This window comes from Barbus barbus (genome assembly GCF_936440315.1).
Source record: "Barbus barbus genome assembly, chromosome: 14".
Taxonomy (NCBI): domain Eukaryota; kingdom Metazoa; phylum Chordata; class Actinopteri; order Cypriniformes; family Cyprinidae; genus Barbus; species Barbus barbus.
In genome coordinates, this window is record NC_136742.1 from 10264226 (window position 1) to 10510224 (window position 245999).

A 245999-nucleotide genomic window follows, 5' to 3' on the forward strand; every position below is an offset into this window, starting at 1 on the left:
ATACAAGGCAGTCTCTCCAGACTCATGCAGTGTGAAATGAACGAAAAGAAGATGGAAGACTCTTCTAAACTGTCTGCACAACTCCATGGAAGGCGGAAAATGCTTTTTAAGGGGTCACAGACTGACTGACTGCTCAAATGATGGATTGATAACATTTTATTGCAAGGCTTTACAATAAGGATTTTTTTCTACTTGCCCTGTCAGGTTAGTAGTTTTCACCCTGACGAATATTATATGAATATTGATGGGTAATAATTATTATTCATCAAATTACAAGAAATATTATAATATAAATGTTAAATTATAATATCAGAATTTTTATATAGATTTTTTTTTTTTTTCTTTTTTTTCATGAAAATAAACATTTGGGTTGGGTCAGTATTTGTTTTTTTAAATTAATACCAATATTCAGAAAGGATGCATTAAATTGATAAAATAAAAATACATGTATTACAATTTTCACAAGAATATTAAGTAGCACAACTGTTTTACACATTGAAATTATTAATAATAATTAATTTATATTAATGTTTCTTGAGCACCAAATCAGGATATTAAAATGATTTCTGAGGAATCATGTGACAAATGAATACATTGTATTTTAATATATAGTAAATATATATATAAAACAATATTCAAGTTTGCAAGGCATAAAACTACACATAGATGATTAAAGAATGCAATACATTGTGACAACACAGCACTGGCCCAACAGGGCAAGTAAACTGGCCGGAAACATTCTCAGTGTCCCCGGGCCATCGGACCATCCTTATTGTTGAGCCCTGTATTGGAAGGGACATTATTGATCTCAGTAAGCCTGTATGCACTGCACCGAAAAGCCTTACACACAAGATGTAACCAGTCCAGCAATAACACCTCCAGGTGATACTGAGAGCAATAGAGGGAAACGTGTGTGTGTGTGTGTGTGCGCGTGTGCGTGTGTGTGTGTGTGTGTGTGTGTGTGTGTGTGGCTCATCGCAGCAAAACCGCTATAGGTGGGAAAGAATAAAATATGTCAGCACTTTGTAATTTTGGCAAGGCTTTAATTTTTTTAATCAAATGTGATTCCTCCCATTGCTACCACATCATAGCACCCAAGGGCAGAGCTAAAGTGACCCCTCTCTCTTCATACTGCACCATCAGCACTGGAAGGAATTGTGCCCGCTGAGAGTGTTGTTTTAGTTTGCGTTTTAGTTGTTTAACACAATTCCATAAAGAAATTATAATAATGGCACATTAAAAAAATAGTTTATTATGAATTCTGCACAATTCCTTATCTTCTAGGATGTGGGGGATTCAGCAAACTACTGCAATCTGGCAAACTTTGCTCTGCAGCATTATTACTGCAATCCAGACACCTGAATTGTCTCTTTAAAATGCTGTCAGTGCTCTCTGCTTCACAGCATGTCTGGATCTATAGCTATCCTCCATTATTTGACCATCACTGGGTGAATTACTGCTGTCATAATCATTAGAAAATGTACACAAACATCTTGTTTGAACCAAATTGGTTTCTGTCAGCTGCAATAGCACATTTAGTTAATTTCTCCAGGCAAATGGAAGCATATTTGTGACTTCTATATGGTTGAGCACTATACCAACAAAGCTAGCACCTGGTGAGATGCTGGATTGTTGGTGATTAGTGAAAAAGGAGCAGTTTCACTCCTGAATTACCACATACAAAAGGTGACACAACTCTTTTAGTAAATTTGCCCATCTGTATTAGCATGTTTTATCCCTATATTCAACCTCAGAAAGAGATGTGTAGAGCTGGCACGTCCTCTCATCTCTGGAGATTTTGGCAGAGAGGGAAAGCTGATTTTGGGGTGTTGTGTGATTGAGGGTTGCTAAATTCTTCTGTAACGGGTTAAAGAGCTTGAGGGGATAATGCTTGTGGCCTGGGCTGCTCTCAAAAATATCTCAGCTGCTGCTTTTAAAAATCTATATATTCTATAGCTAATATTCTGTTGACTTCTTGCTCCCCATTTTCCTTGGAGCCGCAGTGGGTAATTTCCACACAACTAGTGGCACCCAACAGAATTATGACCTTTTCCGAACAGATTTCCCAGACACTCAGATCAACAGAGCCCCTAAAGCAAACGGTGATTGTAAAAAGAAATTATATTTCAATACAAGAGAATGAAAATATGAATCATATTTCAATGCGAAATAAATTTTTCCTTCCAACTCATACTGTTTTCCATCACCACGTCCCCCTTTGGGGGTTCCGTTCCCATCTGCCATTGGTCAATCAAACAGATAGTTCCGCCCCAAACTAACACCATTAGTTAAGCCAGCGTTGCTTTGATGGGCCACTAACAATCAAATTGCAATTTTGCTTGATGCTGGTAGTAAGTCTATGTGAGTGGAGAAGAGTGACAGAAATTGGGCAATATAATGTTTAATATTACTATTACTTACTTATATATATATATATGTATATATATTGTCATATATCAAAGAGTTTCCAGTATATCAAAAAATACTAAAATGAACCCACTATATGTTGCCCTTATGAGGTAGTGGCTTACAAAAAACAACACAAAAAAACAACAACAACAACAAAAAAAACACTCCTTTCTCGAGCCAAAATGATGCAACTCAGCTCCGCTTCTCATATCTAACATACTCTGTCTCTAATGGTGCAGAAATTATATACTGTGTCTTAAAACCTGCACATGCTCCCTTCTTGAAAATTGGATTTGAATTCAGTCTAGAAAGTCTAGAAAATACAAAACCCAAGAAGCTGGTCTTTTCATCTGAGAAGTCTCAACTTCAGGTCACAACCCTGGACTGAATGTGTGTGTGTGTGTGTGTCGGCACATCCATCTCACCTCCTTCTCAGCCTCTCATTCATTGTCTCTCTCTCTCTCTCTCTCTCTCTCTCATTCTGTCCTCTCTCACTCGTTAGAAGGTGGGTCGTTTCAGATTACAGGGTACAGTGGGATGTCACCATGTCAGCATTATTTTGAAAGTGTTAACCCCATCCCAAGAAAGACTAATAATACCATGTCTTCAGAGGAACAGGATTGTGTGTGTACAGTTGAGCCAGGAAATACCTTGAGAGACTTCCTCAAAAACAAAAGAAGGAAAAATACTGCTAAAAACGTTGCGACAGAAACATTCAGTAGAGGTCGAATGAATCATGCTGATGTCAGCATCATGGCAATATAAGGATGGACAGCAGAGGTAGTAAACCTTATAGCAACACGCTGCAGTGTGTGTGCCGTTTTCACCTGCCGTGAACTCTGAGAGTGATCATGCGTGACTATGTCATCGCCCTTTAGAAGAAGAGAGAAGGAGGAGTTGTATTGGTATTTTATTCCTCTATGAATATTAATGTGTAATATAACAGGTGATAAATGGGACGAGCCCTGGTGCTATCCGATAGTCAAGTTCAGTGTAAGAGCAGGACTTTATCTGAGTCTCCAGGCACTAACAGTGCCACAACACTGCAGTCTGCTCAGCTCCAATGCCATCAGCAATGCAGCAGGGGTGGCCTGTGTCAGGAAGATCTGTAGAGAAACTCACACACATACACTCAACAGAACACTAATGAACTAGCAGCACAACTCCTACTATATCTTGAATGCACAAACTAAACCTCAGCTTCTAGCAGTGAAACAGAGTGTTAATAATAGAGGCTGAAGAATATGTAGTTGGCACCAAAATATTTTCAATCAGATGCAGCTAGAGCCCACTGTGATCATTAGCGTAATCATTTTAAGCATTAGCTTTTATAGGTCATGCTAATCTGTGGCTGTAGCTAATGGTTTGAGGAAAGTTGGAAAGTTGAAAGGTGTCACATCTACATTTAGGTCTCAAAGGATATGTGTAGTAAGCTAGCAGGTTAATCAGTTAGCAGTGTGCTAATCTAGTACACTGAGTGGTTGGGTTGCAAAACAAATAACAAGAAATCAATATCTTTGGTTATATTCTTATAAAAATGTGCAAACAATTGTACCTTTAGCGATACGACAACTTGTCACTGGGACAGGCTCCTTTGATGGACAACTTTGTACCTTATCTTCCACTAAAAGGTGCAAATTGGTACCGATCGTAGCAGAAAACACACTGTGCTATGATCATGCTGTATCGTAGGCTATCTTCGGTCGCAAAACCATGACAACCGCCTTCTTTGAACCTTTGTCACTGTACGACACAAGACCACTGATTAGGAGCCACGATCACAGAAATCGCCACGATTGTTTCACGATACAAATCTTTGTTCTGGGACAGCCGAAAATCGTGCAGTGTGTCTTGGGCTTTAGCGTAGTAATACGTATGAACCCTTAAGGTACTACTCACCTCCTTTGAGGTTACTGTTCTGGTGACAAGCTGTTGTACCACTAAAGGTACAATTTTTGCTCGTTTTCTGAGAGTGCACCGTATGTAAAGATAGTTTCTACAAAATAAACCTAGCAATTTCGTATGATTTCTAATCAGGTTATGAATTGAGTACTCTTCAGCCAAAGAAATCCCCTTTGGTTTAAAGTGAACATTATTCAACTTGTCTTACAAATTGTTCATGATACTATAATTTCCAAATTTCCTGCTTGGTGCATAGTTGGCGTTCTTGCGAACAAAGCGAGTGTTGTGATTTTGTTTCATTATACTTCACCTTGCTAGCAGAACACTTATGGTTGTAAAGCTGACATTTGAAGTAGGAAAATCCCATGACCAATCTTGAAAGGAACACTGTCTTACCTACTTAACTCCCTAGATAGACAATTAACTATTTAGGCCTACACTCTCTATCTTTATGGGTACAACAGCTTGTCCCTCAACTTTGTTCCATATTTACCCATAAAAGGTTCATAATAGAATGTCTTTTAGGTACAAGGTTGTCACAGTCTGTTGTGCACCTAAAGGTACAACATTTATAAAACATTTCCTGTCAGTGTAGATGCATTCTAGTTTTTCTCTTACACTCTTATTGTGCTAATAACTAAAATTAAAGTGTGGCTGAAGGCACTGTAGAGTTTCAAATTAGATTTGAGTGCAGAGAATAGCTGATTTTTGCAGTGTTTGGTTCAGCCTTTAGTAAAAAGTTTACGAAATAATATTGATTTAAATTATTTTTTTAAACTTTTGGGTTGGATTGGAGCTTGGGGACCAGAGGCAGTGCTATGGAAGCAGAATAATGACAATAGTTTTTGAAACATAAAGCACGCTGAATTCCATAAATCGAAAAAAAGATTGTATTTCCAGGGCTTGCATTTTTAGGTCCTGAAATGTAACATAGTTGTTTATTTAAGCTGTGAATATTTCAATTCAAAATATTTCACACACATTTTCATAATTAAAAGTTCAATTATTCATATTCACCTCCCAGAATTCACTTCCAAAATATTCAATCTGTTTAAAAATATGATGTATAATATTCGACAGGCAAATTTCGGTCATTTTATTTCACTTTCCAAATTCGCTGCCACAAATTCGGTGGTTAAATTCGGCAGAAAATTCAGCGTTGCACATCCGGGACCAGCAGGAATAGCAGTAGAGCACCGATGCATGATCTCGAGCTGCTGTCAGCCGCTCACCGGCAGGTGGCACAAGCGGCTGTTGATGAAGGCCATATGTGGATCAAGTCATTCATTCACAAAAACTGATTTGCAGAAACGGAGCGAGCGCTAAGAAGAAGTTTTGATTATCGCAGCCAGTATAAACATGAGGAAACGCTGATTGTGTGTATGTTTAATTCAACATCTTTGCTGTTTCCCGTAGAAAAAAAAATGCAAGCCCTGGAAATGCAAGGCATTAAAATGTAAGCACTGTTAACTGCAATGCATCTTTTTTCGATTTGTGGAATTCAGCATGCTTTATGTTTCAAAAACTATTGTCATTATTCTGCTTCCATACAGTGCTGCAGACTGCAGGTCTTCCTGTAGTTTCAGCAGCACAGGACTGAATTTGGCCTCTGTGAGACTTTAGATTTGCTGGATCGATTTGCTGTCTGCGGAGGTGTGTCCGTCACGCTCTGTCCATCATGCATGAAGCTCTGCAGAATTTCTCCAACTGAGAGCCGCTAACACTCTTCTTTTCTCCTCTCCTCTCTTCCTTGTCTTGTTACATATCATTACTTCTCTTCGTTGTTGTGGCTCATCTCATCTCCTATTGTGTCTTCTCCTCTTCATCTCGTCTCCTCTCTTCCTTATCTTGTCTTTTTTTTCTTCTTGTCTCCTTTCATCTGTTTTATTCCCATAATTTGTCTTGTCTCATCTGGTCTCTTCATTGTCTTCTCTTCATTTCTCTTCTCCTTACTGGTCTTGTTTTGTCTCATCTTCTATACTCTCCTCTCCTGTCCTCTCTTCTTTGTCTCATTACACCTCTTCTCTTCTCTTCTCTTCTCTTCTCTTCTCTTCTCTTCTCTTCTCTTCTCTTCTCTTCTCTTCTCTTCTCTTCTCTTCTCTTCTCTTCTCTTCGCTTCTCTTCTCTTCTCTTCTCTTCTCTTCTCTTCTCTTCTCTTCTCTGATTGTTGTGCCTTGTCTCATCTCATCTTGTGTCCTATTCTGTTTTCTCTTTGTCTTGTCTTGTCTCCTCTCCTCTCTTCCTTGTCTCTTGTCTTCTCCTCCTAGTCTTGTTATCTTGTCTTCATCTCTTCTTCTGTTCTCCTGGTCTCATTTTGTCTGTTCTCATAATTTGTTTTGTCACATCTCTTGTCTTCTCCTCTCCTCCCTGCCGTGTCTCCTCTACTTCTTGTCTCTCGTCTCATTTTGTCTCTTCCCATATCGTCTCTATTCTTATTTTGTAATTTATCTTGTTTTGTCTCATTCTTGAAACTCATCTCCTCCCCTTCTTCTCATCTCTCATCTCATCTCATTTTGTCTCATCTCTAGTTGGACCATCTAGTCTCTTTTAGTCTCTTCTGCAGTAGGCTGCTCAGTAATACCTGACTCTGCCCTCCTTTTTAGTATCTCTGCAGTGCTGGTTTCGTGAGGATGATGCCATAAAGGCTGCTGTAAGCTGTCTTCTTCTGTCTTAAGGAAGAGGAGGACTAAATCAGAGCGGATGACAGGTTTCCACTGGGAACCAAAGCTTAGAGACTTTCCTCTGCCTTGACTCACAATGCTCTCACCCACTTCAAGCGTCATATTGATTTTCCCATTAGCAGTTGGGTGAATGTAGACAGTTTAACATTTTACAACTATTAGATATGTATTTACCTCTAGAATATATATACTTTTTCATGATTATGATCAAATTTAAACACAACCTTGCTCTTGCAATGTCTGCTGCTTACTTCTGAAGACAAAGTTTGTCTTCCTGAGGATGATCACATCCTTTTTTTAACCCATTATCGATCAGAGTCCAGAGGAAAGTATGACAGCTGCTCTCAGCACTATATGTTCTCATAATGACCTTGTATATGGAACATCATGAAGTGGCATCACAACATAATTTGAAACGACTGAAACGACATCTCCCACATTAGTCCCACACATATGGTCACTGATCATTTTTATGGGGTGTGTGTGACAGTTCACTGGGGAATTTAGTGGAGTCAGATCACCTCCCTTACCAAACAATTGCTCAGTGTGTGTGAGAGGTCCTCCATTCTGATAACCCCTCTTGAGCTCTTGGCATCCTGTAACACAGCAGAGGCTCGACTGCAGTGTGACAACAGCTTAGAGCAGGAAGAGAACGCTGATGCTCACAAACACACACTACAGCGACGGATCAGCCCTTTATCATCTCTGGCAGACTGAAAACTTTTATTTATTAGTTATTCTCTTTTTCACCCCCTCTTTGTGTCTTTGTGCTATTGGTGCACATTCAGAATCTGTGTTTCAGAAGTTACTTTGATACTGCAGTTTATCCAGCTACAGACCAGTCATAATTTAGAATGACTAAATTACAGGCACAATTCCCTACAATAAATATATTTTTAAGGATATAATTTGTAATTAGATATCATAAGGTTTATTAGATTTGCAATCCTATCATAATAACCTTGCAATCATAATAACTTACTTAGCACTCTATATTACTTTTATTTATTTGAATCGAACTCAAGTAAAGTGCAGATTTTTCATGTTTTTTTTTTAAACATACCATGCTAATGAACCATTGGTTAAAATGAATCAGACATCCCAATAATGCAAATATGTTTTCCAACAAGTAGCGCAGGCAAAACACCCATATCTCTGTTTTGAAAAATCACACTACTGAAACATGTAGTTAATTAGTAGTATCACCACTTTAAGTTAGTTCCTCCGCAACACTGCTCATGATATTGCAGTCAGGACGGTTAAAGTCTCTCGGGCATAATCAAAGCATCTGATGTAATCAGTCAATAACATGGTCACACACACACACACACACACACGGTCTGCCTTCCAGGAGCAATAAACAGGTGACTTTGAGGCCTCTGAAGATGTCAAAGTTGTTTTACAACAAGAGAGAAAGTGGAGAGTCTTTTCATTTGCAGTTGTCTTCCAAGAGCAGAACATGAAATATTCACAAGCATTTAATCTCTGCTTACTGACATTCACATCTGAGCAGCCCGTTCTTTAAATGCAAGTGCTTGTGCATACATTGACAATTGCACATTCAGTAGGGATTTAGTGTGAATCTCTCAGACAGCTGCCTGCTCGTTGTGTAAGGGGTGACACACAGAATCACACAGGGGCCCAAGGGGGCCCCTGACCTATTTACAGCCCCTACCCCACTGGTCACACACAGCCAAACACACACACACACACTGAGTCTGTCACATTTCTACACAAAAAACATACACAAATTCAACCTTCCCAGGGATTTGTACCTAAAATCAGGGAGAATGTGTGAGAATGGCTAGAAAACTAAACTGAGATCATCATGTCGTTAGTAGTGGCCCACAATTATGGAAAGCAGAAAATGGTTGGTAGTTTAGTAGAACATCTAAGTTAAAATGGCCAAGTTTAAATATTTATCAGAAATGGCAATAATCTCAAGGTAGACAAATATCATTCAGTTAGTTTTCATGGTCAACATATTGGTATATCATGTGTTCCCTCTGTTGTTATGCTTTTGGCACTTTCAAATGGCACTTTGACTTTCATATCCAAAAAGTGCAAAAACTTAAATATGCAATAGCAACCAGGCTTAATTTTCTCTTAATGGGATAGTTTACAAAAAAAAAAAAGCTGTCATCATTTACTCCACTTTGTCTAAACAGGTATGATTTTATTTCTTCTGTGGAAAATAAATGTCTTTCAAGTCAATGGGGTCCAAAATGACATTGAATTGAACCCTATTGACTTCCATTGTTTTGACAAATAAAAATTGAAGACATTTCTCAAAATCTCTTTGTGTGTTCTCCACTGACGAAAGAAAGTCATACAGGTTTGGCCCGACATGAGGGTTAGTAAATTATGATAATTAAAATTTTTGAGTGAACTGTCATTTTAATTACCCACCATGCAGTATATAATATACCTTAGTGACAATGAAATCCCCATGTCACTGCAGCTTCAGTCTTTAATGCTTCTTGAATGCACCTCAGTGTCCATCCTTGCAGTAAAGCAGATGCTGAATGTAAAGTCGCCGTTTGATGAACATGGTCTTTCACGCTTTGGGCTTTATCTGATCTGTCTTAATGGGATTCTGCTTTGTACTGGACTGGTGAAGTGGGAAAGTACAAATGCTTCACACACTTTGGTGTTTAGGAAACCAAGTCAAGAAACTCCTCACAGTATGAACATTTAGGGCTCTTTCAGCTCTGCAAGAAGCTCTGTCTATTTAATAAAACTATAGTAACTTATATTAAGTAACATATATCTTTTACTAAAACAGAAAAAATAATAGAATATGTCTATGGACTCTTTTTGTTGTTGATTTGTTTTGCTGTTTTATTTTCTTACTCTGGTGTGAAACATCACCTGTATTAGCACAAATGAAGAGGACGCAGGCAGACAAGATCAATAGTTTTCTTCTGGCTGTCCCTTTTGGTTTGGTGCAGAGGCACTTAGACTGAACAAGTGAGCCGCATCAGTGTGTGTGTGTGTGTGTGTGTGTGCGTGTGGCCGGACATGTGTGTGTGTGTGTGTGGCTCACATGTCCATGCCTGTCAACTTTGTATTTATAACATTAAAGGTCATTTGAGTGAAAAATAAGGTGTCCTCCTTGTCTTATTGCTGTTCGTTGAGTATTTTCTTTCTCCTTCATGCACATTCGCACTCGAACACATACATCTGTTTTTGGCCAGCACAGCATTTTTTTTTTCAAAGAAAGGCTGAAACAAGTTTCTTGCACCAAAAACAGTCATTTAGTTGTTTATGACCATTTCTTCACTCTCTCTGTATCTTAAACCGCCTTTTCACTATATCCAACAAACAACAGGCCAGAAGTCATTCATTTCCAGTGGAAGTAGTACGGGAACTGTGTGGAAGTTTTGGATCTGATTTGACTTTCTACTTCAAATTTCACTTTTAATTCAATGTGTTACTTGCCCTGAATTTATAATTCATGAAATTTTCTAATAATGTCTAAGGAAAAAAATTGTTTCACCAACAAATTTTTTAATTGTAGAAAACCTATGGTACTATGTTTTTCTTTAAAATGTTTTAGTGGATATATTCATACAATCATTATTACTTATTTTTGCCATGGCGAATAAGCAGAGGGTAACGGGTGGTTCACGATCATACTAAGGCTACGTCCACACGAAGACGGGTTTCTCCGTATCCGATCTTTTTTTTCGCCTCAAATTCCGTAAAAACGGTGTCGTCTCAGGAAATATCTGCGTCCACACGGAATCACTGAAACCGACTGAAAACGATGTAGTACACATGCCAGACCAATATGTGGCACTGTACCGGCGTTTTCAAATTTATCCACCCTGGGACCCGGTTTCAAAAATGATCGGTTTCACTCTTCGAAAACGCCGGTTTCGTGTGGACGAAACACCTATACGGTAAAAAATGTATGCGTATACAGAGAAACCCGTCTTCGTGTGGACGGGGCCTAAGATCCATGCATATGCCACTAGGGGTCAAATGCAACAATCGTGCACAATTATCAGAGATGTTTTGCCACTGTACCTTTAAGACTTGTGTATGTAAATTATCTTGTGTTTGTGATGTTATAACCATGATGATTTCTGAATTATGCTTTTATGCAACTATGACACTGTACTGTAAATACTTTTTCTGTGGTTGCCATGTAGGTTTAGCACCCAGAGATGGAGGCCAGTGCTTGGGAGTTTAATATGTACACATGCAGATCTCAGCTCTAATATGAGTCATAGTGGCAGATAAATGGGTCAGAGCACAGACACAAACAAAAGACCACCCTGGAGGAAATAAAGGTTATAACTTACTCATGGGCAGTGCAAAGCTTAAAATACTTAGTTACTATCAGACAAGTATTTGTATTAAAGGGCATGTTTAGGTGGAAGGAGAAACTGCAAACAGTACGTTTTATATGTGTAAATAAAAACACGAGCTGACAAGTTCTATATTTCTACTCTTCAGAAGTAATACAGTAGCTTTGGGTGAGGAAAATCAAAACTGAAGTCATTATTCACTGAAAATCTCATTTGCAGTTCTGCATATTCGAATTTGCAGCACTGTGATTGGTTATGAAAAGCAAGAACCGATGATGGCAACATTAACGTCAAACCTGTGTGGGATTACAAATTTAAGAATCTGTTTAAGATATGCTGAACCTATGTTCTGACATAGCATCACATGAAAAACTAAGGTGAAGTACATTGTATTTAGCTTTTAAGGTAAATATGTTGACATCAGACAGATTATTCTCTCAAGCAAAGTTTGTAGCAAGAGGTTCCTGCCAGTTCCTGTTCTCTTATTGTAAGTCAATTGAGCCAGATGATGGAGACTCTCACCTTTTGTTTGTAACGGCTCTTGGTGCCCCTGCCCAAGTGTTTGTGTAGTTATGCTGATTGGATGCTGCCCGGTACACACCAAGCTGACGCCGATGAAATAGTGGCGATGAAAGCAGACTGCGGGGTAAGATCACGTTAGCAGCGTCTGGGTCCAAAGTTGCCCAGACACATCAAGCAGACGCTCGACACCCGACGGTGTCAACATCGAATTGTCAACATGTCGAATCGGCCCAAAAAAAGCAGACGAGGACCAACTTCAGCCAGCATGGAACACACTGAGAAAACTTAGTCGGCCAACAAACAAAAACTGCCCGACGGCCAGCCGTCATTTGCATGCTTTGTTTAAGGTCGTCACCCAGGTGCTTTGTCTCTGTACCTAAGTCCTGCCCCCTAAAAGTATATAAACTACAATGTAACACTGCCTTAGTTAGGCTTTTGATGACTGCAGAGCATCACGCAGCACATTCTCAATAAAGAACTCAGCTGACGATACCCAAGAGTCTCCTGGTCTTCGCTTCTGAGTTTCCAACACCTGGCAAGAAGGATCTTGATTCAACAAATTTGAATTTGCAAGACTGAATGCACGTCATTTAACAACTTGAGGGTGAGCAAATGAATTTTCATTTCTGGCTAAGCTATTACCTAACCAGTATTTATACAACGGCCCCTGCACATTGGCCATTGCACTTTTTCGTAATTTTTTATTTTTTTGTCTGTCTTTCCTGTACGCTTTTATCTTCCTCTTCTTCTCTCCTTCTCTTCTAGAAATATGTAACACACAAACACAGGGGTATTCCAGGGCTTGTGTCGACTGCCAGTTCACTGGAAACACAATCACAGCTGACAGTTATGTGTGTCATGAGGACAACGGCACAGCGGGGCAGAGATGGCAAACACACAAATCCAGTCACCACATCAATGCACACACAAATAGAGACGTCTTCAATCCCAGATTTATTTACACACACACAAAGACATTTAATTTGGAAAACTGAAATGTTTTGGATCCATTCACACCCACACAATGCTTACAGTCAAACAGAAGGCTAAACCAGTAAATCCTCAGAATGTCGAGCTGAAAAAGATTATTAATACGAGACAGAAGGTTGGCATTATGCCCCAAATGCAATTTAAAAGGGCCCAGTCCAGCTCTGAGTCTTTTGGATGGAGGGAAGTACTAAATAATGTGAGGGAAAACAGAGAAAAATTCACGATAGATGCTTTGACCCAAAACAAAGTGTATTCAGGTGTATTCATTCAAATTGACTTTTTGTCAAGTATTTGTATATTCTATTATGTGGGAATCAAGCCCACAACTTTGGCATTGCTAGCGCAATCCTCTACCAATTGAGCAACAGGAACAAAATACAAAAGCAGTTTGAAAAACGACCTTGCATCTACTTATTTTTGCCCAGGCATGATGGCAACACTCCCCCAAAGTAGGCAACAGACACCCTAGTCTGACCTCCCCTCCCCTCTCCTCTCCATGTGCCTGGCTCTTTTTATAGCAGACCATATTCATTAATAGAGAAGGTTCCTCCCTGGAGAACAAAGCTCATTACAGAACTGCACATCCTTTGGGTGCTCTCTGGATCCTGATTTGGGATCTTTCTCTGGCAGGTCGGCACCTTTTCCCGATTTGGATGGCTTTGGCAAGAATTCCCCACCTCAATATCCGCTCTTTCCTAACTTAACTACTCCACAGAGATTGTAGGACAGAGAAACATCCGCCTCTTAATGAGTTTTGCTAATGCAAGCCATTTGCTATGTCACCGCTACAAATACAATGCAATGTTTCCTTCATTATGACATCGAAATGTATGCAACTTTTTCAACGCACAGTGGAACATTTAATAAGCTCATAGCTTTGTTCTCTTAATTATGGTTGATTAGACAAATTTTCACTTGGCAGGTTTAAGAAACAATGCATAAAAGCTGCTGTGGTAGCTTTTCAAAAGATACTAGCATGAAACCCTTTTGGTTCTAAAATGTAACTTTAGGTACAAATATGTGCCTTCAAAATAATAATATATACCTTTTGGTGGTAAATAAGGTACAAAGGTGTACCTTTTGAAATTGTTCTGTCCCAATGACAGCTTTTGTACCTTTTTATTCTATGAAAGTGGAATTCCAAGATTCTTTAGCTCAACTGGTAGAGTGTTGCACTAGCAATGCCAAGGCAGAGGGTTTGAATACCAGGAAACACAACAAATGTATACTTTGAATGCACTGTAAGAGGCCATTACAAGGTGGCAAATTCGTAGGAATTCGTACAAATGACCACCCCTAAACCTACCCTTCACAAAAATTGCACGAGTGAGGTCGTACGAATTAGCCAATTTATAAAATACATACTAATTGGTTGTGAGATAGTGTTGTCACATCCAAGTGGACTGTGTTCCAGTACAGAAGTCGGAAAACCAAGATGGCCGTGTCCACTGTAAGCAATACCAATGGATTAAAAACGCATAAAAAGCAATATATTGCACAGAGAACACCATAGTATCATGACCACAGTTAGAGGTTGGATAGTATTGTGTGCACCACAGACAGAGGCTAACAGAAGTGCTAATAAACAATATATTTGTTTTGCTCCTGTTGATGCACTGAACAGCCATATTGGATTCTGAAGTCAGTTTTGGTTCCTCTGACATTCTGAGTTTTATAATGAAACGTCCGTCTGGCGCATATTTACATGAAAAGTAGAATGCAAATATGCATTCTGTGAGTTCTCACTACAGAAAACAGAACCTGCCAATTGAATAAATGTAAACGTAATCTCAAAGTACAGCTGTACTGACATGTTGATGCATCTAAACTCATATCTATCACTCAGCACACAGGATTCATTTGTGGCGGCCTGTAATGTGTTCCTCTTTGAGCTGGTGTCAAATAATTAGCTGTATAATTGGAGCAGGGTCACTGCTGGCAGATACATATCTTGAACAGCTACAACATTTATCTGACTGCTGCTATGTATGTTATGCGGTTGCTATTGCCAGCATGTCATTCTGTTCCTTGTGTGTGTTATACTCTGTGCGGTGAGGGATTTCTATCATTATCACCGAACAATTATATTCCAAATATAACTGTGACGCACACACATGCACAGTGACCCTCAGGGCTATAAAGTGTTTTGCAGTGTATAGCAGAGCTGAAGTATGTAGATAACCCAAATTCATCCACGTCAGTGCAAAAAAAGACACATGATGTTTTAGAAACAGAGGACTGGGTGCCTTAAAAATGTAAAAGGACTCAACTGTCTACCCTATTTAACATCACTCTACACCACCCCATAACACAGTAAACTAGTTTGGATCATAAATATTAAAATCAGAATGATTCCATCAAGCATTTATAGCTGCTTTATCCAAGCATTTAGGTTATTGTGTTAATGTGTCAGGTTAATAATGGCATATGAGAAGAACAAAAATATGCATGTTTGTCATTCATGCTTTGTTCAGTATAGGCAATGCAACATTATGGAAATACTAAATGCTTAACATTTTGTTGGAAATCATGATTTAAAAAATTCAGGATTCTTTGAAAAAAGTTCAACAGAAAAGCATTTGTATGCATTTGTATTTTATTTGTATATATATATATATTTTATTTTTTTTGCACTATGAAGCACCACAAAAAAAGCTCTAATCAAAAAAAGTATTTCAAGCTCTAATAAGGACAGCACACACACACACATACAAACACATACACACTAAAGAGTGAGTTCTGGGATCAATTATCCCTTTAAGAATCATAGTTTGGTGCATTTAATTTTGTCATAATGCCATATGCCTTATATAATGCATCTGATTTGACTGCCAGAAGAGATGCATTTGCTGACATCAGAATCAAAAACTGTATGAGTGTGAGTAAGAATGGGTCATCCAACATGACGTCAGTTATCCAGTGCAAGTCACTCTATTGTGCTACATCAGCAGTGTAAGAAATCAGCAATAAGAATGACCAGATGACAGACGTCCATTTGCACAGGCTGGATGCATGTGATCACTGCATGGAAGAAAGGTAAGACAATGTGATAAGATGCAATAAAACATTCATGGTATGACTAATGCATTCAGACAAAAGTGAGAAGAAGGACAAGGTAAAGGCACAATCTGTATGTTCTGCACCTTGGCATGTCTCCACATCGCATAGTGAACTGAGACGGATCTTACTGCATTGGATGTGCTGCAGTGCATGTGTGTGTGTTGTAGTGCTGCATTGTGTCATAGTGGGTGTGCAGGAGTGTTTGGAGAACTTTTGTTCTCTTCTTTTATGCTCTCTTCTCTATAGCTTGAAGAGCTGAATCAGCAGAAGCTTCCAGCATAATGCAAACCACTGACCCAATCTCTCTGTCTTTCTTTTGCTTTAAGGAGTGTCGATATAAAGGGTGAGTTGTAACACTATGTTTTGTGAATTAGAAATGGGCTCAAATCACTATCATACATGACCAGCACCCTTGGACTTATAAGACTCTGTAAAAACATCAAGTATATTCATGGGGAAAGATTTTTGGAAGAGTATTAGAAACTACCTTAATTTGTAGAAAATAAATAAGTATTTATTTTTGTTTGACACACAGTACAAAAAATCTATCTATCTATCTATCTATCTATCTATCTATCTATCTATCTATCTATCTATCTATCTATCTATCTATCTATCTATCTATCTATCTATCTATCTATCTATCTATCTATCTCAGTCAATCAGTCATGAAAGGACCTACAACTAGAAACCATACATGAAACAGGAAATAAAACTACTCTTCATGTAATTTCACACAGACTTTAAAAATGCATCAAATCACTCCAGCTTTTGTAGTCTATTTGGTTATTTATTAGCACACACGCCCAATTTCAATTTAGTGCTTGGAATAATCTGTCCATCGAAGGCCTCTGGCGGAGCTACTGTAATAGTGCATAAATATGTGAATCTGTGCTCACATGAAAGCTTCTGGGGGTAGCCGAGAGAAAGAGAGAGAGGTGGGGTTAGAAAGCTCACCCTGTGCTGCAGGCGTGTGCTAAAAACAGGCCTGTTGTTACATGCTTTCAGGATCAATATGAGAACAGAGTGAGCTATGAAGAACCGAAGATTAAAAGGCGTATATCCCACTGATGGGCCCATCACTCATTCTTGAGGGAATTAAGTATTGATTTGGATGAAAATATAATTGTTTTTGTGGGCAAGGCTGCGTGTTTGTGTGTGAGCTCTGCAACTTTTGGAAAAAGTAATAGCCTACAAGTATGAAATATTGCTATCCGTGATCTTTACAAAACAATTTAAAATACAGGTTTTACCTGACACATCTTTACAAAACTACCATTTACTTTACCTAACACAGATGAAAATTATGAGCCCCTGTTAAAAAATGTGCTTCAACACATAAGAATTGATATAATGCATGTAAGTTATTCAACAGTGTTTTTTTAGTGACTATTCTGTAGTTTATCATTGCATCAGTAGGTGGCGACAACTGACTGTCGTTATTAGCGAGTCAAAAACACTGCTTGGTTCAGGAACAGTGTGTTGACTCTCAACAGTTCATTCTGCTGGTGGTTTTGTTGTTTGTGTTTCAGCCGTACTGGGGACTGGGGCACAAAAAGTGTCCCAATATTTTAATAATATTTTTGATGCGGATATGGATATATGGATGTCTTTACCTACATTGCAGAGTATGCTGCTCATTCACAAGCTGCAAAAGAGCTTCATCACTGAAACTCAGTAGCCTATAAGGCGAGTTGCTCCTTCCTACAATTGATTTTAGGTAAATATCCACCTCATTTACTGCCCTTTTTGTTTCTGTGTCATAAGTTACACGTTATGATTATGTTGGAAACCGCTGCAGACGATTCCGTGTGTGAACTATATGAACAAACCAAACGCAATTTGATTCATCCATTCGCCGCTTTAAATGCTCGAACTACTGGAGTCTGATAGGCTATCAATGTTTTTATCGTTCATTAGTTGTAAAAATGTTCCTCTATGTCAGTATCATTGTACCTTATTATCACATAATTAGAATCATTAAAACTTTATAGTTATAGATCTTTTTTGGAGTAAATGGGCCCTAAAATTACCAAAAACACCAAACATACAATGAAAGTATTTTGAATGGCTTATGCACTTTGTAGCTATGTATATGCTATATTCCAAGCTTTTCGAAGCCATATAGTATATATATATATATATATTATATATAAGTAAAATAAAGAATGACAGATTTGTTCTCATATCTTTTATTTGGAAGTATTGTATGTACAATAATTATCACTTGTTGGTCATGGTTTGAGGTCCTTATTTGAGTATTTATATATTACTTTTTGAAACAAATCTGCACTTTAGTTTGCTTGCTTCCCGACTGAGTTTGTTACAGAATGAATGTTGCCATCCTTGTGAGTCTAATGTTATCTTTCCTAAACATGTGCCAGTTAAATCTAACCCTAACCATTAATCCAGAGCTTGGGCTGACAGTGCTCCAGGCTAGCTTACTGATAAACACTTGCGCTTTTGGCATTTCTTTAGTGTGATTCTCAATGGGACTAGAGATTGGTCAGATCCTATTATAAGTTAGCCTGAGGCTGCTCATGTTTGAATTAGAGAGGTGTCACGAACCAAACTTAAACCCAGCTCACTGGGGAAAACATGGTGTGTTCAAAGGTAATATGGTCATTTATGCAGAAAATACCTTGAATTAAACATAAGAGGGATGTAAGAAACTTCAGTTCGAGAACCCCCAGCAACATTTGTGCTGTTTGAAAACTCTCATATTTCTGAGAATCAAAGAATTTAATCAAAATTTGATAAAGACAACTCTCATGCGTTTCCTTAACTCACACTATATTGTGCAGTGATAGAACAGATAGAACTAATAATGTGTATTTGTTTTGTATATGCAAGTATCAATGACAAATTTACATAATAGGAAACTTATTGGTCAAAATAATGTAAAGCATCGCACATGTTCAGGATCAAAATCGTTTTTGCCACTCTGATCATATTTATACACATTCACATACAGAAAAGTTTGGGGTCGTCAGTATATACAGTATATACACTCACCGGCCACTTTATTAGGTACACTTGTTCAATTGCTTGGTAACACAAATTGCTAATCAGTCAATCACATGGCAGCAACTCAATGCATTTAGGCATCTAGATGTGGTGAAGACGACCTGCTGAAGTTCAAACCGAGCATCAGAATGGGGAAGAAAGGGGATTTAAGTGACTCTGAACGTCGAATGGTTGTTAGTACCAGACGGGCTGGTCTGAGTATTTCAAAAACTGCTGATCTACTGGGATTTTCATGCACAACCATATCTAGGGTTTACAGAGAATGGTCCGAAAAAGAGAAAATATCCAGTGAGCGGCAGCTGTGTGGACGAAAAGGCAGTTGATGTCAGAGGTCAGAGGAGAATGGGCCGACTGGTTAGAGATGATAGAAAGGCAACAGTAACTCAAATAACCACTCGTTACAACCAAGGTATGCAGAATACCATCTCTGAACGCACAACACGTCGAACCCTGAAGCAGATGGGCTACAGCAGCAGAAGACCACACTGGGTGCCGCTCCTGTCAGCTAAGAACAGGAAACGGAGGCTACAATTCACACAGGCTCACCAAAATTGGACAATAGAAGATTGGAAAAACTTTGCCTGGTCTGATGAGTCTCAATTTCTTCTGCAACATTCAGATGGTAGGGTCAGAATTTGGCATAAAGAACATGAAAGCATGGATCCATCCTGCCTTGTCTCAACATTCAGGCTGGTGGTGGTGGTGTAATGGTGTGGGGGATATTTTCTTGGCACACTTTGGGCCCCTTAGTACCAATTGAGCATCGTTTAAACGCCACAGCCTACCTGAGTATTGTTGCTGACCATCCCTTTATGACTACAGTGTACCCATCTTCTGATGGCTACTTCCAGCAGGATAATGCACCATGTCACAAAGCTCAAATCATCTCAGACTGGTTTCTTGAACATGACAATGAGTTCACTTTACTCAAATGGCCTCCACAGTCGCCAGATCTCAATCCAATAGAGCACCTTTGGGATGTGGTGGAACGGGAGATTCGCATCATGGATGTGCAGCCGACAAATCTGCAGCAACTGCATGATGCTATCATGTCAATATGGACCAAAATCTCTGAGGAATGTTTCTAACACCTTGTTGAATCTATGCCACGAAGAATTAAGGCAGTTCTGAAGGAAAAAGGGGGTCCAACTCGGTACTAGCAAGGTTTACCTAATAAAGTGGCCAGTGAGTGTATATTTTTAATTATTATAAAATAAATTAATACTTTATTTCAGCAAAGTAAAATTAATTGTATCAAAAGTGACAATATATGATACAAAATATTTTTATTTCAAATAAATGCTGTTCTTTGAACTTTTTATTAATAAAAAAAAAAAATCCTGAAAAAGAATAAGCAGCACAACTGTTTTATTTCAGCATTGATAATAATTGATCATTTATTGTATATTTTTAATTAGAATGCTGATTATGAAAGATTATTTGACACTGAAGACTGTAGTAATGATTCCTGAAGATTCAGCATTACCATCACAAAAATAAATTGCATATAAAGTATATACAGGAAATTGTTATTTTAAATTCATATTTCACAATATTATAGTTAATCAGTTAAATCAGAGGTGAGCATAAGAGGCTTCTTTCAAAACCATTAAAAGACTTTTGTAGTTTTACTTTGTAGGCCTTGAGCTTGGTCATTTTTTTTGGGATATGCTGATGACGAATTAGAGCTATTGTATTTCTTTTGTAACTAAACTATAAACTCTGGGTTTGATCTCATTACATCCAAGTAATAATAATATCCTAAAGAATAAAGTATCAGCAAGAGGGAACTCAACCAGACCAGATCAACCAGATTACTTTAGGCAGCATATGTTTTCCATTAAACCTTATGATAAATGCAAATAATGGGATATATTTACACCATTACATGCTTTTAATATCAATATTGTGCTAAAATTGATCGGATTACATAATGACAAGCACTAAAAGTGTTTAATGCAATTACAAAACATTATTACACACTTATAGTACGATTTATTAGCTACTAACCGTAAACTTTTGCCAACATAAAAGCTTTGAATTACATCTGCCCTTAAGATGTATACATTAAAAGAACAGGCTATAAAGCTGCTTTGATCTTCCCTTCTTTATCCACGCCGGCCAATATAAATGTGTGCTGGTATCCATGGAGAGCTTGTCATTGTCATTGGTCATTATTTTGAGGAGCCCTAGTTACCCTTAGTAACCATCTGGGTGACAGAGGAGTCTGAATAACAAACTAAAGAGAAGACATTGTGTGCATCTCTTTGTGAATAACTACAGCCCCGAGGGCATTTAGCTAAAACTAAAGATTACTTTGGATGATTTGCTGTTTTTTTGACTGTATTTCATTACATTTAGGGTCAAAGTGTTAACTTTTTTCACTTTCTAGCACTGGAAGATGAATCGTATTTCTTAGTTTGAAATCTGTCACTTTTCAGGACTGACATCAAGCTGGACTGACTTTAAAGTAAGTTCCTTTCATGATTTTCTTTTTTGCCATTATGAACTACTAACGCTACAAACCTTACCATAATTGTATGTAAAAAAAATGATTTTTGTTTAATGAGAGCACGTCAAGGACAGCTGCTGTTTCTCAGCTGTGCATGCGCACAAAAGCCTTTTTAACCAGAGACTGTCATTGAACCTCTTGATGTGTGTGTGTGGGGGGAAAGCAATTTTTGCCATAATTATGCTTTTGTAGTAACGGACTCGACCATTAAATGATTTGATTGAAGATGAGGAATTCATTTGAGATGGTGGTAATGATCGCTAATTAAAGCAGGTATATTAAAATGATTTTCCTGTCCTTGCTGGAATCCTTTTATGATTGAGACTAATTGCGCTTCATGGCCTCTTCAAACATAATACAATCTGCTGCTGCTATCTTAGCTGAAGAGTAATATGCACTGCTGAAAAACACAATCATGTTTCATTATTGTTCTTTTTTTTCATTGTTTTTGTTTTGGTATTTCAGGCTTTAAGGTTCTTGATGGTTAATATTTGACAGTTGTGAATGAGTTAAAGTTACCATTAAATCAGAATTGATCCTTTTTGCTTGCACCTGGTCTTATTGTGAATGATTCATCAATGCACATTATTCCAAATAATAAAATAAAATAAAATAAAATAAAATGAAAATTCTCAGTGGATCAATTCAAGCTCCATCATACTTTTTTCTTGTTAAATATCCTGTTTTAGTCAGAAATGCTTTATAATGCAGAAGTAAAATGGATTGTGATGGCTGTTGATTTTAATATAGTCACTGGTCATGTGAACACAGATCTGAACTGTCTACCTGATATCATGAATTTGCGTATAAATAGTACGCCGAATAAAAACTAAAACTCGTTGTACTGATACGCAAAAATGGACTTTGGCGTGTATATGGTACGCGATGGGTAGGGTTAGGGTTGTGGGGTATATGCGTATCATATGCACGCCAACAAAATTCATATCATATGCATGCTAAAATTGCGTATTATATGCACGCCAAACACGTCCTTTTTGTTCGTATCAATACCACAAGTTTTCATTTTTATTTTGGCGTGCTATTTATACGCATTTTCATGAGATCGGGCTGAAACTGTTCTCTGAGTTTAGAAACACGAAGATTAGCTTTGACAGCTTTTAACTTAATCATTAATAGAGATTTCATATGTGATGTGCAAAGGAATGAGCTGGTCTAAGGTAAATATTACCACAGGGGCCTGGAATGAGCAAGGGAGATAAGAGGAAGGAGGAATATTTTACTGATACAAACATATTAAGAGCAGTACTTTGATTAAAGAGAGTTCAATGGAAGTTTTAGAAAATCAAAAAGTTCATATAGAGGTGTTCATTAGCAAACAAGGAAACACAAATTGCTTACTTATTATTACTTCTTATGACATTTACATGCACAATAAAACCTGTGGAAGCTAGTTCCCGCCTCAGGATTAAAAATAAATAAAAAGGTAATTGCAACTTTTATTTCACTATTTTTTCTTGCAATTCTTGAGTTCATACCTCACAATTTTGTCACTTTTTGCTCGCAATTCTGAGAAGAGAAGTCTAAATTGTGAGCTAAAAAGTCACAATTACCTTTTATTTTTTATAACTTGGCAGAAAAAAAAACTGTGAGAAATATCAGAATTGTGGGATATAAACTCAGAACTGCAAAATGTCAACTCAAAATTGTGAGGATAAAAAAAAAAGAATTCAGAGTTTATATCTCGCATTATTCTGGAAATATTCTATAATTCAATAAATTATTGTATAATTCTATAATAAAGTTTCTATCTTTATAGAAAGACAAAAAGTTGCAATGACCTTGTTTTGTTTGGTGGAAACAGGCTTCCATAATAAGTTTAGTAAGTCTTTACTAATGTATAAACACATTTTTAAACATATTACAGTAGAACTCCGGCTTGCAAATACTTCAGCAATATTGTTATATATCCTCCTATCCTTAGAGTTAAACTGATCTGAGCTCATCTTTTCTGGGACTATATAAACTTAAATAGGACAGTAAAAAATGCTGGGTTTATTATGTATCACCAACCCTGATCAGTTACACCAAGGCCAACAACGTGTGATTAAAGACCAGACGCCGATAGTTTATTTGTAATCAGTTACAAGCTAATAGGGCCGATGGAACAGAGAGATTTAAGGTTTTTTCGGCAGTGCCTCTATTTTGCTTTATTCAAGCCAATTACTCATTCACAATGACCCAAACAGGCCGACAGCAGCTTCCTCACGACTGACTGATGAACGCTGTGGAGGAAGTGCTTCATCAAAGCTTGTATTTCTTATCCTGCTGTGGGCCCTTTCTCTTCTGAACATGTTAAACTTGTAAAGTTATGTAAGTCATGTAAGACTGGCGTTCTACTGAAGACCAAATTGTGTTCATTTCTAATCTTCACAGAAGCCTGTCACTGGTTGTCATTGGTAGTGTTGTATATATGTATGTACATATTTATGTATGTATTTATTTATATAAGTATTTATTTATTCATTTATTTGTTTCACACTGTATTATTATAGTATTTATTCATATTTTAAATCAACTTTTATATCATTATAAGTTTTATTTTAGTTTCATTTTAGTTTGAGTAATTTTGTTGCTTTTTTAATTTGTAATAGTTTTGTTTTTATATATTTTTTTATTTAGCATTATAGTAATTTTAGCACTTTATTATTATTTTTTTTTTAAAGTTTAAGTTTTTAAGAAAATATCTATATTTTATCTTATTTCAGCATTATTTAAATTAACGAAAACCATTTTAATAGCTTTAGTTAACAATTACAACAGAAAAACAGACAGGAAAAATTATGTATCTTATAACTAGGGCTAATTTTATTTTATTTTATTTTATTTTATTTTTTATTTTTTATTTTATTTTATTTATTTATTTTTTTTTTATTTTTTTTTAATTTCATCACATGGTAATTAACACTTTAATAATAGATCAACTAATCTAACTGTCTAAAATAAGACCGGTTACTAGTTTTTGGAACCAAGCATTTATGTCCTTACCGGTGACCTTGAAGAAACAGGGGTCACTTTAAACACTGCAGCTATCACTATAAATGCTGAATTAATGCATCTCGTTGGTTTTAGCAGAGAATGACAGTACAGTGTTCCCAACTATTAAGCATTAAGAATCTCTTTAGCTGACCCAGTTGTCAAAAAGCAAATGGGGATTTGTGTGAATGAGATGCTTTGCATAATTATATTCTCTTGGCAAGTGGGATGGATGTGCTGAATATGGTTGTGCATAACAATGGAATGAGTAACAAAGTCAAGCTTGACATCCCAGAGAGCCCATCGAGAGAATATACTATACTGAATATCAGTGCTTGTGTATGTAGGTGTATGTGTTTTCCCCGGCGCTGTTATGTTAGGCCTGCACATGGTTTATATTTTGGATTATGTATTTGAAAGTCATTTTTATAAATAATGAATTTGTTGCTGATGTTTTGGTTTGCTTTTTTTAAGTGCATGTGTACTGATACATCTGATGAAAGACAGACCAGGGAGATATTGCTAAACTGGAGAAATTGTGGAGCCTGCCTTTTGGTTAAAAGAGCCAATCACTTATGAATACATTTTAGCTGGATGACCCTGATTTGCACAATTCATGATTGTTGGTACATTTGGACTTTATATACACCATTATGGCTGAGCGTAACACAGTAAACCCTGGAGTCAAGTCCAGACACAAGACAAAACTGGGAACATGTGACAGATGTTCCAAGAGCCCTGATATTTATTCCAAAAACAATGGGACATTTTACTGTTTTTTACTGCGCGTTACATGTTACAAGTGTCTCACTGAAAAATAAGTGAGTCATTGAAACAATCACTCGACCCATTCTTTTAGAACACTGAATCATTCAGAACTGAAATAAGTGGCTGAGGCCTCTATAGCTGCATTTCCATTACAGATTTGTGCAAAAATTTTACAATATTTTATGTTGATAAAAACATTATTGTGAAGTGACGGCGTTTCCATTAACCAATAGCTGTGTTTCCATCCACCTATTTTTATGCACATTTTGGAATATCGCATTAAAAAACGCTGGATGGAAACGATAAGATGCACATAAATTCTAAAAATACTTAATTATTTTTACTTAAATAAAAACTTATGCGCACATAGGACAAACTTTTTATCCCATAAGACGGATAAACTACGATGGAAACACATTTATCCAATAAATGCCACCATGCCCATCAAAAAAGTCATGTGACTTTGTGAGATGGGACGGGATACCTTGACTAACCAGTGGACCGATCTTGTCCACAGCATCTGAAATGTTGTTATGGTCATTCTGAAATGCCTGAGCAAAGTCTGTCATCAAAGTATTTCTATATAGTTGTCTTACACGACTGTGTTCCCAAACATCAGGTCTCCACCTCCAAAGCAATGACTGCATTTATTGTGTTTTGTCTGCTCGCTCTGAGGCACAAGTAATTCATCATATATGAAAATGATTATAAATGATTTAGTGGCTTCGCCTACTTTTCTTAGTGATATTTAGCGCCAGTTTATCAGGAAGTGATGATATTGTTCTCTTTGACACGTTGGATGGAAACATAGCTACTGTTATGCAACTAAAATGTATTTTTTTCGATAAGTCATGGCGACGAATGTTGGTACCTTTATGTGTATCACAGCCACTGCACTAGCCATTATTTTTAATCCAAGGAGATGTCGGTGTGTCTTTAGCGAAGTAGTGTGGAGAGCCACTTCTAAAACATGCCTTGGTGCAGCTGGTATAAACACAAGCATTGACTAGAGTGGCTGTGATCAGCTCCGGTGGCTGTGTTGGAGCCGCAATGTGCTGAATTATGCGTGTACAGAGTAAATAAGGGGTTATTCAAGCATTAATGGCAAGGTAAGCCCCTTTTACTTCAGAACGGCCATGTATGAGGTATTTCCTAGAGGTTATAGTACATTAAAGAATGATTATGTGACTTTTACGTACGCCAAGTGAACTGTAAATGCGAAAAAAAAAATAATAATTTTTTGGAATTGCCTGAAAAACCACCTCATGCAAGCATAAAAACTTTTTTGTGAGTTTCCATTGGGTGTATTTTCAATTTGCAATTTCAATTTGCGCAATTTTGGTAATGGAAACGCAGCTATTGATTCATTCACTGAACCAAGTCATGCAAAAACAATGATTCATTCAGAAACTTGAACACACACAATAATAAGTTTTGTTTGTGATGGTGCAAAAATAGAGAAAAGTAACTGAAAATATTGTGTATAACATGCAAGTTACCTAATAAGTAACTTGCATGTTATACTTAAGTAATAATTTCGGTATACATTTACCGAACTGTTGTATGGAAGCAATACTCACATTTGTGCTGTTGGTCTGATTTTAGCAAGTTTTTGTATGTGTTTTGTTATGGTATTGCTTTATCATTTTTGTGACATTACTTACAAATATCTTAATGAAACATTATCATCATCAGGCATGCGTCGCGGAGACTGGTTGCCATGGCCCGGTGAGGCTCAGAGACGAGACGAGAGGAGGGCTGAAGCCAGACTGGCTGAGGGTCTGCAGAGACTCGACCAGGCTAAACATTACCACCTCAACACACTGACCAGAGAACAGCGCAGACTTCACAGAGACCCCATCTCCATCAAAACAGGTATGTGAGGGATTACATCTCTCTAAAAGAAGTCAGAGCATTTAATAAATCAAAATCATATCTCTTTTTTGTCAGGTAATCCCTGGAAAAGAGGACTCCACAGTTTGGGGCTAAGACCCTCTAACCATGATGTTGGTCGTCCTGCTGCATCTTACAAGAGGACCCTGTTACCCATCATCCCAATGGCAGGCAAGGAGACAGACAGTCTCAGGTGAGACCACGTGTTTTTTTTTTTCTGTTTTTTTTTTGCAAATAAAGTTTGGTTGTGTCTTCTCGCCATCTTCAAATTCACTATCCTCAAGATTTACAAGTAAAAATGGAAATGAGTGTGAACAATACTGACTGATACCAATAAATCAAAGAATCACAAGTACAGTAAATGACAAAAAACAATATAGTACAGATCTCTAAGGTAATTAAAAATGAAGTACTTTCAGGTATTTTTATCCAATAAACATTCATAGCTGGATGCAACAGCTCTATATGATTCAGTCAGCGAAGGCCCTGATAATTCTGATGGATTTCAAAGAAAGTGTGATGTGCCAAAATGAAGCTAATCTCTTTAGTGCCTCATTATGTAACATGACTATCCGGCTCGTCTTCCCCTGTATCCCAGCTACAGCCGTGGCATGTACCCCACTCTGCAGTTAGGCTGGGGTTGACATGGATTTCAACAAGGAATGAGAGAATTTATTCCACTTGATACTTGACACAGCACAACTTCAAACAGAATGTAGAAAATGAATCCGTTCCAATTAAGATTCATTAATTGCTTCAGGGCAAGATTCTAAAAAGGAAGCTAGACACCTCCCACCCATTCTATAAATGTTTGATATTGTATCTTGAACACACTTTGCATTCAGTGTGTAGGATAGAGCAACGGAAACAGGGAATATGTTTACAGTTAAAGGAGCCCAAAACAAAATGTCAGAAAATTTGGACATGCAAATGGTGTAACTTTCAGGAAGGACTTTAAAAAAAATTTAAAAATAAAATAAAATAAAGACTACGGTACAGCCATTTTTAAAAATCAGCAGAATGTTACCTTAATAACATTACAACAAATTTAATGATTAAACTTTTGTGTTAAATTTAAGTTGTAATGTTTAGTATATTATATTGTTCTTTGTGTAATATTGATCTTTAATTCAGATTTGTTTAAATGTATGTAATGTAGTAAAAACAACTAAAGCAAACAAGCATGCAAGAATTTTTACACTGATCATCATGAGTGCATGTTGAGGGTTTTAAAACCCCAGGTCAACTGTAAAACTTATAATAAGGTCCTATTATTTATCATTGGTTGATGCATTAACTAACATTAACAAACAATAATGAATACTGTAACAAATGTATTGCTCATTGATAGTTAAAGTTAGATAAGTAAATAAAACTCTTCATTGTTAGTTCATGTTAGCTCAGGTCCATTAAATAATATAATAACAATAATAAGTTACATTTATATAGCGCTTTACATAGAAGGAGGGGAATCTCCTCAACCACCACCAATGTGCAGCATCCACCTGGAGGATGCGACGGCAGCCATATTGCGCCAGAACGCCCTCCACACACCAGCTGGAGACAGTGATGAAGCCAATCAGTGTATGGGGATGATTAGGAGGCCATGATGGTCAGAGGCCAGGGATTTGGCCAGGATGCCGGGGTTACACCCCTACTCTTTTTTTGAAGGACATCCTGGGATTTTTAATGACCACAGAGAGTCAGGACCTTGATTTAACGTCTCATCTGAAGGACGGTGCTTTTTACAGTATAGTGTCCCCGTCACTACACTGGGGCATTAGGACCCACACAGACCACAGGGTGAGCACCCCCTGCTGGCCTCACTAACACCTCTTCCAACAGCAACCTAGTTTTCCCAGGAGGTCTCCCATCCAGGTACGGACCAGGCTCAACCCTGCTTAGCTTCAGTGGGCAACCAGTCTTGGGCTGCAGGGTGATATGGCTGTTGGATATGAACAAATGCAACTTTTGATTTTAATTATGTATCAGTAAATGTTTAAACTAACATTAACTAAGATTAATGAATGCTTTAGAACTATTTTTAATAGTTGATGTTAATTAATGTAGTTAGCTATAATGTTAATAAATGGAACCTGATAAATTACCTCAGGTATCAAAATTTGGGCTGAGCAAGAATATTTTGCCAGTGAGTATTTTGTAAGGCTATGTGTTTGGCTGTATGTATGTGCTTAGAGTTCACATCAAAAATGAAGTATACTTTGGGCTTAAAGGAATAGTTAACCCAAAAAATGAAATTTTGCTGAAAATTCACCTCCTCGGGCCATCCAAGATGTTGATGACTTTGTTTCTTCATCAGCACAGATTTTGGAAAATTTTGCTTTACATCCCTTACCCAACAATGGATACTCTGCAGTGAATGGGTGCCGACAGAATGAGTCCAAACAGCTGATAAAAAATACCATATTATAGATAGATGACTGTGTATTTTAGCTGTAAGCAATGGTTTGAAGTTAAAAACATATGGATGATGAATTTGTTTCTTATAACCATGCAGCTTTTCACTTTACAATACATCAGTTAATGGACTGGAGTGGTGTGGATTACTTGTGGATTAATGTGATATTTTCATCAGCCGTTTGGCACCCATTCACTGCAAAGGATCTACTGGTGAACAAGTGATGTAATGCTAAATTTCACCAAATCTGTTCTGATGAAGAAACAAAGTCAACTACATCTTGGATGGCCTGAGGGTAAGACAAATTTGAGCAAATTTAAATTTTTGGGTGAACTATTCCTTTAATGGGAACAGTGAGTGAGGAAATAGACTAAAATGGTCACTTTCAACATTTGATCCAATTTGCTTATATGTCTGTAATATAAGTTGAGATAAATCACTGGCAACCTCATGAGAGCCACAGCATTTGAAAAAAAAAGGGAAAAAAAAGGCAGCATTTGGTCCACAGGCCACCGGTTGAATAGTCCTATTCTATATTAAGGAATACATGTATTATGAAAACACAAGTATTCAGTAAGTAGCATTTGATTCTGTACAGGCAAATTGTTAGGATTGTGTGAGAGGATCAAATTATGTTTTATCATAACAGGATGATGGCGAACTTGCATATACTGCATGTGCTGTATGAATATGAATGTGGGGTTGAGGGTCCCTGGGAATGAACGCTTAATCAGATTGTGCTTTGAATGTGTGTGTGGTCGGTTATATAAAGGTACAAATTTTACAAAGTTCATTTTTTCTTGTAACATTTCAAAAAGTTAAACTTTCATATATTTTAGATTAATTACATGTAAAGTAAAACAAGTAAAGTAAAGTTTAATTTAAATTTTTGATGATTAGAGCTTACAGCTGATGAAAGTCAAAAATCAGTATCTGAAAATATTTAGAATATTTACATTTGAGTTTCAATTAATGACCATCTCTACAGTATAAATTCCGGGTATCTCTTATTCTTTGAAACCACAATAATGGAGAAGACTGCTGACTTGGCAATGATCCAGAAGACGAACATTGACGCCCTCCACAAAGAGGGTAAGTCACAGAGGGTCATTACTGAAAGGTGTGGCTGTTCAAGGAGTGCTGTATCAAAGCATATTAAATGCAAAGTTGACTGGAAGGAAAAATTTGGGTAGGAAAAGGTGCACAAGCAACAACCGCAAGCTTGAGAATACTGTCAAGCAAAGCTGATTCAAACACTTGGGAGAGCTTCACAAGGAGCGGACTGAAGCTGGAGTCAGTGCATCAAGAGTCACCACACTCAGACGTCTTCAGGAAAAGGGCTACCAAGCCACTTTTGAACCAGAGACAACGTCAGAAGCATCTTACCTGGGCTGTGGAGAAAAAGAACTGGACTGTTGCTCAGTGGTCCAAAGTCCTCTTTTCAGATGAAAGTAAATTTTGCATTTCATTTGGAAATCAAGGTCCCAGAGTCTGGAGGAAGAGTGGAGAGGCACAGAATCCATGTTGCTTGAAGTCCAGTGTGAAGTTTCCACAGTCAGTGATGATTTGGGCTGCTATGTCATCTTCTGGTGTTGGTCCACTTTGTTTTCTGAAGTCCACAGTCAACGCAGCCATCTACCAGGAAATTTTAGAGCACTTCATGCTTCCTTCTGCTGACGAGCTTTATGGAGATGCTGATTTCATTTTCCAGCAGGAATTGGCACCTACCCACACTGCCAAAGGTACCAAAAGCTGGGTCAATGACCATGGTGTTACTGTGCTTGATTGGCCAGCAAACTCGCCTGACATGAACCCCATAGAGAATATATGGGGTATTGTCAAGAGGAAGATGAGAGACACCAGACCGAACAATGCAGATGACCTGAAGACCGCTAGCAACCTGGGCTTCCATTACACCTGAGCAGTGCCACAGGCTGATTGCCTCCATGCCACGCCACATTGATGCAGTAATTCATGCAAAAGGAGGCCCAACCAAGTACTGAGTGCATAGAAATGAACATACTTTTCAGAAGCCTGACATTTCTGTTTAAAATATCCTTTTTTTATTGATCTTATGCAATATTCTAATTTTCTGAGACACTGAATTTTGTGTTTTCATCATCTGTAAGCCATAATCATCAACATTTCAAGAAATAAAGACTTGAAATATTTCACTCTGTGCAATGAAGCTATATAATATATGGGTTTCACTTTCTGAAATGAGTGACAAAAAATATTGCCCTTTTTCACAATATTATTTTTTTTTTTGATGTACCTGTATGTGCATGAATGCTTTCTGATTAGAGTCTGTGTGCAGTGATGGGCATCTGTGATTGAGGGGATTTCCTCAGTTAACCGCACCAGTGAATCTGATGATGGGATAATCACATACACACACAGAGCCATCCATCCTCAAACACATACAAATGACTTAGTAAAAGATTTATTAGGTTTTAGCCCCCTACATTGATATGTTCATCTATTCATATATTAACATTATGTGACTCTCCGATTTTCGATCAACACAGAAATTAATGAATGAGAGTAAAGGAGGAGGACACTATAAGATTTAATAAGCAATGTAGTAGTCAGTGAACCAAAGAAACTGGGAAAGGCCGTGGTCGTCTAACAGTTAAAAATCTGGGCTGCTAATGAGACAGCGAGAGAAATCTCTCTCCTGTTTATGCCCTTGAGCAAGACACATCTCAGGTTGCTCCACTGGAACAGTCCATTCAATTAGTGAACTGAAGGTTGCTTTGGATGACGAGCATCTGCTAAATAGCAAGGAAGACACAAGAGATACTGAAATAGACAGTGTTTTGACCGTCTCCCTCTCCCACAGTGCACCGTCTGCACTTCCTGTAACATCCACTGCAGCCTCCTTCTGTCTGTCTGTTCTGTCTCTCTGTGGACCTGAAGGGAGGTTGGTGGTTCTTCGTCTTTATGCTTGTTAGGCAGACAGCCTGTAGGCAACCAACTAGTGCCTACTTGACTTTACTTCCCCTTATTTCCTGTTTTCATTCGCTCTTTCTTTCCTTTCTGGTTCACTCTTTGACAGAGACACTCTGTCTTTTTTTGTTTGTTTCCTCTTCTCATTCTTCTTTCCTCTTCTCTCCCATCTACTCATTCTTTCTGTGATACTAGACGTTTTTAGCTGCTCAGTCCATGTAACATCAGACCTGATTTATGTTTCCACACATATTTTTACAATATTTTTTACACATTTTTTTATTGTTTGGATATATAATCCAAGGGTCAAGATTACATACTGAAATTTGCCCGCAATAAAAAAAAAAAATTATTTAAAAATCTATCACAATGATGCACCAAGTAGGTAGAAATGTAATCTTTGTACTAAAAAAAAAGGTTTAAAAAAATAAATATTTTAACTTAACATCTGTAAAAATGTCAATTAAAAAAGTAATACAATTTTCATTACATATCAAATACATTTGAGGGTATTTCTTTACAAACATCATTAGTTATCATTACATTTTTTGAAAGTTGCACCACTTGACGTTGTTCAACATGAACTAACCTTGCCTCAACATAAAAAGGTCAAATTATCGACTTATTGACCTGTTGGTTGCACCACAGGGGTGTTGATGGTGCAGTGGATAAGACACATGCCTTTGGTGTGAGAGACCCGGGTTCGAATCCACTGTGAGACACCAATGTGTCCCTGAGCAAGACACTTAACCCCTAGTTGCTCCAAAGGCGTGCGACCTCTGACATATATAGCAATTGTAAGTCGCTTTGGATAAAAGCGTCAGCTAAATGAATAAATGTAAATGTACCACAACAATCCCCCCCACCCCCCAAATAGTTTTGCCAATATTTATGTTTTTATTAAAGGTGTTTAAATATTAAAGGTGCCACTTTTCAACTATTTTATTATTTTGATGAGTTTTTTTTCATCATTATGATTTCAGGAGTTGTATCATTCTGCTAATTTATTATTATTATTATTTATGCCCTCTTATAAAATATCAGAATTAATTTTAATTAAAAAATGACATTACTCATGTTGTATTTTCAGGTGTATTCAAGTAATTGCGGGTATAAATAGATTTTTTTTAAATGTAGTTTTAGTAACACTAAGTTTTTGTTTGTTAACATAATTTAACTACATTAGTTAACATGAATAACAATGAAAAGGTTATTAATCTTAGTTAATGTTAATTTCATTATTTATTATAAAATCAAAATTTGTATCTGTTAATATTATTTAATGGACCTGTTGACATGAACTAACAGTAAACAGTTGTAATTTCATTATTCAGTGTTAATAAGTATTAATACTTTAACAAATGTATCGCTCATTTATTAGTTAATGTTAGTTAATGCATTAACTATCATTGAAATACACTGAACAAATGATTAAATACAGACAAAAAAGAGCATCATGTCACCTAAGCAATAGCGGTGCCTCATTTAACTTTTTGGTTTACACACTTCTCAACTAATTTTCTTTTCCATCATCACCCTTTGCCAACGTGCAACAAATTTACAGTCTCTCTCTGAGCGTTTGCAACTGCTGTCTAGTGTGGCAGGTTGAAGAGATGAGAAGGGGTGTAAGATTTACTGTTTACCTCAGCACTGTCCTGACATGACCTGGGCCAGCCAATCATTGCTCGCTGGATATGGACAGCAAACTGCTGCACAAGACTGCCATGAAGCCAACGTGCCTGTCTGAACTTTCTCAGCTGATGAAAACATCTAACCTCATGCTGTGCCAGTCATAATGTCACAGGAAACTAAAGTGAACTTGAGTTCTTGAAAGTAATGTTCAACTGTCTTTTTAGCTAGTAATGGTTTGTTAGCTGCACGTTGTTAGGGAGAAGACATTTAGGACTTTTCTGAATGTTCTCCTAATTGAATGTCGGAAAAACAGAAGCTGCTAAAAGGATGACAGTAGAAGTGAAAGATGATCCCGAGTATAACTGTGGTGACATTACCAGCACTTTGTTGAGCAAGACAATAAACCTAGAGAACTGCCAGGTTGTCCACTACCTAGAAAGGCAGCTGTCTGCTGTGGCATCAACCTGACTGAAAGTTAATAAGCACACCCAGACTGAATGTGCTGGCTGGTTTTTTGCACAGATTTTGATAAATTTGCTGAGCTGGGAGTATTAAACTCTTATTGGTAGTTAGGTCCATTTCAAGGAAAGTCGGATCACTCTGTGGCCATACTTGCAATGCTTACTGGAAGCAATTTGGGGAATCCAAGAACAATTTCTGTCTACTTAAATAGTAAAACACAGAAATTTAAAAAACTTGTAAAACTCACACAAAGGCTGCGTTTGCATTTGTCATTGACATGCAACCTGTATCCAGATGTTGTCCACATACACATTGAAAAGACAAGTGTAAACGCGCTTCTGATCAGAATGTTATCTGATCAGCATGTCAGAAAAAAAGACAGATCTGGGGTGCGGTTCCCAAAAGCAACTATGGTCACAAGTTGCATTGTTACCAGTAGAGTTCAAAGGAACTTACTATCATAGTTAACTAATGATGCTTTTGGGAAACGCACCCCTGATCAGTTATCCAGATAGAGAAGTCAGTTGATGTTGCCAAGTGTAAACCCTGCCAAACACGTCCTTAAAACTTGTGAAAACCAAGGAGTCAAGGATTAATTAGCTTGTTAGTATGGCCCAGTTAGCCTCTCCTCGTAGATGCCATAAACTTCATCTTATGAGGGAAAAAAGCAACTTTCTGATTTTCAACAAGTTGTATATTCAAACAAAAGTTGAGCAATGAAGATGTACACTGCAAAATAAATCGAGTACATCATTGTAAAGCCAATTTGCATTGTCAGGATGTCATTTTATGCATGCATGCTGCTGACTTTTACACTTTGAGTAATTATTTCTCTCTATCTCTTCTCAATCTTTCCAGGTCCTCTTCACTGCAGGCTCGTCTTCAGGAGTTTATGAGTAGTGGGGAGAAAAGGGCAGAACACTCCTCTGAGACACTCTGTCTGCCAGACCTAAAACAGCAGCCTGTCATCTCTCTCACCGCTACGAGCACAAATACAGAAAGAGAGGAGAGCAAGGAGAGAGATATGGATGGAGAACAGGACAGAGACAGAGGGGCCCACATGAACATAGTGAGGGACAGAGAAAAAGACAGCCAGAAAGATAGGGAATGGATGCTGTTAAGGGACCGAGAGAAAGATAATGAAAGAGGAACTGAGATAAATAGGAATAGGTGTCCATCCTCTCCTGTTTTATTCTCCTCTGAGTTGCTGGCTCCGGATGGACATTTAAGAACAGTTCACACATTACCAATCTTTGCCCAGGCACTGGCAGAAGCCCGAAAAGCTAGATACATCAGACACCGAGGACAACCGCTGTGCGAGCGAGAACTCACCGTACGAGAGATATTTGCCCAGGATTCAAGAGCTCCTGCTCATTGAGACACTAAAGCAGTGGTTCTTGACTGGTTTTGCTTCAGGTCCAGAGTTTCCACTGGACAGCAAGTTGCGACCAAACACAGTGCCCAATGTTATATGTACTGTGATATGTATAACTGTATCGATAGTCATATTTTTGGAGAACCTGTCCAGAATGTTCTACTAGAAGCTGTTCACATTCTCTGACTTAAAGAGTTAGTTCACCAAAAATGTTTAATTCTGTCATTAATTACTCACCCTCATGTCGTTCCAAACCTGTAAGATCTTTGTTCATCTTTGGAACCAAAAATAAAAATATTTTGATGAAATCCGAGAGCTTTCTGATCCTCCCATATACAGCAACACAACTACCATGTTCAAGGCTCAAAAAGATAGTAAGGACAAAATTAAAATAGTCCATGTGACGTCAGTGGTTCAATTGCAATTTTATGAAGCTACGAGAATACTTTTTGTGTGCAAAGAAAACAAAAATAAAGACTTTATTCAACAATTTCTTCTTCTGTGTCAGTCTTCGACACGCGTTCACGAGAGTGAATGTGTGTTCATTCCTCTGATGTCACAAGAACTATTTTAACAAAGCTCTCGGATTTCATCAAAAAGTATCTTTATTTGTGTTCCAAAGATGAACGAAGGTCTTACAGGTTTGGAACAACATGAGGGTGAGTAATTAATAACACAATTTTCATTTTTGGGTGAACTATCCTTTTAAAGCCCAAAGTATACCTCAGTTGTGATGCAAATATTTACCGTATGCATATAGCTGAATGTTTAGCCTTTCAAAGTATATTTTTTGATTACATGTAAAAATACAGGGGCTCAACACATGCTTACTAGCAAATTTCATCTTTGTCCAGTATCTAAATTGACTTTAATGTAATTTAGTGTCATTTTTTTTTCTTGCTTTGCAATGTAATGTTTACTTTTCTTAACTGAGATTATGTTGGCCTTATGTGGCCAACAAAAATGTGACCCTGGATGCCGCAACCTTCAAAATGAGACAGTTTCAATTAGAAAAACTGGCAGTAAGCGTGTACTATGGTATGCACATTATGTACGCAGTATGCATAAAACTGAAGTATACTTTGGGCTTAATATTATGTGCTTTTTATGCAAGCTATGCTTTTCTGTGCCAACAAAATAATGGAAACATGTACTAGTCATTATGCATATGCCTTATTAACAAAATATTTAAGTTTATTTATCTTATTTAGCAGGATATTAGACATCACTTATCCAAGTCTGTTCTAGCTGCATTAAACTGTATTATGTCCTTACAGTAAATAATTACAGTAATTTTAACATAGTGCACTCAAACAAATACTGGGTTAAATACAACCCAGCGCTGGGTACAATATGGACAAACGCTGGGTTTGTCCATATTTAACCCAGCATTTTTTAGAGTGTGTGAATGCACCTTTTATTATTAGCATTTACTGTCATTTTTGTACTTCTCAGAACAGACCAGTGAGTGACCCATTTTGGAGTCACGACCCACCAGTTGAGAACCGCTGAGATAAAACACACAAACCGAACATGCTCACGAACAGTACAAAATCTTCCTTGATGTTTTCTCTACTGAAAACTGAAATACACACACACACACACACTTATGATATCAATTTAGATGTTGATATATGTTAATAATTAAAGCACCTTGTAATATGTTTACAGAGGTATTTGATTGGTCTATGTCAATCATGCAGTTTCGTAGTAAGTGACCCATAATTTTCATTTTTGGGTGAACTATCCTTTTAAAGCCCAAAGTATACCTCAGTCATTGGACAGTGAGAAAAGCTATACATCATTACAGCGGGAGTAAGAAGACGGATTCAAGCGACGCAAAATGTCAGGGGACTCTAAACGTGTTTGGAGAGGGATTGTGGATGATTTGTTAGTTGTAGCTGATTTCTGCGATAGAAAGTCTCCTCTCAGTTATCAGGGGCTGCCGCAAAATGTGGCATTGGCATCTCGCAGCGGCACTTCAGCAATAAGTGTGTCAATATCACAGCAATGTTTCAGTGTTGACGAAATGAGTAAATCACATGCTTTACAAAAGTAACGATAAGTAGTAGATTACGTTTTGCAGTAAGACAGTAATAGGTATAACGCATTACTAATAAAATTTGGGTAGTATTATTTCTCATTGCAATCTCAGTAATGCAAGTTACAACAACATATTTTAACTCAAAATCAAGTGGTGAATTTACCAACACCGCTAAACAGCACAAGAAAAATTCTGCGGTAATACTTTGTCTATTTCCTGTTGCTGTAATTCGATGACTGCATAGACGGATTCAAAAAATGTTAGGTTGGACATAGGCTACTCCCATTATTTTCAGTTCATCTGAGAAAAAAGACGAGTGCATAGTCAAGTGCAACGTGCGACACCAAACTCTCCAGAAATAGCACGAGTAACTGAAGAAACACCTGGACTGGTGCCACAAACACTAACGATAGCCTATGTTTTCTGAATGTAATGCAGTTTGTGCTTATCTGTGTTGCGGGGTCAGAGAAGAGCGCCGCGGACAAGCAATAGAAATTAAGTTTAACTGAAAACAGCGAAATCTGTTTTCATTAAATCATAGTCTATATAGGCTATAAGGAATGAATACGCGAAATGTAGCCTATTTGACTTAAATAATTAACAAATTAACAGAACGAAAGAAAAAAAAACTGCGTAACATGACCAAACAACCAAACATATAACCGAACAAACATATAGATACACTGGTTAATTTAAATAATACAAGCTGTGCCCTTCAGCTTGAACTCGGGCCAAGCATTTGCTCATGTGAAGAGCATTATTTATTTATTTATTTATTTTTCTTCAGTGCATTAAGTACAAAGCATGGTTTACACAATAAATAGTAATGTGAATGACAGTCCTGTGGTATATAATGCTATTTTGTTGAAATGTAGTTTTTAAAATAAAAAAAGTATTACATCGAATTATGTAATTGGCCAGCGAAGGAAGTTCATGCTGCTGGAGATGCAGCCGGAAGTGCCGCTGCGAGATGCCAATGCCACATTTTGCGCCAGCCCCTGATAACTGAGAGGAGACTTTCTATCGCAGAAATCAGCTAAAACTAACAAATCATCCACAATCCCTCTCCAAGCACGTTTAGATTCCCCTGACATTTTGCGTCGCTTGAATCCGTCTTCTTACTCCCGCTGTAATGATGTATAGGTTTTCTCACTGTCCAATGACAAGGCGTGCTACATTTACAAGCGAGAGAGGGGTTGGCTCTTCAATTGATTGGTTGCTCCCACGTGTGTACTGTCCAATGGCATTTTTTAACTCGATTGACAAACGGATAAAGAAAATCATTTGGCAAAAGGACAAAGAAAACCAATTGGTAAATAGAGAAAGAAAAGTGTTTGCCAAATGCATTTTTAAAAATCGTTTTAAAATGTGCATTTAAAAATATTGATTAATGCACTTTTTATTGTTTTATTCATCTACGTTTTAAAACATTAATTAAATAAACAGTTTTAAATTCGTCTATTAATTTGTCCATTTAAAAGTGATTTATTTATATACATTTTTATGTTTGAATTATTAAATCAATAAATTGTTTTTTCATTTTATTTTTAAGTGGCATTCTTGGTCCTCCATACTGCTGTATGTTATGAAACTGACCTTCATATCCCATTATCGCCCTCTGCTGATGGTCACCTTTACACAGTGTTGTGGACACAGATTACATCTCTAATGATGTTTAAAGGGACGCGTTACAGAGGTATTTGATTGGTCTACGTCAATCATGCAGTTTCGTAGTAAGCGTCGAGTTACTATTAGTGTGTAATATGATACACACGCGAACGTTAAATATGAATGTGCACATATAAAACACATTAGACTGTTTCTCTGCAAGCGTCCAGGTGAAATGTGTAAGTTGGTTTGAGGAAGTAATGAGGAGAATAACAAGAGCAAACTTGTGTGTGTGTGGTGATGGCGTTTCTCAAAACATTCATCTCCCAAAAGGCTTATTATTAACGGCAACAACTCCGGTTTAATTCCGGGTTGCACGGTTTCAGTGTTGGCCTTAAACCAATAAGATCAGTGTTACAGTATAACCTGGTCGTGAGGATTCGCTCTCAGCCCTGATGGCAGCGCGCGGAGTGTTTGCAGCGCCGATCAAGTGTCTTTTCCCCCGGGTTTCTTTTACCCAGACCCGCTCGTGGGGCTCTGATGGGCCCATTGCAGATCGGGCTGAAGTACGGCTGAGTCGGCTTGATGGTGAAGACAACGGTAGGTGCATCAGGTAAATCACATAATACTGTGCCTGCTTGCTGGTGCATAGGCTATACAACACCTGAGTACACCTTGCAGGTATATTTGGGCCGTTACCATAACTTCCCAAACCTTCCCCAATTCTTTATGAGAAATATATGTAAGTTGCATAATAGGTTCCCAACGGTTATGGCAATTGGAAAATTATTATTGAAAAGTCAAGGAAATTGTTGCAAATTTAGGGACATGTATGTATTTATAAATCTAAATTTATGCATTTATAATTTAAGTATTACATATAATACGTATTACAATGATTGCAATAAAAAAGTATTGGCATTTACATTTAGGCATTTAGCAGATGCTTATCCAAAGGGACAATATAAGCAATCAAAACCAACAAAAGAGCAATAATATAAGTGCTGTGACTAGTCTCAGTTATCCTAATACAGTATATGTAGCAAGTTTTTATTTATTATTATTTTTTTATAAATGAAAAGAAAACAAGTAGATTGAGTAGGGAACGCTATTGTTAGAAGGCCTTTTTTTAATAATAAAATTAAATATTTAAACGAGTACGGTATTTGTTATTCCACTTTTAATTTTGGGAAGTGAAGCAATGTGACAAGCGATGTTTAAGGGAACAATGGCCAAGGAGAGATCATATCTCTTTTATCACACTACTAGCCTATATCATATATCAGCATGTCAGTATGAAGCACACAATGCTTTGACACAGGTGTGCTGCTTAATCACCTTTCATCCATTATTTCTTACACTTGTAGCCTTTTATAAGGACCCGTGAAGTGTAGTTTATTTTACACAATGAAAGTTTGGTCTCTGATCAGATTAGAAACTTTGTATTCAGGATTTATCATTTTGATAATGAAAAAAATGACTCTCTTCTGAATGTCATGCAGGTCAGTGGTTCTGAACTAATTTGTACATCAGGACCCATATTTTACTTTGGACATTGAATGGCGACCCAAGTAGCCAGGTTTTAATTTTTTTAATTGTACATAACATCAAACATCGAAGTGTACTAATATAAAAGAATATAGCTGCAAGCAGGGTTTACATTGCAAAGCACACTACAGCTTGGTCAGATTTAGTGTCTTTCTGAGAAATTTCATGGGCAAAATCCAGTCATTTCAGTAGGATTCCACGTGATTCAAGAGGGAAATTTCAAGAGAGTGAAATATTTCCTCAGGCAGATTTTGCAACAAGTTCAAATTGGGTACATGTTGAGCAACAGAAAGTTTATTGGTTGTAATGTAACTTCTTTGTGAGCTGTGCACACTATTGATATTAGACAATGGACCTGTTTTGCCTGCAAAATTTTTGCTGAAATTTACCGTGTGACAGCATAAACATGGCAAGTACATTTTAATGGTTTATTAAATCTCATATGAACAGTTCAGCCATAGTGCAATTACTTATTATTTAACTTGGCATCATTTACTGATCACAGACAGCACAGAGTAAACCAAAATAAGTTTTCAAATTATGCATGTATACAGAAAAGCCACCCGTATTTGGGTCACAGCCCACCAGTTTAGAACTGCAATCGTAGCCACAGCTTCAGTTTCTCTGTTCTCTTGTCTGGTTCGGTATAATGGAAGTGCTGATGTGTCGTGAAAGGGCAAGGAACTCTCTGGGACATGTGTTTGTGGGTCAGGTGAGTGTGCAGAAACCCCCTGTCCTACAGCATCAAACTCAAGCGTGCAGGAAGCAGAAGAGCTAGTTCATGAACTTCCTATCCACCCTTTGTTCATGTTATATGTAAATATGCCTTTTTGTTTATTTAACCCACTGATGATAGAGCCCCCAGTTCTCAGTAATCCTACTGGTGTGTTAAATTTCCACCACATGTCACAAGGAATCATTCTTTTTGTGATCTTTAGTGATAACAGATTCATATAAATTAGTGCTGTCAAACGATTAATTGCGATTAATTGCATCCAAAATAAGTTTTCAAATTATGCATGTATAAATACACACATATGCATGTATATATTTAAGAAAAATATGTTACTTTTATATATTAAATATATTTATAAATATATTTATATACAGTTGAGGTCAAAATTTTACATCCCCCTTTCAGTATCTGCAAAATGTTTACAAATTATTTTACCAAAATAAGAGGGATCATACAAAACTTCTGAACAGAATGGAGATGTGTAATTTTTTTTTATTTTGCCTAAATATATAATTTTTATTTTTATTTTTTATTTTTTTAGTACTGCCCTTCAGAGGCTACAGAAGATAGTTACATGTTTCCCAGAAGACAAAACAACAACAACAACAACAACATGCATTTTGTATGATCCCTCTTATTTTGGTAAGATAATTAACATTTTGTAGATTCTGAAAGGGGGGTGTAAACTTTTGACCTCAACTGTATTATGAATTATATGAAAATAAATATATGCATGTAAATACATGTAAATATTTTCAGTATATATACTGTATATGTGTATATTTATATATACAGGTGCATCTCAGAAAATTAGAATATGGTGAAAAAGTTTTTTTTTTTTTCTTGTAACTTATTTCGAAAAGGGAAACTTTCATATATTTTAGATTCATTACATGTAAAGGAAAACATTTCAAAAGTTTTTTTGTTTTAATTTTGATGATTAGCGCTTATAGCTAGGCCTAATGAAAGTCAAAAATCAGTATCTCAAAATATTAGAATATTTACATTTGAGTTTCATTTAATGACCATCTCTACAGTATAAATTCTGAGTATCTCTTGTTCTTTGAAACCACAATAATGGGGAACACTGCTGACTTGGCAATGGTCCAGAAGGCGATCATTTACACCCTCCACAAAGAGGGTAAGTCACAGAGGGTCATTATTGAAAGGTGTGGCTGTTCACAGAGTGCTGTATCAAAGCATATTAAATGCAAAGTTGACTGGAAGGAAGAAATTGGGTAGGAAAGGTGCACAACCAACAGGGATGACCGCAAGCTTCAGAATACTGTCAAGCAAAGCTGATTCAAACACTTGGGAGAGCTTCACAAGGAGAGGACTGAAGCTGTAGTCAGTGCAACAAGAGTCACCACGCTCAGACGTCTTCAGGAAAAGGGCTACCAAGCCACTTCTGAACCAGAGACAACGTCAGAAACATCTTACCTGGGCTAAGGAGAAAAATAACTGGACTGTTGCTCAGTGGTCCAAAGTCTTCTTTTCAGATAAAAGTAAATTTTGCATTTCATTTGGAAATCAAGGCCTGGAGTCTGGAGGAAGACTGGAGAGGCACAGAATCCAAGCTGCTTGAAGTCCAGTGTGAAGTTTCTGAAGTCAGTGATGATTTGGGGTGCCGTGACGTCTGCTGGTGTTGGTCCATTGTGTTATATCAAGTCCAAAGTCAATGCAGCCGTCTACCAGGAGATTTTGGAGCACTTTATGCTTCCATCTGCTGACAAGCTTCATGGAGATACTGATTTCCTTTTCCAGCAGGACTTTAGCACCTGCCCACAGTGCCAAAACCACTTCCAAGTGCTTTGCTGACCATGATATTACTGTGCTTGATTGGCCAGCCAACATGCCTGACCTGAACCCCATATGGAATCTATGGGATATTTTCAAGAGAAAGATGAGAAACAGTCGATCCAACAATACAGACGAGCTGAAGGCTCAATAGTGCCTCAGCAGAGCCACAGGCTGATCGCTTCCATGCCATTCCTCACTGATGCTGGAGTTTGTTCTATACGAGCCCCGACCAAGTATTGAGTGCATAAATGAACATACTTTAAAGAACTTGAACTTTTCTGTTTTGTAAATCCTTTTTTTGATTGATCTTAGGAAATATTCTAATATTTTGAGATACTGGACTTTTTTTTTTACTTTCATGAGCTGTCAGCTCTAACCATCAAAATTAAAACAAAAAAACTTTTGAAATGTTTTACTTTAGATGTAATGAATCTAAAATATATATGAAAGTTTCACTTTTTGAAATAAGTTACAAGAACAAATTTACTTTTTCACCATATTCTAATTTTCTGAGATGCACCTGTACATAATAAATATACACAGCACACAATTAATCGTTTGACAGCACTAATATAAATAAATAAGCACGTTTTAAAGAATATATGGTATAACTGTGTACATATAGTGTTCAACGTGCAACCAATCGCTGGAATGGTTTTTAAACATTAACTTAACCTGAGTAACAGATGTCCCATTTTATGTCTATTTTCTTCTTTCTGTTCCCAGAAAGCAGTGTAAGAACTCTTTTTTTAACGTATTTGATCAGTTTATCAAAAGAAAGTCTGGCAAAAGTGTGTCAGGCCTTAAATAAATACCAGTGTACAAAGACAAAAATAAATCAGGCCTATATCTCCTGGAATTCTGCCTCAAATCAGTATCTTCTATTTTTTTTTTTATATCTTTTTCTGTCTATATGTGCATCAATATCTGTCTCTCTGTGTGTAGATGAGAGAGCTGGTGTCATCTTTGCATCATGACGCAGCGGTTCGTGTGGTGATCTTCAAGAGTTTGATACCTGATGTCTTTTGTGCAGGTTTGTAAAGGAATCTGTCACACGAAACCAAAGACAGCATTGACGACCTACTTTTGAAGATGTTGTAATTTTTTAAATAATGCTGTTGTTTTACAGGAAATATCAGCATAATAAAGAGGAGCCGAAGCAGGTATTTGCATATGTCATAGTCTTTTCATTTGTTGATAGGTGCAGATCTTAAGGAGAGAGCTCAGATGAGTAACCCTGAGGCAGAGCTGTTTGTACATGGCCTACGAACACTAATGAATGACATCGGTGAGACATAAGGGTGATGTTTCTCATGAATATTGCAAAATGACTATAATCCTGCTCAGAAAGTGATGATGCAGAACTCTGAATTCTAATTGTTTCCCAGCTGCAAATTATGGCTGGAGGTGAGAATTATTGGATATGCATAATAATAAACACACAATAGGTGCATTTTCTCTGTGCCCTCAATTTTTGCATAGCTTTGCCTGTAACATTTAGAAAAATGCTACTGTTTTATAAGCAGGTTGAGAGAATATTCTGACAGAAATGAGTGATTATACAATGGTGTGAAATGCTTCTAATTTTAAACATTTAAAATATATATACTTTTTCATTACAAACAATTTTATCAGCATAAGTTGAATTAAAAAATGAACATGATTATAGAAATTTCTTAGTATAATGTGGTATTTTCTTCAGTTTCATTTTAATAATCGTAAACACATGTATCTGTGTAACACAAATGCATGCAATCCAGTTACTACTGTATTTTCTCCCATTACAAAAAATGTAACACTCCATAATTGCGTCACCCAGGAAGTGACATCAATTGGACCCTTTCTACAGCACGACAGGAAGACAAGTAAATTAATGCTCAATTTTTACACAGATTGTTTTATTGACAGCAATTAGCAAGCTTAAAAAAGCTTTAAACACTGAGAATAATAAAGAATTTTTTATTGAGCACCAAAATCTGCATATTTCAGGGATTTCTGAAGGATCATGTGACTGGAGCGATGATGCTGAAAATTCAGCTTTGCATCATAGGAATAAATTACATTTTAAAAAAGTTTTGTATTTTGAATTGTAAGTTGAATTGTATTGATGATTGAGCAAAGGCAGCTGTGAAAATAAATCTGCATTGTTTATCCTTTTTATCTTTCACTCAAAAAAATTCACAAAATTCCAACCTATCATTGAAGTAAAACAATTGAAAGTGGGGGGAAAATCTCATTGTGAAATAAATGCTTTCTCTAGTTCATTTTGGCCACAATTATTGGCACCCAATTATTGCAACGTCCTTTTCCCAAGATAACAGCTCTGAGTTTTCTCCTGTAATGCATGAAGAGTTTGGAGAACACCTGATAAGAGATCAGAGACCATTTTCTTCATACAGAATCTCTCCAGATCCTTCAGATTCACAGCTCCATGTTAGTACTTCTTCAGTTCACCTCACTCATTTCTGTAGTGTTCAGGTCAGAGGACAGGGACAGCCATGGTAAAAGATTCATTTTGTGCTCAGTGACCCATTTTTATGTTTATTTTGGATTGTTGTCCCAGTGGAAGATCCAAACACGGCCCATTATAATATTTCTAACCGAGGCAGTCAGGTTTTGATTTTTTTATCTATTGGTATTTGATAGAATCCATGATGCCATGCATCTGAACAAGATGTTCAGGACCTCTATACCCTATTTAACTGTGGACATGGGGTACTTTTTTATGCCTGTTTGTACTAAACTCATCTAGTGGGTTTGCTGCCAAAAAACTCTTTTTTTAGATTCATCTGACCATAGAAGCCAGTGCCATTTGAAGTTCCAGTCATGTCTGGCAACTGAATTTGCTGGAGTTTGTTTTTGGATGAGCGAGGAGAGTTTTCCTTGAAACCCTCCCGAACAACATGTGGTGATGTTGATTGATATATATATATATATATATATATATATATATATATATATATATATATTTATATTTATTATTATTATATATATATATATATATATATATATATATATATTTTTTTTTTTTTTTTCTGCAATTCTCCAGCTGTGGTCCTTCAAGAGTCTTTAGCCACTCAAACTCTCCTCCTCACCGTGCATTAGGACGATAGACACACGGCAGATTTGTAACATCTTTAGTTGTTTGGAACTTCTTAATTATTGCCCTGATGGTGGAAATGGGGATTTTCAATGCTTTAACTTTTCTTACAGCCACTTTCTATTTTGTGATGCTCAAAAATCTTGTTCTGCACGTCAGAACTATATTCTTAGGTTTTACTCCTTGTGATGGATGATTAAGGGAATTTGGCCTTTGTGTTCCTCATATTTATAATCCTGTGGAACAGGAAGTCATGGCTGGATAATTTCATGCTCCAAGTCACCCTGGTGTGCTAAAAAATGTAAATATGAATAGGAATATACTTCAGAGATATTTTAATTTAAGAATTTCTAGGGGTGCCAATAATTGTGGCCAACATTCATTGTTGAAAAATATTTATTTCATCATGAGATTTTCTCCCCACTTTCAATTGTTTTACTTCAATGATGGCTTAGAATTTTGTGTATTTTTTTTTGAGTGAAAGATCAAAAGGATAAACAATGCAGATTTATTTTCACAGCCGCCTTTGCTCATATTTATCAAGGGTGCCAATATTAGTGGAGGGCACTGTATATATACGTGTGTGTGCATATATATATATATATATATATATATATATATATATATATATATATATATATACAGTACACACACACACATATATACATATATAAAAAACATTTTTCCTAACTTTTCAAGTAACTTTTCTGTTATTTCCAGGTTTCCAATTACCTTTTGAATCCCAGTTTTTCCAACGTGTCCCCTCTTTATATAAGTGTGTCAGCACTGAACACATTCAGCTGAGTGTTGAGAGGTCCAGCTGTTTGAAGCCTTCTCTCATTAATGTGATCTATGACCTGTCTGATCCGTGTGTGTGTGTGTCCATTATGTGCCAGCTGCGCTGCCCATGCCAACCATCGCAGCAGTGGACGGCTTTGCTCTCGGGGGTGGTTTGGAATTGGCTCTGGCGTGTGACCTTCGCACTGCAGGTGAGCGGCTGCTCTGACCCTCTGGGAGTAGATCACGACAGGTATCACGGCTGCGGGTGTGGGTTTGCGTGATTTGTAGTCATTCTGTTTGGCACGTCATGGAGTGGGGAATCTCTGCGGTCACGGCATGCGGAGGAGGCTGGGTCCTTCATCTGACCTTTTTCTGTGATTGTGTGTGTGTTTTGCAGCACATTCAGCTCAGATGGGCCTGATTGAAACTACACGAGGATTACTACCAGGGGCTGGTGAGATAAATTAATGAATAGATAGGGCGACTGAAATAACAAGACAAAAAGACAGCTAGATGGCAGTCCCATTACAGAAAAGAGAGATGGATAAACAGGAAGTTAACAGACATAACAGGACAGATAGACTTAAATGGAAGAGTGAAACAACAAATTTTGAAAAGCTTATACAATCTCTTTATACTTAAACATGTCATTTTGAAACATAAACACAATAATAAAATGAAAACATATGAAAAAACGTTTAGTCCATGTGTTGCAGAACATGTTGCAGTCTACACAGATGAAAACAAATGCCCTTGTATGACTGTGGTTCTTCTGTGGAACTTAAAGATATTTTGAAAAATGTTTAGTGTTTATTGTCCATACCAGGGTTATTATAGTAAGCTAAAACTGAATCTAAAAAAATAATGTTTAATTAAACATTAACTAAAAAAAATCATTTAATTTAGTTTAACCTGATGTACAAAAATGATCCATCCATCCATCCATCCATCACTAATGAGAAAAATGAAAATAAAACAGTTTTTTAATATGTAATATATTTTTCATTATTTTTATTTATTTTATACTTTTTTTTTTTTATATACATGTGTATATATACATACAGTGCCTTGCGAAAGTATTCATACCCCTTATTGTTTTTCATGTTTTATGTTGCTGCCTTATGTTAAACTGCTTTAAATTACTTTTTCCCCCCACATCAATCTGCACTCCATACACTATAATGGTAAAGCAAAAAAAAAAAAAGGTTTTTAACATCTTTGCAAATTTATTAAAAATAAAAAACTTAAATGATTCCATTGCATAAGTACTCATACCCTTATCTGGGACAGTTGTAATTTAGCTCAGGAGCATTCATATTGCTTGTAGGTGTTACTAGACTTTAAGTGAAGGTAACCTGTGGCAAATTCAATTGAATGAGTATGATTTGGAAAGGCACACACGTCTTAATAAAACGTCCAACAGCTGATAATCCATATCAGAGCAAAAACCAAGCCCTGGGGTCAAAAGAACTGTCTGTAGAGCTCAGAAACAAGTTTGCGTCAAGCCACACATCTGGGGAATAGTTCAGAAAAATATTCTGCTTCATTGAAGGGTCACAGGAGCATGTAGTCTCTGTTACCCTTAATGGAAGAAGTTTGAAACAACCACAATTCTTCTTAGAGCTGGCCTCCTGGCCAAACTGAGCAATTGATGGAGAAGGGCTTTGGCTAGAGTGGTGACGAAGAACCTGAAGGTCAGTCTAGTTGATCTCCATGATCCTATGTGGAGATAGGAGAAATCTACAGAAGAACAAACATCACTGCAACACTCCACCGAACTGGGCTTTATGGCGGTGTGGCCAAACTCAATCCTCTCCTCAGTGAAGACAAAAGAAAACACTTGGAATTTACAAAAAAGCACCTAAAGGACCCTCAGACTCTGAGAAACAAGATTCTCTGGTCTGATGAACCTCAATTCTAAGCATCATGTTTGAAGGGAACCAGCTTTGCAGAGTACCATCCCAAAACTAAAGTGTGCTGATAGCAGCCTCATGTTTATCAGCAGCAGGGACTGAGGGACTCATCAAAATAGAAGAAAAGCTCAATGCACCAAAATATTGAGATGAGACTTAATGAAAACCCAGTCCAGAGCATTCAGAACCTCAGACTGGGCAGAAGGTTCACCTTCCAACAGGACAATGACCCTAAGCACACAGCAAGAGTGGCTTATAGACAACTCTGTGAATGTCTTTGAGTGGCCCAGCCACAGTCTGGACTTGAACCCAATCAAATAAATTCTGGAGAAAGCTGAAAATGTGTGTCCGCCCCCATCCAACCTGAAAGAGCTTGAGAGGTGAAGAGGCGAGGATAAGAATAGCAGATAATTGCCAAATGATGATGAGCAAAGCTTGTCGTATCAAACAAAAAAAAAGACTTGAGACTGTAAAGGTGCTTCAGCTAAATATTTAGTTAAGATTATGAATACTTATGCAATGTACTTATTTGTTTTTTTATTTTTAATAAATTTAAGAAGTTGTGACAATTCTGTTTTTGCTTTGTCAATGATATGGTGTATGGAGTGCAGATTGATGTGAAAAAAAAGTCATTTAAAGCAGTTTAGCATAAGGCAGTAGCATAACAAAATGTGAAAAAATGAAGGTCATTACATACATTAGCAAGGCACTGTATAATATACACACATTTATATACATATAATAATACACACACACACACACACATATATATAATGTAATGTTACATATCAAAATGATAAATTTTAAGCTTCAGTAAAACAAAGTACAAAGAACCAATTTTGTTGTAAACTGGAACACTTAATGTAGTGTGTCTGAATACATTTTAAAGGCATCATAACTAAACCATAATTTTTGTGTATGTATATCAGGAGGCAGTCAAAGGTTGCCCCGGACAGTTGGCTTTGCCATCGCAAAGGAGCTGATTTTTACAGGCCGGCGTGTCGGGGGTGAACGGGCTGCAGAGTTGGGGCTGGTAAACCGCTCCGTGCCACAGAACCAGACAGGAGACGCAGCCCACAAAGAGGCTCTTAGTCTCGCACGAGAGATCCTGCCTCAGGTGAGTCTGCAGGACATTTCCATCCACATTTACTTCTTCTCTCAGTCTTAGACACTTTCTCTTCTCTTCTACTGTCTCAATGAATTACACTCTCCCCCAGATTATACATAAATATGAATTCGAGTAATTTTTGTTTTTTTTTGCAGGGTTTTTCATTATTTAACAAGTGTAGCTCATAGATACGATTTTTATACATGTATGTTTACATTCACGTTTGTATGTTTTTGTGGCTATGAAATTGTTGTCATACTAGTTTAGTTGTACCCCCAGGCATTTCATTGTGTACGTGTGCTTTAATCTCATTTGTGTCATGTGACACAGTAGTCACAGCGAGCGTCTCCCATCATGACTCAAGTCGACAGGCTGACCATGAATATGTATGGCCTGAAGACAGACCTGGCTCAAATGTGCCATCACAGTCTGCCCTCAGGCCCACTAGTGTCCAGAGCACACAATTAATACAATAAACAACGTAATGGTACAGAAGACACGTGCGTAATCGACTGCATGACCTTGTTATTCATTGCCTTTGGAGCAAACCTGAAAATACGTGTCATATCATCGTCATTATATGACTTGGCATGTGGATTTGTGGAACTGGAATCTTCTGTACTGAACTAAACTGTCTCGTGACAATGAGAACATCCTGCTTTTCTGGTTTTCCCTGTGCTTGGCAAGTCATTATATTAGATTAAAATGAAGATGGCCTATTTAGGTCAGTGTGGGAACGTCATTCAGACACGTCATGGTACAATAACTTATGTCAGCACTTCTGCCCACCTGACTTCACTGTGTCATGATTATGTGACTGTGTGTCTTAGACGGATACAGTGCAGATTTTACAGATGCAGTGAAAGATAATAAACAAAGGCCTTACATTATACCGTTTCAGAAATGAATACTTTTATATTCAGCAAGGATGCATTTAATTGATTGACAGTAAATATATTTACCTTGATACAAATAATTAATATTTCGAATAAATGCTGTTATTTTGAACTTTCTATTTATCAGAGAATCCTGAAAAAATGTATCACAGTTTCACAAATGTATCACAAATCAGCATGTTGGAATGATTTCTAAAGGGTCATGTGATACTGAAGACTGGAGTAATGATGCTGAAAATTCAGCTTTGCATCACAGGAATAAATTACATTTTTAAATCTATAAGAATAACAAAAAAACTTACTTTAAATGGTTATAATATTTTGCAATATTACTGTATTTTTGATCAAATAAATGCTGCCTTGGTGACATTATAAAAGTATTAGTTTTATTATTTCTGTGGCTTTGGTTTTCTGTTAACTTTTCTATCCATAAGGTAGCCCATTTTAAAGAGACCGCAGGGGGAGGGGTTGAATTGATGTGATATCATGTTGTTACTCTGGTTTGTATATTGTTGTTAAAAAAAGTATTATTTTTGTACTACTTGCCAAAATTCCTGTTTCTGTTGTTCATAAGTGGTGTTAAAGCTACAACAAAAAACTAAAAATAAAACAAAACATAAACCGAATAAAGTATTATTAATCTTCATCGCTCAAAATTTGAAGGACCGGTATTGACGATAATACACATTTGACAAAATTTCCAAGGTATTTTAACATTAACATTTGTGGAAAACACAGTAATCAAAATTAGAGAACAGTAACTACTGTAGCACGAAAGATTGCAACTAAAATATTGAAGGGTTACAGCTGTCCGAAATTAGTAGGAAGTTAGTTTCTAGTTTCTCTACACAGCGCTGGTGTGATCTTGGTCCACTCTTCTTCCAGTCTCTTCCATAGTTTGGTGACTGTAGTGGGCTTCTTTGGCATAACTTTGTCGCCAAGGATTTTCCAGAGATTTTCAGTCGGGTTTAGATCAAGACTCTGGGCCGGCCATTTCATTATTTCAATGTTCTTAGCTTCAAGGAACTGCTTTATCTGCACTTTCAGTCCTGCTTCTCTTAAACGTCCCAAGACAGATCTAGACCCTGTTCAGAAGTGAACTGGCAAGCAATTCCAGCTGCAGTGTTGAACCGATTCGCCATTGAGAGTCTCTGCATTATCCTGTCTTCTCATGCATTTGTCTTAAGTGGACGACATGAAATGGTGTCATTGTAAAGCTGCAGTATTGTAGAAATCACAGATTTGGAACGACCAGCTTCTCTTGCAGTGGCTGAAAGTGATGTCGTTTTGGCCTTCATTTGGACAATCTCCTGTCGCAGGGTTTCAGTCACCTTAGAACAGCCCGCCATCTTACAATCTCAGGGAAAATTAGAGGAATGCTGCCCGTTAAATAAGGTTTGTCAAGAAAATTAGGAAAATAACACCAGGTGCCAGATTAACACCAACAACTTTGGAGGTATCTGAAAAGCCATGTTTATAACCATCTCATTTAAGTTTTTTATACTGTGCTTCAGAGTAAAATTAGTTTATGAAATATTTTTTTAAAAACTGCCCTTCTACTCCGATTAGGATAACTTCAAAAAGGACTAAGCAGTGACGTTGAAATTTAGAAAACTGTAGGCTCTCTAATTTTGATGTCCACTGTACATAACAGAAAATAAAAAAGTTTTAAACAGGAAATTTGTTTTTGTCTTCCGTTCTCCCCAGGCCCCGATTGCCGTGCGAATGGCTAAAGTAGCCATGAATCGAGGCGCTGAGGTGGACATCTCTTCAGGAATGGCTATTGAGGGAATGTGTTACGCCAGGGTGAGTTATACATAAACCATATGAATCAAATCTGCACTACTTCATTGTGTTGCAGTATTTTGTGTGCTTGGTTTGACTACATGTTTTATGGTTTCTCAGCTCATTCCTACACGGGACAGACAAGAGGGCATGGCTGCGTTTATAGAGAAGAGGCCTCCAAGGTACATTGGAGAGTGAATGTCTGAAGGTTTTAAACCTACATAACTTGTTTCAAATCTACATGTACTACAGTACAAACACGTTGTACTTGTGTTACTACACTGTAATCAGTGTTGGGTTTCAATTTCCTTAGAAATCTGAGCTTTGTAATGCCTGAAAATAACTACCAGAAATAATTTAAAACTTTGTCACGTTGTCACTCAACATGTTTCTGGATATACAATTTTCTCTCCATTATGAAAATACAAGTAAAATACTTAAAAAAAAAAAAAAAAAAAAAAAAGTAATAAAAAAATTGTGATAGTATATTCTTAAAATTGTAAAGATTTTTTTGTTGTTGAATACTTTAAATTAAAAAACACTTTTAAATGAATGTATAAATAAATATTAACGGCAGACTGAAGCAGCAGGGGTTTTATGTTCTTTATTCCCCAAAAACATTTGCATAAATGTGAATCTGATCAGCAGTATGACACTAGTTGACTCTGGTTTTGCTGCTCAATCCACAATCTGAGTAATTAAGAGATCCCTAGTACGGCACAAACCACAATCTGTCCCCATGGAGGGCCACGAACATGATGAGTCTCCACGCTCGGCCTGTAAAGTTCAGTGAACTCATTTGGTCCATTTACAGTGGTAGATTAAATTTAACATCAATATTTGTTAATGTCGATACTGAATCCAAAAACGGATATGTTGTGAAGTATTTCAGGTCTGTAAACCTGGCCAAAGTTGCCAGACAGAATTAGAATTACAGTACAAATTCTAACAAATACATCTATTTCATGCAATTTGCAAGAACAGCTGCATGACACATTAAGATTTTCTGGAACAAAGCACATTTGCTGGAGCATCTCATCATAATACTTGGCCCATGTTATGAACCGAAAACCAAAAAATAAATAAATGCTTCTTTAGATCACTGGAAAAAAAATTTATATAATTTTTTTAAATTGCAATTTCAAACAAGACAAGTTGAATCTGCTGGTTAACAGCTTCATTGGTGTTAAATTAAATCAAATTTCAAGTTCAATGTAAGTATGTTTAGCAAGAAGGCAAATTACTTTTGGCAAATCACCAGCGCTCCAAAGTTGCCACGATGAGAACAAAGTTCTTCCTCTTGATTTTTTTTTTTACAAGGTGCCGTTTTTATGTCTACATGCTTGATTTCTCAACGTGGTTTACAAGGCAATCCATTTGTTGATGCGTTCCTGCTTTCCAGCAAAGGCAAAAGCTTTATTGTTATTCATCTCCACCAGTTTCGTTGGCTTCTGAAGTACTCTGGGTTCTTGAGGAATCTTACATCTGAGCGTCCAGTACCATATTTTAAACAAACTCAAATCTGGATCATAATACTTTGCGTGCAACACAACATCATAAACATCTGCCACGGTTGAAATGCAGTCTATAAAAATATATTTCCTCCCTAATGCTCTCATGCTGTTCAATGCACTTCAATACACTTTTTTTTTTTTTTCCCTCTCTCTCATACACACAATTTAACATATTCCACACTTAACGTTACCAAACAGCGCATGTATTTCCATGTAACACAACTCTATCTGTTGTGTTTTTTTTTGTATTATTGCAATTTATCCCCAACAGGACCGAAATCTGTCATATAAATGAAATTTCCTATGGAGTTGCATTCAAATCTGAATATGCATACGTAGAAATCTGATGCACATGCTTTTAATACACACATGCGCACACATATAAACTCTCACATACACCCCACGTTTTAACATAACGCACTCTCTGAGCTGCTGCGCGTCTAAATCATTTCCTCAGATCACGGAGACTTCATTCTTACGTCAAATAAATAACGGATTCCGTCGTGTACAAACATATGCAAAGTAACTCATCCGCACATTCCTCCTAACAGGAAGAGCAGCAGAGCATCATTGCCATACGGATGGGCACGAGTAAACACAAACACGTACAAAAAGCTTCCAGTTTTTTGTGGCGTCCTATCCAGAGACCACTAATTGTGTCATGGAACGTTTTTCTCTGGAAAACAAAAAGAAATGTGGAATTAAAAACTCACGTTAGTTCTAAAACTGAACTGACTTTAAACTTAAGACAGACAGAATTTTCATTTTTGGGTGAAGTATTGTAGTCAACATTTGAAGTGGATCAAAACCTTTCATCAAAGTTGTCCTAAAACCAAAACAATACCCATTCTTGACTTAGGACAACTTTGATGAACTTTTTTGATACACTTCAAATGTTGACTACTATATCCCTTTTAAATTTAAAAGGAACTTGACTTTCGTTCTTTTGTGGACACGTACCTCTATGCGTGTGTATTTTGGGCGGCCCGGTGTATCCTGTGCGTGCTCTGTGGCGATGTAAACTGTCTAGGATGCTTTCGGCCAATCGCAGCACGTCGCTTTGGGTTTTGGGATGTGACCTCACAGCCTCTAGCTGCTGCAGTCCTCCCTCCTCCAGTAACATGCTGCAGTAGCGCCCCGCTGCATTCATGTAGGCAGTACAGGAAATAAAATGAACAACACAAAGTCTCTGGGCTCAGAAGTGTTGGGTTTATAGTGCTGACCTCACCATTTTTGCTGCAGACGTGCTGCATGGCCCATGAGGCCCACAGCTGGACTCCTGGGGTCTGGAAGCACTCCAGTAAAGGGAAGAAAGGGCTGAACGACCTGGAATAGACAAACAGAGATGTACACTAAACCCTTTATTTCTTTATAATACTATAAATCATTTTCTTTCTAGTGCATGAAAGGCAAATTAGAAGAGGGGTCTGCACAAGCATTAAACTGAAGCCTGAATCCAACGGGTCTCCTATAAGCAAGACTCCCTTGATGTGACTGAACACCAGTGTCATGTCAAGTGTTATTGTAAACAAAATATTAAAATATTAGTTTTTTTTTTTTAATGGAAATAAAGCTGAAATAAAACAGTACATATTAGATGAAAAACGTAGACTGAAAATTAGAAATGTTTAAAAAAAAAAAAAAAAAAAAAAAAAAAAAAAAAAAAAGTGTAATAACAGAAGAAATAAAATAACGGAAAAAAACAAAAAATAAATAAATAAATAAAAAAGGGAAAAGGCACGTATTACTTTGTTTCCTAAACTGAAATTTTTAATTAAGAAATTAAAATAAAAACCAAACATAATTAATATGAATTGTTAATAAAATTCAAATATTAAAATTACTGTAATAGTATATTAATAATACAAAGATTACTGCTCAACACAACCAGTACTGTCAATGTTTGTTAATAACTTTAAAGGTAATTGCAAACTTGTTGCCAGTTTTTTTATTATTTTATTTGTATTTTTATTATACATTTTACATATTTAACAGCATATATTAAATGTTTATTGATAAAAAAAAAAAAAACAATCTGTACTTTAAATTTTTAGGCATTTTGTACATTTCAGTAAAAATAGTTTCATGTCAAAATAAATAGGAAAAAAAAATAGCTCATGTATTATTAACTTTATTCCTGTGGTACATATAACATTTACTGAAGGTTGTATCGCTCACTTCACTTACTTTCCATTAAAAAAAAAAAAATCATAATTAAGGTAGGTATATATATATATATATATATATATATATATATATATATATATATATATATATATATATATATATATATATATATATATATATATATATATATATATATATATATATATATATATATATATATATATATATATATATATATATATATATATATATATATATATATATATATATATATATAAATAAATAAAAATAATAAATTTCAATCCCAAACTCAATTTCCCCCAAATTCTCAGTTTAAATTTTTTAGGGCACTGTTTTAATGGTTTAAATATATTTTAATAATTAAAAGGGTGTCTAATCAATTGAATTCAAAGCTTTAATCATTTATTGACATTTTAACAATAATAGTGCTCTACGAAATGTCTTAAAAATGACCAAAACAGACCTGACAAACTTGAGTAGCACACCCCTTTAGTACTCGACAGTGGTTAGGGTTGAAGCATGTTTCTCATGAAGTAATGTTGTCGTTTCTCACCTGTACGCTACCATCTCACATTCCGGCGTTGGCCACTTCAGAATCGCTGAATGCTGTGAGAGATACATAATGATTAAACCATTTACTCAGGCCTCAAGTGCAATAATACCCAAACTATTTATACTTGCGTTTGTGCAAACACGCACCAGTTGCTCCAGCAGCGTGGTCCTGAGTGACAGGTCGAGGGTCCACACCTTTTCACCTCGTGAGGTGAGGTGGGCCAAGATGCCAGCGGCAAAATAACTGACCTCCACCTCTGGACTGTTTAGCAGAGAGCGGATGTGATCCAGAAAACTCTGAACCATCAGCTCACCGTGTAACTCCCCCACCTCAGCAATGTTATTCTAAATACAAAGGAAACAATCACACAAAATATTCAGAACTAGATGAGATAGAGAAAGGACAACAACAACACGGGGAACCACAGCTCCAAAAATAAAACTGAATGCAAAGTGAAATAGTCTCATTATACTTCCTATCTAAGGGAAACTATTAGCATAATCCCTCAGCAGTGCTTCCTTTGACATGAGAAGACTTTTTATCAGTGCTGCCCACAGCTTCAGAATCACGCAACTCAATTTCACCAGAACACAACACTGCAATATGTATTTCTTTCTCCAGTGCATAACCAGCACAGAATTATTAGAGGCTTGATACAAAAATTGCTTATATTTGATTAAAAAATTATGCTTGCCACACACAAGTGTTCGAACGTTTTAAAAAAGTCTCTTATACACACACCAAGGATACATATAATTGATAAGAAAATCCAATAAAAAAGTAATATTGTGAAACATTTAAGTATATTTTAATATGCAATTTATTTCTGATGCAAAGCTGAATTTTCAGCATCATCACTCCAGTCTTCAGTGTCACATGATCCTTCAGAAATCATCCTAATATGCTGATTTGATGCTCAAGAAACATTTCTTATTATCAATGTTGAAATCAGTTGTGCTGCTTATTTAGTTTTTTTGGAAAATTAGATACATGTTTTGCTCTTTGAGTACAAAGTTCAATAGAACAGCTTTATCATTTTTAGTCAATTTATGAATCCTTGCTGAATAAAAGTTTATATATACAGTCAAACCAAAAATTATTCAGACACCAGATATCATTTTTCATATTTTTTACTAGTGGGTGCAGGACACTGTAGTTCATTTATGTAAGTGAGGATAGCAAAATAAATTAAACTGTAACATATTATACCCAACAATTCTTCATAGAGTGGACTACCAGTAAAATTTATAAAAATGTGGGACCAAAACTTCAGACACTTTGACCTGACCGTGTTTTGCTAAAGTGTTTTTTCTTTAATTGCTAATGCAAACTTTTTGCATCACAGACTGAACAAAATTAAGCATTGCTTGGTTATTGGTTTACCTAAATTGGTATTATCTAATTGTGTACTTAAATGTAACAGCTATTCAATCTAATTCATTTGTGAGATAGTCTAACACAGGGGATAGTCAAACTCAGTTCCTGGAGGGCCGCTGCCCTGCAGAGTTTTGTTCCAACCCTACTCCAATACACATACTATGCAGTTTTCAATTAAGCCTGAAGGACTTGATTAGTTGGATCAAGTGTGTTTAATTAGGGTTGCATCTAAACTCTGCAGGGCTCTGGCCCTCCAGGAATTGATTTTAACACCCCTGATCTAACAGAAGGATGGCATTATCGAGATTAATTTGTTCTGACAAATTTGTGTGTGTGTGTGCTAAATTTAAATCAATTTTTGAATCCCACATTTCCAGTCTGAACCTTTGACTCCCATTGTAGATTGTTTCTCACCAGTAAACCCAGGACCTTCTGTTGAATGGATGACTCTGATGGAAAGGACTGGAAAAAGAGACATTTTGAGATGAGAATTCAAGGCAGATTTTTAACAAATTACAGTTGCATTCTTCTGAAAATTCCATAAAAAGGTGTGAAGGGTTTACCTCGAGTACTTTGATGAAGAGCTCTAGTCCCTGGTTCTCTATGAAGTGTCTGCAGGTGGTAGGAGATTCATCTGTGAGGTTCCACAGAGCGCTGAGTGTGAACTTCAACGTGGCATCCACGATACCCTGACACGTTTTCTGCCGCACAATGTGCAGGAGTTGCTATGATGTGAATAATATGAGAAAGATAAGTATCCACTATCCACCATTCAGGCGTTACAAATGTAAAATTTTTAATTTGAGAGGGAAAAAAATAACTTACCTTTACAATAAAAAGCTCAGCTCCTAATTGTGCAGTTTGCTCAGTGGACAACTATTAAAAACACAAAAAAGTAGCGTTAGATCATGGAAAAACATGTGTTGGTTACAAACATTCCAAAATATCATTCAGAATGTCTTTTTTTGTTTAACAAAAGAAAGAATCTCTTACTCACTCAAGTTGTTCCATACCTGTATGACTTTTTTAGTTTGGAACAACTTGAGAGTGAGTAAATAATGACAGGAATTAATATTTTGGGTTTAATTGTGGTCTGCTGTGATGTCACATTTGTGTTGCATTGTGGTATATGGAGCTATCGGATGTGTACATATGAATAATCAGCTCACTCCCTCAGTCACATGGGTCATGGGCCATATAAACTTCCCTTATTCACTTGACGAAGTGGAGCGCAATTCAAAATGATGGCTGGATTCCCCCCAAGGGGAAGTGTTTAGGGAAGCTTGCAAGCGTGTGTCCAATTTTACATAAATTTTCATGTGTTTTCTGAGAGATGCTCATCTTCAGCGAGCTATATCTGTGGAGATGAGTGTTGTTTCTTTTTTGCCATTTTGGGAGGAGTAAAAATGTTGCTTTAAAACCCGGATTCATTTACTCCTGTCCAGTTGCACCTGGAGTGCGTCTCAAATTCACATGGTTAATGTGTTTCGGAGGACATTAACTATCTATTAATCTATTAACTATTAGCCCATTTCACACATGCAGTCTTTATTCGTAAATTACCAGTAAAAGATCATGTGTGAACAGGACCTGTTTAAAAATACAGGTAAATCAGTTCTGGTAATTTACCAGAAAGGGAAGTTGTAACTATACTAGTGGTGTGCATGAATAGTCAAACATTCGAATATTCGGTCTCTAATTATTATTCGAACAATAAAAACACTATTCGAATTTTACGGTGTGTTCATTTGCTGGCCTTAAATGCAGGGAATCCAAGATAAATCCAAAGCAGTTATAACTACATGCACTGGGTGGCGCTGTGGAGCGTGTTAAGTTGATAGTATTTCATCACAGAACGTCGTCATCTGCCTCATCTCGCGAAGTTTGGATTTACCTTGATCTAAAGGATCTGACAAAATGTAATTACTTCTGATCAAATTAATTAGTGAAACTGATTTATCATACTATCACCACCACAATGAGAAATCATGAAATCCAAACACAGTCAACTGAGGAAAGACAGCTGTCAATCACTGCATTCACGACTGCAGGTGAGCGCAGCTGTACTCCGATTGAGCCGAGAAGAGAGTTTATCTGATAGTGAAATTATCTGCAGACATATATAAAGTTTTCTCGAGGGAGAGTGGTTTAACAAAGCGCTAAGAAACTGTTAGCACGCGTTATCTTTGTCAGCGCGTTCTTATTGTTATCAGACTGAGGATAACAATAAGAATTCATCCTAGCATGTGGATATTATCGTTTCTCTCATAATTAATATGTGAAACAATTTAAACAATAAATATAGGCTGACTCGAGTATATGTAGCCTACATTCCGTAGGCTACTGTAATTTGAACAATCTGCTTGATTTTTCCATTTGCTCTGATCTTGAATGATTTTTTAATGTATTTTTTATTGTTGTTGTTTACACGTTTTCCACCAAAATAAAACCTTGCTATATAATTTAACGTTGTTGTAGAACATAGACTAACAGCTAATCATAAGTTTGTTCAGAAATCATGCCAAAAACTGGATAATTAAAAATAACGTCTCTCTCATTAAACCTCATTTAAATAAACAAATATTTGAATATTTGTTTTTTATGAGCCCCAATATTCGAATGCACAATTTTTGGAAAATGCCCATCCCTAAACTATACCAGTAAATTACCAGTATGATGCTGTGTGTGAACTGAAATATGATTACCGGTATGAGCACGTACAAAGTCAAAACACTCTGACGAATGAAATCTGCTTTGGGCCAATCATAAAGTTCTTATGGAGATGACGTGATTACTCTGTGCTGTTTACAGTAAGCTCTGCTGCTTTTTATTAATTTTTCTACGTAAATATGCGCTAGATGGACATCTTTGACCACTGCGCCACGTCTCTATTATCATATGAATAGCGAAGATTAACGACCAATTTGAAAGTGCCGTGCGACTGCCACTAGGGGGCGGCAATTATTTTAGAGGCCTTTCCACCATGTATATTAAACATCTATGTTTTGCATGTGATTGTGTCGTTTCACACAGCTATTTCGCATTCAGACAAAGTTCGCCTCTATACCTTTAAGGCTTCTATATGTAAGTGTGCCCGTTGATGATTGGCTAACCTCTCTGCATGCAAAATAAGTAACAAGAGTAATAAAAAGGCATTGATAATAGGGATGTCCCAAGCCGATCTCAAAGATCTGGATCGGGGCCGATCAAGCATTTTTTTTTCAACTGATCGTTATCGGCTCTCCTCAGCCCGATCCTTATTTTATGTCAGTTGTAATGCCGGCGTCATGCAGTAGGTGGCAGTATTTGCCTTCCATTCAATTTTCCAACCACTAGGAAAGTAAGACGCTCAAATGTGCATGTTCAGCTGCCATTAAAGGGGTCATATGATGCGATTTCAAGTTTTCCTTTCTCTTTGGAGTGTTACAAGCTGTTTGTGCATAGATGCGTTCCCTGAAGTTGCAAAGACTAAAGTCTCAAAACCAAAGAGATATTCTTTATAAAAGTTAAGACTCGACCATGACCACTTAAAACGGCTCATTCAAACACGCCCCCACATGTCTACGATAAATGGGGATGTGGGGAGATTTGCAAAATACTCTCGCTGTAGTATTGTTGCTGCCGCCGGCGCCATGTCCTGGAGACACTGTTTCGTTGTGAAAGCAAAACTACTTTGCTTGGGCTTCCAAAGAGGACAAAACTTGAAATCAGTGGTTAAGTTGTATTTACAACACTGTTCCAGAACAGTTCAACCCAAATATTAGAGTGTGTACAATGCATTTTACGGAGGACTATTTAGTGATCCTGGGAGTAGTCTGCCAGCTGTGCACAAAGGCTGTTTCAATAAAGTGGGGCAATTCCAACTTTGCAAGGACAGTCTGGCACTTCTGATTCACAGCCTGTAAGTACGTTTTCTTATTTAAAGGATTTGCCACGGACTATTCAAACGCAAGATTTTTGAGCATTGTAGAGACAAATGCAGACATGGTAATGTTTACGTGGCGCGATGCAACCCCATGCGTAAAAAGACAGTATAAATCATTATAATCAGTAATTATGTCCCCACTGGATGCAACAAATGGCTCGTTTATAATGGGTTTTATTGTTTTTATTGCCGGGACACGGCATCACAATACGGTAAGGGGCTAACTTTTCCGTCTCACGCTTGAGGTATTCGGCCAATCACAACGCACTGGATATCTGGCCAATCAGATCACACCTCGCTTCTCAGAACGATGAGCTTTGTAAAAATCGTCACGTTTCAGAAAGGCTGGGCATAGAGGAGCAACAATAATGTAAAGTATGTGAAAAATAATGTTGTTTGAACCTTAAACCGCATAAACATTGCATTACACCAAATACACAAAATAATGTTCTTTTTAGCAACGTCATATGACTCCTTTAAAACCCAAAGTACATAGCAACAATTTGGTTGAGTACATAGGTACATAGTGTATAAGTGCATAGTGTACTATATAGTGCGTTATTTGGAATGCAGTTTCAGGGTTGTGACGACGTCATTTTCTAAATAAGCTTTTTTCGCAGACGGTTTTCAATGAATGGGAAGGGAGCTTTATGTTATGAACATTAAAGAAACTTTTAATTAAGAATAACAAAAAAAACACTAATTCAGCCCATGACAGTCCATGAACTGCCACACTGCATTTCAGGAAGCATCACTGCGATAGAATGTTCTGAATCTTTTGTGGGAGCCTCCCAGCTTATGTTTTCTCTCTGTTCTCAGCCAAAGACTGAAGCTGCTCACCTTGGCAGCGAGGATGGAGATAATAGCTACAGCCATCCTCTGCATGTTCTGATCCTCATGATTACACAGCCACTGCATGACCAGCTTGGCAGCTTCGAACCTGAACAAACAAACGTCATAATTGATTCACATAAAGCGGTGTGACATCCAAATCTGTCAACAAGACGACACACTACCAGTTTGAACCACTAACATTTGAAGAGTAGTTTCATAAAGCAACAATCAAATACAAGAAAAGAGCAAGAGACAATTACTGGTCATACAAAACAGATGAAAATAGCATGCATATTTAGATTTCTTTTTCTTTAAAATTACTTTAATATGTATTGATATTACCTGAAATAGAGTGATTTATTGTTGTAACGTTTTTAAGTAGAAATGAAAAGTTGTACCTGTTGAAGGGAACCTCCTGCAAGATTCGATCACTGCATAGAGATAGCAGGCAGTTCTTCTGCAGCTGGGAAAAGAACACAAGGGGAAATTATAGTTGGCAAGTTATGGCAACTGTAAAATCTTTTCCTCATTCTTAAAATGATGTATCATCAAGGGGAATTGAATGATCATGTAAAATGCAAATGTTGAATGTTCTCAGGAAGAACAAATGCTTATTGTGTGAAAAGTATACTTCCTGTAGAAGTGTTGACAAGTGAAAATGACTCGACTATACAACACATTCATCTTATCATACAATCAAATTTATTAATCCGCTGAGGGAAACAACTTGAGCCAAACGATATTGAAATATTCATAATATACCAGTGATGATTTTGCTTGTGATGTAAAAGCAACATTGAAAATGCATTAAAATCACTGCAATATTTACTGTTCATTGGTTTATCTACCCATTTTTCCTAAATGCCATTATACTAGTTCAATGTTAAGCTGCTTAACTTTAGTAGTAAAAATAGCATTTGAATTTACTTTACTTTTAGATTTATTTTTGTATTATTTATATAATATTATAATAATATAATATTTTGAATTAGCGTTCATTTGTATATTTTCAGGTTTCATTTTAATTTAAATTGTTTTTAGCTTTATTTATATTTCAGTTTTAGTAATTTTAGTATTCATTAGTCTCATTTCAAATGTTTTTTCATTTAACATATAAAATGTTTTTTAACAATATATACATTTTTAATTTTATAATAATGGTTTGAATAGGTAAGATTGATTTATTCCCTGTGCAAACTGTCCATTTTAATAAATAAATTCAGTACTAAAACAATTCAAAATGAACAATTTTTTTAAAATAAAAATATAAACATAGCAATTTTAAATAATATATAGTATAAAATACAAAAACTGCACTTTATTATAAAGCATCAATATATTCATGCATAGTAAAAGAAATTAGAAAATGTTATTCTTCCTTGTGTTCATTTAGTGAAAGATGTTTTGCTTATAAACTAGATTTATAGTGCATATAATGTTTTGTATTAAACATTTAATGTATTTGGCAACAAAATTAGACCAATGATATTATTAAGAATTTTTTTGGTTACACGTGGAGAACAAAAAATACATTAAATATTGTCATCTATAATTTTATTTAAGCCGTGATGGGCTTTCTACACCAGAGTTTTTACCTGATGTTTTAGTCTTGTTTTTATGTACCTGCTGATGATTGGGGAAGGTCTTCATGGCTTCGAGTAGCAGCTGTGTGATGTTCCCCAGGAGTCGTACAGGGATTCCAAAGGCCAGTTCCTGTTTGGTGAGGTTGAACACACAGGCACTGGCTGCCAGCTGCACGTTCAGAGTGACCGGATGATTCTTCATCCCCAACGCTACCAACTGAAGAAGGAGAGAGCAGGGACATGAGTGTCGATATTGAGAAACGCAGTGATCTTTGAGAGTATGCGTACCTTCAGGATGTCAGGTCTTGGTTTCTCAATGGCATGAGTGAGGCTGAAAAGATGGAAGAGAGCTTCTCTGACAAACCCCTCTCTCTCGCTGTATCTTCTCAATGCCTCACAGATCTGCATCTCATTGGCTTCTCCAGTCACCTGCAAAAACAGAACAAAATCACAATCTTACAATCGCCTACTACATCTAAAAATAAGCAACATGTAATCAGGATAGTTTTTCAAAACATCTTGCTGTTGTGTCTGAGCACCTAACCTTTAAGCTGCCCTCTCCAGACAGGAAGTCAGAGAATCCGGCATCGGTGGCCAGCAGACCAACAAAGGTCATGCCTGGTCTCGCCTCCACGAAAGCCCTGACCGCTGCATCGGTCACCTGCTTACGGCCAGACACGTCCAGAGACACCAGCTGGGGCAGGATGCCAGGAGTCTCCAGCAGCTGCCGCGCCACGTCAGATGTGAACTGCTTATCGTCTGAGATATCAAGATGCTGTAAACCCTCCAGCTGGACAAACAGAAAAATAATGTGCATACAATTACATATTATACAAAAGCATAATGATGAACTTTCTGGCTAGAGAGACAAATTTCTTAAGTCAAAAAATTAATGTTCTGCTATTTAATCTAAATTAGATTTGAAATGCAATTTGCACCTATAATGACTTGATATTTCTATCTATCTATCTATCTATCTATCTATCTATCTATCTATCTATCTATCTATCTGTCTATCTGTCTATCTGTCTATCTGTCTTAAACTGGTTCATTGCTTATTAATATGAATAAAATAATTAAAAGCTTGATTGTTTAATCACTGAATATTAACAAATTAGTATTGTAATTTTACAGTTATACTATTATTATTTTTTATTCTTTAATATTATTTTAATATTGATAAAATGATAAACCACAAAATATTAGTTTTTTTTTTTTTAATTATTCAAAAAAGTAATTATTTCAGCTTTTTAAATTATTTTTATTTTCTATTCAAATGCACTCCCCTACAACAACACCTAAACTGTTCTAGTATGATTTCCAAATTCAGCTGTTCAAGCCATCTTGGGAAAATGTGTGGGTTTTTTTTCATATAGCAGTATCTATTGCTATATAATAGTTTTTTTTTTTATACTGCTATATGAAAAAAAAAATACTGCTATATGAAGAAAAAAAAAAATTATACATTTATACGTGTAATATGCTAGATGATGTAAAAACAACATAAATATTGAAGTGATTTTAATCCGTTTTTCCTAAATGCCTTTAGACTAGCGTCATGTTAAGATGCTTAACTTCAGTAGTAAAAAGAGCATTTGAGTCAGTTTTATTTTAATATTATTTATATAATATTAATATTTTGAATTAGCATTCATTTGTGTATTTTCAGGTTTCATTTTAAATTTAATTCAAGTTTGTCCCTAAAAATGTCCATAAAAGCTTCATGATATTAATAAATTAATAACTCATGAAATTTGTAAAAAAAATAAAATAAAAAACTAAAAAATTATAATTTAAAGATATAAGAAAAATACATATTTTTGATTTGTTACCTCATATGACATTTTTAGAGAAATTATACATGCCTTTGTTTCTTGAAAGATATAACAATAACCTCGGTGACCTCAGCATTAAAACACATGGAGAGCTGACCTGACTGAGCACGGCTAGCAGTTGAGCGGTGGTCATCTCCAGCCTCTTGAGCTGGTGCATGGTGAGGTAGCGCAGCCTGCTCCTCAAGCCCAGGAGCGGAGTCAGGTTCGTCACTGAGGTGTTGGAGATATCCAAACTCTCCAGGCGAGGCAGCGTGCACACGTCCACCAAACCCGAGTCATAGAAGTCCACGCTAGACACGCTGAGCGCACGCAGCCCCTGCATGGCACTGAAACAGCGACGGCTGGGCTCCTCCAGAGAAGACATGGTTAGGCCGTTCAGGACGAGCCGCTGCAGACCCTCCTGCAAGGTTTTATTGGATGATAAACCTCGAAGGATGTCAGCAATGGTGAGGTCGGCGTTGACCCGTGAAGCGTCTAGCTCCACGAGGCGGTGCGGGCAGAGGGCACGGTGGAAGGCCTCGGCGGAGATGCGCGCGGTGCGGATGCAGGCGTGACGCAACCGGAACTGCTGGCAGCTTCGGAAGATTCCCACCGTGCTGTCATTCAACAGGCCTGTAACAGAATCATTATGGTCAATGTTCTTAGTATAGATTCATTCATTTTGTCTGAGCTGACATGCAGCAAAGTTTAATTTCCAGCTCGAGGTCCTTTGCAGATCCTTTTGCCCTCTCAGCTCTGTACTGATCTATCCAATAGCCATAAAAAGGCCAAAAATATAACTTTAATAAAGAAATTAATAAACATGCTAGTTTCATTTCATTAAACTCACTATGATGAGGCCCCATTTGCACTGAAATTTTTTTATAATTGTTTTACACTCTTGCTCATATGTTCTTTTCCATAAAATAAAAATGAATTGGGACTCAAACGATCAAAATTACAGTTTGTGAATAAATGTTACTGTGAACCTAAACTAAATCTCCGGGTCTGGCGGTAGCACTTTTAGCTTAGCTTAGCATAGATCATTGAATCGGATTAGACCATTAGCATCTTGCTAAAAAATGACCTCATTCCGACGTAATAATCAAGGAACTTTGCTGCTGTACCATGGCTGCAGCAGGCGCAATGAAATTATGCAACGCTTGAAAGTAGTACCCAGCTATATCATAACTAGTTACATAGCTGGGGACTACTTTCAGGCGCTGCGTAATTTCATTGCACCTGCTGCAGCCATGGTACAGCAGCAAAGTTCCTTGATTATTACGCCGGACTGAGAGTATAGTTCCTAGCCATATCGGCCTAGAAAATCGCAACTTTAGCACACGATGTAACTACAGAAGAGTCAAGTTTTAAATAGGAAAAATATCTAAACTCTTTGGTAATTTTTGAGCGAGATGCTAATGGTCTAATCCGATTCAATTATCTATGCTAAGCTAAGCTAAAAGTGCTACCGCCAGACCTGAAGATCGGCTGAATGGATTCGAAAACAGTAAAACTCAACTGTTTAACTCTTGGGGACTTGGAAAATGAGCCTATTTCCAAAAAAAAGTGGAGTGTTTTATTTTTAAAAAAAAGTATATTATTAATATAATAAACAAAGCAATAAATGATGGCAAAACGAAGTGATCCTTGTAAATTTAAAACTAAAATCGCCAGTAGGTGGCGGCATGTCACCGTCTTAATGAGTGATGCGTCATGTCATTCATTCATTCATTCAGTAAGGAAGCAAATGGATATAATCATTGACTCTCTGAATTTTTCAAAGCTGCTAACGAAACACCACTGCTGCTTGGAGATGCACACCAGTTCTGTTGCGGATTTCATTGGAACTATTATTTCGTTGTCAAATATAAACAATAATGACAATATTGTTTTTAAAATGTAGGCTACATGTAAAATGTTCACTTAGCCTAATATTACCTTTTTTGTTGAACTATTATTTAAAATCAATGGCACATTTCCAATCGTTTGGATATTCAGGGAAAATTGCATTCTTACTCGTATTTTGAACATGAAAAACAATAACTCGCACAGGGTATGTTTCTGTATTGACGAGGGTTTCTTAAATCGATCTCAATGTACGGCACTCCCATTTTCCTGTTTTTAATACTTCACATACCCCCTCCGTGCACCTCAGTTTGAGAACCACTGATCTAACAGAAACAGAGTTGGAACCAGGATTAATCCATTTCATTCCGGTCTGTTCATTATACAAAGTGATATGGCTAATGACTATGAACAACTTTTAAGTCATTTATTCTACTTTTTCAAGGGTGAATTTTAATATTTGGTGAACTATTCCTTAAACTCCAGTTGTCCAGATTGTGTTTTGTTTTACTGATAAACATTTGAAAAGATTTTTCTGTCCTCTTGAAGATAAACTTTCATTTCAAAAATGACAATTCTGTCATCAATTACTCACCCTCATGTCCAAACCTGTATGACTTTTTCTTCTAAGGAACATAAAAAATATTTACAGAAATGTCTTGTGTTTTATACAAACATTCTTAAAATATCTTCTTTTGTGTTTCACAGAAGAAAGTCATACAAGTTTGGAGTGACATGAAGGTGAGTAAATGACTACCACTAGTATAAAATTACTTTAATTTACTAGTGTAAAGTTATAATGCACTAGTGTAAACGGGGACTGAGAAAAATCATTTATTTTTAGATGGACTATCCCTTTAGAATCATTGTTCCATGTGCAGGAATGTCATCCTAAGTTTGTGCAGCCTTCCTCAAAACACAGGACGCCTCGTACTCACCCTCAGTGGCCATCTTGCAGAGCAGTTGGTCGGCCAGCTCCTGCGGGAAGACCAGCGGCTCACGGAAGGAGAGCGAGCCGTCATCACGCATCTCACAGAAGAGCTCCAGCCTGGAGCTCACCAGAGTTATGCACAGATCAGTCAGAGACGGCGGGGAAGCCTCGTCCTACAACAACAACATCAAATCAGACACACCCTCATACGCCTTTCTTTTCCTAGGTTTGAGAAGTTTTCGTTCATTACACTGCCTAGCAAATAAATCCTTTGATGTATTATATTGCAAGTAATGACTAAAAGGAAGCAGTAGTTTTATTTTCACTGGCAGCCGAGTGGAAAACCAGTCTCTTAACTGGATAATAGATATTTTTATATCAACTAGTCCAGGGGTTTTCAAACTGGGGTCCGAGGACCCAAAGAGGACCACAGGGAAGTGCTATGGACGGGAGTATGTGGAAAAGATTAGTGAAAAACTGTGTAAAATTAAAAATAAATAACTACGGAGCCCTACATATATATACTGGTTACAATTTAAGAATTAGTTCCCACAATTTATTAATTTGTCCCTTCATTTTAGTTAATCCTGACCACACTGTACCAATTCATTCCCTCATTTTAATTAAATCAAAACCACGGGGAACAAATTAGTACAACATAGCTATGATTTCCTAAAATGAAGGAAACAAATCTTAATTTGTGGTCATGATTAAAAACTTTTAATTCAGTATTGCAAAATACAGTAAGTATTTCTTAATGATATTCTCATTTTGCAAATGCTGTTTTTGACTAATAATAAGATCATTTACACTTATTATATTTGAGACAGCAAGAGACATTTCTTTATAAGTTACATATTATTTATTAGTAACGTATATTTAGTATTTTAAGTACATTTTATACTTTTCTTTTCGGAGATCTGAAAATAAGCATACTTGGTCGTGAACTATATTATGTAATATAATATAGCATATAGAGAATAACATTTAATATATATGACACATAAAGACGATAGACACAATAAATATATTTTGTACATGTCATGTGCAGGACACCATAAATAACAATAAAATTGGTTAAAAAACTAAAGAAAAAAGATTTAAATAAATACAATTTTAATTAAAATACGTAAATTAGATTTCAATAATAAATGTAACAGTACAATATTACAGAACAAAAACAAATGTAAATTAAGTTAGTAAATTTTTCCAAATATTTCAAATTGGTATAACATATATATATAGTATACATTGTATAGTATAATACATATTGGCAGCTACATAATTTCATTTTCATACGTATCATGTTTTGTGGGCAGTGGGATCGAAAAAAAAATCCTGAAACCCCTTAATTTAGTCAGACAGCTGGAGAAAGTGTTTGTGATTTGCTCAAGGAACAAAATGGTGCTTTAAACCTTTAAAGGGTCTGAGCTTATAAGCTTCTGGTAGCTACAAGCTTATGATCAGCACAATAAAGAACTGAGAAAACATCGTAGAAGAATCTCCTAGACCTAAACAGTCAGTCATACCTAATGCAGCACAATTTATGACCACCAGCATGTTACTACAAACCTCAGAGTTGAACAAACAGCTTGATTTACAGTAGTTTCACATCTGAGGAACGATATGAATCATCTGGCGAACTACATACAGTACTACATACGTTTGCTACATACAGTAGTGTGACATCTAAAGCCTTACCATGGTCTCCAACAGATGGATCAAAACGAAAGAAACGCTCGTGTTCCGCGGATAACGGCAGGTGGGGTGTTTGGTGTAGATCAAATACAGTCCGATTGAAATGCTCTTAGCTTCTTAGCCCGTTAGCCGTCAAACATTTGCAGATCCTACTAGCGTTAGTCGCTGTTTAAAAGATCACGGGCCGCTGTAAATTCACTGTAACCTCTGTTCCTCGTTTGCATTGTTGTTTAGGGGATTTCTTCTGCCGGACAGTTCGTACGTGCTCCGGTCATTACGTGCTGTCAGGCATTTTGACGGGTTTTTATATCGCAAGGAAACGGCAGCGACGTCTTGACAAGTAAACAAGGTCGTCACGGGAAACGGATCTGCATCAGAGGGGGCGGGGCTTCGGAAGAGCAGCTTCTGCATTCTGATACAGTTTTGTTTCATAATTTTGGGATGCATTTTTTTTAACTACATTTTATATCCATAAATGTTATTTTATACTCTATACAATTCTAAAAATCTAAATATACACATTTACGTATATAAAGATTGCATTTGTCTGACATTCAGCCTAAGATAAGACCTACGAAATATATGTATTACATTGCATTAGTACAAATATATAAAAACGGCTAGAGTAAATATATAACAGCATTTGTAAATAATGTATATAAGATGCTTCTAACAATACACTCAGATAAAAGTCAAGTAACGTTACATAATTTTTTTTGAGCACAAAGACCATACATTTTTGGCCATTTTATGGTTTCCTAAGTTTAAGGTGCACATTTTGTAGTTTTAGAAATATTTCTATTCAAGTCTATTTATAAGGTTTCGATTTCTAAGTTTCTATATATTTTCTTTTACTCGGTATCGCAAAATACAGTATGTAAATATTTTATTTTATGCTATTCACATTGTAAATGTAGTATTATTTGGTTAAAATAATTAGGTCTTAGATCATTTGTGATCTTGTGATATTTAAGACAGCAAGATTCTGGCAGAAAAAGACATTTCATTATAAATGACATTTTATTTATTCATAATTTCAGTATATTGAATTTAATGTAATTCAATGAATTCAATTCAACGTATTATTTGTACACATAAATGCAATTTTATTCTTTATGGAAATCTAAAATGTGGTTGTGAACTATATGATACATATTGTTAATTTATCCCAACCATCTTACATAAAATTGTATCAAACGGTACAGAAAAAATGCATTTATGTATGAAAAGTTGCCTAATGAATTGTGATAAAGACAAATAAATATTAAAATTATTTATACATATTCTGACAATTATCTTTTTTCAAATAGATAGGTACATAACTACATTACATTCACAAATACATTCACAAAAAAAGATCGTACTTTTAATATTTCCGCCAAATAAAAAAAATGATTTTAAGACAGTACGGTGGGCGGGGCTTACGGAAGCCCGTTGGTGTGTGAGCGAAGCAGGAAGATACGTAAGCACGTTGTTCTGTAACGGTTTCATAATTGTGAATATTTGATAACACGTGTCTAAATTCAGCTAAAACGAATCTCTATGTTTTGGACGGATGCGTTTATTATTCCTTTAAAAAAAAAATCAACTAGTAATCAGTGGCCAAGGTCAAGAGTTGTGGACGCGGGACCTTCAGCAGCAGGTGTATGCAGGTGATCGGGAATCTGTTACCTCATGGCCGGGTTGATTAACTTTGAGGACGAACAGGAGGTGAAGCAGTTTCTGGATAATTTAGGAGTGGAGTACAGTTATCAGTGTTACCGGGAGAAGGATCCTGCAGGTCGGTTGAGCGCTGTCCCTCTCTCGCGGGTGCTGAACAGATTCATGATCTCGTTCATCTGTGTTTCTTGTGTTTGTCAGGCTGTCAGAGGTTAGCAGATTATTTGGAGGGTGTGAAGAAGAACTATGAGTCCACAGCCCAGGTTCTCAAGCACAACTGCGAGGTGAATGACCATGGAGAGAGCTGCTATAAGCTCGGCGCTTACCATGTCACCGGCAAAGGTAAAGCCTGCCTTTGTTGCTAGAATTTAGGATTCAAGGTGCTTCCAGTGTCAAAATTGTAGTTGTATTTTTGTATTAATATCTTAAAAGCCCCCCCCCCCCCCCCAAAACAAAAACTAGAAATCATATTATATTAGTATATTATTGACATTTTATTATTATTTTGACTTAGTTCTAATGGGATCAAATAACTTTCTATTTCTTCCATTTAGACCAGTATCCAGTAAGACCCTTTTTTTACCTTTTAAAGGATATTTGTTTTATTTATTCCAAAATTTCAGTAGCCCCTCACTGCAGAACAAAGTCCCAGGGGGCGTGGTTGGATCCACATCTAGGGGTGGAGACGGGTGGGTTTAGGGATCAGGGGGTGGAGACGGGTGGGTTTAGGGATCAGGGGTGGAGATGGGTAGGTTTAGGGATCAGGGGGTGGAGACGGGTAGGTTAGGTTTAGGGATCAGGGGGTGGAGATGGGTAGGTTTAGGGATCAGGGGGTGGAGACGGGTAGGTTTAGGGATCAGGGGGTGGAGAAGGGTAGGTTAGGTTTAGGGATCAGGGGGTGGAGACGGGTAGGTTACGTTTAGGGATCAGGGGGTGGAGATGGGTAGGTTTAGGGATCAGGGGGTGGAGACGGGTAGGTTAGGTTTAGGGATCAGGGGGTGGAGATGGGTAGGTTTAGGGATCAGGGGGTGGAGACGGGTGGGTTAGGTTTAGGAATCAGGGGGTGGAGACGGGTAGGTTTAGGGATCAGGGGGTGGAGACGGGTAGGTTTAGGGATCAGGGGGTGGAGACGAGTAGGTTAGGTTTAGGGATCAGGGGGTGGAGACGGGTAGGTTAGGTTTAGGGATCAGGGGGTGGAGACGGGTAGGTTTAGGGATCAGGGGGTGGAGACGGGTAGGTTAGGTTTAGGGATCAGGGGGTGGAGATGGGTAGGTTTAGGGATCAGGGGGTGGAGACGGGTGGGTTAGGTTTAGGAATCAGGGGGTGGAGACGGGTAGGTTTAGGGATCAGGGGGTGGAGACGGGTAGGTTTAGGGATCAGGGGGTGGAGACGAGTAGGTTAGGTTTAGGGATCAGGGGGTGGAGACGGGTAGGTTTAGGGATCAGGGGGTGGAGACGGGTAGGTTAGGTTTAGGGATCAGGGGGTGGAGACGGGTAGGTTTAGGGATCAGGGGGTGGAGACGGGTAGGTTTAGGGATCAGGGGGTGGAGACGAGTAGGTTAGGTTTAGGGATCAGGGGGTGGAGACGGGTAGGTTTAGGGATCAGGGGGTGGAGACGGGTAGGTTAGGTTTAGGGATCAGGGGGTGGAGACGGATAGGTTTAGGGATCAGGGGGTGGAGATGGGTAGGTTTAGGGATCAAGGGGTGGAGACGGGTAGGTTTAGGTATATGTAAGGTGGGAGGAGTAGGATCTAGATCCAACCTCGCTCCCTGGATCTTGTGTTCTGCATTGCGGACCATCTCCAAAATTTAGACATTAAAGGTGCCATAGGTGATTGTCTTCAGAAACATTTTTTTTTATTCTGGTTGAAAGTCTCTTCACATCCTGATAGCAATCATTAAGTGAAATGGTCTAAATGTATTTATCTGTTTTTATATATTCTGTGGAAGGTGTAGGACCAAGAAATGTTCATCCAATCAAAACTTTCGGTCCGAGCGTTTTAATTGGCTTTCCTACCTGCCTGTCAACATATATATTTGCATACCTCTGCGCACCATGTTCGCGCAGAGAGGATACATCATCAGCGCGTTCACGCACGCTGTGCAGACAGAGCTAGAATAGCAGGCAAACATCAACAACCCAATCTTCCTTCCTGCTATTGTAGTACTTTTACTAACTGTGCTATAAAGTTCTCTCACAGGTGAATGACACATGATGTAGCTCAGCGGTTCCCAATTCCAGTCCTCACGCCCCCGCTCTGCATATTTTGCATGTCTCTCTTAGTTAACACACCTGATTCAGATAACCAGCTTGTTAGAAGAGAGCTACGTGCATGAACTGTGTTCCGATTGACATGATCCCTACACAGTGTTCATTGCTCCCTACTCCCTAAGCAGGGAAAAGTTTATTTCACTTCAGAACATTCACTCATGGATTTGCGCTGCGCAGCGTCTTCACACACAGAGATGAAACTTAGAGAAGTGTGACATAATATACCTCTGTAAATAAATACAATTTAAATTCATGTCTCGCACACTTTAATGCCTTTGTATGGAATATGAATATCTGGTGATGTCCACTTTGCAGGGCACTTATGACTTACGGTCGAACAGAACAACCGTCAGACGTGATAAGATATACAGATGAAATGTGCAGAGGGTGTGAGTACTGTAATTGGAAACCGTTGATGTAGCCTATTGTAGTAATTTAATGTTGTCTCTGGTATTCTGCTCTGTGCGTTCAGGGGGCGTGGCTTTGGACGACGATTGCTGGGAGGGTGGGACGTTCGCTTTCAGTGCTATCAGGCTAAAGTTAGCATTTTCCGAGATCTCCTATTGCACCTTTAAATTATTATTCGTTTATGATTTTTAACAAAGCAAATCTGTAGTAAATTACTATAATTTTAACATACCTATATATGATTTATTAATTTATGTTTTAATTTTAATATCTATAAATCCTAGTTACATTTTGGAATATATTTTAATATTTATTTTAATTTTTATTTATCTGTTCACTATAGTAGACATGCTGTAAAATTAAAATAAAATTGAAAAGTCACAGAAAGCACATAATTATACAAAATGCATGTTATTTTTTATTTAGTACTGTCCAGAGTAAGATATTTTCAATAAAAGATGTTTACATATAGTCCACAAGACAAAAAAAAAATAGCTGAAATTATTAAAATAACCCCTTCAAAAGTTTGGGAACCCTTGGTTTTTAATACTGTGTGTGGTTACCTGGATGATCTACGACTGTTTTTTTTTTTGTGATGGTTGTTCATGAGTCACTTGTTTGTTCTGAACAGTTAAACTGAGCACTGTTCTTCAGAAAAATCCATATTTGCATATTTGAACCCTTTCCAGGAATGAATGGATTATTTTGAGATCCATCTTTTCACACTGAGGATGATTGAGGGACTCAAACACAACTATTAAAAAAATTGTTGCATACAAAATGCATGTTACATTCACTGATGCTCCAGAAGGATACTTGCATGTTTCCCAGAAGACAAATTAAGTACAATTTACCTTGATCTTCAAATTCAAAAAGTTTTCACCCCCCGGCTCTTAATGCATCGTGTTTCCTTCTGGAGCATCAGTGAATGTTTGAACCTTTTTTAATAGTTGTGTTTGAGGCCCTCAATTGTCCTCAATGGGAAAAGATGGATCTCAAAATCATACAGATTTTTCTGAAGAACAGTGCTCAGTTTAACTGTTCAGTACAAACAAGTGACTCATAAACAACCATCACAAAACAAAAAACAGTCGTGGATCATCCAGGTAACCACACACAATATTAAAAACCAAGGGTTCCCCAAGAGGGTTATTTTAATCATTTCAGCCATTTTTTTTTTTAAGGGGTTCCCAAACTTTCGTATGCCACTGTATGTATATTTATATGTATAATATAAAGTGCACACATTTAATATTATATGTAATATATTATTATATGTTTTGTATTTTTATGAAATGTTGTTATAAGTGATATACTAAAATAAAATAAAAAAAATGTATGCAATGAAAAAATAAAAATAATTCGCTACAGAAATATTTTTATAATAATTAAAAAATAGATATTTTAATAAGAATTAATATTCCAAAATTAAACTAAATATATATTATAGCTGAATTTTACAGTATTTATATGTCAAATATATATTAATAAATATTTCTAATGTATTATATGTTATAAATATATTGTAAATATGAAGAGTTCATTTGCAAAAACAGATAACTCTGTTTTTAACAATTTTCAAAAATCATGTTTTTTCCTTGTGCATTCCAGTTAATCTCAGTCAAACTGCAGTTGGGTTATTTTGGTTAGGTAAAAAATAACTAAAAAAGTACTAACACAATAAAACACAATAAAAACATGATAACATAATAAAAAACATAATTTTTGAAAGATTTAGAGTTATCTGTTTTTTCAAATAAACTCTTCATATATTGTTTTTCAACAACTTGACTGCTTCTTTTGACATCAGGTGGTGTGACGGAGAGTTTAAAGACTGCATACTCCTGTTTTATGAAGGCATGTAACAGCAAAGGCAAGAAGGCAGTGGACGCTTGTCACAACATAGCTCTGCTTGCCCATGACGGGCGAGCCATGGAGGGGGGAGTTGATGCGAAGGTGGCTCAGCAGTACTACGAGAAGGCTTGTGAGGGAGGCTTCGCCCCCAGCTGTTTCAACCTGAGCGCTCTTTTAATCCAGGGATCTCCAGGGGTGGACAAAAACATGCCGCTGGCTCTAAAGTACGCCGTGCGAGCCTGCGAGCTGGGACATGTATGGGGCTGCGCCAATGCCAGTCGCATGTACAAACTGGGTGATGGGACAGATAAGGATGATCAGAAAGCAGAGGAGCTGAAGAACAGGGCCAGAGAACTCCACGGACAGCAGAAAGAACGCCAACTGAAATTTGGGGAGTGAGATAACCGTTCACTTTTCCCCAAACTCACTTATTTGGCCTTCCTGTTTTGATATCACTGATGTAAACACAGCATAAATTAATAAATGTGTTTGATAGTATGACACTTTTTTTTTGTTATAACTGTAATGATTTATGTCTGAGAGTGATGGTGTTAATATAAGCTACAGAAACCGTTATAGTCAGATAACCTAGACTAGACGAGTTTGGATTTGCGATTGTGACGATATATGGTTTATTTGTGTTTTTCAAGTCATCTCCAGGTAATGAATAAAGTATATGAACAATGCAGTGCTAATTGACAGCATTCATTACAGTATAAAAACGATTCTGCCTCATGGGACAAAAAAAGTGTTTGTAGTATATAAACAAATCATTATTATTGGTTATTGTCCAGCAGTATATTTGGGCAATCTATTTCTAAGCCAATTAAAAGCTAGAAATAAGAGAAAAAATGAAAGTTGCCCAGTCAAAAGTTTTTGAACATTAAGATTTTTTATGTTTTTTAAAGAAGTCTCTTCTGCTCAGAAAGCCTGGATTTATTTGATTCAAAGTAGGCCTACAGCAAAACAGTACAAGTTTGAAATATTTTCACTATTTAAAATAACTATTTTCTATTCAGTCACATGATCTTTCAGAAATCATTCTAATATTCTGATTTGCTGCTAAAACAAACAAACAAAAAAAAAAACATTTATTATTATGATGATGCTGAAGACAGCGGAGTAGAATTTTTTTCCAGGTTTCTTTGATGAATAGAAAGTTCAGAAGAATAACATTTATCTGAAATAGAAAGCTTTTCTTTATCATCACTTTTGATCAATTTAAACCATCCTTGCTAAATAAAACTATTAATTTCTATCATTTCTTTTCCAAAATAAAATACTAATAATACTGGCTCCACACTTTTGAATGATATAGTGTATAATGATACAAAAGCTTTTTATTTCAGATAAATGCTGATCTTTGGATCTTTCTATTCATCAAAGAATCCTGAAAAAAATTGCTCAACTGTTTTAAATAATAATAATAATTAAAAAAGATTTATTGAGCAGCACATCAGTATATTAGAATGATTTCTGAAGGATCATGTGACTCTGAAGCCTGGAGTAATGATGCTGTGTTCACAGCTTTGATCACAGAAATACATTACATTTTCCAATATATTCAAATAGAAAGCAGTTGTACATAGTAAAACTGTATTTTGGATGAAATAAATGCAGGCTTGGTGAGCAGAAGAAACATACAAAAAAAAAACACATTATATATATATATATATATATATTACATTTCTGTCCCCCTCACTTCTGAAATGATGGCTGCGCCCCTGGGTCTGAATTAGAATCGAGTCCTTGTAACTCTATAGATTTCATTTATTTTTTCCAGGTGCTCTGCGTAAAATGACCACTAGATGGAAGCACACTCAAGTTAAATTCAATCCGCACATTGAGGTTTTCCGGCGAACTGCTTGCCTCTTGCTATGGTCAACAGATTGCAATCTGAACTTACTTTTTTTTCAGTAAACAGTACAAACATTAAGGCAGTATAATTATGAACACTGAAGCAAAACATAAGAAAAACACAAGAATATACACAAATACAGACGTATTGCCAGGGTAACAAAAATAACAACAACTATGTTGTAATCAGTGTTGGGGAAAGTTACTTTTAAAAGTAATGCATTACAATAATACGTTACTCCCTAAAAAAAGTAACTAATTACGTTACTTAGTAACTTTTTATGGAAAGTAATGTGTTGTTACTTTTGCGTTACTTTTTAAATATGAGCAGGGCTTGATTGTTTTTAATATAAGAAGTTCTATTTATAGCAAATGTAAAAGCCCTTTCACACCTAAAAGTATAATGAATAAACCTCAGGCTGAAGGAAGAGTAAATTCATGTCTGTAAAGTATGCAGGAGAAGAAGATTCAACGCTCTTCAGCAATAAAAAAAACAATGAAGTACAATTGTTAGTTTATCTAAAGTCATTTTTGCTTATTAGTATGGTTGAACTGGATCATCAAAGGTCATCGGTTAATAAACTGTGATTAGATATATTTGTGTTGTTTAACATATTTAATTATTGCAGGTTCGCGTCATATTCTGAGTTTGTATTTCACTGTTTTAATTCATTTTGATGAAAACTAAATCTGTTTTTTGCGAGTGGGATGAATTAATGCACATTTAGTCTAGAACTACAGTAACAGCATGACACAGAGCACTGTCAGTCAATAAATGGGAAAGAGTAACTGGCGTTACTTTTTTGAAAAAGTAACAGATATTTTCTTGTAAATTAAAAAGTAATGCGTTACTTTACCAGTTACTTGAAAAAAGTAATATTACGTAATTCGCGTTACTTGTAATGCGTTACCCCCAACACTGGTTGTTTTTTATTTATATCTCTTATATATATATATATATATATATATATATAGCCTACTCTTATTTATATCTTAAGTGAATCAACATGCGTGACCCGTGTGGTCTGATGCTCGAGCAAACCATTGTTTTTCCAGTGAATCAAAAGCATACTGTGCAATCATTGTAGTCTAGCTGCTCCCCAAACAAATAATCCAGCTCATTCATCTCAGTGAATCAAAAACATACAGCAATTTATTATTTTCGCCATGTCCGACTCAACACGAACCTGACTGGTTTGTCACATATGAGTTTCAATCAGTGGTAGTATTGTATAAAATGAACGAACTGAATTAATGTTAGGCTACTGCATTTTTGTTCAATATTTTTATTACATTTATCAGTGAACACATTATTGCTGTTGAGGTCTGAAAACTAAATAAACGCATTTGTAAACAAACTCCTGAGGGCAGGAGATACAATAAAATTGCATCAAAATTTCCCCAAAATTTCTTCCTTAAAAGCACTAAAACAATCATTTATGGCATCGTCAAATTCCATATGATTCTCAGAAGCAATACATACGATGCTCAGGCATCCTTCACCTCCAGCAGCAGCAGCAGCAGCAGAACGAAACCACGCCCTTTCTCAGCTCTTCTCCAATAACACAGCAGCAGCATCAGATTTAGCCGATAGCCCCGCCCCCAATCATTCTCATCCAATAACATTGCAGCAGGATCAGACTGATCCTGTAGCCCCGCCCCGTGTCGGATCAACGGACATACACTGACACGCACACTCACTCACGCTCCTGCTGGAACATTACAGGCGTTCGGCTGTTGTTGTTGTTTATGTTGTTTATATTAGTTTGCTGGACCATCGCTTGCGGCGCGGAGTAACGGTCGCAGCATCCCCGCGCGTGCAGGAGTTGAGCACGGATCGCGAAGCGGTGAGTTTGACGCTGTTTAATTGCTTGTGATGCGCAGTGTGCTGTTATGAGCGGGATGTTAGCTAACAGGCTACAGCAGCAGCACTCCTATGATGAGATTAATAGCGACTAGAGCCGCTCTGACCGGCGACATGCTGTTAACGGACTGAAGATGCGACTGTTTAGGAAGGAATTACTGTGCATGTATGTTACTTTTGCGTGATCAACTCTCGGTTCTGGTGATACTAATCTGGGTTTTTGTGGCTGGCGTGTTCGTGTGTGTGTAATAATCTGCAGGATTAAGTTTATTCTCGTGGTTGTTGCCATTGGATCAATGCAGGATAACGGTTGCTTGTCTGGAGGGGGTTTCACGTGCCCCCCACCCCAGTCTGAATCGGGGTGTGTCTCACACACACACACACACACACACACACACATTCACGCAAACAGGTTAATTTCTCTGCTGTCATCACAAAAAAGATATTAAACAATATTCTGGCACCATTTGAAAGAGTTATATTAATGTATTATGATTTTACAGTAGGATAACTGTAGTACAAATTGTGTTTTGGTTGTAGCTATGTTATCATAGGCAATTTTAATGGAATATATGTTTAAAAGTATGTTTCGAAACCGAGAACATTTTTTTTTTTTTTTTGGTGAATCAAAATTAAATCAGTTATTATTGAACGTTTGTTATTGTTGTTGTTATTATTATTATTCGATTCCGATTCACTAGCTATTTTTCTAAAAGAAAACAAACGCTGAACTAATGCTCAGGGAACCCTGTGTGTTGGTATATTACTGTAATATTAAAGGCTAAATTTAACAAAAGAGTCAAAACAATTAAAAATGATTGCTGTTTATTTTTGATGTAATAATTAACACTCAAACATTGAGTTGTTTACAAACTAGTGCTGTCAAATGATTAATCGCGATGAATCGCATCCAAAATAAAAGTTTTTGTTTACATAATATATTTGCGTGTACTACTGTGTATATTTATTATGTATATATAAATACACTGACATACAGTATGTATTTTGAAAATATTTACATTTATATACTTTTATTCTTATTTTATATTATATATAAATATATTTAATTTGTAAACATAACATATTTTTCGTAAATATATACATGCATGTGTTTTATTTATATATACATAATACATATACACAGTATACACACACATATTATGTAAACAAAAACTTTTATTTTGGATTCGGTTAATCGCGATTAATCGTTTTACAGCACTATTACAAACATTTGCATTTCCGCTTGAACTGAGGAGGCTTCGCCAATCTGTCACGCCACATTAAACAGCGCCAAAACGGCATTTATCGTATGCATTTCATGATTAAATAGACAGAATATGAACGTTTTTGATACTTTGTTTCATATGAAAATTAGCAAAGCTTATTGTAATTATTGAGGCACTCTCCAAATTATGATTGGTGAAGTTTTGTTCAGGCATCAACAGAAAACATCAAAATGGAGATTGAATTGAGTCATCTATTGTCAACTCATTATAAATGTGTTCCAAAATCATCAATTATGATGCCCAGTTTGCCAGGGTGTAAACAGACAGTTCACTATGTTCTGAGTCACAGTGAATGTGTTTATACTGACCGTGAAAGTGACTGGTCAATAGCACTGAATCCATTCAGAGTCTTTCTGCAGTAAACTCAAGCTAAAAGACATTAATTATGTCTGCCTCAGCACTTATTGATCATGGAAATGGGACAGCCTTTCAGCATCCTTCTGTCTGAATAGAGCACTGTTATGTGATGAAATCACCCTAAATCAAAGTCATGTTAAGTAGCCTGATACTGTAATGATCAAAAGAGGAAACTAGCCACAACTCTGATAACCGGGCGGGCAGTCAAGTTTTCTGATTATATGATATGTTGGGTTATGACTAACTACGACTCATAATCAAATGTGTCAGTACAGGTTGGTTCCTTATGCATTTTGAACCTTGAATTGTTCTCTCTGAAATATGTACAGAATGAACTACTGTTTAGTTTCTTGATGCATATGGTAAAATACATAATTGACAAATGTTTTCTGTGTAAAAACACTATGATACTGTCAAAAATGGCACCTTTCGGGTACGTTTACACGAAAACAGTGTACAAAAAATGGGAACATTTTTCCTTTTGAGTTTTTGAAAAGATTTGTTTACATATGACAATGATCACTCAGATCAGCTAAATTGACTAAACCCACTGTATTATGCATAACAGTCCAGTAAAGTGTGCGTTTTCAGGCCCCCAAAATGCCATTGTTGTGTAAATGAAAGGCCAAAACGCATACAAATTGGTCCCTTTATAGTTGAAAATGGTGTTGTTTAAACACCTCTTAATTGCAAATCATAGTGCCGTTGTATTCTATGCTGGCATGTCGTTAAAAAATAAGTAATAATTATTGCATTCTCAGTGTTGCCACTAGGGGCACTGTCACAGTTATTAGTGTTAAATTCTTCTTTTACTGTGAGATTTTTCATTATGGTGGAGCAATAATTCGAGAGTATCACGGTTAGGTTCAGAGGAAAGCACGCACATGCATTGTCAAGTCGAGTCAAAATTTATTTCTATAGCACATTTAAAACCCTTATGCGTTCTTCGGGGTCTTTTTGACCCGCAAACGACGTTTGTTGAATTTGTTAAAAATGTTCTCTTGGTCCAAATGGCATGAGACTTTGTACAGTGGTCAACACTTTCTAGATCTACAAATAATAACAAAAATTGGAACGATATCTTGATTTTTTTTGTTAGTGTGAAAAAAGTTACACTTATGGTCTTCGGGGTCTCTGGAGACCCTGCATAGAAAATGGACAAAATTCATCCTCAAAATCAGAAACAGCACAGAACACACATGTACAGAAATGCAGTGGCACACTTCCAACAATTCAAAAAACATCCACAATGCAAAATGATCATGCTCACACGCGCACACACGTGCACACACACACACACACACACACACACAGGGGAATAAATTTGTGAAACTAAAAAAAACTGCTCTCTTATAATTTGTCCAAAATAATCCAAAATGCAGAGCCACCACAAAAATAAATTGGTGACACTGACACATCGACAATACACACACACACACACACACACTCATGCACACACACACACTTACACTTAAAATTATATGAAAAACAGATGATTGAAATAAGTGATAAATCTAAAGACTCCAATTTTTCTCTTTGTAACCTCTTGTTCAGGTTTGATTCTAATCATAATGTAACATTATTGAAAAACTGATTATTTTTCAGATCTAAAAACGCAAAACTTTGACAAAGTAATTTTTATTGTTATAATTGTGATTTCATAATATGTAGATATGAATCCAACTGAAAAAACTTGTGAAAAGACATCTTTCATTTGGTCAAATAGCAAATAGTGGAGCTCTGTAGCCATCTACTTGTAAAAATTATAATTTTTTATTTTAAAACTGCAATTTCCAAAAGATGTGCAAAAATTTTTACCCTAAACCATGTCAAAAGATCCATGTTATCCCCACGAATGAAAGTTAGACATGTGGGTCTTTTATAAAGTGAATTTGTACTGCTGTTTTTTTGTATAAAAACCTATATAAAAATATTTATTTATATAAATTAAAAAAATATTATAAATCCTCCAAAAACTACACACATGTGGAGTAAAAACTTTAATAAACAGAGTAAAATTACATTTGTTTAAAAAATAATTAAATACATTTTGTTGCCTGGGGAGACCCCAAAGACCATGAGTGCACAACCCAAAATGAAGACCGCATAACGTGCTGTACAATAAAATATAGTATATAAAAAGCATAAAAGAAAACATGCATCATATGAAAAAAAAAACGCATAAAATAGAATCAGAGCAAATTGACATCAGAGCCTTAACTAACATTAATCAAAAGCCTGAGAAAACAAATAAGATTTGAGGACAGACTTAAAACTAGCTAAGGAGCAAGTCTCACATTTACAGGCAAACTATTCCAAAGTTTAGGGCTGCAGCTGAAAAAGCCCGACCACCCTTGGTTTTACAGCGACAACGTGGGGCACTTAAGAGAAGCTGATGATTAGACCTAAGTGTTCTTTGAGGAGAGTAAGGAATCAGAAGGTCACTGATGTATTTAGGTGCAAGGCCAGATAAAGCCTTGTACACAAAGACAGCTATTTTAAAATCAATTCTAAACTTTACAGGAAGCCAATGTAAAAACGCTAGAATTGGAGAAATTGACCCCTCTTTTTTGTTCCAGTAAGCAGCCTCGCTGCAGCATTTTGGACAACTTGGAGACGAGAAATTGCCGTTTGAGGCAGGCCACAATAAAGGGAGTTACAGTAATCCAGGCGTGATGTTACAAACGCATGGATTACAGTCTCCAAATCTTTGTGGAGCAACGACTGTTTCAGTTTAGCAATTGATCTCAGATGGAAGAAGCTGCCCTTTACCACTGCGCTAATTTGTTTCTCAAAGTTGAGTAACGAATCGAATGTAACTCCAAGATTTCTTACATAGTGTTGAACACTGGCAGAGAGAGACCCTAAATTGAAAACGGATGAAGTCCTAGAGTGGCCTAAAATCAGAATTTCACTTTTGCTTTCGTTTAATTGTAGAAAATTATTAGCCATCCAGCCTTTTATCTCCTCAAAACAGTTGTAAAGCACATCCAAAGAGTCACTGCTGTCAGTTTTAGCTGGAAGATAGATACCAGAGATCGTCTTCCTATTGGGAGATGAGAGGGACTGTATTATATGCTATTGGAGAAAATGTAACTGTCAACTTGGGTCAAGTATGCCTTTTATAATCAATCACATTTTAGTTTTTTTGCACCCAAAAGTATTCTCGTAGCTTCATAAATTACGATTGAACCACTGATGTCACATGGACCATTTTGTCGATGTTCTTGGTACCTTTCTTGACCTTGAACGTGGTAGGACCCTTGCTGTCTATGGAGGGTCAGAGAGCTCTCAGATTTAATAAAAAATATCTTAATCTGTGTTCCGAAGATGAATGAAGGTCTTACGGGTTTGCAACGGCATGAGGGTAATTAATGACAGAATTTTCATTTTTTTGGTGAACTATCCCATAAATGGACAGAAAACATAATCGGAGTAAAGATCAGAACATTACTGTGCTTTGGTGTGGATGTTAATATAGTTATTGTTAGGGCTGGATGATAAATCGATTTTATCGATTAACTGGAATGTGTTACGTCGACTTGTTTGAATGAAAATCGGTTTTCTCTTTAACATCCGCTGACGCTCCCCTCTGGGCTCCCAGTTCCGAATGGGCTCAGCCCTCCCCTCGCGTGTTTGCCATATAGGTTGGGCCGATAGACGATGGCTGATAGACATCACAATGTTAAGCCGGCATCGTGATCCCCCGCAATCCGCCGCATCCCAATACCGTGTACGGAAAGAAAATGACTTGTACTACGGAACTCCTTAAAGGGAATAAATACGAGATGGGAGGAAAATATATATTTCAATACTTTCTTTCGCAGTTTTATCATCAGGCAATCATCAGGGAGCAGCTATTATACCTGGCATTGAAACTGCTTTTGAATGTACGATCGGTTTTTAGTTTCACTTTCACTTTGGAAATTTGCGATCGCATGTACTCTGTTTATACTATGGAGCCGCAGTACTTACCACACATTTTAACAAGAATCTTGTTTATTACAAGATTTGTTTCTTAGGCCATAATGCCCAGCCCTTGTTATTGTTATCGTTCACGCTCTTAGCATGAACTGAGTGACCTTAGCCTTCTCGAGTCAAGAACTGAGGTTGTTGTCACTACAAGAATGCATGCAAAGTAATTTGACCATGTGTTTGCATTGAGTTGGCCAAGCATTTGCACACCTGTGTAGAGTATTTCCGGCCTAAAGGAGAAGTATCAATGTCTTTGAGTCGCTCTGTTAATCAGATCACAACTGAATGCAAAGGTTCAATCTCCTTTATTAAATTTAGCTTTTGGTTTTATGGGCCTCTGATGAGTATTAGCAGTGTTATTGTATTATCTGTCAGGATTGTTTATAGTTGAAGTCAGCATCTGGCATTGCTTTATTCCTCATAAACACTTTCGCTTCATCACTCTCTTGCTTTCCCTCTCCCTTTCTGTCTGTCTGAGCACTTCCTGTCTACATAAGAAAGCTTTGTCCTTTTCAAACTACTGCAAGGCAGATCCTAGTGTTGCTTGGAGCTGAAACACTGCTCCAGTTCAGCTGTTTCTTAGATGGCTGCACAGGTGGGATTCCTTTCTCTTTCTTTTTGTTGATCTCTGTCTTCCTTTCTGACTTCACGGTGTTTTTAGGGCTGGACTATCCTGAACTCATGCAGTGTAAGAGTGTTTTGTAGGGATGCACAATATATCACGATGGTTATCAGCCATTGTTATGATTATTTATTAATAAATGATAATAATTATTGTGATATAAATATTTTTATTGGTTATTTTAATGGTATTTTTTGGAATCAGTCGGTATGGAATATTTGAGTTTTTGATTAGTTCTAGATTCATTCTACCATTATTTAGCACTAATTAAAGCAAATTATTTCAACAGTTTATTTATAAATAGCCTTGTCAATATTTAATACTTTACATTATAATGTAATGTTAATAAAGCCTAAATTGACTTTATCGCAACTTCAGTTTGGCATCCCAAATGTGACAGATTTGAGTTTGTATAATTATTTTATTTTATTTTATTAAAATATAAATTTTGACTGCATATAACATGGAATAAAATGAAAATAATTAATGCTGCTGAGGTACAGTTATCTAGTTGACTATTAATGAGTTAACCTTGGAAGCCACTGATAGAAGAGTTTAAAAGTGATAAACAATCAGTTCAATATTTAATTAAATTACATTTATTTTTAGGAAAAGTGTGTTCATTATAATATGTTTTAAAATGGTTTCAATAAATGTAGTTTCATAAATTTATTTATTAATTTTTAAAGACTAACAACAACAAAAAAGTTACAGGGAGACTATATCATAACAAACATACTGGCACAGATTAGAGAAAATGAAAATTAATTAATAATGAAATGGCCAGTGGACATTGTGGCAGGGTAAATAAAAATATGAATTACTTCCCTGACCAGGCCAGCAGAACAATCTTTATTGACATCAGCCCAGTTTCTTATGACACTTAAATCTTGAAACTGATTTACCTAGTTTACCTAACTGAACACAGTCTCCATTGACGTGTCTTGTTAAATGCGAGAACTGACCTTGTGCTCTCTGCTTTACAAAAGAAATGCGATTATTCACAGATTACATTTGTGAAATGGGACCCCCTGCTCCACAAGGGCCTACCTTTCCTCTTTGTGTGTGTGTGTGAGGATTGCAGGTCTTGTTCTGCTTTGCTTCCCTGCTCAAATGACAGGGGTTTTCTGAAACACAAGCCTCGTAGGATAGGTGTGTGTGCAATCGCTCACTGGAATGAGCCCTCACGTTTACATTTTGTCCATTGGTGATTTCGTAATGTGCATAAATCGCTCTTCTTTGCATGCGTCTCATGTTCGGACGGCACATAATGGTGTGTGCTGTAGGGAGAACCAGAAAGGATGTGTATATTTTAAGTTGCGGGGTCATTTGAAGCCTTTTTCCTAACATCTGTTGCAGGCCATGCATTTGCGGGCACGTGCGTCTGTCTCTGTGACTATTTGTGTTTCTGCTGTTGGTCCTGTAGACTGTGAGGTTAAGCAGAGAGACTCTTTAATTAGTCTTATGATCAGGGTATCTCTAGTTAGACATTATGGCAGCTGTTTCAGTAGTCTGTTGCGCCCCAGACTCCCTGTAACTTAAGAATTGACCGGTGTCTTTGCATTACTGCAGTGATTACTAAGTTGTCCACAAATGGTTGCCGTTTCCATTTTCATCTGTCAGTAGAATTGGCTTTTATGGGCTGTGCATAACTGCAACTGTGTAATTTAGAGGACTGTTCAGAGACCTGTAGTTATAGTGAGGCTAACAGTGCAGATTATAGAAGTTTCTTCATGAGTGCTTTTACGGCTGTTTCAAAGGAATCATGGGATATGTTTGCTGTATTAAACTACCATACTACTCTTTTTATGGTATGTTGTAGTTACACTGTGCTCACACTCCGCTTTTGTGAAAATAAACAAATAAATAAATATATATATAACTATATTATAACTAAGAGGAATACTATATCCCACAATGCTATGTACTTGACCTTTCCTTGACATTGAAAAATTTGAACAATCCTATTGTTGGAAAATTTGAGGGTAGGAAGATTTTTTGAAAGAAGTCTCTTATGACCACTAAGGCTGCATTCAATTGTTAAAAAATGCAGGAAAAGCATTAATTTTGTGAAATATTATTACAATTTAAGTAGTGGTATTGTTGTACATAGATAACTAAGATAGACAGATGATTTTTTTCTATTTTTTCCCAAATAGAAAATTGTTGAAAATACTAAGTTATGTATTGTGTATCGCATTTCAGCCTAAAAATTTGGATATATTTTTTTTTTGTTCATATCGTCAAGCCCTATTTATAATAACAGTGTTATGTTTTATTATATTTTAAAATATTTTTAATTTTTTTTCTCATGATTTTTAGAAGAATAGAAGGCACAACATTTATTTGAAATGGGAACCTTTTGTAAAAGTTTTTGCTGTATTAAAGTATTAATTTTTAATTTTTTAAAATTGTAATGACCCCAAACTTTTGAATTGGTGATATAAATAATTTGCTTTATTTTAAGATGTACAACTCTCTATTTCATTATGCAGTTTTGTAAGTGAATCATATATTGATTCACTAACCACTGATTCATTCAGTGAAAGATTCGTCAGAGTGATTGAAACGGGTAACTCCTGAAGGGCCATTCCGTCAGTGAGTGGCAGTAAAAAAAAAAAAAGGCACCTTGAGCTTGTGAGTGTTTTTAAAATATTTACTAAGAAAACGATTCATAAAAGTCATGGTATGCTTGTTTTTGCGTGCAGCCTGGAAAGTTTGTCTATAAAGGTTTTCTTGTCAATATTTTGTTGTACATGGTCTGTGAACTATTGGTATTTAACAGGCCACACTTGCTTTTGGCTATTCAAAACAATAAGGCAGTAACTGCGCAGTAAGTGAATTCAATAGAAACATAAATGGTACTGACATCAGCATTTAGCATTTGTTTTTAAATTGGGTTGAAACTACATAAAACTGGCCTTAAATGAAAACATTAACTGTAACCATGTGAAATTAAAGGCGAAACTGCATAGTTACAATCCAAACAACACAATCAACACACATTCAACAGTCAAAACTAGTTCGGCACGATTAATCGAATGCGATTGTCATGCACATCTCGTCAGTATAGCCGGTTCTGTGATTAGTAGTAAATCTCCATCACCTGCTTTCAGATGGAGCGGCATTTACTACACAGAGCCGTAGTTCTCTGATAAGCTACGCAAAAAAACGCAGATGATATAATCGTACGATTATGAAATCGAAGAAATCGTTCGCGTAGCTTCTCAGTGAACTACGGCTCTGTGTAGTAAATGCTGCTCCACCTGAAAGCACGTGAAAACACCACATTTAATAACATGTTTTTACTCCAAACTCACTTCATAACGTCAGCCGAGTGTTGAAATAAATCGTTCTATGAGATGATGTGGCTTCTTACACAGAATAAGGCACGCAACACATTTCATAGTATTCTAAGCAGTGATAAAGGCTATGTCGATTAGCATTGCTTTATATATATATACTTTATTATAATGATAAGAACTCAGATAAACCATATATTGCCGTAGACGTGTGTTTATTAGTCACATTGAATCAATGAAAGCATTTAAATCTTCTGTTTATTCATCTGCAGCGATAGGCATTTCCTGGATTTCTTCTGCAGGGCATGTTTGGAGTTTCTGCGGGAGAGCACCCTCTGGTCTTCGGATGGATCCCTAGTAAATATGTAATTAAAAAATGCAAAATGCTAGATAAAAAATAGGACATCACTCGCTGGTAACATAATAATGTTATGTGACAAAATGTTTATTGTTGTATACGTCATATTGTCAATCGTGAAATGACCTGTCAATCATCTTGTCATATTGATGCTTGAGACGAAGCAGTAGATTATTGGTCTGATCTGTTGCGCAATGTGCAGTATTCAGTGCTAATATAGCCATGGATTAGTTTTTTGGGTAGCAGTCACGACCGCCTGTTGGATAACAGCTGATATTGTTTTGTAACAGAAACCTCTGAAACTCGCAGTCTTTCACTCTTGTTCTCGACTGACGTGCTAGTTTCCAGGGTAACGTGAGCGCCAGTCGTGCAGTTGGCCCACAGAGGAAGTGAGAGGTGATGAGGGCCTCTCAGAAGTGTCTTGTCTGTCTGCCACACTAGTTACCAGAGGCCCATATGACCTCACAAAACACCTTCACGCTGATCTCAGAGCTCCTTTGTCTCATGATTGTCATGGAATTTTAACCAGCTGTCGGTCAGTGTCATCTGTTACATCTTTAAGGTCTGTCACGCTTAGTTTGACAGAACAAATCACGTGAAAGTATAAACTGCTTACACACCATTTAGCCTACCTTCTCTGACAGAAGTTTTCATATTTGAATCAAAAGAAATGTTTGCATGCCGCTAAGCTATCAACACTGTAATGAGCATAAAATGTGCAACACAGATATTGTGTAAAAAGTGATGCTTTTTTGTTGATACTTTGTTTAAATGTTAGCATGTTGCTAAGCTAATGGTACTGTTATAAGCATACAATGCACAGCACAAAGACTGTGTAAAATACACATTTTACACTGAACTTTTTATTGAGGCTTCTGTTTTTTTATTTTCTGTATGTTATTAAGCTAACGACACTCTAAGCATAAAAAAGCATAAATAATGTATAAAATAACACATTAAAACTTCTGTTTCAGTTAGCATGATGCTAAGTTGACGGTACTGTAATAAGCATAAAATGTGCAACCCAGTTATTGTGTAAAATGTTTTTCTGTTGATACTTTGTTTAAATGTTAGCATGTTGTTAAGCTAATGGTGCTGTAATAAGCATACAATGCACAGCACAAAAACGTTTTATTGCGAGTTCTGTTTTCTGCATGTTGTTAAGCTAACGGCACTCTAAGCATAAAATAAAGCATAAATATTGTATAAAATAACACATTTTTGATACTTTTCTGTTTCTGATGTTAGCATGTTGCTAAGCTAAAGGTACTGTAATTAGCATGAAATGCATCACAAATATTGTGTAATTTTTTTTTGCTCAGCTTTTTTATTTATAGTTTTCTGTTTCAGATGTTAGCATGCTGCTCGCTAACAACAAAAGCATAACAAGCATAAATCCGAGCACAATATTGTGCAAAATTATAAATTAAGGCTGGCTGATATAACGAGTGCGATTGTCATGCACATCTGGTCAGTAAAGCCGGTTCCGTGATTAGCGGTAAATCTCCATCACCTGCTTTCAAATGGAGCGGCATTTAATACACAGAGCCGTAGATCACTGACAAGCTACGCAATATTGCGTTCATTATCGAAGGTGATTCATCTGCGATAATGAACGTGACATTGCGTAGCTTGTCAGTGATCTGCCGCTCCATTTGAAAGCAGATGATGCAGATTTACCGCTAATCACGGAACCAGCTTTATTGACAAAATGCGCATGATCATGGCGTTCGATATATATCGCCCAGCCCTATTATAAATGTTTATTGACAAATTATAAATGTTTATTTTCATTGATTGACATTCTCTCACTTCGTCCATCATAAGCATTTACATTTATTTATTTAGAAGAAAACACTGTTAAAAAGTAGCTTGCATATGAGGAATATCACAAACAATCTCTCACAGAGCTAACAATATTTATAGTGTACAATTTCAAGTTTTTTAGAAAGCTAGATTAGGAAACAAATGGACACAAAAGAACAATTGGATTCATTTTTTAGCTTGCCACAATTTGTTCTTTGCTTCTTCATGAAGAAAACACATAATCCTGGCTCAGAATTTATGTTAAAAAAGTATCTTACAAACTAGGTTACCTAACTTTTGGGACAGTTTTTAAGTCAGGAGATCACTGTCTGTGTAGGCAGCTCACTATGTTTTGGAACTGAGCAAGAGCAAATGGTCTTCACTGATGATTAGTTTAGTTAAACCATGTTTTGTTCTACCACAAACTGAGTTTAAATTATGACATATGGACTGATGACGGCGTCACTCAATGGCACATTCACATGGTCTCCTGACATTGACCTCAGGCACCACTGTACCTTTCATTTGTTTGTTCGTTTAAGAGAGCACTTAAAATGGCATGTGTTAGTGCAATTTATCTATAACCTTTCATCTAGTTTTTGGTCACCTTGTATGGTCAGTTGCATGCATGTGAGACCGAGGAAGAGTGCGTGTGATCCTTGTTTGGTTATGTGTGGGATCTTGTCTCTTTCATAGCATCCTCACTCGGGATGGTTTTGATCAGTGGTTCTCAACTGGTTTTACTTCAGGATCCAGACTTTCTGTGACCCTGTACAGACCTGTAAATCTCTATCTGAGAACCACTGGGTTTGATACACCCTAGTTTTTGTTTGTGAGTGTGTCTATGGGAATGAGAAGAGTTGATGACTGTCAGCTGAAGAAGATGATTGTGTGCAGATTTTGCATGATGCTTTGTCAGATGGGTAGGGATGGGTATCGTTTACATTTTATCGATACCGATACTGCTTATCGATACCGGTACTTATCGATACTATTTGGTGCAAAAAAGATATGATGTGAAAAGTTGTTGAAAATTTCAAGTTATTTTATTACTGCTGAACTTTAGCAACTGTATTAAAGTTCTTCAGTCAGGAGCAGGGAGTTATTTTTCTCTTTGTGTTTTATTTTATTAACATTTAAAGGAATAGTTCATCCATGAATGAAAATTGTCATCATTTGCTCACTCTCAATTTGTTTTAAACCTGAGTTTCTTTCTTCTGTTAAACATAAAAATTATTTTGAAGAATGCATTAATTAACAGCATTCTGTCCCTTTAAGAGCTGCACACATCTGTTTCTCTGGTTACTTGCACTTTAGATATAACTAACTGTGTTTATATGTAAACCTTGTATGTTTTTGACAGTATTAGCGCAATCAGACGATAACTAAGATAACCAAGTAATCATGTGCTGTTTGACCGGCCTTTAGTGTAACTTCCGCACGCTTCAGTGTACGCGCTCTGAATAACTTTTGTTATTCCTTTGTTCACTATTACTCTACTGCATATATTGCATCTGACACTGGTGTGGCTTTTAGTTTTGTAACGTGAGCCCAAACTTTCAAACGTTTCACTCTTGCCGCGATGACTGATTGCACGCAAACACACACCGCACATGCGCACGGATATCACACGCATGTCGAGCAAACGACGGCCACATCATTCAGTGAAGGAAAATGACACGCAACAGCTTCTAATTCGTCATTAACATTGAAGTATACGGAGATGAAACAACGCAAGTATCGATAACAGTATCATTTGTCCTGAAGCTTACCGGTAGTCCGGTATTGACCCAATTACGTACCGGTCCAAAAAAATACCGGTTCTCTCTGTACCCATCCCTACAGATGAGTCAATGGCAATTAAGATGTCTATGATAAAGAAAAGGAAATAAATCTAGTTTTTTTTTTGATAAACTAAACTAATAGATCTGGACAAAAAGTTATCAGTGGATATCAGCTGTATATGTGTATAAAAATATACGACTTTGTCTCCCGTAAAAATACAAAAAAATAGATCAGTAAATAATTTGGAAAAAAAAAAAAGATAATCATAAGAGATATATTTTGGTCATTCTATGTATGAATTACATTTGTAACTTCTTTTTTTTTTTTTAAGATCTGGACAAAAAGATATCAGTGAATATCAACGTCTGTGTGTGTATAAAAATATGCGACTGTACGGAATGCGGTTTTGTTGACCTATATCTGAAGCACCAGGTGAAAGAGATGGATGTAAAGAGAGCAGTGAACGGCTATTTACATGAAGGCTGTGCTGAATTTCTCTAATATAGGTCAAAGCTACCAAAACTGGTGCTTGTTGACTGCAGAGATCGTCTCTTGTTAGCTCCCAGTCACGGCAAACATCGACATCAAAATGCAAGTTTCTCTCTCACCTCTCAAACAAGATGTTTAGGAAGAGATCACATGACTTAACTCTTGAGCACAAACCATGTCACAATTGAGCAAGTTGGTGAGAGCTAGCTTCCCCTCTCTCACCGCACACTCACGCGCACACATACATGTGCTCGCTTGCTCACAGCTGTGTGGGGTGTGTGTTTTGGTGTGTACTTCAGAAGAACGGGAGTGCCTGTAACAGGAGGGCCGCTCTTTCTTGTTCTTACTCACACACCCAGTGACATGTCAACTTTGGCCCACTGTCTTCTGTCCTACATGAAAACAAACATCTTTTGTATTGGACTTCTGTGTTGGGGAAATGTCAGTCCATTATCAACATGCAACACTGGTGCTGTTTGTGCGCTTTTTTAGCAGAAGTAGGTCTCCTCTGGTGTGTAATGATATGGATAGTCCCAGGTGACAAACCCACACACTGCACACACATCGTCATGAACCGTTTGGTGCAGATTATGCATAAAAATGGCAAAACAACATGCTCCAATCTAATTGGTTGACTTTGATATTGGTGCTCATTATTAAAGTGCTCATTTTCATCACACTGCTGGGATACATAGTCAGAGGAGGAACTGGTACCTGGATCTGGAATTTATGAGGTTCATGACATCAAATTGAAGGGGATTTCAGAATTTTAAGAGAATTTATAGAAATTAAATGAGAAATCTTTGAAGGATTAGAGGATGCACTACATTGTTGCGATTATTTACATCTGGCCTGATTTTATCATGCTTGTTGTCATTTCCAGAAGAATATTGATATGTCATTCCTTTTGTGTGTACACTACTTTTCTATAATTTTTTTATAAAATGTTTTTGAAAAAAGTCTCTTATGTTCACAAGGCTCCATTTACTTAATGCACACTCGCAGAGCACATACATAATGCCAGGTTCAGTATTGCGTATGCCTATTTTTTCCGCGCTCATGTTAACAGATTGCGTGTGCCGTACACAGTTGCGGTCCAGCAGTGCGTTCCAGGAGCGGTGCGTCTGCAGAAGTGCAGAGATTGTTTCCACTGCACGCGCTGAATTAAAGTGACTGCGCTTTGTTTGCTGTAAATATGAACATGGATTGACACAAAAATGAAAGCACAGTCAGTGCTGCTTCTGCACCGCTTACATGCCACGCATGGACTGCATACGCACTGCAAACGGAGTATGTGTGAACCAGGTGTAAAAGGCCACCTCACATACAGCTCACGAAATCAGGCTTGTGCTGTTTGTAGGCTATAATATGCAACAATTGCACGATTGTCAAAACAAAAATGCAGTGCATGATCAAACATTTAGGTGAGATATATATTTTTGAAAAATGTGTGGGGCTCCACCCCTTCAAATTAAAAAATCCCCTCTCACAAGAGTCACCTAAGAGGGGAATTAATTTACAAAAATGAAATTCAGGCCCTGAATAAATGTCTAAAAATCTTGGATCATCTCTTTAAATAATTCTACATGATAAAAAGAATGCTTTAAAAAGATCGATATCGGTGATTGTATCGGCAGATGCTACCTTCTGTGATCGGTGATCGGCCTCAAAAATCCTGATCGGAGCACCCCTCTGTCTCCAGAGTCACAAACCATTCTAATATGCTAATTTGCTGAAACATTTCTTATTATTATCAATGTTAAAAATGATTGTGGCTGACGTTTTTTTCAAAAAATATATTTGTGTGTAATTATATTTTATTCTAATTAATTACACAACATGGTCATTCTAATTAACCACCTATTAATCACACATGACTGAGAAATCTATAGAAAGAAGCCATTTTTAGGCTACATGAGAAAACCATGAAGTGCATATTACAAAAATAGCTTTTGAAATATATTTTTTTCTATTTTCATGTTTTTTTTTTTTTTTTTTGTTAATTGCGTTACAATATTAATAGGTTATTTTTTTCATAACTAATTAATTAGATTAAGATGTTAAATCGACAGCCATAAAATACATATTAGCAATTGTATTTCTAGAATCAATAGTAATAATTTAGATATTTATCATTAAATATGTATATATTTTAGGGGTGACCCCCGAATAGACAAAGATTCGATGCTTCGATTGGAGGAGCCTGTTTCGACTCCCAATCTCAGTCAAATATTCGCGGGGTGTTATGATTTTATTTTGGAAATATGGTGGTGCTTATATCTTTGATTTCACATAAAACTACCTCACATAAAAGTTAATATACAGCCTATTAAAATAATGCTGTAATTAAGAATCTGAAAAGAAAGAAGCTTCAAATAAATATTTTAATGTGCGTGAATATATCTATATCTTATTTCTACAACTGGTTTCACTTCTGTTTTAGTTTTTATAACCATTTCTTACTATGTGTAAGTAAGTTGTTGTTTTTAGCATGTGTTTGGTAGTGTTATTTCTTAGGATTACTGAAACTATACTGTCGTGATTTGTATTTATCTATTTTAATCTTAGTTAAATAATGCCTGAATTTATTATGTCTGTATATGTCTTTTATGAAGTTTTAGTTTTATTTAATTTGAGTTATTTTAATACTTCAACGAACTAAATGGAAATTATATATATATATATATGTATGTGTGTGTGGTTGTACATACATATTTATATATGTATGATTAAAGATTTAAAGATTTAGTTAAAGTTAAAGATTTAGCCTAAATCTTTAACAAGACTCAAATTAACACAGGCAGAGTTAAAGACTGGATTTTTTCAATCAGGTAGGGTACAACTTACCGATTTCAAAATATTTCAGCCGGTTTATATATCGTGTAACCTATATATTATTTATCTCGTATATGATGCATTTGGTTGAGTTGCACTGCAGTAAAGTGCTTCATTGAGGTACGGTGATTCTCCCTGTGACAAACAACAAATTAATGCATAATATTGTGCAATCATTTGTTATTTTGCATAGCATTTCGTGCACATAGCCTATAAGTCGTAATATTAACATTCTGTTGTATAAATAACGAAGCGTATCCTATAGGCTATGAGATAAATGATGAGTTAAAGAAATGCAGAATAATAACTACTGTCATATACATAACGTTATAATGAGAGCACTATTGTAAAAAAAAATGTTGTGAATTCTTAGGGTTTTGCTGACGTTTATCTTTTAATCAAAGCATAAAACTTTATTTACCCCGTTTGTATCTGCGAGTCGTCCGTTACACATTTTCCCTGTGTTAACGTCAGTAATTATGTCTGACTTGACTCTTGGTTTTTTGTATTTTGCCCCGCCCCCAAACATATGATTCGACTGTCACTCGAATATCGGCAAGATTCGAAAACTCCGATTCGACTATGAAAATCCTTAGTCGGGGACACCCCTAATGTATATATACATATATTTTTTGTGTTTGCATCATAGTTTAGGTTACTTGTGAAATCCAGAACATTTAAAGTAACATATCAATTATTTCATACTGCTGGGAAGAAGAAAGGTGTTTTTTTTTCTTTTCTTCTCTGCCTAAAATCATTAGTGACTAGTGTGAGTTTGAAAACTTTGCATTTAGGACAACGGTATATTCTGTTTTGTTATATGACATTATTTCAAATTTTAGTTGAAGGCACAAGAAGAACACACAAAGTCCCAAAACCCTTCACAGACATGTCTGCCTGTCGTGTTTGCCTGCCCTGTCTGCTGCGACGTCAAAGACAGTAGACGGGCAAGCTGGGGCAACTATAAAAGTCCACTTGACACTTTTAAAAGCCTCCAAATATGCATGGCTGTCTTATTTAATTCTGTTTATTCTTTCCAAACATATATGCATATATATCTGAATGATATACAGTTAGTTATACAGAGTGTCAGACAGAAGTCACAGCTCTTTCCCATGAGCCTCTGCTGTCTGCCATATGGAGATGATGAACTTGGACTGTCCTTGTGCTTCTCTCTTTTTCTCTGTCTTTCGTCTCCATTCTTCCCTTGCGCTATTTCATTGCCTTCCTCAAATCTACTTTTCTTGTAGTGTTTCTGATATGTACTGTTTATGTGATTTAAGCTTGTATACATGTATAAATCTCTCTCTCTTTATCTTTCTGAGGCAGATTGTCTTCCAATGTGTTCACCTGTGTCCAGTCCATTGCACTTAATACACTCAGAGAGAGAGAGAGAGAGAGAGAGAGAGATTAGTGATCGCTGTGTTGGGTTCTTCACATGTTGCCATCAGAGAAATGTGCAGTTCATTAGGCCACCACAGTTTTGCAACATAGGATTGTGGGTAACGCCCAGTGTAAGGTCTCAGAACTCAGTGTGACTAAATTTCCTCTGTGTTCCTCATAACATTCACATCCTTTCTACAGACCTTATGTAATTACAAACGTTTTGTATTAAGATATTTATTGCTTGTTTAAACTAATATGGTTTAAAACATTATTTCAGTGCAATAGACATGATAATTAAAACCAAACAGATGTTTTTTAGCTGAGTATCTGAGGAACTAGCTGTAAAGGCACATATTCCACTCAAAATAGGCATTTTCGAAATGATATAAATGATCTGTGGGGTTTTTTGAGCTGAAACTTCACAGACACATGGACACCTGTGACTTATATTACATATTGTAAAAAGGGACATAATAGGTCTCCTTTAAGTGAATTGGGACACAGCCTGAGATTGTACAAAACAACATAATGTCCGAGTAGCTTCTAAATTTGATAAGAAACTTTGCGATCGTTAAAAAGTATGTTCTGTTGATTAAGGATGTGTGTTGAATGCAATCCACACATAATATAGTCTACCATGTTGATCACGATTATTAACATGATCATAATCACGATTATTTTGGTCAATAATGTAATCACGGTTATTTAACAGATTATTAGTGGGACATATAACCAATTTGTTGATGCAAATCTAAAGTATTCAGTTAACAGCCTATAGAAATTTAATAATCAAATGTAAAATAAAACAGCATAGCCTTCACTGTCAGAATTGAACTTCCTGTGTTTCTTATTCAAGCTACAAAAGACCTTCTGTGAAGAGCAGTGAGTGATTTTGAATTTGTCTTTTGATGTTTGATTAATATTAAGCCCACAGTTGGCAGCAGGAATATAGCCTGTATCATCTGTTTACATTTAATTTATTACATAACCGACAAGGGTTTACGTGAATAATCACTAAGCGCCATATTTTGACACATTTGGTGTGTATTTGACCGTTTAGGCACTAAAAGATTACTTTAGGCCGTGTTCACACTTGGCGTCTTTTTCGAAGCTGCCGGCGTCTGTTTTACATTATAATCCTATGGAGTAAACCGTGTTTTCCAAAAAGTCCTGAGCGCTTTTTAAAACGCCATCGCCGGCGTGTTTTTCTGCAGCTCAGAGCGTTTTTTCGAGTTGAAAAAATTTCAACTTTTCTGAAAAAAAACGCCCTACGTCAAGCGCCTTTTTGACAGCTGACCAATGACAAGCGAGTAGCGAGATCTGTCGTTTCCATAACAACAAGAAGAAAAATGGAGAAGGTGCCGGTAGATAGACTGCTCGTACTAGTTTCGGAGCACAAGGAGCTGTATGATATGAGCACAAAACTCTATCATAATATTGGTTCCTTCCCCGTATAATGTCGTGCGCCCACAAACGTCGTTGTGAATCGACATTTTCTTTCCCGTTAACTTCAAAAGCCAACGCAAGAGCCAACTTTTTACTCTTTCTTGACATTTCTGCAGTACACATCGCTAGGCTACTGTTACAGCTGTTGCTATGACAACAAAAGACGCTCTCAGCTGCTATTTGTAACAGACGCTGCCAGCTTTGTTTTTCATTAAAAAAACGCTCTTGTCAACTTTTTCTAGTCAAAAAAGACGCCAAGTGTGAACACGGCCTTACATGTCCGTGTTCTGTTCCGTCTCTGAGCTCAAGCCTCCTGAGGAACAGCTCAAGTTTTCTTTCGCACTTTTAAAAACATGAATAAATCTAAATCGACTTTAATAATCCCATTTTGCAAAAGTCACGTTACATGGAAATGGGCTTTTATGGAGGAGTGAAAGCGCACTGCTGGGGTGCAATAATCCGTTTTATCTTGATTATTATATTTTCATAATCATTGGAAGCCGAAATCGAAACTGAATTTCAATTAATTGCACAGCCCTAACTTCCATTCACAAATACTCTCCTGTAGCCTCATGAGAGAGTAAAATGTCCATCAGTCTCGCCTGAAATAGTTAAAACAGGGACTACTGATTATGAGTACTATGAATTTGGACATACTTATCATTTTATGTATTGTTTTTCACTTACTATATTGTAGTGAAGCAGGCATATTATTCAGACACAAGGCCTGTGTGATTTCTTGCTGTGTTACGCTCTTTAATGTCCTCTCTGGCTCTGCTGCTTTAATTATCCCAAAGTTCCTGTTTGAAACACACACACACACACTCACACACACACTCACAGCGACTGTTTTTCCCTTTGTGGGAAGAGCTATATTTTTGGAAAGGAGTAAAAAAAGTCTTTCTCTCCCTGCTTGAGTCTGATTTTGTGTGTCAATAGCAACTTCACATCCTCCATTGGTTGTGTGCATCCGGCGCTGAAGCGATGCAAAAATGGGAAGTGTATCCGTCTTTCTCTCCTTGCTTATCTTCTTCACCTCATAATGGCTTTTCATAGCCACTGTCTTTTGCAGTCAGCCGTTTTCCGGGTTGTTCCTCTGGGGCCTTTAGTTAGCTTCTGCCTGGACATGTTGCTCAGAGCCTCAAGTGTCCGCCCAAACAAGTCACACACGCTGAGGGGGTGTGGGGCGGACCCGGCGTTACCCATTATCTGTCCTGCCGAGAGATTCAAAAGCTGTGAGCGAGTCTTTGTCCTATGTGGGAGTGGACGGGCCGGGAACATGCACACGCAAGCAGAGAACAATGTCTTGTCTATATTTAGGGAGTTCAAATCAATGTTTTGAGGCTGTTTTGCATCCTGTCTGAGCCTGTCATGCTGTTTGGTTTTGGTTTTGGTGTTTGTGTGACGTGTGCATGGAGCGGTTTGAAAACGTAGGTGCGAGTGCTCTCAAGGGAAGCTGGGAGAATGAGAACAAGAGACGAGGAGAACCGAGGGCGAAGAGATACAGCTGTTTGTTTAGCCCCAGCTGTTGCTTTCCTTCACGCACACACTTAAAGACAATGAAACATTGTTCTGTGACGGTCAGATTCAGAAGGGTAAAACACAAAAGATTGAAGAGTGAAATTATAACGATTGGAGTACATCACAGATGTTTCAAACTGAATTGATGATGGGCTCTTTTGAAATGGGTCAGTAAGCAACCACCTCAAACATGACAGAACAAGACTAGCACAAACTAGCGACCCTCTAACTATCCAGAACAGTCTTGGTAACTGCGTAGTGGTGCTATAAACACGAAGTCCTTGCCCTGGTGACCTCTGAGAGAACAAACAGATTTGGGTCACTGAGAGTTTGCGTTCCTCTTCACTGAACTACATTTGTTAAAGGGAATTCATAAGTGGTGGAGATGACAAGATCCATAACCACACACTTTCTGAGGACAATTATGTAATGCCAAATACAATTTCTTATTGGTCATTTGTTCTTATCAGTCATTTGTTCACAGAATTAGTATTTTCTGTACGGTGAATGGCACGTAGTGCATGTCAAATACAGCTTTACCAAGCTCAAGGACTCTAGTCCAAGCTGTGATATAAACAAATGCTATTGGCTATTTAAAAAAGCGGGCGGGGTTACGATATGTCCTGTCTTCCTGTTTCAGTTGAAATTACGTCACCACATAGAATAACACTGCTTGTTTCAAGGCACTTCAGTGGACCTTTAAATTAGTAGCTGCAGTAATGAGACTTAAATCGTAATTTGTCTCAGAGTTCATTATTGGGTGACATGTTAGCATGTGGCTAAGCTAACAGTGTTTTACTCTTAAAAAGTATAAACATGCATAGCATGCACAAGTTAGATGATCCACTGAATTACACTGAACTACTTTGTATTAATACTTTTCAGAATGAAATGTTGTTATTTAAAGGGTTAGTTCACCCAAAAATGAAAATTCTTTTCATTACTCACCCTCATGTCATTCCAAACCCGTAAGACCTTCGTTCATCTTCAGAACACAAATTAAGATATTTTTGATGAAATCAAAATGCTTCATAAAATCACATTTTAACCACTGATGTCACATGAACTATTTTAATGATGTCCTCAAATACCTTTCTGGGCCTTGAATGTATCAGTTGCATTGCAGTCTATGGAGGGTCAGAAAGCTCTCAGATTTTATTCACGACTAAATCTAAAGTTTGTAACCTTTTGGAGTAGGTTTGACGTAGACCGGTTTTGGAACAGTTACACTCTCTTATAGACTAGCTCTTTTCTGGGCATTGTTTCTGTGATTGTGTCGAGTGTGTGTTTGTTTGCTGCATCTTTGTGTCTGTACCTGCTCTCTCAGGCTCTAGCATGTCTCTCGTCTCTCCCACAAAACCCTGAGGGCCAACTGGAATTATCTCAAGGGAGAGACAAGAAAGAGTCAGAAAGACGCTGCGAGGGAGCAAGTCAAAGAACAAATGAAAGCGTGTGGAGCAATGAAAGGACAGAAGTGAAGTGTACGTGATTTATATGCAGCCAGTGTGCCGTTTGGTCTCATCTTCGCCCCAGCTGCGAGACGTCGAGATGTGAAAAGAGATGTGCAGTGAAAATATGACGATGACTCATGGAATTAATGTTGATGAAAAATACTGTGGAGTTCTGCAGAGGGAGTGTCAGTAACACACATGCATTCTCAAAGGAAATAGTTCTGCAGGGTAGTCTAGTGTTGTGATACCAACATTTCAGAAGTCAGCAATAGAGTGATTTTATATATATATATATATATATATATATATATATATATATATTTTTTTTTTTTTTTTCACATACAATGAAAGTCAGTGGGGTTCGATTTTGCTTTGTTGGATTTTGCTGAGATGTGTTCAAATGAAGCCTCTACTGATTTCCTTCTAATCATACTCAGCTGGTGGACGGCTTTACAGAGCAGCATGATGGTTTATCAGGCTGAGGGCCAGTATGGGTTCCATATGCCAATCCTTTCTTGAGAGTGGGTCAGTGCTGTCCCTTTTGGGCAACTCTTGCAGAATAGAGCTTCAGTAAAGGTTGTAAACCGATCCGGCGGTGCGACCTCTGAACTCTGACATGTCACTTAATGGCCAAGTGAGTAGGGCTGCAACAATGAATCGATTAAATCGATAAAAATCGATTACTAAAAGAGTTGGCAACGAATTTCATAATCGATTCGTTGTCGCGCGACGCGGAGACGTTTGATTTATAAAAAAAAAAAAAAACTAGTTGAGCGCGGAGCGGAGTGAACACACTCGGTCTCTCTCGCGCACGGATGCTAGCAGAGTTCGGCGCCTCATAGACAGGGCGGAGCTAAAATAAAAAAACGAGCGGAGGTAGAGGAAAGATACATGGGAGGCAGAGAAATCCGTGCAACCCAAGTCATCCAAGGTGTGGGAGCATTTCACACTAAATAAACAGAAAAAGTGTGTTAACTGCAATGCAAAGTGTCTGAACAAAGTAAGTGTGTGTGTGTGTCAGTGTGTGCATCTGCGAGTGTGTGAGTCTGCAGTGTAGTGTAGAGAACAAGTTCTGACATTCAAACAAATCCTGTTAAATTTTCTGCATCTGGCGTATCTTGGCATGTGTAGTCAGCTACCTAGGGCCACTTACTTCTCTTCTTTATTAATTTTAGGCATTTTAGCGTGATCTAAATGACAAATGCGCGAGCACGCATCTCTCCACTCGCAAGCGGATTTCCTTCACTCGCACAAAACTGGACGTGTGCTTTTAAATCTACATTGTTCTTTTATGAATTGGCTCGGGTCTCACTCAGATATTGTGTGTATGCTCAAACGTTATCCTCGCATCACTGAAGACCAGAAAAGCTTTTTTTTTTCTAATTCAAGTGAAGGGTAGGCTTTTCTCACTAAATGGAAGCAAGCTGAATATAGTTAGCCTTCTCTAGTTATTAATTTTATTAATACTTATTTTAGTTAAGTGCTTAAATTGTAAATATGCATTTATTAAATTATTTTATGTAGTGCATTTGTATTTTGTTGTTTTTGTATATAGTTATAGAAGCATATCAACCAGGTTCCAGACATAATCACCAAAGCTGCTTCTGAAATAAGTGGGGGTGCTCTCTTAATGCACATTTTCACATATTTTGTCCCTTCTATTACTATCAATATGCTGCTACTTCGAGTACGAATCCTGCATAAATATGCAGATGTCATTCCCAAAACTTTGCAACGTGTGTGTGCAAAAAACAAAGTTCTACATTTTAAATGGATTGCCTAGAAAGCTTGCAAAGAGCGCTCATAACCAATAAAGATGTCACTCTTTGTTCATCGCGATCTCACAAAGTTCTGTGCGTACCAATGAATCGCACACTGTGCAATTAATAGCCTATATAATATAGGCCTATTAACATCATGTATCCAACCCCTCCCCCCGGCCACCCTCTTTTGAGGCAGTGCCCCAGACTGGCCCCCCCATTTAAAATGCTCTAGACACGCCCCTGTTGTTCTGGCAGCTCAGGTGGCACTTTATTTAAAAAAAAAAGTCTATATATTTGGCAGATGTAAAGCATACATGTGTATGTTTTTTGTGTTAGTCCATTTTTATTTTATTTTATTATTATTATAACAGCTCTGGGATGTTCAAGGAGCAACGTGTTTGTGCACTTTCTAAATATTTTAGTTCTGTTTTTGAATAAAGGGTTGGAAATGAATGCCTTGTTTTTGGTTTTTTATCCGATTCATCGATTAATCGAAAATATAATCGACAGATTAATCGATTATTAAAATAATCGTTAGTTGCAGCCCTACAAGTGAGACATGCTGCAATGGCGACCATATCAAAAGCTTAACTTCAGATCAGTGGATCAATACTCAATAATGCAGTCACAGTAATCTGAAGGGTCAGGACTTCCTTTGTATCGATTTCTAAACGCATTACTCTTTATTCTGTGCCTTAAATACTGCTGGGGTTTTTTTTGCGTGCTTGAGTAACTATGGCATGGTTTGAGGTATGATTCAGAAAGGCACTCCTTTCATAAAAGGGTAGAGGTCATGGATAAAGATGTTTTGCATGCTTGAATAACTATGACATGGTTTGAGGTATGATTCAGAAATGCACTCCTTTCATAACAGGGTAAAGGTCATGGATAAAGATGTGCGAAACTGCATTTTCAAAATTGATGAAATGGATGGATGATTAGTAGGCCTTTATCATGAATGCACTTTTAGTTGAGCATGAAGGAAAGTTGTAAGAAATGGACTTAGTATTCATTTTGGCTTATGGTTTAGAATTTTTTTAATATACCTATTTCAAGAAGTTTCAATTCACTTCATTCAGATTTCACTCTAAAACTGTAATGTGCTGAAATGTCAAGTAAAAGGTGTACTTGATCATTATTTTCAAAAAAAAGTTATTAAACATTTTTCTGGGTTAAAAAAGTATTATATACTAACATCATGAATTATTAAGAATCTCACCGCATTACATTTTATAACCTGAACAAAGCATTTGCCTTCATGAAAAGATCAAATTAGCAGATGGTTTAAGAGACTTACTGGTTATGAAAGTGTGTAATTCATATTTAAGGCCCTGTGAAGTCCTTTTTTTCATTCATTTTTGTTTCTGGAATGTTCATATATAATTTATGTAATTTGACAGCATTTTTTTATTTTTTTTGCTAAAGTTTAGCTAAAATTAAATTTGTAGGGTCCCATGAAATTGTTACGTGTTGGTTTCTGTTTAGTTCCTGTCTGGCCTTATTTGGTATTTCCTGTTCTAGTTTAGTTAATCATGGTTTATTCTATTCACCTGTCTTGTATTAATCATCTCGTTTGTTCCTTTGCTTCCTATCCTTTACAAGTCCTCAGTTCTCCCCTAGTCTTTGTCTCCGTTTAATGTTCACAAATGTGTGTTGAAGCTATTAAAATTACTTTAGTCTACTCCGTCGTCTTTGTTTGATTCTACAACCACTAACCGTTACAGAAATATGTTTTCTGTTTTGATATTTCTGGTTTTAATTAAATTTTAATAACCAAAAGCATATCTTTGAATGAATAAAAATGACTTCATTTATAATTTAATTAGTTATCATAGTTAACTGGTTATTATTATTATTATCAGTAGTAGATAAGTTATAGATAGTTGTTGTTGTTGTTATTGTTATTTATTACAGTTGTAGGGTCCTGTGAATTTTCAGAAATTCTGTGTTTATTTTACTTATTTATTAGTAATCAAATGAAGGCAAAAAACTAATTTTATTTATCGTTTAATCAAATGAAAATGAAACATAGATGTTTTAACATTCTTATATTATTATTAGGATGTTTTAACATTTTTATATAAGAAAGCTTTAACAATTAAAGGACCCCGTACTATATATCTGTTTTTACTATCTTTATGAGGACATTAGGACCCCACAAACTAGTATGAACAAGGATTGGTGTGTGTGTGTTTGGTCCCAGTGTGAGTGTTTGTGGTTTGCTGTGGTGTCATTCAAAATTGTGGTGTAGTGATTTTCTGCTTATCTGATCTGCTCCACACTCAAAACCACAACTATAAACACCAACACTAGATAACAAACTCTGCCATTTCCTCTAGTGCCGCTGTGCTGTTTATTTAAGAGAGTGAATGTGTACCATGACCGTGTGTCAGTCATTATGACTATAACCCTTTTCCTATTGCTGCCGGTCTGCAGTTGCCGCTTCCTCTCAGAATCCCTTGTTTCCTATGGAGTTTCCTGTTGGCTTCTTAATCGGGCTCATAGAGAGGCAGGAATGGGGCATTTGGCTGAGCAAGTGCATTAAATCATGCGAGAGGGCACAGAAAAAAACTAAAGGCATGCTAGACGATGGAGTGGAAGAGGAGAGAAGAGAGAGAGGGAATAGAAACCATGCAGGCAGCGGATCTGGGCTCAGGCCAGCTGCTCTCGTCCCACGGGAGTCTTCAATCAGCACACACACACACACACACACACGCACGTCGCCTGCTGCTGCCCACTTACTGGACTGCTGACACCACCAACCTCCGGCACACGCACACTTATTGATCTTTACTGAATCGCATGTAAAAGAAGCACAGCGAGCACAGGTTACTGTCATCTTTTCTTTTTTTCTTTGTCAATGTGACAGGGAAATTGTCCAGTCAGCAGTTCATAGATGTTGTGACAGTTGTGTGACCCTCAAACGCCTCACCGGCAAGGTTTTGATCCATCAGCCGCTAAGATGCTGAATGTGACTTTTTATGGACTTCCAAGGTCCAATTCAATTTAGAGTTTATGAATGTTTGATGCATTTCAAATGGTTTCAGACAGGATGCACAGTTGTAATTGCACATTTAAGTAAATGAAAAATGTATGAAATTTAAAACTTCGTTCAACTGCAGTTTAATATGGTAAAAAAAAAACTCTTAATTTGAAATGAATAATCATTATTTGAAATGCCACCTATAGATGTTTGTATTTAATTTAAATTCTGTCATTTAAACATGATGTAGCCTAAATGTCAAACTGTGTTTTTATTTATTATTTTAATTCTTTAAAATGTGTAGTTATTTATTTTTTGTGATGCTGTGCGGAATTATTTTTTATTAATTTTAATTAAGTTTGATGACTGTGTAATTTACACTACTGTTCAAAAGTTTGGGGTTAATGTGTTTTTTTTGAAGAAAGTCTCAAGTTCACCAAGGATTTGTTGAAAAATACAGTAAAAAGTTATATTGTGAAATATAAAAAATAATTGTTTCCTATTTAAATGTTTTAAAATGTATTATGTATTTTCTCCCTTATTATAATTGTTGAAAAGAGTTATGCCACTTAATATTTATTGTGTAGGTGTAAAAAGTTTGAAAGAATAACATTTAGTTGAAATAGATTTTTTTGTAACAATATAAATCTTTACTGTTTTTTTCTTAATTTAATGCATCTGTTAATGAATTAAAGTATTATAATTATTTTATTATATACATTATATATATATAATATATATAATGTATATAATATATATATATATATGAAGATTATTAGTAATTAAAGTATATAAAAAATACTACTGACTCCAAACTATATGCAGTGCATATGAACTTTTTAAAAACTTAATTATAGTGTAATGAGAAGAATGTTACTATGTTTTAATGATGAAATAGTATTGGTATGATTGTGTTAGGCTAAATAAAAATAAAATAACAGTAATTGCAATTCAGATTCCAGCCGAACGTCCAGTACCTGATATTCTTTCTGCAAGGGCTGTGTTCCTCCTCAACCTGATGGCTTGTAAACACATGCAGACACAGCAGGCCTATCATCAGCCATCAGCATCACACTCAACTCCATTCGTCAAATTCCTCTGCTTCTGATCAGCACTCTGCCATAGCATGTGCTGTGACCTTGGCTTTTTATAGTCTCTCTCTCTCTTTGGATGATAATTAGAGTGCTGACAGGCTGGCCGTTTCTCACCTCCTTTTTATACACACACACACACACACACAATCTGCTGTTAAACAAGCTACCCGCTACTGTCTCTTCAGGACAAGCGTCAACATCCTTTTCCTTAAAATTTGCGGGCAGGATTGTGTTTCACGTGCAGTAGCTGTTGGACCTGTCGCTCTATTTCTGTCTCTCCTAACATCCTTAACTTTAAGCCTGCGTTACCGCAGAATTCTGGCAGACACCGTTTGCTTTCCGTCAGGCAGACAGCCACATGCAGACATACACAAACTGTTTGACTCATCCGTCTGATTTTAATCAGGCCTGTGAGATGCTTCAGTGCAGAATGAATTTCATTGTTTCATTTCATTTAATTGCACACAGTTTTTCAAGCCTGAACGTTTCTAATTTGATTTCACTTCAAGGCGCATGCAGGTACAGCATGTTTCTCACTGTCTGTCTAAATTACGACACACTCAATCACACACGACTGGATGACATTTAAGCAAGAGAACCTGTGGCAAAATAATCTTGGCATTGACTTGAAAGCCTTTCAGTTGTGCTGCACTTACTCTCTTAGTTACTAATTGGTGAAAGGGTTACAAATTCAGGGCCGTTTAATAAGTCAAAATCTAAATCTGTGGTTTTCCACCAAGCTTGACGGTTTAACATTTGAAAATGAAGAAATGAGACAGCCAGAAAAAAAATTATATTTATGGAATATTTATGATCCATTTATTACAAGTTTAGGTTTATTATTATTGTTCTGATTGATTGATAGATAGATTAAAAAAAAAATTGCATTTATTTTTTTTAATAGCAAACACAAGTTTTATCAGAAAAATTAGTTTATTTTCCCCAAAATAAATAAACTTTTTTTCCCCCATTTATTTTGAATGATACACCAAATATATACCCCATATAAAAATGTAATAAAGTTTGCAAACCTTTTGCACAGTCTGTAAGATCTTAAGCAATTTTGTTTAAACTAAAGCAAAATCTTCACCTCATCCTTACAGATATGATGAAAATAGAGTTTGAGAACTGTGTATCGTGATTAGGGTTGCAAAGGGGCAGAACATTTCCGGAAACGTTCCGGGGGAACTTCGTCTTGGGAATTTTGGAAATATTCCAAGTTTGAAATTTATGGGAATTCATGGGAATTTTTGGGAATCAATTGGAAATTTTGGGAAATTTATAAAACTATCATATACAAACATAAATATAATCATTTTATTTGATCATAGGCTCATATGCATGCAAACTACTACAAATTTTAAAAATGACATATTTGGATTGACTGGAAAGAGGAAGAAATGGCTAATGTAAAAATGAGTTGCTGTATGTAACAAATGTCATTTCCCACTATGTTTATAAATGGTCATTTTTTCCCCATATGCTTATTAAATGTATCATCTTTCACATCAAATTCTTACTTTGTTTAAATTAATTCAGTTAGCATAATAAGAAACTGTAGAGTTGTTACTATTCAAATGAAATTACTATTAACAAACTCTATCTATCCACTGCTGAGGAAACAGAAGCTGAGGTGCCATAAAAGCATTTACACTGCAAAATTTCAAATGCATAAATAATTTTATAAGATTAAAACATACAAATAAATGTTGGAAAAATGCAATGATACTTTTAAATGTGACTAAACCACCAGTAGGTGGCGGCAAGTGTCAAGTGTATTCATTCAAACGGCTGATTCATTCAGAAAGAGGCAAGTGACCGTCCTTATGAATGAGCCACTGAAACATTGACTCACTCGATTCGTTCAAAAACGTGGATTCATTAAGTAACGAAACACCGCTGTGTGTTGCTCGGAGACACTCACCAGTTCTGCTGTGGCTTTGATCGGACTGTCATGCGAAAAATCGGCCGATTCCGATCACTGGCCGGTCAATCGGTGCATCTCTAAACTTTATATATCGTGCACTTTCAGCTTCACAACTTTGCAGTAAGTTTGTTCACATACTGCTACATGACACATTGCATGGAAGGTAATATTCGAAAAGGCATAATAGGGGCTCTTTAAGAAATGATCTGTTCATGTTATGGAGGATAGCACAGTGCATGTAGGGGGCGTGGCCTCAAAGCCCTGCAGTAAGCAGTGTGCATGTGATTGAGCAATGTGTTGGGTAGAAATTCAACTGAAATTGCATTACATCTGGTTGTTTTAACCAAGATTATGCAGCAAGATTTTTTTCTCAACTACATTTAAGTCCCCAGTTCCTGCAATTTTGCAAATTTCCGGTTTATTCCCATCAATTGCCGTTAATTCCCATATATTCCCATGGAAAGTTTCCAGTCTTGAAAATTCCCAGAATTTTGCAACCCTAACCGTGATATGAGAGCAAAGGATAGACACAAGTTGTCTGAGAGCTGTGCTTTTAATTGAATTTGTTCAGTGGTTGTACTCTGCGCAGTCGTAGCGAGAGCTGGCAGGGTTGTGATCCGAGGAACCTGGTGCATGAACAACTCCAGGAAACCAGGACTTTCCACCAACGCATTTACTTTCTGTTCTGGTGGGATAGAGGCGAGTGAATCCTAGCGGTGGGAGTGTGATTGGGTGGTCTCTCTGATATTTATTACACACTTTTATTACACACCTACACAATATGTCTCACGTAGTAGGAGGAACACACAATTGGGCGCTTACGTTGTGAACCGTTTCATTTATTATTATTTTAACTATGACCTTTCGTCGCCGCTCACTTCCAGTGTAGACGGTGTGTCAGACAGCAATATTTTCTTTTTTTCTGTTGCAGTATGTTGATATTTCCTTGTGTTGGTGAATAGCTGCCATTGTTCTCTGTTGGAGACGTGCTTACATGAGCGTATTTTTATTATTGTTACACAGAGAAAGTACAGTAACACACTTATTCTTATTCATTCGTACTCGCTGGACCACAAAAGATCATACTTCCCATTTTAACGGTCTCTTATCGTTTCCCTCAAGGCTTATTCCATAGGTTGTTTTATTTTTCTTTCCCTCTGAATGTCGAATGAAATATGGATGAATAGGGCTCAGAGGGGCCTCAGAGCAAAGTGCGTGTGTGTTTGTGTGTGGTTGTTCTTAAGTGAAAAAAGAGGGTTAACAAACAACCAGTAACTCTACACATGCAGTATAACTGTCAAATAGCAGTCAAGTAGCTTACATTTCCTTTCAGAAATGTAAGCAATGCTCAGACAGGATACGTTCTGTGTTTAGGAAGGACAACATGTTTGTTAATGTACTGACAACCCTCTGCTGCTTTGCTAATGTTGTGATATGATGATCTATTAGTGATGCCACTTGATTCATTTAGTGATTCTTTCTGTAGGTTATTTTGTGTTTTATGAATGAGTCATTTAATTATTCACTCAACTGATTTGTTGAAAAACACCAACTTGTTACGACCTATTTTTTTCTTCTTCCTCTGGTGGTGCTCACCAGTTGGTCAGAAATGACAGATTTTTATTTAATTTTGTAATTTTTTATTTTTTTCTCAATAAAAATGAATGCACTATATTTTAGTTTGGTGATGTTTTTTTTTTATTCTGTATTTTTAGGGGATTTTATGGTACTAAATTATGGAATAGTTATGATCTGTTTGTTATGTCACCACAAGTTTAGGTTATTATTCTGAAAAAATGCACAAAAACGCTATTTTAAATTAAATATACATTTTCAAAACGGAAAATCAAAGCCATAAATGTACACGAGTTCCAAATTTGAGGTTGATCGAAAAAAGAGCTTTCAGTACGTTTTTGTTTGGGCGCAGTACAAAATGTTTCCACTAGATTAAATTTTCCTCGCATTAATTTTCAATGCAATCATTTTTGACTGCGAACAGTTTTTGTTTTTCTGCTCAAATTTAAAAAGCGTTGCCTTTAATTTCACTACTCTACGTCTCAGTTTTTAAAAGCAAAATCATATTCAGTGTGTTTTGTTTTCCCTTCCAAGAGATTTACCAGTTGCAACAAAGCAAATTGAACTTTTCTTCATTTTGACTTTAAGTTATAGAAGGACAAACAGGAATAATGACATCAATAACGACAAAGGTCATACATTTTTAATTTGCAGGTTTGTGCAAATTGTTTACAGAAGTTTAACATAGGCACAAAAGCTATAGGGAGATGAAAGATTAATGAACATGTTTTATTGGACACATTGAGGGGGAACACATGTAAATGAAGGTGGGAAAAACTGAGCTGTTCAACTACTTGAACTCGTTCCTTCAGGCTCAGCGTGTCTGTTTCCCCGGCAGGTTGCAACAAGACAGCGACACCTCCTACGCTCTTTCTCATCCGGATCTATCCCTCGCTTCATTCAGCCTCCTCCGTGCCTCTGAGCGTCTTTCCACAGTCTCTGTTAACAGCCTTCCGAGATTTCGCACATTAATCATTCCTGTCACACCATCAGGCCCAACACGCAAACATTCAACCTGACGTTCCCTCGCAAGATGGACACATGTGAAGGTGATTTGTGTTGCCCTTCTGATGCGTGCAGTGGTTACGAACATGCACAATCTTTACCGTCAATTGCATCATTAAGTCATCAGTCATGGAGCCACAATGGCCTGTACATTTCCGATCTTTACATACAGTTTTACACTCTCGTTCATCTGTCCACAGACTGATCAAACAAGGTCATGTCATGAACAGACAAGGTTACAGAAAGCTAAATAGATTCAACCCATAATTCTACAAATCCCCTGCTTCTCACGTTCATTAAATATTTTAGCTAATTTATGTTGTCAGCAACATAAGCTAGAGCTCATTACTCTTAGATTCCCTTAAGGCATTTGGCCTGATTTCAGAGAAAGAATAAATAAGTAAATATATAAGTAAATGAAGGTTTTCTGATTGCTCATATTCCACAAATTCCCTCTCAAAATTGACTTAACGTAAAGTTATGTAAAATTACTGTAACTTTAATTTATTAATTATGTTTCAACAGTTCTACAGTCTTATAAGTGCCCTGGAAGCTTTTTCAAATGAATCCAAAAAGCATTTAAATATTAATCACTTTCAGGCAGGCAATTATAATGAATAATTCAAATGAATAATTCAAAACACTTTAAATACACTCTTAAAAATAAAGGTGCTTCAAAAGGTTCTTCACAGCAATGCCATAGAAGAACCATTTTTGGTTCCACAAAGAACCATCTCTTTCTTACCTTTTTCTAATCTGAAGAACCTTCTTTCGCCACAAAGAACCTTTTGTGAAACAGATGTTAAAGCTTCTTTATGGAACCATTTAGACAAAAATGTTCTTCTATGGCATCGTGAAACACCTTTATTTTTAAGAGTGTAATACATGCAATTTATTAATAATAAATAATAAATTAATGATAATGCTAAATAATGTAGCTATGGAAATACTACAGAAAAGTTGAAAACATTTTTGTTTTTAAAAGAAGTCTCTTTTATTTGACCAAAATATAGTAAAAACAGTAATATTATTACAATTTAAAATATCTGTTTTCTATGTTAATATATTTAAAAAATTTATTTCTGTGATGCACTGCTGAATTTTCAGCATTATTACGCCAAACTTCAGTGTCACATGATCCTTCAGAAATCATTCTAATATGCTGATTTTCTGCTTAAGAAAAGATTATTATCAATGTATAAAGTTGTGCTGCTTAATATTTGTGGAAACTTTTTTTCCTTTTTTTTGTTGAATAGAAAGTTAAGATTATAACAATGATTTTTTTCTGAATAAATTAAACATGTCTTTCACATAAAAAAGTGAACTTTTGGACAGAAGTGTATATTAATAAATGAGCACACGTGGTAGAGAGATGTAGAATTTGATATTTTTGCGGTTTGAAACCTGCAGAGCTCTGTGGGCGAAGGTTTCGTGTGGGCCGGTTTATAAGACAGTTTGGGCTGCTTTGCATTTTTTCTTTCTGTGGAGTCATTTCCATGGTAACATCATGGAAACAAAAGCTATAGCTGCATATGTTGAGAATTGAATATTTATTTTGTGTGAAATTGTGAGTCATCATTTTTTCTCATTTACCGCATGACTCGTGATCCCAATGACAGTCAAAGTGGAAGCTTTTTGGATTATTGTCACAATAACTAGTCAGGTGGCATGGTGATTGGGTTGTTTCTCTGAGATTGGTGGGTCACCACTCTAAACCGTTTAAGCGTGTCACGTTTTTGCATGTTTGTGACATGCCAGAGGCTCAGAGTGAGTGTTTCAGTTCAGCCTTCGGTCTATAGACTGAGGAAGCTTGTTCTCCGTAATATGCAGTGCTTCAGCCGTGTGATGTTTTTAAAGCCTATTTTCAAGTACGTGAGGAAAAGAAAGCATGATGTCCTGCTTTGCATCTGGCCCGTCCCACAATGCCATGTGGCGTCTGGTGTCTAGGTAGTGTCCTAAAAAATCCCCTCTAATGACCCGAGACTGAACTCTCTGAAACTTCAGCCGCAGCCCTTTTCCACAAACACACGCAGCTGCTGTTGTTTCCAGTCCTGTTTTCCACATGTGCAGCGCCACCTAGTGGCTTTCTCATTGATATACACAGTTTGTCTGTCAGGTTTGTCAGTGTTTCTTCAAACTATGAGCCAATTTGTGCTCTCTTGAGGAATCAAATTTACTCATAACACATTTCAACCTCTTACTACTAGTTTATTTAATGTGTCCTCTATTTCCACTAACAATGTACAGCAATGTTTATACATGATTTTCTAGAGAATTTGGTCTTTTTAACAAATGCCATTTTCACCACACCTTGAGCCATCCATTTTGTGGTGAAATTGACATCTTAATCATATTACAAATGAAATGCTAGATTAAAATGTAGTTTTATGTATTATTGTGCGTTCAAATTATTTCAGTTATCATGGCAACATTTCTGTTTAACTCAAGTTTTTTTGTCTGTTTATTCCTTTTTAATTTCAGATTTATTTTTATTTGTTATTATTATTATTTTTTTTAGATCATCATCATTTTATATGTGTATTGATATTCTTTGTGTTTAGAGGATTACTGGGGGACTAGGGTAAAACAATCAAATCTACTGAAAAGTGTGAAAATCTAGTTTGAAAAGTAGCAAAAATAAACAAAACCATGGTAAAAGGTTTCAAAAGATAAAATACGAGTGAAAAAAAAAAAATTGAGAACATCTGTTATTTACATCAAAAAACAACCCCTAACTATAGCTGTAAACTCCATATTGACTGAATGCTGCAACTGCAGTATCTGCTGCTGCTATCAAAAAAGATATGTTCGGCTTGGTAACGTGTCTTCTTTCTCTCTCTTAATCCTTCTCACAGCAGGTTTTGTTCAGCAGAGGATTTGGAGTGAATACAGCGGAGGACGCAGCATGTGCATTTGACAAATACCCGGTAATTGTATTCTGTGTGTGTCTGTGTTCATCTTAAACACTATATAAACTGTTGTTTTTCAGCCTTTTGACAAATGAAAGCATTAGTGCTGCTGTTATTTGCTATATATGTGTGTGATGGCTGCATTGGAGCTGTGATTAGGATTAGTCTGCAGTTTGGCAGTGCCATAAAGTCAGTCAAACTCTCCGCAACACCTGTTACTACAAACCCTAAACCACACACACACAGAGATATTAATGGCTCCGTAGCACCTGTTTACTCTCAGAGCAAAACACACTCACACATGCTGTCGTTCAGTCCCATTGCTGTCTGAACACCTGCTTTTGCTTCACGTGTAACCGAATGTTGACAGCAGTGTTTTTATAGTGAGGCCAACAGTCGCTCAGCATATTGTTCTTTGGTGTACGGTTACATCGCTTCACAAAAACCTTAGATTAGCAACACTCAACTAAACTACACCAGTGTGTGTGTTTCAGAGGTGAGGAATGGGCCAATCTATAAATATAAAATACTTTCACTAGTGTAGCTGCAACACATAAACAATTCACTGTGATGCCTAAAAATAACGAGAACAAATTACAAATAAGCAAATAATGCTCTAGTTTGAAAATGAAATGTTGCCTCAAATTGATGTAAATAATTTTCACACAAACGATGTTGAATTTTGAGTATTTCTGTTTAGATGTAATTTATTTGAGTGAGTTTCATTATTTTTTTCTTTTATCTATGAGTGTGATGCCTAAAACATTTAAAATAGTTAAAATAGTACAGTAATGGCCAAAAATATCGGCACCCTTGGTAAATATGATCAAAGAATGCTGTGAAAAATTAATCTGCATTGTTAATCCTTTTGATCTTTTATTTAAAAAAAATCACAATCTAACCTTTCATTGGATAATAAGAATTTATATATTTATATATATATATATATATATATATGTATGTGTGTATATATATATATATATATATATATATATATATATATATATGTATGTATATATATATATATATATATATATATATATATATATATATGTATGTATATATATGTATGTATGTATGTATGTATGTGTGTGTGTGTGTATATATATATATATATATATATATATATATATATATATATGTATATTCCACAAATGTTGTTGATGAATTTTTACTGGACATGGAATATTCTTTTTAAAAGTATAAACGTTTCATGTAGTCATAAAAGCTGTGTGCATAGTAAGCAAGAAATCTGTTAAATATACTCTTAGATGGAGTTTAGTCTGTCGTCTGTCTGAAAAAGTCAATTTGATGTAATAAAAAAGTAAACCTTGACCCGAGTTGTCTCAGAACATTATAAATAATTTTTCCATCCAAAATCCCCGGCAAAAACGGCTCTGAGAGGCTCTAAGACAAGGATTTGCTGATGCACTTGACTGGAAAGCATTGCTAAAACATTACTAAAGCTGTTCAAAGCCTCTATAAATCCACAGTCAGGAGCTTCATACAAATAAAGGAAACTTTATGTAAGGAGAGCTTGTGTAACTAAACATCATTGTAACAGTTTCCACGGGTTAACAGACATTAGTATTCCTGGGTTATGAGTTCGCAGTTTATTTGCAGCTTATGAATCCTTTTATTTTATTTCGAATGAACTGATTAACTCATTTATTGAATTAACAATAAGACTCTCAAACCCACAAGTTATTGATTTCAAAATCTTTCTAACTCAACATTTTATTTAAATGGTATTTTAATAAAATAAAAAAAAGAGAAAATAATATATTAATAAGATGCATATGAATGTTAGTATAATAAATGTTGTATTGCATGTAGTGTTTACATATTTTTTGTATATAATTGGAACTGATTTCTTGTGAAAAACCTGTATCCTGTTGGAAACACTGCCAAGGACAAAATAGAGATTCCTTCCAAAAAGATAATTCAAGGAGACAAATATATTTGTTTTCAGAAGAACATTAGTGTCTGTCTCTCTCATTACTGTCTGTTACAAGAACAACTGTTGGATGAATGTGCTGCTGATGAATGAGAGTGGAGGCTAAAGTGGACCTTTCTGGCATAAATGAGAAACATTGTGTTTGGTGATCATGAAAAACTATATTTCAACACAATCTTATCCAAGCACTGAAGTGGGAGTATTATAGTTTTGTGTAGGTTTATGGAGCCTGTGGATCTGAGCAGCTTGCAGCAAACGCTAGATTTGTGCATTTAGGAATCAGCAAAGCCAAAATCCACAGCTTGTCTGTAATGTGTGTGTTTGTGTGTGCAGGGGGTCATACAGGCGAGCTGATGAGGATGACGATGGTGAGTGAGCTCTTGCCGTAGTGTCTGATGGTTTGGTAATAATGGACGTCCCCAATGGCCAGCCCAGCGTCTCCACCTTCACGACCCCGGCCTCAGAGGTCAGCAAACGCACAAATGCTGCATGTCTTTCATTTGTATGTGTTTCATCATCTCTCTTTCCCCTATCCTGTCACTGTTTCCTCCAGAGGAGCAGCAGTTCTGAGTCCCTCAGTGAGAAGGGCCCCTCAGAGCTCAAGAGTTTTGATGCTGTGGTGTTTGACGTGCTGAAGGTCACACCAGAGGAATATGCAGTAAGTCAGACTTCCCTTCGTGTGTGAGAGGCGTTTGTGTTTGTACACTCTTCACTTTTCATTCTCCCAGATTATTCAGGCAAATTGAATGGGGGGGGGGGGAAACAGGTTTTCCTTATTTTTTGCAATTAGCTGATCACATGGCTTTTTCTAAAAGATACAAAAAGGTGAAATATATTTTTTTCCCCAAAATTCGTAATGAGAATCATTTATTAATCTGTTGTCACCAAGAGAAGATTTAAGCTCTCATCAATATAAAATCTCTAGTTTAATGTGTAATGCAAAGAAATGAAGACAGCCATAAATATTAGTATTGTGAATGTAATGTAACTGTTGTTCTGGAAATGAAAATGATGATGATTATTATGATAAAGAAAAAAATATTATTGCGATAATATTATTATACTGTAAAAGAGTCTGTAAAAGAGTATATAATAATAATAATAATATTTATTATTATTGTTATTATTATAAATGCTTTTATTTTATAGTACAGTGACATTTCCAAAGTAATATTACTTTATTTTTTAAAAGTGTTACAATTTAAATAATAAATTATTTTTTAATAGACTTTTATTATTATTATTATTAGTAGTAGTAGTATTGTTAAATACTTATTTTGTATTTTACAGTCTAATATTATTGCAATAGCAAAATAATAATAATTATTATTATTATGATTATAAAGACAAATATTACTTTTTCAATAATACTATTATACTGTAAAATAGTGTATATAATAATAATAATAATGATGATACAAATAATAATAATTATTATTAATAAATGCTTTTATTTTATAGTACAGTGATATTATTGCCAAATTAATATTTCTTTATTTTGTTTTAAATGTTATCATTTTAAATAATAATCAAATATTTTTAATAATAATAATAATATAGATGATTTAAGTACTTTTAGTAGACTTTTATTATTATTAGTAGTACTAGTAGTAGTATTGTTAAATACTTATTTTTTTTACAGTACAATATTATTGAAATAGCAATATCATAATAAAAATAATGTTATATTTATTATTATTATACTGAATGGGGACACAACTGATTTTTCTTTGTCCTTCTCTGCTCACATGACTGAAAATGTAGCAAAAAAAAAAAAGGTTTTGAAAGGGCATAATGGAAAGTAAATAACGACATAATTTTATTTTTTTGGTGAATTATTCATTTAACAATCTCAGGTTGTCCAATCATATAATGCATGTACATAAATGTTTTTTGATCCAATCACTTAATCCATCGCAGACACTATAATGAAGGGGTCCAATAAGGTCCTCTATGATATAACCTACTCAAAAGATGTTAAGGAGGGCAACCACCCACAACGATGTTCCTGTCTCTTGTGATTTGTAGCAATGGCTCTAGTACCAGGTGTAAACTTAAGAAAAACACATGGAAAACAGAAAAAGATGAAGGACAGAAAGAGATCTGAGCACACAGAGAGAGAGAGTAGTAAATACTTCAGTACAGTTTCAGTAATAATTAATGATCTTTTGGCAACAGTTGTGCAGGCAGCGATGCTCTCTAGAGTTTAAATTAAACACCAGAATCCGAGCAAGGCTATCAAGCTCTCCTCTCTCTGGTGATACGAGGACTCGGTTTCAAATAAAACTCCGCGCTGAACTCTCTTCTTAACTTGAGGAAAAGATACACAGCTGCTTGTTGACTCATACTTGCTTTAATCAAGCAGCGATCTGTGGCCAGCCACTCGCAGCTGGAGAACTGACTTGATTTTAGCATTTTATTTCTCCTTGTAGTCCGCTTATAATGTTACTAAAGTGTTTTGCTCCACAAACACTCATAATGAGTTTTTCATGATCATTTATTACTTTCGTTATGATCCTCAAAATGAAATCAAACAGGTTGTTTTTGCTACTGTACCTTTTAGACTTTATGTAAATGATCTCTGTTATGATTGGCTAATCTCTTCACATGATGAAAGACGTAGTCCACACTACGATGATTTAATACAAATCAAATTACTAAATAGGGCGGTATATCTCACTGATTTGATTCAACTCTGACTTGCAGTCTCTCGATTCAGTTTGATTTGATTTGAGGGGATGATAAGGGCAGGAAAATATAACACGAGCTGCATGGAGAACGTTACCCACATTTAGTTTCTAAGAGAGAGGAGAACATTTTAGAATTTAGAGCAGAACAATCCATCTTGTGAAACCAATGAGTCACAGAAAGCTGCGTGACGGCTACATTTTCATCCTTCCAATGAATAAAAACATCAGTTTCTGATTTTTTTTTTTCCCCCTCAATATCAGATTTATCAAGAAAAAAAAGTAAATTAATCAGTAAGTGTTTTATTTTGTTACTTTATTTTTGGTAATTCTGAGAAAAAAGTCAGAATTGTGAGATATAAACTCACAACTCTGACTTTTATATTTTGCATAGTGCAATTCTGTTTTGTTTTTCCACTGTGGAATACATTTATATTTACATTTATGCATTTAGCAGATGCTTTTATCCAAAGTGACTTACAGTGCTTATCAGTGTGTGTGTTCCCTGGGAATTGAACTTTTTGCACTGCTAACACAATGCTCTGAGCCACAGGAACTAATAAAGAATAAAAAGGTCATTGTGACTTTTTAATCTCACATTTCTGACAAATTTTCTTGCAGTTGCAAGTTTATGTCCCAAAATTCTGACTTTTTATCTCAGTTCTGATTTATATCTCACAATTTGGAGGAAAAGTAATGCCTGCATTGTGAGATATAAACTCAGAATTCTCACTTTTATATCTCAAAACTCTTACACACTGCAATTCTGTCTTTTTTCTTCCCACCATTGAATAATAATAATAAAAAAAAAGTATTTTCAACTTTTTATCTGACTATATATCAGATTTCTAAGGATAAACATCAATATTGTAAGATATAAAATTGCAATTATGAGAAAAAAAAAGTCAATTTTTTGATAAAAGAAACACAATCACCTTTTTTTTATTATTTGATTTATTTATTTATTTTAAAATCCTAGTGGAAACAAGCTTCTGTGAATTTTTTCTTTCTTTTCTTCTTGCCTAATGTTGAATACTAAAATAATGTTAAAATGTTTATGTGGGTGGTTTTCTAGCATCAGGTTCCTTCAGCTTTATAATAATGAAAAACCTCTGCTACGAAAGGCAAAACTAGATCGTAAATTCTTTTCAGATGTCCAAAACCAAGCAAAGCTTCTTACCGGTGGACGCAGTGTAATAAATACGTGTGACATATCTGATCGTGTCACCAGGGGACACGCTCTGTGTTTCTAAACTCTGTATGCCTGATGTAAATGCAAGTGTCTTTATCTGGGGTACAGAGTTTCTTTCTGTGCTTTATTTATTTATGGCCTAACCCATTAACCTATATACTGTACATCATCCCAGTCGCAGTCTCAAGCCTGTGTTGAAGGGACCCCACACACGCGACATTCATGCATGTGTGGAAAATGTCTTGTGAATGGCAACTGAGCTGTGGACAAAAAATGATTTATTATTCATGTGTCTGTTTGACAGTGTGTAGACCATTCACACGCTCTCATGTTAGCATGGATAGTTAAGCTGAGTCAGGTTTCAAATAAGCCCATAAATACAGAAACTCCTGTAATAAATGCTTATTTTACAACATCTCAAAGGTAGCATCTATGTCATGTCTAGTGAGAAAAATAGTGCAAGTAAAATACTTCCCTCTTTAAATTAAATATAATGTGACATTTATAATGTTCTATTTTGTGTGCTGATGTCATCTGTGTTGTCCTGCAGGGTCAGATCACTCTCATGGATGCTCCAGTGTTCAAAGCCATCCAACCTGAGGTAAGACTATTGTTCATTATAGTATGTGCTTATGAACAACTTATGTACAGCGTCAAGGCAAGAAAAAAGAAACTAAATTACAAGGTCGTTTTTTTATTTTTTATTATTATTTCAGACCATTTTTTTTTTTACTTTTTTTTATTTAAATTGTATTATTATTATTATTTATTTATAAATAAATGTTATACTACATTTAGTCAATTTTCGCCGCTCTGTTTTTTTTTTCCTCATTTAATAGACTGGACTCTCATTTAACTAAATTCGTTTGTTTGTGGAAATGTTTCCTTGGTTAAACTAGCTGTTTTGTGAGATTACTGGGTGACTGACTCACCGGGCTGTCACCGACTGAAGTGTCATACTCTCACTGTCAGCCATACACAGTGTGTTAAATTTGGTCAAGTTCAATAAAACCAGCCACTAACAATAAAATAGCCCATGAGTTTTGGACCTGGCTGGTTTATGTGTGGCCGTTCCAGAGTTCCCCAGCAGAGGGCAGTAAAAGCACAGTGAAATCTTTCTGTTCTTGCTTACATTGGACTGAGTGTATACTTTAAAACACCCACACCAGATCAAATATTGCACTGAAATATTTATTTTTTTTGCTTGACAGAGGGATTATTTAGCTGCTTTTTAAATTCTTTAAATATTTGTGACAAACAGCACATTTCATTATGGCAGAAGCATTATTGCGCAGTATTATACTCAAGATGAGTCAGCCTCCATCTCTCAATAAAATGCCATCTGCCACAAAAACATAAAAAAATCATAATAATTTTATTTCAAATATGTTTGCCTTAGTGGATAAATGAATAATTCACCCCAAAATAAAAATGCTGTCATCATTTCTCAAACCTGTAGGACTTCTTTCTTTTGTGGAACATAAAAGAAGATGCTCTGAAAAAAATGTCTTTGTTTTTTTGTGTGTTTTGGTTTGCTGTGCTTTTGTTTTTCATTTCGTTTCATTTTATTTTGTTTTATCCACAATTTAAAATAAAGGGGACCAACATGTTTTGATTCTCAACATTCGGCAAAATATCGTCCTTGGTGTTCTGCTAAAGAAAACAATTCATGCAGGTTTGGAACAGATTTTTAGGGGTGAACTGTCTCTTTAAATGTGAAGAATATTACACATGTGATGGCAGAGGAATGGGGAAAAAACTGTGATAAATATCTACAAAAGACTTGGCGAACGAACCTTAGAGGCAGTACGTCTGTAGAAGAAACCCACAGTTATATGGAGTACCAAATAAATATCTGTGGTTATTTTCCTTATTGGCATCTAGGCCTTGGTCTCCATTCACTGCCCTCCATGTCGTCCTCCCTCTCTCTCTGCTCTTTGAACGATTTATTAGCGCAGGCATGTTTTATCCACCGTCTGTAAGGTTGGGCTTTCAGCCGCACAGACTGTGATTTATAAAGCATTTGATGAGGCTGCCACACATTGAATACTAATGTAGCGTTTGGGGCTTTTTTTCTTACTGTCATGACGACTGAGGGAACTAAATGTTATATGATTCGTTTAATGCGTTTGTGGGAAATTACTGTGGCTGGCATGCATTTTTTTTGTCATTATTTATGGTAATTACAGTCATTTGTGTAATTAGGTCTACTGTTTTCTGTCATTGAGCATTTTGATTGATTATGCTTCGGCGTTGTTTGGCTTTGATTGTCTTGGCAGCAGTTTTTTGGATGCTTGCTTGGAGAGGAGAGGGTGAAATTGCAGGTCGTGTCTTTGAAAAGACGAGGTCTGGTTCTCTGGAAGACTATACTGAGCTAACCTCTGATTTTCAAAATGTCTGGGATTGATTTAGCGAGGCGGTTTAGCCAACACTCATATCAGTCGACAAATTATGTGTATAGATGATGGTTCTTTCTAGATTTTCTGGATCTGATCTGGCATGCTGTCTTGTTTTGTGTGTATATGGCAGTTTTAATATTATATGGAAGGGATTTGTTGAAGGATTATTTGCGCTTTCTGTGAGTCTGGCAGCACATCCATTTGCGTCGTTGTGTAACATGAAAGTAAAAGGCAGAGGGTGATGAAACATGAATGTGAATGTCAGGGTACTGCTTTATCATGCTCTGTTCTGATACTACACATTTGTGTGTTAGTGCTTGGACAAAAGTAGTGCAGGTCTTCACGTTAAGTTTTCTGGGAAACTGGGAATCCATACTCTGGTCTTAAGAGACCAAGCCAATCATTCTGGATCCAAAAGCTTCCAAAATGTTCTGGTGTTGCTAGAGGAGGAGTACAGTAAGAAGTGCTTGGCACCCACAGCGATGTTCAGTGGTGGTAAAGCTTTTATATAGGTATGAATGTGTGAGGGAGTTGTGCTTTATCAACGCTGTCATGAATTCACACACTACTGTGTGATGGAATACAAAAACTTGAAAGAAGATGCTACCCTCTCCTCATTCCCTGCATTATTGGCCATTTTTTCAGCATGACAATGAAGATATTTATTCTCCCAAGGTGAAAATCCTTCAGTGGACATGTATTTAACTAAATCTTAACGCTCTTGAGCAGCTGTGGGGGATTCTGTGGAGCAAAACTTGCCATTAAAGACCAGAGCATTCAAGGAGGTTGTCCTCCAGGAGTTAAACAGGACAGATGTGGAAATTTGTCATGAACTTGTACACACAGTGCCAAGAAGGTTAGAGCAGTATACTTAAAGTTCTGGAGGACATACTAAGTGCAAGAATATTATAGATTTGCTGAATTAAATCTAGGGTGTACTCATTTCTGCAATCCTTCATTTAAACAAAATTGGCTAATTTACTTATCTTACAGAAAATATTGGCATATATTTTGTCGTTTTTTATTAAGTATATGTTTAATACATTTAAATTTGGCCATCTTTCTATGAATTATATTAGTGATCGTTAAGAAAATACATATTTTTATGTATTCAGAGGGGGTGTACTCATTTATGCTGTGTACTGTATATATGAAGAGTTCATTTGCAAAAACCGATAACTCATTTTTTTATTTTTTTTCACAAATCACATTTTTTTATTTATTTTTTTTATTGCGCATTCCAAGTAATATCAATCAAACTGCAGTTAGGTTGTTTTGATTAAGTAATAATAGCTAAACAAATTTTACAATTTACAAAATTAAAGTTAATTGAAAGTGTTTTTTTTTTTACAGATTAAAATTTAGTTTTATAGCAAAAGCAGATAACAGTCGTTTTTTTTGGCAAAAGCAGATAACTCCACATTTCATGTTTTAGAGTAAAAAAAACATTGTAACACGCTGCTTTTTCAAGGAACCATGAAAACGTTTCGGCTTTTATTTTACTTTTACACCCTGAAGAAGATATCACAGTTTCATCAAGTTCGTCAAAATTATCCATCCTCGATCACTTTTAGTCAGCTTTGACGAAACTCCTCTCAGCTAGCATGTCTTTTCAAACTGAAAGTAGCCTTGTCACCTGACCTGAATACAGCGCGCTGATTCGCTAATATGGACTTATCAGCTTCTGTTCAAAAACAACAAGGGCGCTTGTTGACTTCTGCAGTAAAACGTGAACTCGCGATGCCTTGAAAGTGGACAATACAGGCTTTTTTGACTAAGTGTGTTTAGGGTTCAGATCGCGCTATATGTGGAGAAGAATGTACGGCACTCAGCACTTTTGAAAGTGGCGTTTATTGGTTTTTGCAAATGAACTCTTCATATACAGTGCCTTGCGAAAATATTCATACCCTTTCATTTTTTTCACATTTTGTGATGTTGCTGCCTTATGCTAAACTGCTTTAAATTAGTTTTTCCCCCCACGTCAATCTGCACTCCATACACCATATTATTGACAAAGCAAAAACAGAATTGTCACAACTTCGTAAATTTATTAAAAATAAAAAAAAATCAAATAAGTACATTGCATAAGTATTCATAATTAGAGATCGACCGATATATCGATTTACCGATATCAGCATTTTTCCATAATTGGATATCGGTTTTGTAATATCGGATAAACACCGCCGTCTTGTGGACGTTTTGAGAATTGCGCGCAGGATCGCAATTGCAGCGCGTCTGAGGGGAGACGAGACAACAACGGCGTGCAGGTACTTGATTTGCTGTAGGTAGAAAACTATTTAATATTATATTAATTAATGCACAAATTAGATGTATTACATAAATGCCTGATATATAGTTTATGCAACTTGGCTCTAAGTAATATGATAAATAAGATACTCTGTCAAGCCCTGTCCCTATAAAAATATAACTTTACCTGAAATAACACAGCCATGAATGAGCGCATGTTGGAAATAAAAGCGCTGAATTTAATTCTCTCTCTGTGGTCTATTAGTCTCATGAAGTCGGAGTCAAGTAGATAATCCGTCAGGTCCTCTCCCAATAAAGACTTAACTTTGCATGAATTAAATAATACAGCCATGAATGATTGCATGTTGGAAATAAAAGTATTGCATTTAATTCTCTCTCTGTTGTCTATATGCTCATCATTAGTCTCGTGAAGCCGCTTTCACATTGCAATTCACTCAGCGGTTGATGCTAAAGAAATGCTCAGCTATATATATATATAAAGCCAATTTCCTGTAATTTCAAACACTCACTGATATAATATATAGTGACTTTGGACTTTGGAGCAACAATAATCTCATGCATTTATTTATTATATATATATATATATATATATATATATATATTTATTATCCTCTCATTACCGATATATCACTATTTATATAGCATAGCATCAAAATGAAAATGCATGAGATTAATGTTGCTCCAAAGTCACTATATATTATCTCAGTGAGTGTTTGAAATTACAGGAAATTGGCTTGCATTAACTAGGCAATTATTTAAATAAGCAGTCATGTTAAATAATATCCCATTTTGATCATTTTTACATAAAAAAACTACTTTGTAAATCTCTAAACTATTGCAAACTTTTTTGCCAAAATGTCACTATAATGTTACCGTGTGCATGTTAACTTTAATGAGGTTATGTGATCAAGATGAACATTAATGTTTATTGAGTCAAGTAAACAACAATAAAACTATCAAAATTCACATGGACCAGTGTATTATCACAAATATAAAACAGAAAGGCAAACTTCCAACAAACATGAGAAAATCCAGCATGTCCAAACGCGCATGCACAGATTTAAGCTTTAAATATTACATATATGAAAATGTATATGATAAGAATCACTCTTCCCACACAGTTCATTTGTTACATGAATTAAATGTTATGTTTATTTGTTTTACTTGCCAAATTGTAGTTCTCATTTAATTTTATTAATAAAATGTAGAACTTAAAATGGTCAATTTAATATATATTACTACACCACAAAGTCATTTTTTTCATTCATTCATTCATCTACTAATTTATTCATTTATTTTTACATTTATTTTGCTTTTATTGTTAAATCTGAATTACACTTTTCCTTCCCCCTATAAATCACAGAAAAAGTGAACTTTAATTGGTAGCTTTATTTTTCTGTTAGGCAGTCCTTTCCCAAGGTCTTGTTGAGAAATGCTGCAAGGTTGACCAGACTTTATGCCTGTAGTCAAAAGTGTGCTTCTGCAAGATTGTTCACACTAATAAGGTTCAGATTGAGTGTACAGCAGACCCGTCCATATGCAGTATGATCCTGTATGGCAGCAATATGAGCTCACGGCTGTAATGCAGACCAGAGGCTTTTGTACATGCATTAAAGCAGTAAAACTTCATGAAATGTCTTTTAGAGTGATACTCTTTCCAACCTACATGCATGCAAACATCTCCGGTCTGTTCTCTGTACCACCCCATTAGCTTTTTTACAGGCGCTTATAAGCACGCTCTGACCCACAATGCTCTGGGTGAAATAGAGAGGTTTGTTTGATTTGAGTGGAATAATGCAATGATGTCAGTAAACTGGCAGTCCTGCCTGTTATTATTGGTTTGCTTTAATTAATGGCGTTTTTTATCAACTCTGCAGATGTTGCTAAAGATTGTTTGATGAAGTAGCTCTATTAAAGCAGCTCGTGTTTCAGTAGAGGTTGTTAAAGCCTGATGTTTTGGGGTTTTTTTGCACCTGGGTCGACTATAGTTCATTGAGTTTTCTATTGTCTGTGTGTGTTTTTGTGACTCTGAGTGTGTGTGTGTGTGTTTCTTTGCAGGGGAGGTTAATTGTTTTTGAGGCTCTGGAAGCAGGAGAGATTTCGATGATTTGTGCTCTGCTGAGCTAAAGTGAAATGTGTGTGTGAGAGCGAGCGATAAAGAAGCAGAATTGGTTCTTTGTTATTCAGTGACATCTTCAATCTGAAGGTCACTTGGCTGCGTCGCCGACTGTGTGCAAAAATGAGAAGAACAAAAAAGAAGAAAAATAATGGGATTTAAAAAAAAAAAAAAAATAGTTTACCCAAACTTTTTTTTAAACATTTGTTGTTTGAAACCAGTTTGTTTTACTTCATTGAAACAGGTATTTTGCAGAATGCACAGGCTGCTCCTTTCCATAGAATAAAAGCATAGTGACTAAGACTGTAAATAGGCACCACAAAAATATTATTAAATATTGCACATATACTGAAGCCATGCTTGCTTTATAGTTTATATTTCAGTTTCAGTTGTAAAAAATGAGTTGTGTGCTCAAGTTATTTTTATTTGTTAGAACTTGCCAATATTTTGTAGTCTTTAGTAGTTAGGCCAATATTTCTAATTTGAATAATTTTTTCCCCCCATGTAATATTTATATTGAATTTTTGATTTATTTAAGTTACTGAAAACAAGTTTTAATTTGTTTAGTTAACAATAACAACACTGATGAGAAACAGGCTGGAATTGACTAAAAGAGTGGAAAATCAATATTTCATATATTATCTGGTTGTCAGCCATAACACAAAAATGTTTATCAGAATTCCTAATTAAAACTTGCTGAATGAAGACACAAAGAGTCTGGTTTTGATATTGATAATGCCACAATATATAAAGAAATACTTTTATGGAGGTTTTTTGTCATTTTCATATCACCTTCATTCTATGAAAAAGAGCAGCTTTGACAACTTGCCATTTTTGTGTTCCACTGAAATAAAGTCATATGGGTTTGGAACGACATGAGGGTGAGTAACTGATGACAGAACTGTGATCTATCCCTTTATCTTTAATGTGGTAGAGATGCTGATTTTAGTTTAGTCTTTGATAACCCGTGGTTTCCTTTTGCAGGATTGCCTCGGGATATGCTTTCATTGGGTTTGAAGGATAATAGATCTGCATCTTTAATCAATTTGGTTGCACAGAGCCACATGAATGGTGCACATGTATGTTCAGTTGTAAAACCGTCCCTGTAAGTTGCACAGTAATGCATCTGTAAGCATTAATAGTGGAACCAGTGGGTTTCTCTGGCCTTCATGACTATGACGCACATTATCGTTCAGTCTGGCCGGTTTTGGCTGGGACGGAGCAAAATGTTGCATACGTACTATCGTGAAGAATGCTGGTAGGGTCTCGGAAAAGACCACTACAGACACACATGAGCCAGTTACAAACTAGCTGCACAGATCACATGGCAGTCTGCCCGACACATGGATGTGATACATACACGTAACATGAGAGATTATCTTAAAACCTGCACTCTGTCTTCATGTTCTGCTATACAGGAAATGCAAAAAACGTGGTCAAGGGCCCAGCAATCCTGAAAACCATAAGGTTTTCACATTACAAGAAGTGGATCCTTGTCGGTTATATAATACACATTTTCATTTACATTTCTGCTAAGACACTTTTTTCCCATTCTTTAAAAAAAAAAAAATGTATAAAAATATTAATTTGCTCGGAAAATTAGCTTAAAATGTATTCGCCCTCAGGACATATAGATGAGCTTGTTTCTTCATCGTAACAGATCTGGAGAAATTCAGCATTACGTCACTTGCTCACCACAGGATCATCTGCATTGAATGGGTGCCGTCAGAATGAGAGTCCAAACAGCTGATTAAAACATCACAATAATCCACACCAGTCCAGCAATTAATATCTTGTGAAGTGAAAATATGTGTGTTTGTGAGAAACAAATCCATCAAGACGTTTTTTTAAATTCAAACTGTTGTTTCTGGCTAAAATATGAGTCCTCTAGCCATAATATTTCTCCACACCTGTTCCGATGAAGAAACTAAACTGCATCTTGGATGGCAGAGGGGTGAACTATGTCTTTAATTTAAAAACTCAGTGGTATATCAGAACGTTTAGCTCCTGCTTAAACACTGTTGCGGATGATTAGTGAGTAGGACACAGCATATTTGCACAAAAATCTAGCATGCTAAAGTGGTGCAACCATTCAGTCAATTGCCCTCTACTGTGTGTCTCTATTTCGAGTTTGGACCCAAGATCTTTTCCCCAGTCAAGTCCCCCATCTTCCCTCATTCTGAACACATTTGTGCCATTTGTATAGTAGCATTTGCTTGGCGGGATGCCGTGTGATCCAGGCTCTATAGAGCAGTTCAGATTAATGGACGGTACATATGGCATGTTCACTTTCCCTCTTGTGCTGTTTTTACAAGGCAAAACCTCTCGCAGCAGAGAAAGAATCACTGGAACACAGTTTCTAGGAAAAGTGTTCTATTTTAGATTTATAATCTTCAGGTGAGGATCTGTTTAAACACACATGCAGAAATTGCTTGATTTTCTAGATGTGAAAAGTATGTTCTTAGTTATCTGGCTTGAGCTTGTAGGATTTGTGATGTAACTGTAACTAATTGAAAGAAGTTGTCCACTCCACAGTAAATTCTGTCATTATTTATGTTTTGATGTCTTCCCAAACCTGTATGCTGTTAGTTTTTTGTTTTTCTGGGAACACGAAAGGACTTAATTGCCATCTTAATTATCATCTGAGAACCTCTCGAGACGATCAAGAAGGTCTATTGTAAGTTCACTTTGCTTTAGATTAGTTTGGGTTTGTTTGGAGCACTCACAAATTCTAGTAGATTTTGCCACAATGATGACATGAAATGCCATGATGGAAAATCTCTGTTACTGCCCACCCATTTCGTGAGCATTAGTATTAAATCTACATATATTTTTATAGTCCATATAGTGCTGGCTAGAGGCGTCTATTTCCTTGCCGACTGTAATTCTTTCTTTGATTTCCAACTCCCCTGTTTGTCTGATTTTGAGCAGTGGTTAGATGGTTGAGCTCCAGGTTTCCAGACTAGGTGATGATATTGAGGTTCAGTTAATGCAAAGTGAATTGGTGTCATATCCTGAATTCGTCACAAGGTCAGAGTTTGACGTACAGTCAATCATTGTCATCCCTGCTAAATTCTCTTCCATTACTGCTCATCTCCCATTATCTTATGCCTGATTCCCAGCTGGCTAATCTATTTCCATGAAAACCTCCCGGAATGGTATAAGAACAGCCTGTTTTATTGTTTAAATTTGAAAAAAAATAAAAAAAATAATAACTTTGAGTATAAGCTATAAAGTTGCCAAATGCCAATTAATTTTGTCTTTTCAAGACATGACGAGTTGTTCTGGTAGTTTTAGTGGACGTCTGTGCATCTGCACTCACATAGATACATCAGTGCTGTTACATCTTAAAAATTATGTTGCATTTTAGAAACAGTACAAGCCTTTTCAGGAGACATAAAAGAAAGTGGAAGAAAGGGAATATAAAACACAGCCATGATCCCTTTTCCATCGACTCCCCACTGCTTTAAAGACTTTTGTGTGATAGCAACGCTCACTGTGAACAGAACTGACTTCCTCCTGTTTTTGTTTGAAGGCTTGAAATCTATGAAACAGACAATCACAGAGGATTTTCCCCTCAAACTCCTTGTCTTTTTCCTTCCCTTGTTTCCCTGGGTTCATTGCTTTGTGCATTATTCAATCTGTAACTGCCAGAACAAGACAGAGTATTTGACATCGGCATACTAATGCTTTAGCCGGCCTTCCTTTTTTTTTTTCCTAGGTTATGGTCAGGACAATCTGCAAGAAAGACAAAAAATCTAAAAAAATAAAAAAAACACTTGTCACTTACACTCTCTATTCGTTTTCTAACTGCTTGTTTTTTTTTTTTGTTTTTTTTTTAAAGATACAAATAAAATTCTATCTACTTGTTTTCTTTGTATGTATGTATATATATATATATATATATATATATATATATATACACACTCACCTGCCACTTTATTAAGTACGCCTGTTCAATTGCTTGGTAACACAAATTGCTAATCAGCCAATCACATGGCAGCAACTCAATGCATTTAGGCATGTGGTGAAGACGACCTGCTGAAGTTCAAACCGAGCATCAGAATGGGGAAGAAAGGGGATTTAAGTGACTTTGAACGTGTAATGTTTGTTGGTACCAGACGGGCTGGTCTGAGTATTTCAAAAACTGCTGATCTACTGGGATTTTCATGCACAACCATCTCTAGGGTTTACAGAAAGTGGTCCGATATATCCAGTGAGCGGAAGTTGTGTGGACGAAAATGCCTTGTTGATGTCAGAGGAGAATGGGCCGACTGGTTAGAGATGATAGAAAGTCAACAGTAACTCAAATAACCACTCGTTACAACCAAGGTATGCAGAATACCATCTCTGAACGCACAACACGTCGAACCCTGAAGCAGATGGGCTACAGCAGCAGAAGACCACACCGGGTGCCGCTCCTGTCAGCTAAGAACAGGAAACAGAGGCTACAATTCACACAGGCTCACCAAAATTGTACAATAGAAGATTGGAAAAACGTTGCCTGGTCTGATGAGTCTCGATTTCTGCTGCAACATTCAGATGGTAGAGTCAGAATTTGGCATAAAGAACATGAAAGCATGGATCCATCCTGCCTTGTCTCAACGGTTCAGGTTGGTGGTGGTGGTGTAATGGTGTGGGGGATATTTTCTTGGCACACTTTGGGCCCCTTAGTACCAATTGAGCATCATTTAAACGCCACAGCCTACCTGAGTATTGTTGCTGTCCATCCCTTTATGACTACAGTGTACCCATCTTCTGATGGCTACTTCCAGCAGGATAATGCACCATGTCACAAAGCTCAAATCATCTCAGACTGGTTTCTTGAACATGACAATGAGTTCACTTTACTCAAATGGCCTCCACAGTCACCAGATCTCAACCCAATAGAGCACCTTTGGGATGTGGTGGAACGGGAGATTTGCATCATGGATGTGCAGCCAACAAATCTGCAGCAACTGCGTGATGCTATCATGTCAATATGGACCAAAATCTCTGAGGAATGTTTCTAACACCTTGTTGAATCTATGCCATGAAGAATTAAGGCAGTTCTTAAGGCAAAAGGGGGTCCAACTCGGTACTAGCAAGGTGTACCTAATAAAGTGGCCAGTGAGTGTGTGTGTGTGTGTGTATATATATATATATATATGGATGTGTGTTGAAAAAAATTGCTACGTGTACTGCATTGGGCTAACCGAGACTTGTCATAGCAATTTGACATTTTTATCACTTGCATTTTATTGCTCTTTTGTTGGTTTTGATTGCTTCTATTGTCCTCATTTGTAAGTCGCTTTGGATAAAAGTGTCTGCTAAATGAATAATTGGAAATGGAAAATACTCTAACAACTGCAGATTCAAATGTTAGGTTAATGCATATTGCTTGGTAAAAAAAAAGTTTGTTTGGGTCTTTTGTGTGTCTTGTTTTTTGTGTGTTTCGTATGTTTTGTGTTGTTTTAAGTCTTTTTTTTTTTTTGTCTCATTTTTTTTTTTTTGTTTCGGTTTTGTTTTGTGTCTTATGTTTAGTTTTGTTTTGGGGCTGTCGCAATAACCACAATATTGTAATATCGTGCTCATGATTTGTACATAGGTTCTGTAGATTTGCACTAAACAGAAATAGAGAGATAGGCTGAACATGTACGATTACCTGCGTCTGTCCTTCTTCAGGTCAACACATATATTCATGGAAAAAAAATCAGTTTGCCATCAGTTGTCAGAAGATAAAAGCGAAATATCTTTGTCGTAGCATCCTTTCAGCGTTTAAGGGGATTTCTCATGACTGGCGTCATGGAGTCAATGACATTGTTCTCTATGAAGTGAAACATCAGCTTCAGCATTGCCCACAGGTTGATCGTCGATTGACCCTTGAAAAGTTGTGCTCTGTTAAATTCATTTCAACACATTCATACATGAATGATGTTTTTAAATGTATTAGTTGAGTCACTTGTAAAGACGGTCCTTTACAGCAGCCTGCTGGCGTAACAATGTAACTGCACTGATTGACAGCCTGTGTAAATTGAGCGCATAGATGAGTAGCTGTTTCCATTACCCTTCAAATTACGCAAATTGAAACGTCGGGCTCACGTCGGCAGCAGTTATGTTGAATCGGCATCAGGGCCGTCGGCGAGAGGGAGAACTCTAATTGGATGTTCAGTTTAGCGAACGAGTCAGTGCCCGAGAATTAAAGCGAAAGTGATGAAAACAAGCACGTAAATCCAGGCGGTATAGACAGAAGGCTGTTTAAATGTTATGTGATCTTTCCCAATCATTCTAATGCGCGAATGTTTTCATAACAACATCAGCTTCTTAAAATGATTACATTTATCAACATTACGGATATTCAAAATGTTAAGCAAGCACTGCTTTGTTTAGGTTTCATATATCTGCGTTTAGTTTGTATATATTTGTTTTGGTTTCTCCTTTTAAATGACGAATATATACTATTGATAGCTGCTGATATAGACCGTTAATTCCTCTCACGCAGGCGCAGAACGCACGTATTAGTTTGCAGTCGGCTGTAGTCTGTGCAGTGTGCTCGAGCACAACTTTTTGGTCCGATGCGAAGCGACAACACCGCCTGCTTTCGTCGCCGCTAGTTCTTTAGTGCACTATGGCTCCGACACGGCCACCGGAGCTGATCGTGGCCACTGTAGTCAATGCTTGTGTTTATATCAGTCACGCAGCGGCATGTTTCTGAAAGCATTCCAGAAGTAGCTCTCCACGCTGCTTTACTAAAGATACACACCTACGTCTCATTTGATCAAAAATAATGGCTAGAGCGGTGGCTGCGATACCATGTCACCATGACTTGGAAATTTACATTTTAGTCACTTAACATTGGTTAATGGAAATGCTGTCATTTCATAATATATTTTTTATCAACATTTATAAGATATCAAAAATAATGGAAACCTGGCTAATGTTGGAAAGCAGCTTGTCCAGTCAGATTCAAGAATCGGAACTTACTATTATACCTATATTAAAGGTGCACTAAGCGATTTTTGCCAAGGGATGTTGATATTTGAAAGCACCAAAACAAACACGCCCATACCCCAACAGGACCTCGCAACCAATTTTGAAATCTCTGCCCCACACGTACGTACGCAACCATGGCAACGACGATCACGGAAGCCATAGATATATATAGAATGACTAGATGTCTCGTCTGCGTTGCTTGCCAACGGAGTCGAACGTCCGCATATGGCGGACATCTTACCACAGGCTGCTCGCTCACCCAAAATATTGTGTTGATAGTAAAACATGTCATTTTTAAATAGCCATAACGTGCTCAATTTTTAACCGATTTTCAAACGGTTTGATTTATTATAAACGTCAAATACGTAGTTATGACACTGAATACTTTTGAATAATTATTTTATGTTCTAAAAAATAGAATAATGTTCTAGAATAGGTAGACTAAGCCTACAAGATTTCCCTTAACAAATATACATCAAGAAACGCTGCATGTTGAAATCCCCACCCTGTACAGTGATGACAATAACACAGCACAAAGAACTAAAGTCCATATTTCCAAATTGTTAATAAAAATATTTTTACACATAAAATGGTAGTAAACCAGTTTGTTTAGACATTATAAAGGCACTTTTCAAAGATTTTTGAAGATTTATTAAAATCAATGTTTGGACAGAGGTGTTAGAGACATTTGATGGATTTTGTTTTTCTTTAATTTTCATTAAAAATTTAGCGAAGTAACAAAGGTGTCCCAGTGGTGCTGGTTCTGGTCCTCATCCGGCTGGGCCTGATAAGTGATGATGAAGTGACAAGTGAATAGGTTGGCAGGTTGTGGGTCGCTAGGCTGTGCAGGCCAGGAAGTCTGGACAAGGGGACAGCAACAAGAGATGGTAGGGCAGTCGTTGGGTTGGGACTTCAGGTGCGATGAGGGCCAGTGGGACATCAAATACAAGGATGGCTGATGACTGGAAAAGGTTTACCTCACAAGTGAGGTTAAGAGGGGAAGAAATAGAGTGGGTTAGCATTACTATAACTCATGATCAGTGGCGGCTGGTGAATTTGTGATTTTCACATACAAACGAAGCATTCTGGTGCATTCTGACAAAATAATAGATACAGGTTAACATTCTCTCCCTGTGTCTGTATGTGTGTTTGTGAGAAAGTGAGAGAGAGAGACAGAGACAGAGAGAGGGAATGTGATTATAAAATGGGTGAGTGTGTTACGGCCAATCTATTGTGTTGGTAACTTCATTCATAAATCTATCTACAGCCAAATACGATAAAATACCAATATAATATGTGCAACCTTTTATGTGTGGTTGTTCAAGACACACTGAAGGCATGATGCCACCATAGGTTTGCAGAGAACTACATACAATATGCACACTGAAGGCATGATGCCACCATAGGTTTGCAGAGAACTATATACAATATGTACACTTGAAAGGGTTGGGGTGGTGGTGTGGGGTTGTGAGGGCCGCTGTAACCCAGTGTTCATCCTCACGGGAAAGGGGAGGGTGGGGGTGGGTTGTGAGGGCCGCTGTAACCAGTGTCCATCCTCACGGGAAGGGGGGTGGGGGTGGGTGAGGATCAGTGAAACCCAGTGTCCATCCTCACTGGAAGACCCACCAGAGACCCACATTGGACTAATGCCCTTTGAAAAGGACTGATTTGTTGAGTTTCTGTCGCATGTTGTTGCTTTGTAAGCTAAGTGTAGTCAATTTCGCTATGTGGTGTAGCCTTAGCTTAAAAAACAGGGAAACAACTAATGTCAACAGTGTATGGTGGTGGCTGTCTATGCCATACTGTGTTTCACTGATGTGCTCCCCGAGCGCAAACACATCCTCTGACCCGATCCTCTTCCGTACAATGTACATGACCTCCAGCTGTTTGATGGGCTGTGATCGTTTGAAACTCGCTGATGCCTGGCGAATGACCCACTCTGCTGCCCTGACGACCCTCACTGTTCCCTCTGAGGGAATCACCAGGCCTCCATTGTTTTTCAGAGACAGCAGGTGGTAACTCTGGTCCTTGATGGCAGATGCAGCATCTGTCACCAGGCTGGCACGGCAGACATCACAGGACAGCTTCTTCAGAGCCCTTCGCACAACAAATCCTGAAATTTGAGTTAGTATAATAACATCGTAACTTATAATAATAATAACAACAACAGCAATAATAATCAATAAGAATGGGGGAATTAAGGGGACAACTCTCTTTTTGAACTATGGTCAGATTATTTTCCCACCGATTTGACTATTGGCACTATCGGTTATAGGCCAAATCGACTTTCAGTCAGCCTTTACCTGAAATGTATACGAGAGCATTGTCCACAAGACTATTGAAGCGGACGGGAAGGTAACTGTGGTCATGTACCAATGCAGGAATGTCAGCAAATGGAGAGGGAAGATCTTCTTCTCCTCCTGCTGCAGAGGACATATCTACAGCTGACAGGCTTGTAGAGGTGTCGATAACCGCTGGTAGGGTCTCGGTCTCATCCTGTGCTGTAACATTGCCTCTGCATGGCTTCACAACTCCGCACCGGGCCATCAGCTTTCTAAATATATACTTAAACTGGCTGGCATTGGGGTTGTTATTCCAGCCACCTTAAAAAAATACACGATATACAGGTATTATCAAACAATTCAGACTGTATCAGTGTAAATGCAGTATAAATTCTGCAAACGGATAGTAAAACACATTTTTCTAAATACTCAAAGTAGTTTGTGACACTTTCAGATAATGTATATGTCTTCAGAAAACATATTTTACCAGAAATGAAAAAACAACAAAAAAAAACATATGGACTGACAAACTGAAAAATTATACAACAATGCAATAATACAACAATTTACTAAAACTTCGTATCACTTAGTGTTGCAGCTGGTAAATATAAATTATGAACCCTACCGGATGCTCTGATGGAGTTAAACAGGAGTTCCAAGTGGTCCTGGCTGAATCTGTAGGTCAGGACATATCGCTGGCCTTCAAGCAGCACAGGAACCATCGATATCAACGTGTCAATGTTTATGATGAAGCCCAGGACAGAGAGGTACCTTCAAAAGCAAATATTGTATTACTAAGATGATTCTGCGAAAACAGGACACAAGAAAGTAGGGATGCAAACTAACAGTATAAATTAAAAATAGTGAATGCTCCCAAAGCAGCACTTCTCAGGGCAGAAACAAATCTGGGGGGCTTTAAGCTAACTCGTTTGCATCCCTGACTTAAAATAAAATCAGTGTGAGGTTTAGGATCCTTAAAATTACTTTTAGGACACTAAACCTTCTTGAACTAATTCAAAACATAACCTGCAGACCATGCAATACATACCATTTTGACACCGTCATCTGGAAAGAAAAAAACTGAATACAAGAGAATTGGAACACAGACAAATTTGCAAATTTGAACACATTGGAGAAAGATAGCATCATATGAATAATACATAATACGTACCACTTTATGAAGTCGCAGAGACAGAAAAGAGCATCTTCTGAACTTGATGCAGACAGGACAGAACATCTTACGGGACAGAGCATCTTATGAACTTGATGCAGACAGGAGGACAGAGCATCTGAACTTGATGCAGAAGATAGTAGATAAAGAAGAAAACAGAACATCTGTTGAACTTAGGTCATGGACTTGAGGGATGCACTGAAACCGGTAGAGTTTTACCTTAGATAGTTTAAAGATTTGTAAATTGTACACATCTAACAAAGACTAAAATAAACCCTTATTTTCTAAATCAGCAGTCTCATTCTGATAATTTAATTATAATTAAGAATTTGTACTGGGTATTGGTGACTACAAATGGTGTCAGTGCATTACTAATTGAACAGTCACTATATTAAAAGACCTCTTTGTTCGGTAAAGGGGTGTGCCATCCTCCATCTTCAAAGTGAGCAAGTACCCCCTGGCTTTTATCAAGAACTCCCTGGTGCTTGTCCAATTCCAAGAACCAAGGGGGGCTTTGAACCCTTTGGCTCTGGGATTGCGACTGTTCAAGATGTCAAACAGCCTGTCTGTTATCTATAAACAAATATCTAAATTAACTGAAAGCACTGAAAACATCACTATAACTTAGAGTGGATTCACACTTTGTCCCTTTCAACCCTAAACGTGACCTAGGAACAGTTACTCCACACTAAATTAGACTGAATCAGTCTCGATTCAATGTGGAGTCACTGTTCTCAGATCACATTTATGAAAATAACATTAAAATGTTAACGGGTTAATCCCGGAGGCATTCACATTTAGGTTAAAGGGGTTGCAGCAATGAATCTCTCAAATGTTGGAAAGAACAGTAGAATGTTGGGAAATGTTTTTGGTCAAATCCCTAGCTATATTACCTTAATAAATTCTGTAGTAGCCTCACAGTCTTTGAACTCTGCATAGCCCACTTCCTGCAAGGTGCGGAGCGCCACTGCCACAGAGTTACTCAAAGTCTGAGCAGCCAGGGAGACCTTGATTGAGTTTATAAGGAGAAATAAAGGGCACATTAGCGCTACAAGATACAAACATCATCAAAAATTATAAAAACACAATAAAGCCCTAGAGCCCATTTCTATTGCAGCCCTCTATACATAAATCATCATGCAAACATACCTTCATCTTCTGATTGGCAAAGTTCACATGCTTGTCTGTGACTCGGTTGGCAGCATGTAGACCACTTTTCTTTTGGACATGGTTCAGCTGAACAATGTACTTCCAATTTATACAGCCACTTATGCTTGTTATTGGGCTGTATGCCTGCAGAATCAGATTTTTTTTTTCACTGCACACGTCAACTGTAAAGCACCATATTCATATCCATATTTACACAACTATGTAAATACAATCAAAATGTATAAAAAGCAGAACAGTCAACCCGAGCAGATAGGCAATAATGAGCATGTACCTGCAACATATTGCGTGCCAGCTTCAGCATGTGGCAAGCGTCCATCATAACAAAAACTTTGTCATGGGTTACTGGATGTGGGAAATGGGTCTTCAAGGGCTTACAGGGGTCTGCTTTTAGGTCGCACCCAAGTTTGGTGCACATACTGACATTTGATGCATGACCATCCATTGTCATGCACACCACCCTTATCTGACGATGATGCAGCTCTTCTAATGCATGTTCTACTAACACTTTCTGTGATTCTGCTGTGAGGGACTTGGTCAAATAATATGCGATTGGAGCTTTCCAATAACCTTGAAGCCCAACCACCATAAACACAAGAACCTCGGAAGCAATGTCAGTCTCATTCAATCGATCCCCCATGTCCACATATCCAAACATTGTTTGTGTCTGAGGATCATGTTGGACGTGATGTTTTATGGACAAGGCATCCAGCATCAGAGTGACACGTCCATATTTGTCCTCATCTTCCTGACGCCGTCTTTCCAGCATGTCCAACATCATTTTATTGAGACCAGGTCTGGCGTCAAGAGAGCTCAGCCACCTTGTATAATTAAAAAGTAGACATTTAACCACGTAGACATTTAAACCACTAACCCAAGCATCCCTATGGTGGACACTGGACATACTAAACATATCTGTAATATGATTATGTTAACACCCATTTGACTTTGGGTAACTTTCACCCGATCATTCCCCAGTTCGCCCCTTTAAACAACATATTTGACGCCTTTAATCGTCATTGCCAGCCTGTGATTTAACCATTCATGATCATTTTGTATGTAGTGCTTTATGTAATTCAGTGTTAATGTAGACATCATATAGAATACCTTTGCATTGAACTGGGATGTGGCAGGTGAATATGTAGAGTCTCTCTCAGGTAGTTATATGCCTTTGGACCATGCAGATGGAGCGTAAGGGCAAAATCTCTCTGGGCCTTGGTGTACTCTACACCCTGCCTCGACAGGAGATGAACCGGAAGATCTGAAATTCAATTAGCAAAAGTGATTCAGTAGGTCTATTAAAAGTAACTAGGAAGTCAAAAAAGAACATATAATACACAAAATATTCAATGGAATATTTTTTATTTTACCTGAGTAGCATTCAAGCCTGTCTTTCAGCTCTTCATTGATGAGATTTTTCTCCTTCAGTTCCTCCAGAAGAGCCTGCATGTTGTTCTTGGCCCTCTTCTCTCTCCTCAAGGCATTACTCTTCTCCCGCTGCAGTTTCCTCAGTCTCACTGAGGCCTGTTCAAATTTGGCCTTTATAGCCTTAGGGGATGCAGGCAATGCATACAAGTGCTCAGTGGCCTGCAGCTTGCGCTCCTGCTTGTGCCTCAACCTCCTCACTCTCCTCTCTGCAGTGGCTCCCTGTTGTATTGGCAAAATAATAATAACTTACTTTTTCAAGAATTCAATCTTCAATTCAATCTCAATTCTGCGAGCCCGAATACATTTTTGGGTTCTACAGTTCTTCAACAGACAACACAACAGCATACTTTTAAGAAATTGTATAGGCTTCTCCACTTGTAAGGCAAAAATGTGTGTTGTGGCTCTGGACACAAAATGTAAAGGTTGTGTACCCCTGGGTGTAGTTTCGATGTTCACAAATGTTTATTCATTCTAGTGTATGAGTGACAGAGAAAGTGAGATAGCCAGTAGTTTTCAAACTTTTTTTTAACAGAGTACCACCTCAAATAATACTGGGCTCATAGACTACTAACACCATCATAGACCTTTCTGGGTACCACCAAGATAAAGGATTTAATATTACAAGTTATTACACGGCTTTTCAGAGGGCTGCAGAAAGTTCCATTCACTTGAATGGGCCTTCCCAACGTTCGAGCCTATGTTAAATCTGTAATCTATTTGTTTCTCAGCAAAAGCCACGATGAACGGTAACAAATAGGCTATAGCCTAGGCTATGTAGGCTAAAGAGTCATATCGTGGAGAGTTTGTTTCGTTTTGGAAAGTAGCCGTGTAATAAGCGGGATAATGTATAGAATGCCAGTCATTATTGGGAATAAGTCCCTCCGCTGTGTGTCGGGGTCCCGTTCACCCTGTCGGGAACTTATTTTCCCAATAATGACCGGCATTCTATACATTATCCCTTACCTATATGCTGCTATCATTAGTTGTGACATTTCACTTGCAAATACTTACATCAGGCATCAAGTCCATTGGCAGGTTGTCTTCTAGTTGTCTTGAAGTTGTTGTGCTTCTTATTGCTACTGACTAAAATAAAGTAGTTTTGAGTGTCTAAAATGTGCTGTAATAAACAACAAATTATATACCTTGCAGAAACAAAAACAAATCACATTTAATCATGTGTATATTGATATATCAGTCTTATACACCTTAAATTATTTTTGGTCAGTGATACACATACACATACCCTTTGAAGATGTGCTGGGAAGCTGAAAATGGATGGCACAACACCATCTTTAATCCGCACAGTCTGCCCGGTCCTGTCGAAGTCCTCGGTCTTGAAGTGCTCACTGCAGATCAGTGTCCTGTCAGTGGCAGCAAAACCGTCCCTTCTTAGGGCAACTTCCCACTTCCTCCTCCTCTCTCTGGATTTGGGAAACCTTAAAAAAAGTGAGAAATGTACTCAGATATATAAATTATTGTCAACATTTTAAATCCATCTTTCCATTTAAGGCCAAGGACACAAGTAAACACCTAGATTATCATATGTTGGGGGTAACTGTATGTAAGTATGTATGTATGTATGTAATTCAAGAATAAGATAAACACACTAAAAACTATATTCAAACATTCAGTGATTATGTAAACAAAATATTCTAAACCTTGTGTCAACAACAATCTAGCAATACTATTATGTAATATGTACATACTTCCACTAAGTAACTAACGATTATCCTAAAAATAATTCATAATATTGTAATATCCTACAGGTGAAAGGTGATCCCTCGGGTTCTCGTTTCGAGACAACGGCGGTTACAGCAGCCATAGGCGGCACAAAAGTCTGGCATCTTGTCAGCAATTTCCTGTAGAAATCATAATGTAAGATGTTTTAACAAACCGACCAGACAGGAAATCATGTGTAAATTCAGTTAAATCATGTTTATAATGTGTGTATTATATTGAAAAGAAAGCGTAATTCTGCCTCGCCCCAAATTACTGGGTAACTTAGTAGCCTAGCTAGCCGTGATACACAACTAAACTGCACGATTAAGTCAGTTTTTTTTTTTTGAGGAGAAAAGCTGCAATTTCAACATCTTCAAGCATCCAGAATTATAACCACGTTAATAATGTTTGTAAGAAAACAAACAGTTAGTAAATCCATCAAGATTTAAGCGAGATAAGAGTATTAACGTTTGTGCAGGTCACTTACCGTACCTCAGGTTACCTCCGTTTACCTCAGGTTCGACTGATCCCGCCAGAAAGCCAGCCTGTGGTAAGATGGCCGACCTGTGCGGACGCTCTAGACCTCGACGTAACGCATCTAGTCGTTATATATATATCTATGACGGAAACAAGCGAAGATGACACACAAGCATATTCAAACAAAAGCCAACACGAATAAATTGTGCGAAACAAAGCAAAATCAACATTACTATCAAGAAGAAACAACGCAACCTCGGCGTCCGATTCGAACAAGTGTGTTTTGGGACTCGGTTCGACGCTGTGGTCAAAAGCGTTTTTCAAAAATCGCTTGGTTGCACCTTTTATATACCAATGAACTTAGATGGATGGATGGATGGATGGCAATAATATCGCATATTGCGATATTGAGCCACCCAAAATAACCACAAGGGAAATTATTTTACTGCGACAGCCCTATATTTAGTTTTTTTTTGTCTTGTGTTTATTGTTTTCTTTTGTTCCAGCCAATCAGATTATAAGGCAGGTCTTGCCATTTTAGTGTACAATATGATTTAAGCCCGGCTCACACTGTGTGATTTTGGCCACGATTTGGTCGTCTGAGACAAATTTTGAAAATCCTAAAAGATTCCTATAATCTTAGGCTAAAATCGGTTGTCTAGATCGCTGGTTTGCCATGTTCACCGACAGCCGATTAATGGCCGTTGCGATAATTTTTTTCCTCCGATTAAATTCTGGCAGTGTCAGAAGATTTCAGACACTTTCCTGCAGTGTGACATCTCCTACAACGACCGTCAAACCAAGAACCAATAGGAGCACTGAACCTGATGACGCAATTAGCGCGACAACTTCAAACTTCAACTTCGTTATTTGTAAAAACAATATATGTACAAAGTAAAGTTTACTTAAAGTTTATTTATTAAGGGGCAGGATGTTTAAAGTCGAATAACAAAATTACCTCAAGTTCGCTCTGTAGAACTGGAAGTCCATAAAGTCCTCTTTTGCCCAGCCATGACTTGCTCCACACACGTCGTCTTTTTCGTTTTTTTTTTTTTTTTTAACATCAAGGCATGTAATTAATAAAACGAACGCTACACGTTGCTGTTGTTTGCTAGCTACCATTATAGCGAGAGAACGCGGGTCACGTATTGATGACGTAAAACTCCGGACAAGTCTTCTTGAGTACGTCCATTTTTATCGCGTCTTGACTGTAGTACAGTCTGACATTAAGACAACTGAGATCCTACAGTCTGACATGGGGATCATGTTCGTACAGTGTGACAAGCAACAATCGCAAAAGACTATTAAAAATCGCACAGTGTGAGCCCGGCTTTAGGTAAAACATGAACACTCTTTGGGATCCCTCTTTGGGGTTTCCAGCCTGCATCTTTTTGGTTTCTAGCCCAAATATCTACACTACTACCATTTAGAGCCTGTGGTAGTGCTGTCCCTGTTTGAAGAACTCAATGATAACCTTGACAACTGGCCAACTGGAACAATTATATTCAGTTAAATTCAATAAAGTCACTGTTCAGTTCACTTCTACCGTAGTCTCAGAAATGCATTACATCACTGAAGAAGAATGGAAATCTGCCATTAACCTTGTGTTTTGTTCTCAGAGTGGGTAGCAACTGATTTCCTTAAATCTCAGTATGTGATTTTCCTCATCACAGATTCTGAACTCTACGCAGGGGGCTCAGATTTGTTACACATGGAGAAATTGATCCAGCAAAAGTGATTTCATTGGCACGTCTCGGTGATCGTTGGTGCTGGAGACACAATGCAGAAAGCACACTTACTTAGCTCTGTGTGTGTTGGCTCAAGTATTCACATCTGTTTTTGTGTAGGTTGCTAAGCTGCTACCTCCACAGGTTGCTGACTCATTAAGTCACTGTTTGCTAGTGTGACCTCATGAGAGATTGCAGTTGTGTTGCTGCCGGGTTTAAGTTCACAATGGACAATCGCGATGAATATGTTTGATGGTTAATTTCATTGTTCTTGAAGTCCCATCATGGAATCAGGCAGCTCTTCTCTCATTACTGACAGCTGATGACAGCTGATCTCTCTGTGTGTGGTTGAATGCATATCAGAGTTTGTTTTTTTGTTTTAATGGTGCTAACAGCTTGTTTGAAACTGATTCTCTACTGGAAAATGTCTGAGCGATTGGCGTAATTATGCAACGCATGGTTGCATAATTATGTTCTGGAATTTCCAAATGTGAATTTCCAAGCGTGGCCGATATATCGTATATTAGACTGTCACGACGGCTTTAGTATTGGCGCTTAGACTTTTCTTAGATGGCAGAACAGGTGGAGTTGAGTTTTCATGTTCATGTTTTGGGGATTTAGCATGTCAGATTGATGTTTATTGAACGGTGTTGTTGCCAAATACACATAGTTAAATATTATTTTTAAAGCTTTTCCATTCTCGTTCAGTCAATCAGTCACGCCATGCGAGTGAGACGGAGGATCAACATCATTTTAAGACGATTGGCATGTGATTCTGAGTTGACTTCTGTGTTTGGATGCAAAATTAAGTGTACAAAGCGTGACGGACTGGGAAAGTTTCAAACTTCTGCTGTCAGAGGCCCCATTAATGATGTTTTCTAGGGTCATTGGTCATGAGTGATGCTCGCCCTATTTCAGGTGTCCCGAGTTTATTTGTTTTTGGCATTGTGGACCATTCGCCGTCTCCTGCTGTGCTTGGTTGACTTGATTGTTTCCGTCCAGTTTCTCCAATCTCAAACCAACTGGAACGTGATTTTTTTTTACTTGACTATTTTTGTTCTCTGTTTATTTTTGCAGGAGCTCTCTAGTTGTGGCTGGAATAAGAAGGAGAAACACAGTTCAGCACCCAATGCTGTGGCCTTCACACGACGCTTTAACCAGGTAAACCGCAGACACTTTTTGTTGTTGCCCCATTAATTGGATATAGACAGTGATTAACTGTAGACTTGCGGCTAAGGAGGTTGAAATAAACAAAACTGGAGAATTGGAATTCGCAATTCCAATGGCTTCATTTAGCAAATAGATATTTCCTTCAGTTAATGTCACACTTAATTATGCTCATTAAAATCAATGTATTCTACAAGCTTTTGTTACTTATGCTGTATATTTCTTCCGTCTATGGTACTTCATCTTTAATTTAATAGCGCATTAGAGCTGTATTTGTGCAGAATGCGCACAGTATAGCCTAGCACTGAGGTGGCGAACTCCGGTCCTGGAGAGCTCCAGAGTTCAACTCCAACCCTAATTAAAACTCACCTGCATGTAGCGTTCTAGTAACCCTTCAGACCTTGATTAGCTTGTCCAGGTTTGTTTGATTAGGGTTGAAGCAAAACTCTGCAGTACTGCGGCTCTCCAGGACCGACGTTTGCCACCCCTGGCCTAGCGCATTTCACACAGGCTGCTAGTTTCACTTTCACTTTAAATAAGTTGTGTATGCTTGACGTTTAAAATTAATGTTGTTTAAAGTGAATGCCCTTATAATTTTAGTTTGTTTTATATTTACGATTTAGTTCCAAATCCAAATTATGTGGAATTAAGTGAGCAATTCAAATCCATCAGAAAGCTAAATAAAAGTTCAAATTAAAAATCTAAACAAAACTTGTTTAAGTGTGTTATGTTCACCAAGGCTGCATTATTTGATCAAAAATATATAGTAAAAATAGCGAGAAATAGTTCAATTTAATGTCAAAATTACAGTTTTTTTTACAGAAATCATTCTAATATGCTGATAATGATTTGCTGCTCAAGAAACATATCTTCTTATTATCAAAAAACAGCTGTGCTGCTTGATATTTTTGGAGAAACTGTGATACTTTTTTTCAGGATTCTTTGATGAATAAAAACTTCAAAAGAATGGCGTTTTTTTTTAAATATGTCGTTTTTTGTAACAATGTAAATATTAGAGATGCACCGATTGACCGGCCAGTGATCGGAATCGGACGATTTTTCGCATGACCGATATTTTCAATATATGATTTAGATGAGCAACATTATACGGCCATGATGTTTCCCCGAATATCAATATCAACACAATTGCAATGTGACACTGATTTTATACAATAGTATTTCAATAAACAAGAAGATAAAATTAAGTGACTTCGATTTTAGACAAAATATTGACTGTTTTTGCTAAATTTCGCTGACGAAAATAGTTCCGATCAAAGCCACAGCAGAACTGGTGAGTGTCTCCGAGCAACACACAGCGGTGTTTCGTTACTTAATGAATCCACGTTTTTGAACGAATCGAGTGAGTCAATGAATAAATGACTCACGCATTAAAACAGACACTTGCCGTTTACTGGTGGTTTAGTCATATTTAAAAATATCCTTGCATTTTTTTCAACATTTATTTGTATGTTTAAAAAATATGTAAAACATTAATCTTATAAAATTATTTATGCATTTGAAATTTTGCAGTGTAAATGCTTTTATGGCACCTCAGCTTCATCAAACTGTCTGTGTAAATGCATCTAATGCCGCTTCAGATGCAGCTTCTGTTTCCTCAGCAGTGGAAAGTTTTTTTTTTATTATGTAAATTAAAATTTGCATAGATTTTTGTTTGTATATGTTGTCAATTATAGTTCTTAGAAAGAAAATTGAAATCTGCAAAAATCGGTATCGGCAGGTCACACTTCCAAGAAATCGGAATCGGCCAAGAAAATTACAATCATTGCATCTTTAGTAGAAGTCATTGCAGTCACTTTTGATCTATTTAGTGCATCCTTGCTGAATAAAAGTATCTATTTCTTTTATTTTTTAAGAAAAACTATTATTTTAAAATAAATTTCTTTTATTTTTACCCCAAACTTTTGAGCAGTAAAGTGTGGTTTCTGCGACATACTTTTCAATAATAAAAGAGAAGAAAAGAAAGCTAAACTGGAGAAACAATTTGCACATTACATTTTTAATCAGTAGCTTTTTTATTTTACTTTTTTAAAATATACTTTTCCATTCAGAATTATACTCAAATATGTGTGTTGTCAGCCCGTTTACTACGACAGGAAACATGTTTATTGTTTCTGTGGCCACATGTGTTGGAGAATTAGTTTGTTTTAAATAAAAACTTAAAATCCTACAAAACGGAAAATAAGGTTTCCAAGTGGTTTGTGTTAGGGATTGGGCATTAAAGTGCAGAAAAGTGTTGGTCCAGGTAAATGTTCGGGTCACGAAGGGTGGAGGCCTCTCTTGTAGCTCAGGTTCCAAGGGCTGGCATGCTTATAATGCGCTGGCTGAGCATGTTTGCGAATGAGTATGTTTCTGGCCTAAATCTCTTGACTTTATTGCCTTGGATTGGCTAAGTTGGAAAATTACGTCGCCGTCAAGGTTCTTGTCAACAGAATTTGGACTCTATGCTAACACAACACATTGTGATTGTATGTCACAGTCACTCCAGGTGAATGAGACAAGTGAGAAACTAAACCTGCATGTACATTTTGGCTCTACTGTGAGCAGGTAATTGCAATGTTTGAAAAGCTTATCACTGCGCTGAGGCCTGTGCGAAGATGTTGGATGCACACCACTAGGGCTGGGAAACACTGACTTGATCCAGTTGGCCTTTGAAGAAATATATGGCCCCCTCTGAGTGTGTACAAGTTTCTGTGTGCAATCGTTGCTTCATAATTGGCAGAAGCTGACAGTGTGTAACCAGAAGGGAATGATTATTGATTAAGCTTATATGCAATGCAGAAGTTGTTTTTGCACCGCTCTACTTTAAGATTTAAACACACCCTCACATTCTTTCTCCCCTGATAATATGGCTAGCGCTGTGTAATAAATATGAGAATATCAGTGAGGAATTTGTGTTCTGTGGAAACTTCTCTCAATATACATCCTGAAAACGGCTAAAGCGGCTGTTCAGGAACCCACACGCACTCGCCTGCCAACACTAATGTACTTTCTGAAGCATGATGCATAGAAAGGTGAGAACAAAACGTCCTAAAAAACCTGAAACATAATGTCCTAAGGTTACTGAACTATATATATTGAACTATAATATTTGGGTTAAACTGTTCTGGAACAGTGTTGTGTCCTCTTTTGGAATCCCAAACAAAGTCGCTTTCACAACGAAACACAGTGTCTCCAGGACATAGCGCCAGCAGCAGCAGCAATACTACAGCGAGAATAATAGTTCCGCCTTCTTTCATTGCGTATACAGTACGTTTGGGTGGTGTTTTGCAAGTCTCCCCACACCGTGACATAGACATGTAGGGGCGTGTTTGAATGAGCCGTTTTAGGGGGGCGTGGCAGAGTCTTAACTTTTATAAAGAATATGTCTTTGGTTTTGAGACTTTAGTCTTGGCAACTTCAGGGAACGCATCTATGCACAAACAGCTTGTAACACTCCAAAGAGAAAGGAAAACTTGAAATCGCATCATATGACCCCTTTAAAATATTTTATCAATGCATTCTATGGCACCTTTAAGGATATATTTAATTTAGAACTTAGCGTTTGATTCATTCAAGTGATGGTTTCATCATCATTTAAAGGAATAGTTCACCAAGAAATGGTAGCCACACGAAAAACAGTAGCTAATGACTTTTAGCAAATACTATGGAAGTCACTGGCTTCTTTTGTATTTGTATTCTTTAAAATACAAAAGAAAGTAAGTCATATAGGTTTGAAATGACATGTGGGTGAATAAATGATGAGAGAATGTCCACTTTTTGGTGACCTCTCCCTTTAAAAGTATAATGATAGAATGAACAGTATGAAGTATGATAATTAGTAGTGTGCCATTATTCAGTGGTTATTTGACCATTGATAGTTTTATCATCATTAGTTGATAATATGTGCTTTTAGTAGGTTAGCTGATCATCAATACTATTTCTCATCATTAAATATAGCTAACTGATCATATGTAGTTAACTAATTATTATGTAGTTGGTTGGTAGTTACTAGTCTTTTTTTGTTTTTTTCAACAGCAGCAGATTAATCAAAGTTATTGACAGTTGTCTGGTTCAGTTGTCTTGTATAACTCATTGTCATTGTGTAAAAGGAAATGTTAAAGTTGTTTATATGACTAGAAACACTGGTAAAGCACTCTTTCCATAAATATACATTCTTTTTTCTTTTTTCTCTCTGACTACAGCTTTATGCTCCCCACTTCAAAGACTCACAAATTAACATTTTTGGTCTGTCATGCACAAACATGGAGTGTATTCATATTACATTTACTCTTATGTACTCAATACAGGAAATAATGGAAGCAAACTCGGTATATACACTTATGCAAACACACGCATACAGACAGACCCTAAAGATTACCCATGGACAGATGTTAAAAATTAGACACACATGGGTATCTTTTACCAGGGGATATTTGCATAAGGGCAGTTTTTTGTTTTGTTTTTTTTTTCCCAAAAAGTTTTTTCCAATTTGGGTTTGTTCTTTTTCTTTCTTTTTTTGTCATGTTTTCCTTGACTTAGATGAAATAAGAGGAGCGTGGAGATGAAATATTCTCTAATGGAGTATGTGGGGGAAGGATCTGCATGACTAGAGGCTCAAAATCAGGCTACAAAATGCATTTCCTCTTTGTGTAATGCAGGTGCAGGTGTGTGTAATGCAGCAGCTGGTGTGAATGTGTGCTCATGCGTGAGATGGAGTTTTTGCACTGTGTATTTGTGTTCGAGTATAATTGTCTGCAGTACCATGCTGCCTTTTCTCTTCATTAGTCATTAGATTTAAATTCTTTCCACTGGTTTGAGGTATTCCGGATTCATCCAAAGCCACCGTCTCCCAACAACAAACAGGGGAACACACAGAGATGGTGTAACAATGACCTCACTGTGTGTGCGTCCCAGCATCAGACATGTGGAGAGGGATGGGGAAAGATGGAAGGAAAGGTCTGGAAAATCAACTGGAGAAATGGAAATGGGGGGCTGAGGTTGGCAGGGGTTGGAGCAGATGAAGAGTGATGTTTCAACAATCCATGTCTGCAGTTGCATAATGTCTGAAGCTTAAAATATAATGTTTCTTCTTGTCTCCTCTTCTCATCTCCTCTCATTCTCTTTTCTTCACTTGTCTCGTTCTGTTCATGTCTTGTTTAGTCTTTTTGTCTCCTCTTGTCTCTTCTCTTCCAGTTTTGTTTCATCTTTTCTCATCTCGATTCTTCTCAATCTTCTTGTCTTGTATTTTGTTCTCTTCTTGTCTTGCCACTTTTCTTCCAGTTTCCCATCTCTCGTTCTCTTCTCTCTTCTTCTCCACTTGTTCTCCTTTTGTCTGATGTCATCTCTTCTCATCTCAGATTCTCTCCTTCTCTTTTTTGTCCTTAGTAGCTTCTTGACTCCCGTTGTGTTTTCTCATCTCACAGTTTATGGCCTTGTCTCGTCTCTTGTCTTCTATTTCAATCTCCTCTTCTGGTCTCAACTAGTCTCTTCTCATTTTGTCTCTTCTCTTACAGTGTCGTTCTCTTCTTGTCTTGTCTCTTTTTATCTCAGTTCATCTCTTGTCTTCTTGTGTTCTCTTATTTATTCTTATCTTATCTGTTCTCGTATATTCTTGCCACTCTTGTTCCAGTTTTGAGTCTCATCTCCTCTAGTTTTCTTCTCCGTCTTGTTTAATCTCTGCACATTCTTCTCTTGTCTCATGTTGTCTCTTTTCATGTCAGTACCTCTCATTCTTGACTCATCTCATGTTGTCTCCTCTCAGTCTTTTACCTCACCTCACCTCTAATCCTGCCCTTTATGGTCAGGTCTCTTCTCATCTAGTCTGATTCTCTGTTTTTCCTGCTGTACTCATTCTCTTCTTGTCTCACTTAGTCTCTTTTATCTTGTCCCTCTTTATTTTGTCTCCTCTCTTGCAGTCTCATCTCTTCTAATTGCATTTGCTCCTTGTCTCTTCTCCTCTAATTGTTTATTTTTATTTTTTTCATGCTTATCCACCGTTCTAATTTTTTTCACCTCGGTTCTTGTTTCTCATTGTCTTTTCTTGTCTCATTTCCTCTCTCTCTTAATTTTATTAGTTTATTCTATTCTTATCCCTTCAGTTCTCCTTATATCTCTTGTTTTGAGTTTCCGGTCTCATCTCCTTTTGTTCTCTTTTCTTTGATTCCTGTCTTCTTTGCACATTCTCCTTTTTTCTCATGTTGTCTCTTCTCATATGAGTTTCTCTCATTCTCATCTCATCTCATCTCTCCTTGTCTCCTCTCCATCTCACCCCATCTTAACCTTCATGGTCTTGTCTCTTATTTTCCAGTCTCATTTAATCTCATTCTCTGTTTTTGTCCTGTCTTCATATTGTTTTTGTCTCACCTTAGTTTATTTTCATCTTTTCTCTTCTCTTTCAGTCTTAGCTCTTAATTTCTTCTTGTTCTTGTCATCTTGTCTTTTTCCTTTCTGTTTACTACACAAAGTTGAAACCTTCTATTATGAGAGAACTACTGAATGATGACAACCTCAGATGAACAGTTCACGATAATATTTTAAATGCCTATGTCCCTACTGGTGCATTGCCTCTGCACATGTGGCTAATGGGTTTACATGTACATTTTCCAGCCCCACCATGTTTAGGTTAACTGTAGCCTTTTGAAAAACAATATCTTGACTATGGGAGTATCAATCAGTTATCAAAATGTCTGTTTTTGTGGTTTTGTCTAATGTTAGGTGAGTTTCTGGGTGGTGAGGGAGATTCTTCATGCTCAAACTCTGAAGATCAGGGCAGAAGTGTTGAGCCTCTATATCAGAACAGCAAAGGTAAAACACACTCCATACAGTACATGTGCACTTTTTAAGTGATTATACTAGTTGCTAACCTTCTATCTCTCCTTGCAGAAACTGTGTGACATGAATAATCTCCATGCAGTGATGGCAGTAGTATCTGCTTTACAGAGCGCCCCCATCTACAGGCTCACCAAGACCTGGGCTGTGAGTTATTTACGATACTGCTTATTAATATTTTGAATACTATTTTTTTAAGGGGGGGGGGGGGGTGATTACTTGCTAAAGCATATTTTTGTGGTAATTATTAGGAAATTATTTGCATATTTAATTTTTTTTTTTTTATATTTTCTTTTTATTTATTTATTACTTTTTTTAAATTTTATTTTCAAATCATTGTGTGTGTTTTTGGGTCAATTGGGTTCTTGGTTCATTCAATTATCATTTTGTCCAACCCAGCTGCTGTGTGTGTGTGTGTCCAAATTTCTTTAGACTCGGTTTTCATGTGTGTTTATAGGTTGTGAAATTATCCAGGCCTCCAACACGCTTTCGGTTAGTTATTGATGAGAACTGGAAACGGCAAACAAATGAATCACTGTGAACCCTTGAGCTGTTTCTCTCCAATATTTAGACTGATGAATAACAAGGAACTCTGTTTAGTTTTTCCCCTCTCAATCTTTACTGGAATTAAATCATGCAATTAATTTCCCAAACATGATACCCTCCATTTGAACACACTCAATAGTGGTAGTGATTTTGTAACCCTGTAATTTATTATAGCATGCAATGATGGTGCTTGAGTGAATATTTTCTTTCTTTCTAATGATGGAGAAGCTGTTGTTAATGATATCCTTATGAACTGACTGCCTTGGTTTCTTTAGCGATCATTAGCTTGTGCTAAACCTAAAGCTAATAGTGGGGTTTCCTAAGCACTCATCTGTTTCTACTATAAAATAGGGCAACTATCATAAAACAGACACCTGTTCCTCAGGTTTTTATAACTTCACCGCATGTTTGCTCACAAATCATTCTATAGACGAGTATCTGTGCTGCACTTGGGTTGCTGACATTCATTAGCATTAGCAACTTCTGGTTTCCCAGTTTTTTTGTTTTGTTTTTTTGTCTCTCTCTTTTCGACCAGTACAAAACCACCAAAGAACCACCTGGAACGCCTAAGGATTCTCATAGAATGCTCTAAAACCACTCAGAACACCTGAGACCTGGCAACCACTCAGAACACTCTAGCAACATCTATGCAATTCTGAACGTTTTAGAAGCCACAAGACAATACTTTGGCAGCCACCAACAACATCTTAGCACTTTTTTAGTGACGGCTTTTGCATGTGCAAGCAGTATTTATTTGTATTTTGAGGGGAGCTATGGTTACCATAGTAAACTTTATAAGGATCAGGCTATCCAGCATCTCGGTGTATTTGTCTTTTCTTTGGAAACATTGTCTTGTCTTGTCTTCAGTCACAGCCAACATCCCCCTCCTAGGTACTGTCTCTAGTGTACCATTTTCAGTCTTTTACATAACTGGAATATTCCTCTCCCCTGCTCTTTCTGTCAGATCTGTGTTTTCCATGGCTTCTCAGACTAGCTTTCCATGGCCAAACGCACACACTCCTATATAGTGGGCTCTGAACATACTTCTCTGTGGCTTTTTTTGTAATTTATTTAAAAAGTTTCCCTTATAAATTGTATTATCCCGTATGATTTGAGAATAACCCAAATAGAATCTTGTTCTTTAGTGGAAATTCGACCTTTTGTACAGATTTTAAGAATATCGGTTGCACTTTTTGATAGTCCACTTTAGACATTCTTCTAACTATAAGTAACTTTGCAACTACATGTCAACTACCAGTCATTACATTATTAGTAGACTGTCTGTTTAATATCTGCCAACAATTTATTTTGATGGTCCCCCAACAGACATTTTATTGACTATAAGTGACTTTGCCTTTTTACACTTTTTATACAGGGGTAGTTCACCCAAAAATGAAAATTGCCCCATGATTTACTCACCCGCAAGCTATCCTAGATGTATGAGACTTTCTTCTTTCAGATGAATGTAATCAGAGTAGTCCTGGCTCTTCCAAGCTTTATAATGGCAGTGAATGGCTGTTGAGATTTCGAAGCCCAAAGAAGTGCATCCACCCATCATAAAAAGTGCTCCACACAGCTCCAGGGGCCTTCTGAAGTGAATTGATGTGTTTGTGTGAGAAAAATATCCATATTTACAACTTTGTAAACTGTCATCTCTAGCTTCTGCTTACTGTCATACACACATTTATGAGAGAGTGGCATTACAGAGGATGACGTAGGACCACCAGGCTTAGCGTAAGCTCTAGTAAGAAGTGATGAGCGTGGAAGCACAGAGGAGAGAGCAAAACAAAACTCTGGTCACGAATGAGAAGTACAAAACGAGGATGTGTAAAGGAAAATATCGGAGAATTTCGAAATACAATAAGCCAAGAGGAGGCTGGTAAACACTTGTAAAGTAACAAGTAAAACTTGGTTCTCGCGAGACAACAGATTCTCACTGGAGCTTACGCCTACACATCATCCGCTGGAACGCCATTCTCTCATGAATGTGCGAATGACAGTTAGCAAAAGCTAGAGATTACACTTTATAATGTTTTAAATATGGATATTTTTCTTACACAAATGCATCGATTCACTTCAGAAGGCCTTTATTAACCCCCCCCCCCCCCCCCCCCCCCCCCCCCCCCCCCCCGTGTGGCGCACTTGTAATGATGGATGGATGCACTTTTTCGCTTTGAAGAGCCAGGACATTTTTGAAATAACTCAGATTGTAGTCATATTATTGTATTCATTTTTGGGTGAACTATCCCTTTAATGTATCAAATAAACCGATAATAATACATTTAGTCCCTTTACAAAATTCCTGCTAAGACGTTTTGCTGTTCTTCTGGGGTCATGTGCAGTAATTTTATCCACACACGGACCTGCAGACAGAATGATTTTGGAGAACTGGTGTGTGTGTGTGTGTGTGTGTGTGTGTGTGTGTTTGCATGAGAGGTCACATCAGGTGGCTCTTAATTTGGTTAGGTTTGTTTGAATTTACCGTGCAGTGCTCTGGGTTTCATTTCAGCGCTATCAGCTTTTCCTTTGTTTGCAGAGCTCTTATTTAATCTTATCTCTGTTTGCCGTCTTTGTTTCTCCCACTTTTGTTTTTGCTGAGAACATTACTAAACACTAAACATTAGTTTTCAGTATTTTTCTTCTCTTGTTTTGCTCAGGTGGAGATATTTTACGCCATCCCGAATGCGATTATGTTTACAATTGCACTGCCAAGTGGTTGATAAATGGAAAACAAACAAAAATCACACTAACTGTGAATGATTACTGGAATATGATAGAGATGATGAGCACAGACACTAAAAATCAGCACTCTTGAGATCTGTTGTTAGAGACTGGATTGTTTACAGCCGAGTTCATTTAGATGATTTAAACCCTGATTTACTAAATGTTTTTTGTGTCTAGAAACACATGCTGACTTGATAAAACATTCAAAAAATTTCTGAGTGTTGTCTACTGAGGGTTGCTGCACTTCTGCATGTCACAGATCCTGATAATAAAGCCAAATTTGTATTGAACCCAGATTATTCCTTTTAAAGGCATTTATCATAGACTGGTAAAAGAACTTGCAATTGTTTTTGTTACAAAAACAACTCTCTTTTTCTCACTCTGTTTCCCCACAGCTTTTGAGTCGAAAGGACAAGGCCACGTTTGAGAGGTTGGAGTATCTCATGTCTAAAGAAGACAACTATAAACGCTTGAGAGATTACATCAGCAGCCAGAGCATGACATCCTGCATCCCATATCTTGGTATTTTTTCTTTCCTCTCTTATTTGCACACACACAAAACATAACCTTGTGGGGAGGTCCTGTTCAAATTTCCCTAGGAATTTATAAATGCACACACTTCACGTCTTGCAGACATTTTAAAATTTGAATCAATTAAAGATTTTTATTAAATTGTCCCATTTAAGACATTTTTGTCTTGTTTAGATATCCTCAAAGGGATGCCTTGGGGACGATTTTTACTAAATAGCCAACACCTTTTTAGCTTGTTTCATTGTTTGTGCAATTATTATTTCTGTGCAAATTAGAGCTGTCAAAATTAACACATTGACTCACGCGATTAATTATGTAAGTGTAATTAAATTTTCTTCACTCTATTATTGGTTGACATTCTGAAAAATGATTGACTGGCAGAAGAAACACAGGCTGTTCCCCTAAGGCTGTTACAGGGGCAGGTGCGATTTGTCATGAAACCGGTTTCTGTCATATCTGACAACTGGAAGCACCATTTTATATTGATATTAAACAAAAAAATTGCATTATCACAGCTTTGTTTTGAAGAAGAGAAAAGTGTAGGTGAGACAATAAATAGCACAGTTGCATTAACTTTATACGCACATATCCCACTATGCGTTTTATACCTATATTAAAAACATAATTAATGGTATATATAAAAAAAATCGCAATGTATTTAGGTCCTAGGCCATTGAGAGATTTATAAACGAGTAAAAGTACTTTAAAATCAATCCTAAATGTAACTGGAAGCCAGTGTAAGGACCTGAGGACTGGTGTGATATGCTCAGATTTTCTGGTTCTAGTCAGAATCCTGGCAGCAGCGTTCTGGATGAGCTGCAGCTGTCTAATGGTCTTCTTTGGAAGGCCATTGAGGAGACCATTACAGTAATCCACCCTGCTGGTGATAAAGGCATGAAAGTTTCTCCAAGTCTTGACTGTAAACAAAACATCTAATTCTTGCAATGTTTATGCTGATTTAGTTACAATTTCATCATTGCATTTTCAGAGGGAGTCAATGGGGCTATAGTCATTTCGAGACAAGGCTAGGTAAATTTGGGTATCATCAGCATAGCTGTGATAGGCAATTTGGTTATTTCTCATTATTTGACTTAGTGGGAGCATATACAGCCTAAACAAGAGCAGTGCAAGAATTGAGGCTTGTGGGACTCCGCATGTCATGGACGTCCACTTAGACTTATGCTCTCCTATACTCGCATAATAACCTCTCCCTTCTAAGTATGACCTGAACCATTTGATTACCATCCCCTCTAGAAGTATGACAGTGTCAAACGCAGCACTATGATTTAGTAGTACCAGCACTGATATTTGGCCAGAATCAGAATTAAAGCGAATATCATTTATTATCTTAATGAGTGCAGTCTCTGTGCTGTGATGCGCTCGGAAACCAGATTGAAAATTGTCCAGGTATCCATTTGAGTTTAAGTAGTTGTTCAGCTGATTAAAAAACTACCTTTTCAATAATCTTACCTATGAAAGGAAGATTTGATATTGGTCTATAGTTACTCAACATGGTGTTATCAAGATTGCGCTTTTTTAGAAGGGGCTTAACTACTGCAGTTTTCAGGGAGTTTGGAAAAGTCCCAGAAAGAAGTGAGGCGTTCTAAATCTGCTTCTAAACAGTTAAGCACACTTTTGAAAAAAGATGTGGGAAGTGTGTCAAGATAGCAGGTTGACGATTTAAGGTGCTGTACTATTTTTTCCAAGATTTTGCTATCAATTGCTTCAAAAATAGACAGTCACTTCTTTTTGAACTTGCGATTGAATCTGTGTGACCTGCATAACTTGAGGATGTGCCAATCTCCTTTCTGATATTATTGATCTTCTCAGAAAAGAAGGAAGCAAACTCATTGCATTTGCTGTTGGAGAGCATTTCACTGGGAATCTGACTTGAGGGGGGGGGGGGGGGGGGGGGGGGGGGGGGGGGGGGTTGTCAGTCTCTCAACAGTAGCAAAAAGAGTACGAGGGTTGTTTAAGTTACTGTTTATAAGGTTTGAGAAGAAGGTCTGTCTACCTGTGGCTAGTTCCACATTGAAAGCATGAAGCCTGTCTTTATAGATGCTATAGTGAATTTCGAGTTTCGTCTTCCGCCACATCCGCTCAGCTTTTCTGCATTGTCTTTTCATACTATGAACTGCTGTTGATTTTCTCCAAGATGATTTTTGTCTGCCAGTCTTCTTGCCAGACTCTCCTGAGTCTTCTTTCTTGACTTCTTGATTTATGTACATAAATCACAATGTCATCTGCGTACATTTGAATATGTAAATCAGGACTCACATCTGGAAAGTCATTCAAGTACAAACTAAAGAGTAATGGCCCTAGGGTTGACCCCTGAGGAACCCCTGTAGAACAATCTCTTAAAGAAGATATGTGTTTTTAATCAAGGTAGTGGGTACAATGTTCCCTTGATGTAAGATAAGACCATTTTATTGTATTTTCTTTTATTGTACATAAGTTCTTCAGTCTGATACTCATAAGAACACCTGGAGATTTAGTTTGGTGCTCACACCGCACATAGTGTGACCCATTAAATATAACTATTAAAAAATAATAATAGTAGTAATAATAATAATATTAATAATATTAATTAATATTATTATTGCACTTTTATTTCAAGTTCAAGTTGATCTTTATTGTCATTCCGCTACATGTGGGGACATACAGTGGAACGAAATGTCGTGCCTCGCAGGACCACGGTGCTACATAAATACAGACATACAACAATGAAGTAAAAAACACTATAAACCTATACACAACTAACCTACTGATAGATTTAACTATAAGTACACTATATATATAAGTATTTACCCTATACAAACTAAAAAAATAAAAGATAAAAAATACAAACTATACGAATGCTTCACATAAATATTTACCCTATATACAAACTAAAAAATACAAACTATACGGATTCTTCACATAAATATTTACCCTATACAAACTAAAAAATAAAAGATAAAAAATACAAACTATACGAATGCTTCACATAAATATTTACCCTATATACAAACTAAAAAATACAAACTATACGGATTCTTCACATAAATATTTACCCTATACAAACTAAAAAATAAAAGATAAAAAATACAAACTATACGAATGCTTCACAGATACTGTACATGTGCAAGGAGAAACATTTTGAGTCAAGCAGCTGGTTGGGGAACAGTGCAGGATGATTTGTAGTGCATGAGTATGTAACATACATATATTGCCGAGTCTTTTGTGGAAGTGTCTAGTGCACATAGAGGAGAGTGTGTTACTTCAGGTGGTTTGTACAGGCCCACTCACCTGTGTGTAGCACACTTCGAATTGCACAAAAAAAAAAGTTCCATACAGTTTTTTCTTTGGTGTGGTAGGGTTGCGGGGGTTTTTTTTGGGTGGGGTGTGTTCCATGTTTCAGGAGGTAGGGGTTTGCATGGGGTTTCAGAGGGGGGCGGGGTGGTTTGAGTTCAGGGCTCTCACAGCTTGGGGGAAAAAGCTGTTGAGCAGTCTGGCGGAGCGGGTTCTGATGCTCCGGTACCGTCTTCCTGATGGTAGGAGCTGGAAGAGACTGTGGGAGGGATGGGTGGAGTCTGTTGGTTTTGTTGGAGCATCGTGTAAGGAAAATGTCCAGGATGGAGGGGAGAGGGGCACCGATGATCTTTGCAGCTGTGTTCACTGTCCGTTGGAGGGTCTTGCGGTCAGCAGCACTGCAGTTCCCGTACCAGACAGTGATGCAGCTGGTCAGCACATTCTCAATGGTGCCTCTGTAGAATGTGGTGAGGATGGGTGGAGGGAGACTTGCTCTTTTCAGCCGGCGGAGAAAGTGTAGACGCTGTTGTGCCTTTTTGGAGAGTGACATGGTGTTGGAGGTCCAGGTGAGATCCTCTGTGATGTGCACCCCCAGGAATTTAGTGCTGCTGACTCTCTCCACAGTCGAGCTGTCGATGGTCAGTGGGGGGTGGTCAACGGAGTTTCTCCTGAAGTCCATCACAACCTCCTTTGTCTTCTCCACATTGAGGGACAGATTGTTAGTGCCACACCATTCAGCCAGCTGTCCCATTTCCTCTCTGTAGTGCGTTTCATCGTTGTTGCTGATGAGACCTACCACTGTTGTGTCATCAGCAAACTTGATGATGTGGTTGGAGCTGAACTTGGCAGTGCAGTCGTGGGTCAGCAGTGTGAAGAGCAGCGGGCTGAGCACACAGCCTTGTGGGGCACCTGTGCTCAGTGTGGTAGTGCTCGAGGTGTTGTGGCCGACACGGACTGACTGAGGTCTTCCGGTTAGAAAGTCCAGGATCCAATTACAAAGGGAATTGTTAAGGCACAGCAGGTTTAGTTTATTTATGAGCTGTTGTGGGATTATTGTGTTGAATGCCGAGCTGAAGTCAATGAACATTTACATTTATTCATTTAGCTGACGCTTTTATCCAAAGCGACTTACAATTGCTATATATGTCAGAGGTCGCACACCTCTGGAGCAACTAGGGGTTAAGTGTCTTGCTCAGGGACACATTGGTGTCTCACAGTGGATTCGAACCTGGGTCTCTCACACCAAAGGCATGTGTCTTATCCACTGCGCCATCACCACCCACTGAACAGCATTCTAACATAGGAGTCTTTATTTTCTAGGTGTGGTAAGAGCCAGGTGGAGGGTGGAGGAAATTGCATCGTCCGTAGAGCGGTTTGGACGGTATGCAAAAAAAAATGTGCTGCTGAGTGAAGAGCACACGTGAGGTGCATCAGTGAATGAAGGTTTGCATTTTGCTGTGAAACCAGCAGCGCATAGACTGGATTTATGCTTTCAGCTTGAATGTAAATCTTATACAGTCTTACAGTTAGTCGATCTAAAATGGCGATTGTGCATTAACATCTCTCAAACATGTCGGTATGCAAATGAACGGTCTGAACATACAGTAGTCAACATTTGAAGTGGACCAAAAAAGTTAATCAAAGTTGTCCTAAGACAAGAACGCATTTTGGTTTTAGGACAACTTTGATGAAAGGTTTTGATCCACTTCAAATGTTGACTAGTGCATTTATCCATCACATTTTTTATTTTAGTTGTGCATGCGCACCACTTATGTGCACCCCTGATTATATAGTATTATACATGTGCAAAATTAACTTGCCTGTGACCGTGTACTTGCTTTGTAGTGTAAACATGCTTTTGTGAAATGTCATCCTTACAAGCTTGTCAAAGCACATTCACTCATGTACTTAGACGTTTCATTACATGCATTTTGCTCAGTGCCATGCTTATAATATGCTTATATAAAACTGGCATCGTTATTAGCAGTTAGGTTCTCTGTCTGTGTGTTGGAGTTACTTCATCTTCTGAATGCCATCCCAGTCCTCTTCTGTTCAGGGCTTCTAGAGCTCAGATGGGCAAGGGGAGACGCTCCTGAGCCATTGGCTATAAGCAATCATCAGTTAAACCAAAATCCTCTTCCCCTTTTTTCACAGTTTTTTTACGCTGCTGCTTTTTATTTTTTGGCAGCACAAACTGTCTTGAGCAAATTGGAAAACATTTCTTCTGAATGACAGGAAAAGATTTGTGTGTTTTGACTCTCCACTTGACTTTCATCAAATTTTTCGCAGATGTGTCTGTTTTCTTGTATCTTTTTGGCATGGATAGGTTTTATTGCGAAAGAGATACTCTGTCCTTCGCTGTGCCTCTCTCCAATGTGTTTTATCATGTGTTAACATTCAAATGACTTGAAGTGGAGAACAAATATACTCTGTAGTTCCTCTAGGATGCATTTACACAGTCAGTGTTTTAGATTAACAGCCATATTGAAAGAGTCATGAAATTATACTGTTCATACAGCATCTTACAGGAGCGGATTGAATACTGTATGGCTACTGTACTGTAAAGACAATACTGTCTGCCATAGAGTGTTATTACATGCTTTAATTCATATTTCATATGCAGTTTGTGTTATTTTGTAGCTAAGTTGTAGCTAAGTTTTTGGTGTAGGGATGCAAAATATAGCAAATCTCTATTGGTTTATTGGTTGATATCTAAATTTCATTATAATGTTGTGATGCCAAAGTTCACTTAGTTCACTGAAAAATGAAAATTCTGTCACCCAAAAATACAATGAAAGTCAAAAGGGTTTCATTGACTTGCATTGATTGCTCAGTGATTGGTCAACAAAATTGCTAATGCGACAATAAAACAACAAATTTGACATTTCTCAAAATACCTTTTTATGTAGTCTACTAAGGAAGAAATTAATTAACGTTTGAAATGATGTGAGGGAGTAAATTATTACAGAATATTCATTTTTGGTTGAATTATCATTAAACTGAAGGCAATCTTGTTCTTAACTGAACTTTATACGGTTTCTTTTACTCTCTTGGTTGGAAACTGTGTTTGGTGTTACTGACACTGCATTAAGCTGGTTCAAGTCTTACCTCTCAGACCGTAGGCGGTTTGTGTCCCTGGGTGGATGCAGGTCCAATATTGGTTCAGTGCAGTTTGGTGTTCCCCATTCACTCAAAATCTGGTGATAATTCGGCTGTTGCCTTTCTTGAACATTGCATATTGGAGGTAAAAATATGGATGTCACACAATTTTCTTTGTCTCAACAGTGACAAGACTGAGGTTATGCTGATTGGTTCACTCCACCAAATACGTAAAGCTGGCACTTTAACCTTAAAGATGGATGGTTCTGTTGTGGAGTTTCAAACTAAATTAAAAAATCTGGGGGTGATATTTGATTCAAACTTGACATTTGTTCCTCATGTCCAGAACACGGTTAAAGTATAATTTTTTCACCTCAGAAACATTGCAAGATTGCGCCCCATGTTATTTTTCTCTGTAGCCGAAAGATTGATCAATACGTTTGTCTTTTCTCGAATCGACTACTGTAATGCTCTGCTCGCTGTGGTCTCTAAATCAACTCTAAACAAATTGCAGTATGTTCAAAATGCAGCTGCCAGAATCCTGACAAGGTCCAGGACAAGTGAACACATCACTCCAATCTTGGAGTCCTTGCACTGGCTTCCGGTCAGGTTTCGCATAGATTTTAAAATTCTCATGCTTGCCTACAGGGCCCTGCATGGTTTAGCACCTGAATATCTGACTGAACTTTTAACTATCTACATCCCAAGGTGTAATCTCCGCTCATCTGATTCTGGCTTGTTAACTATTGCTGCGACTCGTTTACGCTCTATGGGTAACCGGGCTTTTTCTTCTGTGGCGCCAAAACTTTGGAATTCTCTCCCTTCTGAAATTAGACAGGCTGAATCTTTTAGTGTTTTTAAATCTTCTCTTAAAACGTATTTTTTCCGGTTAGCATATATGTGAATTTTTTATTTTTTTTGTATTCTTGTGTGTATCTTTTGTATTTGTATGTAAATCTCTGTGAGATGCTACTTTTAAAGGCGCTATATAAAATAAAGTTTATTATTATTATTATTTTTAGTATGTCATGTTTACATGTGTTTGCCCTGGTGTGTTGGGTATGGGGCTGGAGGACTCGCAGGCTCTTTGGAAGGCAGTGAGGAAAATACTGCTCTCTTGTACAACTTGAGGTCTGAACTGCATTAAAGAACTGCCAGTCACCCTCCTTGTAAATCTGCTCAAAGTAAAAAAAATAAGAGAGTGAAAGGAAGATGGAGGTATTTGAGGCAGAGAACTGGAGGATCTCTTGTGTTCTCAGATTTGGCCGTAATACTGAAAGAGTTTCTTTTGACCTCCTGGATGTTCTTTCACCCGTTACCCCCTTCTCCCATTATCTATCTATCTGTCCATCTGTCTTGATTTTTATGGATTAAGTGTCTTTTCCATAGATGATTGCAGATCCTGCTTTTGACCTGACAGCAGTATAATTTAAGGGTGAGCGGTATGACCAAAATCTTGTATAATAGTTATTTTATGTTACAGTAGTCATATATACTGCAGTGTAGCTATTATTAACAACCCAGCGTTGTTTTATATGCATAATCATTTCGTAGTAATTCCACCTTTTTAATAATCTAGTTCCTTCTTAAATCCTGTGGGCATGCTGGAGCCTCTCCCTGTTTTGTTGTGTTGTTTCATCTTGTCTCGGTTTTGTTTGGTTTTGCATTTATTTAATTATTAATTTGATCTTGTCTTAGTTTTGTTTGTTGTTGTTTTGGGTTATTTTGTTATGTCTTAATTTTCTTTTGTTTGGTTTTGGTTTTGTTTTTTGATTAGTTTTTTTTTGCTCTACATTGTTTTTTTTTTTGTTTCATCTCACCTCGGTTTTGTTTGGTTTTGGTTTTTGATTTATTTAAATATTAGTTTTATCTTGACTTGATTTTGTTTTTTGTTGTATTGGGTTGTTTTGTTATGTCTTCGTTTTCTTTTGTTTGGTTTTGGTTTTTGATTTGTTGTTTTATTTTGTTTTGTATTAATGATGTTGTACAGTTTCAGACTGTAGCAGTCTGCTGTATCTTTCACAACTTAGCACTCAGACCTGGCTTGCAAGATGTCCCATGCAAATGATGTGCCTGATCTTCATAATTCTTTTAGTGAGTCTGGTGCTAAAACTACACAGACTATGCATATAAATGACGTTAACTCATTGTGGGGGAATTCTCCCTTTGGTCTTTTCACTTCTGCTTTGGCAATTAGAGACAGTGATTTGTGGTGTGTTATGAAAGCACTCAGGTGGGGGGTGCACTCTGACTGCATCCAAACGGCTTCATCGCAGTCTGAATGTGAGAAAAACTGTTTGGAAGGCTATTGAGAGGAAGATGAGGTAAAGGATCGGGTCAGTGTCCAAATGGTTTGTCTGTTTTGTAATAACAGGATTTCCCTCCTGAAAACACAGGGTTAGACGGAAGCTTCCAGCTGGATGCACATAGGTGTGTGTGTGTGTGTGTGTGCGTGCTTGGACGGAGTCTGTGGGCTTGTGAATACTCACTGATCTAAACCATTGTCACTCTGGAGTGTGTGTACTTTGAGGAAATGTCCCCAGAGGCAAGCTGACATGACTTCCTATTGGTAATATCTGGCAACAAATGACTGATAAATACATTTAAATAATGTTGTGTTTATTTTAAAAATGCAGTTTGGGTTAAGCTTAGTTTGCATAATTAGCATAAAAAAAAATAAAAAAACAGATGGCTGTGGTCCTCATTTAGATAAGTAACCATTTGTGTGTATTGTAATCTGACCTTCCTCGGCTAAATGGTTGTAATATCTTTTGTTTTCCTTTGGATTGGATGGACAGATGTGGCCAACAACCACAAAACACACACAACACACACACGTAATGCCAGTACCTCCTGCAGAGACACTGTCTGGAACTCCTATCAACCCACATACTGCAAAGTTCACATGGGGTCAGATGATACTGTTGGAAACTTTTTAACATTGATCTAGCAATGAAACTGGCATTAAAGAACTAATAATTACTATAGTAATACTCTTTCATTACACATTCAAGGACCTGTTTTCAGTGGTAAAGTTGTGAATCAGTTCGCAGGAATTAATAAATAAATAATGTGATTGATCACATCAAAATAAATAATTTCATTTTAATTTTTAGTCATGTCATGTTTTTATCTCGACTAAATGAATAAATATGATTTAAATAATCACCTCAAAATAAAATTGGATTGGTGGTGTTTTAGTATGATTTATATACTATAAATATGAATATAATATTAATATTTTGATCATTTTAAAGTTGATATGATGATGATAACCCTGAACTGGATCAAGCCCAATCATGACCAGGATTTATATTGAACGATTCATTGAATCGTGTAGTAAAGAATCATTGTCAGTGCTATGGCATTCCAGAAACTAACAGCCCGCCAAAACTTAAATTTACCACACAGCTGATGATTTTAGCGGTCATCAGTCTCTATCCAACAAAAGCTTTTATGAAACAAAAAAGCAAATTATGTCCGGATTGTGACTGCACTTGTTGTCTAAGTTTGAGTATTTACTCTGATGTGCCACATGCGTGAAAGTGTGAAGGCTGCGATCTGTGTCCCATGGGGAGATGCATGCTGGGAAACAGACAGACAGAAGCTCTTTAGAGAACGTGTTAGAGCGCAGGCCGCTCACAAAACTTCATCTGCATGTGTCTTTCTCTCCTGTATGAGCACATGTGTCCATGTTCTCCCGAAAGAATTAGATGCTTGGCTATGAGTGATCGAGGACGTTTTGAAAGATAGTCCCACTGGGGAAGCCGGGAACAGGGAGGCATAATTTTTATGAAATACACTTTTGTGGAGCTGTAACCTAAGCACTTCATATGGAAGGAATGTCTTGCTCTTTTGTCTCCATCTCTCTTTCCCTCCCTCTGTATCCCTCTCTTTCTCTCTCTCTCTCTCTCGTCTCGGTCTCTCTCGCCTCCATTCGTGACTGGACGGCAGAAATGTGTTTTTCATTGTCTCTATGTGCTGTAGTCCTCCCATTTTCACATGTCTGCATACTTTTGACATGAAATCTCTGTTTCTTTCGGTCTCAAACACTCACTCACACACATACTCCTGCTCATACTGCAGAAAAATCAATTGTGTAATTGAAAAACCAGCTGTGACTCCATATGTACTGTGCAAAAAAGTTTCAACCAGACTTTTGGACGCTGTTTTATTCAGTGTTGGAGCAGCGTTAAGAGTGGATTCAGAGATCATTTACACAAAATCTTAGTTCGTACCAAAATTACATTCAGGCATAAGTGTGTCAATGAGAGTCAATCAGAGACTACAGAGATGAGTGTGTTTGTGTCTGTATATGTGTATGTTTATGAGGGAAGTCTAGCATAAATTCAACAGTTCTACAAAGTTCAAAGGTTTTGTTTTGTTTGTTTTTTTCGGTTTTGCATGTGTGTTTGTGAGCTAGTCAGTGGTGTAACCAAATATAGAAGATTGAATGACCAAATGAAAAATCAAAACTGACTTTCATGATTATTCAAAAGAAAAAAGACTTGGTAAAGCCATGTCTAAAAGTTATTAAAAAAAAAGTCTCTTGGCCTTCTATGTTATTTATAGGCCTTACAGACAAATATTTATATTTATTTATAATTAATTCATAAAAAAAAAAAAATCCACTTCCTTTAATTCCAATTCACTTTCTGTTTGGTACGACCAATTCAATTCAAATTCAAACTCATTCAGTAAAAGGAGGCCAATTTCTAAATTCTGAATCTTTAATTTAAAATGTAAGGATTTGCTCATTTTGCTCTGAAACAACTATATCTCTGACATCATTTAGGCTGCACAGGGTATTCAATAATCTTGACAATCGGTTTAACAAATTAGCATTTGGTTGGCCTCTATTATGGTATTTAACATCCACTTTTAAAAATCCACTCAACTCCCAGTAAATGAAATCAAGTTCACCCCTGAATTTTTGTCTAAATATCTTGTTTCAATTGAAAATGGCATATTATGAAGAAAATAACACTGAATTTAAGATTTAGTTATGAAAAATGCATACTTATTGTCCTCTAAGGTAGATGTTGGGGGACATGATTATTACAACCCTGGAGGCCAAATGTAATATTCTCTCTCTGTTGGTAAAAGTATACAAAAGTTTGTCAAAAGCACAATGGTACATCATAATAGATGATTGGAGGATTATAACTGTCATAAATACAGATCACTGATATATAAATAACAAATGATTACTGCGGATTGGAGGTGAGTCCTTAAATTAACTCTTACAAAAATGAACAAATATAAAACAAAGTATATTTACAGACCAACATTTCCCCCGAATGCAGATGGGGCCTGGCGAACAGTTCAGCCCAGTGCCAGTTCTTATTGTTACAGACACACCTTCAAAGCCAGAGGCCAAAATCTGGTTAGTTGCGAAGATCTTTGATTTAAAAACCTGTGAATGAGGATTTGATGTCTTCAGTCCAGGACGTGAGGAAGAGTCAGAAGGAATGGACAGCAGTGAAGAGAAATGTAGGAGCTGGAGAAGAGCAAGAGATGCTGAAGTTGACCATGTTGTCATCCAACTTCTAGTTCTTACTAGGTAGTCTTCTCTGCATTTGGATGGACCAAAGGACATTGCTATACAATTCTGGAGAAACTCATATCCTTCCACTCCTCCTTTTCAGTATTTTTATCGGTGCTGTACCAATGAAGACTATACTGTGCTATACATGTCAGTCCTCATAAACATGAAAGTGTGATTATAAATAAGTGCTGAAGTGAATTATGAGTACATTCAAGCAATTTAGACTCAGTCGGGTTTGGTAAACGGGTGAGGTCCTGGGGTGAACCTCAGTCTATTGGCCGGATCATCATACGGACTGATTTGAGCGAGTAGAACCCGCCTCCATACTCCGCCCAGAAGATCCCATCCTGGAACTTGCTGCGATACACACCGCCGGAGTACCACACACCGTTCAGATTCGTTTGACCACACGCGTTGTACCACCAGCCACCTTTGTGGAAATGAGCGCAGTTGCCTGGCATAGAAGAAGATGGAAAAGAGAATGCAATGAGTTGGAATGATAGAACACTTTAGAAGCTTTCAATCTTGTTGGAACCAATTTGAAATAGATGACTAACTTTTAAGACCAGTCTAAGTCTTTTAAGCAACTAGAAAGAGGTTTAAAAAGGACCTCTGAAACGAACCAAACAATTCTTACATTCAGTATTTTACCCAGCCCTTATAGCTATGGACAGTTTGCCATTTTCTTCAGCAATTTCCCTGTTTTAACTATCTGTTAGCATCTAACCTGTAAAGGCGTCTTTATCCCGGTCAAGCGTTGTGAAGGGTTTTCCATTGTGGCTTGTGAGGGAGTCTCCGGCATTGCCCTGGTAGGTGCCCAGTCTCAGCCTGAAGGCCTCACTTTCAGACTCCAGATGGAAGCTGCTGTACTCTGCATACACTTTCTTTCCGACCCAGTCCTCCAGCTCTACCAGCAATTTGTAGTCCCCCTGCTTGGCTAGATTATAGATGTTCTCCAAGCCCAGCCAGTGCTCTCCATCTATGTTCCCAAAGCCTTTCTGTGTGGGAGAAGGGGGGAGGGAACGAGAGAAACCGTAATAGAGACAGAGTATGTGACCGAGAAGTTTGATCTTTTCTCCAATGGAAATAGTTCATCTAAGTCTTGAGTGTGTTTAGTGGATTTATATCCGTTTCCCCAACTGTGTGCAGTTATTCTAGTTGTTTTCATTTCATTTGTGTCACTGAGCAGGATTTGAGGTATATTTCTGTAGTAGGCAGAACTCTGGAGTTACAATTCACTCATCAGGCAAGTGAATACACTTAACTTTGACTAAATCGGTGAAGTCGCACTCCCAGGACGGACTTTGCAGGGAACATGAGAGCTACTTTATAAAGGCATAACTGGATTTTTTTCAGCAGTGTACAGGGGGAAAATGGTCATTTTCGGTCCATTGCTCTTGCAAAAGGATTGAATTATGTGCTTTGTTTCTGCAAGCCTCCTATATATCACAGCTATAGTTATTTGGTTTCCTAGACTAAAGGGGAAATGTTCAGCCCTGATGCTGAAGAAAACGTGTTGTGAAATTCATAGGTTGGATTTTTTTAAACGTATCTTTGTATTATCTAATATAGTGGTGAAAAGTAGTAAGAGCATGCAATACTATGAAGCAATACTTATGGTCTATTGCCATGCACTAATATTTTCAGTCCTCTGGCTAATATTGAATAAACCAGTAATCATTATAATGTTACTTTGGTAAAGAAAAACTAAATTAATTAACCAAAATCTCATTGTAAACAAATTTAAAAATTAATATATGCTACAGGTGAATTCAGGTGTCAAAAAAGGGTCAGTTGACAAAGGTGAAGGATGTCATTCTGTTTGCCTTAAAAGTCTGTGGTGTTACTTGACCTGAAAAGTCTTGAGAACCACTGACCTACAGTAAATCACTGATTGGCCTTACTGGGAATCTCATCTCACATTCCATCTGTCTTACTAATTTACTTACACGCTCACACGACAGGGATGTGGGCCAGTTATGTAAATACAGACATTGTGGCTGTCTCCTGATTTCCTTGTTTCTTATCAGAAGTTTACACTTACTAAATTTGGATAATTTAGCTTCATTGCTAATTGATTGTCGTAGTTTTGTATGTCCGATAGTTTGCAGCATACTCTGGTCAGTGTGTTGTGGGTCTTTACCTTATAGTTCTCCCAGTTCCTGAAGAAGTTGACAGAGCCATCTTTCCTTCGCTGAAAAACGGTCCAGCCTCCGTTGTCTAATTTATGTTCGCACCAGGCCTGAATCAGTCTATCACTGTCCTCTGCCTTCAACAGATACATCCCACTGGTGCTGTGTCCCGCCTGCCGCACCTGGAAGCAGTCTCTGAATGGGCCTGAGGAAGACAGGGAGAAAAGAAAACTGGGGTTCTCATTCCAGTATATCATATCTGAACCAATGCAGTGACATTTATAATGACAGTTTGCATTCACAATGTGACTAGCACATAAATTAGTTCAGGTTCTCTTGTACTTTTGCGTAATTTTGTGCAGATGTGAGTTGTGTTTACTGTGTATCTGATTAAACGTGCAGCTCAAGCGGGTCAATTGGAATATTTGAAACTATTGTTCTTTTTAGATTTTTCTTCAAAAATGCTTGTACTTTAATATATTGGCCTTTCTGTCATATTGTCCATCAGCAGTATTTTTCTCGTTTTTGTAATCGACAATATCAAAAACCCTGCATTTTTGTCAGTATGAACAGGCCTTTAATCTTGTTATAACTAAGTACGAGAACTATGATTAATATATTTTAATAATCATTTAATTCTATGAGAATAAGTCCACATCACAGCTATAATGATAATGTCACAGAGGAACAATAACGCTGGACTTTCAGAAGCTTTTCCAGCTGATGACGATATAAACAGTGATAGCCATTGAACAATGAATAGCTCATTATAACATAACCTTACCATCTGTTGTTGTGTATGTCACTGTAGGTGTCATTATAGTTAACGTTCTTATTGGAACAGGCCTATCTGGTTTCATTGTGGAGTTATTAAGGTTGCATTAATTGTGGTTCGAACCAGCTGTTTTTTTAACACATAATATAGAGGTTATAGAGATATAAATCTCACATATAGAGAGATTTTTCTTTTTCCTCTTTACTTTGAGTTTAAGCTAAAATCGTTATCAGTCATATAGGGGTGAGCCAGAGATGTAGAGAGGAAGAAAGAGAGATTCCCCTCTGCCAAAGGCCCTTTTGGGCAGTATGGTTGGTGTGTTGTATAAGAGGAGTTTTCCTGTGTTGAGGGGAAGTTCTTCAGTAGCTCTAGCTGTGCTGAAACAGATGCGTTAACCAGCCAGGTCTGAGTGTGGCCCTGACCGCCTGTGCATGAATGACAGCCATTGAGCTCATACAGACAGGCATTGTGCCGGGAGGTTTCGAGTGGCAGACATCGGCAGAGTGGGCGGTTTCTCTGCTTCTTCTCAAACAAAACTGCATCTTAGAGTCATCCAAGACTACTCTCTGAGCAGCTTCTGTTTTTTCAGTAATGATACATCTTCACTGACCAAAAAAAAAAAAAAAAAAAGTAGTACTGTACAACTGCAGAGGTTATAAGAGTGTTTTGCTTTGGTCAGCTGCGGTTGTAATTCTCAATGTACTGGGCGATGTGGGCTACACTGAGCTGTCATTAGTGGTCAGTCGCGAGAGAATCGGACCCTATTGAGTTGCCTTGACCGCATCAGAGGCTGGACTCTGGAGCTATTTGCTTCAGGAATTTAGAGATTTTATCATTGTTTAAGTCTTGGGTTGAGACTGAAGATCTGCTGTATAAGCAGTGAAGATTGTTTATTATGAAGTGTGGGTATGTGAGAGAGAAAGGGAATTGGAGAAAGCTACCAATGGAGGTTGTGTTTGGAGAGGTTGGTGGTTGTGATATTTATATACCTACTCAAAGCTTTATCACTAAAGGCTGTAGTCCAAAACCACCATCTCACACTCACACGTCTATTATTTGGCCTGCCAGGTGAGGGGTCTAACAAAGTGCAAGTGCTTCTCCTGACAAAGTCAGAATTGGAAAATAGTTTTCCATTGTTTTCATGGAGTTAGAGTATTGTGATGAGTAAGATTTTTTTTTTTTTTAAGACATTAGGTATTCCAAAACTGTGAGCTGTGAGTCATTAGCTTAGAAACATTCTGCCAGGTGAAATTAGCATTTCACATCAGTCATTTATGAGGTTCTGTGACCTTAGAATGTAGCTCCCTTTGTAGGCTGTATAAAGCCAGGTAGCTCACTAAGTTTTGGAACAGGACTGCTGCGCTTGTGCCTTTGTAACTTTACACGTAATAAGTGGTTCAACTCTCGCTCAAATTACAAAATTTATGACTTTAAGTAATAGACTGACACATTTCATTTCCAATACACACTCACATCATTCCCCGTCTGTATTTCATATGTAGTCCAGTGTGTGTGCAGTAAAGTTGTGTTTTATGGTATTGCCGCCTTACTGACAGTTACATGCCTGTAAAACCTGTCTTGCAGGAATGTGGTCTCGAAAGTGACTGCTTGAATGTGGACCTGAATACAGACACTGAATTTGTTTCATTGTCTGTCTAACGATTTCATTGTCTGTCATAACAACTGCTTGCCCCATTCTTCTAGCGAATATTTTGCCAGAACACATTATCGTGGAAACTGCTTTCAAGTTTAAATCTCTTGGCAGAGGCATTGTCACTATCCTGAATGTGTATGAGAGAAGGAAAATGTTTTTGCTGGTTAAGTGCTTGAAAAGGGTGTCTTGTAGATTTTGTTGCAAATTCTTGTTTTTATGTGTAACGTCACTACTTGCTGGGCAGATACATTTTGATGCATTTATGGAGAAGGCATACAGAAGCCCAGTTTAAGCTTAGACTAAGAGTTCATCCCTTTCTCTCTTCTCTGACACTCTTTAATCTACTTCAGATTTTTCCGGGAGGATTGTGTGGGTGCATGTTTTCACGTGTGCACTCAGGAATCCATGAGCTCATATTTTGTTTTCATGGGCTGCCAGAGAGGATTCTGCAGGAGCGGAATGGAGGATTCTGAGATTTGTCACAGTAACGTTTGGCATTACTACACTGTGCAGTCTGTTCTTGGCTGTGTGTTCATGCTTTAGAAGGATAAGGGCTCAGTACCACTTTTACAGGAAACACGTAGTGCCACCAGGGGAAATGCAACACCTTCAGTGGCATTGCAGATGTACAGCGTTCCATTTGTTATTTTAGTTTTCAGAAGTACCTCCTTTGAGGCCGCTATGCACCCTTGATGGAAACTTTTTCAGAGCTCACAGTGATACTGGCCCCACAAAAGACTGCCGTTAAAACAATCAATGAGGCATTATGTCACCAAGATCTGGACTAAGTGAATGGAAAGTGGGATCTGAACAAGACATGAGCCGTCAAATTTGCGCTCGCCACATAAGTTACTTTCCTACACATATTGGAGCATGTATAGTAACTGCTGGGTTGTTACTACTACATTTTTTGTTGCATGGTAGCATAGAGAGATAGCACATCTCCCCTGAAAGCCTGGTATTGCAACTCCCCTAAGGCTGTTAACCCATAGAAGCTGTCAAGGTCAAAATGTCTCATATCTGTTCATGTGGAATTTCTGTGATAAGATTATGAAAATCTACACACAAAACCTACACTTGTCAAGTTCTTCTACAACTCATTAACCCCCTTGTCCTTGGTCACTTACCATCTGAGGTAAGGGTGCCCTGTGGGGGTGGTGGGATTCCCAGTGGGTCGGGTGTTGGGGCATCCATTCGTGATCCTCTAGGAAAGGCTCTGTTGTTGTGGTCTCTCTGAATCTCATTGGTGAAGCGATTATTATTTGCTGGAATGCTCTCTGGCACTACCTGCACTAGTGGCGGAACTGCGGGCAGATCTTGACGCCCATATCCACGAAGACAACGATCCTCCAGGGCGGCAATGAGCACAGATTGGTTGTTAACTGTGGCAGCAAGGCCTGCGAAACGTAGCTCCAGCTCTTTGTAACGGGAGGCCAGTCGGAGCATCTCCGTGGTGACGTTCAGCACACGGTTCTCCAGTTGTGCCAGTTCCAGGGAGTTGTCCCTCTTGCGGATAATTTCGTGAAGCAACTGCATGTAGAGCTGTGTCACTCGGGAATTCATATTACGAGACTCTTTGCGCAGAAGCTTCATCTCATTTACTAAGTTCCCATCCACATCCGCCACTAGTTGCAGCATCTCAATCTCCCGCCGCTGCTTGGAAAGGACTTCCCGGACATCAGCAATGTCCATACGTGTCACCCGGTCTTTGTCTGGCTCGGGCCCGGTGGTAGAGGTGCAGATCGGACCTGTGATCCTCTGCTGGGGCACCAGGAAAGTGTAGGAGCACTTCTTGGAGTCATCGGCAGGTGCTCGTCGTTGTCGAGATTGCGTGAGTGCATTTCCTGAGTGGCTCTTACCGAACAAGCAGATGGAGAGGCAGAGCATGATGCCCATGCACCATGTTATGTCTCTCATGGTTGCTTCTGTTATCACCTAACCTACTTTTTGTTAGTTTCTTCTGTTTACTCTTCTCTTTCTCCACTTCCACGAATTGGTAAATCCAATGCTTCACCTATAAGGAGAAAGAAATGCAGCTGTCAATCAGCAATCATGTACATCATCAGCTTACCTTTAAAAGCTTCATTATGTTTGTCTTATGCAAGCTACATTTAGTTTTACCTTTGTAGACACCACTTTGTAGTAGGGCTGGGCGGTATATCGAGTTTGTACGATATATCGATATATTCTCTATAAGCGATACGATATAAGGCAATACTGTTTATATCGATATACAGTAGTTTGAAACGAGCGCATCTGAAAATATAGCAGAGGACACAGACTGAGCTGCTGCGGAGACAGTGCACAATGCAATTTGTTCTAAACATGTGACAAACTTTATATGAAGGGCTTTAAAAACTCGTAAGATATAGTAGCCTATAGTTTAGTTTCAGTTTAAAGCGGCTCTGACAGAAAGGCTGCGTGTGCTGCTGACAGAGATGCTAACACACTGTTTAATGTGTTTGAGATGTGCTGTTTTCCTAAATGCATAACTTACATTTCACAGGTATATATTATTCTCCATCTGTAAATGTGAACTATTTCCATTTTGCTGTCAGAAGTGCATGAGCCTTCTGCTTTGAGATTCTCCTAAACTTCACAGACTTCATTGAACAAGTGCGCCAAACAGACACACAATGTAACAGGAGCGCAATAATTCTGACTAAAGTATACATTTTGCTGAAATATTTGTAGTTAATAAACAATAAATGTGACATACAGTATATAGAATTTTAAACCTACAAGTAAGTGTATTTGTATGATAGCACTAACTGTAAAGTGACTGTGGGTAATCAAAACAGCCTTTTTACTCAGTCTGTGCTTTTTTATTATTTTCATTTTTAGTTTAGTTAAATTTAACTTCTGCTTTAAAAGCATTATTTTTGTTTTTAGATTGCAGTGTTAGAATGTAATGTGATTTAAACCCTTTTTTAACATATATATATGCCTATGGTTACATTCACTTTATTTGTTTAATCCAAATACAAATGTGTATAAATACTGAGATATATACCGTATACAGCAAATCAGCCAAAAAATACAGAGATATGGATTTTTGCTCATATCGCCCAGTCCTACTTTGTAGGTGATTTAATGACTTTAAACTTTGGCTCAGAAGGCCATTTAGATGTCAACTAGAGCAACCGAATGAATTAACTTTAACAAGAATTTCCTGTTTACTAAGCCAAAGGGGCTGTGACAAAGAATCCACATTGCTGACAACTACAAATGAGAACTGAGAAATAGTGAAAGAAGGAAAAAGAATGGGCTTTTTTTTGCCAAGCATGTTCTGGTGTGGACTCCACAGCAGACCTTTACCCAGCAGCTCATGTGGCAGAGTGGATGACCACAAGGGCTGTCATTGGGCCAGACAAGACCAGAATAGTGTCTTGTTTCCTTCAGTGTTTTAAAGGGTTCATCGGATGCCCATTTTCCACAAGTTGATATGATTCTTTAGGGTGTCAATGAAAAGTCTATAATATACTTTGGTAAAAATTTCTCAATGGTAGTGTAAAAAGCTAATTATTTTTACCCCGTCAAAATCAGCTCTGCTTTTAGCAAGCCATTCTAGTCCATGTTGCTTTAAATGCTAATGAGCTCTGCTGACCCCGCCCCTCTCTTCCGTGGGGTGACGAGCAGTACTGTTTACGTTAGCCGCGAAACTGGCTAACTACTACGTTATTAGGAAAGGCGATTTGCAAAGATTCATAAAATAAACCTTATACTCACTTCTGAAGCTGGATTATGAATGATTTTTGCGAACATAGACGCATTTAGGCAGATCGGGATCGGCGCATTCACTTATGAAAGTAATGTTAATCCTCTGCATCTTCAGCATCGTGGGAGCAGCCTGTACAGAACTATGTCATTCTGACATGAATCTCAGAACAGCCTGATTTGAGAGAGGGGATTTAAAAAAAAAAAAAAAAACACTGGGTGGATTTTTATCATTATAGGATGGATGCATATACACACTTCCAACACACAGTTATGTTCAAACAACTTGTAAAGTGAATTTTGCGTCCGATGACCCCTTTAAGGGAGTTCTGCCATAAAGTATTAGCAGTTCAACATGGTGTACGACCTTTACCCCTGCTGTTCTCACAGACACCCTGCTGTGCTATTCAGTCTCATCTCAGACACTTAAATCAAACACACATTGGATGCTTCACATCCTTCACTAACATGCCCATATCCAGATGCTACACATCCTCTGCTAACAGTTCGCCTGATGTCATCACCATGGCATTTTATACACAAACCCATCTTTAACATGGACTATAACCATTCTCCTACCCTTGTGGGGAAGTCGTGGCCTAATGGTTAGAGAGTCGGACTCGTAATCAAAGGTTGCGGGTTCGAGTCTCGGGCCAGCAGGGATTGTAGGTGGGGGGAGTGAATGTCCAGCGCTCTCTCCACCCTCAATACCACGACTGAGGTGCCCTTGAGCAAGGCACCGAACCCCCAACTGCTCCCCGGGCGCCGCAGCATAAATGGCTGCCCACTGCTCCGGGTGTGTGTGTGTTCACTGCTGTGTGTGTGCACTATGGATGGGTTAAATGCAGAGCACGAATTCCAAGTATGGGTCACCATACTTTGCAGTATGTCACTTCACTTCACCTCCTGCTTTGTAATTTACTACCCCCTTAACCACCTCTCCAGGGTTCATGGGATCAAATTCCTAGGTGCTCTAACATCCCGCTGTGTATCCCACTCTACAGGGTTCAGTATTTGACAATCTCCCACTCTGAATACCCCAGCATGTCTTCGGTATTTGTCTTAGCAGCACTCTCCGGGAGTTGCGTTAGGCTCCTCTAATCCCAGTATCTCCTTTCCATCCATGCTGAGCTCTGCTTTTTATCAATACCTAGATGTGCTCTCTCAGGTCCCCCTCCCTGTTTATACAGACACATTTTTCAGTTAGCAATGCTGCCATCTGTGCTGTGAGACCAAAGATGTGTCTGCAGATCCAGTACAGTTCTTCTTACACAAATATAGTGTACAACAAAGGTGAAATTGTCTCTCCACGTCAAACCATATTGCCTCTATAAGAATGTGTTGCTTACATTTTAATTTGGTTGAGAGTTTAAAAAAAAGAGTGTTACTCTGAACCATAAGTACAACATTTGAAATGGAGTTTGTATTTGGCTCTCCTCCACAGTTCCTTTATATTATAACTTCCTGTTTGTTTGCTTGAAGGTCCTACTGTCTGATTCTAACCAGATGTAGTCAGTAATCTAAAGCTAACCTGAAATGCTTAGGGGTAGGTTTCAAAAACGACTGACTCTTTCTTTCAAAGTGTAAAGTGAAATGACAGTCAAGCACAGCCTAATCGGGGCTGAAATAATCATACACAGTGGAGCAATTTGACACTGCAGGCTACAGACTTTGAGAAGTAAGCTGTGTGGAGTGAAGAGATTAGAAAGTGAGAAGAGTGTAAAACAAGATTTTAAGGAAAATCTGGGCTATGATGCTGAAAGTGGGTCACATACATAATCGTCCTTCTGGCTGGTCTGCAAAACAAGACACCTGGCCTTGAACCTGACTTCATGGGAAAAGAAGACCTTGTGCAGTCCAGAAACATGCTGATTTGTCTTCATTTGTGTCTGCCTCTATTTTCATCACTTTTGTCTCACTCTCTCTTTCAGGGACCTGATTTACTCAACCTAATTATCTTTAGCTATCAACTGGATTCCCTCCTGTCATTTTTCACAATCACACAAGAAAAACAATTCAAAATATTTTGGCTTTTGCATAGTAATGGGCAGCTAACATTTGAAGAACAGATGTGGGAATGTCGGTCCACGCCAAAACAGAACGGTTCAGGACGTAGTGATTCGGAATGCTAACCTGAGGGATTGAGAGGAAAACTCTTACCTTCTAATTTGCTTATTTTTCTCTCCCTCCCTTCAGCGATAAAATGGACGGCTGCGTTTGTCTCCATTACATAGTCTCTCAACCTTTCACCATCACTATTGAATTAGTAATAGACAGCTAAGGTATGCATTTGCTAGATGAGATGAGAACTATTGTACCTCATTGTAACTCATGAGAAACAAACTCTGCTCTTCCTTAACAACATTTTGTGGTACAAAATCCAGCTTTCAGTCCCTGTAGCTCAGCTGGTGGAGCGCTGCACTGCCAATGCCAAGGTCATGGGTTCGATTCCCAGGAAACACACAATCTGTGTGTATTTTAAAGTGTATATTTTAATATCACTTTGGATAAAGTAAGAGTCTGCCAAATGAATAAATGTAAATATTAACATTTTGTCAGCTGTTATAACAATTTCCAGTGTCATTGGCTTGCTTCTCTTCTGAGCTGTTAGAAAAGGTATCACACTCTTCTCTGGCACTCACACTGGAGTTGTCAGTATCTGGGACAATCAGTTAGCTATCAAGCTTAGGTTAATGTAACTAGTTTTTTAAATGTGGCTTTTGTCAACTTTGGTCTTGATTTGGCTGAGGCCTTGCACCACCACTGCTCTATGGTGATCCCAGAGGCTCCCTATCCTTTCCCCACCCATCTGAGTCATACATCTCCACACTCTATACAATCAACCCACTGTTCCCATGATTCATTTCATCATTCTCTGTAGCTTTGATGTGCTGCATGGACAGCTGTGACCCTCTACTGTTCCAGCCAATTGGCTCTTCATGTGATTTTAGTAGCCATAATTCACAGAGCTTCCAGAACGTTCTGATACCCTTGGGTTCCTCGGGTGTTTTTACGAAGTCAGTATCACTGTTATGATGTCACCGGCCATTGTAGCACATGAACATTAAATCCGCTTTCTTGTTTTCATTGGGTTTGACTATGCTAACATCAGTCATGGTGGCTGTCAAAGGCTAAATCCCAGCGGTTCCTCTGCATTAGGCAGAATTTAGAAGCTGTTCAATGAACATCATCTGTTTAAAAATGCGAGGCGCACAGAAGTTATCAGTGGAAAGATCTTGATGTGCTTTAAAAGTTTAACAACTTATAACTTGACATGCAATCTTGAAAACAGTGCTCATGCACAAGACACTGAGAAAGAAGCAAGACCTCACACAACAGGCAAAATCAAAATCAGCTAATTTTTACATAGTTAAAAAGCAAAATCAAAACGCATTCTTTCGTCCAGCTGTGCTGGTTGTATTTATTTGGAAATATGTACTAGATTGATGTCTCTGACATTTGCAACAAGTCTTACAACCTTTTCAGCATCTCACACCATCAGTGCCAAGTTTGAGTCGGTTTTTTTTTTTTTTTTAAATAAGTCTTGTATGTTCTCCAAGGCTACATTTAGTTGATGATAAAATACAGTAAAGCAGTAATATTGTGAAAATTATTACAGTTTAAAATAAGTTTTAAATCTATTTGAATGTTTAAAATGTAATTATTTCAGTGATGGCAAAGCTGAATTTTGGTTTATACTGTATTTTTCATCAAATAATGCAGCCTATGAGAGCTGAAGAGACTTCTTTTATAAAAAAAAAAGAGAGAAAGAAAAGAAAAATGACAAACTTTTGACCAGTAATGTATATCTATACACTTTGGTTCCAATGCCCTCCTAATGCCTTTAGACCACAATAACACATACTGTGTAAACAAGCCCTATAGAATATCATTATGGAAACTGCTGAGCAAACAAAACTCAGTTAAACAAGGTCCCAGGGTTCATTTTACAGCTGATCAAAGAAATCCTCAGTACTTTTTTTGTCTTCTCGGTTATCCATCTTGAAAATTCCCAGAAGAAGGGTATTTGCCTGGACACATTTGTTTTAGTAATAAAGTCTCACTTATTCCATATTTTTACAGAGTGCTGCCAAAATCCTTTATTCCTCAAGAGTATTTTTGAGAAGCTCAGCTTAGAAGGATAGCTACTGAGTTTTGTTTATACTTGTGTCTTGGAAGCTAGCCTTGCCAATTCTCTCTGTCACTCTCTTTTTATTGCTCCATCTTTGTAATTTATACGTGATCACTATCTTATCTAATGCACTTAATGTCTTAACAGTAAGTGTCATTTGTAGTTCCAGCATGTAGACCTAAAAAGTCCAGCATGGCCCCTTGTCTGGCCTTTTTAACAACACACCATAGAACTAATGCTGACATCAGCATCTGTTCTCTTGCATTTATGGCTTTGGCTTTATAAGAACCTTCTGAATATGCATGTTGATGATGAAAAGACTCTTTAAGAGCCAAACTATTCCTGCTCAATTCATCTAATCATCCAGTCAGTCAATTAAAGTTACTTAGTGGATAATTTCACAACGGCAAACGCTGCTCTCTGGCTGGCCTGCTTGTGTGCGGTGTGCTTTTGTGGGCCACCAGGAGCTGTTTTTCCTTGGCTGTGCCGGGGTCATTAGCTCATTGCCTCTCTCTTCGCTAGCACCCAACTCTTCATTTCAGCCTGTGGTGTCTGGCATGACATTATTGTGACTTCCTCTGAAGTGAGTAAAAGAGTTTGAGCTCTTGTTTTTGTGGGATTTATGCCCAAGTGTCTTTGATTTCAGCATTTAGCTTGCTTTTTTAAAGGATTTGGTCAGCTGTTTCATGTCAAACTTTGATTGGGCAGTTGAGAGCTGTTTAAGCGCTTAACTAGAAACCAGCGGGTAATATAAGGTGTTTTTTTAAGGGTGTTTGCACTCTTGTTGAGAAAGCTTTGATATGGGACCATAAAGTCCCATATTTGTCTTGCAAAGTTTATTAGTCAGAAAGCTGAGTGTCAGTTTGAGCAGTTTTATGAGAGAAAAGGTTATTGCTGGAAAGTTTAGACAAGGATACGAAGCGACTAAAAACGCTGTTCTCCTTGGGGATTAACAAGGTGGCAGGGAAAGACTTAGAGCGAGAAATGCTTGTAAAGATTTTTATTTTATTTGTAAAGCAAATAAATCCCAAGACAAACAAAATGGTTTTTAAATAAAGCATGATGTGACGGATTTTTACCTAAATCTGTAATCATGTTCCAGGGCTACTTCCTGTTTACATCCTAATGAATGAGGTTGTTTATGCAAGACGGCCAATTTGAAGTTTATATGATTAGTCACTGAACTATGAAAGAAATAAGATCTGAGCCTAGTCAACCCAACAACTAGCTCCATAAAATTTTAAGAGACGAGTCACCAAGATGTTATATTTAAACAATGCAATTGCATTGGCAGAATAATGGTCCACAACAAGCCCCGACTCTGACCAAGCATTTGTGTGATATTGTAAAGAGGACTCATAAAAGTCAATCTAAGAAGTCAGACAACTCCAGTCCTACCTGGCACATCCCATCAGTAATTGCTGCAGCTTTACTACATACATATACACACACAAACAAACCGGTTATTTGATCTAAAACTACAGTGAAAGCTAGTTATATGTAATTTATATGGGGTTTTTTTTTAAAGAGAATGTATTTCCCATTTTAATATAGGATTCCACATCTGGCTGTCTGACTTTTCCAAGATGATGGCTGTAAACACACAGACATACTTCAGAAATATTCCATAATGAGAGAGAGAGAGAGAGAAAAAAAAAGAGGAACAACATGAGAAATGGGCAGAAAGGAACCGCAGTTAGGGTGACGGAGGGACAAATGAGGAACCGTAATGAATTTGTTTGGTTGCGGAGGCAGAACAGCTGGAATCAGAAGCTTCGAGAGTAAACAGTCTGAAGAGACTGTTCGAGAGTAAACATTCTGCTGTTCTAGAAATTTCTCCTATTGGAACAACATGAGAAAAATATAACTGCACAAACATCAGCTTTCTGTTATTATTTTGAGTCTGTACAAGAAATGCGTCACACACGGACGCCGGTTTCCAGCATGGTATTAATTTGTAGCGTCGCTCAACATTTTGAGATCAGAAAACTAGGAACCGTCAACATATGACACACTCTTATTCAATCAGTAGGAAGTGCTGACAAAATAAGAAAAATGGAAGAAGAGCATAAGAGCAAGGTAGGAGGAAAAAGAGGTCATAGGAGATTGGAAAACATGCCCCAAGTTGCGTTTTGTTACTCCATCCTTCCATCGCAGGGAAATTAATGTTGGCAGAATGGAGACCAACAGGGCATGATGTAATAAATTTATGAGGTGAGATCTGGGCATGTGGGAACATTAATTGATTTCGGAGCCCACAGCTAAAAAAAGAGAGAGCAGGAAAAAGCAGCAGTTTTGTCCTAGAGAATGCAGCTTTTCACTGAACGTGGTTTGGAAGGCTCAGGCCTCGGTCCTCATCGCCACCCACAAGCCCTTTTTAAAGCCTCTCAGAAGCTTTATTCCTCTCAAAACTTGCTAAAAGTGTGGGAACATGCACGTCATGAAAGACAGAGCAGAACTTTTTCTCCAGTTTGCTTGTGTAAAGCTAAATCATTTTTATGAGTTGCACCACATGACATTTTACTATCCTGTACTAACTTTGTCTTATCATTAAAAGGTCAGATAATCTAATAGTTTAAAATACATAGTGACCTTTTTCTGCATGTTGGTTGCACCACATGACTTTCATCAAAATGCATTGGAATTTTTATGACACTTCGTTGAACACAGCAGTCAAATAACATTACTAGCAACCAACAGTAAGACTCTGTTACCTTCAACAAGCATACAATCCATCACACTTTCCGGAAATCTGTTGCATCTCTGTGCGTGCAAGTAAGCCCACATATTACCAACGAAACAGTGGCAGATGCTAGAAAATCGTTACCTGTTCCAGCCTGAAGAGAGAATTATTGCAGCTGAACAGATTAATGAGTGCTTTTTCCTGCAAAGCTTTATGGGAGCTTTATGGGAACGCAAACGCAAATTCACTTCCCAAATCTCTAAATAGCTCTCTCTTGTTTAGCTTGGAATTTTTATAGGGCTCTGTTTTAGTGAATAAGACGGCGGCAGTTGCAGATGAACTTGTAGGTCAGTCTGGGCTTAGATATCAAGAGAACGTCATTTTTGGAAAACTTGTCAGAGAGAAGATTGTGGCTTCAAACAACAGAAAAAGAAGGAAGCCTGAAATCCTGAAACTGTGTGTGTATCTGCAAAAGGCCAGAAGTCATCTCCACATGTTTCTAATTACCTTAGTGGCACAGATGAGAACAAGCAATGCTTGTATTTTTCTGTTTTAACCTGTTGAAAGAAAGACAATAAACAGAGCGCACTTAGAAGGAGAAGCAATGTTGGCTCTTATCTGGGTTACGTGCAAGGCTGTATTGAAATTCCACTTACTACTTTTTTTTCATCTCAATTTTCTGCATTTAATTTAGCCCAGATGACATTCAAACTTGTTTTATAGACAACTTTTAGATGTGCTGTCTATTGTTGGATACTTTTAAAGAATTAAAAAAAAAAAAAAAGTTCAGGAATTCTTCATTTGGCATTGCTGGAATGTTTGCGCACACTAATATTTCCTTCATGAAATTCAAATCTAGTTGTAGAATCAGTTACCAAAGCTTCTGCTGCCAGAAATGATTTGAAAAAATACTTGAGAATTCATGTGTTGTATTTTCCATTCAATGTTTTTAAATGAATGATCTAACAGCCACAAATATCTGGATACGTTTATAGAAGCTCATGACACACGAACATTGCAGATAAAATTAATTACCAGTACCCACAGGAACTGACTGTTGAATATGAGCAATGCCAGCCTTAAAAGGCCCTTATTTACTCGGCATCACATTTGACTGTCGCATCTTCAATTCAGATATTTCATGTACTTTCCAAAATCAGTGTCTTTCTAAAATTTTACTAAATGTTCCTTATACAGAGTTTCATTTTTGGAAGAGGCAGGTATTAATGCAATGAGTGTGACAGAGACTGGAAATTTAAGACGTTTCACATGTACTACAGGTGAACCATGTGCCAACACTTCAGCACAGAATGTTCTCTGAAGAGTAATGACATGGAAATTCGTCCAGGAGCAGCAGCTTTTTCTATGAGCGGATTTTAGTGAGCTTTATGACTCTCGGAGGAAACATACATTTTTCTAACCTTTCACATTTCAGCCATTTGGTTTGGTTTCGCTATTATGGTTATCTTCATAATGTTCACACAGGACACTCACAGTTTTTCTTGTCACATGATGCATGTAAAGATCATGTCCTCTGTGAACGTTCCCGTACACAGTAGTGTTAATTGTTTTTGTGGACATTTATTGCGGCTTTATTGACAACATTTGGTTTTTGTTCAATTTGCATCTACTGGTGCTGTTCATGTGTGTCTGACAGCAGCAGGGCACTATGGGTAATGGTGCTACAACACACACTAGGTTTGTGATCAGCCTTCTGTCAAACCAGTGAGAAGTGTGTGTGTCTTTGTGCACAACATGAGAATGTAGACATTTCTACATGAGGAAGTGGTTAGCGTAAAACGACCTTCTGTCTTGGAAGGTTTGTTTTCTTTAAAACCAATATTTTATGAATAGAGTCCCTTATCCCCTATAGAACGGTAGACGCTGAGTGGACCAGATTCCCAAGAGCTTCAGCCAGAGAAACCGTGAAGGAGCACCAGGCATCCAAGAAACATCTACAACATTCTACAGTAGAATCTACAAACCACAGTCCTCAAAATAAGACAGGATCCACAAAATACAGCTTTTGTAGTACAAGAAAAGCCACAAGACACAACCCACAGAGTGGCCTACACTGTTTTAGAAAGCACATTGGAAATCTCTGTGAGAGTATCGGGCTCCGAACATGCTGAGAGAGCAACTCTTAACCAAGCAAACAAACACACCCATCCAGATGCATTTGCCCCCTTCTGCATGACCTTGAAGTGGACCAGAAAACACCCATCTCTTTTTGTGAAAAGCAAACAAACAGAATAAGAGGCGCAATTCTGGGTAATTCTCTGCCTTTGATGTTTGTCCTACTTCCCTGTATTGGATAATGGACGAACACTGAAGCAAACTCTCAGAATGACCCTTGACCAGACCGCTTGGCCCACCCGTACCCTAGCTGAGCGCACAGGGCAGCAGCTGGAGGAATTTGTTCAGAAAAGCAAAAACAGAGCGGCGAATGTACAGGTAGTGGCATGTGCCAAACAAAGACGAAGGAGAACTTCCAGCTGCTGACAGATTGAGGGATGAAGAGTGAAATATCAGAGAAATTACATAAAGAAAAATCACAACATGTGAGTGAAGAACTTGCGACTTTTACCCAGGTGTCTTCTGACCTTTGTTTTCAGTTGGGTTCCACCGGTCCTTTGCGTCTTCCGTGATTCCTTATTCTCCCAGTGGCTCTCTAAAAGTCCTTAAAGCTACACACATCTCTTGGATTTTTATTATCTCTTGGATTTTAAGGCCTCCTCCTCCTCAAAGCTCCTGTGGTATCGGATCCCCAGTGTCCAGGACCCTGTTTAGCCCAGTAGCGAGCTCCTGTCCAAGGGTTCACGGGATCTGGGGCAGTGGCATGGCTCTGGAAGCCTTCAGCTGCTTTCTGGAGACTGAGGAACTTTCGGACAGCAACTCTAGTTTTTCACAAAGGTTGGGGGAGGGAGGGGTGGATGAAGGGAATTGGGACCTGATTTTTTTTTTTTTCTCTCTTCCTTTTCTCCCTTTTGGAGGGAAGGACCTAACCCCGCCTCTGATGTAACGGGTGCTGAAATAGAGACAGAATAACTCGACCCCTTCTAAAATTTCACCTCCCATCAAATCTCTCATTCTTCAGGGGAGAAGGAGGAGGGGACGGCAAGCGGGGGAGAGGGATCTCTCTGAACTCAGGGAGAATAGGCTTGCGGTCTATGTGGAGATGGAGAGGACTGCTTTCGCTTAGAGCCCAGCAGCACAGGACTCCACCGTTCCTTCCATGGGTCTTGCTAAACACACATGCTTTCAGTAGTTCTGAGAGGACGGCACAAGTTGAATAGATAATGATCTTCCCACGCATGTCTCTAAGATGTTTGTTTAAAATGGATGATGGAAATTGAGGATCATTTGGACAGAGTGTGGAGCATGTGTTTGAACAATCTGCCCAGTGACACCAGAATGTCCTTCCCTTGTTTTCTTGTGTAAATTCATAGCTAAAGTGCTGTTTGGGTGCAGTCACAGATGTTTGTGTGTTTGGCTCTCATCTGATCTTTAGAAAGCTGGAGATCCTTATAGGGATAGTTCACTCATCTGTGACTGACTGACTTCTGTGGAAGTCAAAGGAAATATTTTTGAATGCACACAGTGAAAGTCAATGGGGTCCAGTGTTTGTTTGTTTGGACCCCATTGACTTTCATTGTATGGCCAAAAACAGTTGAAATGTTCTTTAAAAATCTTTTGGAACAACATAATGGTGAGAAAATGACGACACGTTTGTGTCTTTGGGTGAACTATCCCTTTAAGTACATTAAGCTTTCTTAGTGTTAGTTTTCCATAGCTAAAGGAATAGAGGTCTTTGGGGGCGAGCCACTGAGCTGGAATAAATGTTAAAATAGACATGGTTTTGATTGTACACCCACAAAATGTAAACATATTACATGTGTTTACATGAGACTAGTGAGATAAAATCGCTTTCTAACCTGGTCTATGTAACATTATATACAGTCTTTCAACTCCTGTCATGAGCATGTAATGGCAGTGAACGCTCTTTTTCATATAATACAAGCGATTTTTCCAGAAATAGATCATTTTAAATAAAATCCACTCACAGAAATTATGACAGTGACACATTAAACAGAGATTCATCCTAGAACAGTAGTTGTACTGAAAAATGACAATTTATAAGTTTACAGGTTAAATAGAAGTTCCACATTTTTTCTTTCAGTGCCTCTAGAACCGCTTGACTTTTACTGTAATTATTTGCATTATTTTAAACACTATTTTTATTTGTTGTTACAAACTAAAGGACAATTCAAATGTGTTTTCTGTAATTATTGCAGTAATTTATGTAAATCATTTCATACTGAAAGAAATGTCCCCCCATCCAACTGTGTAAATGTTTCCTTTATTTGTATGCGTTTCTCCCTGGTTGTTTGTTTGAGCGCTGGTCAGCAGTAGTAGTTTGAGTATGGGTTTGACGTCTGTGTTTTATGTTGAGTTAGTATGTGTGTGTGTGGGATCTGCAGAGGTGTTTAAATGGGAGCGTGATGCCTGAATGGCTGGACTTCACCCTATTAAATGAGGTGTTAAGGAAATGGACAGACGTCTCCTGTTCGGTAGAGATTTTCTCCCATTTTGCTTTCCCACAATAATATTTAGCTTGTGCCTGAGCTTTGTCTGACATTCATAAAGCAGTGATCTCTCTTTGAGATCTCTTTCACTTTATACATTGCATTGATGATAAAATGACACACTACGGTTCAAAAGATTTGGGGTCAGTAAGATTTTTGAAAGACATTAACACTTTTATTCAGCAAGGATTCATTCAGTTTCTCAGAATTGACAGAAAAGGCATCTGTTTCACATAAATGCAGTTATTTTGAACTTTCTATTCATTAAAAAATATTGGGAAACAATGTATCTGGTTTCCAGAAAAAAATAAAATAAACAGCACAATTTACAATAATAAGAAATATTCTTTAGTATAGCATATAAGAATGATTTCTGAAGGATCATGTGACAGAAGACTGGAGTAGTGATGTTAAATTCAGCTTTGCATCACAGGAATAAATTACTTTTTAAAATTTTTATTGTAATATATTTTACAATATTACAAACTTTTGAACAGTATGTATTGTGGGTTGAAATGTGTATTCTTATTATTTTTATATGTATTTAGAATCTATGTGTTAGCAGTTTTGTTAGTCATGATTATAATTGAGGAAGTCATCTGATTTAGAGATCTGGGGCTGTCAAGCACTTGATTGACTCCACCCACTGCACTTTCAATCACAGCTCTCAGTGTCCACCCACACTACAGCACAGTTTTCTGTTACTAATCTAATCGTTATGTTATTGTAAGTTATTGAGGGGTTCAGTCTGCTTTATGTCAGTGTTGCTCTGCTACGTTGTTTGTGCTGCAGGCTGTTTGGCAGAGGACTGTAGAGATTCAAGATTGAAGATTGAAGATTTTTATTCATCACATACACAATTATACAGATTATAACCAGCAGTGAAATGTAAGTCAGGTCCGCTCCAAGGACAGTGCAATTGTATAGAATACAAATATTAAGAAAAATAAAAGTAGAAAAAAATAAAAGAATAAAATAAAATAAAAGATAAAAAAATATAAATATAAATGTGCAGGTCAGTATGTTGTTGACATACATAGTAATATAACAGGAATGTGCAAAAAAGTTGTACAGGGTATTTAAATAGCAGCAATATGAGGTAGAAAAAATTCTGAATAGCTTATAGATATATTGATATTAACATGGAGTCAAGTGATGTTATGACACAGAGTTAGAGTTTAGGAGCCTGATGGCCTGGGGGAAGAAGATCCTCATAAATCTCTCAGTTTTTGCCATCAGGCTACGGAAGCGCTTACCAGATGGAAGCAAAGTGAATAGACGGTTACCAGGGTGATTAGAGTCCTTGATGATTTTAACAGCTCTATTTTTGCAGCGTTTGAGGTAGATGTCCTGCAGAGAGGGGAAAGCAGACCCTGAGATGCGCTCTGCTAAGCGCACAACTCTCTGTAGTGCTTTGCAGTCCTGATTTGAGCTGTTTCCATACCACACTGAGATGCACTGAGTCAATACACTTTCTATGGTCCTTGAATAGAAAGTTTTCAGGATTGCTGGCGAGACCCTGAATTTCCTCAGCTGTCGCAGATGGTACAGTCTTTGCCTGGCTTTCTTAACCTGTGTTTGGATGTGTGTAGTCCAAGTCAGGTTCTCGGAGATGTTTACACCGAGGTACTTGAAGCTGCTCACTATCTCCACAGGGGTCCCACTTATCATAAGAGGAGTGTAGGGCTGCTGCTGTCTCTTCCTAAAGTCCATGATCAGCTCTTTAGTTTTGCTCACATTCAGAGAGAGACAGTTGTCCTGGCACCATGATGTGAGTCTCTCTACCTCATCCAAGTATGCAGTCTCATCGTTGTTGGAGATGAGGCCCAGAACCACAGTATCATCAGCGAATTTGATAATAGATGAGAAGCTGTGAGAGGACACGCAGTCATGCGTATAGAGAGAGTAGAGCAGGGGACTCAGGACACAGCCCTGTGGGGCTCCTATGTTCAGAGTGATGGAGTTTGAGGTGAACTGGCCAACTTTCACCACTTGAGGTCTGCCGGTGAGGAAGTCTTGAATCCAGTCACAGAGTGAGGAGTTTAGGCCGAGGTCTGTGAGTTTAGAAGCCAGCTTGATGGGGACTATAGTGTTGAAAGCTGAGCTATAGTCAATGAATAGCAGCCTTACATAATTCCCATTGTTGCTGTCCAAGTGTGTGAGGGAAGAGTGGAGGACATGAGAGATGGCATCGTCCGTAGATCTGTTTGGGCAATAGGCAAACTGAAGAGGGTCCAAAGTATCAGGTATGGAGGAGCAAAATGTGGCTCTTTACAAGTCTCTCAAAAACCTTCATGACTATAGATTTGAGGTCAACTGGGCGATAGTCATTCAGGCAAGAGGGTTTATTGTTCTTAGGCACAGGGATTATGACAGATTTTTTAAATGAGGTGGGAACCACGGAGGTAGCAAGGGACTCATTAAAGATGGAAGTGAACAAACCAGCGAGCTGATCGGCGCAGGACCTCAGAACACGGCCGGTTATCCCATCAGGTCCAGCTGCTATCCTGACGTTCACTTTCTTTAGCGCCCGCCGAACCTCATCCTCCGACACGGTGATTACAGGATCATCGCTGCTCTGCCTGCTTCTTCCTGATGCGCTGCCGCCGTTGCAATCGAAGCGGCCGAATAAGGTGTTTAACTCGTCGGCCAGCAACGGATCTGCTCTCACCTCCGCGGAGGATTTGTTTCCGAAGGCACAGATGGTCCTCAGTCCCTGCTACATCCGTCGAGAGTCATTGAGCTGGAAATGAGACTCAATTCTCTCTCTGTATCGGTATTTAGCGGCTCTTACTGCGCGTCGTAGAGCATAGCACGATGCTTTGTACTCGCTCATATTCCCGGTCAGAAGAGCCTCATTGTAAGCGGTAGTGCGTGTGTTAACCACAGCACGGATTGTACTGTCCACCCACGGTTTCTGATTGGAGAATGTCCTTATCGTTATTGTTTCTGTGGCTTGTTCGGTTAGCGTGTTTACAAAGCTTAATGCTACATCCGTGAACTCGCTGACGTCAGAAGAACTCGCCCGGAACATGTCCCAGTCGACGTCATCAAGAGCCGCCTGCAGCATAGCTTCTAAGTGGGAGGACCAGCACGTCACTACTCTCTGCACCGGAGGATCCTGAACGAGCCTTTGTTTATATTCCACTGTGAGGAAAATGGCGGCATGGTCCGATTTGCCAAAAGCCAGTAGTGAGCGGGCTTTGTAGGCATCCTTGAACTGAGTGTAGCAATGATCCAGTGTATTTGGTCCTCTAGTTGGACAGGATACATGTTGATAAAAGTTCTGCCTGAGGTTGGCTTTGTTAAAGTCCCCCGCGATGATAAAGGCAGCGTCAGGATGTTTGTTAATGTAGCCGCTGAGCACATCGTGAAGCTTAGACAAAGCCAAGCCGGTGTCTGCCTGTGGTGGAATGTACACAGCAGTAACAATGACCGATAAAAACTCCCGGGGCATATAAAATGGGCGGCAAATAATGGAAAGATGTTCCAGATGAGGCGAGCAGAAACGCGACAGAATGGAGATATTCCTGGGATCACACCATTTCTTGTTAATCATGAAACACACTCCTCCACCCCTGGATTTTCTGGCCTCTGCTGTTCTGTCCATCCGAAAAACAGAGAAGTTATCACTTGGCATTACAGCAGTGTCCGGGACCAAGGATGAAAGCCACGTTTCGGACAAACAAAGGATGTTACAGTCTCTTATGTCCCGTTGGAAACTAATCCTGGCTCTAAGATCGTCCATCTTATTCTCCAAGGATTGGACATTTGCGAGTAGAATGCTCGGAAGAGGAGGACTGTGAGCCTTTTTCCTGAGTCTGACTCGAATCCCAGCGCGTTTCCCGCGGTGTTTCTTGATCCTTCGCCTCGGGGGGGTTATTGTTCATCTCTGCTTTCCGAAGAATCTCCAGAGGCCATGCTGGATTCGTGGCTAAAGTGTCCTGGAACAGGTTGGTGTAGCGGTTTCCAATGTCCAAAAGGGTTTCTTTGTTATAGGTGATCAGTGCCGACGTGAGATGTGTAAAAAGAGAAAGTAAAACTAAGTAAAAAAGTAAATAAAAACACAATCTTAGCGGAGCGACCTGGACGGCGTCCGAACAAAGCGGCGCCATCTTGAATACTTGAATATTTATTATGTTAACCCTGATTTCCCTGATGATAATTTAAACAACGCTTACATTGCTCTCTCTTCCATTGTCTGTTTTAAATCAGTCTGAATTCTGGGATTGATTTGCCTCTAATTATTTTCTGAATCTTTCATTTGTCCTGCCGTCATCCACATGGCTTGTGTACTGTTGTTTTTGATGATCATCACAGATGTGATGCTCTGATGTAATGTCTGTAACGAACCGGAGCTTGTTTGCAGTCCCCAAGCTTATATTCTTAAGAACATGCTGTCACAAACACGTATCATCAATATTCACACACTGTCAGTTACATGATGCCAAATGTTTCTCCAGAAGCTGCATATATTTCTTCCTAATGCAGATACTTCCTGCACATAATGTTCCTCACTAATCCAAATATTTACTCAGTATGAAATAAGCGCTGTGTAGACGGGCCATAAAAAGCCTGTCTGTCTGATAGGAAAAGAGAAATGAAGAGAATATTTAAAGCTACAAACAAAATTAAAGAAGATTGTTGTAAAAATAATTAGTCCTAAAAATTTAAAATTTTAAATAAAAGACTTTCAGTTGTCATTTTACTATAGACTTTGTGGCCAAAAAATGACTTTCTTGTGTATTTGCAGGTATATATCTGTCTGATCTGACCTACATCGATTCGGCGTATCCCTCCACTGGCAGCATTCTGGAAAACGAACAGCGTTCCAACCTGATGAACAACATTCTGAGAATCATCTCAGACCTGCAGAGATCCGTTGAATATGGTGCGTATCACATTGCGTGTTTGTTTACTTTGGCAAATGAACAGAAGTAACAGTGAATTCATGTCTCCCTCTGTCTTAGATATCCCAGTATTGCCGCATGTCCAGAAGTATCTCAACTCTGTTCGCTACATTGAGGAGTTACAGAAGTTTGTGGAGGACGACAATTATAAGTGAGCAGGAGCTGCGTGTGTATTAAATAATACACTACCAGTCAAAAGTTTGGAATAATTAATATTTTTTTTATGTTTTTGAAAGAAATGTGTCTTATGCTTACCATGACTGAATTTATTTGATGGAAAATGCAGTAAAACGAGTAATATTATGAACAACATGCGAAATTTCTACTTTAGAAATGGTTTCTATGGAAACAGCTACATACAAACAATGACAATGATAATCTCAGGTACTTATTATGTGCTTTATTCAATCCCAAAAGTGTCTAATGTGAGTATGAATATCATTTCGCGTGACATTTATAGCCATAGTGAAAGCAACAGAAAGTTTACGTCAGATCTTGAAAATAAATTAAAGCAAACATGTACGTTAAAACTGCAAATTCAGTGTGAACCAACAAGCGTTTTCCATAACAAAGATGATATCCATCACTCAGTATGTGTACATTTAATAATGTTAAAAATGTTTCATATTTATGAATTGGATCTTATCAATTTCATTGCGAGTGCAGTGCGCTTCCAGAGAGAGCCCGCCCACACGCGCTTCTGATTGGCTGTGATATTTGATCGATTCTGTCGTGTTGCGTCTGGTGTGGACAGCCAGACAGTTAGTCGCTGTAGCGTCACATGTAGTTAGGACACGTGTCATAATATTTCACAATATTACTGTTTTTACTGTATTTTTAATCAAATAAATGCAGCTTTGGTGAGTATGAGACGTCTTTAAAAAAATAATAATAATTAAATAATTAAATATGAATTATTCCAAACTTCTGACCAGTAGTGTATGTTATATTTTTTAGTGTGTTTTAGTTTGTAACTGATACTCATGTTTGTATATGTATCAGGTTGTCCCTAAAGATCGAGCCACCAGCTACCAGCACACCCCGCACCACTGCCTCTAGAGAGGACCTCACAGGTGAGAAACGTTTGCGGCCCACACACACTAATGCTAACCAGGCGTCATGCCATACATCTCTTCTGAGTTGTTATCCTAACCAGATGCAGCCATGATGTGACAACATTTCGTCAGACGTTTGGATTTTATTCATGTTGAGTTTGCTCTGGCCACAGTGAAGTCCCATTGGTTCAGATTTTCCCTCCCCAAAGCTGAAGACCTTCAATGTCACTCATTCTTGGTAATGATTAGTGTGTTCACTTTTTTTGTGACACAGGTCCAGACACATCTGCGTCACCGTTATGTGGTCGTCGTGGTAATGTTGCTGAAGGTGCCCTGCCTAAAGTCCCGCCGACGCCACCTTCACCCCGGAACCTCATCACCTACGGACACAGGAAGTGCCACAGCCTCGGCTACAAGTGCGTTTGATTCCTATCCTCCGTTCATTTGCATGCAACACCCACTCCTTTGTGTCTGAGTTTATTCTGTCTACTTCAGTACCTTTAGTCATTCTTTAAGTTTATAGGCAATAGTTGGAATTGGTGCCATATACAACAAATAAAAACAAGGCATTCAGTGAAATAAAGTCTTAAAGTCCTTCACCATGTTATTTGTTTACGGAAAATTTGTGGAAACAATTGCCACTTAACATAAATAAGTAAAATATATCAATTACAAAGATATACATTTGGTGCTCAGAAATATGCATGTATGTGTGTATTTAATAATTTGTTTGTTTATTTAAAACAATCAGTTTTTTTGTTTTGTTTAATTTTAAACAGATAACATTTATTTTAAAAATAAGATGTTCATCTTGAGAGTCCCAGTTTTAAGGATTGTTGGAATTTTTCTTTGCAAATTATTACGAATGATTGATTTTTTAAAAAGGAAGCTACTTATTGAAAATAGTTTTACTACAATTTAATTAAAATCAATTCAACAGAATTGATCAATAGGTCAAGACCTGAGTTGGAATAGGTCAAAATCATACTTATGTATGTATGTTTTCAGTGTTTTGCCTGACATGTTAGCAGCAGCAGTGCAATTTGGCATTGACTGAAATTTAGTTTTGTTCCTCACAGTCTAATTTTCATTCAGGCTACAAATCTGAATGACTGTTTCTGATGTCTTTTACATCACTGCTTTGCTAACTTTGTTTCATTAGTATAATTCATAGAAACACTGTGTAGCATAAAGCAGAAACTCCCTGAAAAGGATCCGCCTTGTATTTATTTATAAAAAAAAATGTACAAGCTCTATATGTGATATTCTTCTGGTTTCTTAACAGATTTGTCACTGTTGATCAAGAAAACATTTCAAACTTGACTTCACCTCTTTCCTGTGTGTGCTGCAGTTTTATCCACAAAACGAACACGGTGGAGTTTAAAAGCGCCACGTTCCCCAACGCCGGATCCAGACACCTGCTGGACGACAGCGTGCTGGAAAGTCACACTCCCACACGAGGGCAAGCGGAGAGCTCAACACTGTCTAGCGGCATTTCACTGGGTATAACACACAAACACACACACGTAAAGCTACTGGATCATGGACTGGATCGTTCTTTTTTATCAATATATGTCATTATCTTATGATTTCAGGAAGCAGTGAAGGATCGGAGCTCAGTGAGGAGATGTCTTGGCCTGCATTTGAGAGGTGAGTCTTCTAAAACATTCCCACTTGCAAACCCAGTCAAGGACAGTTTCATGTGCACATACATGACCACATGCTTGAGTACATATGGACACAGCATGTCATCATGGAACATGCTGGAATCTAACATAACCCTTCCCGCTCCCCACAAACCCTCCTTAACAGAGACTCTTCCAGCGCTTCTTTTCATCATCATCATCATTAACTTAACAAAATCACTTTTATCTAATACAGCTTTTGATTATTTAATCTGTAATTGATTGTTTATAATGCGTTGACCATCTCAAACGTGACATAAACCTGCTTTGAGAGTCTAGTTTCCCATAATTGGACACCTGGGCTAAGACAAGCTTCAGCATGTGAATGTAAAAGGACCTTTGCACTAGAATGTGTGTTTTTTGGCAGAGAAGAATGTGTTCTGTGACCCTCAGCTGCCTGTGCTTTCCTCTGACCGCAAATGATCATCATATTCCCTCATTAGTGCTATACCTCTATTGTAGCTAATGAGATAAACTTCCTGTGACAGGAACAGAGTATGAGAGAGTCATTTGTGACGGCCGCTGCTTACCATGCTGCATCAGGTGTACACTAAATACATGTCAAAGCCCCCTTTTCTGTCTCTTCCTGTGTTCTGAAAAGATAGTCTGTTTTATATAAAAAATAGGAATTTAATCAATTACAAATAATCGTATTTTAATAATCGTATATTAATTTGACCATTTTGAGATTATCAAAAGTGTCAGAAGTGTCAATTCCAAAATCTGCCAATAGCCTTATTACTGCATAATGCACATTTCCTGTTTTTACATATTTTTGAGTAAAAATATGTTGCTTATATTTATGGTTTTATTTATTTATTGTTTTATTTAATACTTATTTACATAAATCTGGTTCAGCAGAATTCTGAATATTTATGGTCTAATATTTACAATACCGTTCAAAATGTTTTAATGTTTTTGAAAAAAAAAATTTATTCTCTCCCAGGCTGTTTATTTTTTTTGGCTGTCAAAAAAAAAGTGAAATATTCTTACAATTTGAAATATGTTTTGTTTATTTAATATTTAATATTTAAAGGTTTTATTACAGTGATGCAAAGCTGAATTTTCAGCAGTCATTATTCTGCCTTCAGTGTCACATGATCCTTCAGAAAATATTGTAATACGCATTTGGTGCTCAAGTCTTTTTTATTGAAGATCTTAAGCTGTTTAATATTTTTAATTGTTTTTAAATATATTTTTGATACAGTTTTTTTCAGGATTCTTTCATGGAATTTATTTTTATTTTATTTTATTTATTTTTTAGCCATTTGTGATATTGTACAGTCTGCCGGTCATTTTCGCAAAATAAGCACTTGGCGTCTTTGTAAATATATTGACACCGTATTGGTCACCCTGCTTTCTAGGTATTACATTTATTATTAAAAAAACCTATATCGGTTGACTACACGTGTCATGTTAGCCAGAGTCTTTAGACCACAGAAGGAGACTAAGAAAAGTACAGGCTGCAGAGCTCTAGCACAGCCTGTACTGTGTGTTATGTGTGAGGGCTGTGACTGACCACTGCCTCGCTATGACTGACACTCTACAGGACTCGATTCTACCACTCTCTGGGCCCCGTCAGCAGAGTGGGCCGCATTTCCTGCAGAGGAGCGCTCAGGCCCAGCAGGTAACTCAACAACCCTCCGACCCCCGCCGGGTCGCTCTCTGTCCGACTTACCCTGAACAACTGGGGAGCTATTGCCGTCGCAGTGTGCAGTGTGTGCTTTCTTGCTGTGGAATCAGGTGGTGGGCTTTTCTGAATCACGTGTGTGATGTTGACTCTTATGCTGCAGTCGTGGCTTGTTGCTACTAATCAAACCCTCCAAAAGCCACTGAAGCATCTCTTCCGATTGCTCCTCTTTTCTGTTCTCCAAACACACACACGGCTCCTCTCACCACGACACTTGCTGCAGTGTTCTAAAGAAACACATGGGAAAACGAAATGTTTCTCTTTTGAAACAAGGGTTTGAACAACTAATGTTGATTTATTCCCTACAACACAGCCAGTTGGCGACCGCCAGAGCTAAAAGCACCATCACTGTGAACAACCCTTAAGGTGTGGTCACATTTAGTGTTGCAATAGGCAATTTTGTGTGAGGACGAAAGATTTCCTACATGGATTTTGCATCAGGTTCAATTAGTTGACCAACAGCTGTGCTTCTTACAAAGTTCGCCAATGTGACCACACCTATAAACAACAGAAATTCAACATTCTGATATCAAACTAGGATTGTGTGAAAATTCACTAGTTATTGGATTATCTAAATAAATAGTAAACTAGTAATCCTAAGGGAATAATTCACCTAAAAATGAACATTTGCTGAAAATGTACACACCCTCAGCCAATCCTAGATGTAGATGAGTTTGTTTCTTCACTGGAGAAATTTAGCATTGCATCACTTGCTCACTAATGGATCCTCTGCAGTGAATGGGTGCCGTCAGAATGAGAGTCCAAAAACATCATAATAATCCACAAGAAATCCACATGACGCCAGTCCATCAGTTAATGTATTGTGAAACGCTGTGTTTTGTAATTTTGACAGAAACTTTTGATTTAGATTTAGTCATAGTCTTTTGACTAAAATGCCATTTAGTTTTAGTCATATTTTAGTCATTTGAATTGTTTTAGTCCAGTTTTAGTCGACTAAATAAGATTTCAATAGACAGTAGATTTAGTTGACTAAAATGGGTTTAGTTCCAGTCTAATGCATAAAATTTCCAAACTTTATAACGAGTTGCTTACATTCTTCGTTCTTTCAACCAGACATATTTATATCAATTTAATTTAGATTAATTCCTATTTGGGCTACTAAAGTGATTTAGTCAAGAGCAGTGAGTGATTTTCTCAAAACAGAAACGAAACGAGAAACAGATCTTAATGCAGTACTCGTTTACTGACTGATCGAGTCGAGTTCTCTTTTGTGATGTCACACTTTTTCAAATTTATCCATATGCCTGCTCTTCTCTTACTCCCAGACATTGACTTTTTTGAATATTTCATGAGACGTGCATCAAGTGTATGCTAGTTTATATCCCGCCAGATAGATCAGCAAGTTATGTTGCAGTTCACATGTGCGCATCTAAGCTATAGGAGCTTTGGTCTGACTGGATCTCTTCCCAGATCATCCCTCCTTAACGGTTTTGGCTCATTCTGATGGCATCCATTCACTGTAAGTGAGCAAGTGATGTAATGCTAAATTTTTCCAAATCTGTTCAGATGGGAAAAAAAACCTTATCTTGGATGGCCTGAAGATTAGTACATTTTTAGTTTTTGATTATCAAACAAGAATATCATGTGGGACAGGACTTGATTTTATCCAGCAGCTGTTGATTGGATTGTGAAATGTGAGTGTTTGTATACTGCAGTAGAAGCAGATAAGAATGTGATGGGCTAAACTGCAGCCTTGCATTGCCAGTTATAACATTTTGATTACAATATCAGTAAATGCATGCACATATGAGTCCATCAGACACAGCTCTTAGAGGCTTTTCACTTTAGACGAGTTCTTGTGTTCAAAAACAATTAAATTGTAATTGTGAATCAATGGAACAGTGGTCTCGAGATGTTTTTTAAAAAGTTTCACTGAATGAACGGTTAAAAACTGAATAGTGTAGCCCTGCAGTAGGATAATTCAACAAATAAATAGACTAAATAGCTATTACCTCAGATGCAGACCTATAGATAATGTAAATAATGAAGGGAACATTGCTCACAGCAGAAAATTTGAAGTCTGAAAGTAATTGTCTTGACATTTATTGTTGAATGTGGTGAATTTGTTACACAAGCAGTGCTCTTATGACCCCAGCGGTGCTTTAAAAAGGGTAAATTTAATTTAAGACTCAACTTCTCAGACAGGGGTTTACCATGCTGAGAGTACTGCACATCAAAGCACAGTACGCTAAAACCCTCTCAGACAGCGTTTCTGTGTGGCTAAATTTATCCGGTATTTAAAAATAAATAGAAAGAGCTTGTTCAGTAATGAAGCACATATGGTGCTTATGGTTAACACATGACCACCATTTTTTCATATCAACAATTTTAATTTTTCTGTATTATGTAGTTCACATTTGGCTGGATTACCCAATCATAACAGAGGTCGTCTACAAACTGAAGTCTTAAAGGTGCAGTAGCCAACATGGAAGTGCACATGGAAACAGAATTAAGAAAACCTTCACTAAGTGGACTTTAAAATGCCACAGAAGTGTGTTTGTGAGAAATATGCTGATGTACAGTAGTGTCAAGGCTTTAAGTTTGAGGGGGGATTTTTTTAGATCCTACTGTAAATGAAAATAAACCAAAGCCAATTCAGTGAGACCGAACAACGAGACGGTAACATAATCTTAAAGAATGTAATGCTGTTGTTCTTTTATTTGTAGATTTAGAAATAGATAATAAAGGAATGTTTTGTGGCTCTGAAATGTCTGTAGACAACATTGTAGGCGGTGGAGTTGCTTTGTTTCTGTACTTGTGAAAAGAGAATGCTTTTGGCAGTATGCAGTAGCAGAGAAAAAAATAAGAGAAACAAACAAACAAAAAAAATAATAATAATAATGCATGTACCAGAAGTAAACAAATAGTTCACCAAAAAAGAAAGTCATGATTTACTCACCCTCATTTCGAATCTGTCACTTTCCTTACTGATGCACAAAAAAAAAACAGTCATGCAGTAGGAAAAGATTGAAATTAAAGTTAATATTCAATGAGAATTGTAACTACTTGGCAGGTTAATGAGAGTTCATAGAGCAATCACTATTTTGAGATTTTTATTGAATTAGTTGATCCTGTTCATTGTCTAAATTATTTATTTTTCACAAATCAAAGTTCTTGGATTTATATCATTGACTTTATGCATGTTTTGAATGACATGAGTTGAGTAAATGATGAAATAATTTATTTTTGGGTGAACTTATCCCCTTAAGATGGATATTAGTCAATATGAACTATTCAGTTTTTCACAGTTGCTTTCTTTTTATTATTATTATTATTATTATTTAGTCATTTAGCAGACGCTTTTATCCAAAGCGACTTACAAATGAGTTTTTCTCTCAAACAATCACTTTCTTCACATCATAACTCGGGGGGGTTTCAAATATATTCACTTGATCTGCAAGTTTCTGTCTTTTTTTATTTTATTTTATTTTTTTAAGTGTTACATGTCCCCCGTATTTCAGTCAAGCCTGTGTGTGTGTGTGTGTGTGTGTGTAGCTCTGCAGAGTCGGAGGAGCTGGCGGTGCATCTGTACCCAGGAGCCATCACAGTTCAGGGGGTCTTACGCAGGAAAACAGTCCTCAAGGAGGGCAAGAAACCCACGGTGAGAGCACGACACCGCTGCAACTCTTCATCTGTCTCCTGTTCATAAACTCTCCCTGTGATCTTGATCACTCTCTTTTCTGTTATTTTCCAAAGTGGTGCCAAATGCAAATAATAAAATGCAACAAAACACAATGCATTGTTAGCGAACCGAAATAAAGAAGCCATTTTCTTAAAAAAAAAAAATAAATAAGATGAAAATGTTTTCCACACTTCTATTTATTGTTGAAAACAAAACCTGTGTATCCAATAAAACTATTTTGATACATGTTCATTTGACACTTGGCACAGTATTACACTTTTTAAAGTTATGTTATATTATATATTAGTATATTATATATTATATTTAGTGCTGTCAGTCGATTTAAAAAACATTTTTTTGTAAGATTAATCGCGATTAATTCCACCTAACGTTAAAGTTTTTTTAATGTACTTTTATACTGCAATAATTTCACATTCAGTATTCAAATTAATGTAGTAACAACATAGGGTATTTTTAACATTTGTTCAATGGCGTCTTTTTTGACTGAAGGCAAACATCACTGATACCACTACTGATGTCTCTAATTGTTCTCTTTTTCTAAATATTTAACCATTTGACTACAGTCATTCAGCATTACAGTATAATTGAGAGCTATCAATTTGAATATTTATTAGACTTTAAAAAATAACAACTAAGTCAACTTAAAACAATCTTCATGTAAACCCTTTATAATAAATGTCATATTTAGTTACCTGTGCACTTCAGCAAGTAAGAAATATACAGAAATTTAAATAAAATGATCAAAAACTACATTCTAAATTAAATACACTCTAGAAAACGCTGGGTTAAATACAACTTAGTACTAGGTAAAATATGGACAAACCCAGCAATTGGGTTGTTTTCAACCAACAGTTGGGTTAAATGTTTAACCCAACCTTCTGGGCAGTGGATCAAAACAACCCAATCGCTGGGTTTATCCATATTTTACCTAGTACTAGGTTGTATTTAACCCAGCATTTTTTAGTGTATGAATGAATTTTCAAAGCTACAAAAGTTATTGATTTTCTCTTTTTTATTTGTTCTTTGATTAACAGACATCACAGCATCTGCGTTGTTGGGTTATTTGGCTGCTATTACTATAAGAGCTGCCTCTACTGAATTTGATGCGGATCTGGCACGCATGCTCATAGTTTCATTCACGCTTTCCCATGCTCGTTTGACTAGCGTCTGGCACTGAGGCGAACTGGAGTGTGCGTCTGAAACGTCTCCTGTTTGATGTGATCTTAAAGACGTTCTGCGTCTAAATAAATGCAATTCTTGTGAGTGGGGTGGCCAACCTAACGGTGTTGAAGGGGTCATATGACGTTGCTAAAAAGAACATTATTTTGTGTATTTGGTGTAATGCAATGTGTTTATGCGGTTTAAGGTTCAAAAAACACATTATTTTCCACATACTGTACATTATTGTTGCTCCTCTATGCCCCGCCTTTCGATTTTTACAAAGCTCATCGTTCTGAGAAGCGAGGCTTGCTTTGATTGGCCAGCTAGCCAGTGCATTGTGATTGGCCGAATACCTCAAGCGTGAGACAGAAATGTTACGCCCCGCACCGTATTGTGATGCCGTGTCCCGTGGGTCACTACTTGATGTCCAGTGTAAAATCAAAACCAGTTGGGATCCTTTGCTCGAGCACGTTTCTCTGTCTGCACTCCTCCATCTCTGTCATTACGTCTCTTCCTCTCTGCCCTCTCATCATAATCTGCACTTTCATCTTTTGCTCTCTTAACTGTCAGTCATTTCTCCATTAGCCCCATCAAACCCCGTGGTTTCCTCAGAGAGGAGTGTGTGAAGGGAGCCAAGGCAGTAAAAGATACTGCGTTGAAGTCCAGTAATGGGAGCTGAGAGGCCTTTAAAAACCCACATCTCCTGCACATACTTGATCTGCTACTAAATCTGCGTATCTCTGTCTTTCTAGACCTTTTACTCAAACGTGCATACACTGGATAACTATATGTTTGTACAGTTTTGGCTCTGTTTTCTTGCATAGGCGTATAATTAAGTGAGTATATCATTCGGTTAATCTTGATCGATATGTTGGGATTTCTTCTTGGCCTTCTATTTTATTTTATGCTTGCTCAGGAAATGTCTCACACGCAAGCTTGATATATTATGTTTAGCTGACATTGTGGGGATTTTGTACTTATGAAAAAAGTTTTATATTTCAGTCATGAAAATAAAACACACTTATAGGCTTCCTATGATGCTGCGTATTTGAAATGGTGTTTGTGGTTGTCGTCTGAAATAAAAAATGCGACTGTTGCACATTTAATTATTGCACGTCTAATTTAATTTTTAAGTTTAGTGGTTGATAATTGTTTATGGTCAATATATTTACTTCTCTGTACTACTTTCTGAGAAAACTGCTGTGATGTGGGTATGTACGCTTCAGTGTTTGGACTAATGTTTGGTTTTTCTTGTATTGTCTGTAGGTGGCAGCGTGGACTAAGTATTGGGTGGCTCTTTGTGGTACTCAGCTTTACTATTATACTGCCAAGTCCCTCAAGGCCACAGAGAGGAAGCATGTGAGTCTCTCCACACTATTACAGATACCAACACACAGTAGTCTCACAAACCATATTGTTGCTTATTCTGGCAAAAAAACAACAACAATTGACCATATTTAAGAAGCTTATAAAATATTAGGCCTATTTCAGAACTATTAAGATTTATATTTTATGACTAAGCAAATGTTATTATAATTTTAAAGAAATTAGCCTTAGTCTAATGTGATTTTTGATTTTAATTAATATAACTATTATTATTAGATTAAATTTTTTAAATTAAATATACATTACCCTTCAAAACTGTTTCAGTTAGGCAAGATGTTTAATGTTTTTGAAAGAAGTCTCATGCTCAAGGCATTTATTTTATCAACAAAAAACTGCAATATTGTGAAATATTATTACAATGTAAAATAACAGTTTTCTTTTTGAATATATTTTAAAATGTAATTTATTCCTTCGATGCAAAGCTGAATTTTCAGCTTCATTACTCCAGTCTTCAGTGTCATGTGATCCTTCAGAAATCATTCTAATGTCTATTTGATACTCAAAAAATTTATTATTATTATTAATGTTAAAAACAGTTGTTTTGCTGCTTAATATTTTTGTGGAAATTGTGATTTTTTTTTTTTTTTTCAGGATTCTTTGATCAATAGAAAGTTCAAATGAACAGCGTTAATTTCAAATACAAACTTTTTAATGTATATATTTATAAATGTATTTATCACACTCGATCAATTTAATGTCCTTGCTAAATTAAAAAAAAAATCTATATTTTTTCTTTCTAAAAAAATATAGATGAACACTGCACTACTTTTTTTTAAATAATTTTATGTAATACAGAAAAAAGCACACTTAGATTATTCTGAGAATCAATATTAATTAATATAAATAGAAATTTAAGTGTGATAACAATGTAAAAAGTGGTGTTCCTAACAAATATTTTCTTAGTCCAACTTTGGACCAAGCGGCAACCCCCTGGTCTCTCACTTGAAACCAACACGGAATTGACTTAAACTGCAATTCATCTAGCTCCAAAAGCAAGTCAATCCCATAGGCTCCCCATGTTAAAATGCCCAACTTTACAGCAGAAAAAAATTTATGTTTACAGCCTGGTACAAAAAGTGGTTTTGGTCTATATAGCTAACTTTGCCCTTCATGTGAGTTGAATTTTTTTTTTTTTTTTTTATAACTCATCTGTTTAAATTATATTGAACCTTAAAGTTCTGCATAATTAAGAGCGTGGCCAGTTGAGTGACAGGCGGATTGCCGCTGCGGTCACCACTGGCGAGCTAGGAAGGCATGGTTTCAGCAACCAGCTCCACCCACGTCCCGCCTTTTTGCCCATTTTTGATTGTCCGGGAGTGACATGTGGTGACGAGCTTGCCAAGATGGCGACGGCTGACTCCACCTACTTTGGGCTTCAAAAATGCTCTTCAGAAACCTACGGGTGATGTCAATGTCCATGCTTTTACAGTCTATGCTTTGGACTAATAAAAACCCAAGCGCCCTCATTGCCACGTTTCGTTGTGGTTCGTCTGTGAGATTGGAACTGGCTGATGTTTAGAGTAGTATGCTTTATACAGTCCACGGGTGGTCCATCTGAAGCTGATGAAATGATGGCACTCTTCATGTGAGAGGAAGAGAGCGCCACTGTGTCCTGCAGCCCGATACATCATCACGTAATCACTTCAGTATAACACTGATGGGAGAATGCTCATTCTAATACCGTCCAGCAGGAGAGTTTGGGAGACACAGGGATCCTGTGAGCCAGGAAGAGTTACGCTGAATGGACTCAATCAGACAGAAAGCCTTGGGTGGCGTTTGTAGAGATGCGATGCTGTCCTGGAGGTGTAGAGAAGGGAGGAAGAGTCGTTGGAGCCAGGAAGGATGCTAACCACAGCATGCCGGATGGCTGATTAATCAGGCTTCAGTGCTGAATGAGGGCAGCTGTTTGCAGTCATTAGATAATGAGATGGATGACATCATCAGCTATCACACATTATCAGTGTTAATGAGACGCACATGTCACTATCCAATACACATACACTAACAGATGTTTATACACACAAAGCTACTTGCTTATGCTGATACTTGTGATACACATGTGTTCAGGATTGTGCACAAGAATGACGCCAAGCTGTATGTGTATATACTTATATTAAAACTGTTAAATTGATGTAAATTTTTTAGTTTAATTAATTAAATAATAATAATAACAACAATAAGTAGTAGTAATAATAATAATAATAATTTTTCAATATAAATATATTTATTTAAGAATTGTAATGCCATTTGATATAATTAGTAATTAAATGTTTATATTAAATAAAAATTTGATTAGAAGCATTTAATATTTTGACCTTAAATTAAATACATTTCAATAAGATTTATAATACAATTTATTATTAACTGTTTAGAAGCATTTTAATAATAGTAAATAATAAAATATACATATCTTTTGTACAAATTGATATTTGTAATTAAAATGTTTGTTAATGTTTATTAAAATACAAACATTATTAGGCACTTTTTAATGTTTTGACTGTAATTCTAATTTTTAATAATAATAATAGCTGTAATATTTCAAGTTAAATGAATGTCTATATAAATTGTAATGTCATTAATATAATTTGTAATTAAAATGTTTATATTTAAAAAGATTAGAAGCATTTTAATATTTTGACTGCAATGTTCATTTTTAATACAAATAATAACAGTATTTCAAATTAAATAAATTAATTTCTGTACAAATTGCAATGCCATTAATGTAATTTTTAATTAAAATTGTATATTGAATTTTAAAAAATAATAATAATTCTAAAAGCATTTTAATATTTTGACTATTTTTCACAGTTCAAGTCTACCGCCAGCAAAAGTGTTTCTGTTTTGGGCTTAATGGCCATGATGGCAGATGACCCGGAGCATCCCGACGTCTTCCTGCTGACCGACTCTGAGCATGGTGAGACAGCCAATCACAAGCCTTATACTCGGACAGCAACAAATCACAAGTTTTGATCAAAGAGACATGAACTATCACTGAAATTAAGCCTGTTACAAAACATCTGTTCAGTCGATAATGAGAATTAGTATATAATAATATGCAATTTTCTTTAATTATTCTTTTTGTGTGTGTGTGTGTGTGCCATCAGGAAACTCGTATAAGTTCCAGGCAGGGAACAGAATGAATGCTCTGCTGTGGTTCAAACACTTGAGTGCAGCTTGTCAAAGCAACAGGCAACAGGTGAGTGTGTGTGTGTGTGTGTGTGTGTGTTGATTTATTCAGCTCAGAGCGTATTTATCTCAGTGTTCTTTGTAGAGAAAATGCACCATATAAACCATTCAGTGCCCTTCGGTGTGCACTTACTGTTCAGAGCGTTTCCATGCGAAGGCTGCATTTCTAGCATAAATTGTAGATGTGAATTGCTCCTCGGGAGATGCTATTGTGTTGAAATAAATGTGGGAACATTTTGCTGTAACCTTCGGTTTTGAAGCAGCAAATCACTGACTGTATCAGTGGGATCTATCAAATTAAAAGCATTTCATATAATGGCGTTTTGAAACCTCTTGATTCCAAGTACATGGGTAAGACTGACCTACAAAACCATGTTTCATCCACAGGTGTTTAGATCTTCATTAAACTGAACAATGACACTGCCCTCTAGTGCTTGAATTTCAATAGACACTTCCTTCAAGTGCAGTGTTGGAGAAGCTAGTTTGAAATGAGCTATTCATTATTTACAAGGGTTAAACTCCAGTCAAGCTACTCTTTTATAGAAAGTTATTAACTACATTACAAGCTAGAACTACAGGAATTATTATTATGGCTTTTTAAATATGAGCCTGTAGTTATCAGATCATGATATAATGTCCAATTTAATCAGCATCATTTTATATATGTATGTATATATATGTATTTGTGCATCTTTTTAATTTTTCAGCATCTTTCTAATATGCTGATTTGCAAGAAACGTATTATTTTCATTAATGTTGAAAACAGTTGTGCTGTTTAATAGTTTTGTGAAAACATTGATACGTTTAGTTTTTTAGGATATTTTGATGAAGAGAAAGCATTTATTTGAAAGAAATCTTTATAAAAATCTTTCATTTTTAATTATGCAAATGTATTTTATACATTTGCAGACACTAGTTGGTGCATATTTTGATTGCACTCAAACACTTATAACTAGTTATAAATATAAACCTTGCATTTTTTTGCATTTGTAAGATATTTCAAGCCCTTGGACTTTTGCTGGGATAGACATTTAATGATAGGACCTCATGGAACTTTTATCTACAAACTTTCTCCAGAGTATTCGCCATCTCAAATAGAATAGAATAGGCTAGTAGATATCAGTACAGGATCTTGTGAAATCATGCAGATCACTTTCAGATTTTCACATTGTCACTTTCTCTTTTTCCATTTCAGGTTCCAGCGAATCTAATGTCCTTCGAATGAGTGAGATCAGGGCGAATCAAACACATGGAGAGCTCATGAGTGGCCGGATGACAGGAGAGCAGAGGAATATGAAGATCGCTGGGGAAGGAGGAGAGGCCAGAGACGAATAAAAGAGCAAATGACTCGTGTTTTGTGTGCATTGAAGCTTTTCCACTGCCATTACCCAGCCTGAACCCCACAGCAAACTCCTCGAGCAACACTGCCTTAACAAGCAGAGTGTGAGTGTATGTGTGTGTGAAAGAGAGTGATGCAACGCCCCCAGCAGCAACGGTGTCCCCTCCGCTGGTTTGACCTGAAAGGACCCGATTCCTCCTTCCTTTTACATTCATTTACACTTCCTGCATCTTCCATCTGATTCCCAGCAAGCAATGAACTTGGATTCTTCTTGGGCTCTTCTTGAAGGACTCTTCATGGACCTCTGGAGTTTGTTTACACCTTCTTTACCTTGTTTGTTGCTTGAGTTTTATTTTTGTAAATCTAATCAGCGCTCCTTCTTCTTTGACCAAACACACGCAGGAAACTCTCCGGCTCTGCACAAGACGTTGATTGCATCTTCACACACTTGAGTTAGGCTAATGCAAGCATGACACAAGATTTTCCACAAATAGGTTCAGCTGCAGCAAATGGAAGTCCCTCATTTATTAAAATGCAACCAGAAAGGGCTCCGATACTCTACTAATTCCAGATGAAGTGAAACTCTTTATCTTCTGAAAGTTTCTATTCAACTTCTGTGCTGTTTTAGGGATTCTCCAAACTTCTTTTTAGCTCATATCAACACAAACACACACAAACATGTTTGTTTTGCTTGAAGGCACCCAAGATGTTCAAAACCAGGGTGTGTAGGAAGAAAAGATTGACAATGGAAGAGCTCATCAAGCAGGAACAACAAGATGTTTGTAGCCACTCCTTTATGGTAAGACTCGTACAGCTTCAAAACATCTGCAATAAGCACACCGGTTTACACAGGTTCAGTCAAACAGTAAAAGAATCGTTTGTTCGCTTTTTGAGTCGTTTATGAGGACACACCTACGTAAACACACTTTTTAAGCTGTGAATGTTAGTGGGCGCAGATGTCAGATGGTTTACATCCTCAAACTTGTATTTAGTCCCATTATATTTAGGTTTTTTTTCCAATGGAATAGTGTGAATGGTGGGAATCGGAGCAGGAGATAAGGCACTGCTTGTGTTTTCTCTGCATCAATGGCCCACTGCTATTTTTATGTCTTTTGCTTTAATGTGGTTTTATTTGATTATTTTATTTCAGTATTACTGGGATAGTTGCACATGTCTAGACTATTTAAATTGTCTGTTACATTAACATGTTATGTATGTTTTTGTCATTTTCATTTTGAAAGTAACGCCACCATGACTTGGCTTTCTTCTCGTTGAGCCATAAAGCTTCTTGTTTGCTCATTTAGAGAACAGCTTTATCAGTTTCTACTGGGAACAAGAGATTATGGCGGTTAAGCTCAGAACTAACGATTAGCGTTCTGAGGCGTAACGGAGCAGGGGGCCTTATCCCGCCGGACTTGGATGTCTCAAGACGTTCGATTAGATGGGTCCATCTTTATCTTTCGATTTCACTAGATCCTCCTGTTCTTCTGTATTTCACGGACCAGTGTGTCTTTCCAGGCTCAGCTCTACTGTTTCCAGTCGGGTGGAATGTCAAAGTCGTTTTTCAAATGGGAAGATCTTGGGTAATAAAGGACATGAATCCAACTTTGCTTGGATGATGATTGCAAGAAACTTCTTCCAGAGTGTCGAGGTGCTGCAGTGTTTTTGTTTGACCGACAATAATAAACCAAATTGACATGAAAAAACGGTAATGGAGGAGTTGGCAACTGGTTTATACTCGGCCTGACTTCAATAACAAGTTATCACCATTTCCTTTGTGGTGTTTTTGTTTGGGATTTGAGTGGAGATGATTGGATGCTGAGGTAGAGGATGGGAAACTGGCCATCTTGCATTGCTTGTCTTCTTAAAACAATATTTTTGTAAGGTATCTTTATTCCAAAAGGGAGGATTTTATAGGAAATGGGGTGTCCAGCACAGGCAATATTGAGACATTTGAGAAATGCTGGTTGTGACAGGTTAGCTGATCTGGGGTAGTTTTTGTTTACATGCGTTTGTATTGTTCTGAGCCTTTAATATCAAGTATTAGCACTTTGGGTTGTAAAAAAGCTATCTGAAGCTCTGCCACATAAAAGATGAGGGGAAAAAAAGCTATGGGAGTCAATCAGAAAAATGAGACACTCGAAACGCTGTCGACAAAGTGTTTACATGATAAATGAACATGAATGTTATTTTGGTTCAAGCTGTGAAAGTCCCGTGAGGCTGGATTGTCATTTTTGAGCTGTTGTGAAAGCACAGGCAGAGAAGTTTCAGAAGATTTTGACCAACCACATAAACTTGGCACCATGCAAGAGTTAAAGGAGAAAGGTGTTGAAATGGGAATTTTTCTTAATAAACGTAGGGGAACATCACGCCAGACATTTTACAGAAATGAGTTATGCATCTTGACAAGCAGGGACTTGGACCAAAGTAAATTATGATACGGTTGGTTCTGTGGCATTTTCTAGTTTTCTTTCTCTAAGCGTTAGGATGAGGGTTGACGTTATGGAAGAGTACGAGCAAGAAACTGTGTATGGTTAATAAATGGAGACAGAAGAACAGTGGGAAATGTGATTAAGCTGCCTCTGTTATCTAATACATTTTTGGACCTTTTCTGGATTGTTTTTGTTCCAGTTGTTTATTATTTCACACTACATCTCTTTCTCTCTCAGTCTCTCTTTTTTTTGTGAACAGTAATGAAATAGTTTCAATGAAATTGTCCATGACATTTATTTCATGGATGTTTTTCCCCCTAACTACAGTAATGATAAATGTTATTTTTGTTGTTGCTGGTTTGTCTTTTTCTCCTTTACAGTTCATGTGTTATGTTCAGTCTTTTCAGTGAGATTCTCTATATCTCCAGCATACTTTGTACTATTTGGTTTCACTGTCTTTATATGTACAATGCGTATAATATCATGCACACACACACGTGATATTGACAGATGGACTTCTCATCTTCTCTGCCACTTTCTTTGGCTGTTTGAACCTCACCGCATCACTTGTTTTATGTGGTGGTGTATTACAACGGACTGATATTTGTAGTGAGTTGTTTAAGAAATTAATTTCCTTGTGTGTGTGCGTGTCTCACTCTGTGCCATCCTGTGTCACCTGCTCCCACCCACCTTATAACCTCTCTGGCTGACCCCATGCCGGCTGGGACCCATGACCCAGGGTAGCGCTATGACCTTTGACCTGAGAGATGTGCTCCTGGGTTCCAGACAGGACAAAACTAATAAACACTTTTGGTTGATTGTTTTTTAATCCAGTGGTCCCCGTGTCTTCTTTTGGCTGAGGATGTGGCTTTGTTCGGAATTGCATATGAATGTAATTACAGCAAGGCACTCAAAAAGTAATTATGATGACTTTTAATATCTCTTTGATCAGAGTTAATATAGTTTTTGTTTTGTTATAATGTACCATATAACTAATGTGTATTGTTGCACATTGTATGCAGTAAGTAATGTATATACTACAAGCGGTATATTTGATTCTGAACATCATTTGCGTGTGCGTACACACCTAAGCTAGTGGTACAACTCGGTAGTCTCTACTGTTAAAGTAAAATAAGTGATTCTTTATAAATCTCTGCATCTAGGTGTGCTGTTCCACTTTTAAATGTGTGATCCTTTGTCTTTCAGTGGGTATTTTTAGCTGCATATACAGTGTACAGCAAACTGTACTGCAGAGAGGTGGAGGAGGACAGAATGTTTCTGATAAAACTACATTTTACGCAAAAAGGGCTTCACTAGATAGGTATTGTTTTGCAGTAAACACAAAAGGAGTTTTGCTACAATTCCCCGGGTTAATGGCAGAGGTTGGTGACTACTGCTGTCAAGCTCTAAGGAGGACAACACAGAGTCTTATGAAGTCATGGGTGTTTATTGAGGAATCAACAAATTAGTTGTTCAGTAAATAGCTTTAAAAAAAATAAAAATTATGTTCTGGCTTGACGGTTCAATTCAGTTTTTTTATATGTGTGTGTGTATATATATATATATATATATATATATATATGGCATCTAACAATGCCTTAAAAGACAGTTAATCTTAAAAAAATAAAAAGATAAGACATACACATAAACCCAAATAGGAAATAAAACAGTTATTGAATAAGCATGTCCTTTTCGGTGTCTAAACATTGGTGTCTCATATTTTAGAGCAGTCAATGCAATTTGGGAAAGAAATCAAACCTTTATGTATGTGAAAATATTCAGATGTAACCCCCTTTGTAATCGTTAACGGTTTCATAACTAATTTAATTACACTTTTTTTTCTGGTTACACTTTATTTTAAGGTGTCCTTGTTACAGTGCAATTATATATTTAAGTACTGAGTAATATTAATTAACTACATGTACTTACTATATGGTTAGGATTAGGGTTTGGTTTAGGATTACCTGCATGTAATTCTGCATAATATTGATATAACCATAAATGTAATTATGGACAAACTGTTAAAAAAGAGTCCTCTCAACTTATTTTTGTAGGAGATTCTCAACTTTTTGTTGTATAAACTTAAAACAACAAGTTGCGAAAACTCAAAAAATCTGCTGAAGCTGGTTGCCTTAAAATTTTAAATTGGCTCAACTTTATTTTTTTACAGTGCATTTATTCCGAGTAAAGGAGCTTTAGAGTAGTACTGTGTGATAATCCCCCTGCTGTTCTCCAACGTTACGAGACAGAACATGTGTGCAACTATATAGCCTACATGTAAATACTTTAGTTATTTATATATACACATGTATACAAAATCTATGCCATACCAACTATTCTGTGCATTATGAGTTTGAGTTAAATATGCACATAGAATTATTATAGTAGCCTATAGAAATTGTGTTGCGTTTATTCGACATTTGGAACATCTACCGGAATTCTTACAGGGGAAAAACGTCGCGTGATGCCGATAATTATAATTGGCATTATTTATAATTCTGCTATATGCCCCACACACGCATGAACACTAGCAGACCGTGTTCACTTTAAGACACGGAGGGTTTGCTGGAGTGTGTGTGTTCACACAGTCAGGAAGAGCCACAGAGAATCAGACACAAACACAGCCAGCAGCAGCAATGAATGGAGCCTGACCCACAACAAGCGGCTGGATATTGACGATAAACGTATCTTGGGGTTTTTCTGTTCAAATGTTTCGTTAGTAGCGCAAGGGTGAGTCTGTGCCTTTAAATGTCACGGTTTCACTGTTAGCCTGTTAGCCGTGCGGATATGCTTGTGACTAAAAACTAAGACTTCAACTCACCAACAGCAACTGAAGACACTCATATATAGAGGTACACCTACAGTGAGCTCAGAACTGTGTCGTTTGATTATATCTTTGGTTATTTTATCGCTATAATAAGAAGAAAACGAGGGAATTATGAGCTAGCTGGCTAGCCGTCGTTAGCACTCTCGCTTATAAAATACATAGAATGGCGCGAGAGCTTCATTTGGCACTTTCACTATTCATTTTTAATTGTTAAACTCTTTATGTCAACAGGTTACTTATATTTGTGTAAATGTAATAAGTCAGCATTAGGTGTGTTTAAACGCTTGACAGCAGCGGTGCCTTACTGACCGTCTTAAGTGTAAAAGCTGGTGTATTTGCATGTATAACTTTACACTTGTAGGTGTGTTAGCGTGTAGCTGGAGTTCATATGAATGGCTGATTGTGTGTCATTAGTGCCTGCGTGGCCAGGATATGCATGCAGTCTCATGATTGTACACTTGCTCACCTGCCTGTGTCAGATGAGGAGAGACATGTCTTCATAGTAATCATCATAGTTTGGTGAACGGAAGCTACAGCGGATATAATTTTTACATTCCTTTTACTCAAATAGCAAAAGAAAGGGAAAAAACGAAACAAAACAAGATAGTGTTTCTATGACTTTCTAAAAGAGGAACAAATCACCCTCAGGTGCTGTAAAAGAAACACTCACACAGCAGTGTTAACTAGTTTGCTGCAATTTAATGCCAAGGTAATATAAAACAGAGTATATTATTATAAATGTACATTATTAAAAAAACAGCTAAAATGTGGAGCTGTAGGGACTGCATCACATTCTGTGGAAAGGATCCATAAATAAAAAAGTGTGTATATATTTAGAAACAGTTGTTTGAAATTGTAATATTTTAAAATATTATGGTTTTACTCTATATTTAATCAAATAAATGCAGCCTTGGCGAGCAAAAGAGACCAATGTTTTGAACGCTCAGCTTTCACTTTTCTCTGCTCACATACACTAGTGAAATCTTCAGTTGAACTAAATATCGGCACTCTTGGATTACCACTTGACCAAACCAATTCGAGAAGCCTAACTGCAATAATAGCTGTAATGAAACCCCATGACAGATAACTTGACCTTGGTGACATATTTAAAAAGAATTCACAACAACAACATTCAGTGCATCACACAAAACCCTTTTATATGTTAACAATGCATAAAAGTGCATGCACATAAGATTTAGTGGCCTGAAACTCTCAAACTGACTCCATAACAACATCCTTATTATTTAGCCCTGGATGAGCACTTGTCATGTGATGCCAGTCTAAAGAAATGTCTATTTTTGCTCTTCACAAAGGCACCAGAGAGTATCGATGCAGATCAATATAGCATTATAGAAAAAGAAAACATTGCATTGTGATTTTTGTCTCATGTAATGTTCTATAATCAAAGCAATGTGTTTTGTGGATGTCTGCCAAAAGTCTGCCTTTATCCCGTTGTCATGAGTGGGCTGATCCTACACACTAGATATAAGAGCGCAGAGCACAGTAGTAAATGTGAATGTGTGTTTAGTAGAAGTCTTTGGAGTGGCAGCGCTCTCAGACCCAGATAAGCCCCAGGCTGAGATCAGGAATTGTTGAGAGAGTGTTGTTCTGTGTTTGCCAGGGCTCAGTACCGCAGTCTGTTTGAGCCGAGATTCTGCTGCTTCTGCTTGGGCGGCTCTTTCACTTTAATGTAGACCCTGAGATGCATGAGGAATGTTGCATGTGTTTGAGGCTATGCATATTGATTGCTGGCATTTGTTGAGATTTTGTTGAGTTTGTCCTTTTGTGAGCAGTGGAGCTAAAGGTTTTGAAGTTAGATATCTTTGGGTGTATGTTTGAATAAATCTTTAATTTATACTGAAATGTAATTATGGCCTCTGTTTGTTGTTATAAGATAGTGTTAGTCTAAAATTCATCACTGTTGTTTTTTTTGTTTTTAGCAAGGATGCATTAAATTGTGACAGTAAAAACATTATAAAAAAATATATAAAGCATCACAAAATTCAGCTTTACCATCACATGAATAAATTGTACTTTAAAATATTAAAATAGAATAGTTATTTTAAATATTAATAATAATGTTTAATATTATTACTATTAAAGTACTTCACTGTATTTTTTATCAAATTAATTCTATAGATTAGAAAAAAAAAATCTTAAATGTGTCAAGTTCTCAAATCTGTTTTTTACCACTTTTTTTGGAATTATTGATGTGCCAGAAACTTTGTATTTTTTCTACTTTAGGGAGTTCAAGATTGTGCTCAGAGGTGCCACAGAAACCAGACTCCCCCAGACAGTAACAGACCAGACACACCTGAGCAGACAGGTGGCCGCCCCACCCTCCACTCAACACTAGGCTGGACTCCAAATCATATATTAGGAGAATTTGAGTTTGGCGTGTGTAAGAGATTGTCACGTTAAACACAAGCGGCACGACCGCAGACACAACCAGGAACGTCTTATATAACTGAGGAAGCTCTCCTGCATAAGTGAGTGCTCTTACGTGAAGTGCTCTGATTTTATTCTACGCCTGTCAGCGTCATGTCTGTCTGTGTTGACTCACGGCAGTCATACAGTACAATAAATATAGATCTGTTCTGAGTCAAAGATTGTGCTTTTAAAGGAATAGTTTACCCAAATTTACTCTCAGCCCATCCAAGATGTAGATGAGTTTGTTTCTTCACTGAAATTTAGCATTACATCACTTGCTCACCAATGGATCCTCTGCAGTGAATGGGTGCCGTCAGAATGAGAGTCCAAACCAATAATCCATAAGTAATCTCCTCATGACTCCAGTTTGTGTCTCTATCAGTTAATGTCCTGTGACGTGAAAAGCTGCATGTTTGTAAGAAACAAATCTATCAAGACATTTCAACATTAAACCAGTGGTTCCCTACCACGTTCCTGGAGGCCCCCCAATCCTGCATGTTTTCCATGTCACCTTAATCAAACACACCTGATTCGGATCATCAGCTCATTAGTAGAGACTCCAAAACAGCGCTGTCCAGACTCGGTCCTGGAGGGCCGGTGTCCTGCAGAGTTTAGCTCCAACCCTAATTAAACACACCTGAAGCAGCTAATCAAGCTCTTACTAGGCATACTAGAAACTTCCATGCAGGTACTGAGGCAAGTTGGAGCTAAACTCTGCAGGACAAGATTCAAGATTCAAGAGTTTTATTCGTCACATACACAATTATACAGAGTATAACCAGCAGTGAAATGTAGGTCAGGTCCGCTCCAAGGACAGTGCAATTATAAAGTATACAAATATTAAGAGAAGAAAAGTAGAAAAAAATAAAATAAAATAAAATAGAAAGAATAAAATAAAAAGATAGATAAAAAATATAAATATAAATGTGCAGGTCAGTATGTTGTTGACTTAAATAGTACTAAGAGGAATGTGCAAAATAATGTGCAAAAAAGTTGTACAGGGTATATAATAAGGACACCGACCCTCCAGGACCGAGTTTGGACAGCCCTGCTCCAAGACCTGAATTGGGTGTGTCAGACAAAGGAGAGATGCAAAATGTGCTGTGTTGGGGGGCCTCCAGGAACGTGGTTGGGAACCACTGCATTAAACCATCGCTTCTGGCCAAGTCCATAATCCATAATTACACTTCCTCCAGTGAAAAATGTCAATGCCCTGTTGTTCCCTCTCAACAACATCTATAGACATATTTGTTTATAAATGTTTTGGACTGTTTTCACTTATAAATGGTGCTTGATCTGTGCACATTTCTCTCCTGATTCAGACAAGATGACTTTTTCACTGGATAAAACAATATAGTGGACACACAAAGCATTTATTTAAGTATTTTAGCCCGAAGCAAGAGTTAAAAGCATATTGATGGTTTTGTTTCTTACAAAAACACTGCTTTTTATTTCACAAGACATCAATTGATGGACTGGAGTTGTGTGGGTTACTTGTGGATTATGTTTTTATCAGCTGTTTGGACTCTCATTCTGACAGCATCCATTCACTGCAGATGATTCATTGTTGAGCAAGTGATTTAATGCTAAAATTCTCAGAATCTGTTCTGATGAAAAAACAAACTCATCTACATGTTGCATAGCCTGAGACTAAGTAAATTTCTTACACATCTATTCCTTGAAAATGACAACCACTCTCTCTCTTCTCACAGGAAGTGTCATCCATCCTCACTCTTTAAGATTCTGGTGGTTCGACCCGCTCCTGTCCTGCCTGACCGGTGGTGGTGTTGGTCAGACAGCGGGCAGTGCCATGCCCAAGGCGTAAGTGCGTGTCTCCTGGCAGACTCAGGCGTGGTGGGCCACCGGTGGGTGTCTGGCTGCGGGTGGTGATGAAGCTGAAGCAGCGTGTGGTGGTGCTGTGCGCTGTGCTCTTTCTCCTCGGCCTGGCCAAGGTTTTCTTGCTGGATGGAGGGGAGGGATCGGCTGCCAGCCGCCGCGACCTGCGGGCCTTCCGCAAGATGGAGGCCAGCCTGGCCCTGGCCAAGGGAGCTCGCCTCACACACACCCTGCAGTCGCCCTGGGAAGTGGCCGCCCAGTGGGTGGGTCCACGGGAGGTGTACCCGGACGAAACGCCCGAGCTAGCTGCCGTACTGAACGCCCTGGCCACCGCTCGCGTGGAGAGGGCCGACGTGGGCTATAAAGGCACCCAGCTTAAAGCCCTACTGGTGCTCGATGGAGGACAGAAAGTGGTATTCAAACCCAAGAGGTAAGCAGGGGGATGATTAAGATGGGGAACGAAAGAGAGAGAAAGTAATGAGAGTGTGAATGAGGTTAAAATTAAAGGAGTGAGTGATTTAGAAAGAGGGAGAGTGAGGGGAAAAGTGAGTGAGTGAGTTAGAGGACGAAAAAGCCGGTGACTGAAATAGAAAAAGAAATGAATGAATAATCATTTTTATTTATACAGCACCTTTCAGAGACCTGAGCGTGCATAACAATGTGCAGAAAAGAAAGAGCATAACAACAGTAATAACAAAACAATACACAAACAAAACAGTAATACAAACTTTGAGCAATTCAAAATGTTACACAGTTTATTAAAAACAAATGCTAGCCTGGGTTTAGGAACGGTGAAGCTGAAGAGCCTTCTGACCAATTGGAAAATCTTAAAGAACTTTTCTCAAATGTTCTAAATTTTTTAAAATTTTCTGGTTTAGGATATTAGTAATGGGGTTAAGTTTGTTAACATTAGTTAAAAACATTTGGTATCATAAACTAACAATGAACAAAGCTTTTACAGAATTTATTAAACAAGGTTTATATATTTCTACATACACACTGCTGTTTTTTTAATGATCAAAAATGCAGTAAAACAGTAATACTGTGAAGTATTCTTGCAATTTAAAATAACTTTTTTTTTTTTTAAATACAAACTATTACTGTGAAAGAAAAGCTGAATTTTCTACTCCTTACTCCAGTCTTCAGTGTCACATGATCCTTCAGAAAATTCAAAGTTGAGAGCAGTTATGCTGATTGATTTTTTTGTGGAAACTGTGATGCTTGAAATAGAAATCTTTTGTAACTTTATAAATATCTTTGCTTATCAATTTAATGCATCGATGCTGTAACTTGCCAAACTTTTGAACGGTAATGTATACAAATTAGGGCTGGGAAAATAAATCCATGCATCGCAAATTGAGTAATTATCCTGCATCGATTCTGAGATTTTCCGAATACATCGCGATTCTCTCTTAAATCCATTCTGAGCTTAGTTTTTAACAGCAGATGGCACTGCGTGCTTTAGAAACAGCCATACGCTGCTTGCTTCCAGTTCCTTACACACACCACTTAAACATAAAATAATCATTCATACAGTTCGAAAAAGTTGTTTCAAGGGTGTTCCCAGTAGGCTGCTTACATTGATCTTGCATCATAACAGCATAAAAGCCGAGGTGCAAGTAACATAACTACCACATTCAAAGCCCAGAAATGTAGAAGGGACATCGTTAAAATAGTCCATGTGACATCAGTACTTTTATGAAGCTGCAAGAATACTTTTTTTTTGCAAAGAAAACAAAATAACTACTTTATTCAGTAATTCCTCTCTTCCACATCAGCATCCGCTGCCATTAAGGAGAGTACCACGACGTATACGTGTGCATTCCTCTGCTCGTACACAAGGCACAGCGCATGCATTTTCAACATCATAAGCATCACACGCGCACGTCGTGTTACTCTCGTGATTTTATTTTTAGAATTTTTGAATAAAGTCATTATTTTTGTTTTTTCGGTTGAACCACTTATGTCACATGGACTATTTTAACGATGTCTTTACTACCTTTCTGAGCATTGAACGTGTCAGTTGCGTTGCTGTCTTTGCAGGGTCAGAAAGCTCTCAGATTTCATCTAAAATATCTCAATTTGTGTTCTGAAGATGAACAAAGGTCTTACGGGTTTGAAGCGATATGAGGGTGAGTAATTAATTGCAGAATTTTCATTTTTGAGTGAAATATCCCTGTAATGCATTAGGTGTCGTGAAATAAAAGTGACGTTAACAAACCCTAATTGTAAAGTGTTACCAGAATATTTCTGGAATAAAATTGCTTGTGTGCACATAGGACACAAGCAATCTGTCATTATTTCATGCGAGTTCAGCTGTCTGCTCCTATCTGAGCCTATTAGAGTTATCATGGATCTACAGGGATTTTAGATAAGTGAGGAAGCTCTCCTGGTCTCTAAGGTCATTGATCAAACACACCTTATCTCTGATGACTTCACATCCAGACTGAACTTTTTCAATCCATCTGCACTGCACATTTTGGTTCCAAACATCTGAATCGGGTGTGTCCCATTATATTGTGTGCCATTCTAAGTGGAGTTTGGGATATCTTCCAAATAAGAGGTTAGAAAGTCAAGACTTTTTGACTGGAATGCCATGCTAGTGTTTAATGCTTGAGGTTTGCAAGAAGTAGAGTATAGTATAGCCTTTTAGGCAGTTTTTTTTTTTTCTTAAAATAAGCTGCAGTGTTAGTAGTTTCAAAATGATGTGAAGGAATAAATGCACACATTATTTGACAAAAAAAAAAGTGTTCCAATACTTATTTTAAAATCCAGAATTAACTGAAGTGATTGAGATTGTTATTTCTGGTTTCCGAGCAGCGAACTCAGCTTGGCCACAGTATTCATGTTTTCTGTGGGTGTAATAGTCACTTTATTATACGTTGTTACATAAGCTACCCGACAACAGTCTATGTTGAAAAATGGGTCTTGCATTAAGTGGGCGTTGTGTGTGTTGGAGACTGTCAAGGTATCAGGTCTGGTTTATATTGGAAGACTCAAATAATCTTATATTTGCTCAGTACATTCTGCTGTTTAAGGAACAAGGAAGCATTACATTTGCATTTATGTTAGGAGTGGATTGACTAGTTAAGTTCATTACTCTAATAATGTCCACACTAAATGTGAAAATACTGTGTGACACCACACAATCACAGCCAGTCAGAACATATCTGATGTTCAGTATACTGTAATTTGGACCAGTGAAAATTCATTTTAGGCCTGTACACACAATGCAACACCACAGAAATTTAAATCAAGAGACCAGCAAAATCATGTTGCAGCTGGTTAAAACAAAAACTAACATTTGTGCACGAGAAAGCTTTAATTGCTTGCCCACTTTGCCCACTTCTTTTTTTTTTTTTTTATTCCTGAATTCATTAGGACATGGATAACAATGTTTTAATGTTAATTTTTGTGTCATCTTTTGCTTTTATCTCAATTACTGTTCGCCTATCTTATGTCTTTATCTTCTTCATTGTCTTATTATTAGGTACACTAGAGATTATGTGGTTGAAGGAGAGCCGTACGCAGGGTACGATCGACATAATGCCGAAATTGCTGCTTTCCACTTGGACAGGTAATGTGCAAACACACACAGACACACACTAGGGCTGCACGATTAGAACAAATATCTCAATTGGGCATTTCTCCAACTGTGGGCAGTTTTAGGGTGATAATTACCTTGCTTTACGTTGTTTTCGTAACACATTGTTAGAAAACTCAGAAGCCTCATGGGTATCTTCAGCAGAGTTCTTTATTGAGAATGCGCTGCAGTCATCAAAAGTCTAACTAAGACAGAGATACACTGTATTTTATAGGCATTCAGTGGGCAGTCCTTTAAGGTGTTTACCTTGCACAGCCTCAAAACATCTAATGACAATTCAGGAAATCAACCCCCGACTTTGAGTATCAGCAAACCTACTCCCCAAAAATAACAGTACTCAAATGACTTAACCTGCACCTGGCCACAAGAACTAAAGACGTGTAAAAATTCACATGTCTTTAACTTTCGGTAGGACGATCAGAGCAGATCACCAGCAGACCCCTCACTAGAAACTATATTGAATCTAATTAGTAAACAGATGCCGTTATGTTCTCATTAAATGCCCAATACAATGTAGATCACCTTAGTTTTTCATATAATGTTACGTCAGGATTAAATTTGTAATTCTACTACATCATACGTCTCATATTTCTCAAACTCTTGATTTAAAGAAAGTCTTTCAAAAGTAAGTATGCTTGTTTATTATTAGGTGAAAAATTGTTGGTGGAAGTGAATTGAGAAACACTAATCATTTTCAAAGAATGCATATTGAAGTGTTTTTTCTTAAGATTAATTCATATTTGTAATGTGTATGTAATATATAATGTCTTAAAATAATATTTGTAACTTGTATATAGCATTAATTATACATACAATTATTTATACATATATATATATATGTATGTGTGTGTGTGTGTGTGTGTGTGTAAAGGGGCTGTCAATTGAGTAAAAAACTTAATCACGATTAATCGCATGATTGTCATGAGTTAACTCGTGAGTAATCGCAACTTAATCGCACATTTTTATCTGTTCTAAATGTACCTTAAATTAATACTTTAAGTTTTTAATACTCTAGTCAACATGGGTATGGACAAATATGGATGTTTTATGCAAATGTATGTTTATTATTAGTGAAACCATAGTCAAAACAGAACTAGACATGTTTCAAAGGTCATAGATGTTTTTCAAAGAACTCATGTTTATTAGACACATGAAAAAAGAAATACCAGGTTCCTATTACTTCTCTTTCTTTGCTCTGAGCAATTTACTTATGCAAGCCTGTTTACATTTTTGCACGACAGGCCAGCTCACTTCTTTTGAACATGCAAAATGTACATTTATTGTTTATTATTACATTTGTTTGCCTCTCTGTGCCCACATACTGTATTTAAAGACACAATAGCTGTAATTTCCGCTTTACTTGCATGTAAAATTAGAGAAGCAACATAATATCTGTTTTAACTGAAAGCGCTGCACCCCTGTCGCTCGCTGAACAGAGCAGACGCAGAGAGAGAGGTGTGTGCGCGCTGGGAAAGCAAGACCTCGTGCGGCAGTACCAGCGAGTCTCAGAAACTAACAAATTTTTGTCCAAAAAGCTGCTAGATTTGTCGCTAAAGGTGTTTCAAAAAATCGTTAAATCTAGAGACAGAGTCGCTAAGTTGGCAACACTGTGTATCAGCATTTCTCCAACTACGGGCTAGGCCATGGGTCAAACAGAAAATGTGCGCTTCATTAATCACGTGTTAATAAATTTAGTGGCGTTAACGCATTAATTTTGACAGCCATTTTATATATATATATATATATATATATATATATATATATATGTATGTGTATATATAGACACATTCACTGGCCACTTTATTAGGTACACCTTGCTAGTACCGGGTTTTCCTTCAGAACTGCCTTAATTCTTTGTGGCATACATTCAACAAGGTGTTGGAAACATTCCTCAGAGATTTTGGTCCATATTGACATGATAGCATCACACAGTTGCTGCAGATTTGTCGGCTGCACATCCATGATGCAAATCTCCCGTTCCACCACATCCCAAAGGTGCTCTATTGGATTGAGATCTGGTGACTGTGGAGGCCATTTGAGTAAAGTGAACTCATTGTCATGTTCAAGAAACCAGTCTGAGATTATTTGAGCTTTGTGACATGGTGCATTATCCTGCTGGCAGTAGCCATCAGAAGATGGGTACACTGTAGTCATAAAGGGATGGTCAGCAACAATACTCAGGTAGGCTGTGGCGTTTAAACGATGCTCAATTGGTACTAAGGGGCCCAAAGTGTGCCAAGAAAATATCCCCCACACCATTACACCACCACCACCAGCCTGGACCGTTGAGACAAGGCAGGATGGATCGTCCACACAACTGCCGCTCACTGGATATTTTCTCTTTTTCGGACCATTTTCTGTAAACCCTAGAGATGGTTGTGCTTGAAAATCCCAGTAGATCAGCAGTTTTTTAAATACTCAGACCAGCCCGTCTGGCACCAACAACCATTCCATGTTCAGAGTCACTTAAATCCCCTTTCTTCCCCATTCTGATGCTCGGTTTGAACTTCTGCAGGTCGTCTTCACCACATCTAGATGCCTAAATGCATTTCACTTCAAAATAAAAACTATAATTTCTAAATCTAAGTACATTAAAAAAAAACTTGCACACTTTCCTCTAAATTGGACTGTGTGCTTGGGATTATGTGATTATTATGATGTGTGTTGTGTCATGTTGTGTATTCAAAGGCTAGTTCAAATTACTTAGTGCCACTGTTGAGCATTACAGCTGTTTTGTACATTAAATCAAGTCTGCGGAAAAAATCTGATTTATCAAATTTTGAATTATTTACACTTGGAAGCAATATGACTGGTCAAAACTAAAATGCTCAAACAACCGTTTCATATGACTGTTTGCCGTCCTGTTCAGTCTGAACGTATCGAGTGTTTACAAGAATGATGTTAAACGCTGAGAGCCAAAAGCCTTTTAGTTTTCCACATTCCTGCTGTCAACTTCTTATCAGGCAAAGTTTCTTATATCCATGAGCTACTGTGAACTCACTTTCATGTCACTCCAAACCCATATGAAGTTAATTTATTGTGGCACACAGCATATTGTTCACTCAGCTCTTTTCCATGCCACACTGCTTAAGCTCAAAGAAAAGAAGAAAAACACCTTTGTATCATAAAAGTAGTCTTTGTGGATTGGTGTCCCATATGCCAGGTGTGAGAAACAGATTTGAAATTGAAGCCCTGTGGTGTTCCACAAGAGTTATGCAGGTTTAAAACAACATGAGAGTAAAGAACTGCTTTTGGTTGAACAATCCCTTTAAGCCAAGGGAGGGGAGCGTCCATCGGGCTAGTTTGTGTGGTGTGTTCCACTCGTCGGCTCTCATCGGGCTCACGTCGGCGGTAGTTTGTCAGCCCATCGCGTACTGTCAGTGAGAGAGAGAACTCTGATTGGATGTTCAGTTTAGTGAACGAGTCCATGCAGGAGAATTAAAGCAAAAGTGATGAAAATGGGCAAGTAAATGAAGGCGGCACAGACAAAAGGCTGTTTTTTGATGTGACATGATCTTGCCCAAGCATTCCAATATGTGAATGTTTTCATAACAACATGAGCTGCTTAAAATAATGAAAGTTATCAACGTTACTGATATTCAAAATGGTAAGCAAGCACTGCTTTTTTTTTTTAAACGTTTCGTATATCTACGTTCATCTCGTATATCTTTTGTTTCAGTTTCTCTGTTTGAATAACAAATATTTACTATTGATAGCTGCTGATATAGACCGCTAACTTCTCTCATGCAGGCACAGAACGCACGTGTTCAGTTTGCAGCCGGCTGAAGTCTGTGCGGTGTGTTCATGTGCAGCTTTTTTGTTCGACGCTGCCGACATGAGGCGACAACACCGTCGGCTTTCGTCGCTGCTAGTTCTTTGAAGTCGGCTTAGTGTGTACCTTGACTTTTTTATTTAAGGTTTTCTGACCCCGAGACTATTTTCTGCAATTCTCCAGCTGTGGTCCTTGGAGAGTCTTTAGCCACTCAAACTCTCCTCCTCACCGTGCATTAGGATGATATAGACACACGTCCTCTTCCAGGCAGATTTGTAACATTTTCTGTTGATTGGAAATTCGTAATTATTGCCCTGATGGTGGAAATGGGAATGTTCACTGCTCTAGCTCTTTTCTTAAAGCCACTTCACTAATTTGTGAAGCTCAATTATCTTTTGCTGCACATCATAAATATTTTTTATTCTTTTAGTTTTTATCATTGTGATGGATGATTAAGGGAATTTGGGCTTTGTTTTCCCTCCTATTTATATTTCTGTGAAACAGGAAGCCATGGCTGGATAATTTCATGTTCATAATCACCCTGGAGTGCTCAAAATTGTGAATATGAATGGGAATATACTTCAGAGATATTTTACTCAATTTCTAGGGGTGCCAATGATTGTGTCCAACATGTATTTAAGAAAAACATTTATTTCATAATGATATTTCCCCCCATTTTAAATTCTTATGTGAATTTTTTAAATAAAAGATCAAAAGGATTAACAATGCAGATTAATTTTCACAACATTCTTTGATCATATTTATCAAAGGGTGCCGATTTTTGGCCATGACTGATTATACTTCACAAAATATGACAAAATCATGTGATACTGAAGACTGGAGTAATGATGCTGAAAATTCAGCTTTACAAATTTAGGAACACATTATTTTACATATATAAAAAATAGAAAAGTTATTTTAAATTGTAATAATGATTATTATTACTGTTTGTTTTTTTGTTTTGTTTTTGGATGAAATAAATGCAGACTTTAATTATAAGAAATGTGTTTAAAACATTAAAATAAATCTTACTGACCCCAAAATTTTGAACAGTTGTGTATTTTAAAAGCCCATCTAAATTCTAGAAAATAAAATGTGTAAAATATAATCTGGGAAATTAGATAATATTAGTATATTGTCAAAACTATAGCTGTCAATAGAATAAAGTAATTGATTAATCTCATGATTACCAGTCTTAGCAGAATAACAGTCAATAGTAGTAAAGTCAAATGCTCTAAATAAAAAAATTTCTGTGCACAATTAGTTCACTGAAAATTCCTAATCGTAATATTGATCAATGTATGATTCATTATATCATCGAAACACTAAACTATTCAGTCCTGCATGGATCCTGTTTGGTAAACTCACACCTGCTCCGCACCTGCAGTCCTCAACAGAACACCCGACCCGTTATTTGACCCACTTGACATAAAGACTGCGATCCAAACCACATCCACATTAAATCTACTACATCAGGTAAACAGAATAACTCCTTGTGGCTATTATCTTTCACATATAACCACAGAAACAGAGGCGATTTAAGTTTGCTGTTTAGTCTGCAGAGTTTGAACACAAATTAGCACAAATTGAACCAATAATGACAGAAACTGTGTTTTTTTTTTGGGGGGGGTGTAATGTATTTGTTAACATTCGTTTACATGTAGAGGGCGACGGGGTTTATGACCTATACTCGCCAGCCACCAGGGGGCGATCTAAATGTTTTGGCTTCAGTTTTCGTAATCTTGGCTCAGGTCTGCAGTCTGCCCATGCCCATGGATTCCCCAATCGCACACGCACTGCATATGACAATGTAAATATTATTCGTAAACATTCATAACTGTGTCGATAACCAGCTGTATATTGATGTGTCATGAGCTTCTCAATCTCTTCCTGCAGGATCCTAGGTTTTAGAAGAGCGCCCCTGGTGGTGGGGAGGTTTATGAATCTGCGTACTGAGATTAAGCCAGTAGCTACAGATCAACTGCTGAGCACTTTCCTGATGCACGGTCAGTTTCACCCTGTCATACTTTCAATGCTTTCTGTCTATTGAGATGATCCCTCCCTTTTCTATCACATTCTCTCATCTTCCCTAATTTGGAACCACTACTTACGTTTCCAGCACAGAAAAGACGTTTCTTATCTGCTGGTGCCATGATATTTCAGTAGTAGATAAGATACCATACCAATGCAATTTGACAATTCTCAATACCACTTTTGAGGCCATAGCAAGAACTGAAATGCTTCGCTTTGCATTAATTTATCATTAGCATATTCAAGTCAAAGTACTTTTCTCTTAGCCACAGTCACAGTCAGGTGTTTAAATATTGAGTCTGTATTAATTACTGTAGTATATGTGGCCAGACATAAAAAAATATGGAGCAACTCTCACAGAGCCAGACTTATGATTGTCTGCATAAGGTCTGGTCCACTTTGGAGTTCTAGCCTAAAACTGGCCACTTAGACAAGAGACCACCTGACCAACTTGTACAACGACCAATCACAGCTTTGTTGGTCGTTAAAACCACAAAAGCAGACCTGCCAACCTATATGCATTTTGCGTTGCGGCTACGCATTTTGACCTCATATTACCCTGGTATGATTTGTCACTGTAAAGGCCTTTTCACACGGAGCGTGAAAAAACAAAACAAATTTTGGACGCAATGACACGCTGGAATAAAACAACAGCTTCTTATGGATGCTTCCACATAGACCGCGAACATTCGTGCACCGAAAATGCGAATGTTTTTTTTTCTTCCAGTCTGACAAATCTTTTCAATTTCGCAAAGCGAAAACACGGGCCGTCCAATAAGATTTGAGCATCACATCACATGGCCAGAGCAACTACTGTTACCCAAAAGGTCGACGCGGTGGCACTAAAAGCTCAGAAGACTGTATTGAGCATGAGCGTAAAAACGCAGAAGTAGAGGACTTTTTCCGTAAGAGAGAAGAGAGTGAATGCTTATTGTTGGTATTTAAGAACCGACTATTCTCACGTGTTCTTTATACAGAATAACATTTCTATTAATTCTCCACTGAATTATGTGATCTGAAGAGCGCCGCTCCGTTATCTTCCACATGCGCGAGTGTTTATGATTCAGAGCTCGTTCACTCTAGACCCGTCAATCCTGTAATCATATCTCTTGCCCTTCCGTATATAAAAAAAGAGAAACATTTTTGTACACATGAAATATAAAAGTAAATAGACCTATAATTATGAAAATAATTAACAGGTTTTCTGTTTGTTTTTATGCAGCTCATGGTATTTTTTTAACAATAAAGGATGCTTATGACACATGACAAGCAGGTATCGATCCGTTCATTATAAAACATACAGAGTGTATGTATATTATAGAATCAAAATACATTTTAGATCACAATCGGAAGTTATTACAAGCACTCTGATGATTTAAAGTGGGTTTTGAGCAAAAAACGTTAACAATTACATACATTTTCACTGTAGCTTGATGCTAATTGTACCTCTAATTATTTCAGATGTATTCTTGTATGCATGGATATTTTGTCAGGGCTTAAAGTTCTCCGGCATCGTGCAGGATCTCTGGCATGCAGCGTTTGGCTGCAGAAAAAAATCATCCTATATTTTAAAAAAACTTATTTATCACTTTCGAGTTCATGAGTTCGCCTACCAATGGTATGAGAGGAGCACAGATTTCACTCTCAATCAAACTAACATCACTAGCCAATCAGAATGTTTTGCTCTTATAAACACGAGACGTGCATAATAGTATCCAGTAGCAGAGTCGCAGCCCTGATGAATGGAGAAGCAAGACACATTAAAAAAGCTGCGAGGCGCAACGGTCAAAGATGGCCATCTAGCGCATATTTATATAGAAAAGCTCATTAAAAAGCAGCAGAGCTTTGTAAACAGCTCAGAGTAATCATGTCATCTCCATAAGAAAGATATGATTCCCAGTACAAATTTACCGTGATTTCTGAAAAGGTCCTGTTCACACATGATCTCCGGTAATTTACCAGTATAGACTGCAACTTATGTGTGAAAGGGGCTAAACTCTTCCTCTGCATATTCTGTGAAGCCCGTTTCCGCCACAGAAAAAAAAAGGTAAATTTTATCTCACAGATCTTTTTTTTTTTTTTTCATAATTGCAAGAATACATCAACCTATTTCTAAATATGCCATTTAATTTACATCGCGATTTCAAAATAAAAGTTTCTGAGTTTGCATGTGGCCAAATATTAAAATTTAATGGATTCAAAATCGTAAAGTGAAACGTCTCCAGGCCGTTGGTGCACTCTGCAGGTGTTTGTTATAATATATGTACTTAAGTTGGTTATGTTCATATTATGTATATGCTTATTACATTTTGTATTTTAACAGTGTTGTTCAATAAAACCATGTAATTACTTGGTTTTGCTATTTTATTTGAGCCAGTTATTATTGCCTCATCGTTACTTTATATATAAATAGTCATACTAAAGCCTGGTTTTCACTTGGGTCTATTTGTGTTACTAAAAAATATCAGATTTCTCAGTTGTCAAAATAATCAGTGATTATTTGATTACCAGAATAATCATTAGTTACAGCCCTAGATTAGTTAAAATATTTCAAAATACAACTGCATTTTACTTTTTGTAATTAAAACAAATATTTAGTCATTGAAAATTTCTTAAAAATCGTATTAAAATATTGTCTTGTTCTAGTGAACTAAGTATCTGTGTTTTGTCTCATCTTGTGAGCTAAGTGTGTTGTCACACCCCTAGTGTCGATAAGCAGTGATATAGCTTATAAATTTCCAAGTGTATGATATAGCTTTCATTCTTCAGGTCAACCATATATTCATAAAAAAAATCAGTTTGAATAAGGAAAGCAATAACTTTGACATAGTATCCTTTCAAATGTTAATGTTGCCACAGTCATTGGATGTGCCCCCCCCCCCCCCCCCCCAATTACAGACATATAATAAAGAACAGTGACATCGTCTTTACTGTATTTGAGACGGGTGACGTGTGAGCTCCACTGACCGTGTCTTCACTACTATTGGCTGTTCTGTCTCCTGAAAGTCATTACTGTAAAAAAAGATGGACACTTCCTTGCACTGTAGAGAAGTAAAGCCAGAAGTCATATTGCGCCGATGTGGTCATTTGGAGCCCGAGTCTGGGCTGTAGTGATCATGAGCTGGAGATGCGGTATCGAACTCCCGCAGACCCTGTCGCAAGATTACAGTCATGACGCCACACACCCTTTTTATAGCATCAAATAACAGACTAAAGCCAAACTCACTAGAAAAATGAACACTTTAACATATAGCAGTGTGATAAGAACTACCAATAATGACAGAAACGGTGTTTGGAAGAATAAAAAAAAAAAAAAGTGTAATTTATTTGTTTACATACGTTTACATGTAGAGGGTGGCGGGATTTTATGACCTATACTGCCGCCAGCCACCAGGGGTGATCTAAATGTTATGGCTTCACTTTTCGCGCTTGCTTCATTTGCATAAAGTCAAACATTTCTCAACTTTGTCACGTTGCTAGACATGCCTACATCCTGTCAGCAATACTCAGTGTCACTTCTTGTCGCTGCCATTTTGAATGGAGCTTAAGGAATTACAACCGGTTGAATGGTATTGTTCCATTTGTGAAAAATAACGCATAATATATGCTACGTCTCTGTTGAACACTTGCATCAGTCAAGCAGTATTTTTGAGTTCAGATTGCCCTGTACTGATCTGCAGCATAATCCATTCCATAAAAAGATTCATAACCTACTGTTTGTCCCTTCAAAACACTCCTTTCATGAAGCACAGTCCTTCCAGACATCATTTTAATAATGATAATTGGTGATAATGTCTCTCTTCTTGTAGGAAATAATACATGTTTCTATGGGAAGTGTTATTACTGCCGCGAGACTGAGCCTGCGTGTGCAGAGGGGGATGTGATGGAGGGATCGGTTACCTTGTGGCTCCCTGATGTCTGGCCCTTACAGAAACACAGACACCCATGGGGACGGACATACCGAGAGGGCAAACTCGCCAGGTATTGTAATTCTCTCTTTAACTGGTTTTCTCCCTTCGCCAGATATTTTTATGCTTTGACTAGAATGAGTGTACAGGTACATGTTGAATGACTGTTGGTCAGTGGGGACTTTCACTAAGCAATACTAACTCTTGGCCTTTCAGTTGGCTAAGGATGGGATGGTCCAGCATTCAGAATATAACTCAATTTTTCTTAAGCTGGGTAGCTCAGAAACTGCTGATTAAAAATAACTTAAACATTAAGACTGTAGTGTTTTTGGTTACCAAGTTTTCCCACCCAAGACATGTTTCCTGAAATGAGGTGTAATTGTTTTTCCCAAACCTACAAACTCAAAACCAAAAGTTGTTAGTTACTACTTTTGGTTTTGTGTTTATAGTTTTGAGCAGAGATTTTTTTTTTCTTCATAAAAGTAATGCACAAGTGAAATAAGTTATGTGAAAAACAAGAAAAAGGCCCTCTCAAAAGGAAGCCTGTTTGGCTTCTACCTTATTAAATGCTGAACTTACCAAACTCATTAATTAGAAGTAAACATTGTTAACCGGAAAAAACTAAAACCACGGAGTTACTTCATTGTCCAGGTCTTAAGAATGTTTCCAGTATCATTAATGTAAAGGTAAACAAAGTGTAATGTGAGTCTGGGAAATGCTGTTAATTCTGGGAAGGCGGTTGGAAAGTTTTTGAATTTTATACATTTGGAAAGACTCTAAAATAAAGTTTGCATAAGACCACCTTTGTCTGGAAAAATGTATTGATTTTTTTTTTTTTGGTACTCCCAAGTTTGGATTGAGAAAGTGGCAAAAGGAGTGAACCCCAAAGTCCTGTTTACACCAAAGACGATCTATAATTATAGATTAAGAAGAGCTATAATTATATCATTGTATTAGTCATCCCAATTCTATTAGAATAGTGAAGTCCACACAGCTGTAATGATAATGACAGAGGAACGGTAACATTTGCATCATTAGCTTTACATTAACAGTAGCATTAACATTAAACGCTCTAGCTCTTTAAAGTTAAAGTGACAGAGCACAAAAACTTAAGACAAAAAATGGATGCTCATTAGCTTTACATTAACAGTAGCATTAACATTAAACGCTCTAGCTCTTTAAAGTTAAAGTGACAGAGCACAAAAACTTAAGACAAAAAATGGATGCTCATTAGCTTTACATTAACAGTAGCATTAACATTAAACGCTCTAGCTCTTTAAAGTTAAAGTGACAGAGCACAAAAACTTAAGACAAAAAATGGATGCTCATTAGCTTTACATTAACAGTAGCATTAACATTAAACGCTCTAGCTCTTTAAAGTTAAAGTGACAGAGCACAAAAACTTAAGACAAAAAATGGATGCTCATTAGCTTTACATTAACAGTAGCATTAACATTAAACGCTCTAGCTCTTTAAAGTTAAAGTGACAGAGCACAAAAACTTAAGACAAAAAATGGATGCTAATATTGTTATCCTTATAGTTAGCGTTCTTGGTGTGAATGGTTCTTAAATGAATAGTTCATCCTAAAATGAAAATTGTAGTAATTTTCTCAGTGTTGTCATGATACTGGTAGTGTTATTTTTGGCGGCCTGTTTTAATTTTAGTTTTAGTCTAGTCTTTGTGTGAAGCTGTCATTTTAGTTTTTATTAGTTTTAGTCACGTTCATACTCTTTTTAGTCTAGTCAAGTTTCAGTCATCTAAAAGTTTGAGCATTTTAGTCTTATTTTAGTCAGAATTATCCATGACTATTTTCGTCTAGTTTTAGTCGACGAAAACTGATGACATTTTAGTCTAGTTTTTGTCAATGAAAATTGGGTTAAATAGAATTGTATTACTAAAATACAGTCAATATAGTACCTAGTAGTATAGACGAAACCAAAATTTTCTGTCAGCCAAACCCATTTCAAACAAGGTTATCTTATTATATTATTGTTACCTTATAGACTCAAGAATACATCCATTCCAGACACGGAAGACACTCTGATTTGAATTTACAACATTTATTTTACCAACCAAACATGTTAGAAGTACACACACACCTCCCAAAGACGAACCCCGGCTGCGAGTGGGGCTTGAGGAAGTGACGTCGTCTGCGTCTGCGGAGTGCGACCTGATGCAGCCCCTGAAGTGAGACACAGGAAACAGAAATACTGCAAAATAATAATAATAACGCAACTAAACGAGACGAAATAACGTTATAACATTTTGTTTCGTCTCGTTTTGGTCAACGAAAATGAAGACACATTTTAGCAAAGTTTTTTTGTTTTTATTCGTCAACAATATTGCATTATATATTTAATTATAGTCATCGTCACATGACCAGCATTTACATTGCGTCTCGTCTCGTTTTCGTCCCGTGATAAAGGTTCATGACGACGATATTTAGTCATTTTCGTTGACGAAAGCAACACTAGATACTGGTATTTGTAACTTCAATATGACACCTTGAAAAATAGGGAACAACTGCCACAACATTAAAGGCATAAAATGTTAGTTATTTATACATATAGATAAATATAACAAGGCTAGAACATGACACTGGAGAAAAACTTAAGAAAAATAAACTTTCTTCAGAGGGAAGTATTATTTTTCTTGTTTTTACCCAAAATAGAGTGAAAACTCCAAATATGCCTCACAAAAGTAATATAATTTATGATGTTGCAGGAAAGGAATATTAAGGAATATGGACAATGGCATCAAGTTATCACTATATCATAACACTTTGACTGGTTAAACATGAATACAATAAACACACGACTGCGACAATATATGGTTTATCTTTGTTATTCTAGATATCTCAGGTATTTTCATAAAAATATTGCCTATATTCATAAAAATAAAGTCTAATTATAATGCAATGCTAATTGACAGCATGTATTACAGTGTAGAATGCTAGAAAATATTTGGTTTCATCTACGATAAGCCATATCAGATCACAAAAGGAAGTTGTTTTAAACACTTGAGTGACGTTATCAAGCGAGTTTGGAGTAAAAGGTTAAATGTGTATTTGTTTTTGAACAGCAGGTATGTAAATACTGCTTATTACGCTGCGGTGAGTGTGAACTCACTATCAGAAGCAAGATTATATTGCAGTATAAATATGCATTGAAAAATCTATATTTTTTTAAAACACTACTCCAGAATATCTATGAAAGAAATTCGTACAGGTTTGGAGTGTTCTGGCTGGCCTGGCTCTCTTGCTGAAATAAATGATTCCAAATATAACAAACAAATAAACAGGAAGCCAGTGCCCATTTTTACTCTCATTTGGTGCTTGGCAAGTGTTCATTTTGGACCCTGATTGAAGAGCTCTTGGAATATATTGAGGGCATTTCCTCCGTTTACTGCTAATCAATGTTGCAGAACTGTATGAAACCTTTTTACATGTCATTAACCTTATCTCTATCTCGAACACATTACTGGAAACTTTTGGTTTATGCAGCCATTCAATGAAACATAAAACTAGTTTGGCTATTACTAATCATTAATCAGTTCATATTGTGACTGCTATTTAAAATGTAACGGATGAATTATTTTGTTCTGAAGTTCTCTGAAACTCTTTCAGTTCTGCAAATGCAGGTATTGAAAGCATTTGTTATCCGATTGCAGTTTGCACTAAATTTGTACTTGCGCTGAACGTCCTTACAGGACCTAAAACCTGGACATTTTAGGTGGTATTTAGCATTTATTGTTCCATCGTTACAAAGTCAGTGGGTTTTTTTAACTGGTTTTTTGTTAAAAGCCTAAACATAAGGTCTGTGGTTAACACAAGCTCAAGATATTTTATGTTTTATTCTGTGACCCAAAATACATCCGGAATATCCCACTTGTGCTAATAAGTGGTGAGATTTATCTTTAAACTTGTCTACCCACTAGTCTACTTGTTTAGCATTGCGTTTATACGTTTGCAAACAACTCTAACTCAAACTTTCCAATGTGTAGCTTTTAAAGGTTAAAAGAGTTGTTGGAAGTTTAGTGATGGTGACGTTGATCATGCAGCTGTGGTGTAGCTTGTTTTTTGTAACTTTATCTTTTTACTAATAGTGATTGTATTTAGGCTTCACATTTTATTAAAGTTGTGTTCATTTTTTTTCCATTGTTTTCTTAAACAAAACATGTAAGAATCATAAACTTTTGTTGGTCACAGGTCTTACTTACTGCAGTAATCCAAAAGCAATTGCAAGTAAAAGCAAATGCTTACTAACATGTCATCCCTACAGCACTCTATAAAGGAAGAGAAGTATCAGATTTTGTGCTTTAAACATCATCTTCCCTCATGAGAAATATTAAAAACTAATGCAATACAGAAAGTACACCGAATTAAAATTACACCTGTATTGCATTAGTTTTGAATATTTCTCACGAGCATTTAATAATTTTTGACTTTTCAGTCTGAGGTAAATCTCTTTTTGGCTCAATTCATCTGTAAAAGAAAACCTGCTTAATAATTATACACATCTGAATATAAGCACTTCCAGCCTTCATAGACAATTATATATCACTTATAAATGATTAAATACAAAATGAATAGTAGTTATTACGATTGATGTTGTTTGGAATTGGTAAAAGGGGCTTGGGGAAAAAAAAATATGATCAGAATATCAACTTTCCTAATAATTATGCACGCACTGTAAGTACTAACAAATAGGCAATATGTTAACAATAGGCATGCTAATAAGCAACTTGTTAATAGTGAGAATTGGTCCATATACTGAAGTGTTTTCCCCTAAAAGTTATTTTGAAAGTCTTCTGCAGATTATTTCCTTTACAGATGAACTGCATGTGATCTTTATTTGTATATTTATAACATAAATGTCCTGTCTCAGTGTACAGAGCACTGAGCTCTTAAATGTCCCATTAGCCCCCTTCTCTTTCTAAGTGGCTATAAGACTCCAGGCCAATTCAGAGCCGTTGAAATTCAGACTTCAACTGCTCTGGGCCAATCATAACATTCTGACGCAGATGATGCATGTACCCTGCGCTGTCTTTGAAGTTGTGTAATGCGATGTCTCTGGGCCAAAAGAAGCTGCATGTGAACATTTGACACAAAATCTAATGAGATTTCTCAGAGAAATTCACGTTAATCCAGAACTGATGGAGTCAACGGATAAACACGTTTTAAAGGATGTCTGTTTTTATTGATTGTGTTGATCAGTGATTCTGTGTGTGTGTCAGGTGGGAGTATGATGAGAGCTACTGTGAGGCCGTGAAGAAAATGCCTCCTTACGATGCCGGTCCGCGGCTCCTGGATGTTATCGACACAGCCATCTTTGATTACCTTATCGGCAATGCAGATCGCCATCACTATGAGAGTTTCCAAGACGATGGAGGAGCCAGTATGCTCATCCTTCTGGACAATGCCAAAAGGTAGAAAGAAAGAAATCTAGAGATCTAGTCACCTAAAAGATGATAGATCCAAGTAATTAGATAACTGGGCTTCTACCAAAAAACATTTGAGAAGCAGTTTTAAAAAATAGAGAGTTTTGTTTTTGTTTTTTGACACAAGTAAGACGGTTTGAACTTTTGTGTTTTTCCTGCAGTTTTGGGAACCCAGCTTTGGATGAGAGGAGTATTCTCGCCCCTCTTTATCAGTGTTGCATGTGAGTTCACACACAAACACAGAGTAAACATTGACTTCCTCTTTCAACCCACTTTGGTTTCCTAAAAATGGCATACTTCTGGCAGACCCTAACTTCTGGCTTACTTCATCTGTTGGCTGTGATGATGAATGCTTCCCATTCTGTTCTCACTCTGACACTCTGACCACACTGACATGCTGTTGACCTTCAGTTATACTACAAGCTTCTGAGTGGTTTTGCCTGCCTAAGTACATAGTTCACACATAATTTTCTTTTTTTTTAATCAAGATTTTAGGTTAAAATTTAAATGAAAGACACCATCAGTGGTGTGCTGTAGTCTTTTCTCCAATATAAATGTTTTGTTTTCAACTCCTATATACATCGTTTACGAGCTAATTGCATTTTGAACAGCAGTTACCTTGGAAAAATGATCAAGCAACCAGTACTGCATTGATATTGTAATAAAGACGGACATTTTACTACATAAAACCAGTCACAAAGTGATTTTTTTTTTACATTGCTTCAAAAAGAAACTTTTGAGGGATCAGAGAATGCTTTTATTTAGCATTAAATTTATCATTAATAACTGTAAAGATTAAAAATTTATATTTATACAAAATCTATTTAAAATGAATTTCTATTCATTAAAGAATCAGCAGCAAATCAGTATATTAGAATGATTTCTGAATGATCATGTGACACTGAAGACTGGAGTAATGAAGCTGTGCCATGACAGGAATAAATTACATTTAAAATATATTAAATTAGAAAAGAGTTGTAATATTTCACGCTGTTGTCCTGATCAAATTACTCTTAAAAGACTCCTAGTTTAAAAACCCTGAAATTTTGAACAGAAATTTACAGTTATATATTTTACTTTTAATCAATAATGCCAGTTTTCCCAATATCTTTATTGACCTATTGTGACAACAAGTGCTCCTGATATGTGACATTAAATTCGAAAGGTACAAACATTCTGGGTAATGAGGCTTTTCGTGGGGATATTCTATAGCTTTAGCTCCCAGAATGCCTTAATGCTCCACTTATCTCCTTAATGAGATATTGATAGCTTTAACTGTACATGTGCATTTAAGACTTCCTGTCTGTCTATCGGAATTTAAGGCTTCTCACACTGACAGTGATTTCACGCAACAAATAAATCGCAAGTCATTCATTTTCAATCAGAGGTGGCGTTTTGAGGTGTCATGAGAAACCGTGTCCATTAAATGATGTAACAAAGTTGACCAATGTGCATCGAACATCTGTGGTTTCGTTGCTTCCTGTCATTTCATTTTTGTTCTTGAATGAGCCAGACACAATTTGATGCGTTATATCTGTCTCTCTCTCATTGTATCCAAAAGGGTCCGTGTTTCCACCTGGAACAGGCTAAACCTGCTGAAAGGTGGAGTGTTGAGTTCAGCGATGCGTCAGGCCACGGCCCATGATCCTGCCTTTCTGGTGCTAACGGGGCCGCATCTCACCGCGCTCGACCGCCGTCTCAATGGAGTACTGGCCACCGTGCGGCAGTGCATGGAGGCGCAGGGCGCCGACAACACGCTGATCGAGGACCGCATGAACCTGCCTCATCCTTAAACGCACTGGAGAAACAAGGGAAGTGAAGATGTGTTTGACTCTTAATGCACAGGCTCCTTTCGCCTTCCTGCTATGGAGCCAGAGAAGCGGAGGCCATGAGAAGCCCTATGAGCCGACCTAGTGGAGTTTGTTTTTCACTGGATACATTCAAGTCAGACCACAGAGGCAAAGAAGACTCTCCATACTGGTTTTTTTCTTGCTCTCTGGATGGAGTGAGGAGGCCTTAACACCTGTTTCCTGTTATTGTTTTTATTTTAGGATCACTCTCTTTTTTTCTTTTGCCATCCAAGTCTGAAAAACTGTTAATCCATCTTCCTGTAATCAGAGTTACAGATGTGGAACTTGAAATGAGATATTTGGAGGGATTAGACTCAGGAAGACAGATCCAGAAGACTATTCACAGAACTTTGGAGAACATCTCCCACACTGTATATATAGAACAAGCTTTTGAATAATACTGAGTAATAATATTATTGATCTAAAGATAAAATGAGTTATGATAGACTCAATGTGTTCTGTAGGGCTGGGCGGCTGTTGCTACTGATGTTCAGAGAAGCTGGGGAAGACAACAGCATTGTAAGATTGCTGTGGGGCATTTTCAACATTAAAAATTAATATTTAAACTTACAGAAGTTTGTGTGTATGAAGCATTTGTTCACCCTTTCTTAAAGACAACTGTACACAAATGACAGAGACAGCAATCTGTGGTTTAGCAACATGCTGTTGGCACATGTTTTGGTCTAGACTACACAGAATAAGTGAAGTTTGTTAAGACCTGCTAAAAGGGCATTATATATCTTTAAGCTTTTTTTCTCCAAAGTCTGCATGCCTGTAACTCAAAAAGTATTAATGTGCTCTCCCTCCATTTTTGAATGGTCACCATTGGCACATAATGCAACAAAGATTGCTAAAGTCAACATATTTTACTAACAGACCTACTAATCTCTGGGCAAAAATAACATCTTATCTAAGATTCAGGTGATGGAGATTTTCCGCTAATCACAGAACAGGCTTTACTGATGAGATTTGCATGATAATCGCGTTCAATATATCACCCAGCCCTAAATTCGTGATGCTGCCATCTTTCGGAAGTCATTTTTAACCCCCTGTAATTTGGCTCTGAATCTGACCGTTTTGACCCCCCTCTACAAAATAGTGGATTACTCAGTAAATATTCATCCATGACATTTAATATGTTGGCTATCATCACTATACATGTTTATCTTTCTTCAGAAAAAATAATTAGCAAAATCAAAAATTTGAGCTGGGTAGCTCTGGTTGAGTTGACACGAATGACCCATTTAGAAGGTCATAGAGTATCAAATACAAAATACAGATACAAAACACCATTAAGGTAACACACAACCCTACAATAACGCAATGAACATTAAAGTCCGTGTAAAGGCAATTCAGAGAATTTTCTAAACATTATAAATGTTACAAATGTCTTTCTGAAAACACATTACAAAGGCTGTGATTATGTAGTATTGAATTGTGGAGTTAGACCGTTAAGCTCTCACCATTTTTGTGTTTGGGTTTTTTTGGGCGGGCCTGAAATCATGTCTCGATGATGCAGTGGAGCCACTGAGCATGGCCCCTCCCCCAACATTATAAGAGGTGTGCTTCGGGTGTGCCTCACACATCATGAAAAGTGAAGCTGCGGGCTATTTGATCGCCCCCTGGTGGCTGGCTGCAGTACAGGTCATAAACCCCGCCCTCTCCATGTAAACGAATGGGACTTGAGTCAAAATAAAATAAAATAAAAAAAATTACACTTCCAATTAGGGGTGGAAGAAAAAATCGATTTACCTAACAATCGCAATTCTTTTTGAAACGATTTAAAAATCGATTGGTTTACCTCAGAATCGATTTTTATTCCAATTATTTTATTTTTCCTAAGAGGTGGTGGGGAGAAGTTAGCACTTTGTAATTCCAACAGAGTAGCGCCGCACAGATGATCAGCGCATGACATCAAAGTACAGCGAGAGCGATTCGAAAGTGTCGTCATATATTGATCAGTGGAAGCCGTCTGCTCTTCGTAGCTCTCGCGGTGCTTTGATGTCATACAGCGATTGTTCTGCGTGCGAAGTGCCACTGCATTAGATGACGTCATATAAGTTTAAAGCCAGCGCAAGAAAGCAAAACAATGACAGAGGCAGAGGATCAAACCTCTTCCAGAATTCTTTCTGCACCTTCACATTTTGAATCCCTGCTGGGAAAACATGACTAAAACGGTTTATTTTATAAACGGCACTTTATTTTATTTCAGAAAGTATTTTTTCTGCTCATTTAGTTGAACATTTAACTATTATATTCATGTGCAAGTTCAGGGTTTTGGCACTTTAAAGTTTCATGGTTCAAGGTACTTTCAAGGTACTTGGGGAAGTCGTGGGCCTAATGGTTAGAGAGTCGGACTCGTAATCCAAAGGTTGCGGATTCGAGTCTCGGGCCGGCAGGGATTGTAGGTGGGGGGAGTGAGTGTCCAGCTCTCTCTCCACCCTCAATACCACGACTGAGGTGCCCTTGAGCAAGGTACCGAACCCCCAACTGCTCCCCGGGAGCCACAGCATACATGGCTGCCCACTGCTTCGGGTGTGTGTTCACGGTGTGTGTGTGTGTTCACTGCTGTGTGTGTGCACGTTGGATGGGTTAAATGCAGAGCACGAATTCTGAGTATGGGTCACCATACTTGGTAGTATGTCACTTCACTTAAATATACACTGTGTATGCTCCTGAAATAAAAGTTTAGAAAGATGTGATGCATTGTTTTTCTTAATATGACTCATCATATACAGTCTCTTTAAAGGGTATAATCAACTATTTTCCATTGTCTAGTCTTTAATTAGCAAACAAAAATCTAAATAAATTGTAATATCGACTCGCAATAGTAACTGCTAAGATGTTTTTTTTTTTAATTGTGACAGTCTGTGTATTAAGTATATCTTTTAACTTTTTCCCATGGTCTAGAGTTAAAAACCAAAATTGCAACACACAGCAATATCGAATCGCATTACTTGTAGAATCGAAATGCTTAAAGAAAATCACAATACATATCGTATCGGCACCCAAGTATCGTGATAGTATCGAATCGGGAGGTAGGTGTATCGTCCCATCCCTACTTCCAATACAATTTTCCAAAATATGGTTTTGGTAATTTAAGGTGGTTGTTATCACGCTGATATATGTTCGCTTGTTCGTTTCATTTTAGCTAGTAATTTGATGTTATAAAAACGGGGCGTGTTGTTATGGTTGTTTGGGCGGAGTTTGATTCCGTGGCTCCACCTCCCGACACAACATTTTTTGTTTGTAGATTATAAGATGACGTTCTGTTTACATCCAAAAACTGCATGTTATTTTACTGTAAAATGACAATGTAAAATTAATTAAATGTCCCATTAGATTACAGTTTGATTTTACCATAGCATTTGTCTTTTACAGTTAAAATTAGTAATTTTTGCAGTGTAGCAACTTTATTTTCAGAAAAATTTACTTAATATATATTGCTATTGTGCAAGTAAAAAAAGTGCTTTAATGTCATATCATTCACTCTCATAAAGGGATAGTTCACCCAAAAATAAAAAATTATGTAATACCCTCATGTCGTTCCAAACCTGTAAGACCTTTGTTCATCTTCAGAACACAAATTAAGATATTTTTGATGAAAATGTATAGCTTTTTGACCCTTGGTTGACAGCAACGCAACTGAAATGTTCCCAAGCCCAGAAATGTAGCAACAGCATAGTTAAAATAGATCATGTGACATCAGGGGTTCAACCGTAACTTTATGAAACTACAAGAAATAGTTTTTGTGCGCAAAGAAAACAAAAATAATGACTTGACTTAATTCTTCTCCTCATTCCATCTGCTGCCGTTATGGAGAGTAATGAGAAATGTGAGAATGTTTGTGGTTTAATACCTTGTTAATGGAATGGAATTCGTTTACCCGTTTTAGGGCCGCTGTATCACCAACATCATCTCTCTGACTGTTGGTTTACTGGAAACTTCTGGTATAAAGTGCAAAAGTAGACTCATGTTTTGTGAGGTGCATATCATTAATCATTTCATATCGTCACTGACTAACAGTGAAACCGCCGAGAGTTTTGATTGAAAGGTTTTTGGATATTCCTGATGAGCGAGTCTGTTACTTCATTGTTATAAAAACTCCTCTCTGCCATCTAACCTCATTATCAGATTTGTGTTTGTTTGTTGGTGAACGCTGTCCTTTAGCTTGGCGATGGGATTTCCAGCGTGCCTGCGATGTTGCACGTGCGGCTAGCGCCGTCTTTGCAATTGTTGCAATCAGTCTTATCTCTCCCTCCAGTCACCTCTGAACTTGACTGGCTGTCCTAAATATCTCGACACCTCAAATGCGCTTGCTCATCTGAGGCTGTCGGGCTTGACCACCCACCTCTCTGTGGGCTGTGGTAAGGGGGCTTCGTCTGAGATAGTGGCTGATATTGACTAATGAGGTCATTCTCTCAGTAGAGGTGGAGACGTACACACTGAATGGGGAAACCCGGGGGTCTGCTGAGAGCCCACTGATGGGAAGTTATTGCACAGCACACAATACATTTCAGTCACTCGCAGAAAAAAAGATAATTTTTTTTTAAGCCACTCTACTTACATATGATCAAAATCAAATGTAAATGCAGACTTTTTAAATCATAATTATTTTGGAATAATTAAATATTTTCTACATTTGTTACGATTATCAATTATATTTGAATAAATATTTAAAGCAATATGTTGCTTTGTATATTTTTTTTTTAAATAATGTAGAATATTTTTAGAACAATTAATGTTTTTTTAATTTTTATAATTATTTTCAATAATTATTTTTGAAACATGTAAAATACAATTTTGAATGATTTGAAATTGTTTTAAGCTTATATTTTTAAGTAATAAATTATTATTTATAAATATTTAAAATAATAACTTTGCTATTTAAATGTTGTTTGAATTTGTTAAATTTGTTTTATTTTCAATAAATTGTTTAAAATATTAAATATTTTGAAATAATTTGTAATTTATTGTTTAAATATTGATTATTTCTATTTGAAATGCATTGATGAAATTAACAGTTGAATGTGTCAAAACTTGCTGCAGCTCAGTTTCAGGGTCTTGGCAATCTTCTTATAACCTACGCCATCATTATGTAGAGCAACAATTCTTTTTTTCAGATCCTCAGAGAGTTCTTTGCCATGAGGTGCCATATTGAACTTCCAGTGACCAGTATGAGAGAGTGAGAGCGATAACACCAAATTTAACACACCTGCTCCCCATTCACACCTGAAACCTTGTAACATTAACAAGTCACATGACACCGGGGAGAGAAAATGGCTAATTGGGCCCAATTTGGACATTTTCACTTAGGGGTGTACTCACTTTTGTGGCCAGCGGTTTAGACATTATTGGCTGGGTGTTTAGTTATTTTGAGGGGAGAGCAAATTTACACTGTTATACAAGCTGTACACTCACTACTTTACATTGTAGCAAAGTGTCATTTCTTCAGTGTTGTCACATGAAAAGATATAATAAAATATTTACAAAAATGTGAGGGGTGTACTCACTTCTGTGAGACTATATATGTGTGTGTGTGTGCGTGCGTGTGTGTGTGTGTGTATATATATATA

General features: G+C 37.3%; 7 protein-coding genes across 16 annotated transcripts; 5 read left to right on the forward strand and 2 right to left on the reverse strand.

Moving 5' to 3' along the window:
• Positions 1-26878: 26878 nt before the first annotated feature.
• On the forward strand, positions 26879-35914 carry LOC306879951 (uncharacterized protein; the record flags this gene model as incomplete). Its single annotated transcript, XM_079433181.1, has 3 exons — positions 26879-27056; positions 27132-27267; positions 35395-35914. The coding sequence occupies 3 exons, from the start codon at positions 26879-26881 to the stop codon at positions 35912-35914; spliced, it is 834 nt and encodes a 277-aa protein (XP_079289307.1).
• A 4104-nt stretch (positions 35915-40018) lies between these two features.
• Positions 40019-53668, forward strand: LOC306879952 (enoyl-CoA hydratase domain-containing protein 2, mitochondrial-like; the record flags this gene model as incomplete). Its single annotated transcript, XM_079433182.1, has 10 exons — positions 40019-40163; positions 40216-40244; positions 41719-41823; positions 44593-44680; positions 44849-44935; positions 47644-47736; positions 47925-47981; positions 50370-50557; positions 53152-53250; positions 53350-53668. The coding sequence occupies 10 exons, from the start codon at positions 40019-40021 to the stop codon at positions 53425-53427; spliced, it is 969 nt and encodes a 322-aa protein (XP_079289308.1). The 3' UTR covers positions 53428-53668.
• A 144-nt stretch (positions 53669-53812) lies between these two features.
• Positions 53813-71824, reverse strand: LOC306879730 (protein zyg-11 homolog). The gene is made up of 16 exons (XM_079432885.1): positions 71458-71824; positions 69764-69929; positions 67096-67610; positions 65708-65953; positions 65452-65592; positions 65204-65380; positions 63979-64043; positions 63587-63686; positions 59647-59697; positions 59385-59546; positions 59236-59283; positions 57591-57788; positions 57445-57497; positions 55972-56069; positions 55704-55883; positions 53813-55419 (listed from the first exon to the last, which is right to left on the reverse strand). The coding sequence occupies exons 1-16, from the start codon at positions 71458-71460 to the stop codon at positions 55403-55405; spliced, it is 2220 nt and encodes a 739-aa protein (XP_079289011.1). The 5' UTR covers positions 71461-71824; the 3' UTR covers positions 53813-55402.
• A 1053-nt stretch (positions 71825-72877) lies between these two features.
• LOC306879744 (cytochrome c oxidase assembly factor 7-like) lies at positions 72878-78339 on the forward strand. The gene is made up of 4 exons (XM_079432911.1): positions 72878-72916; positions 73047-73234; positions 73315-73455; positions 77603-78339. The coding sequence occupies exons 2-4, from the start codon at positions 73129-73131 to the stop codon at positions 78043-78045; spliced, it is 690 nt and encodes a 229-aa protein (XP_079289037.1). The 5' UTR covers positions 72878-72916; positions 73047-73128; the 3' UTR covers positions 78046-78339.
• Positions 78340-81165: 2826 nt separating this feature from the next.
• On the forward strand, positions 81166-213553 carry LOC306879732 (ras-specific guanine nucleotide-releasing factor RalGPS2-like). 4 transcript variants are annotated; one of them, XM_079432887.1, is made up of 21 exons: positions 81166-81350; positions 117192-117260; positions 119533-119665; positions 119753-119857; positions 123629-123679; positions 147882-147965; positions 154686-154775; positions 154854-154946; positions 158465-158591; positions 194971-195108; positions 195188-195278; positions 196130-196200; positions 196457-196598; positions 197534-197685; positions 197778-197832; positions 199417-199494; positions 203074-203179; positions 205649-205741; positions 208577-208682; positions 208873-208964; positions 210150-213553. In XM_079432887.1, the coding sequence occupies exons 3-21, from the start codon at positions 119609-119611 to the stop codon at positions 210177-210179; spliced, it is 1761 nt and encodes a 586-aa protein (XP_079289013.1). In that variant the 5' UTR covers positions 81166-81350; positions 117192-117260; positions 119533-119608; the 3' UTR covers positions 210180-213553. The 4 variants fall into 4 exon arrangements, with proteins under 4 accessions (XP_079289013.1, XP_079289016.1, XP_079289015.1 ...); XM_079432888.1 differs by having other exon boundaries at positions 81183-81350; positions 117189-117260; positions 210150-213552; XM_079432890.1 differs by lacking the exon at positions 199417-199494 and having other exon boundaries at positions 210150-213552.
• On the reverse strand, positions 169152-188521 carry LOC306879734 (angiopoietin-related protein 1-like). 3 transcript variants are annotated; one of them, XM_079432892.1, is made up of 5 exons: positions 188235-188521; positions 176227-177113; positions 172682-172875; positions 171266-171536; positions 169152-170992 (listed from the first exon to the last, which is right to left on the reverse strand). In XM_079432892.1, exons 2-5 carry the CDS (start codon positions 177014-177016, stop codon positions 170805-170807), a joined length of 1443 nt encoding a protein of 480 aa, XP_079289018.1. In that variant the 5' UTR covers positions 177017-177113; positions 188235-188521; the 3' UTR covers positions 169152-170804. The 3 variants fall into 3 exon arrangements, with proteins under 3 accessions (XP_079289018.1, XP_079289019.1, XP_079289020.1); XM_079432893.1 differs by having other exon boundaries at positions 188219-188506; XM_079432894.1 differs by lacking the exon at positions 188235-188521 and adding an exon at positions 178326-179012 and having other exon boundaries at positions 176227-178173.
• A 1396-nt stretch (positions 213554-214949) lies between the features above and the next one.
• LOC306879737 (glycosaminoglycan xylosylkinase-like) lies at positions 214950-241230 on the forward strand. Of its 5 annotated transcripts, none has more exons than XM_079432899.1 (9): positions 214950-215455; positions 217797-218041; positions 219695-220248; positions 223309-223395; positions 229091-229200; positions 233035-233206; positions 238370-238561; positions 238735-238794; positions 240135-241230. In XM_079432899.1, the coding sequence occupies exons 3-9, from the start codon at positions 219872-219874 to the stop codon at positions 240364-240366; spliced, it is 1230 nt and encodes a 409-aa protein (XP_079289025.1). In that variant the 5' UTR covers positions 214950-215455; positions 217797-218041; positions 219695-219871; the 3' UTR covers positions 240367-241230. The 5 variants fall into 5 exon arrangements, with proteins under 5 accessions (XP_079289025.1, XP_079289027.1, XP_079289026.1 ...); XM_079432900.1 differs by having other exon boundaries at positions 215274-215577; positions 240135-240996; XM_079432902.1 differs by having other exon boundaries at positions 215274-215455; positions 217797-217878; positions 240135-240994.
• Positions 241231-245999: the final 4769 nt, after the last annotated feature.

What these genes read in the sequence shown, in the direction of transcription:
- LOC306879730 (XM_079432885.1), bottom strand. An exon ending in CAGGAGGTTCCCTTCAACAG is followed by an intron (nt 63,687 to 63,978) that starts GTACAACTTTTC and finishes TTGTTTGTTCAG; the next exon opens with GTTCGAAGCTGCCAAGCTGG. An exon ending in TGTGAGATGGTAGCGTACAG is followed by an intron (nt 56,070 to 57,444) that starts GTGAGAAACGAC and finishes TGTCTATTCCAG; the next exon opens with GTCGTTCAGCCCTTTCTTCC.
- LOC306879744 (XM_079432911.1), top strand. Translation starts at nt 73,129, where the DNA reads ATGGCCGGGTTGATTAACTTTGAGGACGAACAGGAGGTGAAGCAGTTT. An exon ending in CCGGGAGAAGGATCCTGCAG is followed by an intron (nt 73,235 to 73,314) that starts GTCGGTTGAGCG and finishes TGTGTTTGTCAG; the next exon opens with GCTGTCAGAGGTTAGCAGAT. An exon ending in TTACCATGTCACCGGCAAAG is followed by an intron (nt 73,456 to 77,602) that starts GTAAAGCCTGCC and finishes TTTTGACATCAG; the next exon opens with GTGGTGTGACGGAGAGTTTA.
- LOC306879732 (XM_079432887.1), top strand. Translation starts at nt 119,609, where the DNA reads ATGGACGTCCCCAATGGCCAGCCCAGCGTCTCCACCTTCACGACCCCG. An exon ending in GCAGAGATCCGTTGAATATG is followed by an intron (nt 195,109 to 195,187) that starts GTGCGTATCACA and finishes CCTCTGTCTTAG; the next exon opens with ATATCCCAGTATTGCCGCAT. An exon ending in GTCTAGCGGCATTTCACTGG is followed by an intron (nt 197,686 to 197,777) that starts GTATAACACACA and finishes TTATGATTTCAG; the next exon opens with GAAGCAGTGAAGGATCGGAG.
- LOC306879734 (XM_079432892.1), bottom strand. Translation starts at nt 177,016, where the DNA reads ATGAGAGACATAACATGGTGCATGGGCATCATGCTCTGCCTCTCCATC. An exon ending in GGGCACCCTTACCTCAGATG is followed by an intron (nt 172,876 to 176,226) that starts GTAAGTGACCAA and finishes TGTCTTCCTCAG; the next exon opens with GCCCATTCAGAGACTGCTTC. An exon ending in GGATAAAGACGCCTTTACAG is followed by an intron (nt 170,993 to 171,265) that starts GTTAGATGCTAA and finishes CTTCTATGCCAG; the next exon opens with GCAACTGCGCTCATTTCCAC.
- LOC306879737 (XM_079432899.1), top strand. Translation starts at nt 219,872, where the DNA reads ATGAAGCTGAAGCAGCGTGTGGTGGTGCTGTGCGCTGTGCTCTTTCTC. An exon ending in GAGCACTTTCCTGATGCACG is followed by an intron (nt 229,201 to 233,034) that starts GTCAGTTTCACC and finishes CTCTTCTTGTAG; the next exon opens with GAAATAATACATGTTTCTAT. An exon ending in CTTCTGGACAATGCCAAAAG is followed by an intron (nt 238,562 to 238,734) that starts GTAGAAAGAAAG and finishes TTTTTCCTGCAG; the next exon opens with TTTTGGGAACCCAGCTTTGG.